This window comes from Lepidochelys kempii, chromosome 12 (assembly GCF_965140285.1).
Source record: "Lepidochelys kempii isolate rLepKem1 chromosome 12, rLepKem1.hap1, whole genome shotgun sequence".
Classification (NCBI taxonomy): domain Eukaryota; kingdom Metazoa; phylum Chordata; order Testudines; family Cheloniidae; genus Lepidochelys; species Lepidochelys kempii.
In genome coordinates this window covers 6,869,806-7,111,792 of record NC_136391.1, presented here as the reverse complement: position 1 = coordinate 7,111,792, position 241,987 = coordinate 6,869,806, and the positions used below count along the sequence as shown (strand labels likewise).

Here is a 241,987-nt window from a genome sequence, read left to right as displayed (position 1 = left end):
ATTTACATGGAAGGTGCCCAGATACAACAGTGATGGACAGCAAGGCAAAAATCCTGAGAGAGAGAAAGAGAAATGTGCAAGGTTTAATTCTGCGCACATGGCCTCCCCCTTGTGCGTGACACTCCAGACGTTTTTGCCAGCATGGAGGACAAAGTCCAGGTATTTAAAAAACAAAGCAGAGGTTATACAAACAAAGAAACAGTCTCTACAGCCAGAAAGCCCCTTTCCCACCTCTCCACCCTCCCACGCACACATGGGGATAACTTTGCACCCACCTCAGTGGAATTTTAACATTTTCAAGAGCGTTCACCTTAGAGAGGACACCAAAGTTGGCACGTCGTAGCCTACGCTGTTCGATGTACATGACAAGAGCTTGCAACGGAAAAGCCTCCTCCACAACTGTTGGGTCACGACCACTGCACCATAGTACCTAGGCAATAGCACCTGTATTGTTCCGCAGACACCTGGCAGCCATTTTCAAAAGTGACCACTGATTTCGGAAGGCCTCAATTTTTCGCTGCCCAACTGGAGATACTTTCATAGGTGCTGAGCACTGGCAGGTCCCACTGACTTCAACTGGCATTTTGGGTGCTCAGCACCGCTGAAAATCAGGCCCAAGTTAGCCCCAAATATTTGAGACCCCCAGAATCAGTGGCCACTTTTGATCGTTTCAGCCAGCGTTTATGGTCTCATTGGTTCCTTTTCATGTGTTACCCAGGATCTTAGCAGTCTACTCAATCCTTTATGCTCACAGCTATAGTTATGCCACTATAACCTCGTAGTGTAGCTGTGGACTGCGGTGAAGGAAGGAGCTTTTCCTTCACTCTAGGAACTCCACTTCCTTGAGCGATGGTAACTAGGTCAAAGGAAGCCGTTTTCTGGGGGGGGTGGATTAAGTTGGCGTAGCTCTGGGGTGCTGGAACAATGTGTATAGTGGGGTGCTGAGAACCATTGAACCCAACTGTACACCCTGGATATAATGGAAACCCTTTCAAGCCAGGGGCTGTGGCAGCAACCCTAGGTCCAGCACCTTTTGGCATAGCTGTGTCGTCCTCGGTTTTGAGTGTAGAGCGGCTCCTGTCCAGTATCTCTGAAGCCTAACTGTGCCTGTGTGTTTGCACGAAGCTTTGGCTGTGTACGTATGTGTGAAGCTCTGTACAAAATTTGTAGCTGTGTGTGTGAGAGTGACTAGTGGTCTGAGGCAGTGTGGTTGTGTGGACTGGAGCTGCTACTGATAAGGACAATCAGGAATCTCTCTGCAGTCAGAATGAATGAAATTCCAAGCTCATTCTTCCAACCTAGCTCTGGGCGGTGGTATTTCTATTTCATTTTCATACCGTGGTGAGAGGGATCCACATAAGAATATGGATAGTGTAAGTGCTGGCCAATAAATCCTCATTGAATTGAACTGACTGTGTGTCTGGAGGGGATGCTAATGTGTATTCATGGGTCTGCATATGAGCTGGGGGTCTGGGTGTAGGCACATGATAGGGAGAGTGTGTATGATTATGGCTCTGTGTCTGTGAGTCTGGCTGTGTGTCACTAGGGTCTGTGGGTGCCTGTGTGTGTGTGTTGCTGGGACTGTGTCTCTTTGTGCATGTTGGGGTCTCATGGTGTGTGGGGGGGGGTGTGTAGGGATATGGGGGAGTCTGAGATTGCCTCTCTGTGTGTGTAGGGGTGTGTCAGTGTGTAGTGATCTGAGGGTGCGTGTACTTGTGTATGTAGAGGTGTGGGTGCCTCTGGGTGTGTGTGTGTGTGTGTAGGGGGTCTAGAGTGTGCCTGTATGTGTGTGTAGGGAGCGGGGGGATCGGGGGTGTGTGTGTAGGGGTGTGTCTGTGGGGGGAAGTGAAGGGATCTGAGGGTGCCTGTTTGTGTAGGGGTGTGTCTGTGTGTGAGGGTGTGTTTGTGTGTGCATGGGTGTGTCTGTGTTTAGAGAGCCAGGGATCTGAGGGGTGTGTGTGTGTAGGGGTGTATCTGTGGGAAGGGGTGTGTGTGTAGGGGTCTGAGGTGTGTGTGTGTAGGGGTGTGTCTGTGCGGGAGGGGTGTGTGTAGGGGTGTGTCTGTGCAGGAGGGGGTGTGTGTAGGCATCTAAGGTGTGTGTGTAGGGGTCTGAGAGGTGTGTAGGGGTCTGTCTCTGCAGGGGCTGTGTGTGTAGGGGTCTGAGAGGTGTGTGTGCGGGAGGGGGGGTGTGTAGGGGTGTGTTTGTGTGGGTGGGGGATAGGGTTCTGAGGGATGTGTGGAGGGGTGTGTCTGTGAGGGGCGGGTGTGTGTAAGGGGGTGTCTCTGCAGGAGGGAGGTATGGGGGGTGTTGGGGGGTGTCTCTGCGGGAGGGGGGTGGAGGGGGCGGACGGGGGGTGACCGTGGCTCTCCGCGGGGTGGGGGCTGCCCAGGGCTCGCGGGAGGGGAGGCGGGGGGGGGCTGGCTGGCTGGCTGGGGGGGGGGCTGGCTGGCTGGCTGGGGGGGGCTGGCTGGCTGGCTGGCTGGGGGGGGGGGGCAGCCCGCCCGCTCCCGGCTGCCCCTTTAAGGGCCCGCCCAGGCCCCGCAGGGCGGGCAGAGGCGGGGCTCGCCCCGCTCCCCGGCAGCTCGCGCCGCACACCCAGCCAAGGCCGCCGCGAGGAGCGAGCTGCGCCAGGCGCTGCACCCCGGGGCGCCTCGGCGAGCCCCGGGAGCCCAGCAGGGCGGAGCCCGGCCCCATGGAGCGGGCGCGGGGGGCGTGAGCGCAGCAGACAAAGGCGGCGGGCGGGCGGCGGCCCCCGGGCAACTTTCCTGCGGGCCCGGCGCGAGCCATGGGCGCCCGGCGAGCCCCAGCGGCAGGCTCGGAAGGCAGCGGGGCCCCGGGAGCCTAGCGCGGGGTGGAGCGAGCCCCGCGGGCTGCAGGGTCCCTGCGGCGTCTCGGGCTCCCCCGCCGGCTCAGTGGCGGCCGGGGGCTCGGCAGAAGCGTCGGGGGCGGCCCAGCCCCGAGCCGGGGCCGGGAGAAGGCTGACCTTGGCCCCCCGGGGGGCGCAGGACAAGCGGCAGCGCCATGGGCGGGAGGGCTCGTCTGCAGCCCACCAGCCCCACCGGCCTGCGGGGCTGGACTCTGCACCCGACGGGCTGTGGCGAGATGCTCGGCTGGAGCCTGCTGCTGCTGCTGGCTTCCGTGGGGCGCAGCGAGGCGGCGGAGGATGGAGCAGTCAGCGCGGAGGTAGGGGCCCGTGGGTCTCGCTTGCCTGGGTGAGCGTGGGGGCCTGCCGGGGGGCAGCCCAGCCGTGCCCAGCCAAGGACCTCCCCGGCCTCGGGCCGGGCTGGGGGAGCCACCCTGGATTTGCCAGGCTGCGCGCTTGAGGGGAGCTCGCCGTGGCCTCGTGGCTTGGCTTTGCCTCTTCCCTGATCGATGGCTAGAAATTGTTCACCAGCGAAAACAGCCCAGCAGCTGCCCAGCCTCGCTTCTCCATGCGAGTGCTAGGGGGGCCGGGGCCTCGTGAGACCTGCCCTTTGGGCACCCAGCCTGAGTAGGATCTTCCCTTGCTTCGCCTGGAACCGTGCTTTAATAAAGGCACGCTTGTCTCCCTGGGCGTGGGGTGATTTGCCTGCACTTCTGCTTCGAACCTGCCTGTTGCTTTCACTCTGCCCACTGACTAAAAAATCCCTCTGCAACCCGTGAGGGTGTGAGAGCACGGCTCCGCTTTCCAGCACCCCACGGCGGTCCGGGCAGGGGGGGCAAACTGGCCCTGCTCCCTTGAGGAGCTGCTGCGGAGCCCTGTCACTGAGTACTGGGCCAACACCAGGCCTGAAGTGGTCAATGGGGGCTGCAATGCCAGAGACTTAGGAGCGGGGGTAGACTTGTGAAAAGTGCCTGTGGCTTTGAATGAAGAAGCGTGCAGGTCCCCAAGCTTGACCGGGTCTTGGTTCCACGGGAATTTACACACCCCCAGGCCAATGCGCTGCAGTGTACTGCCCTGACATTGTATCTGTCGCAGGCCCCTTCTCGAGCTCTGGGTTGGCTCCGTTAGAGGATCCCCTCTATATCTGTGTGTGGTGTTCCAACACACTTGGATCCTATCGTCTCCATTAGAGGAGGTATCCACACGCGGGCACACGGGACGGTATTACGTCTGCGTGATTTTTGACTGGTGGCCCCTTTGGTCAGTCACACTTGCAACAGCCATAAGTTGCCGTGTACAGTCTCTTCCCAGGCTCCTGTCTGGCCCGGTCTCCCTCTTGGGAAAGCCAGAGGCTGCAGCACTGTGCTAGGTCGAGGGCATGTGTAGCTTCCTCTGTGGGGAGCGAGGGGAACGTGCCCTGGGAGTGATCTGATTGGCACAAGAAAATGCAACCTGCTTCAAGTACAGGTGCAGAGAGACCAGGGCACTGGCTGCTGCCCTGCAGGAGGCTAGAGGTCACATCGTGGTCTCCGCCTCTAGCTCCATTGGCACCTGATCTTGCAAGATGGTGGATGACCCCAGCTTCCGTAGGCGTGGAAGGCACTCAGCACCTTTCGGGACCAGGTCCTTGACTAGTATGGGCTGGGAATGCTACAGAAGCCGTGGGCCATACTCTCCCCCCCCCCCCACCCCCCGAAGAGGAAGCTCTTTGTTGCTCACTGGGGCCCCCTTCCGGCTGTTAGGAGAGGAGGTGTGGGTGGGGCTCCGGGAGAGGATCTGTGCCATGTGGTGGAGACCAATTATACTATAATAGGCCTTCACAGAAGCCATTTGGCTGTGAACCAGACCCACCTTCCTGGATTTAGTCTCTAGATGGTGTTTGGGTGAAATAGGACATGGCTGTTGATGAAAAGGAAACAAGTCCCCCACCTCCCTTGTGCTAGCTGGCTTTTATCATGGTAGTGTCTTGGCGTAGGCCCAGCACTGGGATAGCAGGGGGTGCTGTGGATGAGGACTGTAGTGCATTGCTGGATCTGTGAAGAGACCACAACTGAACTAGGAAGGGGCTGGCCAGTTGGGATGGAGGTGAAATGATTGAACTTCAGGAGAAGGAGGCAGCTGCCTCTGTTAACGACTGCAGCCCAGTGGTTGTCAGCAGGGCAGTGTTCTGTTTTCTCCATTATCCCCATGTACATAATACAAGTGAAGGAGAGTTGGCGCAGACAGGATGTGTCGCTCCCTATTTATACTTGTGCAGTCCTTGCCCTCCCTCCCCACAAGCCCCAGGAGAGGTTCTCCCTGCCCAAGGAGCTCCGCTCTCTACCCGCCAGCACTGAAATGACACAGCCTGACAGAGCCAGCGACTGGAAACGAGGCAGGTGCCTCCTGCTGGATGCAGAGAACGTTTTCACTAAGTTGCTCTGATGCGGATGCATTTCCATTCTGGACCCTGTGGCTCAAACAAAGAGACCAGGACAACTGTGGCAGCCAGTGGGTGTCTTGCTGTTGAGTTCAGGGGGAGCCCGATGGGGCTATAGGCTTATGCAGGAGGGAAGTCCGTTCGAGTCTTGTAACGAGTGATGTATGGAGTAACACAGTAGAGTTGAGCGAGATGTTGGCACAGTTCAAGTCGTGGCTGACACATGGGGTCGGCTGTATGCCCCAGCAGTCACAAGGCTAGTAAGGAAATAAACGAGTGATTTATTTTTAAATGACAACTGACTGGTCCTGTAAGGAGAGTGGGTGGCTCATGCTGGGGTGGGGAATGGAAGGCAGAGCCTTTCCCTGCTAGGGGATCTCCTCCCATCCAGCTGCAGGCCAAGGATGGGCGAGGCTGACCGGTGGTTCGGTGGCCTGTGTGACTGAGGTGGTGGTGCCGTCATTCCAGTCCAGTACCTAATGACCAGGGGTCCCCCAGCACATTGGCTCCTTGGTGGCTGTTTCATCTGAGAGGCTGAGGATTGATTGGGCCTGCAAATGGAAATAGCCTGCCCCAAAAGGGGACCCATCCCCCTGCTTTTCAGGCTGGGGGTGAATTGCTGGGCTGGGGTGTGGCAGGACACACTTGCACTGGCTCTGTGGATGCACAGAGGGGGCTTCAACCTGGCACTTTGCTCCCATCACTCAGAAGCAGCGTGGCTGGGGGAGGAAAACCCTCCAACGTCTGTGTAACACCAGGCCACCCCGTCTACTTTAGCGGGAGACTCCGAGCTTGGCAGGGTTGGGTAAAGCAGCAGATGAGGAGCCCAAGGAAGCAGAAGCCAGGTCCGCGTGAGGCGGCGGGGATTCGCATGGGTGTATATCGCCATTTCCCTTGCGAAGAGCATCTGTCTCGAGGCTGCCCTTGAGCCGTGTGTGGGGAGTGTAATGAGGGTCTGTGCAGGGAGATCACCGCCCCACGAGCTGTGTCTGTCGAGTTTCATCTGGATGCTGCTTTTCCCCCCTGCTCCTGCCCGCTGGTCTGGCTGAGACTTCTGGGCCGGTGCTCCCCATCCCCTCCCTCGGCTCCTGCCTCCCAGCCGCCAAGCCCTGACCTGATGGTAACAGAGCGGGGCTGGGTAGGGCAGGGAATTCCTACAGGGCTCGGGTTACCGAGCTGGATTTCACCCTCCGCCCAGCAGGCTCCTCCCACTGAACCCTGCCTGGGCGTGCAGCCCACTCTGGAAATGCAGAGGGCACGAACCTGGCCTTACAGTGGGGACACTAAATGCTTAGGTGTCTGGACAGGATCCAGTGTTAACCGGTGTGTGTGTGCGCGTGCACGTTCAGAGGGTTTGGCCAGGAATCGGCCAAATCTCTGCCCATCCTTTGGGCTGAACTCACTGTGAACCCTGAAGGTTCCAGTTGGACTCGCTTAGCTCCTGTTGCTGGCAGGATCCCAGCTGTCAATATGTCACGGGGAAGGTGTTACTCCAAGTTCTGCTGCCTTGTGGCGCTTGGCAATGTGGCAAGGGTCAAGGGCACCGTGAGCCCATCTCCCCTCCTCAATCCCCGCTGCAGAGACCGTGACTATGTTCCATAGTGTCACAGCAATATCTAGATCCCATGTGCCACCCACAATGGCTCTGGCACAAAACTCCTGCCATCTGGGAACTTTGGGAGACCCACTGTCAGGCAAGATAGCAACCCACATTTGAGAACACGATTAAATGGTCACCTTGGCTGAATGGAGAGCCTGGCCCGTCCAGTATTCCCAGCAGCTGGGTGCAGTGAGGGCTGATGAATAGGAGATCTGTGGTGGGGTTAGAGGACATTGCAGGATGTGTCTGTCTTTGGAGTTTATAACCAATGATCTTTACTTTGGGGGGCTGGCTTTCTGAAAACATGTATAAAAATGTCTAATTAGCATGCACAACTGCAGTGATTGCACATGCAAATTAGGTAGCTGCACAAGTACATGGTCATTTGCATGCGCCGTCATCGCGACGCTGTGCAATTATGACTCATGCCCCTGTGCTCCAGTGGGCAAATTCATGTAATACAAATGAAAGGAGCATCTCAATTTCCACCCTTTACAACATCTTAAATAAACTATTACAGAAAAAGGAGAAAGCAAGCAACCTGCTAACCTTACATCCGCTTCCAGCCAACGAAAGGCAGTTCACAGCACGCAGTGAGCAAGATGTCCAGCAGGGGGCAGCAGACTGTAAAACTTTCATTCCTAGGACTGGCTTGAAAACCAGCTGGAATTTCACTGGGAGTTTACTAGAAACTAAGATTCAATAACACTCACAGGACACAGCGAGCATCAAAAAGGGGGGGTGTGTTTTGTCAGATGGATTCAGGTGAACTGAAGGTTTCACTCATCTAGCAAGAGGCCGTGGATGCCAGAAAGCTCAGTGGAGACCAGGGGATTGCCTCTGTTGTTGTTTTAGTACAGGACCTAACACAGGAGGGTCTTGAGCCATGCCTGGGGCTCCTTGGTTCTGCTACAACGTAAACTAATAATAAAGAGCTGCCTGATCATCAGGCCAGGACCCCTGCTTGGAAACGTTTACTGGGCTTGCAAGTATTTGCACTAACCTCTAGAGTGCTTCTAGCCCTTGCACATAGTAAAATGTTGGACGTTAGCGTGTGGGTGTGCTTACAAGGGGGGGTTTGTAATAGTTTTCTTGCTATGAAATGTTCATGGCTCAATCGTTTCAGAGAACTGAAAGGCAAGGATGGCACTCTAGGGGTGAAGGTGGGGGAGTGGGGGTCAAGCATTGTGAGCTGTAGTCCCAGCTTTGCTAGTAACTTGCTGGGTGACCTTGGGCAAGTCCCTTCACTTCTCTGGGTCTCCCTTTCCCCATCTGTCCTATCTACGATCGCGTGTAAGCTCCTCAGGCCAGAGGCCGTCTCACGATGGGTATGTACAGCACCTGCTGCAATCGGGCAGCTAAAGACTGGGGTAATAATAATACATATCCTTCCACGGGGTTGTCATCACCTTGCGGGGTTCCTGGGATGTTGTTCCCATGCTTGGGAAGTTCCTGCTTCTACACTGATGCAGTGGTGAAAATATCCCACGTAGGGCAAAAAAGATAAACCAAGTCTGATCTCTTCTCCCCTTGGTATTTCAGTATCTCCTAGGGAAGGCTTTACCATCCACACTCCTGCTGGGAAAAAACCCTCCCCCTGGTTGAGTTTAAATGTTCATATGTATGCAAAAGCTACTCTCCCCATCCCCATGTGTATGGCAGGCAGGGTTACCTAGTGGTTACAGCAGCATATGAGGCAGCAGGAGGCCTGCCACTGATTTACTGTGGGATGTTGCTCAAGCCCTTCTGTGCCTTGCTTTCCACATCTGTGAAATGGGGATAAACACTCACATTTGTGAAGTGCTTTGAGAACCTCAGGTGACAGATACACATGCAGTGTAAAGTCAGGGGTGCCATTCAATGTAGTGGATCCATTGCCTGGATTTTGCCCCAGCAGTCAGGTGTTAGTAATGAGTCTTTTGATAAGAGGCAGGCAGCCTGAATACAGGAGAATCAAGTCCTACCCCACTGGGCTGACCCAGAGAGGCAGTACCCAACCTGAACTCCCATTGGAGTCTGTAGGGCACTGCTCCTCTCAGAACCAGACCCCACGTTAACTGGCCTTACAGCAGAGTCCATTTGTACCCCTCCCTACTGTGAGCATTTTCTCATCCAGGAACGTGGGCCCACCCATACCAGCTGAGGGATTGGACCCCCTCTTCCAGTGGAAATTGGTGGGAAATGGGCATCCAGATCCCCAGTGGCACAGCTCCGCCCTGGGGCCTCCTGACTTCAGCAATCCTTTGTCGTGGAATACGCCACCCGCTGCAGGATTGTGCTCCAGAGTAGGAGTGTTTATAGTCTGTTCTGTTTCTAGTCCTCACAATTACAGGGGAAACTTTAAAAATGCAAATGGAAAATAAACCACTGAAGTGCTGTCTGCCTGGGCCTGTAGTCAGCCTGAAACAGGAGCTCTGGGAGGTTGGAACATTTCAATCTGATTGTTAACTCTGGAGCCTAGTGATGATAGTGTCACCATTGGATCTGTTTCACTAGTGATCATTTTAGTAGAAACATCCAGCTGAAGAGCTTACCTCCACAAAGCCAAACTGCCTCATACACTTCCTTGGGCACTCAAAACCCCTGAGGCTAGCCCCCTCAGCATCCCCTCACATCAATCCAAAAATTTGTAGCACATTAAAAACTGAAATATGGAGATACATTCTATTTATTGTATTTCAATCTCAAAATAAGCAAGGAGCTCCTGAAATTGATTCATATAATTCAATTTCATATTTTAATTCATTCATACCCTACAATACTGAATATAAATGAAGCTTCCACAGAATTTCCACCTCGCCAGCGTGCCATTGAATCCAGGACCCCGGGCAGAATTTAGCTGTGAAGCACACAGAGTGAAGATCTGTTAAGATCTGCCCAATGGATACTCACTCCTCGGCTCTTTCAGCAGACTCATCAAACAGCTGTACGACCCAGCTCTGAGCTAGTGGCTGCAAGAAACGAAATGTGAATGGGGACTCACCTGACTAGTTAGCTTCCCAGGGCTGTAGTGGGTCACTCAGGGGCAAGTTAGTACTTACGCTGCTGGACCCTGGGCGGGGTTAGAGTCCTGTTTAAGAAGCTTTGCTTTTGACCTCCAGGTTTCATCTTTTTAGAAGGGTGGCATGAGCCTCCTTGGCAGGGACGCAGGGAGTGTGGGGGAACCCACAGGTGTTTAAAGAAATACCCAAGCCCCAGGTATAAGCACATGCTCCATATCACAAAGGGGTCTTTGTTAAATGAGGCATCCTAGAGCCTGGTGTGACAAGAGGCAGCTGCCATATACCGCAAGAGTCCTAAGGAGGAGTGTACTCCAGAGGGACTGATGTTCCTTAGCATAGTGATGGTTAGCAGGTGACGTATAGCACCAGTCTCACGGTGCAGTGCTGTGGGGAGCAGATTACTAAGTGACCTTCTGGCTTCCGAGCCCGCTCTCTAGCTCAGCTGCAGTCCTTTTGGGGCCCCTGGGCACCTGTCCAGCGGCTGCTCCAGGCTTTCAGTAGCCTGCTTAGCTATGGATCTAACTGATGGTGATCTGGGTCCTGCCAACAGCATGGTCCCTCTGTGTGCCGGTCGCTTAGCCAAAAGTTTAGCTTTTCTGCCCCGAAGGCCTATGATGGGGTGGAGCACACCTGCGCTACGGGTCTCTGCCTCCCCCACCACTGGGCTCTGGGCCAAGCCAAGTCCTACACATCCTGGCCATGGTGTTCAAGTGAGATGGTGTTTCCGTTAGCCGGGTGGGGTTACCTTTACCAGCTCCAGCGTGTAGCCTGAGCAGCTGGCTGCTGTGTTGGGGAGATTGGCAAGGCCTGCAGGGAAGGGACCTCCCAACTCCCAGGCCTTGAAGAGGCCAGAGAGCCCCTCTGCAGACACCAGCCTTGGGGCCAGGCCCTTCCCTTTGCAGCTAGCAGCCCCTGCCCTGTGTCCAAGTCTCTGCAGGGAGCTCCTGTGGAGGCAGGGCATCCCAGCACACAGAGGTGTTCGCTGAATGGGAGCTGGATTCTGCAGCATTGCCTGTCCCAACTCGTGGGGTAACGTCACCTCCCTCCCCATGGCTGGCTGGGTTGCTACCCAGGCAGTCAGACTCCATGATGACTGGAACAGTTTCCCTTGAGGTGGTCTTGTGGCTTGAGCACTGCATTGAATTCTTGGCTTGTCCCCGTGTTGCCTGAGTGACCTTTGGGCAAGTCATTTCAACTGTCTGTGCAGTAAAATGGGAACATGGGCCTTTCCTTTGTCTGTTGCAATTGGAAGCCGGGACTCTCTATCTCTCTCTGTATGTACAGTACCTGGCACAAAGGGGCCCTGATCTCGGCATGAACCTCTGGATACAAATTGTAATAGACCCCATGTGCCTGTAGATCAGATTGCTATTAATCAATTAGCAAATCCATTGATTTATTAAAAAAAAATAAAAATCTGTCACTCCACTCTGAGTTAATCGGGGCTGGTATCAGTGTAAGGAAACAAACCACACAGGCTGCTGTATCTTCCTCGTGCAAGAAGAAACATGATCCCAGCTCTTAACAGGTTCCAAAAACCTCTCCCCAGCATGTGCTCAGGGGTGGGGTTTCCAAGAGGCCTGACCCTGCCCTTGTTTGAGCGAGGCTACAAAGCACTCTGGGATCCTTTGCGTGACAGGGCCCATAAGTCATTATTGATTTGGAGCTGTTGCCAGGGAACTGTGACTGCAGCTAATGGAGCAGAGAGGAGATGTTGTCAGGGCCTGATCCTGAGAAGTGGTGAGGACCCACAGTGCCTTCAGTGGGAGACACATTGTGGTCAGGGCCTCTCAGCCCCCGGTCCAGCTCTGCTAGGGAGATGTTAAGGAAGCCAAGCTGTTCGGTGCTGGGGTGGCTCCAGCCAGGTCTGGGATGGGGGATGGGACGCCTGCCTGGCTGGGCAATGGCTGGGGCAAGTGGAATGAAAGGAACTAGGCAAGAGGCTCCCTGCCAAGCTATATCTATGGCCGTCTCCCATCACCATGCTCACAGTGATAGTGATACCAGCTGCAGCTTCTCCTGTCTCCTCCCCAGCCCCCGAAAACCAGCTGCAATAGCCCAATGATCTCATCCAGTACAGCAAGTCCACTCGCCTGGCCGTTGCCCCGCCTGGCAGGCATTGGCCATTGTGGAGCGGGCAGCCAGCAATCCCATTCCTCTGCCCTGCTTGTGGTCAATCACTGTGCCTTGCTAACTGGCATCCAGTTCTACAAGGGTTTGCCTGTGACACACTGTGGACACTGGGTTTTAGTCACTTCTAGGGGCAATTCTTTGTGCAGCACATTCATTCGAGCAGGAGGCCGGGAGTCAAGTGAGCTGGATTCTAGGCCAGAGCCTGCCCCGAGTTTATTGTGTATCCATAGGCAAGTCATTCCCCATCTCCATGTCTGTTTCCCCAAATGTAAAACAAGGCTCATGAGCCCTCTCTGTCTGTCACTGAGGAGTGCAGATTCATTAGTTAGTTCACTAGTGACCTGCTAATTATTCACAGTCGAAGCCAGCTCGCAAAGCCTCTTCTGCCAAGAGCAGATTTATCAACAAGAAAATACAATTCAAACGGGTGTTAGCAACGACCGCTCTGCCACGGCTCCCCACCCCTCAGCTCACCCTGCCCCACTGAATCCCAACAGACCCTGCTTGAGTGGGCGGGATAACATGGGAATGTCTCCCCCAGCTCCGGGATGTCCATTACTAATCAGTCATTCCAGTGCTTACTGCATGACAGAGATGCCTAAAGCACCTGGGATCACCCCTCCAGGGAGAGATTTCTCATTTCACACAGCCCGAAATCTAGCCCACCCCTGGGACACTGAAGGAATAACACCATGCCCTTTATGCTCTCCAGCTGTGGCTTTCAAAGCACTTCCTAAGGGGTACTCGAGCCTCACAAACCTCCCCGAGGCAGACACAGGAGGTTAGGTCCATCATACAGGTGGGGAAACTGAGGCACGGCGAGATTAAGTGACTTGCTCATGGTCATGCAGTGAATCCGGGGCAGCAGTGGACTAGAGCTTAGGAGCCTTAGCTTTCAGGTGTCTGAGAGCCCACTGGAGTCCACTGTCAGAGCACTGGAAACCTTCGCACAGCCAAGTAGCAAGAAAGGCAGTAAGTGTAGCTATGTCTGTGCTGGTGTGGAGATGCTTTACCGCTAGAGGCAGTAAGGGCTGGTGAGGATCTGGCGCCCTCATGGCTTGTCACCTACGAAAGCTCAATGCTCCCAAAAGGCAAGGGCCCCCATCAGATCCTGAGTTCAGGCTCCACATGCAGGGCTTAGCTGGTGACTGCAGTGTGTGGGTTTGGGCTTTCATCCATGTCTATGGCTGCTTTCCCAGCTCCTTTCAGCAGCATTTATTTGGGGCCCATCACTTTGGTAGCTGGTGAAGTATTCAAGGAACCCTGCCCTGCATCAGCTGGGCCCCCTGGCTTAGAGGATTCACTGGAAGGCCACATTCTCTGGGGCAACTCGTTGCTGTAAATGGCAGCCAAGTCCTCCAACAGCCATAGAACAGAAGAGGCAGGGCCTTGGCCCTTCGCTAGCCTGGCTGCCTGTGTGCGTGTGCCCCAAAGTCGAGCTGTGGATTTGCTTCAGTTTGCACCCAGCTTCAGGCTTTGAACTGCTGGATGAGACTGAATTGTACGATCGCACGAGGGGGAGGTTAGAGGAAAGAACTTCTGGCTACGCATTGTGCCTGCCCTGCGTCCCACTGGGCAGCGTGAGGCCACTCTCGAACCCGAGGCTCTCCCCTTGCAGCACTGGGCACTGGCTGTCCATTGCTGGCAGGAAACAATGAGTTCTTCTCAAACCGTCCCAGTGGGCCAGGGAAGAGCTGACTCTGCAAATTGGCTTATTCCACCCTCTCTCCTCCCAGCCCCTTTTAAGGAACCATCAGATCAATGACAGAACCCTGGCTGAATTAGCTCAAATGATTTTGCTTCAGGCAAGCAGCCAGGTATTTCACACAAAGAAACCATCTCCTTCCCTGATGCCTTCTTTATACCCATCCTTTCATCTCTGAGGCACTGACTCCGTTTACCACACATGTATATCACAAGAAACTGAGCTAACAGGAAGCATCTGGTGGGAAAACAATCCCCTCCCGAACTTTCACTGGCAGGTCTCCCTCTTGTCCTCCATACCCTTTTCCCCCACTGTCATCTTCCCCCTGAGTTTAACCTGGACTGTGAACTCCTCAGGGGCTCTGATTTGCTTCCCACCCATAGACCCCAAAACACTTTACAAAAGCAGCCATCACTGTCCTCATTGTACTGCTGGGGAAACTGAGGCAGCATGGTGGGTGGGGTAATTTGCATGGGTGGTGAGTGTCCCTCATTGGGGGTGGATTTTCGGTACTTCTGAAAAGCAAGCTTTAATGGGCCGGATTTTCAATTCACCTCCTCAAGCAATGGTCAGATTTCCAAAGCTCCTGGGCAAATCCTGGCCCAAGGTCACATAGGGTATGTCTACACAGCAAAGAAAACTCCACAGCTGCTCCATGCTAGCTGACTTGGGCTTGCGGGGCTCTGGGACCTTCCCACTGCACAGGGTCCTAGAGCAAGGACCCCAGTCCAAGCCCAGAAGTTTACACAGCAATGAAAGAGCCCCCCAGCCAGTCCCCAAGCCTGAGTCCGCTGGCATGGGCCAGCAGCAGGTTTTTCTTTGCTGTGTGGACCTACCCCAAGGGAATCTCTGATCTCCCAAGCTAGTGCCTGATCCATGGACTATGCAGCCTCCCGCCATGTAAACTGCCGGGCTCACCTATAAAATAAAACCCTGGTTTATCTCCTGCCTCACCCACGGGTTGACTTGTTAATCTGCCTCTTCAGGATGCAGCCACCTTTGAAGTTCCCTGGCTAACGAGGCGTTGCTTGCTAGGGCTTTGCAGCGCTCCCTCCTCTGCAGATGGCTTCTTGTGAGTGGCTTGGAGCCAAGTGAGAAATGAGGAAACAATAAGGTGAAAGGATATGGAAAGGGTCAGGAATAACCAGCGCTAGTAACCTCCCCAGCCTCCCTCCTAATGACCCTTCTCCAGTTGGATATGCCAACTCCCTGGGCTATATTCCCGGCCAGCATGCCGCCTCCGAGCTGATGCCCATGTGCTGTTGCTTCCTGGAATCTCCCTGGCCACGTGATTGGCACAGTGCCCGGTTTTCCACCCCTCTCTGCCCATACGCAGCATCCCCCTCTCTGGGACAAGCCTGTTGGTTGCCAGTTGTTGTTACCGTCCAGCAGGGTGGCCCAAGCTAGGATACATGATCTCGGCTTGGGGAGGGATCCGTTCTGGCCAGAGACCTGGCAGACCCACGTGTGCAAAAGGGAGATTAAAAATAGCAGGTAAATAAAAGCGAAGGGATGGAAGAACAGAAGGGAGATCAAAGCCTTATTATCTGGCGTGTAAACAGCCCCCCAGAGCCTCCTGGGCCTGGAATGTAAACAGCCCAGTTCCCTTCTTATTTGTCCTTTGCTCAGAGCAGCGACAGTCAGGATCCTGGGCCTCTGGAGGGGTCTGGGAAGCAGCAACCCCTTATTGCTAGAATTATTTATTTGCATGCCCTTGGTACCTCACAGCCCTGAGTGAGCTGAGGGCCCCCTTATGCTAAGTTCTGCAGCTAGTCTCTGCCCCTTGTTACTCACACGGGGGGGGGGGGGGGTTGGATCTCCCACAGGTGGCTAGAAGGCAGCACAGGCAAGTGGGAGCAGTTCCCAGCAGCGGGGCGCCCAGGCTTGTCCCAGCAGCGTGGGAGTAGCCAGCTAAACTGGACCCTTTGGAGCCTGACACCTTGACCCCAGCAGTAAGCACACAAAGCCAGACCTTGCTGCTTCGTAGAGGGGCACGACGGGGACTCTGAGAGGGGGAGACGGGGCTGTTTCCCATGGGCCAGATTGGGAACGGGGCTGCGGAGACTTTCCCCTCCAGGGTAATGGCCTGACTCCAGACCAGGTCGGTAAAGGTAAAGGGTAAAGGCCTGCACTGGAGGTGGAAGGTTTGCCATTTTCTCCCCAGCCCACTGTGCCAGCCAGGTGCCCCAGATCGTGGGCACGGGGAAGGCTCAGTATGTGACCCTCATGCCTCCTTTGCAGGCCTGGCTCCGGCTCTACGGCTACCTCCCGCAGTCCAGCCGGCAGATGTCCACCATGCGCTCGGCGCAGATCCTGGCCTCCGCGCTCTCCGAGATGCAGAGGTTCTATGGGATCACGGTGACGGGTGTCCTGGACGAGGAGACCAAGCTGTAAGCGTGTGAAAGGGGGAGGAGTTAACTCCCTGCCACTCCCCTCCCGCCCGGGCCTTGGGACGCTCCCAGGAGACACTGGCTGGACAATCCGGCAGGTCGGGGTGGGAGGGCCAGCCGAAGGCAGCAGCACAGGGCCCCAGGGTGCTGGAGGAGGGCGATGGAGGAGACAGAAAGAAAAGGAGTACTTGTGGCACCTTAGAGACTAACCAATTTATTTGAGCATGAGCTTTCGTGAGCTACAGCTCACTTCACCTGTCATTATGGAGGAGACAGAGCTGTCCTCCTCCCGTTACAACCCCAAAGGGCCCCCAGCTCCCCACACCCTTTCATCTCCCCAACCATAAGCACCGCCTGACTCTCCCCAGTGCCAGGCACTCTCAGATGGGTGGGACTTGGGAACCTGTCTGGTGCCCCCCACATCTAGCTTCACACTGGGCTTCCCAGAGCCTAGGGTCTGGTCTCCTGCTGGGTGATGAGCCGCCCCCCGCCCCCCGCCCCCCCCCCCAGCCAGTGGTCCTGCTCCACCACGTTCTCCCTTGCGAGGCTGCCAGACACGTGGTGTCTGAGCCCTAGCACGAGCCCCACTCTCTCAGTCCTCACTCGGTGGCTGCTGTGCTCGGCTTCCCCCAGGTGGATGAAGCGGCCCCGCTGCGGTGTCCCAGATCAGTTTGGAGTCCAGATCAAAGCCAACATGCGGCGGAAGCGGTACGCACTCACCGGGCGGCGCTGGAGCCAAACCCACCTGACCTTCAGGTATCGGCGCTCGGCCCGCTGGGCCTTGGCTTAGAGAGCCCTGCGTCCCCGCTCGTGCAGCGCCGGAGGCTGCTCGGCCTGCCAGGCTGCTAGGGCCAAATGCGGGATGCAGCAGGGGCAAACGGCTCGTCACCCGGGGTCTGACCCTCACTTACTCTAGTTTTACAAGGGTGTCATTCCATTGTCGTTAGTGGGCAGCAGAGGGAGCGGAGGAGGGTCATGCCCAGGGCACAACCCCCGGGTGGGGCAGCAGGGCTCGGGACCGGATCTGCTCTGCAGAGGGGCTGGGCTCCAGCAGCCACGCATCAGTCTACCTGGGGCATTATTTCAGCTGAACAGCACGTGCAGCAGACGGCCCATTGTCCGGGCCTTGCTGCAAAACAAGCCCCACCCCACCCCACCCCACCCCAGGCTCAGCGCTCGGTGCTAAACAGCTGCCATGTCTGCCTGCCCCGGTGCCGTGCCGCTGTTACCTAACGAGCGGCCTTGAGTTCTGCAGTGTGTAACTCGCCTCGGGGCAAGCACCTCGGCGGGTGGGGTGGATGCAGCTCTGCTGGCCGCGCTGGAGGTTGCCCATAGGCTGGCCCTGCAACAGCGCCATCGGCTCCCCTTCTTGGGATGGGGTTCTGCCGCTCGCGTGGCTCCCACCCCCCTCTGCCCCCCAGCCGGGAGAGGATGGTTATAAAACATGGGGCAGTGCTGTTAAAGAGATCCCGGGGCAGTAAAATGAAATGGGGCAGTAAAGGGATGCCTCAGGCCCTTTGCCAAGGGACCAACAAGACTCAAAGATGAGAGCCCCTAGGGAAGGGCAGGGCCCAGCAGTCAGGGTATCATAAACCTTGATGTAACCCACTGGCCCAGTGTCTGTGTCCCTCCCCCTGCCCTACCCCGTATGGCTGATCCAGAGAGAACTCCCTGCTCCTCTGCTGTGCACAGGGGATTTGGGGGCTTGCTCCTTCCCCACTGAAGCCAATGGGACATTTGCCATTGACGTCAGTGGAAGCAGGCTCCGGCCCCCAGTGCTTAGCTAGGTCTGCGCATTGGAGCTGGAGATCCTGGCATCAGTCCCTGCTGGAGAAAGGTTTGGATTATAATATGTTCTAATACATGAGTAATGCCCCGTGAAACCATTTTTGGGTGGGATGTGAGCTTTCCCCCTGCAGGGTTCGCAGCCCAGATGTTGTTGCATGGGGTTAGTGCCAGAGAGCAAAACTGACCTGAAACCAAAGTGAAACTAACTTGTCTGGTCCTTCTCCTGTCCCAGTTTCTCATGCCTCACAAGCAATCCCACGCTCACTCACCCCCCAACCCCCTGGTTTTGTGCCTCCAGCATCCAGAACTACACGGATAAGCTGGGGTGGTACCACTCGTACGAGGCCATTCGCCGAGCCTTCCGGGTGTGGGAGCAGGCAACACCCCTTGTCTTCCAAGAGGTCCCCTACGATGACATTAGGCACAAGAGGAGGAAGGAGGCCGACATCATGGTGCTCTTCGCCTCCGGTTTCCACGGAGACAGCTCCCCCTTCGACGGCGTGGGGGGCTTCCTGGCCCATGCATATTTCCCTGGCCCCGGGATGGGAGGGGACACGCACTTTGACTCGGACGAGCCCTGGACACTGGAGAACACCGACGTGTCTGGTGAGACTGGCTGGCACCTTGGGAAGGCTGGTGACTGGGGCGGAGAGGGGGGAAAGGGACTTAGTGTGGGGAGGGTGAGTCCCAGGTGGAATCCAGAAGGTTAAGAGATCACTGTGGGCTACAAGTGCGTACATGGGGAAGAGATTTCCAGCAGTAACCATCTCTTTAACCGAGCTGGAAAAGGCATAACAAGAAGCTGAAGCTAGATACTGTCAGGCTGGAATAAGGGGCAAGTTTTTAAGTGAGGGTAATTAGCCATTGGAACAGTGTACCTAGAAGGGTCGTGGATTCTCCATCAGTTGAAGTCTTTAATTCAAGGTGGGATATATGCCTAAAAGACCTGCTCTAGCTCAACCATGAGTTATGGGCTTGAGTCTGGACTCACTGGGTAGGGTTCTCTGGCCTGCATTCTGCAGGAGGCAGGCTGGATGATCACAGCAGTCCCTTCTGGCTCTAGCAGCTATAGTTAAGGCCGAGTTGAGTTTTACTCTGGTGGGACCATGGCTGGCAAGGCAGGAGGCAGCTGTCTCTTGCCCCCCGGCGTGGGCGCGACGCAGCATGAGTTGAAGGCTGAAGGGGTTGCCAATGCGTTGGGTACACTGTCCAGTGTGAGTTGACTTGGCATGGTGAGTTGTCGTGATCCCAAACACAGCCCCCTCTGGCGCATGGTCAGGGAGAACCATGGGAGAGGTACTGGCTGGCCTAGATCATGGACAAAGAGCCCCGCGCTTGGCACAGGGAGGCCTGGGGGGAAAGGAAATGATTGCTAATCCCTTGGGTAGTGGGCTGCAGGAGACCCAGGGTTGGTGGGTGTCTTGGGGTCTCTCCACCCTGCTGGGGGCAGTCCCTGAGCTCGCCGCTTGGCTCCCGTCTGCGTCTGACAGCGCATTTCTCCCTTCCAGGCAACAATCTTTTCCTGGTGGCCATCCACGAGCTGGGGCACTCGCTGGGGCTGGAGCACTCCAGCAATCCCAGCGCCATCATGGCCCCCTTCTACCAGTGGATGGACACGGAGAACTTCCAGCTGCCCGAGGATGACCTCAAGGGCATCCAGCAGCTGTACGGTGAGTGGGGTCCCAGGCTCAGGCATGGGGGCTGGGCAGGGCGGGTGGAGCTTGGCCAGCCCAGCCCAGGTGTGTGTGTTGGGAAGTAGTGACAGGCAGGATCAAAGTCCCTTCCCCTCAGCAAAGCATTAACCTTAAGCTGCTGCTGTTAACCCCTTCGTTGCTGCTGAGCCACTGGTTTTCTGCGCAGCATGGATCCAGGCAATGAGGCAGGTGCCCCTCCGCCCCTTCCTCAGACTTGCCCCTGGATCCCCAGAACCTGCTCTACGGCTCGAGCCGTCCAGAGCAGCCTCCCGGTATCTGCCTGGAAGTGGCTGTCCCCCATGGCCCGGGTCCCTTCCCCTCGCTCCAGACTCCTGTCGCACCCTACCGAGAGGGTAGCTGTAGGGAGGACATCGCCATGGGCGTGGAGCATGGGGTTGGGGCTTCTTGCCCAGCATTGCCTGTCCTTGCCCTTTGGGAACTGGACTGGAGTCCGGGAGCTGGCAGAGGGGCTAGGGAGACAGAGAAATGCTGCTCTGTCCCTTTCGCACCAGACAGTAAGGAGTTAATTATTTGTCATTCCGCCCCCAAGCCGGGGGTGTTTCCAGGCACACAGCTGTAACATGTGGGGAACATCGGTCCCCAGTCACAATAAAATCTAGGCACTACCCTGTCTAGCGGGTACCCTGCCCTGCTCGGGTTGTGTCATAGGCCCTGTACTGCTGAGAGCGATTCCCCTGTAGCCGTAGTGGCAGGGGCCTGTCCTTTTGGAGTCATGAGTGTCGAGATCTCACCCCACTGACTCCATGTAGCCCACAAAGTTGGGGGCACGGTATGGTGAGGCCCAGGTGCCTGCAGATTTGTACCAACACAGCTGGTCCTGTCCAGCCCTGCCCAGCCGGGTTAGACATTTGGGAGTGATTTCTCACTGCCCCCTCCTCTTTCCCAGGTGCCCCTGATGGGCAGCCCCAGCCCACCCGGCCCCTCCCTACGGTGACTCCCCGCGGCCCCGGAAAGCCAGACCACAGACCCCCCAAGCCACCTCCCCCCGGTAAACCAGATCGGCCCCCGAAACCAGGCAACCCGGACCGGCCCAGAACCACTGACCGGCCCGACCAGTACGGGCCCAACATCTGTGATGGGGAGTTCGACACCGTGGCTGTGCTGCGCGGGGAAATGTTTGTGTTTAAGGTACCAAGCACCGTTTCTCCATCCTCCCCTGTGCCTCCCTCCTCCCTCCATTCCCCCGTCCCTTCCCAGTGTCTGGTTATGGGACCAGGCGCTGGCGGGCCACTTGCCCCCCTGCTGCCCCCTTCCCCAGCTGCCTGAGGTCCCCTCCCCTGGGTCTGCACCCCACTGTGCTCCTCTGCCCTCGGCCTGCGGAGGATGGAGGTGAGGAGACCTGCCCCGGGCCGTCCCAACCAGCCCTACGAGTGAATCGTGCTGCTCAGCCGAGCCCGGGGCCTGGCTCCCCACTCGCATGGGCTGGGCAGGCTGTTTCCCTGGACTGTGCTGAGCATCAAGCCTGGTGGCCTCCTGTCTTAAAGGGCCGATGGTTCTGGAGGGTTCGCCATAACCGGGTGCTGGACAACTACCCCATGCCCATCGGGCACTTCTGGAGGGGCCTCCCCGGGGACATCGACGCCGCCTACGAGAGGCAGGACGGCAAGTTCGTGTTCTTCAAAGGTGAGAGACCGAGGGAGGGGCAGGGGCTTTCTTGGAATGCAGAGCTGGAGAGAGGGAGCGATCACTGCTCCCAGAGCTGGGCAGACCCCACCCCCTGGCCAGTGCCCCTTAGTCCTGCCCCACAGCGCCTGCTCCCTGCTGTCCCAGGCCTGGGCTCCCACCCTCTCGGCCAGTGCCCCTCAGTCCTCCCCCACATCTCAGGTCCCCTGCTATCCCAGCCCTGGGCTCCCCTCCCCCTTGCCCTGTGCCCCTCAGTCCTGACCCACATCCCCTGGCCCCTTCTGTCCCAGCCCTGGACTCCCCACCCCCTCGGCCAGTGCCCCACAGCCCTGCCTCCTGCATTCCAGCCCTGGACTCCCCACCCCCTCGGCCAGTGCCCCTCAGTCCTGACCCACATCGCCTGGCCCCTTCTGTCCCAGCCCTGGGCTCCCCACCCCCTCGGCCAGTGCCCCACAGCCCCTGCCCCCTGCTATCCCAGCCCCAGGCTCCCCTCCCCGCCCCCTCAGCCAGTGCCACCAGTGCTGACCCACAGCTCCTGCCCCCTGCTATCCCAGCCCTGCGCTCCCACACAGCGCAGCCAATGCCGGGGCAAAGGCTCAGGGCATGGGGACAGCGCCCAGCTCAGCCTGGCGGAGCTTTGGCCCCGGCTGGGTGAGGAGGAGCCCGGGGGGGTCGGCAGTTCAGCAGGGGGATGGTGCCCAGCAGGGGTGCGACTGCTGAGAGAGGCTGCATCTCAGAGGGAGAACGAGGCCGGGTGCTGGGACGCGGGCGCTGAGCTTAGCCCAAGTGGTTTCTCGGCACCATAGCAGCACATGGTCCCAGGTGCCTGGCCAGGAGGGCCCTTGGGCTCCAGCGTGCTGGGCTGGGTGGGGTGACTTGTCTCCTGCATGCCACGTGGTCCATGGCCCTCCCACCATCTCAGCTTCCCCTTCCTTTCCCAGGGGATCGGTACTGGCTCTTCCGAGAGGCAAACCTGGAGCCCGGGTACCCGCAGCCCCTCACCAGCTACGGGCAGGGCATCCCCTACGACAGGATCGACACTGCCATCTGGTGGGAGCCCACAGGACACACCTTCTTCTTCCGTGGGGACAGGTAGGTTGGCCCAGCTTGAGTGGGGGGCGCCAATGGGCCATGCGGGAGGGTAGGGCTTCCCGTGGTCTAGGGGTCAGAGCAGGGGCCTGGCTGTGGGGACTCCTGGCTTCTATTTCCAGCTCTGCCACTGGGCATCCTTGGACCACGCTCTGTGCCTCAGTTTCTCCATCTGTCACATGGGGACAATGGGGGGCACCCCCGATGGGATGCACTGAGTGTTGTTTATCATCCTGCTCCTCCCAGCCCCGCATGTACCCTCCCAAGCACTGACCCTTCTGCCACTTCTCCCGAGAGACTTTTCTGCAGCCCTGTGAATTTCTCTGGGCATGGGCCCTGGGCCCCAGCTGCCTCCTCCCCTTCACCTGGGGTGGCAGCCCTTCCCCAAGCTACCTGCAGGGGAAGGGGGATGTTGGAGCCGGGGTGGGAAACAGGAAATGGGAGGGGAGAGTTTTAAAGACAAGCCTCAGAAACCCGTCCTTGCCTTTGCCCTCCGGGAAGACAGAGTGAAAGCGGGAGGTGTTGCCGCATCACGGCTCCCTCTGCTGCTGACCCCCCCGCCAGTCCCCCAGCATCTCCCTATCCCGCAGCACTGCGGGACTCAAACCTGTGGTGGGGGGGTATCTGTGTGCCGCTCCAACCTGCTCACTGTGGGCAGGATCCAGCGATCTTAGGGCATTGCGGCTGACGCACGGGTCTGGGAGGCTGGGTTCTAGTCCCAGTTCTGCCACTGACTTTGGCAAGGCACTGCCTAGCTCTGTGCCTCAGTTTCCCCTCCCCGTGAAATGAGGGTGATGCTCCTACTCCTTCCGTGTCGGCATCTGGTTGGACGGGGATGGGGGGGCCGGCAGGAGTATCCCCCCTCCTCCCCGCGCTTCCTGCGATCTAAGCAGGCGGGACGCCCCCTGCTGGTTCTAAGCTAGGGACGGCGCTGCCCTAGCCGTGCTCCAGCCTACCGGACCCCTTTCGGGCAGGGGGGCTGCAGGGCGGGGGGCGGACACCTTTGAGCTGCCTGGGTGCCATCTGCTCACAGGGGCATCTCTTCTGCAGGTACTGGCGCTTTAAGGAGGAGACCCACTCCGCGGATCCCGGCTACCCGAAGCTGATCACCGTGTGGGTGGGAATCCCTGCCACGCCCAAGGGGGCCTTCCTGAGCTCAGATGCCTGTGAGTGAGATGCTAGAGCCCTCCTGCGGGAGCCAGCTACCCCCTCTGTAGGAACCCCCTCGCCAGCAGGGAAATCACTCAGCACTGCCCACCAGCTCCTGGATTAGACTCGGCGGGGCAGACCCACAGCTGACGATCTGGCGTGGGCACTCCAAGGATAACAATGATCACTGCCCCTTATGGCTCTTTCAGAAGCGGGGGGGGGGGGGTGTTGCAATTTTGGGTGCAAAGATTACAGTGAGCAAAGCAGGGAGAGTCCCTTTCATCTCTGTATCTCTAACCTCCTAGCCCCTCGGCATCACCCCCTTCTGGCAAGGGCGTGGGAACCAGATGGGCACAGGCCACTCTGAGAACTTGGTCAGTTCCTTGTCTCTGTACCCTGCCCCCTCTTCCCTCTCTCTCTGCCCTGTTTTGTATTATTATTGGTTCCCCCCCCCCCCCGCCCCCGGCTCTCTAAGGCTTTGAGAAGCAGCTGATGAGCTTGTTCAACTGCCCACCCAATCCTCCTGTGGAACCCACGGCAGATTGCAGTCTTCTGCTTGCCCTTGATCCCGCGTCGGCCTCTTGGCCTTTGTGCTTCTGACTCCTTTCCCTGTGTTCGCGCTGGGGCTGCTGCTTTTTGGCCTGGCTGCTGCCTGTTATACACCTGGCTCCCCAAGGGTTACCTGGCTCCTGGTACCAAAGGGTCACCGTAGCAGCAACATTGCACTGAGCTGGGTGCAGCGGGTGCGGGAATGGAGACTGGTGTCATCCCCTGAGCTTGCAGAGGGCACGGGACTTGTTCTCTCACCCCAGCAGAGCGCCTCGTTTGGAGTTACAGGAAGTCCAATTTCCTCTGCTCTGTTTCCTGGTCGCTGGCTCTGCCTAATGCCCATCTTCTGTTCTGTTCAGCAGGGCGCTGAGTCACTAAGCTCCCCCGGGGCAGTGCTAAAGCAAAGGGAATTGTTTGTCCCTGGCGGGGAACAGACTCCCAGCAGGATGTTGCGAACAAAGTGCTCGTTCATACAGCATGTAGTGGGATTCTGGATCCAGGGACTGATAGGGTCAGCTCCTGGGACTGGGTTTTAAAAAGGAGGGTGCTGAGTAATTAAATGATCAATTATATTTGCACTAGGAGAAATTGACTCTCATGCTTCAGGGCATCAGCCCATCACTGCAAGGGTCAGGAAGGAAACCCCCCTCAAAGCACATCCTTCAGCATTGCACAATTAGCCAGGTGCATTATCACCGGCTTTATTCTCCTTGCTCTGAAGCATCAGTTATTGGCTACCACCAGAGGCGAGGATACCAGACAAGTGGGCTGATCAAATGTGGCAGCAGGCAGAATACCAGATGAGAGGGCAAGGCAGGGTGGGGTAGCAGAGAGGGTGTTTCTGGGGTGTGGCTGAGTGGTTAGCGGATCAGGTGGCGCTAACCTATTCTCATTGGCTCCCTTCCAGCGTACACGTATTTCTACAAAGGCACCAAGTACTGGAAGTTCGACAACGAGCGGTTGAAGACCGAGCCGGGGTACCCCAAGTCCATCCTGCGGGACTTCATGGGCTGCCACGAGGCACTGGTGCCGGACCCCGACCCCGGGCACCGATGGCCTGACGTGGACAGACCTCCCTTCAACCCGGACGGCAGGGGCACAGGCGATGACCGGGAGGGGGACGAAGGGGAGGCCGAAGCACGCCCCGGCGACCGAGAGGAGCAGGAGGAGGAGGAGGAGGAGGAGGAGGACTACGGCGGCCCCACCCGGGGCAACGACGTGGACATCGTGGTGCAGATAGACAAGTACACGCGGACCATGAGCATCGTCATGGTGATGGTGCCCCTGGTGCTGCTGCTTTGCGTTCTGGGCCTCATCTACGCCATCATCCAGATGCACAGGAAGGGGGCCCCTCGGATGCTGCTCTACTGCAAACGCTCCTTGCAGGAGTGGGTCTGATCCTGGACCACCCCCCCCCGCCCATCCTGAGCCCCACCCACCCCCCGATCCTCCTCTCCCACCACCATGGTGCTAACAAAGAAGCTTGAGAAGACGAAGCCCCCAGAGCCTTTCCCAGACTACCTTACACCAAGATTTTGCACATTGAGTTGAATGCGCTCGGCCAGGCCTGCTTCCCCCTCGAGCATGTAGGAGACACCCCAGCACAGACTCCTCCTCCTCCGTGCCGACAGCCACCCCCTGCCCTTCCCGTGCCTGGATCAAGGCCGCCTATGGCCCCCTCCCTGCTGGGGGAGAGGGGGGTTGCTCCCAGTGTTCCCGCTGGGCGAGGGAGACCATTTCCGTGCTCTGCAGCCCCGATCTCTCGTCATTACAGGGCTGGCCCGGGGATCAGCCGTTTGCTGGGGGCCCCCATCTCTGCTTCACAGAAGCACATGGGCTCCAAGCACCGAGCCGCCCATGGGAGGGGACGGCTGGGTGGGTTTCCCTTATGGCCCTCCTGGGCCATGGGGGTCTCCCCCCGTCCTCAGGCGCCACCTCCCTCGGCTGTGTTCTTGGCTCGGCAGCCAGCCGCAGTCCTGGAGGGGCAGAACTCGAAATGCTTCTTCAGCTCGGCTCTTCCCCCAGGACTCAGCCCTCCTGGATGTTTCCCTTTGGGGCCCATCCACATGTCGTGCTTGTGTTGTCTGTGCCCCTCTGTGCTGCGTCCTGGCTGGGCCCATGGAGCAGCGGGAGGGGATCCTGGTCTGGGTGGTTCACCCCTGGTCTGGTCATTCCCAGGGGGGATACGTCCTCCAGCCCGAGCGAAGGGAAGCCTTTTCCCAGCTGGCTCCTTGGCTCATCCGAGGCGGTGTGGCTCCGATGTCTGTTTCAGGGAGAGCCCCCGCAGCTCCCCTCCCCGTCTCCTCGCGTCAGTGGTCTTCGCAGCCCTGCTCCTCCCCGGATCGGGTGGGCCAGCCACTCAGTGCACTGCCCTGGGGGAGTGGGGTGCCATATCCCCAGCCCCTCTTCTCACTCGCCTGGTTTGAACATCTAGTAGCAGGTTTTCCCCACAAGCAGCGCGCTGGCGGCAGGGCCCAGGGGAGATGGCCTCTTCCAGGAGCTGCTGCCCATGGCCACCCTTGGGCTGTGGACATCGGCTTTCCCCTGCTTTTCAATGCCAAGCTCCAGAAAGGGGAGGGCAGTGGGGTAGTGAGGGTGCACATACCAGCTGGAGAACTGGATTCCAATCCTGGCTCAGGTCACAGGTGACATGAGTTTAACGGCCTCAGCCTTGTGTCTAGCAAGGATTTTTAACGTGGACTGACCAGGATTATACATCTGTTTAGGTGGGGCCCTGTGGCTAGAGTAGCTGAGGGGGCTGCAGGGCAGGACGGAGGGGCATTGGCTGGGCTGGATGGGAGCCCAGAACTGGAATAGCAGGGGGGGCTGCAGGGTATTGGCAGAGCTGAAGGTGCCAGAGAAGCCCGGTTCTGGCAGCTGCTGCTGAGTATCCAGGCACTGGTTGGTTTCCGAGGCGTGCTGAGCTGGGCTTTCTGGCCCAGGCAGATGGGGTGGAGGTGACATCACTGCATTTATTTCCTGTTTAACTGTTTGCAGCTGGGAAACAAGGGGGGTAAGGAGCCTAAAGATAGCAGAGGTCTTTGGAACCTGCCCTGGGAAGGCTGGCCAGGAGCCGAGGGCCTGAGCTTTCTCCCAGCCCCAGCGTGACGCTGTTTGGTTCCCATCAGGGCCTCCGTCCATTGGGAAGAGGCTCTTACGATGGAAGTCACCATGTAGCTGCTTTTCATCCGCTTCCTTCTCCCCCGCACACCCACTTCCGAAACAAACCACAGCCTCCGGGGCCTGTGGGAAATGGGGCTGGGAAAGCAGCAAGCTCCGCCGCCCAGCCCCCACTGCCCCAGAGCAGTGTGGGTGATCAGAGCCCCACCGGTGCTCTCGCCTGAGAGCGCCATGCTCGGGGGGCGAGCCGCTCTGGGCGGGGGTGCAGGGGGGGATGTGCAGCTTAGAAACTCTACCAAATAAAAGCGTTTGTGGGAGCCGAGGGCCAGCCAGACACGGGCTTGCAGCTTGGGTGGAACAAAGCTCTGGCCATTGCAGAGCTCTTCAGTCTCTGGAGATGGGGCAGCAAGCCAGGAGAGATGCCTTCCCAGTTTGGTCAGCAGCCTGGCAAACCCCAGATTAGCAGACACTACAGGTTCCTTGTAACTGCACCACTGAATTCGACTAGAGGTTGTGGCCTTATCAGGAACATCTCTTCCTGGAGAGCTGGGATCCACCAGGAAAGGTTGCGTATCAGGAACAAGGGGGCTCTGAACACCCAACCCCAGTGGGTGCAGCTGAGACCTTCTCGCCTTTCTGCTGATCTGGAGGGCAGCACCCGCTCTGCAGATCCTGCCCGCTCCTCCATTCTTGCACCAGACGTGCTGGCTTTCCCCTGCATGGGGAAATTGTCCCAGCACTGCTGATGGGCGCAAGGTGGAGAAACGGGTGGGATTTCCAGTGGGTCCCTGATGCCTGTACTCTGGGCCAGAACCGGCCTGGCCAAATCTGCCTTTTTTCATGGTTGAGTAAAATAGTGGTGGTTTTGTTATCATGGTCAAGGATCAGCAAGTAACATTTGTGTCTGGGCTAGGCCATTTCCGTGGCAGCTTTGCACAGGCGAATGGGTTGCGTCTAGGCGGAGGGGATCGGGGTTTGCTACAGGGATGAATTGGCAGCTTGGGCTAAAGATTAAGAGCCAGCTCCTCACTGGCTGGAAATCAGCGTCTCTCCATTGACTTGGATGAGAGCCTCCGCTGGCGTAAATGGATGTGGCGTCACTGAAGTCAATGGAGTAGATCCCCAGTTGGTGTAAACCAGTAAAGCCCTGTTGGCTTCAGTGGAGCGATGCCAGTTTAGACCCGCTGAGGATCAGTCAGCGGAACCACTTGCTCTCTGTCGCCCCAGGGTGCTGCTCCCCTGTGGGCACCTCAGATGATATTGCAAAGGCAGGCATTTCTCCCAGGACATGGAGCTGCCGGGTGAGATTGTTCTCAGCCCTCAGGATCGGGGGGTGGGGGGAAGTATCGCTGGAGTCCCCAGGAGCTTGGATCCCTAGAGCAGTCCTTGCTCAGTTCCCCTCCACCTACCCCCCTCCATGGGAAAGCCCGGGCTCCCAGCTTCCCCGTCAGCGACCATGTGGTCACCTTTGTCTGGAAAAAGCCCTTTGTTGGTTCCAGCCGCTTGTCTTTCCCAGTTGGAGCGTTCCCAGCGTTGATCAGCCAAAGCCATTCCCCTCTTCGAGCCCATCTGGAAGCTGGAGCTGGGCCGGGGCCAGGCACTCGCAGAACCCTTGGCTTTAATGAACGGAAAATTGTTCCATTTTTAAGCGCACAGGTGTGCGCTGGAGAAAGTGCATTTTGGGCCAGGGCTGGCCCAGAGCCCAGCTGCCCCTTCGCTCTGCCTGGAGGCAGGACTCCACGCCCTGCCTTCCTGGAGGCGGCTCGGCTCCCCCGGAGCAGCGTCCCCCCCAGTGCATGTGCCCCAGGGGAGCCTTTCACCTCGCTGACCCTGCTGATGGGACCCTGCAGGGGTGAGCTCACCATGGCGTGAGGCTGCTGGGCCCCTCCACGCCGACCCCTGCTCCGGAAGGGCCCCAGAGCGACGTCTAGCTCAGTCACGCAGTGCTAGCAAGGCAGGCCGGGGTTAGGTTCCCAAGGCTCTCAGGCCCTGAGCCTCAGAGGAATTTAGGTGCCTAACTTCCAGGATCTGGGCCTCAGCTCCACCAGGCCCCACTGAATGTGAGCCTGAGGCTCCCTAGCAGGGCACCAACGCTTGAGATAGTGAGCCCCCCCATTCCCTAGGTAGGCTGCCTCTGAGAGGGGCTGTTCCTGTGGCCTGACGGCTCTCCCCACCCCATGTCACTCTCTGTCCCCGCATCTCGTCCATGCCCCCGTCAGCACGGGGGAAGGGGACCGGATCGGAGGGTAACTAACCCTGAGCACCTCGGCTCTGTGCCGGCAGGTGTGGCGGGGAACTGGGGCCCCGGCAGTAGCGCGAGAGGCCGTGTCCCACGGGCATGGGGGCTCATGGTGACATCCCGCCAGGCCCTGCCCTATCCCTTGTGGTGTCTGTCTGTGTCTCTCTCTCGTGTGTGCACGTGTGTTTGGTTTTTTTTTTAATGTCCATGCTGGTCATGTTTAACTGCTACACAATAAATCCTACCAAACCAGCCGTGGGCCGCTGTCTCGTGCGTCCCCTGCCCCGGCCCCCTCCCCGGCCTGCCCTTAGCATGAGTCCATTTAGCCCAGGAGCAGTTTGCTGCAGTTCCACTCACTTGCCTCTTGCTGCACCCCTCTGCCCTGGGGCCTGCGGTGGCCCAGCCCTGCCCTGGTGCTGAGCACCTGCTGCTCCATTTTAGCAGGTTCCTGGGTGCTCTGCAACTTACAGGGTGAGGGCCCTGGCTGGGGTGGGGGCACTGGAGCAGATGCCGAGCCTGAGTTGGGCAGGACCAGGCATGGAGATAGTTACAGTCCACCCTGCCTTGGAGCTGCAGAGCCTTGGGCTGGCCCTGGGCACCAGGCCTCCCTCACAATCGGGGCGGGGATGAGGTTAGGACTGGGCCCCGGGGCTCGGGGAGAGCTGCTGCTGACAGCTATTGTACAGCAAATACCCCTCTGTCTCCTTCATCCTAATTCATGGCACCCAAGCTGCCCCTCCAGCCTTTGAATACTTTCCTGAAGGAGCCAGTCTTTGCATCACTAGCATGGGAGCCGTGTGCATGGACAGCGGGGGCCTCTCTCTAAGGCTGTCTTCTCCTGCCCTCTGACGAACTAGGAGTCATCGCCGGCGCTGGTCCGGCCATGGGGATGGAGGCTAGCAAGGGTGGGTCTCTAGCTTGAACTTCCCTTGCAAGAAAAACCTCCAAGGAAGAGCTTGGCCCTGGAGCCCCTTCTCCAGGAAGTCACGTCAGGCGCAGCACAGACCTGGCTGGCTACATTTTGGTATCTGGGGAGCAGGCACTCAGTGGAACAACGAGGCTGTGAGAAAAGGTGGCTTGCCTTGTTTTGGCAGCTTTCAGGCAAGGAGGTAGTGAGGTCCCAGCAAGCTGGGCAGGGGAACAAGGGTGATGAGGTGGGTGCGGAGGTGGGCTGAAAACTCCAGGTTTTAACTTTCTGAGGGCCTGTTTGCACTGCTTGATACCGCTGGGAGCTGCATACATACCAGCCCTCGGGAGCGTAAAAGGATGATGGCACCCACCCCTCCCCCTTCCCTGCTAGCCCAGTTTGCCTTCCAGTCCGTGCCCTTAGCTCTGCCAGTGGCCCCCAGTCCTGGCCTGCAGAACCCCTGTCTCCTGGCCTGGGACCTCACACCCAGCTCTGCCAGTCCTCTCAGTCCTGGCCAGCTCTGGGCTTTCCCCTATAGTTCCGACACTCTCCTTCCATTTTTCACAGGCTGTCCTCTGACCCCAGCTCCTCCAGTGCACCTGAAGCGTCCCTGACCGCCTGCCCCCATTCCAGTCCCGGGAGCCCCGACCCAGTGCCCCTGCAGCACCATCCCCCTTCCAGTCCCAAGGCACCTCCTCCCCTCCCCTCCCCACCAGTGCCCAGCATCTGATGCTCCTCCAGCCCACCAGTCCCTGACATTCCTGGGCTGAGCTCTCAGCATCTTCCAACCCCTAGCAAGCCAGCTGCCGCAGTCCCATTTCCCTGTGCCATCCTCCTCACCCAGCGGAGCCAGGGAGCAGCTGGAGGCAGCATGACCACAGCACCTTATCGGCAATTGCTTCGTTTACTTGGCTGGGGAGGGCCTTTGTTTTCCAGCCTGTGAGATTGCTGAGCAGGTTTAAAGCCAACATAAGCTGCTATCAAAGGGGCCATGGAATGTGGAGTAAACACAAGGCTGGGTTTCATTGCCCTTTCCTGGCGTTATCATAATCCCAGGCTTGCTGCAGCGAAGGTGGCAAACACCCAGGGGAGAGGGGCTTCTGTGGGGCAAGCTTTGAATGCTGTCCTGGCTTGGCAGCTAGGAGAGCATTGCCTGCAGCAGGCCAGCCCCTCTCCATCGGCTGCAGGGGCTTTGGGACAGGGCCTGTCAGCGGGCATCTGCTGCCTGAATCTTCTAACAATGGGTGAGCCAGTCCAGCTGGGAAGTGGGCAAAAGAGGGGAATGTTTTACAAGACAATAAAAGACTGGTTTTGCCCGGCGTTCAGCCTCCTGTGATCTCTGACCCTGGGTGATCATTGGTACGGAGGTGGTGGGCATCGGTATGAGAACCTGGCTCAAGGGGAGCTGGAATCAGGCCCGCTGGCCCAGCAAGGCCCCACCACCACCACTGCCAATAGAAAGACCCTTCTAATGCACCTGGCCATGTGTGTGATGCTGCAGACAGGGACCCCAATCCTGCTGCTGGGCACCACAAGACACACCCATTGCCGTCAAAGGCAGGGCTCCATGTGGAGCAGCTGCAGGAGTCCTCAGCGAGGCAGGCACATGATGCGTCCTGCCAGACCCCACCCTGCAGCGGTCGTCCCAAACCTGGACGCATGAGACCGGATCATGCCCAGACCGGGTCAGAGCAATGGTCCCTCTAGTCCAGTAGCCCGTTTCCGATGGTCCCCAGCACTAGCTTCAGAGACAGCTGTAAGAGCTCCCATAATGCAGTCTAGGGAGGTGTCTTCCTGACTCCTGTCAGCTGGAGGTTAACATGCCCTGAATCATGAGGGTTTCTAGCCCTGCTAAATGTCTGGTACTAGCTAATGAACCTCTGGATGTTCCTAGCCATATAAATGTCTACGATTATTATGAATCGTGCTAATGTCTTAGCTTTGGTAATATCCTGTGGCACCGAGTTCCACAGTTTAATTATGCCTTGCATTTAAAACATCTCCCCCCACACACCCAAACAAACCCTCGTTTTCTCCGTGGTCTGTCTGTTGGCTTTTAATGCCATTGATTGGCCCCTCCTCCTACTTTTATGAGAAAGGGTAAATAGACGCTCAGGGTGGATCTGCCCTGATAACCCTTATCATCCTCTTCGCCTTGCACAGCTGTGGAGGTTACTGAGAGGGGGATATAATCGCCACAGGAGATGTGTGTTTGTATAAGGCCCAGCCCTATAATTATTGCACTGCTACTTGGCTGCTCTGGCCTTGGGCAGGGTGGCAATAATCCCAATATTGGCCCGGTGTCGGTAAACACAGGGGCTGAGCTAGGACAGTGCAGGGCCAAAAAGGTGGGAATCTTGCCCTGGTTCTCAACCCTAGCACAACCGGCCTGAAGATTGGTGCCGAGGCAAAAGGCTCCAGCATGCTCCACGTGCCAGATGGCCCTGGACAAAAGACCTCGCTGCACCCCATGTTCCTTTGCCCCCTGAAAGCCCAGGGTGCTGGAGTTCAAGACCGAGAGCCTGCTGGCCGGGAAACAGCTGGCCCTGGATTCACAGAGCAAATGGTTTTTCTGGCGGGTGTTGATTTCACCGCAGACCTCAGTCCCAGCCCACAGACAGAATAATCCACTGCCTCCCCTCGGCATTTGTTCCCGCTCCCCTCCCCGCCCGCCTCTGCTGAGATCCTTGCGCTTCCCACAGCCGGGCTTTGGAAGCAGATCCGAGCAGTCCTCCTATTCTGCAACAGGAGAGGATCAGCTGCACAGCCCTGGCCTCAGAGGCAACTGACAACAACAGACTTTCCTTTCATGGGGCTGCAGCCGCCGGCCTGATGTTCCTCTTCCCTGCTGCTTGGGCAGAAAGGCCTTTTTGTTATCCGCAGCAGTCCCTGGTCTCACTGAGCCCGCGCGCCAGAGGGCCTGGCCCTGGCTGGCTCTGGCTAATGCCTGGGCATTTGTTTAGTTTAAGAGGGCAAGGTTCGGCGTGAAGGGCCAACTGAGCCCCCCTCTTGCACTGTGCCCAGCCGGATGCCCTGATGCTAGCACCAGTCCACGGTGCTGCTCGTGACCCTTCTGACAGCCACAGGCCAGGAGTGGCTGTGTCGTCCTCTCTGCAAGGTCGGCTCCTTCCCAGGGGACGGCCGGTGCAGCAGACCGCGCTCGGCCACCGCGTGGGTTGGATTGGTGGCACCTGGCTCGGGCCCCTGTGGCGCGAAGGGGCCTGATCCTTGGCTTATGCCACGGGAGACAGTGAAGCCACTCCTGATCTACACCAGCGTGGGGGAGCAGAGTCAGGCCCTGGGCTGGACTCTGGGGTATGTTCGCTTCTCCCTGGCAAGGGCGGCACGCTGCTCCATGGCACCTCAGGGACCAGCTGGGGAGATGGAGGTTCTGGGATGCGAACTTCACGGCCATTAAGACTAAGGCCAGGCGTGAGGGGCTGGGCAGCTGCTCAGTCCTGAGCGAGTGCCTGTGGGAATTAGGAGCCTGCTTCTGTTGGAGCCAGTGTGGGCAAACACAAGGTGAGTGCTTTAGCCCATTAGGGACCCCTGAACAGAACAGCACTTCCGGAGCACAGGGCAGACGTTCCCCAGCTCAACCCCCCACCCACTGCACCTGGGGCAGCAGCCACCTGTAAGTGACTTGCCGCAGGAGTCCATGCAGAGTTGGGAGTGGAGCTCGAGGAGGGGTTCCTGGCTCCCAGCCCTCTGCTCCGCCCACTACCCCATACCGTCTCTGTAACACGGGCAGGCTGGTTGGCCTGCTGCTGCATCCTGGGAGATGATGGGCCCCAGGTGTGACTGGGGTGGGGCAGGATCTGGGTCCTTGGTCCAGGCTCTGCTCAGCCTGCATGCAGTTGAGTGGGTTCCTCCACCCCAACCAGCCCACCCTGGTAGGGAGGCTGGGCCTCGGAGGCTGGGGAGACACCCCCACCCCACCTTCTTCTCCTTGCAACAAGTTCCCTGGAAATCCCAGCTCAGCCGTGAAGTATTTGGCCACCTGCCAACCTGCTGGGAGTTAATCACATTCCATTCACAACACTGCTCCATCCAACACCCCCCGCCCCCTCCCCCAGACACACTGACCTCATTCACTTCCTCTCCTATCAAACCCCCCCCCCCCCAATCTCCCATAATGCATGGGCTGCCTTGTCTGACCTCCAGCCAATTACACCATTTGATGGAGGCACTTAATGGCCTCACAGGCCTCTGGTCAGGGAGGCGGTGGGGGCGGGGGAGGAGTTGATTCTCGCGAGGGTTCATGCGTGGGATACATGGAGCTATTCCTCTCGGCTCCCTTGGCCGGGGACTTAGCGCTGACTCAAATGAGGTATCAGAAATGTGCTATTCGAGGCCAGGATCCCAACACACAGCGGGGCCAATGCACCTGAATCCTGACCTGCTGCACGCCGAGTCAGTAGCTGTCTCACGCGGCCAAATAGCCACTGGAGTGTATATGGTGGTCACGGCATGCATCTCACATGTGATGTAGAATCATAGAATCTCAGGGTTGGAAGGGATCTCAGGAGGTCATCTAGTCCAACCCCCTGCTCAAAGCAGGACCAATCCCCAATTTTTGCCCCATATCCCTAAATGGCCCCCTCAAGGATTGAACTCACAACCCTGGGTTTAGCAGGCCAAAGCTCAAACCACTGAGCTATCCCTCCTCCCCATCCCGAAAGGTCACAGAGTCCAGTCCCCCCGCCTTCACAGCAGGACCAAGTACCGTCCCTGACAGATTTTTGCCCCAGATCCCTAAATGGCCCCCTCAAGGATTGAACTTACAACCCTGGGTTTAGCAGGCCAATGCTCAAACCACTGAGCTCTCCCTCCCCCATAAGAGCAGAGGTCCAGACAGGTGCATGCGCAGGCAAAGGGAAGGAGGGAGTGTGGCCTAGTGGGATCACGGCAGAGGCTCAGGAGTCAGGCTGGGTCTACGCCCTACACGGCCACTGGCTTCCTGGGCATGTCATTTCTCAACCCCTGGCTGTCCCCATCTGATGTCTCCTCACCAGAGCGCTTGTAAAAGTGCTTTGCGAGCAGAGGGTGAAAGATGGTGGAGGGAGCGGGGAGGAGGGCCGGGGGCGGGAGGTCTGTGGAATCGCCGATGGGAGGGGAGCAGGTCCATGCAGCAAGCTCTCCACGGTGTGAAGTTCTAGTTGCCCCAGAAGGCCTGAGGATGAAGCTGATCGTTCATGAGGATGAAGGCTTCTGAGCAAACGTTGCCGCATAGCCTGACACCAGCACAACAGCTGGGACTGTCCCCCATCGTCCTCTGCTGACACGCCGCAGCTGGGCAGCGTTCAAAGGCTGGGGTGCTGGCGGAGATCATGGTGCTTTATGGGAGCAGGCAGGGTGAAAGCTGGATCTCCCATCTCTGTGGCCCATGCTTGTGGCTGGAGGCTTACGCTGTGGAAACGTGCGGTGGCCTCAGGACCCCAATGCGCACCCGAGGCCCATACAGCACCTGCTCCAGTCCCTGCTGAGAAGAGGTTTCGCCAAGACTGTGTGATGTCTGCCCAGGTGGACGTGCTTATGGGATCTGGCCTCCCTGAAACAAACAGCCCCTGCACTGGGGCAGGTGCCAGGATCTAGCCCTCCCAGGCTGCTGCAAACTCTCACCCTGCTCCTGCTGAGAGCAGCAAGGACCTGCTCCTTTCAGCACATGGCCAGGCAAAGCCTTGCAGGACAGCAAGCCAAGGAGAGTGAACCCCAGCCAAGGGGCGCTCACAAGGCAACAGGGCTGGCTGGGGTCTAAAATGTTTACCGATTTATCTAAAAGATCCATCAGTTTGGAGGCTGGGGAGCAACATATCTCAAATCTGGCATACAACACCCCCAAGCACCTCCAAGGTCTGTCAACGCCCCTCCGTCCCCACCTGCAGCCCCCGGCTATCCCAGCCCCAGACTCTCACCCAGCTCTGACGAAGCCCCTCAATGCCAGCCTGCAGCCCCCTGCTCTTCCATTATCACCCCTCTTCTGAGCAGGGGTGCTGCCAAACATCACGGTGATTTACCAAGGGACAGACAGGGAGTAAGGCTAGACCCGTTAACTCACTCTCACCTGCCACTGGGCAAAGTGTGACTGGGAAAAGTTGGGAAAACTAGAGGAAAGCCACAGGAAAGGCAACAGAAAAATGACACCCAAACTGGAGGCCAGCGATTCAGGATCAATCTCCAAATAGCTGTGGGGAATTATTATTTACCATTGATATCCAGGTAGTCCCCAGTGTTCCCAGTCAGGATCTGGGCCCCACTGGGACAGGCTCTGTCCAATGCAGGAAGACACAGTCCCTGCCCCATAGAGCTTGCAGTCTAAGACCCATGACACACTTCATGACTGAATTAACCAGAGTCCCTGATGACAGCAGCACCATGCTGGGGTGGCCCGAATCTCAGCTAGACTGCATGGAAGAGCTCTCACCAGGACGAGTAACTGGGCAGTGGGATCGCTGCCATGGGGGAAGCATCACTGCAGGGCATCAAGCCAGGTTAGAGCAGACAGAGGGGAGTTTGCTGGGGAGCCTCCCCAGAGGAGGAGGATGGTCAGCACGGGTGACCCCCGGGGTCTGCTTTCCCCCTGCTAGCTCCAGTTGTGTGATTACCGGCAAATGGTCTTGCAAGAGGCAGCTGTTTCTCCCAGGGAGCCTGCCAGAACGCAGCCTTCCCACTCACAGACAAAGGCCGTCCTCTGTCTCCTCGTCTCTCCCTGCAATCCTAGGAGCACAGTGCTGGGCTCTGTCACCAGCCTTGCAAACACGCCCCTGTCCCTTGCAGCCTCTGCCGTTCAGTTCCCCGCTGGGCAATGGACAGATGGCACCCAAAGGAAAGGCTAGTCTCACGGCCATTTGCTCCAAGGCCATGCTGCAGGTTCATTGCTAAGCCCGGAGCTGCCCTGCTAAGGCCCAGAGAGGAAGGAAATCAAGCTGGAGCCAGGCCAGAGAAGCTGCCGTGGCCTCCCGTGCCGTAGAAAATGTCCCTTGCTTATGAAACCCACCCCCAGCCAGTGTGCTGCACCGTCCCTCGCTATTGGTGGCTTGGGTCATGGGTAGAGGTTGATGATCCTTAGTCAGCAGAGCGGCCCTTTGAGCTCAGACCTCCAGATTCCCAGGTTTAATCCTTCCCGCTGTTGAGCCAATGGCTTCATGTCACACTGCCAAAGGTCATCGGGTCGGGCCCGGGGCTGGTTTGTGGGATGTCGTTGAATGAGGCTCAAGGAGGGTGGCTTGGAAGAAGAGCTGGGACTTCATCTCCTCAGTGAGACAAGACAACTAACGCCCGGGTCGCTCAGCCGAACATCCTGCCATGCAAAGGAAGCCATGCTAGCTATGGCGAAACACCAGCTCCAGATCCCCAATGCTCCCGTCTGTCCCATCGGTGCCATCCCCCCTCCTCTAGCTAGGGACGCCCCGGCATGGAGGGTAAGAGTGAGGCGTATCTGCCTCATTGCCTGTCACCCCACAATAATAGCTGTTATTATGAGTCAGTGCATCTCCTACAGCAGAACCATCAGGGTCTGGGCCCCATTGGACTTGAAGCTGGGCAAATATATACACAGAGCTGAGGCCCAGCGCCTCAAAGCTGCAATATTTATTTGCCTACCTCCCATTGAACTCAATAGCGTTAAGCATCCACATCCCTTGGCGGATCTGGGTCCTATAGTCTAGGGGGAGAAGTACGAGAGGGCTCACCAACTATTGAAAGGGATGCCACCCAAGTCCCCTACACTACAGAACTGCCATGGACTCTAGACCAGACCACCAAGGTGGAGTCAGCGCTTCCATAGGCAGCAGCTGCTCTCAGCTTCTCGTTTCTTTGGCCCTGTGAAAGTTCAGCAAGGACAAAGCCAGAGGGCGGCTTCCTTCTCCGCTGCTCCCCCCACGCATGCACGTCCTACCCCACGGCTGGGTAGTGGCTGGAAGCCACTCCTCACTGAGAGTAGGCCTAGGGGTCTGGAAGGAGGCAGCCAGTTTAATGAGCTCAAAGAATCCAGACTCACATTCCCCCTCCAGACCACAGCAGGGAAAGACTCCAGGGCCGAAACTGATCTCGATAACCATGGGGCAGGAATCCAGGGAATGAGCAGCCCAAGCCAGGGGAGAGTCATGTAGAGTAGCCTGTCGCTTGTGGCTGTAATTCCCACTGTGTTCCCCATGGAGAGCTGACAGCTGCTGCACATTGCAGGGCTCCCAGGTGATTCGGCCAACACCATTCTCCCAGCTGCACGATAATGCCACTGCACATTTCACGTAGGACAGGCCATCTTACATCCGGTCTTACTGCGGCTTGCGACACTGCTTCTTTGCAAGATGGCATTGACTTGGGAGAGGTTGCAAACACAATGGAGGACAGAGAAATAATCGCAGGGGAGCTGGAAAGATGAGGCTGACACGCAGGAAATGAGATTTATCCTGGGAAAAATGCAAAATAATGTGTCTCCGGGAGGGAGAGGCTCCAATTCCCCAACATTCAATGGGAAGGAAACACATGGAAAGAGACTTAGGGGTGACAGTGGGCAGCAAATTAGACATGGGATTTTCCTGTGCTATAACAAAACATACATGCCAATAGGCTGTTTAATTGCATATGCAGAGCTATCAGGTCACAGAGCAGGGGGTGATAGTCCCTCTGTAAAGAATAAATGAGATACAAGGCATGGGGCAGGAGTGAGAAAATGATAGCCAGCAACTGTGTACACACATGGGGGATGTTCTGATTCTGTCTTTGGTGTACAGCACTTTTAAATGTAAAGGAATTTCCTGGCCTTCCTGCTGTGGTGCACACACACTCCTGGGAGTTGATTCAAGAAGGCTGTTACAGAATGAGTTATACACACTGTGCTCTCTCTCTCCCACTGGCATGTGGACTTTGTATTCGTGCTTTCTTTGATTGTGGCTTCCCTTAATCTCCAAAGAAAGGTCACCCAGACTGATAATGCATGTTTTCTTCTCTGTGCCTGGAAAATAAACATCTACAACAAGGACAGGAAGGGTTTAAAACATCAAGGAAGGAAGGAATGGTTTAGAGAGGCTCAGGGCTATAACTAGGAGTAAACCTGGGGTCTTAAGCAGTGGTGGTACTTTGCATGTAAGAATGGAGGTATCAATGCTAGTATCTTGCCACATTTCTGGACAATTCTACTATTGCCCCTCTGCCTAGGGGTAGCAGATTTGGTGCTCTGTAGCTCTTGCTCTGGCTGAAGGAGAAATCAGTGCCATGCAGTCTTGGTATTTTCTTAGTGCAGCGTGTTTATTGACATTATGTACACATGTCCTTGAACAGAGGTAGTCACAAATGACACAGGTCATCCCCTCATTCAGAAATCCCAACCCCAAACACCAGTGCCTAGATCCCAGGGAGCAACCCTGCCCCAAGAATTAAGGCTAGCAAGACAGAGAGCAAACTCTCCCGCTGTTTGCAACAGCTCTCCCAAAAGAAACTGCATCACAGAACTAACAATTCAGCATTTCTTCAAAGATTGTACACATGCATGCTAAGAAAAAGAACTTGTAAGCCCATGAGTGGGGCCCTACCAAATTCACAGCCGTGAAAAACGCGCCACAGACCATGAAATCTGATCACCCTCGTGAAATCTTGTCTCACCTGTGAAATCTGGCTAATGTAGGGGAGGAGCAGGGCTGGGGGCTCTTACCGTGCGTCAGTCTCCAGATGCTAGTCCTGGCCGGGCTGGGGAGGGATGAGACTTCCTCTTCCCCTGCAGGGCCTTCCCGGGCCAGGTCAGCCCCATCTCTGGGAACTTCAGGTAGCTGTGCAGCTGCTGGCTGGGAGCCCAGCTCTGAAGGCAGCACCGCAGCCAGCAGCAGCGCAGAAGTAAGGGTGCAACACCGTGACCCCCATTCAATAGCCTTGCAACACCCCCCTTACAACCCCCTTTTGGGTCGGGGGACCCCCCCCCAGTTACAACACCGTGAAATTTCAGATTTAAATATCTGAAACCGTGAAATTTATGACTTTTAAAATCCTATGACCGTGAAATTGACCAAAATGGACGGTGAATTTGGTAGGGCCCCACCCACGAGTAACGGTGCCACCTGGTGACTTCTGCTATAGTGATATTCTCCCTCCCTAAATTTGCCCTTCAGCTGGCTACAACGGTCTTCACCTCCTGGCCTAAGCAGTTGTGTCATGCCGCCGTGTTGTATTAAGCTGCCCTGGTCCCATCCCAGGAGTTAGCTGCCTTTCGTTGATGATCCCTGTATTGCCCCTTCAGTTTGCTCTGGGAGCCTTTGGGAGGACAAGGAGCTATGTAAACACAGGATAATTACAGTGAATGGGATGAAATCGAGCTAAGGAAAATACAGGCTGGCTGTCAGGAAAAAAGAGCTCGCAGCGAGGCCTCTTAGCAAGTGGAATCGTCTCCTTGGGGAAGTGATGGACGCTCCGTTGGCTGAGTCATTCAGAGCTAATCAGGACAAAGCAGCAGAGAATATACAGTAGGGAGCAATCCTGTTCTGTCCAGGGGGGTGTGCAGGGGTAAGGGCCTAGAGGAGCTAATACTGTGGGTCTTTTCCATCTCTGTGATTCTGTGCTAATTTGGGTCGAGGGAGAGAGACATGGGTCCTATATGAGTCATATGGACCTCTGCTGCCTATAGCTTTACATTACAGCCCCACACCCCAGTACTGCTGTCGTGGCAAGAGAATCAACTGATTTTCCACTGTAAACTCAGCTTTATGGGCGATGGGAGGGCGGGGGGTTGTGAGCTCTCTTGGCTGTGCCAGCTCCCACTTGGGCTATAATATGACATGCTCGGGCTGGAGCAGAGATGCAGGGATTACACACAGCAAGCAACCAGAGCTTTCCCTGCGTGCCATTCAGTTACAGCGGCTCAGGTGCTGACCTGCGGCTGCCTAAACAGAGTCGGCACTCAGAGAGCACCTGCCAAGGGGGAACAGCACTGGAGAAGCGACCCTGTCTGCTCCCAGGGCCCTGACCCCGGCAGGACAGCAGGAGCCAGGGATGGCATTTCCGCCTTATCTCGCCCTGGTCAATTTCACTCAGGCCTGGGATGTTGCTTCTAAGTCAGATCTTTGTGTTTTATCTCCTATTTCCTGAATAGCCCCTCTGGCAGGAGACCTTATCGAAAGCCCTTTAAAAGGCTAAATACATTGCATCCATTGCCTCGCTCTTACCCACTGGTTTGTTAACTCTTTCACGGCCACCTTAGGGAGGCAGAGTTTCCCATTGCAACCGCCATGTAGATCCCCCCCCCCCGCCATTCCACACTCACAAGGGGCTTTCTCATGTGCCCCAGGCAGCGATGAGCTTGGAAGGCAGTGTGGCTGGGTTTGCTGGGCGTGGTACCTGTAACAGCACTTAGCTGAGGGGTCTGCCTGCCGGCTGTAGGGGAAGCTGCTGTGGCTGTTTTGGCTCCAGTCACGGTGCGTGTGGGATGCCTGCCACGCTGGGGACCAGGGACTGCCGGAGCTAAAAGCACCAGGTGCTAATGCTCCCAAGCCGGGGCGATATAATGTGTAATTACTGGGGTTACTCTGTACCCCAAGATCTAGAGTGCCAGTAGCATTCTAGGTGTACCACAGCCTGGAGGCAAGCACCCGTGCTTCAGCATATGACCACAAGAACGGGCAGACTGGGTCAGACCAAGGGTCCATCCAGCCCAGAATCCTGTCTACTGACAGTGGTCAGTGCCAGGTGCCCAGAGGCAATGAACAGAACAGGTCATCATCAAGTGATCCATCTTGCATCGGCCATTCCCAGCTTCTGGCAAACAGAGGCTAGGGACACCATCCCTGCCCATCCTGGCTAATGGCCATTGATGGACCTGTCCTCCATGAACTCATCTAGTTCTTTTTTTAACCCTGTTATAGTCTTGGCCTTCACAACATCCTCTGGCAAGGAGTTCCACAGGTTGGCTGTGTGTTGTGTGAAGAAATACTGCCTTTTGTTTGTTTTAAATCTGCAGCCTATTAATTTCATTTGGTGACCCCTAGTTCTTGTGTTATGAGAAGGAGTAAATAACACTTCCTTGTATACTCTCTCCACACCAGTCATGATTTTATAGACCTCTATCATATGCCCCCTTAGTCATCTCTTTTCCAAGCTGAAAAGTCCCAGTCTTATTAATCTCTCCTCATACGGCAGCTGTTCCAGAACCCTAATAATTTTTGTTGCCCTTTTCTGAACCTTTTCCAATTCCAACATATCTTTTTTGAGATGGGGTGACCACATCTGCACGCAGTATTCAAGATGTGGGCCTACCATGGATTTATAGAGAGGCAATAGGATATTTTCTGTCTTATTCTCGATCCCTTTCTTAATGATTCCCAACATTCTGTTCGCTTTTTTGACTGGCCTTGTAGGCGCTAGCCGTGGTGGGTCCCCATAACCGCCCAGCCACATGACGAAGGGAAAGGTTTTAGATTCCCTGTGTACAGAGACTTAAACAGTTACAGCTCCGAGTGAGCTCCAGGCTTCGCTGTCCTGCTGCCGGGGGCAGTCCAGCTAAGCGGCCAGGCTCTTCAGACCTGGTGCCTGGGCTGCCCTCTCCAGTCTGGTCTCTAGGTACCCAAATAAGCATCTGTTGGTTTCCGAGCCAGGCTCAGTTAATGTCTCTCCCTGCACGCTGGCTCCCTGACCAGCCACTGCTGCTGCCCTGTAAGTCCCACCCAGACCTGCACCCAGCTGTGATGTTCCTGGGGCTTCTCTGCAGCTCCCTGCTGCCATGGGGCTCCCTCTCCCCGCACACCCCACCCACCTCCCTGGCCAGGACCTGCCCCCTTTCCTGGGAAGGTGAAGTGCAACAGGGAGGGGGCTGAAGGGAAATGTGTTCCTGGCTTAGCCTGGAGGGAGGGGATGTGCAGTGGGGAGACGGCTGATGGGAGCTCTGCTTTGCTGATCCATCACAACTTTTCTCTCCTCCAAGGATTAGGCCCAGAGGAAACACTGCCGCATGATTGTGTCACCAGAGCAGCGTAGCAGGGACCTTAGTGGACTGGAGAATTGGCCTGAGTCCCAGGGATCAGAGAGCAGGCAGGGGGCCCGCTGCCTGTGGGGAAACGCACGGCTGAGCCAAACTGGAGAGAGGAGATGGCAACGGTTACGAGACATCATCTGCGTGTGTGTCTCTCTCTCTGCCTCCTCTGGTGGCTGGACGTTGTCCTGACCATTGGTTCAGACAGGTTACAGGCTAACAAGCTCCTGCTTTCCTGCCAGGGCCACCGGCAAGAGGCTTCACCATGGCTTCAAGCCTTGGAGACCTCTCTGGACAGCCCTTCACCCTGTGAGCCCAGCCCAGCAGCCTCCCTAGCCCAGGGCAATCCTGGCGTTCTCGCTTTGCAGGTGTTTGCATTTCTCCCTTGCATTGTGAGCTGATCCAGCCCTCCCAGTGGGGAGAGATCACTCTGTAGCTCGCCCTCTGCCCTGCTTCCTGCAACCACCAAATTAGATTCCTCTCTGTCCGGGAAGGGGCTGAGTCACTGCAACTGACCCCATTAGGAGGCTGATAGGAAACGTTCATTATCGATCCCTCTCGCTCACCCCAGGATGGACCCTGCAACACTCCTGGCTTTGTTTCTTGAAGGCTGCTCTCATCCAGAGGATGTGAAGTAATGGGCCAGCTCCCCTCCCCAGCGCCCCCTCCCTGAGCTAAAACACAGCCTGCGTTTGTGGCCAGGCAGCCTTTACAATGGACGCTTCTCTTCTTCAGCTCGGAGCCCTGGCTTTACGTACTGTCCTTTAAAATGGGCTCCTGACATTGAGGTGCCAGGCTCCCCCACAGGATGTATGTCTCAAACCCGCCGGCAAAGCCCCCAGCTGCAGACCTGCCCCCCTGCACATGCTCTGGGCTCTGTCCTTGAGGCCTGGTGGGAGGGGATGGCAGACAGTCAGGTGACAGGAGAAAGGAAGAGAGAGAAAGACAAGAGGAAGATGAAACAAAGAATTGAAACTGTCTCTGGTGGGGTGGGGAGGAAGAGCCGGGGTGGGATGGAGAGACCTTCCTACCATCACTCATATTCCCTCTGTGACTGAGCACTGCTCCTCACTGATTTAATGGATTTGAGGGCAGCACCTCCAACCACCTCCAATCATTTAACCCATTAGAGATCAATGGGGGGGGGCATGTTACAGGCACAGAGTGACAGAGGAGGGGGTAAGATCTTAGAGAGACATGCTGAGGAGCTCTGAACCTGTTTGTCAATGCCGATTCCCTCTACCACACCCCGGGCTGGCCAGAGATGCCATATCTGCACCTTCAATCAAACCAGACAGGTCTCTGGACAGATTCAAGGCGCTCCTCTTGCTCAACAGCAGCTGGTGAGGGGTCCCTCTCCGGGGTGGGGTGGGGGTCTAAAGGTGCTAACGCCATGCCTGGAGCAGATAAGAAATTACAGGTTTGAAATGAGCTGTTACCACTCAAGAAGGAGATCTTGGAGTCACTGTGGATGGTACTCTGAAAACAGTCAGCAGCAGTCAAAAAAGCTAGCAGAATGCTAGGAAGGGGATCAGGCAGAAAACATCATAATGTCACTATATAAATCCATGGCACGCCCACACTGAGTGCAGGTCTCGTTGCCCCATCTTGAAAAAGATAGATTAGAATTGGAAAGAGTACAGAGAAGGGCGACAAAATTCTTAGGGTATGGAACAACTTCCATGTGAGAAGAGATTAAGAAGACTGGGACTGTTCACCTTAGAAAACAGATGACGAAGGGGGGATATGATAGAGGTCTATAAAATCATGACTGGTGTGGAGAAATTGAATAAGGAAGTGTTATTTACCCCTTTATATAACATAAGGGTCACCCAATGAAATTAACAGACAGCAGGTTTAAACAGACATAAGGAAGGACTTCTTCACACAACACACAGTCAACCTGTGGAACTCATTGCAGGGGATCTTGTGAAGGCCACAAGTATAACAGGGTTCAAAAAAGCATTAGATAAGTTCATGGAGAACAGGTCCATCTATGGCTATTAGCCAAGATGGTCAGGGACACAACTCCATGCTCTGTGTCTCCTAAACCTTTGCTTGTCGGAAGCTGGGACAGGACGACAGAGGATGGATCCCTCTATAATTGCCCTGTTCTGTTTGTTCCCTCTGAAGCATCCGGCACTGGCCACTGTCCAAAGACAAGATATATGAAGCTAGATGGATCCAATACAATAACAGATTGTTATTAATGTTATTCTACCTGGACCCCATCTTGATTAGAGCTGAGCAAACCATGAATTTTTTGTTCTCTGTCAAGTCTGAAAAATCAGAAAAATCCACCCTACTTTTTTTAAAAAATATTTGGAAACATTGAAAGGTGGGAAAATATTCCTTTTGGGTCCAATGAAACATTTCGTTTCAATTTTAACATTTGTAGACATCTTTGATTATTTTTTAAATAACAGTAAAGGACAGTCAGAAACAAAAAATTGTATCCACCTGAAACATTGAACTAGTTCGATTTTTCCAGTTTTTTTCCAACCAAAACAATTTGGCAAAATGGACACGAAGTCACAAAAGGGTTCAGTGTCATCGAATCTGCAGTTTCCTTGGGAAAAGGTTTTGGTTTCAAAATTTCAAGCCACTCCAGGCCTGATCCCCCTGGCTCAATGGGAGTTTGGCCACTGACTTCAAAGAAAGCAGCAGCTGACTGTCTCAGATCCCGCTAGAACTCCCAGGGGTGCTATGAAATATTTAACCTGCCATGTCCCAGTGGTTCGTCCAGCTCCTAGTCTTGTGCGCTAACCACAACCCGATGCCCTCCTTTGCACTGGCCCATGGCTCTAGCACGGCAGGGGCTTGGGCAAAGAACTCAGTGATGCTGCATGGCTGGGGGCGGGGAAGCGGGGTCTAGAAAGGAGGGAGAGTGACCAGGATTGCTAAAATCCGGCCTCATTCCCTACTTTACCACCCACCCAAGCCCTGTGAGACAAGCAGCCCTGAGATAGGAATTTTGTTGCGGATGATACTAAACTGGGAGGTTGCGGATGATACTAAACTGGGAGGAGTGGTAGATACGCTGGAGGGGAGGGATAGGATACAGAAGGACCTAGACAAATTGGAGGATTGGGCCAAAAGAAATCTGATGAGGTTCAATAAGGATAAGTGCAGGGTCCTGCACTTAGGACGGAAGAATCCAATGCACCGCTACAGACTAGGGACCGAATGGCTAGGCAGCAGTTCTGCGGAAAAGGACCTAGGGGTGACAGTGGACGAGAAGCTGGATATGAGTCAGCAGTGTGCCCTTGTTGCCAAGAAGGCCAATGGCATTTTGGGATGTATAAGTAGGAGCATAGCGAGCAGATCGAGGGACGTGATCGTTCCCCTCTATTCGACATTGGTGAGGCCTCATCTGGAGTACTGTGTCCAGTTTTGGGCCTCACACTTCAAGAAGGATGTGGATAAATTGGAGAGAGTCCAGTGAAGGGCAACAAAAATGATTAGGGGACTGGAACACATGAGTTATGAGGAGAGGCTGAGGGAGCTGGGATTGTTTAGCCTGCAGAAGAGAAGAATGAGGGGGAATTTGATAGCTGCTTTCAACTACCTGAAAGGGGGTTCCAAAGAGGATGGCTCTAGACTGTTCTCAATGGTAGCAGATGACAGAACGAGGAGTAATGGTCTCAAGTTGCAGTGGGGGAGGTTTAGATTGGATATTAGGAAAAACTTTTTCACTAGGAGGGTGGTGAAACACTGGAATGCGTTACCTAGGGAGGTGGTAGAATCTCCTTCCTTAGAGGTTTTTAAGGTCAGGCTTGACAAAGCCCTGGCTGGGATGATTTAATTGGGGATTGGTCCTGCTTTGAGCAGGGGGTTGGACTAGATGACCTCCTGAGGTCCCTTCCAACCCTGATATTCTATGATTCTATGATTCTAATCAAAACAGGTCTGTTCCAGTGTGGGTTTGCCTTCAGTTCCCTTCTATACGCTTAACCCCTTCAGGGCCCTATGGGAATCCACGTAGGTCTCCATGCACATCAGCGGGGCTGCAGATCTGCCGTCCTGGTGTGTGCGCAGCTCGGGCCACAAAGGGTTAATTATATTTGCAGCTGGCAAGTGGGCAAGGCCAAGAGTGACTGGAGACTCACTCATTAACTGAGCTGATGGAATTTCAGCCTCCATTTGTTCCACTCACTAAATGATACCCACACTGCTAGGGGAAAACAGGCCGGGCTTCGCAAGCCTGGGCTGAATTTGGCATTCAGGGAAGAGAACAAGTTGATTCGACTGGCTAGAGTTTGACTGAGTGCAGACAGGTGCAAGGGGAGCTTCTTCCACCAGCTCTTCCAGGACCCACACCCAGCTCCGCCACACCCAGCGCTGCCAACGCCCCCGCCCGCCCATCTCGCAGCCCCTCGCCCGGCTCCGCCAACGGGCCCCCGCCCCGCCTCGCCCAGGTCTGCCAACGCTCCCCCCGTCTCGCCACCCCTCGCCCGGCTCCGCCAACGCTCCCCCCCGTCTCGCAGCCCCTCGCCCAGCTCCGCCAACGGGCCCCCGCCCCGCCTCGCCCAGCTCCGCCAACGGGTCCCCGCCCCGCCTCGCCCAGCTCCGCCAACGGGTCCCCGCCCCGCCTCGCCCAGGTCTGCCAACGCTCCCCCCCGTCTCGCCACCCCTCGCCCGGCTCCGCCAACGCTCCCCCCGTCTCGCCACCCCTCGCCCGGCTCCGCCAACGGGCCCCCGCCCCGCCTCGCCCAGGTCTGCCAACGCTCCCCCCGTCTCGCCACCCCTCGCCCGGCTCCGCCAACGCTCCCCCCCGTCTCGCAGCCCCTCGCCCAGCTCCGCCAACGGGCCCCCGCCCCGCCTCGCCCAGCTCCGCCAACGGGTCCCCGCCCCGCCTCGCCCAGGTCTGCCAACGCTCCCCCCCGTCTCGCCACCCCTCGCCCGGCTCCGCCAACGCTCCCCCCGTCTCGCCACCCCTCGCCCGGCTCCGCCAACGGGCCCCCGCCCCGCCTCGCCCAGGTCTGCCAACGCTCCCCCCGTCTCGCCACCCCTCGCCCGGCTCCACCAACGCTCCCCCCCGTCTCGCAGCCCCTCGCCCAGCTCCGCCAACGGGCCCCCGCCCCGCCTCGCCCAGCTCCGCCAACGGGTCCCCGCCCCGCCTCGCCCAGCTCCGCCAACGGGTCCCCGCCCCGCCTCGCCCAGGTCTGCCAACGCTCCCCCCCGTCTCGCCACCCCTCGCCCGGCTCCGCCAACGCTCCCCCCGTCTCGCCACCCCTCGCCCGGCTCCGCCAACGGGCCCCCGCCCCGCCTCGCCCAGGTCTGCCAACGCTCCCCCCCGTGTCGCCACCCCTCGCCCGGCTCCGCCAACGGGCCCCTGCCCCGCCTCGCCACCCCTCACCCGGCTCCGCCAACGCTCCCCCCCGTCTCGCCACCCCTCGCCCAGCTCAGCCAACGGGCCCCCGCCCCGCCTCGCCCAGGTCTGCCAACGCTCCCCCCCGTCTCGCCACCCCTCGCCCGGCTCCGCCAACGGGCCCCCCGTCTCACCACCCCTCACCCGGCTCCGCCAATGCTCCCCCCGTCTCACCACCCCTCGCCCGGCTCCGCCAACAGGTCCCCGCCCCGCCTCGCCCGGCTCCGCCAACACCCCTCTGTCCTAGCCGGCAGCACCCACTGCTATGCCACCCCTGCGTGTCTCTTGAGCAGCCAGCCAGTTCTGCCAAGGAGGGCTGCCCATACACCAGCTGTCCCTCAAGTGCTCTCCCCTAGGACAGGGCAAGACCAGAGTCGGCTGCTGTGGCCTGGCACCCCTCCGCCATAGCAGTTGTCCACGGGGAGACTTTTGCGCACCGTAGCCTGGCAGCTGAGAGGCGGGGTGGGGGGGAGAATGGGAGCCATGCGCCCTTGGGTGGCTAAGGACCGGTCACCGCCCTATGCTGCCAGGCAAACATGCCAGCAAGTGCCTCAGGTGAGCATCAGATCAAGGGCGGATCCCTGCGGGCTACATCAGTCTGGGCCAACAAAGCACGAGGAGAATCCCTGAGGGGGAGTCTTCAGGGAGTCATGAGACACCCAAGGGCTGAGCTTCCCGCCATGGCTAGAGGGGTCGTCATTGGCTTCACGCAGACTGGTGGTTCAGCGATGGCTGGTGGCCCTTGGGACGGGATGGGCTCCGGCAGGAGGCAAGGAAGGGCTTGGGCTCGCTTCAGCTCTGGGCAAGTGTCTGGCTTTCGTGGCCACCCTCATCGTTAAATCATCGACGATTGGGAGTGAGCAGAGGCGGGGCCTAGAGATCACACCAGGGACACAATGTGGTGCAACAACATCAAAGCCCCCTCCACACCCCAAAATGAGTCACATGGCAGATTCCCACCGGGGCCTGACCCATCCCCGGGGTCACCCCGCAGGGGTCCGTGGGCCCGACCCATCCCCGGCGTCGCCCCGCTGGGGTCCGTGGGCCCGACCTATCCCCGGTGTCGCCCCGCAGGGGTCCGTGGGCCCGACCCATCCCCGGCGTCGCCCCGCAGGGGTCCGTGGGCCCGACCCATCCCCGGCGTCGCCCCGCTGGAGTGGATGGAGTAATACTAGGGATGGATTTGGTCCAGAGGGTTTGCACAAGTGTAACTGGGATGAGGATCTGGCCCAATACCTGTGCCTGGCTGGGTCTTGGGTTCCCAGTTAAGGCCAAGCCTGTATTATGCTCAAGCTTGTTGAAATGTGTCCCAGTCCGAGTTTACCATCCACTTCTGCTAGGGGCTGGGGCACTGACCCGCAGCCTGGGCTCCCCGACCCAGCTGTACAGGCTCCGAAAAGGGACAGGGTCAAGGAGCCACCCGCACACCCTTTCCCTGCAGCGTCTCCATGACCCCGCTGGCCCCCCACCATTCAGCTCATTAGCAACCCCAGGCTAGGCTGGGAGCTGGAGAGCCAGCGAGCTCCCCAGTGGACGGGATGTGATTAACCAGATCAAACGCGGCCTCACACGCCATCCATCACCACGGGCAGGAGAGGTGAGGGCTGCTGTAGGGTGGGGAGGCTGGCTGGGCTTCCCGGAGCACTGCTGTCAGCGGGCTGGGTTTGGGAGGGACCCAGGGCAGAATTCCCACCTCCTCCTTAGCTAATGGATTCCAGCGGGTTTTCCTGGCCACTGGAGCAGCTCGGGGGGGGGGATGCCAAGCTGTAATTGATGGCTCCTCTGAGGCCAGGGCCCCGCCCTGGGAGAGGGATCTGGCGGCTGCAGGCCACGGGCAAAGAGCCATCTGCAGAGACAAGCACAGCACCTTGCATCTGAGCATCTCCTCCTGCTCTGCAAACACCCCTGCGAGGCGGGGGCTAGATCCACTGGAGCAGGACGCAAAGGCAGGCTGGGACAAGTGCTCAGCTCTAGGCCTGCCCCGCGAGATCAGTGTCCACAGATAGCAGGATTCCCTCAGGCACCTGCCCCCAGCCGTTCCTTGGTTCTCCCCTGCTCTGTTGCAGCCGACACCTGGAGGGTCTGTGGTGGTTCCCTGTTTCGTTAGGACAACGAGGTCGACAGTCTCCCAGTGATGCCGCCAGCCCAGCGTTTGTGACATCAGAACCCCTTCCATGGTGCTGAAGCACCAGGCCCCAGTCGGCTGGGCTGTGGCCGCAGAGAATGAGCTGTCCAGAGGGAGCGGGTGGAGGCTGGTTTCAAGGGTGAGGCCTTCTGCTGGTGCACAGGTGCCCTGGCAAACAGCAGCGAGGGGTAAAGCACCATAGTAACAGCAATACAGGCCCTTCCACGCCCATAGCACCTTCCCTCTGGGGACAAGCGCTCTACAGACATCAGTGACCCTTGGTGCGGTAGGGCGAGAACATTAGCACCGATGGGGAAACTGAGGCATTGGCCCAGTGAATCCGTGATGTACCTGGAGTAGAACACAGGTCTCCAGTCCTGCGTGCTCCATGCGCCAGCCTACCCTACATCATGGTGGGTAAAACACTGTGTGAAATAGGCCAGAGTAGAGCTGGGGCCTGTTACGCTCTCCAAAGCCTCTGAGCGCCAGAGTCCCAGAGGTATCCAGTGTGCGGCACTCCAGCCATTCTGGCAGGACTCAGCCCACTCAGGTTGTCCCTGTAGGCATCTGTCCCAGGCCTCTGCAGTGCCCTGCAGTTGTCTTGTGTTAACAGGGAATTTCCGAAGAGCCCGCAGAAAGGGCTGGCGTTGGGGCCGAAGGCATCAGCCTGCGAGAGCCAGAAAGGTCGAGGGATTGGAGCGAAGTCTCTGCCTCCGAAGGGCCGCATGGCTCCCTGAGCTGAGTCCCGTGGGCAGAACTTCATGCTGAGGGCAGGGATCAAACCCAGCTCCTCCTGCTCGACAGCCCCCGGCGCTAAAGGAGAATCTCCACCAGTCGGCACACTAGGGCCTGAACTACGTACCCGTGCACAAAGTGCCCACTGATCTCAGGGTGCCAGGCCTGGCAGCCATGCAGGATACATGCCAGGGCCTTGCCCTAGAGGTGGATAACAGAGCTGCTGTGTAGATTCGAGAGGAGAATTTTTCCATTGGATGGGTGGGGGGGGATAGGATGAGCTCCGTAGTGTGTGTGTGGGGCGGGGGGAATGCCAAATGTTCTGCTTCCATCCGCAAAGAGCAACTATGCGCCTTCAGTGTACGAAGGCTTTTAGTTTAGATTCAGGAAAACCAATACCAAGAAAGAACAAACACAGTCCCCTCGAACAAGAAGGAGAGAGAGCGCCATGTGTGTGTCTCCTCGGGACCAGCCTCTCAGAGAACAACATGGCTGCCAAACTCTGCATCTTGGAGGGGCAGGTCGCAGAAGACAACAGGCCTCACCTCTGAGTGGCCATGCGCCCCTCACAAACAAAGCAGAGCACGGCTGCAGAGCCGCTGAGCACTCGAAACGGTCTAAACAGAGAACCCCAGCGGTGCCGCCGGTAAACTCTCTTTGGCCTCTCAAGCAGGGCCTTGGGGCAGTGCCCCAGGAGACCTCATCAGCCATGTGGCTTGGGCTAGGCAGGTGGTGTTAATGGGTTAAAACTGAAGACAAGAGACAACCTGGATGAGCCTGGCACGTGGGTTGGGTGGGGACGGGGATGGGAGTGATGCCAACGTGGTGGGCTTTTGCCCGGCGTTTCCATGTCCAGCCCGTCAGGAGCTGGAGAGCCAGCACTCTGCACATCCGCTGAGCGGCGAGGCTGGAAGCATCCCGAGCGGAAGCCACTGTTTACACAGAAGCTGATGCCGCTCCCAGATACAGGCAGCTCCTCTGACCTTCCGCCATCGCGCTCCGGAGGGCAGGAAGCTGGTGACGCCTTCCAGCAGGCGCTGGTGAAATAGCCCTTTCTTCCTGCTGCTGCCTCTGGGGGCTGGGACCCGGCAGAGGTAGCCCCCAGAGGCCTTCGCTAGCTGCCCCACCTGTCAGGGCCCTGCAGACAGAATAGGCAGGTCTTATTCCGGGCCTTCCCCAAAGCTTTTGCACCGAGCAAGAGACTTGTGCCGCCCAACCACTGTGACCTCCTTGACTCTCCGGCCCGCCAGCACCTTGCTCAGAGCACAGGCCCCATCCTTCGCCTTCTGCTTCAGATTTCACTCCTCCCCTTGGCCCGGAAGACCCCGGACAGCCTGGCTTCCATCCCCATCTCGCTCCACTCTCTGTTCTCGGCCCCTTCCCCACCAGCCCCTTCCGTCTCACCTCTGGGCCAGCCCCATGGCTGGAGCCGCAAAGCCCCGTGCTGAGCCACACCCTTTTTCCAGGAACTCCAGCCGCACCCCCCATGTCTCCTCATGGCAAACGGCCCAGGCTCCGCTGCTCGGCGTTTCGCTGCACCCAGGCTTTGCCTGCACTCCGACTAGTTCGCACAGGAGAGCTTCGGGGCCGGGATCTCTGTGCCGTACCCTCTGTAAAGCACCCAGCATGCTTGGGGCACCAAGACTAAGATTGGGGTGCTCAGCTGACGCCACCTTACAGGGGTCTGCTTTCCAAAAAGTGCTGAACCGCCCAACCCCCCCGTCCTCTGGAAACCAGACCCCTCTAAGGTATCTCCAGCTCCCCCCCCCAGGAAAAGGGGGGCCCCAGGATCACTAACCAGCCTTGAAAATCTTGGCCTAAGTAAATTAACACATTATAAAATAAAAGTCATGATAGGGAGATAGATGGATTCCTCCTTTCGTGGACGGACCGTGCACCGTCATCCCCTGGAGTTTTTCTAGACTCTAGTGCTAACGGGACAGAGCCCCTGGCCTGGGTAATGCCTTATTCCAGACTCGCTTTGGTTTGATCCCTCCCCCAACCCCTTCCTGCCTTTCTTCCTGTCTCATTTCCTTTCCTTCTTCTTTTTGCTCTATTATCATTCCCACGTTCCCTCCCCTCCCTCTCTTCCTCCCTGTTCTTGCCTCGGCTCAGGCTTTGCCATTGTCTTTCCCTCTTTCTCCTTCATGTCTTTCTTACCGAGGCAGCACTGTCTAGTGGTTAGAGCAGGGAGCTGGGAAGTCATGGGTTCTAGTCTCTGACCTGCTTGGCAACCTTCAGCAAGTCACTGCCCTGCTCTGTGCCTCAGTTTCCCCATCTGTGAGGACTCTCTCATTTAAGATGCCCATCACCCTGGCTCAAAGTTTGGCAACGCTAAGCAGGGATGGCCCACCCCTGATATCTGGGGAGGTTCTGACCCAGCTCTAATTACTGGTATAATACCCCCTTTGGGTCTCTCTTCTCTGTTACCCCCATCCCCCTTCCTCCTTCACCCTTGTCCCATCCCCTCTTTCTATCCCTCTCCTTTCATCTCCCCCTTCACTCTGTCTCTCCTTTCCTGCCAGGGGGACTGGGGAGCGCTCTGGCCCCAACCCAGCGAGGTGCTGAGCGCCTGTGTCTGCCGCTGCCTCTCTTGGAATCAGGCCCGTCGTTTGGCCAAAGTGTCCCTTTAATTCCCTTGGCTCTCCTCCAGGGAGCAGGAACAGCATACAAGGGAGCCTGGCGGCTGCTGGAACCCAGCCTGGGAGTGAGGCGCCGGCAGAGTCCTGCAGTAAATTAAACCAGGCCCTTTGCGCTGGCCTGAGAGCTACTAATTACTTTAAAAGGGAAGGACAATCTCTAGCTCTCCCCATCCCCCCAGCTGCCTCCTCTGGCTTTAATGGAAGCTCTGTTGAGAGCAGAGAAAGGCCTTCTTTATCCTCTGGCTGGGAACCCTCTTTTCTGAGCCCTGCACATCAAAGGGCCCCCAAAAGATGCCATTATGTCCTCGCTCCAAAGGCCCCATTGTCCTTCCTTTGGGACCTGGGCCATCTTAAAGGGACAGCAGAGCCTTTCCCAGCTCCCTTGGTCTCCTGTGGCTGCTCCTCGCTCAGGCTGTGAGAGATCTGGGGGACGTGGGCTTGGGTTGGGGGGGGAGCCATGATGCGACCAAGAGCTGGCTTTTCTCAGCGGCGTCCCTATGTTTCGGGGGGATGGTGCTGAATCCATCCCTAGGAAAAGCAGGGGAAAGCTACCCCTGGGAGACGGACTCTGGCAAAGCAGCCTCAGCTACCATGATTTTGCCCCACCCCAGTATCGTGCCAGGAAATGCCACGTGGAGAATGCACGTAGACCCAGATCCCCAAGAGATTTAGGCACCTAACTTCCATTGACTGACCTCTGAGGATCTTAGATCTTTCGATCCCACAGCAATGGGGGTGATAGACAGACAGGCAGGATGCAGGTCTTCCAGCTGCAAACAGGTTAGTGCACCTACTGCAGCGTCTCTTCTGTGCCCATCCCCATGGTCTCCACGTGCTGGTGTCTGGTGACTGGTGTCTGTTGGCCCAGCCATGCTGGAGAGCCCCAGGAATGAGGCACTACGGGACTTTAGGACTACACTCTGTGGAGGTCGAAAGCGTGATCCTGCTGCTTCCAGCCCTCTTTGCCCTTCACTATCAAAGGGGTCGGAGAACGGAGGGTCGGAATACTGAGCCAGCGGCCTGTCTGGGGCTGAGTGGGGCATAGGGCTAAACTTCAACGAGTGTGGGTCATAATGCCACTCGATGTGGGGGCCCTCTCCAATGAGGGGCCCGGGGCAAACTGCCCCTTTTGCCCCTCTGGGCGGTCCTGCCCCCCAATTGGTGCCCCTGCCAACAAGATGCACTGAGCATAACGTGCATATGGCTGAGACAGCTGTCACGCATGGCCCTGCAGCCCAGACACACAGGGCATCCTGTGTCAGGCTACCTACAAAAAACGTGACAATGGTTGGGCAGCTGGTATGCGGAGATCCTGCCTGTCTTGTTGTCTCATTGTTACCTTGTATTCCCCCATCCGGCCATATCCAGCTGTTGTCCCTTGGCTTAGACTTAGCTTGTAGGACAGGGACTGCCATTGTTCCATGTCAGTCCACTGCCTAGTGCACTGGGGTCCCGGGCCATGGTTGAGACTCCCAAGCACTCCCATAATACAAACAAGAGATAAGAAGAACATGCTGGACCCAGCCTCAGAGCCTGAACCCAAAGGGCTGAGTTGGGAGGTGCAGAAATGAGCTCGCACAACCCGGGAGCAGAATGAAAAATAACAGCAACCAGCCTGGCAATGGAACGGGGGATGGTGTGTCTGCATTGGTGCCACCAAAAACAAGACACTGAAAGAATCTAACCACGGACATTGGTGTTCCCATCTGCACAATGGGTGTCCATCAGTACTCCCTGCATTCCCAAAGCCCTGTCCCAGCATGCACTGGGCTCAGCAGGAAAGCTGGGATAGATAGGTTGGCAGCAAACTCCTCTTTCAATTAAGCCAAAGTCCTGGGCTGGGATTTGGGGTGGGGTGTCCACAAGATCCACCCTTAATAATCTCTCAGTTGCATCTATAAACCACCATACTCAGGTTTGAAAATCCACATGCCCCATTGTCCAGTCTTGACTCGCAGTACTGCCCTTCCTGGAAAAGCCCTGTTGTCTGAACCAGTCAGAGCCCTTCATTTCTGAGGAGGACAAAACCTTGTTCACGATCGCAAGAGGTTTGAGATGTATGAGGCCTGAATTACTGAGCCGACTAGCTACAGAGGAACATCTGATGGGGCAGCAGCTCTGTGCTGGAGGCCAGATTGCCTTGTTACAAACTGGCCCTATCAAGCACCAGTGGGATAATCCATCCCTGGTGGAAACCCACCAGAGGGTGGTTTTGTGGGTGAAGCGCTGAGCTGGGACTCTGGAGATCTTGGCTCATGCTGCAGCTCCGCCACGGACTCTCTCTGTGACCACACGCTGGCCCAGCAGGACTTGGGCTGAAGGGCTTCAGCCACCGTGCCTGAGCTGAGGGCTGGAGCGAACACACTGTAATACCAGCCCTCGGTTATCCTGCTTTTCCTAAGGCAGGTCAGCTGAAGTCCTGCTAAACCAGCCAACCTTGGGGAAACCAGGCACTGCCAGGGAAGCTGGGCGTCTGGGAGCTAGCCACGAAAGAGCGGAGGGTTCTCTAAGAGCCCCTGGCTGGCTGGAAAGAGCAGATTGGACGCCTGACGGTCTAGCTGTCCATCTGTTTCACCCCGGGGGGTTGACAGATACGGTGCAGCGACAGCCACCTGTGAACGGGCACTGATAACACCCTGCATCGCTGAGCGCTGGGCCGTCCCTCCCATTGCTCTCGGGCCAGTTCAGGGTTTGGTTTGGCTGCCTCCGGAAGAGCGGTAGCAATCCGAGCACGCAGGGCCTGGGAGTAACCTGCGAGCGTCACTGAGCGCAGGCCAGGATGAGGCCCCAGCACTGCCAGGAAGGGGGCTGCAAACTCACTTGGCTTTTAAAGCAAACCAGCTCCCACCCCCAGACCCACAGGTAATGGGGAATCACCTGGGTCCTCACTAGGGACTGCACATGGCATACGGACAAGGCCAGCAGCACGAATGCATCGGCTAGCTTTGTCTGTACCTCGCTAATGATTGTTCTAGAATAAACAAGGACGGCTTTCAATGACCCAAGCCCAGCCCGCCAGCCCCGCAGCTGGACCCTGCTGGGGGGGCCTAGGGGACAGTCGCTCCACCATCCCACTGGAATTTGGGGAGGCAGGAAGGGAAAGGGCCACAGAACTTGATGGGCTCAAGCCTCCGCCCCAGAGTTTGGACCTTGGTGACATCTCTGGGTCTGGGTCACTACAGGCCACGGGGCCGTTCACTGGGTTTGGATCGGGAGCCGGGGTTGGGACTGGACCCGGGCTCCGGGCTGTCCAGATCTTGGCTGGGGCCGGGGGAGGGCTGCTTCCAGCCCCTCCCGCCCTGCTCCTGCCAGACCCGCTGCCAAGCTCCAGGCCATCTGGAAACTCTCACTGACAAAAATGAAACAGCGAAACCAGGAGACAAACCTGGGAGTTGAAAGCTGGACCCAGCCCCATCGCCATAGCAACTGGTTTCCGTCACAACAGCCAAACTTGGCACAGGGCTGGAAAGCAGCTGAGCCCCACTGGGGCTGATGTAAGCATCAGCCCGGGGGGAGCGGGAGCCCCTGCCAGAGCCGGGGGAGGGGGCTGCGGGGTTAGGGTTCGTGATGCTCGGGGAAGTGCTGGCCAGCGGCTGTGCAGCCCTTCACACGCTGCTGCTCGGCCGATCCCCCTTGATCCGGACTTGCAGCCCCTCCTGCTGTGCCGCCCTGCCCCCCTAAACAGCCCTGCCAGTGCCCCACACTCAGCAGCTGCAGCAGCCTTTGCGTCCTGTCCTGGGCACCTCAAGGCCAACCATGAGACATATACTCCTGCCCTTCAGGCTTACACGCCCCCACCCAGCTCTCCCAGTGCACCTCAGTCCTGACCCACAGCACCCCCTGCCATTCCACTGGTGGGGTCCCCCCCTGCCCTGCCAAGGCGCCCTGGCCTGCCACTCCTCTTCCGATTCTCTCCAGAACAGCACGTTTTATCAGACCACACTGTGTGACCAGCCTGAGCAACAGCCGATTAGATGGAGCTCACCAGACAGACTGTGCTCTGCGAACAGACACCCCGGCCTGTGCGGGGACCCAGCATGCAGCCCATGCAGGAGGGTCCCCTGCTCCTTGGTCGGCTGACCAGCCAGCAAGTGTGAAAAAACAGGACGGGAGTGGGGGGGTAATAGGAGCCTATATAAGAAAAAGCCCCAGATATTGGGACTGTCCCTATAAAATGGGACACCTGGTCACCCTACTCCTTGGTTAGGCTCTAAAGGCCGAGCTCAGCAGCATGTGGATCGGGCTCAACGCTGCTGCAGCCAACAGTCCCGGTCTCAGCAGCAGATGTGAATAACTAAATAAACTGGAGTGAAGAAAACCAATTGGAGATTTGCTAGGAAGGAAGACTGGACTGTGCCGAGTGGAGGCAGGGAATCCATTTCCCCAGCTTGTCTGGAGCACTGCCAGGATCTTGGCGTAACCCTTCCATAGGAAGAATCAGAGGAGGCTGTCCCGTTGCTGCCAGCCCCAGCTGTGGGCTATTCCAGAGCCACAGAAACAACTCCCTTTGGTAAAAGATTTTCCACCTTGGCTGGGTGTCATGATAGGAAAACCCTATGTTCCACATCTGGAGGTTATCAATGCAAACATCTGGCAACTGGCTGGCAGGATTCATAACCAGGGAAGCCAGAGATAGGGGGACCCAAACCTGCACCCCAGGCAAAGGCCCCTCAAGCTCTGTTAAAGGGGCAATGCTGCTTTCTCTGTGCAGCTGAGCTGGCCCTCAGTGGCAACGATTTAGTAGTTGGAGTTAGGATTTTCTGCAGTTTAGGCCAATCGTAGCTTGCCTGCAGGAGCCTCTGCCTGCCCTGGTGTTTCAGGGACTATCTCAGGCAGACTGGGTCACAGTTGGCAATGGCCAGTACTTCCTGGGGCTGGTACGAGCAGCCGCTCATAGCAGGATCTAACCACAAGAATTATAGCAGGAACAGGTGTGGCCCTCCCCCTCATCAAACTGCCATGGGAGAGAATTCCTTCCACCTGGCACAGAATCCCCCGCCCCCTCTCCAGGCTCTGGGGGAGCAGGACGGGGGCTGCAGACTGAAAATCCAGTCCCTGCCCCCTATGCCAGAAACAGCTGAGGGAGTTGCTCCAGCTGCTTGGTGCTAATGCAGAATCTTAGCCAAGTTCTAGCCTGCCTTCCCCTCCAGGAAAGCCCATGTAAAGTCAGTGGGGCTCTGTGGAGGGTGGGCCAGGGCAGGTGGCCTTTGCCTGGCAGCTCTCACTTGGGAGTTGCTGCACTTCAGCCTGAGGCTAATGTACTGGGGCAGTTCCAAAGAGTCCACCCCCTAAATCAGGCTCTAGACTTCCCCGAGCAAGCCCCATCCCCACAGAGGGGCCAGTCTGCCATGCAGGGATCGCTCACCAACATCAGGGAAGGGAGGTGAGTGAGTGCATCCCTTGAGGGATCCAGAAGAAGCTCCCTCTCCACTGGACACTCCTGCTTTTGGGGAAACTTTTCTTCCTCCGGGGCCTGATGCTTAGAGATCCCTGGAGCTCAGCACTTGAACAGGGGAAGGCTGATGTGGATCGACACAATTCCACTGCACAGCCAGACGGCAAACTCTATCCAAGGGCTATTCCCCTAAGCTCTCCCTGGGCAGTATGCTGGGGAACCCACCAGCCACAGAGCACCCCTTTTCCAGCAAGCCTTGCCAGCTGCACGGTATGCCTCAGTGCATGGCAGCCATTGGATGCCTCCTGCAGCCCTGGCCCTCTGAACACTGCAAGATTCAGCAGGCAGCAAGGCTGGGCTTGGCTTCGGCTCCCCACTTGGCACAGGCAGGGGACAGCGTTATCATCTCCAATCAGTGCTGGGAAACTGCAGCTGCCCTCCAGCAAGCCACGTAGTCACTAGAGCCGCTGTTTAGGCTTGTTTATGCCCCGTTTTGGAGGTGGGTCTCCAGCCAGCTCTGCGAAAGTCATGCCCCAATCTCTGCAGCATTCAGCACGGCCCTGGCCAGACTGTGCCCCACCGAGGGCCACACTGGCAGCCTGCTAGGAGCACTCGAGGGCCGCGCTCCATCTGCAGGTCCCAGCTGGCTTGAGTTAAGTACCATCACTGGGATCATGAGTGAGCCTGGCCTTCTGGAGCCTGTGCTTTCCCCACACCTGCCCTCCACGTTAACACCCAGAGTGCGTTTGGCCCCGCAGTGCTGGATGCGCCTCTTGGCAGACCCCGCTCGTTCCTAAGAGGTTGGATGGGGGCAGCTTCTTCTGGGGACAGGAGCCGCTCACCCCTCCGAGAGGAAGGATGGCCAGAGGTTGTGGCACTAGCCTGAGCTTTGGGAGCCCTGGGTTCAAATTCCTGCTTTACCACCTGGGCAAATCACTAAGCTTCTCTGGGTCTCAGTTTCCCTTCTGTACAGTGGGGATAACAGCCCTGCCGCACAGGGGGTAGTGAGGGTGAACACAATAAAGGCTGCTACAGTGATGTGACCCAGTTAAATGCCAGAGCTAGATTACTGCCTCCCTTCTCCAGGGGGTGGTGGCATTCTCAGCCTGTAATCTGCTGTAGATGTCCCTTTCCAAAGGCACGGGGGGCAAATTACATGCACAGTCAATATGGCCAACCTCAGGAGTTTAAAAATCCAGAGCTGTTTTTGTTTAAAGAATTGGGAGACACTTTATTTGCCTTCTGATTGTGAACTTTTAGCAATCACTTGGGTTGTATTTTCAAGCTTTTCCCCTGTAACTAAGCAGGCGATAAACCTGTTTACGTTTTTAAATGAAAGCTGATATTCTCCAGCAACCTCATGACTCCAGGAGCTGGAACTTTTAAGAAAAACACCATAAATCGTGAGGGCCAGCATGCGTGGCTGTGGAGAAAAGGAACAGAGCATCAGAGCAAAGCCAAGTCCAGAGCTTGGCTCCCAGATGGGAGGGAAGAGGTCAGTCTGCATGTCCCATTCAGCCCTTGGCTTCCTTGCTGGGACTGTCAATGGACGACCCAGTTAGTGCCAGGAATGTTATGTGACCATCCAGGTATTTCGCCATCCAGGTTTCTGAGACTTTCAAATATCCAAAGGAGAAAGCTGGAGTTGGAAAAGACCCACGAGTTCAGACTCGATGACCCCTGGCAGGGCAGGAGACAGCGCCATCTAGAGGCTGCACCTGATGCTATTCGCAGAGCGCCCTAGGTAGGGCCCTACCCAAATCGCCATGCATTTTGGTCAATTTCACGCTCATAGGATTTTAAAAATCGTAAATGTCACGCTTTCAGAGATTGAAAGCTGACATGTCAGGGGTTGTAACTGTGGGAGTCCTGACCCAAAGGGCGCTAGCGGCAGGGTCACAAGGTGATTGTGGGGGAGGGTGTGGTCCGGCCGCCCTTACTTCTGCGCTGCTGCCTTCGGAGCTGGGCCCTCAGCCAGCAGCCGCCACTCTCCGGCCGCCCAGCTCTGAAGGAAGCACAGAAGTAAGGGTGCAATACCACGACCCCCCTGAAATAACCCCGCAACCCTCCAGCAACACCTATTTGGGTCGGGACTCCCAGCTTGAGAAATGCTGGTCTCCCCCGTGAAATCTGGTCTTTTGTGTACTTTTCCCTGACCCGAGGCAGATTTCACGGTCCGTGACGCATCCTTCACGGCCATGACTTTGGTAGGGAGCTAGCCAGTGGCATGCTCCGAGTTGTACGACACACCGAGGAGGACGTCATGCCCTGGGGGCTCAGAGCAAATAGATTTACCGGGTGTCATTCTGCATTTGAGCGGAAGACAGAGGGCCACCTCCTCAGCCGGGATGGCAGGACCCAGCTCCGGTGGCTGCTGTCGACGCCAGCTGAGGGGTGGGCCTAGATCGCTGAGCAGATGTCACTACAAGGGCTTTGCATGAGTCAGGGGCCAGTTAACTGCCCAGATCACACGTGGGCAACCCTGCTGACAGTGGCATTTTCTCTCCAGAAGGGAGAGAACAGGGCAGGAATAACCCAGCATCCGCTAATAGCGCCTAGAAACGTACTGGGCAGCTAGCGGGTTTACGGTTCCCACTGGCTTTCTCCCACCTCCAGAGAGCCATTTCCAGGGCTGTATAATGGGAGAAGACGTAGATGTAAATTGCTGGACACGCAGATACTGGGAGGGGTGCAATGCTGCTGCTATTTCCACCCTGTTGATCCTGCTCGAGGCAAAGGCTCGGACGCCCCGGCAGCTGGGTCAGCTGAACCCAGCTGCCCCTCCCTGTTCTCTTCAAACCGGGGGAGTTTGCTAACAGGGCGTAGATGACACATAAATAGCAGAGGCCTGGCAGTCAGATGCAGATAAGCAGAGAGCCTATCTCACAGGGGCCCCAGGGGACAGGCAGAGAGGACGGAAGGCCACATGGGTTGGCATGGGGCTGGAAGCCCGAAGCTCCCTCCTGTTCACCCCAGCTCAGTGACTGGCCTGGGGCCCAGCCACCTAATCTCAGCCTCCATTTCCAAATCTTTAAACTGGGGCGGATCCGACCTATTTCACAGGGGTTGTGGTGGGGAGCAAACAGTCAGTGCTGGCAAAGCCCGTCGAACTGCAGTGGGCTATTGCCGATGTGTGCAACACTGCCCTCTACTGATGGAATCGCACCTGCACAACTGTGGAGCGCAAGCCCTAGCCTACTACGAGGCTGATTCCTATTTAGCAGCAGCAGTAAAGGCTAGTGGTTCAAATACATGAGGATCTGAGTTCTAGCCCTGCCTTCCCAGTGGCATCCTTAGGCCTTGGCTACCCTGGAAAGTTGTTCCAGTACAATTTAAAATGGCCGTTAAACCAGTGCAAGGTCCTGTGTGGACACTGATTGCAGTTTGGCTCACACCAGTTCCCAACTGATTTAAGCTATACTGAAATAAGAGCATCTACACAGAAGTTTGCACTTGTTTAACTCAGTTTCACTACACAGCTTAAGTTAAATCAGTGGCAATTCCTCATGTAGAAAAGCCCTGAGTTTGCCACCAATTTGTTCTTCCTCCTGGAAGAATAATCCTGTGTGATCAAGTCCACTGCCACTGATTTCCTGCGTAGCCCTGGGACAGGCTCTTGAACCCTTGGGGTGTGTTTCCCCAGCTGTAAAATGGGGATAGCATACAGCTTCAGAAAGCACTGAGTTCCTCTGATGGGAAGTGCTACGGACGGCCCCCACATAACTCAATGGTACGTCACAAGCCGACAATCCTGTGCAGGGACTTCCCCGTAGGGGAAGAAACCAGGTGAAATAGGACCCAAAGCAGGGTAGAGGAATCACAGTTGGTAAAGGCAAGCCAGTGACTGTCCCTGCAGGAAGGGGTCGGGGTGCTTTGTTGGGAAAGCAGAATAAGATGGGAAAGATGATGGAGTTCTTCAAACCAAAGAGTAGCTTAATGAAATCCCTTCCAGCGCTCCTATTTCATGCCTTCCAGCGCTCCCATTCATGCCTTCTTATCTTAGTGCAAGAACAAAGGGGCTAGGAGTGAAAGGAAGCACGGTTCAGATGGATCAGAGGAAACACTTTTGCTGTTTAATGCCGAGCGCCGTGGAGCAGCAGGGTTCAGGGCCAGGAGAAGTCCGGTGCGGTGCAGAGCACAGGAGGGAGGGTTCATGAAAAGCGGTTGAGGGGACTGGCTGCTGCTGCAGAGCTTGGTGGCTGACTCCCACTGGGAATAGGATCAGGCCCCCGCCACTCAGGCAAACAGGAATAACTGTTTGCAGCTCCACTCGGCATGCCAAAAACCAAGAGGAAATCCACCTTCCCAGGGCTGGAGGGTGTGAGCTGCAACTTCCCCTCCCCCAGGTTAGCACTGCAGCAGTGGGGAGGAAGGGTGCAGTTGCACCTTCCCCTGAAGCATCAGCTGTTGGCTGTGCGGCATGGCCTGATGAGGCAGGAGATGCAGTACCAGGCTGGCTGGCCCAGTGTGGTGACATCTGGTGGGACTGGAACCCAGCGTGGGTGGAGCACTGATGGGATCTGGCTCAGGGAACCCTCTGGGGACAGACACCGCCTCGCCTCTGCCTGGGGTGGTGCCCTGCCGAGGGAGGACACCGCCTGTTGGATGGAAAGCTTTCCCCTATTGAAAAGAGGCTGGGGGTGGGGAAGAGACATGCTGGGAACCTGCACTAGTTTGTCCCTACACCGTGGCTATGTGCTGAGCAGCTGCGTCCCCCCAACGTTTGGCTTGGCCAGTGGTGCAGCGTGGGAGAAGCAGCCTGACTCCCCTCCGACGCTAGGCTCTTGCTGCAGTAACCTCAGCTGACCTAGTGCCCATAGCCTAGAGGATGCATCTTCGAACACCTCGTCTTCTGCCTCTACACGCCAGGCCAGCAGAGAGACAGCGTACAGCAGGGAGCCCCGTCCCACTGGCCTGCTCCTCCTCAGTAGATTTCTCTCCAGGCTCCGGGCAGTTCTGAAGCAAACAGATCCCAGTGGGGACGATCCCACCACCAGAGCTGGGCACCAGCTGCTGGACTCAGTGATCCCAACTCTGGCAACAGGGCCCCTGCGAGCTTCCCCACACATCCAACTATAGGGCTTCCCCCTCATCCTTTCACTCCAGGGCCTCCCTACAGGGCCTGCCTGTCCCCTCCTCCAGGCACTAAAGAGGCACTTTCTCATTCGTGTGGGCAGGAGGGAAGTGCAAGAAGCGTCTTTGAGGAAGGGCAAAGATACTGCTGCTGAGTTGGCCTTAGCTGGGGTACACATGGAGCTGATCGTTTTCTTCTTTGATGTGTGCCCTTCACCCCAGGTGCAGGGAGATCTACCAGCCATGAAGAGAGTACCAGGTCCAGGGCTGAACCCAGCTCTTTGACCTGATGCCACTCCCCTAGCCCTTTCTATGCCATGGAGGGCAGGATGGCCAACGAACATATCTCCTGCCCTCGTGCTAGCCTGTAGCTAAGCTCACGTCTGCTCATGGAGTGTTTTAGGTAGGGCCGGGTGAACTACACAGTGTTGTAATTAGCAGGTATCTTCCAGCTTCTCCACACAGCTCTGCTGATTCCCCTCCATTCCAACCACGGCTACCCACCAGCGGGGATGCCACAGCCCAGCTCTGCCGCTACATCTCGACTGGCAGCAGCTCCAGCCCTGGCCTCCCCAGGACAGCTTGGCTAATGAACCTCCACCTGGACCTGCGACACCGCGGCTAGTCCAGACCTGGGCTCCTCGGGGGGACTTCTGCTGTCTACAGTAGAGTTGGCAGAGGTACCACCTCTGTTCTAGGACTGGGAGAGCGGGTAGTTTGTGTTACCACAGCACCACCTAGTGTCCTCTTTCTGCTCTTCGCAGGTTCCAGGGCTCTCCCCTGCATCCCTATGGTTAGTTTTCAGGAAGCACAACCGTTCCTGATCCCAACTAAACCTTGCGGTGCTTGGGTGGTCCATGCTTTCATCTGGCCCGGGGAAATTTTAACCCTCTGTAGATTGCTCTGGGCATTTCTGTAAATGAGCTGCTAAGGCCCCGGTATGGTCAGGGCTTCTTGGGCAAAAGCCAATGACAAAACTCAAAATAAATATTTCCCTCCCCTTCCGCAACTGTCCGCACCACATTAGACAGCAGCTGCAGAGGCTTAGCGCAGGGGCAGGGAAAACAATCACTTCACAAAGAATGCAAAGTTGGGCTGAAGACACTTCTTTTGGCTAAAGAGACCCAGCAATGGAGGGAGCTCTTCACATACGTAGGCGAGCCCTGAGCAGCAGATGACATGCCTGCACCAGGAAGCCTACATGCCTGGGAGCGATGTCAACGGGAGGAGGATATTGGCCTTTGGGACACACGGGACCATGCTCCATAGCAGACCCTTTGAGAAATGCTGCTGCTCCTAACTTTCCTCTTAAAACATTAAGGACAACAACCCTCGCTTGCATGGTTGAGAAGCAGCATGATCCAGTGAGGCGAGGACAGGTCTGGGAGCGAGGGTCTTCAGTTCTATTCCTGGCGATGGCACTGCCCAGCTGAGAGACTTTGTCTATCTAGCTCTGTGATTCTGGGGGCAGGGACTCTTTCACCTTACAGCGTTCATCCAAAGCCTACCACAGGGGGACAGCTGGGGACTCAGTACTTCCGTAGTACAAATAGCAACAGTCACTACAATACCAAACTTCAACAAGCTGTCCATGTGCAAAAGCACCAGCCTGCTGCTAACCCCAACGGAGGAGACTTCAGTTCAGAACATCTTCCACTTGTGATGGTACCTGCTGCCCCCAGGAACTCCGAAAACCTATCTGTGAATCAAGCCCCTGAAAGCGTGAACACCAAATTATTCTTGAACCTCTTCCTTGGGATAGCCTCGAAATGCGAGAGCACTGCTGCGTCTCGTAAGCGACCTAAAAAGGCTCCGTAGCCATTCCTGGGTGGAGGGGTCAGGTAGCCATCTCCCTGCTTTATTTAGTTGTCCGCCTGTCTCTATTCCACCCAAGCGCAGAGATCCACTACAAGCATTTGCTTATTCAAGTAGCTGTGAAAGAGGTAGAAACAGCTGCCAACAGAGATTTCTCATTAGCAGGAGCATCTTTCAGAGCTACGCCCTGGTGTCTTCACCCCTGCATGCAGCAGCTTTGTGGAAGGAACACCCCAGAGTTAGAACCACGGAAGAATAGCAATTGCTGTTCTCTCTAGGACCATAGCCAGAAGGGGGGTCGGCCAGCTTAATGCACCTACCCAAGCTCTTGCATGCCAGTGGCTGGTGTTTCAGGGTATAAGTTAGCCACCGTGGCTCTTGCTCACATGTGCAGGGTTGCATGGATTCCCAAATCTCAGGTCGGGGAGACATAGCAGCAGCTGTGGAGAATGACTGATGGTGGAGCATCAAGTGGGGATTACATCTCAGAATCAGGTGGGTGTAGTCCGTACAATGAATATCCTGGGATTACTGCAGTCCTTGCACATTGAGGAAATTGGGTCCAATCTCCTAGCTCAGTGCACTACAGCTGTAAGAATTTATAACCATATGAGGGAAGCTACCTCTGAACTCCAAGGAGAATCACCATGGGTCAGGAGACAGATGTTCAGTGATTCATAAGGAGTAAGAGTCCAGATACTACCAGTGTGTCTGGACTTGAGAAGGAGGTGGCAAGCAGCGATAGGCCTGACCGCTCCTGAAGCAAGTCTGGCTACTATCGCCAAGACAAGAGGAGATGACACCTAGCAGCTCAGGTAGACAACTACTCAGCACAATACCTTGGCTAATATCCGAAACTTTTAAAGAGATATTAGACAAACCTTTTCTTATGCCCCAAACGCATAGTACACCCAACTGAATAAAGGCTCTGGGCAGAATGAAGGCATTCATAACGAAACAGCTAGAACCTGATCCCAATGTGGGAGGACGGCAGGCTGCAGAAGAGAGATCAAACAGCAAGATAGTGACCAGCTACAGAAAACGATCCCTGCACTTCACATACACATTGCTTTACAGTCCCAGATTCCTGTGACTTTATTAAACAATCTCCAGCTGACCAAGGTGGTCCTTCCCCATGATGTTTGACTGCTTTGTACCTGCTAGTGGTAACGCACGGCATGAAAGGTTTCTGTTATTGGTTTTCATGGTCGCTAGCACTTAAGAGACCACAAGCACCAAGCCCCATCGTGCTAGGTTTCAATGTCAAGCTTGGCTGATGGGGAATCTCAGCCTCATGAGGCCTCTGCTGGTGATCAGGAGCAACAACGGCAGCGTTTCGGAGGGAGTTCTACTTATCCTGGCTCAGCTCAGTAAAACAAGAAGGACAGTAGCAGAGGATCAACAGCTCTTTCGCAGAGACTTGACTTGGGCCCTACTGCAGCCAAGGTCACGGATGTCACCCCTGAGGACCGCCCTCTCCGCATATGCATGAAGGAGCCAGCCGGGTGGGAAGAGGCCATGACCTCAGGAGCTCACCTAAGTACACGTGGATACACATGCACGAACACAGATGCTATTGAATCAAGCCCGAGACAGCAGACTGCACTGGAGTATTTTATCAGCAGCAGTGCACCCTAATGACCACAGCAGAGGCCTCGGAGCCAGGAAGAGCTTGCTGCTCGGTTGAGCTGATCTGAGCCAGGACGTGCTGGGTGTTCTTGGGCAAGTCACTTGTCTCTTCAGACAACCCAGCCGGAAAATGAGGCTAAAAGCAGGAGCTTCATTGGCTGTAACAGATGCTGTAACTCTATCGGCTGAGGGCAACGGAGGCCATCTCCCATCCCTTCGGAACGGCGCTCGCCTATCTTTTAGGACCGACTGACCCATGTTCAACTAAGAGATAGGCGAGCGCCGTTCCGAAGGGATGGGCAATAGCCTCTGTTGCCCTCAGCCAATCAAGTTACACAGGAAAGAATTTTCTGTAGTATCTGGCTGGTGAATCTTGCCCATATGCTCAGGGTTTATCTGATCACCATATTTGGGGTCGAGAAGGAATTTTCCTCCAGGCCAGATTGGAAGAGGCCCTGGAGGTTTTTCCCCTTCCTCTGCAGCATGGGGCACAGGTCACTTGCTGGAGGATTCTCTGCTCCTTGAAGTCTTTAAACCACGATTTGAGGACTTCAATAGCTCAGACATAGGTGAGAGGTTTTTCACAGGAGTGGTGGGTGAAATTCTGTGGCCTGCGTTGTGCAGGAGGTCAGACTAGATGATCATAATGGTCCCTTCTGACCTAAAGATCTATGAAAAAAAACTCAAATGAGTCTTTGCAGCATGCATCCCCCAGCACAAAACCAACTACGAGTGCAATATTCTGCAGGTATTTCCAGCACCACACAAGGGCAGTCCCAGCAGCACAAAACACTACTCTATCCCTCACACACACGCATTACCCCAATAACGCACGGGTGTGCGATGCAGCAGCCTCAGTCTCAAAAAGCCAGCACTGGGCGCTTGTCTAGACGGGGAACTTAACTGGCACTGCAGAATAATTATTCCAAAATAAAGTCACTTTTATCACTACAGCACTATAGACATGACAGTCAATTTCCCCATGTGGTCAAGCAGTGACCCCGTGCCTGAGAAAGGAACTGGGGTCTATCTCCCCCTATCACAACAAGCCCGACTCCTTCCACTACGTGAAGGGGGAAGATTGCACTCCCATTGATCGGTTATAGTACAACACACTGCAACCTCCACACTCAAGCGCTTTCCACAGCTGAGATTTCAAAGGGAAGCTTCGTCTTTGATGTAGAAAACAGGCTCTTAGCATTTACAGGACTGATCAAAGAGCAGGTGCCCTGGCTGATAAAGAGAGAACATGAGGATCCTGGAAGTGCGTGGAGGCAAGGAAAACTCATCTCTTTGGGAAAGAATCTGCTCTGCATTGGGTTGAAAGCCTCTGAGATGTCGGTTTGGTATTTGCTAGGGCAATACAGATTCCTTTCCCTTATGTCCTTAACAAGGCACAATAAAGATTAGAAACCAGGGGAAGGAACTGGCTGCCCCAAGAAGTAGGAATTAGCAAGAGTATTTTAGATTTCCCTTCTCTCTGCTGGCTTGCTTTGCAGGACAGCCAATTCCTTCCTTGCCCGAGGTGTCACTGCCATCTGTACCCAGGCTCTCATGTAACCCAGCAGATGGGAGCCCAGGAGAACACTCATCCATAGTTACCTTGTACAGGTGCACAAAACATTTATGGACAGAAATATTCACAAAAGTGATTGATACCAGAGCTGCTGTACCTTTCCTCCTGCACCCATGAGCACCAGTCACAGCGAGAGCTCTTAAGAGAGCGTAGCCTGGATGGGCCTAAGATACTGAGCTATTGACCAGTGGGCTAAAGATGGACCTTTAAACACTAGCAAGTATTCTCGTGCATGTTTTCTCTCAGGAGAACACCTACTGCCTGTCTTAGCCCTCAGAGATCAAGGCTCCTACATGCCAGCAGTATTCAGTCCCTGTTGGATGGTGCTATCAAGTTCTCCCTCTTGTCCGATGACAGCTAAAGCACTGATCAGAGAACAGCACTAGGAGAGGTGCTTGGTTGAACTACACTTTGTGAATCCAATTCTGTCTGACCCAAAAGGGAAGGACAACTTTCACTTCCAGCACCATCAACACAAGCAGGAAAATACCATATTTTGGTTTGTATTAAAACTATTGAGAAACTTTGTGGCCACCAGTTTATTCCAGCAGGCTACAGCTGGAAGATTTAGTAAGGATGGTGTCCCACTGAAGACAAAGGTCAGCTGGGGGCAGTGTTCCCTCTAATTTTTTCCATCCATGTGCAGAATGAATTTTGTCACAGTATATGCACCAGTCTCAAGGTAATGTGCAGATGTGCGCCACCAGTAGAAACCAAAAACCGAGATATTTTCTCTTTCTTTTTTTTAAGTTACCATAGGGATAATTACTCCAGCCAGGACAGGTTAGGCATTTGAGAACTCCCTACTCAAAGAATTAAATTTAAGCATAAGAGAGAAATAAAAATTATGAAATGCACAGACCAGCCAAAAAAGTAAAACAACACACTTTGAAAGAAGTATCAAAGTATCTCAAGTATGTGTCGGGAGGTGAGTGTGACAGAGACACACACTGTGTGTGTGAGAGGCAGAGACGCGCATTGCCCCTTTAAGTAGGTTGTCCCCGTCCCCCCCTCGGCTCTGCACAGCGAGTGGGAGGCTCCTGGGAGCAGCTCCAAGGCAGAGGGCAGGAGGAGCACATGGCAGTGTGGGGAGGGACACCTGAACTGCCCAGCACTTGATAGCCCACTGGGCAGATGCCCAGCCGCACAGCTTACAGGGAACTTAGGCTGGGGGCTACCCATCATGCCTTTTTGATCTCCTTGCCATAGTTAAGAATCCACACAGACAGGAGTCTCCGATTTTGAAGTGTTAAGGACACTTGTTGAAAGCAAAGCAGAATCATCACTGGACAGCCTCGCCAAGTAGTGTTCTGTTCATGCTGCTGCTCTCTGGTGCCTCTTCCGAGGAGGCACCCCACAGGGGGGCAAACAAGAAGTGCCTTGCCCCAGTGCAGCAATTCACTTTGTTCTCACTGCTGCTATAAAAGAAAGGAGTTACCAACCTGTCACTGGCCACCTGAAGTTTGTAGCCATGAGCAAAGGCTTCCATTGGGGGCCATGTTTCTCTCCTCTGGGACTTACTGGTCGTCTCAAAGAAGCCAAGATCTCCCCCCCCCCCCCCACCTGCAGTCAAGTGCAGCCTTTGGCAAGCTCAGTAAATGTGTCTGGATAGATTACAGATGAACTTCATTAAGGGCAGTCTTGGCACTGAACAGATGGGTGGGACTCAAACAAGTCTGAAGCCAAGCCAAGATTAAGGGTGTCAATGCAGGATTGATGCCTCCCATCTTCTATATCCTCTCCCATGTTAAGTGTTTTATTAATCAAAGCTACCTGGAAATTCAGTTGTTAGAACACCCCCCGATATTTCCTGCCAGAAGTGCTCTACAAGCAACTCCAAGGGGGTAAATTTCAGCCTCCTTGTCAAAGGCCACCTCCCCCGTTAGACCCAGAGAGAGAAGGTCTGTCCGTCACTCTTTAGCCTGCATTACGGACATAAGTTTGCTTACATTAATTTTGTTAAGGCTGACACAGAATGGAAACGACACTCACCCAGACTGGGTTGAGAGAGGAGAAAGGCTGGTTTAGAACAGGAAAACACTGTGCTTTAGCTCCTGTTCAACTGCTCTGCTAAACCTCCAAAGGAAAGGAGCAATTGTAAATGTTTGTGTTATTTTGTGCCTTTCCCTACAAGTGGCTGTTAGAAGGCTAGTCAGAGCTGGAACAGGTTCTATAAATATACAAATAACGGAGTGAATCCTTCCATTGTGTGCAGATAAAACTGAATGATTTGCGGCTCCTGGGAAAGCTGGCTTATTTATAAGAGACTTGCATGAAGGATACAGACCCATCTTCCGGGGATGAGCAGTACGCATGGAGAGCCACCCTGGGGTAGATTCTGCCCCCGGGTTTGAAGTTGCCCTGTATGATGTGGCTAGTGCATCTCTAGCCACAGCACTGCTGGGCCTCTGGGGAGCAGGCTGCCAATCCAAGTGCAATTCAGAGGCAATATTAACATCTGGGTTGCTAAAGAGATTCCTCAGAGCTTTTTAAGTCCAACCATCTGTGAGTGAAAGAGCACCATCAAAGGAGTGAGATGCCTGGACACACTTACAAACAGAATCAAATGTTTAATAACTTTCAAAATATGAGTATTACATCCATATTTAGAGCACATATAAAATAAAGATGGAAAACCAGGAAAGGAAAAACACATTGGTATCTTTGAGAGGGCACACTTAACCCTGTAATTCCACACCAGATCCTCTCTTCAGACACGCTACTCTCATTTACTTGGTAATTCCCCCAAGCGAGGCAAAGATTAGGTACTGCGTCACTCGCAGTGTTTAGACTCTGCTTTTAGGAACAGCCAGATAAATACTCTGATTCTGTGCTACCTATGGACGTACAATGCAATTCCAGTACTGTATTATTACATGGTTAGTTGTGTCCTGCCCAGGAAAGGGATACCAAATTATTCAATAGTTACCCTATGCAGAGTGCATTTAGCTAATTGTGTTTCATTAGGACATTCTCCTCCACCTGCCTTCATGTTCATACCGAGCCATGGCGCATTCCTCGTGTTTCTTTCCAGTGCAGTTTATTGCTGAGGGGGCACAAAGGGGACAGGATTATTAAGCAATTAGCACCTGACACTGCTATTCCAACGTGCCTCTGTGCTGCGTGTAATTGTACAGAAGGGAATGCTCCATTGGCAGCCTTAAACGATCTTCATTGCTGGCCACATGCTATTGCCATGACCTTTGCAGCCTATGATTGTTAACCCAGCCCTTGACCTACCCCGAAACAAACATCAGTCTCCTTGGGGCGGGGAGAGAAGATGCACTCCCTTGAGAAGTTTCCCCAAGTTCCTCCCTGTCTGTCTTATTCCGCCCAGCCCAGAAGCTCTTTCATCATGAGGGTGTCTGGTCAAGGAGGGCTGGACATTTATCTATAAAGCCCCTCAATACTGATCCTAAGACTAGACTGATCACTGAAGAATGATCCAGAGGGCTCTTCTCCCACTCACCCCAAGGACACTGCAGCGCCTCTCCCTACTCTATGGCAACATACTCATCCTTCGTCCCCGCCCACAGCAATGATGCTCCCAGTGTCAGAGGGACAGGGATCAGAGTGGAACTCTATGGGAGTCAAGGTAAGTGACCAGGGAAGGAGGAAACAGAGGCGAACACCTCTGCTTGGATGAGGGCACCAGCAACAGCCAGTTTGTCAACAATTCTATCATCTCTCACCAGCAAGAGAGGGGGCAGCTTCTGGGGTTCAACCCCAGAACGGGATGAACCGAGACAACAGCAGGGAAATCATAGAATATCAGGGTTGGAAGGGACCTCAGGAGGTCATCTAGTCCCACCTCCTGCTCAAAGCAGGACCAATCCCCAACTAAATCATCCCAGCCAGGGCTTTGTCAGCCTGACCTTAAAAGCCTTTAAGGAAGGACATTCCACCACCTCCCTAGGTAACGCATTCCAGTGCTTCACCACCCTCCTAGTGAAATAGCGTTTCCCGATATCCAACCTAGACCTCCCCCACTGCAACTTGAGACCATTACTCCTTGTTCCATCATCTACCATCTCGCACACTCCCTTCCCCACCAAGTTTGGAAGGCCTACTTCTAGGGGTGGGGAAGTGAACTGAGTCTCCATCTCCTTCAGTGCTCTGCTTCTTGGGGAAGACTGCCAATCAATAAACAACTTGAGATATTGCTAGTGATTTTAATAGCCGGGAGCCAGTGATTGGCTTAAGTGGCAAGGGCATGTTCCCTACTGTGAGCAAAGGGAAAATGCTTTTCTGATACAAATATCATGTGGAGGCCTCTTATTGCTAAAACATCAGGAAGGAGGCAGAAATGCGAGACAAAGGAGAGAGATTTTTGTGATGGCCCTATTTGCTGCTTCCTCACTTCTCCCTCATCAGGCTAGCTCACCTTGGCCTTGTTCTGAACAGGGAGGTACAGCTTGAACTCTGCTGGAAGCTCATCCTCAGAGTAGAGTCTGTCAGAAAAATACACCCTCCGGATGCGACAGTTCGCATGGATCTGATGATGGAAAGACGGAGAGAATTGGCTGCATCTTTAACATCCTCTCTTTATACTTCTCCCCTTCAGCTTGACAGTGGTTTGGCTCACAACACACCCTGTCCTCACTCGTCGATTACAGAACTCTCCCATCATCTAAGAATCCCAGATCCAGAAAATCTACTTTGGTGATCAGTGCTGCAGGCATTATGCTGATCTGCTGACTGCCCCAGAGGCCTAGTCAAGTCTTCCTGGAGGTATCCTATTCCCCCATCTTTCTTTCTAGCAGCTTTAAAAGGTAGCAACTCCTCCTCCACCCTCTTCTGAAGTGTCCTAGCCACCCATCATGCCCTTGGTTTTTATAGCTGGATGTCCCAGTGTCTCATGAAATCTCAAGTACTGGGCTGAAAACGGACTGAAAAGGGGTCATGATAAACAGCAAGGTAGCTGTTTAGGGAGGGCGAGAGCCTGGGAAGCAGTGTCTAACTGGGCCATATATAATGACCGGAACATCTTTCAGAATTTCCAGTACCTCTGCTCATGTGATTGGTACAGGCTCGGAGATGGAAGCAGAGCTGGTTCTTGTTCTGTCCTATATTAGCACCTTTCATTCTTCAGGAACACATTCAGCAGATGGCACATGTCTGAGAGCTGGCTAAAGAGATCTAGGCAGAGCACTGGAGACTCCACAGAATCAGCTCTGCACTGGCTGCCAGATGACACAAGGTTCCTCACAATTACCCCCATCTCTGCTCTCTACTGCTCCTTTCTTTATCAGAGCCCTCGCTGTTGGTGAGAATGGCAATTCTGCCCCTCCTTAAGATTTCCCTGCATAGGAATGAGAATAAGGGCTTCCATCCCACTGGCAGATGTGTGCCTGGCATCCCAAATAGACTTAAATACCACCTCACCCCAGAGAAAGCATCTCCCAAGCTTCCTCACGTAGCTGAAGGCTGGTGAGAAGAGACCATAGATGCAGCTAGTTCCATCATCTGAGAAGCAGCTGAATTAAGGGTGGGGCAGGGCTGAACCCCAATATAGTCACCCATCACTAATACATGAGGTCACGAGCACCAGTGCTGCTCCCCTCTAACGGTGCACACTTAAGACAGGTAACTGGCTAAGAAGTCAAACAGGGTGGAGTCCAGGCTCCTGTTCTGCTTGGACTCCAGCAGCCCAATCTCCTGGCTAGCAAGAAGGGAGACTGCAGGGCATGATTTCTACGGCTATGGAGGGCGGGGAGCCCCGACCTCTGAGAAGTAGGCTCCCTGGCAGCAGCTGGGCCGTTTGGCCTAGCTCATACCTGGACCCTCAGGGTCTCGATGTAGTTTGTGCCATAGGCGCGGCGTGTGAAATCGGACAGGTTGAACTGAATCTGGTTCCAGCCGTCATCCAGCCGCATGGGCATGGTGCAGATGAAGGGCTTCACCCGGGTTGTGCTCTGGTAGTTACTTGCCCGGAAGCGCCTGCGCACATTCTTATCATCCAACACCTGATGCAGAGGAAAAAGACAGTTCTGCTGACTTCTGTATCTCCTTGACAGGCTGAGTTCATTCAGGACAGGTCGTCTCCAACCCAGAGTCAGACTCCAGGAGGTGCAGTAGGACAGGACTTTCCCCTCCACTTTACAGCTAGAATATTTAGAAGTCAGTGCCTAGATGCAGTATGAAAACCTGGGTTTCAAACATGGTCACTACATTCTCTCATGGCCATAAGACAGGCTGCAATGGTAGAGAGGGCTTGATACTAAGGGGCTGAAGGGGGAAAAAAAAGGGAAGATCTTGTGGTTGATGCACTGGACTAGGAGATCTTGCTCTGCCACAGACTACCTGTGTCACCTTAGACAAGTCACTTCATCACCATACTAATAATCCCCAGCTCTTCTATATGCTTTTCATCTGCAGATCTCAAAGTACTTCATAAAGGAGGTCAGGATCAATATCCCCATTTTACAGATTGGGAAACTGAGGCACAGAGGGAGAAATGACTTCCCCACAGTCACCCAGGAGACTAGTGGGGGAGCCAGGAATAGAACCCAGGTCTCCTGAGTCCCAGTCCTATGTTCTGTCCACTAGGCCACCGCTAACTAGGGCCAATGTCAAACAGGGATAATATTTTTCTATCTCACAGGGGTGCTAAGAAGAGATTCATTAGTTTCTACAAAGTGCTCAGATATTATGGTGATGGAGTCATGAGTCTCGAGACAGCCAGCTCCCACTCTCTTTATACCCAGCAGTTATTGGGGGCTGGGGAGATACTCCCCCCTCTAACCCCTACTGAGGCAGCTCTGCATGTTACCCCACTCACCTGCACTTCAAAGGTGAAGTATTTCTTTAGGTTCTTAATGATCATCACCAGGAAGGGCAGTTTGATGCCCAGTGTCTTCTTTGGGTCAGCAGGGCAGGTGATGTACGTGGTACTGGGAGGTAGAGAGACACTTAATATTTCTAGCTCCTTATCTCAGTCTGCCTGGTACATGGCAGATATATCAATAGAGCACATTCTGAGACAGATCCACATACAAGAGGAATTAGCCAGGAAGCCCTTCTGCTAGATTTAAGCTTTCCAGGTCTAAGGAGTACACAAAATTGCAGGTCACTTAGAGACACTCTTCTGGTTACTACCTTGCATGGATGCGCTATGCTCCGCTGACACCCTTCGCAATTCCACATGGTGCGCCAGTATGCTACACTTTGACCATATGGGGTACTAAGGGATGGTCAGCCAATCAGATTACCCGAACACACCTAGCCAGGCAGATCGGCCCAGCGGGGGCCTCAGTGAAAAGGTGGACTGTTCCACTCCAATGGGGAAAATACTGGAGGGTGGGGAGGACTAGGACAAAACCACCATTCAGTTCAAATACACTCTTCCTTCCCCACCAGGTTAATAGGAGACTTCCAGGTTATCATGAGATCTTCCTGTTCCCACTTCAAGCACACAGCACTAGACCCTCCCTCAGCCCTTGATCTAAGCAGGAAGCGCCCTCAGAACAAAAGAGCAGTAACTCCCAAGCACTACATGCGTTTAAGAAAGCATTAGAGGCCAGACAACCCCACAACTTCGGGCCAAAGGTCTGACAAGCTCTAAAAGCCATGTGTCTTGTAAACAAAAGCCTCTTATATTTTAGCTTCCTACTGCTACTACGATGCTTCACTCATCCTGGGGGGGAGGGATAGCTCAGTGGTTTGAGCATTGGCCTGCTAAACCCAGGGTTGTGAGTTCAATCCTTGAGGGGGCCATTTAGGGAACTGGGGCAAAAACTGGGGATTGGTCCTGCTTTGAGCAGGGGGTTGGACTAGATGACCTCCTGAGGTCCCTTCCAACCCTGATATTCTATGATTCTATGATCCTCAAGTCTTTAACTGAGGGAACAATTGGGTCTTAGGACAATCAGATGCAAGAGACGGTGCATTGCTTTTGCTACAATTCAGCTCTCCCCTGGCACTAGATAACCTATGGGCTACAATGCCCCAAATTGTCTCTAATAAAAAACACAAGTTATATAAGGAGAAAAAGAAAACACCTGGTTATTACTAGGACTTGATGAGAGAGGGGAGACATCACTGGCAGTCAGAGCTCAATTTGCATCCAGAGCTCTATAAGCATTTTAAAAACTCCAGCAAAAACCAAAATGTCTTGGAATAAAAACAGAGCTTGAATGGGCCGTGCCACAACGGTGCTACAGAATGGGCCACTTGATTTAGAAAAATCTCACCAATAAGCTCAGGGGAAAAAAAGAGATGAATAACCTTTGGGAAAGAGAAGATGACTGAAGCGGCACCATGATCATTCTTCTGTTTGAAGTGCTAACGCTCCATAGCATGTTAGGATAAAGAATGGTCTCTTACTCTACCTGACATTTGTTCCTTCAATCTCCAGCACCAGTGACTGGATATCGTTATCAGTGATTCTTTTGATATGGCCATTCCGCACCTAGAACAAGAGAAAGTGAAACAGTTTGTTAGCCACGGGAGAGATGAAAGACAACTGCCATTCCTGAAGTGCAGGGGAGATCTCCCAGCCCAGAAGAGCACGCTAGAAAGACATCCCACAAGAACTTCTCTCGGCAGTCACATGAAGAAATCAGATGGACACCTTCCGTCATCCCATACAGCAATTACTACTACAGGACACGCTGCCAGCAAACGCCTTTACTGAGAGTCTGCAAGGTCCAATGTCATCTCCAAATGCTGACATCAGAGGCCAGAAACAGTACCTTGACAAACAGTACACAGCAAAATGCATGCTGAGTCATTCGGATGCATTTAAGTCTAGTATATGAAGGCCCAAAGAATGCTCAAGCCAGACAAGTACTAAGTTAAACCAAACCAGGGAAAGGAGCGAGAGGTTGTAGCAAAAGGTACAGGAAGCCCAGGTCAATTTCTTCCCTCCTTAATCCGTGACTCCTGCAGGCCAGTGCATCCACACCCAGCACACCCACTCCACTTACAGGACTTTTACCTCCTGTGCACTACTGCCCATTGCTAGGGCAGGACACTGTAGCCTGGCATGGTCAGGCAAACAGCAGCAACGGATGAAGAAAGCCTGTTTAAAGTCACACTAATAATGCTCACCACTGAGGTCACATGCAAGGTGCTTGTCATGCGCTGTTCAATGCCTCTGGGAAGGTCTGAGACAAGAGCCATTAGCTGCCCTTGCAGGACATCACCTGCTGCAGGTGAATGAGTTACCAGCTATGTTGGGCCCTGGGTGTGGGGCGAATTGGGCAGGAGAAGCTAGAGGGAACTCCCCCCAGTGGATGCCCAGACCCCTCACAAGGATTTGGGACAGACTCATGGCTGGCAGCACTGAGTTCAATGGGCTGAGATGAGACCCTCAGAGGCCTCATAACCCAATTCAGACTACTCTCTCTCTGACTAATAATGGAGTAAGGCTAGAGGGGGGAAAAAAAAAAGCCATGAATTAGAGCTGATATGAGATCTCCAATGATCCAGTAAAGTCAGTCACAGCCAGGTCCCTGCACAATGCAGGAAGGCCAGAATAGGAATCAGCATAGTAACTCACACTTGCTCTTCTCAGCAACCAACTTATGCTGAATCTCCGGGTTTGACTTCATTTTTTAACAAAACAGCTCGTTCCACATTTAATAAAAAAAAAAAAAAAAAAAAAAATCGAGATCTGCATTTAAAGGCACTTTGCTAATGAAATCACCTTGTGCGGAATCAGCACATTGCAACCGTGTGAATCCATGATTCAACTTATATCACACCACTCTGCTGCTAAAATACAGAACCACATTAACCATCTAATGGGAGGAGTCCAGTCGTATGTAACAAAACGATTTACAAAACCAGCAATTCATCTTCAAACTGCTTAGTCAGTTGCTCTAGATGGACCTACAGTGGATAATAATGTGTGTGTTTGCCAAAAGAGAGAAAAAAGGAGCCCACCTCTCTGTGGTCTTTAAGGATGTCTCTATTCAGATCACCTGAAATGGATGCTGGTAATGGTAGGAATGCTAGCATGGATTGACAGACCATATTTTTAATCCCATTCCGAGCCATCACAGATAAAGATGTTAAGCTGCCAGAGAGAGACTCCTCAAGGGATAGCAGCGTATTCCTGTTCTCCAATCCTATGCCTCTTCTGCGCCAAATACATCTCCCATTTATTTATAGGTCTGTGTAAAAGAAACTAACATGGCAATGTTAAGATTATTTGATGTTTGTGTCACCTGCAACTGGAATCACCCCATTAGAAGACTAATGTGGGGTTCTATATATTAGGGAAAGTAACACTGTTAGCCAGGTTAGATAAGAATACCTGCTCTCAGGCTACATTACAGCTTTCACCATTGGTAGGCCCCTTCGTTTTTGGTTTTGATTTTATTTCATTTTTCCTGGGAATTTATCAGTGTTTATTACCACAACAACAAAAACAGCTGAAAAATTGGTGCAAAAAATATTAAAAATTGTTCTTGGTAAATATCAGGGTTTAGTTTGGCGGACAGAAGGACCGGGGAGAAAAGTATTCAATAGATGAATGCTTTGATTAACAGAATTCAATGTGGTTGGCTGCAGAACTAAAACAGAACTCAAAATACAATGCCACTTCTGAGTTTAAGAAAACAATATCCCTTCAATCTCCAATAAAACTTGTTTGAATAAACAGTTTACTGCTGTAGACTTAGAACTATATTAACATTTAATAATTGGGCCCAATATTTAAAAATATTTATAAACACTCACTGTGTTATGTGAAGTCCTTCAGTGTAATTTCCCAAAGTCCTGCATAGCATAGGCTCGCAGCAATCTTTTTAAGGAGTCTTTTCCAAGACCCAGTCTCCTACAGTACTGCATGTAGCTGAAACATGTACGTGGTGGGCATGAGATGCATCAGTACCTTCAGATGCACACGCACTTCAGAGCTTGCCTGCGTGCCTGTTTGCTTATTGTGTGTATCTTCACAACAAATACAGAGCTTTACTTCACCAGGCAGCTTTGCATATACACACAGGCTAATATATTATCGTAATACACATCTCATGCAATGTATTTTAGTTTCCTAACAAAACAAGTTATTTTTTATATATTTGAAGGATACAAAAGTAGGGTGAAAAATCAGAGAAAAAAATATTACTTTTTGTAAAACCTGGGATTTTTTTGATTTTTTTTTTTTAATTTGTTTAAACTGAAAATGAAGGGGCTTAACCATTGGTAATCCCAGGACTGTACCACTGGCAGGCCAAGATTTCTTCGCGATGAAAAGGAGAAATAGGGACGGTTCAGTTTTCCTTAGTGTTCTTTTCCTTCTGCCACCAGGTCAATTTAGTGCAATGTGAAATTGACTAGTCATGGTCTATGAAAGCCAGTTTCTTTCTCCAAACGCAAGAGACACATTGAATGATCACAGAGGGAACGTGTTTCTTCTCACAAAACTTTCCTAGGAGCAGGATGAGGAGACAAGAGGAAAGATATAAGATAGGCAGGACAACAGAGAAAGCATGGATGAGACAGCCAAGCAGGGCAGAGAGCATAGTCATGACATGCATCCAAGGGCAGAATATAAAGAATTACAAAGAATTTGGGATGCCAACATTTAGAGATGAAGTAGGCTAGTCTACAAAAACAACAACAGTTTGTTAGGGTAGTAGATGAGTTGATTAGCTATCAAAACCAAAGTGGGGTACACATAGAAAGCAGCATAAAACACACACACAACCCCTTTCCAAAGGACTCTATTGGCACTCAGACATTGAGCCCCGATCCTTCCCTAGAAACTGGGGGAAGTGTGGGGACAACCAGCTTGTTTCACAAAGGCCTCTAAAGATTCATCAGAACTAGGTTATCAACCAGAGCTAATTTGACGCTCCAAGGAGAAGACAGCTAAAAGGCTCTGGATACCATTACTTAACACCCCACCCCATGCAGTTCACTACCCCAGAGGCTGACATCCCGATAGCAGTTAATACTGATTACAGCAGCATTGCTCAGCGAGGGATCTCTTGATGTCGTGGAAAGAGAATGTTTATAACTATAGATTACAGCAGATGCTCAGCAATGACCAGTGCAGTTAAAGTGAAGGGGGTTTTGTTGCAACTTTGAATGCTCAGAAATTACACTTCCAGAAAAACTAATTTTGAGCTAACATTTTCTATACATTGTCACATCCCAAAGATGACTTTTTTGGAAGTAGAGGGGGAAAAAAATCCTATCAAGTCCTATTTTATGCAACTATGGATATTATCATCCATATAAATGGATAATCCTAGTCTGAGTTACACTAATTTACTAATTATTAACCTGCCTGCACACTAAAGACAATCAAATTCTTATTCACACACTCAAAAATGGCTGGACTTCAAAGGACGCAACCATCTTTAAAAAAAAAAAAAATCAGTTTTGTATGGACATATTTTTTACCTACCATTGTTATTAGTAACACCTTAGATCAGTGTAACTAGAAGATTGGAGAAATGTAAGATTAACTCAGCCCTTGATAGAAGAATTCAAGTTCAGTCCAAGTGGTGACTAGTGAATTAAATAGGCTGAGGGAGACCTCTAGAGGTGCCAACAAGTATTTTATTGCTGTCCAGCATTAGTGCAGACATGGGTAGGTCATTTCTGCGGCTGGAACCATGCTAGCAACAGCTGTGTTTAAACTCTGCTGTTGCTAGCATCATTTCCCTGACCGCTGTAGGCGTGGATTCTCCTCCCCCTTGAGAGTCATGCTAGTCTGACTGTGCTATAGTCCACCCATACATGGGTATAGCAGGGTTTTCTAATGTGGTTCCAGAAAATGGTCCCTTCCACACTGGTCAGGGAAACCACGCAAGTAACAGCTATTTGTATTCTGTGGTCAGATTCCAAGAGTTATTTGGTATTCAGGTGATACTGGCAATACACTCCATTGCTAGAGAACAGCATCTGAAGTTGCTCTAACTTTTAATCTTTAATCTTTCAGTTCAAGGAAAGTCTCAGTAGTTCCGTGCTTGGAGAAATCATTCAGAGAATCAATCCATTTGATAAGTTCCGTTGAACAGTTTCTATCCACTGTAGCAGAACAGCTTGCAATGAGTTCCCCTGAGATCAGAGAGCCAAGGGCTCAGGAATGAAGAGAGGGTCTGATTAACTAAGTGTTAAAATGGAGATAGTGACAGTGCCTTGCAAAACAGGTCTCCCAGAAAGGCCCGGATGACTCTGAAATGGCAGGAGATGCACTCGCTGAGTAAGTGATCTGATGACTGATCTGCTCTGCACAAGAAAGTCTAAAAGAGCTAGAAAACACATTCTGCATTTAGGGGGCTCTGGTGGCTGTTCTGGCAGGATGGTGTTGGGATAGGCACTAGCTCTTCCTCTACCTTAGAAAGCGAAGGATATCCACCTCAATTTTCAGTGGCATAATCCACTTTGGACTCCAGAAGCAAAGTCTGTGAGCATGATGCTAAGTACAGAGCAGATGAGTGAAAGAGCTGCCCTCATTGCCAAACCACCTGCCCAGAGACTAACTGCGGCCCATTGGGGGAGGGGGGGGGGAGGGAGAGAGAGTAAAAGAGAAGGAATGAAAACTAACTCATAAGGAGAGTTGAAAGCCACACTGTTCACACAGCATAATCAAGGAAAGGTTTCCAGTGTTCACGTTCGTCTATGTAAAGTGAAGTCAGGGTTCCTTCCCCACTCTGAACTCTAGGGTACAGATGTGGGGACCAGCTTAGGTTAAAAACTTCCCCAAGGTACAAACTTTGTCTTGTCCTTGAACCGTACGCTGCCACCACCAAGTGTTTTAAACAAAGAACAGGGAAAGAGCCCACTTGCAGAAGTCTTCCTCCCCAAAATATCCCCCCAAGCCCTACACACACCCTTTCCTGGGGAGGTTTGAAAATAATATCCTAACTAATAGGTTAGAAAATCAAAGACCCAAACCCCTGGATCTTGGAACAATGGAAAAATCAGTCAGGTTCTTAAAAGAAGGATTTTTTTTAATCAATCAATCAAAATTTATTTATTTATAGACAGAAAGAAAGAAAAAGGTAAAAATCACCTCTGTAAAATCAGGATGGAAAATACTTTACAGAGTATTCAGATTCAAAACACAGAGGATCCCTTTCTGGGCAAAACCTTAAAGTTACAGAAAACAGGAATAAATCTCCCTCTTAACACAGGGAAAATTCACATAAAACAAAAGATAAACTAATCCGCCTTGCCTGGTTTACCTCTACTGGTTGCAATATTGGAGACTTGGATTAGGATGGGTGGACAAGATGGATTTCTGTCTGGCCTCTCTCAGTCCCAAGAGAGAACAACCACATAAACAAAGAGCACAAAGAAAACCTTCCTTCCCCCAAGATTTGAAAGTATCTTGTCCCCTTATTGGTCCTTTGGGTCAGGTGCCAGCCAGGTTAGCTGAGCTTCTTAACCCTTTACAGGTAATAGCATGTTGCCTCTGGCCACTGTATAGCACTGTATACAGAAGGGTGGTTACCCTTCCCTTTACATTTATGACAGCTTCCAAGATATTTAGAAAGACTTTGCCCTCTCCCCCCACCCCCATCTACATTAAGAAAATTGGCATAGATGTAACTACATCAGTATAGTTACACCAGCACAGATCCTTGATGTAGATAATCTGTACCAGCACTTAGTAGGGTTTACACCAGGGCAGCTTACCTTATGTTACCAGTGATTACATCAACACAGGTACATTAGTGCCAGTTTCCTTAACAGACAATGCCTAACAAGACTACTAGCTCTTGACATATTACAAGTGAACCCAGATCTTCAGGAAATGCTAAAAATCTCAGAAGACCCCAACTATAAGCAGAGTAAGAGTGCAGGTGAAAGAGTGACAAACCCATTTAGTTTTAAAAATAGATTATTAAAAGAGCATTTTAAGAGTAGTTGTAAGATGGAAACTGAGGTTCAGCTGTGCAGGGTGCCACAGTTGAGAGGCATGTCCCAACTTTAGTCTAGTTCCCAATGGACATTGACCGCCCCATCACAATGAGCTGGCCCAGAGTTCAGCGCACTTCACCATGACAGATAAGTATCTGAGTGGCCCAGCACTCAGGAGAACAATAGGTCAGCAGGCAATGTAAGAGCATTTGCACAATTCCCACCCAGACTGTCCATCTCTAACCAGTGCTGTCACTCACTTAGGCCATGTCTACACTGGGGGTCATAGAATCATAGAATATCAGGGTTGGAAGGGACCTCATGAGGTCATCTAGTCCAACCCCCTGCTCAAAGCAGGACCAGTCCCCAACTAAATCATCCCAGCTAGGGCTTTGTCAAGTCTGACCTTAAAAACTTCTAAGGAAGGAGATTCCACCACCTCCCTAGGTAACGCATTCCAGTGTTTCACCACCCTCCTAGTAAAAAAGTTTTTCCTAATATCCAACCTAAACCTCCCCCACTGCAACTTGAGAACATTACTCCTCGTTCTGTCATCTGCTACCACTGAGAACAGTCTAGATCCATCCTCTTTGGAACCCCCTTTCAGATAGTTGAAAGCAGCTATCAAATCTCCCCTCATTCTTCTCTTCCGCAGACTAAACATCCCCAGTTCCCTCAGCCTCTCTTCAATAGTCATGTGTTCCAGTCCCCTAATCATTTTTGTTGCCCTCCACTGGACATTTTCCAATTTTTCTACATCCTTCTTGTAGTGTGGGGCCCAAAACTGAAGACCCACTAAATCAACCGTTCTCTAGTCGACTCTGGTACAAGAGGAGTAAGGTAAGTAGACTGGAGAGCGTCTCCCGTCGACGCAGCGCGGTGTAGACAGCACAGTAAGTCGACCTAAGATACGTCAACTCCAGCTACATTATTGACGTAGCTGGAGTAGCGCGACTGATGTTGACGTACCCCAGTAGTGTAGACAAAGTCTTAGAATCATAGAACCATAGGGTTAGAAGGGTCCACAAGGGTCATCTAGTGAATGTCTAACTTCCTGCCAAGATGCAGGACTTGGGAGCCCTTACATTTTAATGAGACCATTACAAAAGAAAAAAGAACGGCTTACAAACCTCATCCCTATGGGCACAAGTATTTCTCTTAGAACAGCACTTCATCCACTGGCTCAGCCTTCCTCTAGATCTGTTGTTTATTTTGGCCCTGATCCTGCAACTAACTGCTTGCAAACAGGCTGCTGCTATTAACTCCAATGAGGCTCCATGCAGGCACAGCAATCTTCTCACATGCAAGAAGCTGCATGACTGAGGCCTTATAAAGCTAGCATTTCTTACACCTGGATGTTGGCCGAATAGCGTTTAAAAAAACAACAACATTTCTTCGCCCTCACAGGGGTTTGCAACACAGCCCACTGTAGTATACTAGGAACGCACCACGGGGCTCTCATTCAGACCACAAATAGGCCTTGTTTTATTTAATATATTTAGCCCATATCCCTGAAGCAGCACAAGGGATCCCTGTAACAAAACACACCTCCAATTTAACGGGCACCTCCAAAAAGAAAAAAGAAGGGCTCTTGCCTTCCCCCAACCTAACCCTCTTTTTGAGCTGCTCTGTGATGTACAGAGAAGGCCTGAAATGGTTTTTATAAATAACAGATGTTTTCCTGCCTGCTAAGTTACATTAGAATTTCAGGTCTTATGAATGGACAACTAGTGAGATTATGATGTCACAAGAGACTGAATACTAAAGTAATTTGGGGGGGGGGAAAGGAGATTTAGTCAGACTGTTTCTAACTTATTTTGGGGTTGGTTTTTGCAGATCATCAGTGACTAATGAGTACTCTGGGGGAAAGGGATGTCTCTGTTAAAGGTTCAACACTTGCAAGAGCTGACAGACATCTGAGAGGCCTAAAAAACATTGCAGCAAAACCAAAGCTAACATTCTTGCCATTTCTATGTAAGAAAGTGTCTTAATTTTTAAGACTTCTTCACACATCCTAAAGTGGGGGAAGGAGGGGGGGCGGTGCAACGCCATTTTTAACTGCCCTTTGCAGGCCACTTTTAAAAGGAACATAAACAAAACAAAAGCACCTTTGGCTGACATCCTACTGCTCCAAGTAACACCCAAGATGACTAACTGACAGAGCAAAAAAAAGAGTTACCTATTTTTCCCCAGGTTGTTTACTTTGACCATGACAGAATATTGCTTACAGTCACTTTAGTTTTTTCAGTTGCTATACAAAAGACCCCCACAAACATGGGGTGCTAACCATAGTGAAATAATTAAACTTTTAAAAATAGAAACATTCTATTTTCAGACCATAACATTTGGCAAGGAGATTTGGGGGCGGGGTAGAAACAGATACTTATTTGTATCTCATTTTCTAAAATTAACTAGATTTTACACTGACTACTTCATACTGTATAGTGTACGGAGGGAAATTTTTCTTCTTGAGGACCTCAAAGTGTAGTATGAGTCAAAGAGAAAACTGCAGACACTAAACTAGGTATTTCAAAGACGAGACACTGCCTTATTAACACACAATCACTCTTGGGACAAGGACAAGATCTCTGCATTAAGGATCAAAACTGGTAGAAGTTCCGAGGACTGTTTCTTATATTTCGGAACACTGTATGCTGCTACTTATCATTAGGACTTCTATTTTCCAGTGTTTGTTTTTAGGAATTTTTCAGTTGTACATAGATGCCCCAAAACTGCATATGTGGGGGCGGGGTTCCTGGGCTCCCTCTTTGCATACAGATGCTCCCCAACTTACGCAATCGTTCAGTTCCGGAAAGCCTTGCGTAACTCGAATTTTGCATAAGTCTGAAACGTATACCCGAACGTTACGGAGAAAAAAAAACCCCACAACTCCTATTTCTAGCTTACGGAACTTTTTCCGTAAGTGCATATTTGCGTAAGTCGGGTTACACAAGACCTGGGGGGCATCTGTATATAGTAATGAGTAAACTCTTTGTAATCCTCTCTAATGCGCTTTAACGTAATACTATTTTAAAGTGCCCTAGGGAACCGTTAGTGTGCACCAGCAGGGTCAGCATGGACCAATTAATGTTCCACACTGTAGAAATCAAACCATCACAGTCTGCATTACTGCTCTGTGCAAGCAATCCTTTAGATACAAGTAACCATTTCTGGGGTTATTCCAGATAAACCCCTGATTTCTTTTTGGGGAAGGACTTGTGGGGGGCGGGTATGGGGGGGAAGTTTCTTATCAATTAAAACTGAAAATCAGATGCTTTCCTTATTACTTATAGGCAGCAGCCTCCATGACACCTGTAAACGACAAGCTGTGAAGTAGCTTCATGGATGGAACAAAAGTTGGCTAGCTTTTGCAGAAGTGGCTCTGCAAATTAGAAGGTTACAATACTATATTATTGAAAGAGAAAGACTTTCAAGCAATGGTATTTGAATGCTGCACAGCCAGCTCCAGTCACTATGCCAAAGGACAAGTAACATGCATTGCCTACAAGACAGCAGGAGCTCACAAGTTTCCTGACTGAGACCCAAAGAAAGATCATTTTGTGACTGTGCCTTTCCCCAAGAGACGATAGCCCTGGCCTATCCTGGCGCACCCTGCCCCATGCATGAGGACATACTGCATTTGGAGGGTAGCTTGTCAGGAATGGGCTCACTCCTCCAGGAACTGTCCCAGAGCAGAAGAGGCCCCCCGCCGCCCCCCGCGTAGACCTGCCAAGCAACCAGTGATGGCCAGACCTGGGATGCAGGTTGCCAGGCAGCTAGTTGCCATAGGGACAGCAGATTACCCACCTCTCAGGATCTGACCGGGCACAGACACGGCACTGAGGCCCCTAAGACCCAGAGGAGGAGTCCGTGCCCGCGCGCAACCCACGCGTCCCAGAGACCGCAGCCCGCCCCCCCGCCCCACAATCGGAGCCACGAGCGGCTTCTTGCTGCCACCGCCCCGGGGAAGTGGTGCCAGGCACGGGGGCGTTGGAAGAGCCCGGGGCGCCTCCCTCCCACCCAGCTCCACCATGCCCCAGCCCGCCGGTACCTTCCTGTCCCAGATCTGCAGGGGCCCGGCCCCGATCCCCCCACCGGGCGCCGGCACCTTCTTGTCCCAGATCTGCAGGGGCCCGGCCCCGATCCCCCCCCCGGGCCCGGCACCTTCTTGTCCCAGATCTGCAGGGGCCCGGCCCCGATCCCCCCCGGGTGCCGGCACCTTCTTGTCCCAGATCTGCAGGGGCCCGGCCCCGATCCCCCCCTCGGGCCCCCCCCGGGCCCAGCACCTTCTTGTCCCAGATCTGCAGGGGCCCGGCCCCGATCCCCCCCGGGGCCCGGCACCTTCTTGTCCCAGATCTGCAGGGGCCCGGCCCCGATCCCCCCCCTGGGCTCCCCCAGGGGCCGGCACCTTCTTGTCCCAGATCTGCAGGGGCCCGGCCCCGATCCCCCCCCTGGGCTCCCCCAGGGGCCGGCACCTTCTTGTCCCAGATCTGCAGGGGCCCGGCCCCGATCCCCCCCCCGGGCGCCGGCACCTTCTTGTCCCAGATCTGCAGGGGCCCGGCCCCGATTCCCCCCCCGGGCCCGGCACCTTCTTGTCCCAGATCTGCAGGGGCCCGGCCCCGATCCCCCCACCGGGCCCGGCACCTTCTTGTCCCAGATCTGCAGGGGCCCGGCCCCGATCCCCCCCCCCGGGCCCGGCACCTTCTTGTCCCAGATCTGCAGGGGCCCGGCCCCGATCCCCCCTCGGGCCCCCCACCTTCTTGTCCCAGATCTGCAGGGGCCCGGCCCCGATCCCCCCCCGGGCCCGGCACCTTCTTGTCCCAGATCTGCAGGGGCCCGACCCCGATCCCCCCCCCGGACCCCCCCGGGCCCCCCCCGGGCCCGGCACCTTCTTGTCCCAGATCTGCAGGGGCCCGGCCCCGATCCCCCCCCTGGGCTCCCCCCGGGCCCGGCACCTTCTTGTCCCAGATCTGCAGGGGCCCGGCCCCGATCCCCCCCCGGGCCCGGCACCTTCTTGTCCCAGATCTGCAGGGGCCCGGCCCCGATCCCCCCCCGGGCCCGGCACCTTCTTGTCCCAGATCTGCAGGGGCCCGGCCCCGATCCCCCCCCTGGGCTCCCCCCGGGCCCCCCCCGGGCCCGGCACCTTCTTGTCCCAGATCTGCAGGGGCTTGCTGCCGATGCTGTAGAGCACGGAGAGGAAGCCGCTCTGGAACGTGTTCTTGAACATCCCGCCGCCGGGGAGGGGAAGGGTCTCGCGGCCGGCCCGGCCCGGCTCCCTCCGCTCCTCGCCGCCGCCGAGCCCAGGCCACTCGCTCGCCGCGCGGAGGGAGAGGTTGGGTCACCTACCCCCCCCCTCCGGAAGGGGAGGAGCCTGCATGAGATTCTTCCGCGCCTCACAATGTTCCCCGTGATTGGCTCCGCGCCGCTTGGTTCAGCCCCCTTCCGTCGGGTCGCGCACCGTCACCAAGGAACTACTTTCCCCTGCCGCCGGAACGACTCTCCCGCCTCGCGGAGGGGCCGTGTGTTGTCGGCGTGTGCGTGTTGCTATGGTAACCGCCGCACGCCGGGGTGCCCCGCCCCTCGGGCAGAGCGGGGGAGGGGGCGGAACCCTAGACTCTCAGGGACCTCAGGCGGTGTCTAGTCCCACCCCCTGCCCAGAGCAGGCCCAATCCCCAATTCAGTCATCCCAGCCAGGGCTCAGGAGAGCTCATGCTCAAATAAATCGGTTCGTCTCTAAGGTGCCCCAAGGCCTCCTTTTTTAAGGAAGGAGATTCCACCACCTCCCTGGATAACCCATTCCAGGGCTTCGCCACCCTCCTCCTGAAAAAGTTTTTCCTAATATCCAATCTAAACCTCCCCCACTGCAACTGGAGACCATTGCTCCTCGTTCTGTCCTCTGCTACCCCTGAGAGCAGTCTAGAGCCATCCTCTTCAGAACCCCCCCTTTCAGGTGGTTGAAAGCAGCTATCAAATCCCCCCTCATTCTTCTCTTCTGCAGGCTAAACGATCCCAGCTCCCTCAGCCTCTCCTCATAACTCATGTGTTTCAGCACCTTAATCAGTTTTGTTGCCCTTCGCTGGACTCTCTCCAATTTATCCACATCCTTCTTGTAGTGTGGGGCCCAAAACTGGACACAGTACTCCAGATGAGGCCTCACCAATGTCGAATAGAGGGGAACGATCACGTCCCTTGATCTGCTGGCAATGCCCCTACTTATACAGCCCAAAATAACATTGGCCTTCTTGGCAACAAGGGCACACTGCTGACCCATATCCAGCTTCTCGTCCACTGTCACCCCTAGGTCTTTTTCTGCAGAACAGCTGCCGAGCCATTCGGTCCCTAGTCTGTAGCGGTGCATGGGATTCTTCCATCCTAAGTGCAGGACTCTGCACTCGTCCTTGTTGAACCTCATCAGATTTCTTTTGGCCCAATCCACCATTTTGCCTACGTCACTCTGAACCCTATCCCTACCCCCCAGTGTATCTACGTTTCCCCCCCATCTTAGTGTCATCTGCAAACTTGCTGAGGGTGCAATCCATTGTCAGGGTTCCCTCCCCACTCTGAACTCTAGGGTACAGATGTGGGGACCCACATGAAAGACCCCCTAAGCTTATTTTTACCAGCTTAGGTTAAAAGCTTTCCCAAGGCACAAATTCTGCCTTGTCCTTGAACAGTATGCTGCCACCACCAAGTGATTTAGACAAAGAACAGGAAAAGGACCACTTGGAGTCCTATTCCCCCAAAATATTCCCCCAAGCCCTTATACCCCCTTTCCTGGGGAGGCTTGAGAATAAACAAAATGAGCACAGACCAGCCTTGGATTTTTAAGATCCAAAAAACCCAGTCAGATTCTTAAAAAACAGAGCTTTATTAGAAGAACAAAAAAGATAAGAGAACAACTCTGTAAGAGCAGAATGGAAGAAGATAATCTTACGGGCAGTCAGATTCAAAACATAGAGAATTCCTCTAGGCAAAACCTTAAATTACAAAAAGACACAAAAACAGGAATACATATTTCCTCCAGCACAGCGAATTTCACAAGCCAAAACAAAGAAAACCTAATGCATTGTCTAGCTAGATTACTTACTAACTTTACAGGAGTTGGAGGGCTTGTATCTTTGATCTGTTCCCGGCAAAGGTATCACACAGACAGATAAAAGCCTTTCCCCCCTCTCCAGATTTGAAAGTATCTTGTCCCCTCATTGGTCATTCTAGGTCAGGTGCCAGCCTGGTTACCTGAACTTCTTAACCCTTTACAGGTAAAAGGACTTTGCCTCTGGCCAGGAGGGATTTTATAGCACTGTATACAGAAAGGTGGTTACCCTTCCCTTTATAGTTATGACACCATCCCATCATCCAGATCATTAATGAAGATGTTGAACAAAACTGGCCCCAGGACCGACGCTTGGGGCACTCACTTGATTCCGGCTGCCAAGTAGACATGGATCCATTGGTCACTACCCGTTGAGCCCGACAATCTAGCCAGCTTTCTCTCCACCTTATAGTCCGTTCATCCAGCCCATACTTCTTTAACTTGCTGGCAAGAATACTGTGGGATACAGCGTCAAAAGCTTTGCTAAAGTCAAGCTATATCACGTCTACCGCTTTCCCCATATCCACAGAGCCAGTTATGTCATCATAGAAGGAGGAGCGGGAGTGACTGGGGGAGGCAGAGGAGGGGCGGAAGATGGAGGGGGAGGCTGGGGGGAGGCAGAGGAAGGGGAGGGAAGATGGAAGGGAGGGGGAGCAGAGGAGAGGTGGGGAGATGGATGGGAGGGAGAGGCAGGGGGAGATAGAGGCAGGGAAGGCTTAGGGAGATGGAGGGAAGTGGGAGATGGAGGCTCAGGGGGGCAGGCAGATGGACGGGAGGAGGTGGCTGAGGGGAGGCAGAGGAGGGGTGAGGAGATGGAAGGGAGGGGGATACTGGGGGGGTGAGGAAATGGAAGGGAGGTAGAGGAGCTCGTTCTGGTCTCCCTATTGCAATTCCCTCCCAGTGCTGGGGGATCAAAATCGCTGGGCTGGAGCCTTGTGCTGCATTTTGGGCTGTTGAGACCCTGGGAGGGTTACGTTTTTCCCCTGCTTGTTTTAGCCTTTGCAGCCCCTGGCAGGACAAGCCTTGCTTTCCTGCTTTTGCTGGGGGTCTCAGGGGAGGACTCAGAGCTGTGAGTGGGAACGCTCTCCACCCTTAAAGAAGGCGAGCGAGCTGCTGAATTTTTGACAAAAGAGCTTTTCTCCCAACTCTTTATACAGGTGTTGGAGTTTAAATTAGTTTGTAACAAAACCAACAAAAAGTCTTCATAAGACTCTCGTTCTCCCATCCCTAAATCGAGTCTCTACTGTTTGCCCTTCTTCTCCTACCCTACTAGGGCTTTGGTCATCTCGAGCAGGGGTTCTCAACCTTTGTCTTTCTGAGCCCGCCCCCCTGCGCCCACGCTATAAAAACTCCACGGCCCACCTATTCCCCAACAGCTGTTTTTCTGCATATAAAAGCCAGGGCTGGCATTAGGGGGGTGGCAAGCAGGGCGACTGCCTGGGGCCCCACGCTGCAGGGGGCCCAGTAAAGCTAAGTTGCTCAGGCTTCGGTTCTGCCCTGGGCCCCAGTAAGTCTAATGCCAGCCCTGCTTAGTGGGCCCCCTGAAACCTGCTCTGCTTGAGAACCACTGATCTAGAGAGTGAATTGCTAAGGTAACAGAACAAGCAGAACCAAAAAACTCCCAAACCCCACTGAGTTTTCTTTGAAAACAAAACACCCTTCATCATCACAAAGAGGCAAAAAAGAGGCTCCCCCCCTCTTTTTTTTTCCTTTGAAGTGTTGTAGGTGAGCACCAAGATTTTTTCATTTTATTTTTTTTATTTAAAAAAATTCAGCTAGTGGACTGGAATAAAACATGAATAATCATATACACAGGCCCTGATCCCACACATTTCTGCACATGCTTAACTATATTACATAAGAACGGCCATACTGGATCAGACCAAAGGTCCATCAAGCCCAGGATCCTGTCTTCTGACAGTGGCTAATGCCAGGTGCCCCAGAGGAAATGAACAGAACAGGTAATCATCCAGTGATCCATCCCATCACCCATTCCCAGCTTCTGGCAAACAGAGGCTAGGGACACCGTCCCTGTCCATCCTGGCTAATGGCCATTGATGGACCTGTCCTCCATGAACTTATCTAGTTCTTTTTTGAACCCTGTTACAGTCTTGGCCTTCACAACATCCTCTGGCAAGGAGTTCCACAGGTTGGCTGTGTGTTGTGTGAAAAAATACTTCCTTTTGTTTGTTTTAAACCTGCTGCCTGTTAATTTAATTTGGTGACCCCTAGTTCTTATGTTATGAGAAGGAGTAAATAACACTTCCTTATTTACTTCTTCCACACCAGTCATGATTTTATAAACCTCAATCATATCCCCCCTTAGTCATCTCTTTTCCAAGCTGAAAAGTCCCAGTCATATTAATCTCTCCTCACAGGGCAGCTGTTCCATACCCCTAATCATTTTTGTTGCTCTTTTCTGGACCTTTTCCAATTCCAATACATCTTTTTTGAGATGGGGCGACCACATCTGCATGCAATATTCAAGATGTGGCCGTACCATGGATTTATAGAGAGGCAATAGGATATTTTCTGTCTTATTATCTGTCCCTTTCTTAATGATTCCCAACATTCTGTTCGCTTTTTTGACTGCCGCTGCACATTGAGTGGATGTTTTCAGAGAACTATCCACAATGACTCAAGATCTCTTTCTTGAGTGGGAACAGCTAATTCAGACCCCATCATTTTATATGTACAGTTGGGATTATGTTTTCCAAAGTGCATTACTTTGCATTTATCAACATTGAATTTCATCTGCCATTTTGTTGCCCAGTCACCTAGTTTATAGAGAAACTTTCGTAGCTCTTCACAGTCTGCCTGGGACTTAACTATCTTGAGCAATTTTGTATCATCTGCAAATTTTGCCACTTCACTGTTTACCCCTTTTTCCAGATCATTTATGAATATATTGAATAGGACTGGGCCCAGTACAGACCCCTGGGGAACACTACTATTTACCTCTCTTCATTCTGAAAACTGACCATTTATTCCTACCCTTTGTTTCCTATATTTTTACCAGTTACCAATCCCCCAGAGGACCTTCCCTCTGATCCCATAACAGCTTACTTAGCTTAAGTCCCCTTTAGTGAAGGACCTTGTCAAAGGCTTTCTGAAAATCTAAGTACACTATATCCACTGGATCCCCCTTGTCCACACTGACTCCCTCAAAGATTCACTCTCATAGTTCCATTGACTTCAGTGGGGCGGCACACAATGCATAATATACTCCTGGGGGAATTCTACACCACGGTGCAAGGCAGAATTTGTGCAGACTTCATGTTCTCCACAGAATTTTATTTTTTCCTGCAGAATTTGTGATTCTGATAGCGAGGCAAAGAGAAGCAATGAGAGGGTCACACTCCCCTCCTAGCTCGCCTCCCAAGCAGTGGCCACATCGGGAGCAGCTGGGGGAGACATAAATCATCACCGCGGGAGGGTTGGTCATGCATGCAAGACTCTGTCCCTCTCACTCGCTATTATGGTGCATCCAGTGCAGAGGGGCAGGCCCCTGGGATGTTTATGGGGCAGGCATGGGGCAGGCCCAGCCCTTGTGAGCCTTGCCACCGAGTCCATGTATTGTAGGGTGTGGGAGGAGGGCTGCAGGATGATCCCTCACCTCTGTGCAGCCAGTTGCCTGCACTCCTCACTGGGAGACAGCCATGGGCGGCAGGTATAATAGGCCAGGGGAGGCTCTCCCCCCCCCCGGCGCTGCCGTGGCTGCTGGACCCCTGGTTGCGGGCTTTGGCCATGACATTTTTGCTTTATTATGCCCCATGCAGGTTCTGGGGTGGCTGAGGAGGCACATACCATTGCATGGGGCATATCAAAAAGGGTCTTCTGACAGGCGCTTTTCCCCTGGGAGGGTTGGGTCTGGGGAGGGGAGGCGCGGCTGCGGCTGGCCTGGGGCTCCTCCGTGTGCAGGCTCGGCGCTTCGGCCATCCCGGGGCTCCTCTAGGCTAGGGATCTAAATAGCGAGTAAAAGAAGTAACCATTTAACCTATTGAAATTCAATTGGGTAAACGGTTAATGGGGAACTAGGGGAGCGGTGGCGTTGCAGCCCCCCTCGTTTTATGTGAGGCTCCCCCCCATCCCCGCATGCCTGGGATCCCTGCACTCCCCCCCTCCCCATGTGCCTAGGATCCTGGCTGCCGGCCCCGCACCTGGGGCTCTGCTGCTGTCAGCGCCTGGCATCCGGGGGTGGCAGCGGAGCCCCGTGCGTGGGGCCAACAGTCAGGACCCCCAGTGCAAGCAGGGCTGCAGCTGGACCTTGGGGGCGTCGGGGTGGGCAGTGGAGTTTAATCGTTAACTGGAACCAATAAGCATCAAGCTTATCGGTTAACCCAGGGATCGGCAACCTTGGAGAAGTGGTGTGCCAAGTCTTCATTAATTTAAGGTTTCGTGTGCCAGTAATACATTTTATATTTACAGGGGCCCCCTGACCGAACACCCAGACTGGCAGCAAGCTGAACGGGGCCAGCGGCCGGGACCCCGGCTGGCATGGGCCGGCAACCGGAACCCCAGACCGGCAGCGCGCTGAGCCTGGGGTTCCGTCCGCTAGCCGGGATCCCGGCCGCTGGCCCCGCTCATCCCGCTGCCGGTCTGGGGTTCCGTCCGTCAGCCTCTGCCCGCCGGGATCCCGGCCAACGGCACCGCTCAGCCCGCTGCCGGTCTGGGGTTCCGTCCGTCACCTCTGCCCGCCGGGATCCCAGCCAACAGCACCGCTCAGCCCGCTGCCGGTCTGGGCTTCCGTCCGCCAGCCTCTGCCAGCCGGGATCCCGGCCAATGGCACCACTCAGCCCGCTGCCGGTCTGGGGTTCCGTCCGCCAGCCTCTGCCAGCCGGGGTCCCGGCCGCTGGCCCCGCTCAGCCCGCTGCCGGTCTGGGGTTCCGTCCGTCACCTCTGCCCGCCGGGATCCCGGCCAACGGCACCGCTCAGCCCGCTGCCGGTCTGGGCTTCCGTCCGCCAGCCTCTGCCAGCCGGGATCCCGGCCAATGGCACCACTCAGCCCGCTGCCGGTCTGGGGTTCCGTCCGCCAGCCTCTGCCAGCCGGGGTCCCGGCCGCTGGCCCCGCTCAGCCCGCTGCCGGTCTGGGGTTCCGTCCGTCACCTCTGCCCGCCGGGATCCCGGCCAACGGCACCGCTCAGCCCGCTGCCGGTCTGGGCTTCCGTCCGCCAGCCTCTGCCAGCCAGGATCCCGGCCAACGGCACCACTCAGCCCGCTGCCGGTCTGGGGTTCCGTCCGTCACCTCTGCCCGCCGGGATCCCGGCCAACGGCACCGCTCAGCCTGCTGCCGGTCTGGGGTTCCGTCCGCCAGCCTCTGCCCGCCGGGATCCTGGCCAACGGCACCGCTCAGCCCGCTGCCGGTCTGGGCTTCCGTCCGCCAGCCTCTGCCAGCCGGGGTCCCGGCCGCTGGCCCCGCTCAGCCCGCTGCCGGTCTGGGGTTCCGTCCGCCAGCCTCTGCCAGCCGGGATCCCGGCTGCTGGCCCCGCTCAGCCCGCTGCCGGTCTGGGGTTCTGTCTGCCAGCTTCTGCCAGCCGGGGTCCCGGCTGCTGGCCCCACTCAGCCCACTGCCGGCCCGGGGTTCCGTCCATCCAGGCCGGCAGCGGGCTGAGCAGGGCTGGCGGCCAGGATCCTGGCTGGCAGCAGAGTGCCACTAAAAATCAGCACGCATGCCACAGGTTGCTGACCCCTGGGTTAACCGGTTAAACTTTTACATCCCTACTCTGGGTGGGGGGCACGCTCTGGGCTTCTCTGGGCAAGGGGGCTTGTGGCTGCGGCCCCAAGGCAGGGGAGGAGGAGGTCTTGGGGCTCCGGGCAAGGTGAGGGCGCGGGCAGAAGGGGCGGAACTGGGGGCTAGCCTTCCCAAAGGGGGGCTCCACCCGCCGCCCATGGAGACCCTTGCCCCTTGCCTCCATTGCTGGGCATGCCCTGCAGAGGCATGGGGCTGACACAAGCAGCTGTGGGGAAGCCGTGGGGAGCCTTGACCAGGCCCTACCCTTTCCCTTAGTCTCCGTGAGCAGCTGACTGGCCGGCATGGCATCAGGCTGGGATCCTGTGGGGAGCCTGGCCTGCCCCGGCAGGGCAATGAAGTGAAGGAGCTTGTCTGAGCCAAATCGGCTAGAGCCTGAACCAGCGTGAAACAGAGCCGCGTGGGGGCCTACCTTGCTGAGCCTTGGCAGCCGTGCTGGAACCACCATTCCAATTGCTTCTAACCTAGGGCACCTGGGTCTCAGCCAGGCCGTTCCTTTCAAACCGTGGTTGAAAGGAAGGGGAGAAACTTCTTTGCCAACCGATACTGCCCCCCCTCCAACTCTGGGTCTCAACTTTTCCTAGTGTGCTTTTGAATTCAGTAACTTCATTTATTAGAGGAAAGAAGCAGGAGGCATGAAACATGTAAAACTAATCAAAGGGGAAAGTGTCCAGGTCTGCTATGCTAATGTTCAATGGTCTTAAATATATCTGTTGGTTCAATTGGTTTATAGGTAGATGGAAAAATGGCTAGCAACAATGAGCGGTTTTGAGGTTCCAGAGTACCCAGTTTTGCTCAACTGCTAAAAAAGAACTTACCTGCTGAACCCCCTTTACGTTTATTAAGTTGATTTGCTTCTAGGAGTGGCCTTTCAACACTAATACAAACAGCTTTGTAAAACTGTAATGAAAATTAACCTGCCTACACATGCCATCATTCCTAAGGAAAAACATTTTCCTTACCCTTTTTTTTTAAAAGAAGATTTTGAGGGCAAATAAAGTGTTAGAACTATTAACTTAATTAACTTTGATGTTTTTCCTCTTTACTTTGGAAATGTCAGTAAGACATGCTGTTTGATCTTTTCTTACTTATACTCCTGGGGGAATTCTATAAGGAATCGATTTGTCAAAAACATTTCCTGAATCTTTTTTCTTGTCTCTATTGTTACAGACATACTTGCTAACAGGGATTTTGAAATAAGCTACCAAAATAATTGGAAGTGGCATGATTATATGGGGTTATTTTGACAAAATATGCAGAATTTTAAAATACTACATGCAGACTTTTTAATTTTTTGGCACAGAATTCCCCCAGGAGTAATGCGGGTGCATTAATCTTGCAGGATCATGGCCTTAGAATGAAAGCTCTTTGGGGCAGGGATTGTCTCTCCTTTATGCATGTGTAAAGCACCTAGTATAATGGGGTCCTGGCTGGAGTCATTAAGTGCTACACCAATAGAAAAATTAATACATTGATGATGTATTGTTACATGAGTAATTAGTTGCCTCCCAGGAGCTGAGGCTGCTGTTCTGGGATAGATCACCTGGGGCAGGGGTTTTATTTGTTAAAGTTTTTGTGAAGTGGCTCCAAAATAAACTTAGAAGAGGGAAATACACACAGCCCTCCCCAAGAACCTAGATTCAGGGTTCCCCAGGCTTCCCATTCTCTCTCCCCCCGTTTATGAGCAATGAACACATTTCCTTTCCCTATCTGTTCTGCTCTTTGGCAACTGTGTGTTGCTGCGGATCTCTGAAGCACTGAGGTCCATAATTTTCAGGAGTAAAAAAGATTTATGTGAAAATTCATGCTTGATAAATACCAAGCCAGAGAGAGACCTTAAAAAGAAAATCAGATTTGATGTTTTCTCCCAGTGGGGGGGCACACTCACCTCTCGTGAGCGTCCTTCTGTCGGGTGTGTGCAAACCTGCACTCTCTTTCTCTGCTCACAGTGCCTGTGAATACTGTCCAGACTTGTCAAGAGGGTCTTCAATGGCCCATCACATGAAGGAATCCCATCTGGGGTAAAAGGTCTAACAGGGCCTATCACAGTGCCCTTGTCAGTATCTGCAGCCCTGTCTCTGGGCTCAGTTCTCAGCCTCTTCTGGGCTAGCTTGAAGTCTGTGTCTGCCCTGGTATAAAGCTGTAGCCCCAGGGCTTTCTCCTTGGAGACTCTTTAAGTCCTGCCCTTCACCTGGGCCTCTAAACAAGCATTATCCCCTTCTTGGAGCTTGGAGCTGCCACCGTCCAGGCCCGCCCACTCCGGGTCCCAACCCAGGGACCCTACAAATAGCAGCCACGTGCTGCTTCCTGTCATAGTTGCTGCAGCTGTTGTTCCCTGGGCCGCTTTCCACATAGCGCCTTCTACTTCACCCTTATCTCAGGGCTGAAGTTCTTCCACACAGCATGCCAGTGTCACCAGAACCCATCTTCCGGCTCACCCTTGAACTCCAGCAGAGAGCACCTTCCTTGCTCCTGTGGTCCCTGCCAGGAACTGACTAGCGCAGGCCGCCTTGCAGCGGCTTTTATTGGAGCCTGCTGAGGTCTGATTGGCCGCTTCCCTGCAGCCTTTCTAGGCAGGCCTGAGGGACCCACCTTTACAGTTGCTTTACTAGGGTGGGGTGCGATAGGACCAGGGCGCCTCACAGGGCTCAGGACAGCTCATCACAGTCCCCATAGACACTAGCCACAGAACCCGGGGCTAAGGAATGAATCACCAAGTGCTTGTCACTGGAATGGATAAAAGACAAATGCCTGCTGATGTAGAAGACAGTGTAAAGCAGCAGTTCTCACCCAGGAGTGTGGGGCCACAAGCAGGTTTCAGGGGATCCGCCAAGCAGAGCCAATGTTTGACTCGCTGGGGCCCAGGCCAGAGAGCCGAAGGGCCGCCGTGCAGGGCTGAAGCCCGGGGCCCTGAGCCCTGCCACCTGGGACTGAAGCCGAAGCCTGCGCAACTTCGCTTTGCGGGGCCCCCTGTGGCGTTATAGCATGTTGGGGGGGGGTGCTTCATGGGTGGGGGGAACCCACGCTTTAGGGAGGCTAGCCTGCCAGCCCTACCCCTGCTGCCCAAGGCCCCACCCCCGCATGCCAGAGCCCCAAAGTCCCCGAACGCGCACACACCCCACCCACCCCGAGCCCCGGTGTGCCTGCCCCAGCCACATCGGGTCAAGCCACTGCCGCCGGCCCCCAAACCTCCCCCTCCCCCCCCCCCCCCGAAGCACCAGGCCAAGCCACCAATCTCCCCAAGTGCTGGGCCCCACACAGCTCCAGGCCAGCCCCAGTGCCAGGCCGAGCCACCGGCCTCCCAAAGCACCATCTCCTCCCGCCCCCCCGCCGGCCCCAGCACCCAGCTGAGCCTCCTCAGCCCGCCAGCCCCTGGCTCTCCGCATCCCTCCTCACCTCCCCCCTCCATCCCAAGGAGGAGGAATTGGGGGGGCAGCAGGGACCTCTGGGGGAGGGGGGGGCGCTGTGTGGAGGAGGTAGTGGGGGTTTCAGGGAAGGACTGGGTGTCTGGGAGCAGCGCCAGGCAAGGCTAAGCCTTCCCTGGCCTATTATACCCGCCACACATGGCAGCGGGGGGGGGGGGGGGGCTCAGAAAGCTAAAGGTTGAGAACCCCTGGGAGATGATTGCAGTGCAATGACTCCTAAGTGGCTCTGGGTGGCATGTAAACCTCTTTTTAAGTCTCAGACCATTGCAAGCTGCACTGAGTCACAGCTGTACATTAGAATGACAAAGGGACAGAGGGATAACCACTGTTGAAATGGCAGCCTGACCATATACTTGCTGCAGCAGAAATGAACCCCTAAATGTACCGTTTAATCCCGGCTCAGGCGGAGTCTACCCACCTCTGGCAAGCTGCTGAGCGTGTTAACACGCCCCACTCTGCAGTCTGTACTGCCAACAAAGTATTATTGAACTGAACTGAGCTGCAAGAAAGTCAAGCCATTTTGGGGAGAGTGTGATCTCCTTTCCCGTCTCATGTTCACTCATCCAAGTTTAATATTAAACCAAGGCTGTTCCAGCCCACAGACCCGTGGCCAGTTCATTGGAGCTAATGAAATGACTGATCTTATACCTAATGAACACTTACTGCATGGACACATTTTTAAAATGTCCCACTTTTCCTTTTGCAGCCACTGGCAGGTTTCTGCAGGAGGCTTTTTTTTGGTTTGTTGGTTTATACCTACAGTAGCTCATAATTTTTGATTCCTCAGAGAGCTGCAGCTTCTTGTGTTCTCACTAGGTACCTGCTTTCATTTTCTTCTTGCTGGATCAGCTGGAGGTAGCCTCTGACTTAGCAGCAGTAACATCAAGTTTAGACCCCGGAGGGCAGTGTCTCTCATTATTCAGTTCCACAAAGAGGTATTTAAGGGTCAGTTCCTAGACCTCCTTGGGCAGAGGGAACAGGAACACGGGCACCTTTGTTGATGAATAGCAACGACCCCCCTTCTTCTAAAAACCCAGCATGCATTTCCTCCCTCAGCTAAGCAATCTCTCTGCTCCAGGTTCCATGCCAGACTGGAGCTTTGAAGTTCTCCCAACCACTGATCCAGCACTAAGCCTTAATGCTGGAGGCTCCTGCCGGTTTGGATAAAACTTTTTCAAATATCTCTAAAACGACTGATTCAAAAACTAAACCAAACCCAGAATCTCCCACACACAGAGAACAATTTGCAAAAAGCATCTCACTGCAGCCTAGCAGTTAGTTCTTACTGGCGCATATCTAGTGAATTTAGACAACCATTATTTCGCTGACATTTAGAAAACGTACTAGCTCACTATGGGCTTGATCCTGCACCCACTGACATCAATGGTAAAGTTCCCCTTGGCAGGCACCATGGAGCATATTACAAGGGAAGTGTTCCTACAGGTTTAAATGCATTTAGGGGCATGGCTGGGGGTGGGGGTGGGGAAGTAGCACCAATCCTCAGAAGAGCTGATGTGGTACTATGAGAAGGTCAACTACAGTCCCGGGGTGACGTGTGCTCAGCTCCGCAAGTGATGGGCAGCAAGTTACATAAAAGGACTGGATAATCTACCACCACCATCTTGCCATACAGCCACAAGCAACGCCCCACCACAAAGAGGCCATTAGAGTAAATCTCAATAATCCCTTTGCAAATATGAATGGACTGAGCCTCGAGACACCCTTCCAGTGGACGAGGGAGTATCATTCCCAATTTACAGGTGGGAACTATGGTTCAAAGAGGTCAGTAGCAGGTTCAGACCCCTTACTCACATGGAGTAGTACCTTACTCTGTGTGTCATCTCAACTCATTCAGGGGACTACTCAAGAAGCAAGGAACTACTACTACTGTCCCTTGGTGACTTGCCCAAGGCCATTCATTGAATCAGTAGCAGAGCTGGTAACAAAACCCAGGAGTCTTGACCCCTCCTGTTTTAACTTCTACATAATCCTGACTCCCTAGAAAACAGACAAGTGGTTACCTTATTTTTCTCTCTCTCTACTGTGGGTTTTGCAGGATGGTAGCATTTTTCTTCATGTAACTCAAACAGCCCCCTGAACCAATCTGACTAAGCTGCCTATTGGTCTTGCTGAAACCAAGATGGTGGCTTCTGCCCATTCCAAGCGCGGTCGTTGGCAGTGCTCCTGAATCTGGACTCTAACAAAGACCCAGATCTTCCAAGGTAGTTAGGGACCTAAATGCCTTTGTGGGTCTGGGCCCAAACTCTTCACGCATAAACACATGATGCATGTGAAGGTCTTTGTGTTAACGCATCTGCAGTCATGCTGCCGGGGGATGATTTATTTCCTGTAAGTCTCCATGGGAGAGGAACTCTGTCCGCATCTGTTTTCATACTCAGAAATGTTCCTTATCGGTGTACTATCAAAACCAGTGTAGAGAAGTAAACAACCCTGATTCTTCACACTGCTTGGACAGTGACAGCAGAGTGATCACTTTCACTTTGCTTCTGAAATCATTTTCACTTTCAGTTTCCAATGCAACATCCCAGGGCTGCTGGATTTGCATTTCCACCACCACAGCTTGGGGAACGTTTAAAATATTCCCATGAAACGCATCGTCACGCACACATTCCTGTTAGATCCTGAATAAATCCCTTCTCACACGCACCTCAATTTTATGTTCTGGAAACATCTCATGTCCCAATGCCCTAGACAGACCCAGGAGTAGAGTGGATAGAACTTCAGAATCTCTGTTTTGTGGGCAATCTTGACATTTCACAATTTGTTTTTGTTCAGAATCGGAATTCCTGCCAAATGGAAATTCTGAAAAAAAAATTCACTGACATTTTCTCCCACTGGCACTCCGGTCCAAATCAACACAATTTCACAAAAACGGCAATTTCTGACAGAAGACTCGATTGACAAAAATTTCCCAAGCAGTTTTACAAGGGAGTAATTTTAAGCATGTGTGCAGCCCCACCGACTTCAATGGCTCTATTCCTGTGGAAAAGGTAAGCATGGGAGGCTTTGCAGGACGGAGGTCTAAATTTTGGACCCCAAGTCAATTGATAGTGTTCCTGTAATTCACAAATCTTTTATTTTTAATGATGCAGCATGGATGATTAAATGGGGGGTGGGGACTCACAGAGAAATGTTTATTGAAAAGGATTAGTTATGGGGTAACTGCTGTGCTAAGTACATATTTTGGCTTGGCAGCAGCAAATACCTGACTGCCACTTTCGCTAGGGAAATAGCTGATCTGTTTTCAATATACTGGGTTATAAATAATTTGCCCAATTTCACTTTATTTTTAAAATCAAAACTCTTTTTGAATCCCACCAGAGAAGAGAGCTCTTTAAAGCGTGAACATGCTCTGAAAGGTGACTATGGAAAAATGGCACTTTCTTACTCAGATGTGAGGGAATCGTGCCTGCTAACTTCGGCCCCAATCATGCAAACACTCACATGAGTAACCTTACTCACACCAGTAGTCCCGTTCCAATCAATAGGACTACTCACACCAGCAGAAGTGATTGCAGGATTGGGGCCTAAAATACATTTTTTGCTGCTTTTTATACCTTTTAACCCTCCAGAGCAACAGAGCTAAGACAGCACGAGCTGGATTCAAGTCCTCAATGTGCATTAGCAACAGAACTGTTTACTAAGTTCCAGTCAGTTACATCTGAAGGCAATGGGACCACACAGGCGTCACTGAGGACATATTTAGCCTGCCAACCCTTTATGACTGGTGATGATGCATCAGAAAGATCACAGCTTGACTCTCAAAGCCCAGGCTGAGTTTGAGCAGCTGGCAGAAGACGCTTCCCCCCATCCCATTACTTATAATTATGCAGATTTGCTCAGGAATCCCTGAAAAAATGTGAAACATGGAGCCCCAAAATGCCATTTTTACAATCATTTTTCTGAATAGAACCATATTTGCCGTTATTAGAGTTGGCCTTAAACAGACATGCATCTATTTCACATCTTTTTTAACTGAAATCCAGCAAGATCCCTTTGTTGGCAGTTTCAGCTTGGAGTGGCATTTTTAAGCAAAAAAACCTGAAGCCCCCAAAATAATGAAGACAAGTGTCTTTATCAACATCCAAAGACCAACTAGATACGAGGGCAAGATCTAAATGAATTAAGGCCTTGATCCTGCAACAACTTACACATGCTTAACTTCATACACCTGAGCAGTTCCATTGCCTTCAATGACAATTCACGGGGCCTGATCCAAAACCCATTGAAGTCAATGGGAGTATGTCCATTAATTTCAATTGCCTTTAGATCGAGCCCGCAGTCCTTAAAGTTACGCACATACATAAATCTTTGCAGGAGCCGGGCCCTAAGTGGTTATTTCTTCCCCAGTCACAGTCTCTTACTGTCACGCCTCTCACAGACAGAGCACGCGCCCACCCTCCCCCACAAGCAACTAAGAACACACCAAAAGTAATAACACATTATTTAAAAATTAGAACTATATTTAGTCAATTGGTTAGAGTACAAACACTTTATACAACACAATTAAATAAATGACTCCATAAATCCAGTCCGTTAACACATGAGATTAGGGCAAATATACAGCTGCCGTTCTGAACAGCCCAGCTCCTCATGCATCCACTGTGCAGATGCTATCCAGGCACACATCTTACTGCTGGCTGGTTTGCAGGAGCAATATACATGGAAACATTTTGTGGTTTCAAACCATTTGTCCTAGTTTCTCAGTAAATTCTAAAGAAAAATCAAGGCAATTTCAACTTTTATCCAAGGCATCTCCATTCTCTTTCCTCCTCCCAAGAGACGTGTAATGCAGGAAACGATGCTAAAAACAGGCATAAAAAACACAGTCACCTAACGGAATGCTAATGTGTGTTAATATCGAAGGCTGGAATTCGTAAAGAAGCCTAAGGTAGGAAGATAGATCTCCAACACTCGTGGAATTTCAATGGGATTTAGGCACCTCACTCCTTTCAGCGCCTTTGAAAATCCCAGCCCAGTGCTGCGCTGGAGAGAAAACTGTTTTAACCTGTGTCCCAGTCTTGCTCCCAGTGACTTCATTGGAGCAGGACCAAGCCCCTCATCTCCAGCTGTACAAACCTGGCCCCTGATCCTGCAGGCTGACCTGGACCCTGTGTCTGTGTGGAGCCCCACTGAAGTCAGTGGGGAGCCCAGATAGGCACAGGAGTCTGCCCAGTGGGCAGGATCAGGACCTTGCAGCACTCCCTGGAAAGGCACCTTAACCTAACTGATTCTGTGACCCCTGAAAATGGCAAATGTTTCCGAGTCCGTCTGATCACCAGAGAAGCTGTTGGTATATTACACTCTCCCTTTAATTTCCAGTGTGTGTGGGCACTGGGTTTTGGCAACTGTGCACTAGTACTCTGCTTTTCTCGTATTAAATATGCTAGGAAGAGGCCTCCAGAATTCTGTGGCTCTGAGACAGTAAATGAAGGTCCAGCTCCAAAAATAAAATCATCCTCCAAAGAATTTGGTTTTTTTTCCTACAGAACACCCTGGAGATTAGATTACTTTCAAGGTGAGGAGACCTTCAGGAACCCTCTAAAATACTGGCACAAGACATGGTCAAATCTAGGTGCCCCTCTGAAAACCAACAGCGCTGGACATGTTTACGGAAGGGAATTATAAAGATAATAAATCCTTCCTCTCAATAATTATTCATCTAATCATACACATGCTTCACAGTAACTTGTAAATGTCACGTGAGTGAGGGCATGATCCAAAGCCCATTGAAATCAATGGGAGTTTTTCCATTGACTTTGGTGGGCTGGGGATCAAGCCCTGGCTGTGGAGGTCTACAGGAAGCAATCGTAAGAGAGCTTTTTCAGAATAACCGGGAGTCCTCTTTTCCCCATAAAGAGATGTTACATGCCCATTGTTCAAGGATTAGCAACCCCAATTAGACAAAACACAGCCCAGGGCATTATCTTGACCAACCCTTATACCATCTTTGAAGAGCAAGGAAACAATCTGTATTTAAACTATAGGCCAGACAAGCTCAACATCTTGATGTTAAAAGGGAGCCAGAAGATTTTTCATCAACATCTTCCGTTTGCTATTTAATCCTGCTCAATCGTGTGTTTTGCTACAGCTCCTCACGTGGCTCTTGGCTCACAAGTGGGCTTGACGCACGTTTTTACTTCCTGCCCACCTTTTGGGGTGGTACGGACAGGAGGCAATATCTTTAATCTTTGTCCTGTGCAACGGAAAAGCTTTATCTACTCACACAGAACCTCTATTCCCTCAACAGGGAATAGAATATACCCAAGATTAAAGTAACTGGAGAACAAACCTTTGTCTAGAAGAGGTATTGGAATCTATGCTGATATAAATGCAGGGATGGTGAAGACAGCAAGATACTTGTTTGCTTGAGCTAAAAATCACTGTGCAACTCACACAGAGCAGAAATGCCACATGTGGTTTTGAGAGTGGTCATCGTCGCTCAATGAAGAGTGGATAGCACAAACCACCATTATTCCTAATGGGGTTATCTGCACAAGCCAACCAAAGCAAGACCCAAGCTTCTCAGCCACTGAGTCTACAAAAGACTTAGCAGAAAGGAAGAGACAGAAACAAGCCTGTTTCTAGGCAGCTTCTTGTTCCCTTTGTTCTCCAGATTGAACGCCAGTTAGGATGGAAACAGAAGGTGTTAAGCCTTCTGCTCATGTCCCATCTGAAGTTACAATTACGCGAAGGACAAACAGTTATTTGCCCAGCAAATCACCAGGACATAATAACTGGTTACCGGTGAAAAAGTAAAAGCAAGAACAGATTTACTCTGAAATCCTGTTTTCATGCCACCATCCTTTGCAATAATGAAGGGGAAAATAACTGCAGGTGGATGAGACTCCATAATATACCAGACCATAATGAGATCATGGATTTAAGGGGCCAAAGCAGCAGAGCAAATCTTTGCCTAGAGGATGACGGTACCAGAATCCCACAGCACATTTCTCAGGGGACTTTTTAACAGAGTGTGGCTCAGACTTTGAGGTCTGATGCTTTTAAGCCAATAGAACAGCTAGTGTGATAGATGCAGCAGACTTTCATAGTTCGACATTTTAGTGATTTCAACTTGAAAATTAGATTTCTCTTTAAAAAAAAGTAAGTTTACATGGTGACAGGAATTATTTTGGAAAACATGAACATTCCCCCCTCCCTGAACATAGTTCATACACTGGGAACCTTCAGAGCTTGTTGGAATTGTATCCTGGTGGCAAGAGATGACAAACTAGCAAGTCACCATTTAAATAATATAGAGCGTTGACTAATTATGAGGTCTTTGGTTTTGCCAGTTTAACGGCATGGGGATGCTTGTGAGAACTTTTCCTGGGTGAAGCCAACCACTACAAAATGCTGCGGTGGTCAACAGGATTTTGAGTTTGACACTTTATGTTAACTTTGGGGAAGGAAACTAAGAAAAGGGAAAACATCGTGGACCAGATTTTGACTGTCATCTAGGCTGAGTATCATCTGAACTCCATGAATGGTTCCACTGACTTCAGTGAAGTAAGATACTATTCACCAGGAGAAAAGAGATCAGAAGTTAGGCCCAGATCTACAAAGGTATGTAGGCACCTAACTCCCATTGATTTCAATGGGAGTTCGGAGCCTAAATACCTAGGAGGAGCTGAGCACTAGTCCTTAATTTATTTCCCCCATCATAGAAAAGACAACAGAGGAGGAAGGATACTGCTGAGTCCCAGGCTTGTAAGGACACTGGACACATACTGGATATAAGTCAGAACCTCAGCCTACGCCTTTCAAAATGTCAAGGCAAAACTCTGGCTCAGTTTTAACCCCTTTTGCACTTTGTAAAGCAGAATGACTTCAAAAATAGAACAAGCTTCTAAGATCTCAGAGGCACTGGCAGCTCTTTGAAGATAAAGTAGAACCACATGACCACACAGGAGAGGGAATGGATAAGGGCCCATCCAATGAGCAGGCCAAGAAAAGAACTTTGAAGGAAAAGAACGTCTACAACATGAAGGCAGGAGCAGTTGTCGAACAGACGGCTCCTTATGGATGGGAAAGTTGGACACAGGGGAAGACGAAGGATGGAGGCTCTGGAACGGTCACACTTGCTGAATCCTGACTAACGCAGACACCCACTAAGCGGAGACTGGGACAAAGCAGAGGAAGTGTGTCTGTTGCTGGACAAGAGCTCAAGAAGTTAAAGGGGCACTGTCAAGTAGCCCATGATCCAAAATTTGACCTATCTTAAAAATCAGTACCAGCCAGAAGGAAGTTCTCTCTTTCCTCTTAAATCCACTTTGTTGCTGAATTTTTTTTAGGCTACTTCCTAGTTTCACCAAACCCCAGCAAAAAGATAGATCATCCATCACGCTGCTCCTGCAGCAGCCTATCAGGACAGGTTTAGCCCTGTGTGGACACTGACAAGGCCAGGAGGTGGGGAGGATGGAAGTCACGTTTGCCTGTGCAGGATTCGAAAAGACGAGCGAGGTGGGGAGGAAAAGGCTCAGAATTTTGAGAAATGGAAGACACCGATCGGTAGGCAAAGACCAGTTTATTTCAGGAGCTTCTCTGTGGGTGTTTCAAATAAGAAAATTAAAGAAAAGAAAATTAAAACGAAAAAAGTAGTCAACGGTGCCCTTTAAAGACAGGCGACTGATGGTGTATCAAGCAGGGGGTAGGGCGCACATGGTGGAAAGAATGAGCAGAGGGAGAAAGGTGAGTGATGAGATGGAGGCTGGGATGCAGTAGGAAGCCCCTGTCCTATGCAAATTGGCATGTTGTAACTGAAAACAGACCTAGACCTCTTTCTATGCAGCTTCCGTAGCACCCTGTATGGATGGTACATCAAGTTCCTTTCCCTGGTGAAACTGTTTCTCAGGGCCAGGCCATTTTAACAAGGCGATGTTAAGCATAAAGGGAGGCCAAGGCTGGATTTGAACATGATGGGAGTCAGGTTCCCGGAGCTACCAGGCTGTCCCATCTACACGACAAAGACTACAATGCTGGGGTACCCAGTTACAACACAGCAGGGAGTCACGTTTATGGGACCATGTTCTAACAGGTGTGACTGACGCGGGCTACAGCCTGATCTGGCAAATGCTTTAGTTCTAGGTACACAGGCAAGTCTGAAGCATATTTTAACTGTGTGGAGGGAACTAGCATATTGCAGGTGGGCCTCCAACACAGTGACAGTAGTGTCTGTTAGTCCTTAAATGAGGTCTCTCTTTTCCTCACCCCCATCAGGTGAGCCACCTGGAGGCTAAGAGGCAAGAAATGACCCTTGCTTATTTCAATTCCTTCCTGTAAAGTTCTTTGCTGGATCACAGGGCATCAGATGCCCATTTGCCCTCCCTCTTGAATGAGCTCACTGTGCTCTTACCACATCGATGCATTTCATACTCTAGCCTGGAAACTGGGGTTCATGATGGCTTTCAGCTCTGAGTTCATGCTTTATGGCCTACACACAGTCCTGGGCTGATATGAACTACAGCTAAACCCTAACAGAGCGCCAAAGAGTGACCGTTTTCCTTGTGACCCCCAGAAGGTAGCTGCTCTTCCTGGAACAAAAGGCCAAGATGCTTCAGGGATGGGCCCAGGGTTAATACCTAGAGATAGAGCGATTGCCTCTGGGGAAGACTTACTGAAGACATCCCCAGGGACCCGTCCTCATCAGCTCCAAGGCCCTGAAAAACCAAGCAGGGCTGGCATGTATTCTTGGGAACATGCTCACAACTAGGAGGCTGGTAAGTAGGGAGTGGCAGAGGCCACAACACGTTAAAGGCATAAAGTCCATTTTAACATTCCACCTGCATATTTTTTCCCCTTAAGCAAATCCCTCAGCTGCCCACACAGTGCCCACCACTGCCCTAGATACACAGACCCACACATGGAAACAGATAATAAATACAGAGTTTATATACACACGCACACATACATAGCACCACTTCTATAAGGCGTCGAAGATACTAAATGTACATTACAGGGAGGTGCTTGTTATAAAGAGGTATTTATAATGAGCTTCCAAAGAGCCAGGAGACAAAACATACAGCAGATAGCCTTATATCAGAGGTAGCCTTACAACAGACAGCTTCAGTACCAAGGCGCTGGATAAAAACTATGCAAGGGGAGCTGGAGGCAGAGAGGAGGGCCAGAGAAAAGGAATGACAAAAGTAGAATTGGAGTCCTGCTGGAACTTTAAAAAGAAGCTTCAAGCATCCGGGTTTGTTAATTTCAAGCTCGAGCTCACTGGCTCGGAAACGCTGCCCGCCCAGTGCAGAGACACAGCTGGGATAAACACTTGACGACTGCGCAGGTGACGAGGTGGCTGCCGCGACAGGGATGGGCCCACCCGTCCGACAGAGATCTCTCCCTGAACCGAGGCGTCAGGAAACGCAAGTGGCACCATTACCGCTAGCAGGAAGGAGATTTGATATGAGCAGGGGTTAGAGGGACGGAAGGAGCGGGGAGAAAACCCTGGTTCAGCCCACTAGCTGGTTCGATTCACTACCCAGATGGAGGTGCAGCTCAAGACAGTGGCCGAGGAGGAAGTCAGAAGCACTCCAGGGAGCAGTCACGAAAGAGGAAGCATTGTGAGCACTGCTAGTTCTGCCCGGGTGGAGGGGGGGGACACAAGGGGGGGCTCAGTGGTCCCCACAGAGAACTGTGAGGGTAGGGAGTCCACTGTGTTTAGGATTCATGAGAATAAGCCTCTTCCCTGCTCAGGAGGGCTGGGGCAGAGGACTGAAGTCACCCAGTATGTGTGTCCATATCAGGGGTGTTAGCCCCCCCTGTCTGCACTAACTCCTTATCCTTTTTTAAATCCAGCTGAGATCTCCAGGCCTCCCTTGATTAGGGCATCTCTTGAGAGACCCCACCCTGTATCACTTCCTTCTCAGCTGGGGCAGGGAAGGAGAAAGTGATCGCGCCTTTCCTGGCTCTGCCATTCATTCAGAGGCAGGGGGAGGGAAATGGGATACTAGCTAAAAGTGGCAGCCAGTCTCACCCTCTGCTGCGGTGCAGACACCACTTGGGGGATCAAGCGTCTAGTGTTTATCCAGGCCTCCGAAAGAGCTTGACATTGAGGGAAAGATGCTAGGCCCAGTGTGGAGTTTTCCTATCAATTTACGAGCTCCTGTCCCCCGTTAGCCCGGCTGCTTAAGCCCGTCCAGTAGTTGGGAGGCAGGGGGTTCTAGCCCACCACTACACTTCAAGTGATTTTGTACAGCAGATTCACTCTCTTCCCCCCCCCACCAGAAAACAAGCGAATGGCAGGAGACAGCACCAGGAAGGGCTCCGACCAGCCCCAGCATCCTCCACTGCAGGGGGTGGGGGACACGCCCCATGGCTCCTTCCATACTGAATACTCTCCATACAATTCTTTTAAAACTTTTATTCAATAATATAGAATTCCTTTAATTATAATATAGAACTGTCCATCATGCCATATTTCCCCCTGCTGCCCCCTCCCTGCTGCGTCAAGTCTGGAGCCAGCTAGTTAATACGTTACGCTGGGGTTCAGGGGGGCAAAGGTCAGCATGGGGGGGAAGCAACATTAGCCAACAACCGGTTTGCATACCCTTCACATTTTCCATGCTTTCTGGGTCAGGAAGAGGTCAACAGGAAGTCAAAGGTGGAGGAACCTTTTACATTCAGAAGTAAGGTTTGTGTTTATAAACTGGTGGGTGCCATGGAGCCGGTGCGGTCTCTGGTCTCGTCACCTGCCACCGCAACGCCGTCCGGCCGCCAGCTCTGTACACACGCTGATAAGACGTTTGATTTGGTTCTTGTTCTGCTTATGGAAAATTGGGAGGAACAGCATCGGACCTAGGGAGAGATGGGAGGAGGGAAGTGAGCATCAGGCGCGAGCTGCAGTTGATGCCAATGCGTTGCCAGAACTTTTTCCTTCTTCAGCACCTAGTAGGCTGAGCACAGAGCCGAGGAGACAGAAGCACGTTCTAATCTTTCCCTCACAATGTACTCCCTACACAGGCATGGGCATGTCACAGAACCTATGTCCCTCAGTTTCCCTATCTGTAAAGTAGGATAATACTGCCCTAATTCCCAAGGATGGTGCAAGGCTTACGCGGTGCTTTGAAGATGTCAGCATTGTAAAAGTGCTAAATTATGATCGCGTGGAATGGCACGTGAATCAAAATCTGTTTTTTCTACCTTGCCTCCCATACATATGGTTAGCAATGCCCCCCTTAGATAACATTTTTATTGGGGGCCAATAGGAGTCTCTCTGTGCCCCCAACACATTATCTCACCCCCACTCAGATGCCTTCATCACACCAAGCTTCCCTATGCACTACTTCGAACGTCCTCCCAGGCCCTGCTGATCTTGAGAGCAAAGCATCAAGCTCAGATTCTGAACTCCAGCCCTTCACGTGGTGCTGTAGCACTGGGCCGGGTTGGTAGGTGGGGAATTTTCACTGTACCTTTGTGAGCTCACCCACCTCACTGCCATACCTGTGACAGATTCATGAGCAAACAAGAAGGGGTGTGGTCAGGGATCTCCCTTGCCCCTTTCTTTCTGAAGACAAAGCGGTTTTCATCATCATAAGGAGAAGGAGATGTGAAATATTTACGAAACGGGGGAAGTGGCATTCCCGGCTCTGGGCACCTAAAACACTGACAGGCTCACAGAGAGACAGGGATCAAGCTGGAGCTGTGCGCACACACGTAATACTCACTGTACAGTACAGCAGCAAGGAATGGTAGGTCGCAAGGGTATTTCCATAATAACCATTTCAATCAGCTCTCTCATTTCCTTTTGGGCTGAAGCTTCTCACATTTGGTCTCAACGCCAGCTTTGAGGTGGTGGGACTGGGCTGAATTTGCAGGCTGACTGGGGCAAGTCACTTAACCGTTCTATACCCCACGGCTCCCCCTCTTTAAGATGGGAAACACGATATCTCTTCCTAACTTACTTTGGGTTTGGAAAGCATTGCTGAGATCTTCAGAGAAAAGGGCCAGCCAGAGGACAAGGTGTGTAGTGCATGTTGGTATGGCTGGGTCAGGGAAGAATGCGTGGAGGTCTCCACACCTATCAATGGGAGGTCTGACGTTGGGTCCTGAGCCTGGTCCTCTCCCCCAGAGCCTTCCACCCCTTTTCCCTCTGCAGATTAAAAAAGGACTGTGGGTGAAGATTCTACATCCACACCCCATTAGTTACCGATGTAAAAGCCAGGAGCTGAGCAATGCAGATGGTCCCCACTGCTACAAGAAATGTAAACCCCTGCGTTTCCCAAACGTGAACATCGACATTCACTTAGCATTGGTTTAACAGGGTGGAATTTAATGCTAAATACAAAAAACTGGAGTTTATGCAACACTGAGGCTAAGAAGCCAACCAATCAGAAAAGTCAGGAAATTCCCAGTGTTAAGGTCCTACCCCAACACTAACATGACCTCATTGCCATCTATTGTTTTACGGTTATAGATCAGAGGTTCCCAACCTGTTTTTGCTGAGACCCCCTTTCAGAGATACCTGTCTCATGCGTGCCCCACTCTTTCTAAGCAAGGGGAGAGAGGATGCCTGGTACCCAAGGGGGCACTCACCATGTGGCTGTTGAGGAAGCCACTTGCTGCATGCATGGTCCAGCAGTCTTAGCTGCCGGGACACAGCTCCCTGCCCGTCTTGCTCCCAAACTGCGCAGGGGAAGTGAACAGGGTAGCGTTAAGGGCTGGGGTCAGCAGGGAAGCGGAAAGTTAGTACTGGCCCCCTGCCAGACAGAGCCCCCTGCTGACCCCAGGCCTTCAAGAGCAGCCACACCTGCTTCCCGTGCAGAGGCTCTGTACAGCAGGGGAAGTGGATGGGACTCTACCCTGAGGCCACGCTGAAGGGCCAGTGTCAGCAGGGGGCTCTGTCTGACAGGGGGCCAGTACTCACAGGGTGCAGCCTTCAGCTCCCTGCTCAGACAGTCCCCATCAACCTCCCCAGAAGAGGAGGGTAACTGCCAGTAGGTGAGTGCTGCAGCTGTGTAATGCGGGAGCGAGACCGGCAGGGAGCTTGTTTCTGGCAGCTGAGATGTCTACACACAGCCCCATCCGCTTCCCCTGCCAGGCAGAGCCCACTCCTGCCCCCTGGTCCTTCAGCCCGGCCGCATCAGCTCCTCGTGCCCCCCAGATAAACCTCAACGTGCCCCACAATTTGAAAGCTTCTGGTATAAATCATGGATTCTCAGACCTGGGGTTGTGAACACATCAGGCAATCGCAACTGCTCTGCTGACTCCATATGTCTAAAAAGGGGGGTGGGTCCCAAACAGACAGAAGAGGGAGACAGAAAGTGGGGAGGCAGTGGGGGAGACACCATCCCAGAGTGAACACTGCTGAGAACCACTAGCATAGGTTAAAACAAACAGTCTATTGGAGGTTCATAATTAACAAGGAACCTTCACTTTTGAAATTTTCCAACTTCCTACTGCGTGAGTTCTTAATAGCGAACAATCCACCCACCTGCACTGAGAAGTGTGTGTGTACATACGTACACATGCCGATTAAGAATTCAGGACACAAAGAGTGTGACATATTGGGTTTTCCAACCTGAACTCTCTCCCTGAAGGAGAGCTCTAGAAAACAACCCCGGTTTGAAGTTTCAGCGGTGAGGGTATGAACACAGTTCAGTTAAACCACAGCTGGTGCGATTCGGTCTCGGGGCTATAAAACTGCAGTGTAGATGTTCTGGCTGGAACCTGGGCTCTGAGACCCTCCCTCATCCGGGGTCCCAGAGCCCAGGCTCCAGCCTAAATAACTACACTGTAATTTCAGAGCCCCGCAACCCGAGTCAGCTGACATGGGCCAGCCGCAGGTGTGGTTTTTTTAACACTGTAGACATACCCCGAGAGTCTTGCAAGCCCAAAAGTTTATTCACTGGGCATAGGACACTTCCTTTGAACTCAACAGCCGCTAAAGCGATTTTGCAGAGACTTTCACAGAATTCCACCTTTGAGCTGAGAGCAAGTATGAGAAGTATCAGGCCAAAAGGAGCTCATGAGAGCAAGTTAAAGAGCCAGTTCTGATAAAAAGGAAATTGGAACAGAAGTTAGAACTCAATCCTAACTACAGGATGCAAAGCCTTCAGCTGCTCTTAGTTTCTGCACATCCCCATAGACTAGAAGACAACAGAAGTTCATACGTATAGATATTTATTGGTTTCAGTGAATTATACAAATGGATTTGACCTGCTATCAATGCCAATATAACTTTATTGGGATATGGAATGTAAACAGATGTTTCAAATAGAAACATTCCAACCTTATATTATAAAAAAAAAAATTAAATATTTGACAATGCCGGAGAAAGAAATTCGGTGTTTAGGTGCTGGTGGCAAAACACTATCTCCGGTTTCTAGGTTTAGGAGGTTTCTAGAACCGCTGGAGAAATTACACATAGAACAAATAAAGAAGCAACTGTGAGTTGTGGGGCTATAAAGCTATCAAGGGATCGGATGAAAAGCCACAAGAAAACCACCCCACCCCCCAACAGAATCTTAGCCCCAGAATTCAGCATCTGGCTGATTGTTAACACACTACATGGACCCAAGCTCTGGATCAGTAGCTTTAGTCACCCCAAAAGCACCACTCCCTTCCTGTTCCCACCACATCACTGCTTACTGATCCTCCCCCCTTGCTGTTCCCACTACTGCATCCCCAAGCTCTCCTACTGCATTTCCTCACAGCTTCCCCATTCTGCTCTTCATTCAATGGTGCTGGCCTGAAACACTCCAGATTCATACTCTGGAATTGTACTTCACCTGGCGTGAGCCATGAAACAGGTTACATGGCTGTATCTCTCTTATTACAGGATCAGCTTTCCTGAGGTCTGTGGGAAAGTATTTTGCCTGCTACAGAAAAAACCTCCTGCCTCTACATTCAGGACTTTCCATAACAGGCCTAACACGTTTTCTGAATGCACCTGCGGGGGTGCTCACCTCTCTCTGAGCAACTTAGAAAGTGGCAGTTGGTTTTAATGATCCAAAGCAATCCTGAGACACTCTTCCTCCGCAACTGAAACCGAAATGAAAGGGCCAAACTCAGACCTGGAGCAAGCAGGTGTGACTCCCAGACCTCGGAGCTGTATCTGCTTCTACCCAGTCTGAATTTGGCCCCAGGCGTCCACAGTTCCAAAGGGCGTATTTATATAGATGCATGCTGTGGTCCACTGGCAGAATGGCAAGTTTGCTCCACCAGCGTGGTAGGAAAAGGCTAGATTGGGAAGGAAGAGCAGGCGCCATGGAAGTGTGAACAAGAATCAGTCACCGTGAGCCCTGGGTATCTTGCAAACCATTTGCCCAGGGCTTTGGTACCACAGGTTGAGTTACATTATCCACAACCACCAGAGAGGAACAGAGGTGCTAGCCCCCCAGAGGTTAGATTTCTGCTGAGTATAAATGGGGGAGGGGTCTTGGTTATTCCCTTCACTGTGTGACTGAAGGTTTTGTTTTTATTTGTAAACATCTTGAGTTACCCGTTGTTTTCCAGCCTTCATCGCGCTGCTGTCAGGCCACTGGAGAGCACAGCATTTTCTGAGCTGGGCTGGGACTGCTCCTTCACCACTGGGTCTGCAAGAGAGACAAGGATCAGCCAGGGATGGGAAGCAGTATTACAATGAGCAATATCAAAGCTTCACTTTCATGAAGGCTTAGGTTCTTCCAAGGAACGCCCCCCTCCAAGCAGCACAAGCTTCCATTAGACTTTGGAGAACCTGGAATTCCAGCCGTCAGTATGACAGCAAGATCCATAGGGAGGTAGTGAATGGAAGACTCACCTCCCACCTGATCAACAAACCCTTCTTTCCTTTTCAAACCCAGCCATGTGACTCTGACCCCAGGTCTTGCTCCCCCTGGGACTCACAGAAATATGGATGCTCCATGGCCTCTTTGGCAGTCAGTCTCTGTTGATGGTCATATCGCAGAAGTTTGTCCAGAAGGTCCAGGACTTCAGGACTGACCAGGTGTCTGTTCTCGCTATGGATGAAGTTCTCCCAGCGTTTTCGCGAATGCCTGTAGCAGAGGGATGTCTTTCATAGTACAGACCGATCTCTGAATGGCACAGCAGCTACCATCAGATCCTAGGAGGGTTCACCTACCACACCCATATGTGAATTTAGAGGGCAGTGTTGGAGCTAATTAGAGCTACCTATCAACGCCCTCTACATCCGGCATTTCACTAGTGACACCCAACATGGGCAGTGCCACTCAAGCCTTCTCCTTTACAACCCAGTGTCCTTGGCTTTTGGCAATGCTGGGCTCGAGTGAAGTGTTCTGTATCTCAGTGAGAGGGAGAGAACTGCACAGTAAGGCTAATTTAGAAGTGCTCTCTTTATGAGCAGCTTTACAGAGGCCTGTTGCTGTCAAGGGTTCCATTCGATAAAGAACAGGCATAAATTCTAAACAACTAGGGTGACAGCTAGGTTCTGTAGCCTGCAACGTGCAGGAGGTCAGACAAGATGATCAGGATGGCCCCTTCTGGGCTTAAAGTCTATGAGATACATACAAGGGCTTTAAAAGCACGCTCAGAGTGGCGAGAAGGTCTCTAGTTCAAAGCCAGCCTTGCAAATTTTTACTCGCCATCCCACACGAGGCTGGTAATTTCCCTTGACAGACCAGTAAGAGATAGTCATCAAGACTTGCAAAGCAATGCAGTTGATTCAGCCACCTGTCTCCCACTAATTTTAACTGGGAGATGGGTGATTAAATCCCTTACCCTGCTTCGAAAATATCAACCCGGGTTTCTCATTATTGTCATGGGAAAGGATGGGCAAGTAGATCCTGGGTCTGGGCTGGCAAATTTGTGACACAATTTTGCAAGCTGAGAGCATGAAGGCAAAGCAATTTCTGGGATCTAAGGAAAGCACAGATAGCCATATGTGGGGTCAGAAAGGAATTTTTCCCCCAGGTCAGATTGAGAGTGGCCTGGGGGATTTTTCGCCTTCCTCTGCAGCGTGCGTTTGGGGGTCACTTGTCAGGATTTCCCTGCCATTGCAGGGGCCTAGGCACTGGTGCACCTTGGTCCCCCTACTAGTCTCCAGTGGGCTGTAATCCTTTGGTCTAATTTTGGTTGGAGTTAGCATGCAGATGCTGCGTGGTCTGGGTGGCCTGTGGTATGCAGGAGATCGGACTAGATCATCTGATGGTCCTTCCTGGCCTTAAACTCTACGACTGACTCGTAGGGAACAATTCCCAGCATCTGTGGTAGGTTCCCCCCCAACCAATTTCAAGTCTTTTTACTGGCATCACGAGGAATGGCAGAGAACCGAATCTACTATGCAAATCTAGTGGCTTATTCAGTGCATAGACAGCCGGAGGATAGAAAAAAAACTAAGTTTCATTAATAGCTAGATAAGAGGCAGACAAATGACACCGCAGCCCAGGAGACCTAAAGCAGCACTTGTGCTTTGGAGTCACTCTTGGGATGTATGTTTAAAGAAAAGAAACCAAAAGTCACGTTTTGCTTCTTGCCTCCCCTACTTACTGTCCCAGGATATCATTGAAGTGCGGATCCAGTTCTATGTGGTACTTCTTCAGATACCCATACAGTTCATCTGTGCCCAGAACCTTAGCAATGCGAACCAGCTGCAACAAAAGATAGATTTACAGAAGCAACAAGAGAAGGGCAGGTCACTGACTTAAGAGACTGTCCTGACACCACTGTCCTGGATGGATGGATGGAAGGGCTGCTGCATCCATGGGTCCTCTTGCATTTGGTAACCACAAACAAGAGTGGGAAGTTAGTCTGTTAGCACCTGAGCAGCTAGACATTAGAAGCTCAGTGTTGGGGAAATCCTGAGGTCCAAGGAAAGCCCCTTACTAACTTGTTTCTCCAGCACCACAACAATTTGTGCCACATATCACTGGGCCTTCCAGAAGGCACATGCTTTCTGCTGTGCAAGTCTTGACACCTCAGTTCAATCAAATGCATAACAATGCCTACCAATCAGATGGTCCCAGCCCCAACCAAAGGAAAGAGGCAAACAAGAATTCCCCCTTTCAGAGTCAGACAGCATCTCCTCACCTGATCATAGTTGTCCTGGCCATGGAAGAAGGGCTCCTTTCGGAAGATCATGCTGGCCAGCATGCAGCCTAAACTCCACATGTCTAAGCTATAGTCGTACATCTGAGGGGAGGAGAACAAAATCAAATGGAGGAAGGCCACACACACCTTAGACCCAAGCCCCAAAAGACCCCTAGTCAAAGGAGGCTCTCGGCTTTCCAACTTCATGGCAAAGTTGCTCTAACATGGTAACCCCCAGGGGGCAAATGGACAAACCAAAAGTGGCCTGAGTGCAACCATAAGCAACACACTAAGTAGCCATTTGGATGCAGACTCTTACTTGGTAGTCCACAAGGAGCTCTGGTCCTTTGAAGTACCTCGAGGCCACGCGGACATTGTATTCCTGAGCTGGATGGTAGAACTCTGCCAAACCCCAGTCTATGAGCCGCAACTAAACACGCAATAGAGAGAAACACACAGAGTAGGAGCAAACAGGGTTCGTTGCCAAGTACAAACAAGTCAGGTGAAGCCAAGTCTGCCAAAGCTTTTTTCAACTGTTTGGTGAAAGCCCGGAGCCCTTTGTGCAATGATGCTGTATCGCCTTGTCTCTGCTCATGCTGCCACCTCACTCGATTATTTGCAGGGCTTTGTGGAGTTACCAGGGCTCGGCGAAGTCTCTGCCCGGCAACCCTAATCAAATAATCTATTGCTGGGTGACTCATCGGTTACTAACGCCACCAGTCAAATAAAAAGACAGCTAATTGGATGCTAGGGAACAAGCAGCAACCAGCCGCATTAAACAAAAATCAAAAGCACAGCTGGGTGTAAAGGCAGCATCAATGCTAACAAGTGGGAAGAGCTACGAGAGAGTCACTGGCTAGAGCAGCCCTTTCGGGTGAGAAATGCAGACTGCACCACACTTGCACAGACCTGCAGATGGCGTTATAACTGCCTGGGAGACTGTCAACCCCTGAGCTGTTGGCATCAGCTGGGAGACCGCTACTGTGGCTTAGCAGCTCAGGAGAAATGTGCAGGTGGGAGGACTCTATGGCACCACTTGAACTGGCCAGATGGAGGGAAAGACCCTGAGATACCACTGTCCCTTTGGTATATGCAGCATCCACCCCAAATGAGAAAGGGGTAAATCGGCAGTTCACTGCCGCATGCAGCCATGAAGTTAAGATGGCACTCCAGTGCTGGATATCAGGTTTCTGACACAATGGGCAAGTACCCACTAAGCTATTTTATCCCATGGATTGACCAGTGTGCGTCAAAAATGACAGAGGAGACACGTGAAAAAGAGGCCACGGTATTGCACATGGCAGGCCTGTGCAGATAAACCACAGGCTTTCACCTAGGAGATCAAGCCTGAGCACAGGTGAAAGGAGGTTATCCACTAACTTCATCCACGCACACTTCGAAAAAAGTCATCTGAAACCTAAAATAGCTACAGAATTCAGAAGAGGACCCAGCGCTCAAGCCAGTGGAGTGAAGTTACTCGAGGGCTCTGAAAATACTGTGGTCTCGCATAATACCACACACACAGATGAGCCAGGGCTGGGGCAACAGCCCCTACTCTGAGCCTCTTGGCTTTTGGGGATTTAACTGGGGGAAGGGTCTTCTACTTAGTAGGTTTAAAAAATAATAAAAAAAACCCCAAAAGCTAGAGAACTGGTAGATCCCACAACCCCCCAACGCACCAATATCTCCTATCCCCTAAGAAAGCAAAACTCTGTATTGAGACTATAACTTCACTGGATCCAACGACAGGAGAAGCTTATGTTCCCAGTGTATAAAATCCATGTCCTCTTCAGACAAGATAGGATGTCATAACAGAACACTCATAACAATCACACTGTCCAACAGAGGAACTTCTGCCCCTCTGACCTCCCACTTGTGCCCCGTTCCCCGCCCTCTATTTCTCTTACCCTCCGTCCCAAGCTTTCCAGGTGGTAGCAGTGACCCTTCTCTTCTAGCAAGGGTTGGAAACTACTCCCCAAATAAGCGGAGGAATTGCAGTAAATAGAAGCAATCCCCACACATTCTGGCCAAGTCAGAGCACTTTGCTTCTGCAGCGCTCAGAGAAAAGGCAGCAGAAGTAAAAGGTGCTAGCTCAGACTGACAATCCCCAGCAGACGTGTTGTACAAGTGATCTCGCTCGGGGAGAGAGAGTGGTCAGGGCTGGGAACAAGAAAGCCACAGCCTAGAGTAAGGACATTGTGGTGGCAAAGTTTCAAGCTGCCCCGAACCCTCAATAACGCTGTGCCCCACTGCAGAAGTACCTTTTTCTGTTGGTGGTCTATCATGACGTTGTGGGGTTTGACATCCCTGTGCATGATCCCCATGCTGTGACAGTAATCCAGGGCCTGGCAGACAGACAATATACAGTCATGTTAGACAAACCAGTAAACACAGACCAAAGTCCATGATGTAGCACATGGTTCTCCAGCCAATAAAGTAGGTGTGCCCGAATGGGGAGAGTACAGCACGTGAAGGACAATGAAGAACCACTACCCTTGTTTCGCTCACCATCCTGGTTGCGGCAGAAGAGACATGTTGCCGGTAGAGAAGGGGCCATTCTACACTTGGTTCATTTGTCATACAAGGCTCCGACTCCTGGATCTGTGCTCCCAGCATGTACTTTAGAGCTATCTCACTGGCTCTTGAGATGTCCCACAACCACAAGTGACTGTCCGTCATTTCCGCTGTCACTGCTGGCAGGAGAGGAACTCCCCAGGAATGCAGTGATTTCTATCATTTGCTCAATGTTTTAGGGCCTTTGAGGATGGCTTTTCTTCTGAGACTCCAGAATTTGCTTGGATCTACCAATAATTTCTAAACAAAGATCACACCTGTGCAAGGCGCATAATGACTTGAACACTATGGGACGAATGATGATGTAGTTCAAAGCACAAGGCAGGAAACACAAGCAGAGAGTGCACAGACATGAGTTCTACTCTCAGCTCGAGGACCTTGGGCTAGCTGCGTCCCTGTGCAGCTGTTCTCTGTGTAATGAGCCAGAAGCATGCAGCTTTTCTACCTCAAAGGGATGGTGGAGCTAAATCTATCAAGGTTTGTCAAGTGCTTGGAGATCCTCACATGGAAGGCTTTAGAAGAGGACGATGTATTCTCTGCCTTTGTTGTGTTTGTGGAGCTGAATTCCTTATGCAGTTTGTCTAACCTGCCTTGTTCCTCTCCCTCATTTCTATAAAAATAGAAGCAGCCTGGAGCTTCATAGCATGTCTTGAGTTCAATCAGAAGGGGATTTCCCTCCCAGACAGGCACACAATTATTCCCTGAAAGGACTGGGAACACGGATGGGTAACCACAGCGTGGGGTGGCTAGGAGATCTATTCCAAGTGGTCATCTTGAGTCACTGGCCCCCCGGAGTGGACACTCCAGGGCTTGGACAGCCTTTTCCGACACTTCCAGACCCAAAGCCAGCCCAGGCGGCCTGGAAATGGCAGTTTTAATAATCCAGTTGCCCTGCTGGGAACCAATACAGACAACAGCGGCTGCCTTGGTGGAGATTCAACAGGAGAGTGCCCAGAACACAGCTTTGAGAACCGACGTGCTCTGCTAGCTCCTTCAGACTGAAGCTTGAGATCCCATAGAGACGGTTCAGCAGATCTCAAAGACCTGCCACATGATGGCCCACAAGCCTCAGGAGAGAAGGGGGGAGGGTGGGGTGTCTAATAAAACTCAAAGGAGCATAAGGGCGCACACTGCTCCCTTGAGGATGTCATTCATCCCTTTTCTTCCCTCTCTGTCATTTGGAAGAAGTACCAGCCAAATAGGTGCCTTACTGTAAGTTTCTCGGTCTGGACTCAAAGGGCCTTAGTTACCCTAAGAGGTAAGTCGAAGGCCAGCAGAGCCATGAGGGTCTAAAGCCTCAGCCCCACCGACAGAAAAAACTTCAGGGGCTTTGAAAGATTTCAAAGCATTTAACGAGCCAGCTTGTTTCTGAACCACAGGCTCATTCAGGGGAAGGAATATTTGAAGCCACCTACCTCCCACCCAACTCCCTAATTGCCCTGGTGACTCTGGACAATTGGGGTTACCAAATCAAGTTCTGTAAAAGCTCAGGAAAATGCCCCTCTTGTGCATGCACTCAGGTTCTGCAGTATCAAGACAACACAGGGCTGGTGATCCAACCCCTCTGGCTTTGCATAATGCCAACCATGCCTAGCCCACCTACAGTATGAAAGACAACTAGAGAGCCCCAGTTCAGTTCTGAACTTCCCACATTCTTCTCTCCTCCACGGGGGCTGGTTAGTTTGCTCTCCTCACATCAACCCTCCCAAATGGGCTCTGTTATGTGACAACAATTCTGCATTAACTACCAGAGAGGAAACAAGCCGAAGTGTCAGTTTGCCAGTGGGCTGCTCCAGGAATTCTGCCATTGCCTCAGAGACATTCATTCCCCCAGCCCGACTCCATGGCCTTTGATCGTTCTTCACGACCATCACTCACCTTGAGCAGCTCATACATATAAAACCGAATATCAAAGTCTGTCAGGATCTGGTACAGTTGCTGAAACAGATTGTGGGAGAGAAAGAGAAGGGCAAATAAATATTCAGATCTTGATTGTTTTAGTCTAAAACTGCACCTTTTAGTTCCTAACCCCCACTTCCTCAAGTACTGAAGCCACTCTGCATCCTTTTCTAATGCCGGGAGCCAGCGTCTGAACTCAAAAGGAATGTCAGGTGTCAGTGTAGGGTTACTCTGGTTAATCGGATATGTACATGGAAATGAGGGCACAGATTCCGCAGTGGGAAATGTCGGCATCCTACAGACTCATCATTGCCCCTTTGCTTCCTCTAAACTGGATGATCCCCTATAACATCAGAAAGCAGATAGATGCTTAGGAGAATATTAGCTTTCACGTTTCCTCTGCGTATCGAGACGATCTACACTGATCGAGAAGGCTGGAGTGGCAGTTGCTGCAAAGGGACAGAGACAGTAATACGGAAGGGAAAAGTAGTCCAGAGACTCCATCACAAGGTGGGAAAGAGATCACAGTACTGAGTTCAATACTGGCAGTGTAAGTGATCTACTGCGGTCTCACTCTTTCCTCTATGTTCCCATTGGGATTAGTAATCACGGCTACTGTAAAGCAGCAGGGGAAGCATTTAAGACGCAGGGTGCACTTAAAACCATAACTCATCAGCAATACCACTAATGTCTTTGTCACCCAGTCATGCCCAGCGTGAGCCACCCCTTGGGTCATGACTAGCACAGATTTAGCATTTCACTCTATATCCATCATCGGCACCTTCCTCAGCCCAACCCTGTTCCACTGCTCCTACCCCATGGGGTGAGTTCTTCCCTCCTTCCCAAGAGGCCCAGCATGGTGCTAGGAAACAGCAGCTGTGCGAAGCATGACATGCACATTGAGTTTTACAGAAAACACCAGGACTTAACCTTTTTTCCTTTTTAATAAACAAGCATCTCCTCAAAGCCCAGTCAAATTGTTTGATTTCATTAACTTCAAAGCCAGCTGCGGACTCAGGGCACTGCCTAGTAGTTTCAAGAAAACTGCAGCATGGTGATTTGAAGTTCACATTCAAAGGAAAGAGAGCAGACCCTGAATTCTCCTCAACGCTGGCGCGGTGTGGTGTTAAATGCTGAAGAGTGAGGTAAACAAGTCACCGCCCATGCCTAAGGCACCCTCAGCAACACACCTCAACCGCCCAGCCTTCACCATCCCTGCTCCAATAAGCTGCCTGCTCATCCAGCGACGTACAACACAGGTACAGCGCAGGACCTGGTTAGTGCCTCTTGGGGTGCAGACTAAATTCTGTTTTCGTGAGCTAGGGTGATCCTAACATTCAAGCGCAACTCAGTGAAGCAGGCACAAGTCAGCAAGGATGAGACTAAGATACAGCAATAAGCCACAGCAGGGCGTCTGTTCAGCTACTGGGGCTCACCGTCTGCTCTCCTCCAGCACACCAGCAGCCTCCTTCCGCATGCCCTGGAGCACATTATTGCTAGTGGAGCCCAGCTCTTTCATCTGAAAATTTATTTAGTTTTCAAACAAGCCATTTTGAAAAGTTGGGGGGGGGTTATGAAATTAATCTTTCCACGAAAGACAGACCATAATTGTCTTCATTAACATACCACCTTTCATCTGCAGATTTCAGAAAGCTGGGACAGATTATTCTTCCCATTTTACAGATGGAAAATGAGAGACTAAGGGCCAGATCCTCAAAAATACCTAGGTAACTAACTCCCATTGGTTTCAATGGGAGCAAGGTACCTAAATGACATTTGGGGCTAAGCAACTTGCCAAAGTAGCACAGGGAGTCTATGTCAGATCAAGGGAGAGACCCAAGTGCTCTCACTCCTTAGTCCCACTTCAGGCTGCCTTCTCCCAAGAGGAGAGAGAAGACAGTAGGAAAGAGATGATAAACTCTTTCCCCTTCTTAGCCTGAGGAAGGTATTCTAATTATTGTCCCTCCCAGCCCTCTCCCCATACCGTTCCCCTGAAGCTAGGCTGCCTTTTCAGCTGAAGTTTGTTGCCCAACAGCCTCTTTCAACACCCTTCCTTGTGCAAACGGAACATGAAATACAGAACAGTTCCCTACGTTTTAACAAGAGAAAGTCAGAGGAGTTGCTGGAGGAGCTCACGCTACTGCTCAATGGACTCCTTAGCACAAAGGTGGAATGGGGTATTTTAAGACTCTCTTCCTGAGCCTTCCTCTCTCAAGCTCCCTTGTACCATTTTACGCCCACTGATTGTTTCTACCACCCTTTTAACCTGCTAAGCACAGGGCCTTTTAAAGCCAGAGCCAAGGTCTCCAAAGCATGGTGCACCAATAAGAATATAGGTTTGGGAAATCTGGGTCCACGGAGAGAGAAATAAAATGAACATCCTCCCAACAGGGTTCCAGGCTCTCTTTATTTAAACTATTTACAGAGCACTGGCAGGTCCCTTTCTCACCAAGTTCCCTCTCCAGAGTTTCCTTCTCATGCTCTGTTCTCAGTGTGGTTTTAGTCCGAAGAGTGACACAAACATCACTGTGAGGCTCTGTATCTCGGTGCTTTCTGTTCACATCTGCTCTGTTAACTGCCAGCCCTTCAAACTGAAGGTGGGCTCTGCTCTGCCAGTCAAACTGGTCTCTTTCCTTCTCGCACATCAGCACCAGCAACAAAGGCTCCACAAGCCCATCAGGCCTTCAGTGACACCTGTACAGCCCTCGAGGGCTTTCAGTGGGTTTGTACAGATGGAATTGATTGTCCTTGAACAATTCTGTTGATGCCCAAGAGGGAACCAGCTCCCCCTCCCTCTCTGAGCCAAGTTGGTCCCTGCAGAGCTAAGAGGAGTTAATCAGTGAACACTTTTTCTCACTACAGCGAGCTAATCTGCCTGCCTACGCAGGGGGCACGGATTTCTGGAATAAGGCGCTATACTTTTTAGGACTTTTCAACATAGTACTGCATTTAAGGGGTGCTGCTTGGAGGTGTAAAGCATTCCAGTGGGATCACTTGAAAAAACATTTGCCTGTTGGCTGCTGGTGTTTATAGCTAAGCTAAGAAACAGTTTTATTTCATGCCTTTATATCCCATTTATGCGTTGCAAATGTAGTGGGAAACTATATTTATCCTCAATATGCATAAGCTCGTGCGGGAAGGTGCAGGGAAGCTGTCACTCAAGAGGTGAAAAATAGAACTAAAGGGAATCCCAGGACACAGGAGTCCTAGCAGCCTGCCTGCATCACCCCATACACCGAGAAAGAGGAGGGACCAGCTAACCCATCTTCATATTCTATGGTCATCTTCACCCTGGGTAGAGATATAATCCCAATTGCTCCAAAAGTTATCTGGATAGAGCTTCTTCACTTTCTTCGACTCTGCCCCATACAGCTTAGATCTCCCTTCCTGATCTGCCGTGCACCTCTGCCATTTCTCTTTCTCAAACACCTCTTCTAAACAGCCTATAAACTCTACTCCTGACTGTCAAAGTGGGCTCTACTAAAAATAAGATAGCACAACCTGTGCAGGGCTGCTCAAAAGACTCCATCTTTCTCTTTGGGGCAAGAGCCATTATCTTGCAGACCTATGAAGCACCACACATTTCTGGTAGTACACAAATATGCATCATTAGAAGGTTGTTGAGGGAGAAGGGAGGAGTTTGGGACCATAGAGGTGCGTCAGCTGTTTTAACTTCCAACTGGAAGCAGAAAGACAATGGGCACTTTGTGCCTCTACCTAATACCCATTTGCCTGACTTTCATTTGGTCTGAAGTCACAATTTAAAGGCAATCATTTGTGGGTAGCTTGTGATCTCAAAGATAACCATGAGTATAAACAGAATTTAAGAGAAATATTGGCCACTCATTAAGTAGAGACATTCCGTTTCACGTGAGAAAATAATTTTAAGTATGATTTTTCAAACTCTGGCTCATCAAGCCCACAGGTATACAATTAAGCAGTTTAAGATTATAATTTGACCAATTTAAAAAGTAAGGTATTCATCTACTTAAGGTATTTCTAGGGCCGCCTATCACCACAGAATCCAAATATTATCGTTTTAAAATATTTAAATTCCTTTGATTCTAAAGTTTGAGTCACTAAATCTGGGAACTCCAGTAGCTTTAGTTTAGGTAGGTCCTACAATGTTTTAGGCTCCTCTCTTGCAAAGACAGACCACGAGGCAGCTGAGGGAGTCCAAGCAGCACTATTCTCAGGGTTATGCAGATACCACTAGCGATGCTTCTGCTCCAAAAAAAGTGACATTAACCAAGTAGAGTAACAAGCAATTAACATTAAGCAAAAATGTAATTTCACTGAAAGCACGAGGGAAAGCATTTGCCAGAAAAGAAGATCAATACGGACATTTTCTAGCTTCAAAGAGGATATTACAAATGAGAGCGAGAGAAAGATAAAAATGTAATACTGTAAAATATTTGGCAGTGGCCCATCATGGTCAAAACAGTCACTTGGAACTAGCTTGAGAACCCTCTGCTCATGCTCTGACAATTTTTTCTGACACACACACACACACACACACACAAGGTTGTCACACTGCCATTGGGTGTACAAGTTATTATAGCAATCACAAGTTCAAGCATTTAGCATATGGACCAATGCCACCGAAATGAGTAAGAGGACAATTCCCTATCACTCGAATTAGAAACACGAACCATTGAAAGAAAGAAGGAAAAAACTGAAACAGGAAGGAAAGCTTCCAGTTTCAGTCTCCAGACATCTTATTAATAAGGTTCAAGGAGAGCCAGTGAGAACTGACATGAGGATTCTTGGACCTGTTTTCACTCAATCCTCCAAGCACCTCGCTCCTGTCTTAGTACAGAGACAGATTTTGGGGCTTTATTTTAAAAGGAGAGATCCTCTTGTGTATTTTTGCACATGCATTGGCTAGATAGGCACTCAGTCATCTGTGCATGTAAATACATGAACCTGCAAACTCAAAAAATGTAGGTCCTAAACAAGGCAACTGAGGTTTAGGCTACAAATATACTACTCTTTCCTAGCCAGGCTGAATGTCTCATGGTGTAGACAGGATTTTCATATTTTCAGTTTCAAGCAAAGTTTTCCAGTTCTGTCTCATATCAATCAGCAGAAGTCAGAGAGTAAAGAATCTTTAAAACTTGGACTCATTTGTGTCTTGATGATCCTCAAGGCTCAGGCTTTTATATTTACTTTTTAATGATTCATTTTAAAACAATTTAATTTCTTCTGATGCAATGGCCACAACTCAGCAATCCAACTTCTGATGTCTTGTTCAGATACGAACAACATGGATAACAGTGCACAACTTAGCTTGCAATCAGTGGGGAAAATAAAACAAGCAACTATTCCTGTTCTTGGTGGGAATGACAGTTTGCTAGGAATGTGGCACAGAATCCATACCAAACCATCAGGAGAGACCATTTAAGTCCCCTGCTACTGTATCCACTGACCATTATTCCCAGATATCTTTATGTTTAGAACAGTATTTAGGAGACAGCATTATCTGGTAAGAACTGGGTAGGTTTTCATAGAATACAGCATCATAGGACTGGAAGGGTCCTCAGGAGGTCTTCTAGTCCAGTCCCCTGCATTCAAGGAAGGACTAAGTATTATCTAGACCATCCCTGATGGGTGTTTGTCTTGAGTTGTTATATCTAATATCTCCCCGGATGCTACACCAGCTGGGGAACTGAAAATCAAATCACTGACTTGGAAATATGCCCTGCTTTGGATTTTTGTGTAGAGAGATTATTAGGCACTTGTGGCTTTTTGGGATAGCAAGAAGGGATCCTTGTTAAAAACAACTGGATTTGCTTCCTTAGGACTTGTCTTTATCTCATGCTGTTTGTTAAAAAGTGTAAATAAAGCGTAACAAGTACTTCAAAAGATTTCCAGCCATCAACCAAAATGGCTATGTCCTTGGGGCCAAATGCCTAGAGTCAGCATGCTTGGTGTGTACAGAAGCCCATAGTTCAGAACAGTACACACTGTTTGCACAATCCAGCTGATTCAAATTAAACCCAGACAAATCAAGGTCATTTTAATTAGCCCAGAAAGGTTGCTGCATAACACTTTAATGGGGCAATGCTCACTTCCCCTCAAACACTCGCAGGACAGATTCTCTTGCACGTTACCATATTCTGGTCTCCCTGCTAAATCCGTACATAGCGTAAATAATGTCCAGAACGCTGCAGCCAGATTAACTACATGCGCATCACAGTAGCACACCACTCGCTACTACACTGACTCCCACGTGATGGAAGCCAGGCATGCAATCTTGAACCACAAGGCTTAGAGAACTTGCAGGTCTTTCACATGGCCAATATACTGCTTCCTTATTCCTTTCGGCATGTTTTCAGTGACTGGGGCCAAAGTTGCTAGCAGTCCCATCTTGAGGGAAAAGGTTAATCAGCTTCTTGGTAAACCATAAGTTCGCAATGCTGTGTGTGGAGCACAGGGCACACTTATTCCCTAAGCTCTGAACTCAGGGGGTTTCTTCTTTTTAGTTCTTCTCCTCCTTTCCCCCATACTCTAGCAACTCCACCTCTGAAAGGCCTTGAATTTGAGCTCTTTTGGGACAATCCTGGAGTCCAGAGAAATTCACTAGAGAGCAAAAGGGATGCAATGTAATAACCTTGGGACCAAAGGTTTCGAAGCACCTAAAGATACATAGAGGCACCTAGGTGCTTAACTCCCATTGATTTAAATAGGAGCTCATTAGGTGCCTATCTGTATCTTTAGGCACCTAAATACCTTTAAAAATCTGTCCCTTGCTGATCTGGGCGTGAAGGACCAAGTTCTGCTCCTCTCTGTAAGAGCAAGTTGTACTGGCAACAGCCCAGTGACATTCCTTGTACATTTCTTGAGTACTTGAGGCCTAAATCCTAAGAAGCACGCGTCCACCAACAGTTCCCACACTCGGTCACCTTATTCGACATCGCAGTACAGTATTTTCCTACATATGGAGTAAGAAAACGGTTCTCAGAGACAGTGGGGTGTTCACTGATGGCTGTTAGAATTAATTATAAATGACTCATTAAAAGGCCATCTCGCAGAGTTAATAACTTATGATACAAATGCACCTGGAGCAAGGAGGGATAACCACACCTACTTCAGAAAGTTACTAACTACACAACTCTCTTGCAGATTAGCTCATTTCCCCCAGTCAGAAACTGTTACAGTAGCAAATATGCTCACTGATGGACCAACTCAGAGAGGTTCACCAGAGGAGAGAGAAATATTCCACTCAGTTCCCCACCTAACACAAAGGCAGAGAATATACAGCAGTCTGGAGAAAAGCTTTACATCTCCTCCAAGACAGTCATGTCAGACCTTGGCTATGATCTTTCCAAGTGAGAACACTCTTTCAGACCTTAAGTCACGACTCTACACACCAGCTCTGCAGGATTTCTATACAAATCAATGCCACCATCTCCATCAACAGCCCTGCCATAAATAGAGTATGATAGCAGAGGGATTAACTTAGATTTAAAATACAGCACAGCAGCAGTTGCTATGTTGAGAGAGGGTAACTAGGAAATGCAGTAAACTCTCCCATTTTCCTGTATCCTTGGAACTCACTCCTCAAAGTCACAAGGAGGGACAGCTGAGCAGTTTCGAGTTTTATTTCTCAGAGCCATACTTGATCTGTGTTGGCTGAAGTTACAAGGGAAGTTAGTGTATAGACCAAATCCATTATCTCCCCACTGTTGTCAACAGCAACTTGGCTTTTCAAAGGGTCTCCAGTAAACCTGGTGCATGGCAAATTTAGAGGACCATGACACCTCCCACCTCCCCCACTTTAGTACAAAGACAGACTCACCTTAAAATCTGTATTATTGATGTACTCAAACACCAAAGCTGGGGTCTTTGACTGCAAGAGAGAAAGATGAATGGTTTAGCCATCTTCCTGCAAGAGCAGTACCTTCTGCCCTTTCTGAGCCCCAGAATTTCCGACTGACAAAAAACACTTGCATTTACTTTCCTTCCCACAATCCCCGCTCTGCCACCGAAGTGCGCTGGAACAAACCATGCTTATTACCCAGACAGCAAGCACCAGCTAGGCATTTCCCACCACGCTTTCCCCCCTCCAGCTTGTTGATCACAGATAGCACAAGATGTTAGTGCACAGCAATGTGAAATGTATCTCCTCACAGCTGAGCTGATAAGTGAAATTGTATCATTCTCTTGCTAATACTTAGAACTTGCTAATCATTTTCTCTTGCAGTTGTCAATGAACTAGAAGGTCATGTGACCCCACCCAACAACCCCTTCCCTTATCCCCCAACCAAAGAATTTGTTCTGGGAAAGGGGCAAACGTAGCATCTAAACAACAAACCAGACCAAACAAGAGAAATATTATTTAGGAAGGAAAGAAGGTTTAGGTTGGATATTAGGAAAAACTTTTTCACTAGGAGGGTGGTGAAACACTGGAATGCGTTATCTAGGGAGGTGGTAGAATCTCCTTCCTTAGAGGTTTTTAAGGTCAGGCTTGAGAAAGCCCTGGCTGGGATGATTTAATTGGGGATTGGTCCTGCTTTCAGCAGGGGGTTGGACTAGATGACCTCCTGAGGTCCCTTCCAACCCTGATATTCTATGATTCTAAGGAAGAGGAAATAAGCAGTAAGCTGTTAAGTAGGAAGACAACAAGATGTAACCAAGTGGGAGGATGAGCATCTGCTATCAATTCACCTGGACAAATCTTACCATTGTTTAAGCCTCAAGTGGCCATGACACAGAGATGGCACGTGTGAGAGAGGCATGTTTGAGTCACCAAGCTTTCCCCCCACACCAATCAATTCAAGAGGCATCATTAGATACAGAAAGGGAATCAAGGATTTTGGCGTACAGGGAAGATTACCAGGTCACCCAAATCTAGGTATTCTCAAAAGAACCTAAAAACCCAACACTGCTCTTCAGTGAGGGAAGATGTAAAAAGCAAGATGAAGGCTAAGATGACAAGACAACCAGCAACAAACAGGAGTTTTGCACTTGAAACATGTATTTCCATCAATTACCCCACAGACTACAGCTCAAGACAAGCCCAGCACACAAGATACCTCAGGACATACTGATACCTACCACTGGATCCTTGACAGTGTCAATCAGCTTAATGATGTTGGTGCCACCTCGCAGATTCTCCAGAATCTTAACCTCTCGTTTTATCTTCTTTTTCTTCACTGGCTTAAATACACAAAAGTGATTAGAAGTGAGACCCTTTCAGAAGATACCACCAGTTCTCATCCAGTGATTTATAGTGGACTGAACTACTTCCCTCCTCTTGGCGGAGGGCAAGTGAGAACACTCCTAACTGCAAGAAGGCAGCAGTTTTCAGAAAGGGCTGACATAGGGCAGACAGGCACCTCAAAACAGCCAATTCTCTGTTGTCAGGATGGGTTACTTTTCTGTTACATGCAATGGCAGAGCACTTTACAGACAAAACCAGCCACAAGTACTGTGGTCATCACCAAGTCTAAAAGCACTTGAAAACCACCCAACACGGAAAAGGTAACAGTTAGCTGTTATGCATTATTGCATTTATCATCACATGGTAAATATGGCGGACGCTGTACCACAGCCTGTGTTTACCGGTTTAACGCATGGTGTTTTAGTTCTACAGCTGTGCAGTTCTTATTTCTTTGGGAAGTAACTTATCTTGAGTCATCCTTCAGTTAGTTAATTTGCTGAAATTCCAGATATCAACATTGATGAAGCAGTTTAGACATTTAAGTGTATAATTACACACCATGTAATCCTTCAACTACCCCAGGGAGTGCGAACACGCAGTAAAACTGCACCTGGCGACAGGTTATTGCTTTTATACACACTTCAAAATATTCTTACAATTTTTTTTAAACTGTCGTAAACTTGTCTTCAAACATACACACTCCAAAAACCTCTTTTTGGGAGTAAACTTTATGAAGGAGGGTTCTTATCAAATAAAACGTTTTTTTCCCCAACCAGACTGATCAGCTGCCCATTCCATATAAAGATTCATAGATACTAAGGTCAGAAGGGACCATTATGATCATCTAGTCCGACCTCCTGCACAACACAGGCCATAGAATCTCACCTACCCACTCCTGCGAAAAACCTCTCACCTACGAAGTCCTCAAATCGTGGTTTAAAGACTTCAAGGAACAGAGAATCTTCCAGCAAGTGACCCGTGTCCCATGCTACAGAGGAAGGGGAAAAACCTCCAGGGCCTCTTCCAATCTGCCCTGGAGGAAAATTCCTTCCCGACCCCAAATATGGCAATCAGCTAAACCCTGAGCATATGGGCAAGATTCACCAGCCAGATACCCAGGAAAGAATTCTCTGTAGTAACTCAGATCCCACCCCATCTAACATCCCATCACAGGCCATTGAGCCTATTTACCATGAATATTTAAAGATCAATTAATTACCAAAATCATGTTATCCCATCATACCATCTCTTCCATAAACTTATCGAGTTTAATCTTAAAGCCAGACAGGTCTTTTGCCCCCACTGCTTCCCTTGGCAGGCTATCCCAAAACTTCACTCCTCTGATGGTTAGAAACCTTCGTCTAATTTCAAGTCTAAACTTCCCGATGACCAGCTTATAGCCATTTTTTCTTGTGTCCACATTGGTACTCAGCTTAAATAATTCTTCTCCCTCTCCGGTATTTATCCCTCTGATATATTTATAGAGGGCAATCATATCTCCCCTCAGCCTTCTTTTAGTTAGGCTAAACAATTTACATAACTCAGCATAAGGGGAGTTAACGTTGTTGACTCCCATTTCCTGCACCTGCTTGGAGGAAAAAGCAGCGCAGCAAGTAAGATTTTAAGACAATGGCTATGAACAATGGTTCATTGGCCGCAAGTGATCTGCAGACGGAGCCATGGAGAACCACAGTGAGGTACTAAGAAAGGATTTAAGTTCATGAAAAGCACTCTCTCCTACTCACATACTGCTCTGTCCCAAAAAAAAAAAAAAAATGGTTTGTAGAATGAGAAACTTTAGAGACTCACCATTGTAACATTGAATTGAAAAACGTTCCTTTTTCATTTTGGCTGCCTCCTGAAGCACTGAAAGTTAAAGATCCTTGAGAGGCTTTTAAAGTCTCTAAGAGCTTTCAATTTGAAAACAAAAGTCACAAAAACCCCTTACTCACAGGTATGAACACTAACCCCCCCCCCATCAGATCCTGCCTATAAAGAGCATATCATAAATACAAACCAACGAACTCTCAGTAAACAGACTGCTCAAAAAGCAAGAAAGCCAAAGGAAAAAACTGAAGTTTCAGTTAACAGACTCCCATTAAATATGTTATATTTAAAATCTACATTAAGAAAACATTAAAGTGGGACTGTTAAGCACCCACAAATTAGGAGAAGAAAGTTAATATCACCTTAACTCTACCCCCTTGTGAATACACACTACTATACAGTTAGTCATGATCTCAAACTCTCTCTCAAATTTAGTCATTTTAGGCTTTTGGAAATTCCATACAGTAACTAGTCAATAGTCACACAGCCAGAACACTGTGGCCTGAACACCTTAGGGAGGATCTGGCCAGCTTTGCAAGATGTGCAGTGAACGAGGCAAAGGCTTCTGCGTAGCCCTTTAGTTCACTGTGAACCTACAGTAAATTTTGCAGTATGCAATTAAGTTTTAGATACAGGCGTGCTGCATATCCCACCTTCAAAGAGTTAAAATATCATCCTATCTTTACTGCACGTACACAGAGAAAGAGTCAGGTCTCAAGTCAGTCAAATCAAAACAAACCCCGTTTTCACCAGAATTCTCCAAAGCCACTATCCCCCAATAAGGGCTATTTCTCTACCAGATTATGTTTTGTTTTTACTCTCCAACCATTTTAGCTTTAAAGCTGTTCTGAAAACATTACAACTGCATTTATTTACATTACGGAGCAAGTATCTCCTCTCTCATATGCTCTCAAACACAGCTGAACCATTTTAACTCAAACTTTCCAAAACAGGTCATCTTCCAACAGACACCAAGGTTAGAAATTTTCCAACTCAAAGGTGAAAATTGCAGAAAAGATACAAACTACTGAAAACATGGGTTTACTATGGAAACAATTAAGCAAAGCCTCACAGATAACAGTTACTGAGGCTCCCATAACACATGAATTGCAGCACAAGATATAATGCAACCGTATAAAATTGCATCATGCCCATCAGTTACAAGAGTCAATCAGGGCCGTGGCCCATCACCACTCCCCAGTGTCCAATGGAGAGAGGACAATGGAAGGCAAGAGTCACACAGGTAGCAATGACAGAACTGAAATGTCTGTGGCAGCAGGGGAAGGGAACAGTCGCCTGTGTGTGTCATGCACCCAGCACTGTAATCAGTGAGGGAGGGTTGGTTGTTTTTTAAGCCACCAGGGAGAGGTTTCATTATGGAACTATAATTCTGTCCATATCAGAATGTAAACCTTCTAGCTTTGTTCCCATGGTTTGATTATCACCAAAAGGCCAAGATGGAATTAAAGGCACATAGATAAATACAGTTACTGGATGCACACCCGGTGTTGCTAGTAACTGAAAGAACGAACTAGGTTGCCACTCCATCCTCAGCACTAGCCCATTAAACCTGGCCACCAACAAAGTCTCAGAACTCTGCGTGAGCTGCGCTGTCTCTCACGCTGCAATATCTAGGCCCAGCCAGGAAGCTGAAGAGGCATCCTTAACTTGCCAAGAGGACAAAAATGATGCCATTTGAAGTGCTGTTGTAGTGGTGTTGGTTCCAGGATATTAGAGAGACAAAATGGATGAGGTAATATCTTTTATTGGACCAACTTCTGTTGGGGAGAGAGACGAGCTTTCAAGCTACACAGAGCTCTCCTTCGGCTCAAAAGCTCGTCTCCCACCCACAGAAATTGGGCCAAAAGAAGGTATTACCTCACCCTCCCTGTCTCTCTCTCAAGGTGATGTCAGACAGTTAACGTCTGTATTTCATGCCCTAGTCTAACAGGGGGGAGGAGTAAAACCCACTTTCCCCTTCCACTGTACTAACTCCAAGGCCCTTAGCACCAGCCTGTAGGCAGAGGTACTGTGCTTCCTCCATCCTGAACATTTTAGTTCTTCATGACAGTAGCAATGACCGCTCCAGTTAATCATGAAGAAAGGTTTCTATTCTAACCCACTTTTCAATTACTCATACATGTCCCAGCGTTTTGCCTTTTGTCATGAAAATCTCCAGGCTTGGTCTCTGGCTGAAAGTGGTTTTTCTTCTTTTCAAAATGTGAGCAAAAAACTGGCCGCTCTTCCGATCAAAGAGAGTGACTAAAATCTTTGTAGCTGAAATGCCAGCAGGTAGACGAAGTCTGACAGGGTTATCGTTGTCATTAAAAAAAATCGTTTTGAGAGCTCTAGCAATAACTGGATTCAACTTGACTGAGTTAGGGCCCTTTCAAAACTGCATGCAATGCATGTGCAGTGTATTTTTACTGCTATGCTCATGAAGCATGTAGCTAAGGCCAGACAATACACACAGCTAACTCAGCCATGCACTTTACAAGGTGTGCATGGACAGAGGCAAGGGCAAACCTGAGCAGGTCCACCCCCACCCCCGACAGCCAGGAGCTTCTACAGCAGCTGACCTGTTAAGGAGCACAGGAGGTAAACCCTGCTCTCGTACTCCTTGGCAATGCCATAGCTGGGGTATACTATACTAAGGTAAGCCTGCCCTGCTTAGCATTATTTAAAGTTAGATGGGAGAGGGCTCTCTGCTTGATACCTTATCAGATGATTGGCCCAGGGCCATTCTGCCAGTATTTAGCCAAACTGTCAGGATTATGGCATTTTTGTCTATCGTTTCTCCTTTATAAAAAGGATGCTCTAGGAAGTTCCACTAAGTACTACATTAGGGGAATAGAAGGGTTGCACAGTTAATGTTCAAGGGTCAGGAGCAGCCAGCCTGAAGGTCACGTGTAACTTTCCCTCAACCCCCTTGTACAGATGCATTATGGTCACGCTCTCAGACATCATACAGTTTTCTCCTACAACCTTAAATATCTGCGTACCCTCTGAGCGCCATGGTACTAGCCTCATAATGCCAAGCAAGGCCCATCTCAGCCCTTTAGCTGAAGAGTACATAAGGAACCGGACGTTTCCTTGTATATGCAGGGCACCTCACTTAACAGCTAAGGCAGGGCGACACTTCCAAGTTTCATAGTAGAACTATTCTAGGTAGAGATGTGATTCCCCCCCGCCCCCATTCTCTTTCTATTTTTTTTAACTGAAATAGCTATACTGGTAAAAGCCCTACTTATACCAGTATAAAGGTGCCTTAGATCGTGATAGTTATTCTTCCTCTTGTACAGGAAGACCTATTACCAGTGTAAAGCATCTTTATACTAATGTAAGTGCATCCCTGCCGGGTGCTGCGTTTTGCACTACTTTAATGACATCAGTATAGTTAAAGCAGCACAACCTTCTAGTGCAAATAAGGCCTCACTTTTGTAGGTAACTGCCTCCTCTCCCAAACTGCATCTACACAGAGAGGTATTGAGGACTGAAAACAAAATGTGCAGTGCATGTCTGCTGACCACGTTTAACAAACATACCTTAGAGACAAGGTTACATATAGGAAGCCAGATGATGACAAAGACAGTGTACATACGTGAGAATGAAAAATACATAAGCTGCAGCCTGTGTAACTAGAACTGTAGAGAATACTGTTTAGGAGAATTATCCTGGGCATGCAATTAAAGCCTTATTATAACAGATTTGAGATTGCACATGCAACTTTCATCACTCAAGGCGGGAAGTGACAACATTAATCAGGCAAACTAATATTTTCAACCTTTAAAAAAAAAACAGAATATTCTTTTGTTCACCAAATCCTATCGGCACATGCCGTAATGATTCCAATGAATCAGTAAGCAAATCTTGGTGTGCAGAGTGCAGCCTCAGAAGAACTTGCCTAGCATCCATATGACAATGTTTAATAAGTAGATTGTACTAAAGGTCTGTTTATAGCTAACAATTGTTACCAAGGGGGTTATTATAACCAACCTACTAAGCACAACATTGATTGCTCAACAGGGAAAATGGCTTCAGGACAGCTGAATTTATTTTGTCATTAGCAAATGTTAGCTGGAAAACTAAGTAATACAGATTTAAAGCAGTTATGAAAACGAACATTTGTTTTAACAATTTGTGCCTTCACTGTCTTGCAAAATGTCCTTTACAAAAAAGTTTAAAAGAAAACTCCCAAGAGCAGCAAAGAGAAGAAAAAAGCATCTGAAAATGCTAAATTGTTTTTTCCTTCATAATTCTCTTCTCCCACTCTGTAAAGTTGCATACTGATAGCATTCATCCTTTCAGCTGAAGGATGGATGGACAGGGCTCCATCCGGGACACTTCAAGACTGCTGCACTTGAGATATTCAGGACCCAAACCTGGATCCTCCTTCCTGGACCAGCCTAACAGAACTTATTTACCAAGGTTCTGTCCAATGCCAGCGTGAACAGACTGATTACACGCCCACTTTGCCAACACCCAGCTAAGAACTCTCTCCTAGTTCTTAACTAACCAATTGACCTTGTTGTATGATAAATCAGTAGCTGTTTGGTGCAACTGAGTGACATCTTTGTATTACCACTTTAAATCAAGTACACAATTTTAATCAGTCACAACACCATTCAAAAATGGGACTCTGGCAACAGAATAAGCTTTAAACCGCACAAGGCTAACAGCATAGATTGCTCCACCGCCTGTGTATTTCATAGTTTCTCTGCGTGTTTTCGCTAAACATCAGTGATGTGTTTAAACGAGTGTTGTGGAATATGCAACAGGCAGATGCTTTGGGCCAAGAGAAAGGAGGCACTTCTTCACAGCACAATTGAAAGAGTAGAGGGGAAGGCACAGAACTACCAGGAATATGCTTTGGTACAAGCTCAGTTTTTAGGATGGAGATGGTGACTGAGTCAAAAGCTGCAGCCATGAGGAACCAGTGACACATCTGATCCTACTCCAGGCTCTCTTCTTCACACCAATACGAAAGTCATTTAAGTGTCTTAAAGTTAGTTTCTTCAAAAAGGCTTATAAAGACTCTAGCCTTCAAAGAAAATCATACAGTGGTTCTCAGAGAATCTAACAAAACAAGACAGATAAGGAGGTTTTCATCCTACTGAGAGGATATGACAACCAAAAAGGATGATAAAATATAATACTGTACAGTAGTCTCATCAAAACCGCTGCTTAAAAGTAGCTTTGGATAGGCCCCTCCCTCCCAGTAACTCTGATGGGGGGGGGAACGGACCAAACTGTCACACTGCAATTAGGCGTAGGAGCTAATGCAGCAGCTGCAGGGTTGAAAGCATCAAAACGAGCAAGAGAACAATTCCATTTTCACTAGAAACGCAAGCCCTTACACTTCATCATTCAATCCCTCTGCTTTTTATTGCAGCCCTTCCCTAGCCTTCATGCGCGTGCTGCCTATTCAGATTGTAAACGCCTCAGGGGAAGAATCTTCTCCCTTATGTGTCTGAAAACATACAGCGCACTGAACAAAATATACAAATCTAGAGAACAGAAATGGGAAAAATCCTACAGATAGATGTATAGATAGATACACACACACAGTCACTGCCTTGGGCAGACACCAGTATTAGAGATAACAGGCACAAGAGAGAACTCAAACTCATAGGCTGTGAAAATCAACAAGGAAGTGACACTACAGAAGGTGTGCACTGGCAACTTTAACTAGAATGGTCCCAACTATTCCCATCTTCTTTCACTCATTTGTAACTTTCTCGAATTTTTAACTTTGGGGCTGCAATTTGCTATGCTTGTTCTTACCTTCAGAAAAGGGGAGGGCGGGCTCCCTGAGGTTTTAGGCAAAACAGATGAGCCATTTTCAGGCATAGAGGGATTGAAAAAAGTGTCCCGTCCCCATCCCCGATTAAGAAAAAATGATTGCAGCCAAGTTTGGGGTTTTTTTTTTTAAATAGCTTTAGCAACTCAGCAGAAGGTGATGGAAAACTTGAAATTTGGCAGGTGTACAGCACGTAAATTGTAGATGGTCCTTTCCCTGGTCCAGTGAAAATCCAGTTTGACTGGGTTTGAGTTATGATGTTTAAAAAAAATCAAATCAGACTTTGGACATCTGCACTGGATTATGTTAGATAACTCTGATATTCCATTGAGAATATGTATGCACATTACATAATGGGAACTGGCACCAAATAGATGATGCCCTGGTATTCCTTTGGCTGAGCAGCAGAATTTCAGGGCTCAATCCTTGGTCCGGCTGAGCTGTTCTTGGGATAGGACCTGAGTGGGAGGCAACGGTGGCCATGTGCCATCTTTGCATGTCTCTCGATCCTCAGATTGGCTTGGCCCTTCCCATAAAATTAGAGCATCCCTGAGGCTGTTCTAACTTCAATTACTAATGCCTCCCTCACCCCACCCCCAAGAGGCAGTTACACTAGATGGAAATCACCGGAGCACAGCAGCACCCTGACCATATTCCCCTAGACTGAAGGGCATGCCTTACACACCCTAAGCTGGCAGAGAGGTAGGTACATCACCCAAAAAATACTCCATACTAGGAAAACCCTCAGCAGCCTGGTTCATAGGTGGTGCCTGCTTCGGGTGGCCTTACAGATTCTTTGCACCACTGGAAGAATGCAAAGGCCAAGCAAGCGGAACTCACTTTTAACAGCTGATTGCTGTGGAACGTGATCTCCGAAAGCGCACATGGGACAAGGCAAGGGTTTCCGACTCACTGACTGTACATATTGTGCACCACAGAGCATTTAATTGTTGTCGAGCTACAGTGGGATGTGGAGGAACTTGCTTTCTTCGTTTGTTTAAAATAAAACACACACTTGGGACGTTTCATTCAAAAACGTTACATTAAAAGAGCATTAAGGTTGGCAAGTGAAGCACTCAAAAGTCAGGAAGTGACAAAGTTAAGGTTGCCGGCACAGTCTTGTGCAGATGCACTATGAAAATATCTAATGACATGCTCACAGTGAATGAGGCAAGGTTTTGTAGTGAAATAGGACATGGTCCAGAGCATCCTGCCTTATTCACCACAGTTGTATGGCGTGTCCAGAAATGAAGTTGGAGCCCGCAGCATCCTGCCCTCATTCACTGTAAAAGCTATTCGGCATGTACCAAATGAGGCAAGAGGCTATGGGAGAAGAATGGTTAAGGCAGAGGACTGGGACTTAGGAAATCTAGGCTGTATTCTTGCCTCTTTCACAGACTTTCTGTGCGACTTCTGACAAGTCTCTCTCTCTCCCCTCCCCACCCCACCCCCTCTGTAGCTCAGTTTTGCATCTGAGAAACCACGATAAAACTTCCTGATATCACAGGGGTGAGGTCAGGAACTCAGCCATTACGGTGGTAAGAGCCACAGAAAAGCCTATAAAGAATACATCAGTGCAGTGTGGCATACAGCAGATAAGACATGGGGCTGTATTGAACAGTGACGGTAAAAATATTGAACACCTGTCTAGTTAACAGGTTTCAGAGTAGCAGCCGTGCTAGTCTGCATTCGCAAAAAGAACAGGAGGACTTGTGGCGCCTTAGAGACTAACCCATTTATTTGAGCATAAGCTTTCGTGAACTACAGCATCCGATGAAATGAGCTGTAGCTCACGAAAGCTTATGCTCAAATAAATAGGTTAGTCTCTAAGGTGCCCCAAGTCCTCCTGTTCTTTTTGTCTAGTTCACGAAGCACTGTGTCAAGCTGCACACTGAACGAGGACTAGGGGAGCACCCCATTAGAGGGTGCAGCAATACATACAAACAGCTCTGCACTGCAAGAAATGTGACAAAAAATTAAGATGCTAAATAGGTTTATCCACCAGCAAGTGATTTTTTTAAGCCACACGCACGTGTTAAATTCTGGTTTAATTTTTCCTTTCACAGACGAGAGGCTGAATTCTGAGGGCCAGAAAGAGGCATCCTATTTACTAAAACTCAAGAATACACAAATAGGCTTAATTATTACAGACGTAGTGACAGGAAACTAAGTAATCCATGTAGATCAGATTGTGACGTATTATCTACATGTGCTATGATTTTGCATCACACACAAGGTGGCAATCTGAAAGTTGCCTTTTACTGATCCAGTTTCCACTTTGAAGAAAGCTCATCTTTATCTTCCTGTATTTCCTGCTTTCACAATGTGACTCCAGGAATGCTGTTTACACACGGAAGTGAACAATGTCAGCCTGAGGCCTAAGGGCAGCAAAACACACTGACAGTTCAATCTCACTTCCAGGCCCAGCAGACACTAGGCGCATTGCTGGAGCAGCACACTCAGACCCTGGGGAAAGGGAACGCCTTGCCTTGCTCAAATGACTCTCTCCAACTGACTCACAAGTGATGCTGACAGGCTCCGAAAATGGACATGGATCCAGTCTACAACAGGAAGAAGATATCATCCCACTGCAGGCCCTTTGGGCAGGAAGGGGGAGGAAGAGAGACAGGAAGATTTCAGAAGACCCTTTCCTCGCAGCAGTGGCTCACTGGCACCCATTTGCATATGGTGATACATGGGTTCTCCTGGCACTGGATCAGCCATCTGAAGGTCCACCACCAAAGCCGTAGGGTGGATTTGCCAGACTGGTGGTAAACATAAGCATATGGTTTCCTGTGCTTAGTCTAGAAACATCTCTCCATATGACAATTATACTCTGGCTACCTTTTAATATTCTCTCTTTAAATGCTGACTTTTGTGCCCTTAGAGTGACAAACAAATGCGTAGATCATGGCAGCAGCATTCAAAGGAGGGACAGGCCTGAACAGTAAACCAAAAAAATTCAGCTACAACATGCAAGCCTCACTTCTACATACTAGCCAACTGTTTGGTGTGGAGACACTCACTGAAGATTCAGATCACTGCCACCTTAATTCTGAACCCCAGTTAAGAAATCAGAGGCCCTGGATGAGCAGACCACCTGGTCCTGAAGGAGAAAGGAAAGGATCAGAGCCAATGCTTATTGGCCAGCCAAGCAATCAGAGCAGCCTGGGCTACCAAGGGGATTTTGTTGGAGCAAACTCTGTCAGACCTAGTAGCCAATTCGCAGGCTGACAGATACATGCTGCTCTGCCAAAAAGAGCCATGCCTGTATGGCAGTTAGCTACTAGCCACAGCGGCTGAGGGGCCACTCCTTAAGTACAGCCAGCCTTCCCCAACTGTAGCACTGAGGATTGATGCATGTCGGAGTTCTCAGCATTTCTAGTGTTGGAAGCGGGCTTCTGTACATTAGGAGGGAAAGCAAGAAAATGATGGTGGACAAGGACTGCAGCTGCCAACCACTGCAAAGCCAAATGATTTAATTGGGGATTGGTCCTGCTTTTAGCAGGGGGTTGGACTAGATGACCTCCTGAGGTCCCTTCCAACCCTGATATTCTATGATTCTATTCTATGATTCAAAGCATTCTGTTAATTCATCAGTCTCTTATTTCTCTCCCCTTTAATATCCTTCCTTAATCAGCTGAATGGTCTGCTGCTAAATAATGCAGTTATTGGTTCTTTCACAGGCTGAGCATGCTGCTTCCAGTGCTCGCAGATATCAGAAACTGCACTCCCCACATGCCACTATGGAGCACTTGGCTGTCCCAAACCATTAGGATTTTAATAGCTACCTCTGTAGTTGTGTCTTTAACGTGCCACTATCATGGGGATGTTACCAGATCAGAACATACCATGCAGTGAGCGATGGTAAACAAGTTTCCTCCTTTGCCTTGATTTTCAATTATGTTTACTACTAATGTTAAATATCCAAGAATTTGCCACTTTCTAGAGTACCAAGTCCAAGACTTAGTTTGCTTTCCCAGAAATCTATACAGCCTGGCTCTGTCACAGTTAAATGCCAATCATTTAAAGGTTAATGGAAGGATTCCCCCTCAAGGCTTCACATTACTGTTGACAGGACAGTTCACATGCCATTTTAGACAAACATTGCCAGATATTATTTACCAAGTGCAGACAGCACATCAGTCTCATTCAAACATCAGGACGGACAGCATTCCTGTCCCAAAGAGCTCACAGTCTCAATCTGACAAGCACCCCATGACTCCTACTACCCAGGGTGGGAGGGGAGAAAGATTAAAACATCACTACAGGATACAAGTTGAAAATATGTTTCCAGAGATGTAATCCAGCACCCCAACATCAGAGGGGGCAGGGCTGAAACTCAGATTTATGAGACACTGAATGAGACCTAAGACCTCTCCACGCCCCCCGAAAAACCTAGCAAGATGTCCCCTTCACTACACTTTTCCAGCTCAAAAAAGACTAATGATCATCAACTGGACACTCACCTTGAGGATTTTCACAACCACTCTCTCGTTGTTGGTAATGTTTATGGCCTCAAAGACTTCGCTGTATTTTCCCCTGCCGAGTTTCCGAACCAGTTGGTAATCGTCCTGATTACTGTGGACAGCGAAAAGGAAAATAACTGACAGGCTACTGGGCTGGAATTCTCCTTCCTCCCTACCCGATTAGCCCTTTGCATCCAAAGCACTTGGAGACAGCTCTGTGCATTAAGTGATCTGATTTCTGGTGAGGGGGCAGGCTTGAAACAGCTACATTCTGCAAACCCATCCCCTAACTAGTCTCTCTAGGCCCTCTCTAGGTTGAGAAAAGCCTTTAATCAAATAGGTCAGTTTGCAGCACAGGCGCCCACAACCATCTCCTCTCTGTCACACAGCCCCACAGAGAAGAGGGGAGGGGGCACTGTGACAACCCCACTCCCCCATTGAGCCTGCTCTCTCCCCATCCTTTAATATCCTTCTCAGGAAGGAAGAGAGACTCTGGCAGCTCGGAGATCTCCACCCACCCCTGGGCATCTGCTCTCACCGAGTCTACTGCAAGGTGGTTTCTGGGGTGGGCTTCGCGGGCAGGTTCCCAGTGCCATGAGGGGCAGTACCAACCCCCCTAATGCAGATCCTTGGGGCGCACTCGGGACCAGACTCCACCACCCACCTGAAGATCTGGTCATGGGGGGGGGGGCAGGTCCCATCCACCCCCCCGGCCCTGTGTCTGGCAGAGGGGTGAAGGCTCCGCGTATCGGGCTCCCCCTGGCCCCCGCTTCGGAGTGTGGGTGGCAGCAGCGGGGTCTCCCTGAGACAGGACTGGGGGGAGGATCTCCAGCCTGCGCCCCCCCCCACGCCCATTCACCAGCTCCCAGAGCCCCGGCCACCACCTCACCCCAGGCCCCACCGCGGCGTCTCAGCCCAATCCCGCCACTGCACCCTCCCGGTCCCCAGCGGCCCAGCCCCCCTGCTGCGGCCCAGCCCCCCCGCCTCCAGTCCCCTGCGCCTCAGCCCAGCCCCCCCCAGCCCGGCTCGGGGCGGGGGCCGCTTTACCCCCAGCTCGGGACGTGCGCCTCGTAGTCCCAGTACTCGCGGCTCCTCAGGCTGTTCACCTCGGCGTAGACCCGGGCCCTGCTGCCGGCGGCCGGGCCGGGCATGGCGGGGGCGAGCGGCGGGGGCGGCTGCAGGAGGCGGCGGCGGAGGGGGCCGGCGGGGCTGCCGAGGCGGGGCACGGAGCGCAGGAGGGCGGCGGCGGGGGGCAGCAGAGCCAGGCCGGCCCGGGGGGGAAGCGGGACGGGGGGGGGGCCGGTCCCGGCCCGGCGAGGGGGGGGGGGCGGGGCTGGCGGGCCGGGCTCCGGGTCCCGCGCGGTCTCTGCCCGAGGCCCGATCCCCGGCGGCGGCGGCAGCCTGAGCCGGCCCCGAGCGCAGCGCAGCGAACCCGGAAAAGGGGCTGATCCGGCGGCCGCGGCCCAGCCAGCAAGAGAGTCCGCGGCGGAGACCGGCTGGGCGGGCGGGGCACAGCGACCCCTGCGGCCGGGGGGACTCCGCGCAGCCGCTCGCGCTCTATTGCTGCCGTGAGCCCCAGCGACCCCAAGAGCCCTCCGACCCCGCCCCCTTCCAGAGCCTTCCGACCCCGCCCCCTTCCAGAGCCTTCCGACCCCGCCCGCCGCCAGAGCCCTCTGACCCCGCCCCCTTCCAGAGCCTTCCGACCCCGCCCACTTCCAGAGCCCTCTGACCCCGCCCCACGACCCCCACCCACCCCAGAGCCCTCCGACCCCGCCCCCTTCCAGAGCCCTCTGACCCCACCCACCGTCAGAGCCCTCCGACCCCGCCCCACGACCCCCACCCACCCCAGAGCCCTCTGACCCCGCCCACTTCCAGAGCCCTCTGACCCCGCCCCACGACCCCCACCCACCCCAGAGCCCTCTGACCCTGCCCACCGCCAGAGCCCTCTGACCCTGCCCCACGACCCCCACCCACCCCAGAGACCTCTGACCCCGCCCACTGTCAGAGCCCTCCGACCCCGCCCACTTCCAGAGCCCTCTGACCCCGCCCCCCGTCAGAGCCCTCCGACCCCGCCCCACGACCCCCACCCACCCCAGAGCCCTCCGACCCCGCCCACCGCCCCACGACCCCCACCCACTTCCAGAGCCCTCTGACCCCGCCCCACGAGCCTCACCCACCCCTAGAGCCCCATGACCCAACCCCATAACTCCCACCCACCCCTGGAGCCCTCTAACACTGCCCCATGACCCCCACCTATGCCTAAAGCCCTATAACCATGTCCTCTGGAGCCCCTAAATCCCCACGGCCCCTGCTCTTCCCACCTATCCCTAAAGCCCTATAATCCCTTTGACCCCCAACCTCCCTCCTACTCCTAGAGACCTGTAACCCTTCTCCAAACCCAAGTGGTATAATCCCTTTTACCCCAAAACCCTATAAATCTCCCACACCCCGCTATCCATAGAGCCCTATAATCCACAATCTTCACTGTTTTATAATTCCCCAAAGACTTACAACCCCCAGTCTCCACTACGAGCTTTCAAACACTAAAGGCCTATAACCCCTCACCTCTCTTCCTAATCCTCCTAGTCCTATAATCCCCTATTTTATTGCCACAGACCCTGAGCCTTACTGAGCCTCCACTCCATTCCAGCTCCATAACCCTGAAATCCAACATGTCCTAGAACCCCCTACAAGCCAAAGGTCCCAGAGCCCTGCAACTCCCCATCCAACCAGGTCCCACCCCACATCTCAGAGCCTAAGATCTCCTTCCTAGTTGTTCAGTCCCCCCAAAGTCTCCATCACACACCCTCCATCACCTACTTCTCCATCTCCATCCAACCTTACTGCTACTTCTACACCATCACCTCCTGCGCACCCCACCACCATTTCAAGCTAAACACCATGGCACCACTCACACCATCCCCAACATGCAGTGGTGGCTAAAAGACACAGCGGACCTCAAAATAAAGGGAACCATTTTAAACCTAGCCTGGCCTGGTCTCCTTTGAATCCTTTCTATAGCAGTTTAGCAGGGCACCCATCCATTCTATTCTCCTAGATTACTGCAGCTTTACAGGGAACCCAGGTAATAAGGAGGGTTCAGTTTGGTATCTTAAGCCAAAAACTTATGATCCACTGATTCCCCTATGATGCCTCTCAGAGAAGAGGAAGTGAAGCTAGCTAATTAATACTTAGCAAAAAGAAAAGGAGTACTTGTGGCACCTTAGAGACTAACCAATTTATTTGAGCATAAGCTTTCGTGAGCTACAGCTCACTTCATCAGATGCATACTGTGGAAAGTGAGCTGTAGCTCACGAAAGCTTATGCTCAAATAAATTGGTTAGTCTCTATGGTGCCACAAGTACTCCTCTTTTTGTGAATACAGACTAACACGGCTGTTACTCTGAAACCTGTCATAATACTTAGCAGTAAATGTTCTCTCTGGAACATACGCAACACAATATCTAACTACAACCTTAATTCATGTGGCTACTGCCCCCAAGTCCCTCTTTGCAGTAAATCAAATGCAGAGTTAAGATTGACTGGCAGTGCCATATGCCTACAGAACATCTAATGCACCTACACTTAAATCTCTGAAAACTAGGAAATACAGTGCTGAGGTCTGCTATTTCAGATCAATCCCAAGTGGGTGATATCAGTTGCGGGGAGGGGCCAGAATCATAGTTTGAGTCCCATTTGTGTGCAGAAAAATGTAACCGTAAAAGTCACTTGACTTTTTGGGCAAAGGCTGTATTTTAGCAACTCCTTGCCAAATAACCTCAGATATGGCTCACTGACCCTACCTTAGATCCCCATTAGGCACAGCAAATTTCAAGGCAATCTCAGTAAACATGTGGATTTTACAGCACCAGGAAAAATCAGCCATTAAACAGTAAGCCAGTCTCAACCTTAACTAAAGCGGTGCTACCATCCCACTGTGGTAGCTGGGAGTACCCAGGGCAAAATGCACAGGTGCAATGCAGAGTGGTGCAAATTAGACCCCCATACATTCATTAGCTTATGATTCCTTTATACTAGTTAATAGGGCTGGTCTAGTCTATGGAAAAGTGCATAGGTACTGCTACATAGATGTAGCTACTTTAAGTCAAACCCCTAATGTAGACACAATGCACTGGTGAAAACAGTGCTTGTCCTGGTGTGATTTACCCCAGTGATTCACTGAGATAAATTGCACTGGTGCATTCCCTGTCTTTCCCCAGTGCAGTGCCCCAGCACAGGGAGGATTGGCTGTGGTATAGCTACACTGATCCAAAAAACTCCAGTATAGACAGAGCTTTAGACTCCCGAAGGCCTATTTGCACCAGCTCTACCAAGGTGTACGTGTGCCTAAGTGATTTCACTGAGAGCAGGACTGGGCTTAAATTCTGTGGAGTAAACAGAACTGCAGCTACATAAGGGCTAGATTCTAACACCCTTACACACACGAGCAGTCCTACTTGTGGAGCAAAGTACTTCTCAAAAGGAGTAAAGGGGCCGGGGTAAGCACCACGCAGGCTTTCCGATAACCCTGGGTCAGACTTAGAACCTCTTCCTCCCACTGGTGAGCAATTACTCACACAGTCCCAAGGACTTCACCGGGACCCTTTGAAAGAGTAAGTGCTCACCAGAGTCAACAAGAGCTCCGCAATCTGACCTCCTACGCCCACATCTCTAGCTCTGGCTATTCTGCAGGCTCTTCGTGGTAGGGTCTAACTTTTGCCTAAGTATCTTGTGAAAGTAAGAGGCCTCTCCCTTAACTCCTGTAGAGTTTTATCAAAGTCAAGGGTTTCTATGACTTGTTTTCCTTGGTCTCCAGTGCAACACATTCCACTTCTCCCTGGAACATATATGTAAAATGTTGCTTTATGCTTAATCCAACTCCTTAGACCTTCAAATGAGTCAGTGAACTCTGTGTGAAAGAAGCATTTGTTTTATGTAAGACCTTGAGTCATTCACTCCAGAGAGCCTTTACCACGCACTCTTGGTTTAAAAATGGGCAGACCCATTATTCTAGTGCCTAGAGCAAATCGGCTTTGCATTCCCTCTCTTTTTTTATTCTCCTTATCTTGACCCACCATTACTGAGCTATTTCTAGAGCTGCTCAGAAAATGATGTTTTTTGTGAACATTTTTGAAAGCAATTTGGTTTTAAATGGTTTTCCATTTGTGGGGGAAAAAACTAAAAACTTTCCAGTTTTACATTGAAAACCAGGAAGTTTCTCACACAAGTCTTTTTTTTCCTGTGAAAATTTTCATTTAGAAAAAAAGGCAATTAAAAAGAAAAAAGGTTTCAATGGAAAATTTTCATTCAACTCAGGTTATTTCTCATTTGACCTGGGAGCTCTTGTTTACTCATACATACGACATCAGATAATATATCGATTAACGCCATCTCGGTCTGCAGGAAGAGCCACACCAGAACTGGCCAGTGAAACCTCTAGCTGAATACCCTGTCTCTTATATTGGCCAGTACCAGCTGCTCCTGAGGAAGGGGCAAGAACCACATAGTGGACACTATGGAACAATCTGCTCCTAAGGGAAAATTCTCCCTAACTCTCCTCAGTTAATGTCTGGCTTGTGCCCTGCAGCATGACAGTTTATACTTATTTTTAAATTTATCCTAACATAGCTATCCATGTTCTCATTATCCAGACAAATGGCTCCTCTTTTTTTAATCTTCTTAAACTCTTGATTTCTATCATGTCCTGTGGTGGTGAGTTCCGCGGGTTAATTATCTATGGTGAAAAGTATTTCTTTTAATAGAATTTTCATTGTCTAGCCCCACCATTCATTGGTTTGTCTACTTTATCTTGTCCCCTTACCATTCTTCTTCTCTCTAAACTAAGCAAACACACTGACCGTGGATGTTCCCCTTGATTTTTATTTCTTTGACCAATTGTCACTTTGGGTTGCCTTCTCCTCCTTTCCCAACCATAGCCCTTTGCTCTCCAAGGGCTTCACTTCCATAGCTGCTCCACCTGGTGTTTCTGGTTTCTCTGTTTTCCTTTGATCTTCATGTGCCTGCTCTGTTATGGTTGGGGGAAGCTGGTGCAGGAGTGGCTTTATGCTGAGAGCTCCCCTGCCCTAGAATGAGAATTCTCCATTGGTCAGTTAGATCTTTAGAGGGGCATAGGAGGTGGATCAGAAATAAAAATCTGGCCTGTTCTTTGAACATTGCTTTGCAGATGACTAGCTCTAATAATTGGGTGACAAAGCCCTTGCCCTCACTTAGGCAATGCTCCCACCGAAGTCAGTGAGAGGAAAAAGTGCTAAGGGTCCCATCTCTCATCATCAGGAGTTTTGCCTGAGCCAGGTTGTCAGCACTTGGCTCTGTGACTTTCATGTGCCTGTTTGTTTCCCCCATTCTTGGTGACTCATGCCAGTGAGTTGTTAAATCCAGCCTTTCCTCCCACCCCCCCCTTTGGGGGAGGGGGAACACGAACATGCCAGCGATGTCAAGAGCTTTGCTGCTTCTGAAAGGTTAAACTGTTGGTTATTTGGCAGCTTTTCCAGCCTCCAGCAGCTGGGTGCGGGAGAGAGGCTGACTGGGCTGAAGTTTTATCCATTGATGAGGCTAATTGGCAGACACTTAAAACCAGCCCTTCTAAATACAGCCACTGTTTGCCGGCAGCTTTCCCCCAAGACATCATGATTCTCATCTCAGATCGCATGAGGATGCCCTTTCCTAGAATTCTTCTGATGGAAGGAAGCGGTGTCAGGGCTGCGAGCTGGCTTGGAGTGACAGGCCTCTGTCATCTGGATTTAGGGCCTTGAGGCAGTAAAAATCAAAGGAAAGGGGCAGACCTGCCCCAGAAGCCGTGGGTAGAGGAGCGGGGAGTAGAGGTGGTACTGCTTGTTCCCTCCTCCCCAGGAAGGTCCCTTAGGGTATGTCTACATTGCAGCTGGGAACCAGCCTTCCAGCCCCAGGAGAGGGACTCCCACTAGCAGACCTGGAGCTAGTGCACTAAAGATAGCAGAAAGAAAAGGAGGACTTGTGGCACCTTAGAGACTAACCAATTTATTTGAGCATGAGCTTTCGTGAGCTACAGCTCACTTCGTGTACAGCTCACGAAAGCTTATGCTCAAATAAATTGGTTAGTCTCTAAGGTGCCACAAGTCCTCCTTTTCTTTTTGCAAATACAGACTAACACGGCTGTTACTCTGAAACCTGTCATTGTGAAAGATAGCAGAGTGGATGTTGCAGCTCGGGCTCTCAAGCCCTGGGGCTTGGGTGGAGCTGCAGCCTGACGTGCAATGTCCACATAGCCATTTTGAGCACTCTACCTTGAGCCCGGCTAGGCTAGCGGGGGTCTGGCTCGCTGGGCTGGGACGCTGGCTCCCTGCTGCAGTGGAAACATACCCTAGGCCAACAGGGCTCTGAGGAGGGATATGTTGGAGGGGGAAGGTGTGGAGCATTGCAGACAGTTTATGTGGCCAGCTCCCTTTAGATTAAGCCAGGTGAGTGAAAGCAGCAGGGGCGGTGGCCACTAGGAGCAGCATTAGCTCCGGCTCTGTGCTGTCCTTTCCCAGTGAAGGGCGAATACACTGCATGTGTGGCCAACAGCAGCATTGCTTCTCCGGGAGCTGTGTGGGACGGGGCTCCTGACTGCAGAACAGAGGGGCAGGCAGCCCATCAGTGGGACTGGAGCACTCCCATCTTTCTTTCCCCTTGAAGGGGCATGTCCATCAGGAACTCCTTCTAGTAGGGTTGCCAATTTGCTTGGATGTATTCCTGGAGGTTTCATCACATGACATAATCTTTAATTAAAGATTGATCTTTAGTTCCTGGAGACTCCAGGGCAACCCTGGAGGGTTGGCAACCCTATTAGAGAACCTCCTGCAGTGTCCTGGGAGTCTATGTCCAAACCCACCTTTGGGCTTCATCACAAGAGGGGATAATATGGACTGGACAAAGGGAAATGGAAAGAAACAGAACAGAACATAAAGGAGATATAGGGAGGAGGAGTTGGCAAATGGGGAAAGAAGACATATGGGGAGAGAGTCAGCTTGTTTGGGCATTTCCGTGCTTCCCTGGTGCATCTGTTTTTCAGCATTTGCAAACGCTAATTGGTACAAACTCCACCACACTGATCCTTTCCAGGGGAACTTCTGTCCTCTTTGCCTTTGGCTGGGCCTGGAGATTATGTGTAGGAGCTTCACGAGCACCCAAGGATGGCGCCCTTCATTCTCTACTCAGAAACTGTGGCTCTATTTTCATCTGCTGAAGAAAACAGAACTCACTCGTGCTTTGCTTCAACCAATCACAAAAGACCAGCCAAACCAGTGAAACAATAGTAAAGCCAGTGCGGGTGCCATTTGGGACCCGTTACCCAATGGCTGGGAGAGAGAGTGAACCTCCGGCTGTGCGCTGTGGGGTGTAAGGCTGTTATCATTTAGAGGGTCAAACTCACTGCTGGCACAACTCCATTGATGCCAGTGGAATTCAGCCTGTTTGTGGCAGGAACTGCCAATGGTGTGGGATCTGATGAGAAAGGAAAGAGTCAGCCAGAGAACAGATGAAAGAGTAAGTGTCCATCTCTAGCTTCAGAGAGGAGCTGGGGAAAGAAATCAGTCACAGCACAGCGATGGCCTTTTTTTACCCACCAGCCCCTGGTTCCCAACTAACACACTGTTCTTTTACTGGTAGGGATTTTGGAGCAATGTTACGGCACTGTTAGTTACCTGCTATTACAGTGCTTTTGTTCCTGAATAGCCCTGATGCAAACTTAGACTCACCTGCTTACTACTACTGCTGCTCTGCTACTGAACACCTGGGACACATTCAGTCCTGCATAAAAGGGACAGGACTCCATTGGCCTCGAAAGAGCTGTGCCTGCTTATACCAGCATTGCATCCCATGCTGATGCAGAGGAATCAGTTCTATTTCTCTTCTGTTTGGTGTTTTACACCATGCCCACCAATGGTGTCACACTGGTCAGATTTAAAGCTTTGTGCACCTCAGGAAGGAAAGGTGCAATAGTGGCTTTAAGTCAAATTTACTGCCCGCCAATCCTGGGGCTGTCCAAGCACCAATTCAGACGCTGATGTAAATTAGAGCAGCCACAGGGCTGCTCTATTTTATGCTGGCAACCCATAGCACCCACAGGGCCTTTCCAGCAATCACATCATAGGGGCTCTCTGGCCCCACCCGCTTTCCCTGGAGACATCCCATATATTGGGAGTCACAAGGACGTGGTGTAGGAGCCTTTACAGTGGCTTTATGCTACCCAAGGATTTAGAGCTGCTTTGCACAGCTGGAGGGCTATAAAGCAGCCATAGTGAGGCAGAGGATCTGGCCCATACAGTACATCAAGTCTTGGAGTGCATTTCTTTACAGAGAAAATAGCATGGAAAAGCACACAGTGGGCCTCATTCTCTTCTCACACTGGTGTAAGTCCAGAAGAACTCTAGTGAAGTCAGATGAGTTGGATAGTGTGAACCTGATGTGAGATCAGAATCAGGCCCATGGAGTCTTCTGGGATGAGAGCTGAGGCAACATTGGAAATATTTCAAAAAAATAAGAGAGACAAACAGATGGAATCTACCATGCACCGGATGGCAAAATCCTGTAAAGCTTCTACTACATGAAATTGACTAGAAAACCAAATGAGACTTTATAATAAGACGTCGGCCCAATGTGCGACACAGCACTAAAGGAAAATGTCAGAGCTATCTACCACTTAAAGAGGCCTTCACAAAGGAAATGAAAAGTTGTCCAAGCCCTTGGAAATTCAGGATGAGATGATCAGGTGCTGTGTATGGTGGAATAAGAATCTGAGGAATACAAAAATGCATTATCTTTGCTTTTGATTAGAGAAAGGCAATCAGTGATTCCGACCAGGGTCAGTTAGATTTCATGATAGTATATGAAAAGGGTTGATTCATACTACCATATGGTGTAAAATAGCTCTGTGATACTGGCATGTCTGAAGTCCTGCTCTTATCATAGTATAGCAATAAGGCTAAAGCAACAATGCATATAGTTGAACAGTGCATCTGACACAGGAAATTCTAGCTGGAGGTGAACCCAAATCCAAATCAAGAGCCAAACACCCTCAGTCCTTGAGAAGGTTTGATCCAGGTCCGGACCCAAGTTCCCCAAATTCAGTTACATTCCTGCTTCTGACCAACAACAGAGCATGTTGATAATATCCCAAACAGTCATATTAGCAGACTAACACAGGTGTATGTTGCAGCACCATCAAGTTAACATTAGAGATAACTCACATCACCCCATGAATGTAAACCAATTATGCAGGTAACTAACTGTGTGTAGCTGCTATAGCTGCCCATGCAGATCGGGCAATTGTACATACAAATGACTAATTTGGGTAACTTGCATGCACAACCACCTGACCTGTATGTGCAAACAGAGTAACTAAGTAAACCTGTTAGGCATGAAATTACAAACCTTATTTAAAAATGTGGCTAAAACTGTCCCAGTTTTTGGCTACTCAGCTATTTGGAAGTATGTACTCCTTGTACCTATTAGTTCAATACCAAGGGATTTTGACAGACTCACAGAAATACAGGGCCAGCTCCTCAGCTGGTGTAAATCAGCATAGCTCCGTTGCATATGCGAACATAAATTCCTGGGGCTGGATAAGACTCCTTGTCAAATCTTCCTTCAATACTAATCTGACTTTCTCCTTTGAACATGCTCTGTTACTTTTTATTGAGAATCAAACTGGACCTTTTGCTTAGCTTGATGTTTGATCATCACCCCCCACACCCCCAGTTTGTTCCCCCTAAAAGGTGAATACTTTAAACTCTAAGAATTGACTTATATTCTAGTTCTTGATAATTTGGAGGCCCATACTGCACATGGTAACCTCAAGAAGGATCCTGAAGTAATTTTTAGTTAGCTAATGGTACAGGTCAATTAGTTATTAAGGTTGCCTGGCACTCAGGGCTGGCTCCAGCTTTTTTGCCGCCCAAAGCGGTGAAGGAAAAAAACAAACAAACTAAGCCTGGTTGAGCTGCCGCCGAACTGCCGCCGAAGAGGAAGAGAGAGACTGCAGGGCCCGCCGCCGAATTGCCACCGAAGACCCGGACGTGCCGCCCCGTGCTGCCCTTTCTATTGGCCGCCCCAGGCATCTGCTTCCTTCGCTGATGCCTGGAGCCGGCCCTGCTGGCACTTCCCATTATAAGACCCTGTTTTGAGCTGCTTATAACTTTGCCAAACTTTAACCTTTGGGGCTAAAATTTTACATAGTGGGTGTCTGTCTCAGGCTGATTGTTTTTTGCCATTTAAAAAGTTTGGATGAACTTTTATTTTAAATGTGCTAGCATCCCCTTCAGAACATTAAGGTTGCAAAGCACCCAAAGATTAGAAAATGCCAGAATTATGGTTGCCCGGGCAACCCTGTTTCAGCCCCTGTGCATACGCACTAGGAGACAGTCTTTAATTACGTGATCACATACTATTTTCCCCCAGGACCCTTGCCTGATTCAATGCATGAATGGGGATGAATCAGGGTTGTGTAGCGAAGGAGGCTGTTGTCTGTAGGACCCCTGCCTCATTTGGTACAAAAGTTGGAAGGTGTGTAGTAAATGAGACAGAGGATTGCAGGAAGAGAAAGGATAGTATCAGGTTAAGGCAGCTGAACACTGCCCTGGAGAAATGGATTCTATCCCTGCCTCTGCCACAGAGTTCCTGAATGGTGCTGAGCAAGTCACTTAAACCAGACTTTTCACTAGTGGTCGCTAATTGGGTTTTACATTTTCTGGATACCCAGCTTGAGACTCTGAGGTCTGATTTGCTAAGTGACTGAAAATCAATAGGAGCTGCACTTTGAACGTGTAAGTGCTAATATAATGCTAAGTAATCTGAAAAATCAAGTCCTAGGTGGCTCAAACTGGGCTCCCAAAATCAATGGGATTTTGACCTTACTTTTGAGGTATTTTGAGGTACTTTTGAGGTATCAATGGGATTTTGACTTTACCCTACTTTTGACCTTAATCTCTGCGTGTGTCAGTTCATCATCTGTGGAATGGGATTAACACCATCCTCTCACCTCATAGGAGTTCTGTGAAGAGAAATTCATTAATATTTCTGGAATACTCAGATACTACAGCAATGCACATGATAGAAGAGACCATGAGGAAATGAATAATTCTGTCCGCATAGTTTGAATAGTGTGCAGTAAATAAGGCATAGGACCACACACTGAACAATGAGGATAAAACAAAATATAGAATTGCTGCTCATTAATTGAGCACTGTCCATCCTGTGAAGTGAAACAGGTAGGGTTCCTGCTGAAAAATAGCATGTGATCATTAATTAAAGACAAGAGGGACAAATTAAGGTTCCATAGGCATCTTAATTGTGGCATTTCCTAATTTCTGAGTGTTTGATTTTTGCAACCTTAATGTACTTTTAATGTAATTGTTTTGTATGTTTATAGACACACAAACACACACTCCCAGAACCATTTTATAAAAAGCATATCTTATAATGCTTTGTTACGTTCATAGCCAGTCTCTATAAGTGATATAAGACCACAAGTAGGTGGCCATCTTGCTGGAATGGTAATGAGGCCACAGAGCTTGTTTCTTTGCTGAAGGCTCAGATCTGATTATTCCTAAGAACTGTTTTGTACATGGGGTTTGACATATTCTGGCCATTATGTGAATATGCAATATCCTTGCTCGGTTCTTCTGCAAACATGATATGATCATAATAGTGACATAATAAATCAAGTTTTAGCAACAGACCAGAAATAGGGAGAATGTTGCCACTGTACTGATCCCACAGTAGTTATATGAATAGGTTAACACCATGTATCCCAACTCCAGTAGGGTTGGATGAATTTGTCCCTGTGCTACATGCAGAGGACAGCGATGTCTATTTACACCGAGTTTGCAAACACATTGTTGGTGCTGCCACTGTCCTCCTTCTCAACAGAACTGCAGCAAAAGGCCTTGCACCTGCTTACCCCAAGTCTGAATTTGATTCAGTGATATCACAGTGGTGAGACACAGGCCCAGATCTTCAAAGGTAGTTAGTCACCTAAATCATTGGGAGCTAGGCACCTCAATATCTTTGAGGATCTGGGCCTTAGAGCCTACTCCTGCACACAGTTATTCTTATGCATAAACCCATTACTCCTGGCAGTAGGCATACACTCAAGAGGAACTGGTTGCAGAATTGGGCTTTGACAATTTACCTTAATTTTACTACTGGATGCAATGGTATCATAATAAACATCAGCTCCATAGTCTGAAACAAAGAGATCCAAGGTCCACACATATCAATACACGTGCAGTTGAGTGCATACATACTGCAACTGCACTCACAAAGTGGAATTCAGGTATCAAGTGGGTCTTTGTGCCCTTCTCGTGGGTGGGCCACATAAAGAGGTCTATGAGGTTGCTATTGCCTCCAAGTTAATGAACCTGACCCCTCAGCTCAGGCAGTAAATCAGATCTGCAGCTATCCCACCTGGGCTGTTACAAAGGCACTGATCAAATCAGAGGTTTTAGACAATGCTGATAACAAGTTAAAGGAAAACATTTAACATGGGAGTTTCTGGAAGTATCAAATGCATGAGCAGATGTGACCCTAAAATAAATAGAACCTAGAGATCGCCATTAAACTCCACTTACAGGATTATGAAACACATGCCAGTGTTAATTCTAAGAAGCCACACCTGGGTATTTGCAAGTGAGTCTCTGTTCACTGAAAATCTGGCCTTCAAAGTTGCCTCTACCCCTGTTGTACACTGCGCGGTGAACTTGGCTGCTGCTTTCCATTGCGAGGGTGGGATCATCTCCCCAACTTATGTGCAATAGGGACCTTTCACATCCAAATCTCCCCATTCCAATGTGGAGGAGACAGAAGGTGTGTTCCAGCACCATTCCCCCCCCCCCCCGCCCCCCAAAAAACCCTTACACAAAATACTTTGTTGGAGAAGGGGCTGGAGATTAGTTGGGACAGGGCTGGGGTATTGCCATCTTCCCAGCTCCAGGCACACACAGGTTTTCAAAAAATGGCAACACTATCTGGAACAGCAGGGGAGGCTCAGAGTTTCAGAGCCTCGGCACTGATGGATCTGCAAGGATTGGGGGAGGGTGACAGGTCCCACGTTTCAGCACACATTCCCTTGCTGTGTCTGAAACCCAAAGACTAAGAATCTGAGTGAAACTGACTTCACCCATTTTCCTTATTCAAGCACTTTCAAAAACGAACAAAGCGTTAATAGTGACAAATACATAGGACTTTTCAAATCTTCACTTTTAATGATTTAAGGTTTAATTGGAACAAAGATACCCCTAGATCCAGCCCAGTACCCTATCCCCTGGATGACACTGCCTTTAAAATGATCATTGCTGCCTGAGATTTTGGTGACCTTGAGAAAATCCTACGGGACCGATATTTCCCACTCCCCAAAACCTCCTGTGATTTGATCTGTATTACAATATTGGAGGATTTTGTCACAGTTCCAGACAACTACACCTGTTTTTCTGCTCAGTGGTTCAGCTGTTGGCTTTCAGCACCTCAGCTGTTACCTCTCTTGAGTGGAGATCTCATCTCTCTCCCTTCTGACGGGGTATTCCCAGCCTGGACAGTTCCCCGCCTTCCCCGCACAGATAGACTGCCCTGGCACACCTTCAAGTTTTCACTTCAGAGACAGATAAGACATAAGTTAATACAGATCTGTGTAAGCAAGCTAGCTTTGTTCTTAAGGTACAAAGCATTACAAAGAAAACCAATTACACACAATAAAGGAACTGTCAGGTTTCCTTCCCCACGCTGAACTCTAGGGTACAGATGTGGGGACCTGCATGAAAGACTTCCTAAGCTTATTTCTATCAGTTTAGGTTAAAACTTCTCCAAGGCACAAAGTCTTTACCCTTAGATTAGGTAAACGCTGCCACCACCAAGTGATTTAACAAAATATTGAGGGAAAGGACCACTTGGAGTTCCTAAATCCCCAAAATATCCACCCAAGCTCTTAGACCCCCTTTCCTGGGGGGGCTTGAGAAGATGAGCACAGACCAGCCTTGGATTTTTAAGACCCAAAAAACCCAATCAGATTCTTAAAAAACAGAACTTTATTAGAAGAACAAAAAAAAAAAAAAAGAGAGAATAACTCTGTAAGAGCAGAATGGAAGATAATCTTACAGGCAGTCAGATTCAAAACATAGAGAATCCCTCTAGGCAAAACCTTAAGTTACAAAAAGACACAAAAACAGGGATACACATTTCCTCCAGCACAGCGAATTTCACAAGCCAAAATAAAGAAAACCTAATGCATTTTCTAGCTAGATTACTTACTAACTTTACAGGAGTTGGAGGGCTTGCATCCTTGATCTGTTCCCAGCAAAGATATCACACAGTCAAAAGCCTTTTCCTCCCCTCCAGATTTGAAACTATCTTGTCCCCTCATTGGTCATTTTGGGTCAGGTGCCAGCCAGGTTACCTGAGCTTCTTAACCCTTTACAGGTAAAAGGACTTTGCCTCTGGCCAGGAGGGGTTTTATAGCACTGTATACAGAAAGGTGGTTACCCTTCCCTTTATAGTTATGACAGGAACCCACATGCATGCTTCTAAGCATGCCAGAGTTCATCCTCACATGGACTTTAGCAAATGCAGTCTTTTCATACCTCACCCTGGTGGGTCAGCTCCAAACAAGCACTCTGGTAACATGCTCAGTTCCCTTTTGATACAGATCTGGGGTCTTTGAACCAGAGTTTTCAGAAGGGGGTTAGTATACAAAGGGTCTCTCGCCAGGGCGTGTAAAGGTGGGTTTCGGGGGGAAAGATTTTGCATTCCCCTGTACATCTTGTGTTTCAGAAAGACCTTTCAGCTTCCTCATACCCTCCAGAGACGGCATTCATCAGCCTGCTGGGGAGGGCCGGAGGCAGCAGGGCTCGGGGAGAGCCGGGAAGGGGGGTAGCAAGGCTGGGGGCAGAAAGAGCAGGTCTCAGGGGATACCAGGACTCAGGGGGGCACAGGGAAAAGTAGGGCTGGGGGGGGCACGGGGGCAGTAGCCGACCGCAGGGAAGCAAAGGGGGCAGGAGGGGGAGCCGGGGAGGGGGGCAGCAAGGCTGGGGGCGGGTGGGAGCAGGTCTCGGGGGATATCAGGACTCAGGGGGGCACAGGGAGAAGCAGGGCTGGGAGGGCACGGAGGCAGCAGCGGGGGGGGGGACAAAGGGGGCAGGAGGGGGAGCCGGGGAGGGGGACAGCAAGGCTGGGGGTGGGGGGAGCAGGCCTCGGGGGATATCAGGACTCAGGGGGGCACAGGGAGAAGCAGGGCTGGGCGGGCAAGGGGGCAGCAGCCGGCAGCGGGGGGGGGGGGACAAAGGGGGCAGGAGGGGGAGCCGGGGAGGGGGGCAGCAAGGCTGGGGGTGGGGGGAGCAGGCCTTGGGGGATATCAGAACTCAGGGGGCAGCAGCCGGCCGCGGAGAGGGGGCAAAGGGGGCAGCCAGGCGGGGGGGTGGGGGGCAGCAGGGCGGCCTTGGGCCCGCGGTTCCGGCCGGGCGGGGCGGGGAGCCGCCGCCTCCCGCTGCCATGGTAACCCCGGGGAGCGATGGCGGACGAGGACTCGGAGAGCGTCCGCACCGCGGACTCCCAGGAGCTCGCAGCCCTGCCCCTGCCCCAGCTGGAGGCCCTGGTGCAGGAGACCAGGTACGGGACGGGGCTGGGCACAGCGCCCCCCAGCTCTCGTGTGCGGTCCATAATGCCCCGATCCCACATGGGGGGCTGGGCACAGCGCACCCCCACCCCATGGAGGGTCCATAATTCCCCGATCCCACATGGGGGGCTGGGCACAGCACACCCCACTCCCTGGAGGGTCCATAATGCCCCGATCCCACATGGGGGGCTGGGCACAGCACACCCCACTCCCTGGAGGGTCCATAATGCCCCGATCCCACATGGGGGGCTGGGCACAGCACACCCCACTCCCTGGAGGGTCCATAATGCCCCGATCCCACATGGGGGGCTGGGCACAGCGCACCCCACTCCCTGGAGGGTCCATAATGCCCCGATCCCACATGGGGGGCTGGGCACAGCGCACCCCACTCCCTGGAGGGTCCATAATGCCCCGATCCCACATGGGGGGCTGGGCACAGCGCACCCCACTCCCTGGAGGGTCCATAATGCCCCGATCCCACATGGAGGGCTGGGCACAGCACACCCCACTCCACTCCCTGGAGGGTCCATAATGCCCCAATCCCACATGGGGGGCTGGGCACAGCGTACCCCACTCCCTGGAGGGTCCATAATGCCCCGATCCCACATGGGGGGCTGGGCACAGCGCACCCCCACCCCATGGAGGGTCCATAATTCCCCGATCCCACATGGGGGGCTGGGCACAGCACACCCCACTCCCTGGAGGGTCCATAATGCCCCGATCCCACATGGGGGCTGGGCACAGCACACCCCCACCCCATGGAGGGTCCATAATGCCCCGATCCCACATGGGGGGCTGGGCACAGCACACCCCACTCCCTAGAGGGTCCATAATGCCCCCATTCCACATGGGAGGCTGGGCACAGCGCACCCCCACCCCATGGAGGGTCCATAATGCCCCAATCCCACATGGGGGCTGGGCACAGCACACCCCACTCCCTAGAGGGTCCATAATGCCCCGATCCCACATGGGGGGCTGGTCACAGCACACCCCACTCCCTGGAGGGTCTATAATGCCCCCAATCCCACATGGGGGGCTGGGCACAGCACACCCCCACTCCCTGGAGGGTCCATAATGCCCCGATCCCACATGGGGGGCTGGGCACAGCGCACCCCACTCCCTGGAGGGTCCATAATGCCCCGATCCCACATGGGGGGCTGGGCACAGCACACGCCTACCCCATGGAGGGTCCATAATGCCCCAATCCCACATAGGGGGCTGGTCACAGCACACCCCACTCCCTGGGGGGTCCATAATGCCCCCAATCCCACATGGGGAGCTGGGCACAGCACACCCCACTCCCTAGAGGGTCCATAATGCCCCCAATCCCACATGGGGGGCTGGGCACAGCGCACCCCACTCCCTAGAGGGTCCATAATGCCCCGATCCCACATGGGGGGCTGGGCACAGCACACGCCTACCCCATGGAGGGTCCATAATGCCCCAATCCCACATGGGGGGCTGGTCACAGCACACCCCTACCCATGGAGGGTCTATAATGCCCCAATCCCACATGGGGAGCTGGGCACAGCACACCCCTACCCCATGGAGGGTCTATAATGCCCCAATCCCACATGGGGGCCTGGTCACAGCACACCCCACTCCCTGGAGGGTCCATAATGCCCCCATCCCACATGGGGGGCTGGGCACAGCACACCCCCACCCCATGGAGGGTCCATAATGCCCCGATCCCACATGGGGGGCTGGGCACAGCACACACCCATTCCACGGAGGGTGGTGGTGCTCAGATATAATCTCCCCCAGTCTTTATAATCAGGGCATGCTGAAGCAATACCTTCCCTATGGCCCTTACATGCAGGAATGTTTGAAAACCCCGTCCTCTGTACACAAGAAAGCTGGATTATAACATGCTCCCTTCCCCCTCAGCTGGGTTTAATGCCCTCCATCCCTGACAAGAGAGCGGGGTTGGGGTTATGTTTTCCATGTAGATTAGTGCAAGGCTTGAAGCTGCTTCCACCCATCTGCCTTTTGGTGTCTGTCCCCCGATGAAGGGTGAAGCATTGTGATGTATTTGATAGTAAAGGAGGCATCTTGTGCGTATTTGTGAGCAAGGGCCATCATTCCAGACTGTTCAGGAACCATCTGCTAAACATTTTCTTCCCTTTATAATGAGTTCCCAGTAGATGATTCCATCTGTCAGTCGCTGGAAATAAAATGATGGAGCAAATATAACAGAGAGGAAATATACCAGGGATGTGGGTGGGTGGAGCTGTACAAAAGTCATGGATCACATGGGGTTTGGGGGTTACTGAGTGGTTAATTCTGTGGAGTCAGCACGGCCCCCTCAGAAAGGTGTGAGCCTTCTATGCAATCAGAAAGCTTTTAAGTCTGGTGGGTTTTCTGATAATTGACAGGAGCCCAGGGGGAGTTCTTGGCTTGGCTTGGCCCCAATCAGAAACATGACAAAATAAGATCAGAGTAAAGTTGCTTTATCTACACCCTGATTGTGTGTGTCACTCACAACTGCTGATTTACTAGCTGGAGACAGTTCCCCAGTGGGGTGCTGCTTGTTCCAATCAGGAACTCCTTACTGGGATCAGGACTACCAGCAGGGATCCCTGTGCATGAAAGATCAGCCCCAGCTGCCCCAACAGAAGATTTGAAGGGGTGCTTTCAAAGTCCCCTTCTCCTAGAGCCTGAGTTCCCATTGACATCCATAGCAAACCTCCCAGGGATTTCAGTTTGAACGGGATTGGGGCTTTAATGAGCATGGGCCTGATTCTTTCATTTACCCCACTATTGCATCAAGAGGAGTGTCAAGTAATTTGTGTGCATCTATGGATATTTATGGTGCCCCACCTAAAATTTTCACCACTATGAGCCTTATGTTTCCCCTCTGGTTTCATACACTGACCATATACTCTATCATCTCTTATACCTGAAAGTCAGAGCTTGCTCATTCCAACCTCTGCCTCCTTGCAGTCATGCCCTCTCCATTCTCAAAGTCGAGACAGAAATGTTTGAAAAATACTACAATAAGATGGAGCCAAAGGATCTGGTCAGCCATTTGCTGCCAAGTGTACACGGCTCCTCGCTGGACATGGGGCAGGTACGTTACAGAGCGACAGGGTTCGTGTTTGCAATGCAGTATTTCTGGGTCTGCCTGTCAACATGACTCTGATTATCCAGCCGCCTCTCTCTCGCTGTGATTCTCATTTAATGCTTGCGTGAGAAGAGGTACAAGGGGAGCAGTCACCCATAAACACATCCAATGGGCTTCCCTTTGTATCTCACCCAGTTTGAAATGTACCCTGGAATACTGGAAAAGAAGCAAGTGGAGCAGGAAAGTGATGTTTACCATGCAACATCTCTACCTTACAGCCACAGTGCTTGGATGTCTTAGAAGGAAATTAACTACATACTCGAGGTGAGATGCCGCTGCTCTAGCAGGCATCAGGGTTTGCGCTGTTCCTTGCTGCAGCTGATTCAGTCTGAAGACCAATCCAGTTTTCAGTTTACCATTCACCCCATAGACGCTATTCTTTTCTCTTATACCAGCGTTGCCAACCTGGGGGTCCGGAGCCACATGCGGCTCTTCAGAAGTTAATATGCGGCTCCTTGTCCAGGCACCGACTCCGGGGCTGGAGCTCCAGGTGCCAACTTTCCAGTATGCTGGGGGGTGCTCACTGCTCAACCTCTGGCTCTGCCACAGGCCCTGCCCCCACGCCACCCCTTCCCGCCCCCTCCCCTTAGCCTGCCATGCCCTCGCTCTTCTCCCTCCCCCGCCCCAGAGCCTCCTGCACACCATGAAACAGCTGATCGGGAGGTGCGGGGAGGGAGGGGGAGGCACTGATCGGCGGGGCTGCTGGTGCGTGGGAGACATTGGGAGCGGGGGAGCTGATGGGAGACTGCTGATGTATTACTGTGGCTCTTTGGCAATGTCCATTGGTAAATTCTGGCTCCTTCTCAGGCTCAGGTTGGCCACCCCTGTCTTATACAATAACACTTTGCCCTTCACGGCACCTGCCAGAGATCTGAAAGTACTTTATAAGCACTAATGAATTTCTGTAAGGTAGGCTTATCCACATTTCACAAATCAGGAAACTGAGGCACAACGAGATTAAGAGACTTGTCTGAGGCCACACATCAAATCTGTGACAGGACCCACATCTCCCAGACTCTCCCACTTGTGCTCCAGCTAGCACTTTCCTTTCTGCTTCCTTGCCACTGTGGCCTGTGATCAATGAGCTGGGCAGCCCCTGAGTTTGAGTTTCACCTTCTCAGCAGTTGCTCAAGGAGTGGGACCTCTGTAGGCACTCCTCACCCTGGTCTCCTTCATGGTGGCATATTGCACTGTCCCCAAGCCTCGAGCTGAGACTGGGGTAGCCTCTTTGGCACCTCCCAGATGGAGTGGAGTTTAAACAGCAATCAGAACAGCCCAAAAGGGGCTGCTACAAATGGACACCACTACTAAACAATCTACAAGCCTGATTCACAGTTACACTAAAGCCACTTTACATTGCTAATTTGCACCCTTTTTAAGGCCCCTTTATGCTGCCACTGTGAGTCTGGCTTCAATGCAAAGTTAACTCAGATGATTGGCAGCTGGGTTAGGGTAGCCCAGGGCTGAGCAGTCACACTGCAGAGCCCTGCCCAAGTTACTGGGTCCTCACTTGTTCTGCACCCACCTCTATGTTGCTGGGACTTCTGGGGGCACATCCAATGGGTCTTTGTGCTGCAGAGCACTGAGCTGCTCTGTGAGTCTTTCCCAGTGAACTGCCGGAGAACTTGTCTGTTCTTCTGGATACCTGGGAATTGTGGGAAGACATTGAAGGAGTATCAGCACCCAAGGGATTTAGTTTGCATCATCACTGCCAAGTGGGTGCATTACTTGCTCACGTGAAAGCCTCGCTCAAACTTTAGCCTACTAGCCCAGGTTGAAAGCACCACCCAACTTGGGTAAGAGAGTTTTGTGTGTGTACGGGAAGGGAGTTGGAGCAACATGTGGGTAAGTGCCTGCAGTGAAGACATACCCTAAGTGTAAATGAGAATCAGGCCCATCATGTGTCTACAGATCCCTCACAGTCACTGTGGTTATTTCCTATTCTAAGTACAGGAAAAATACGAAAAGAAAAGGAGTACTTGTGGCACTTTAGAGACTAACCAATTTATTTGAGCATAAGCTTTTGTGAGCTACAGCTCACTTCATCGGATGCATACTATGGAAACTGCAGAAGACATTATATACACAGAGACCATGAAACAATACCTCCTCCCACCCCACTCTCCTGCTGGTAATACAGTACCGTTGGCAAACATTGACTTTTTAATGGCAACCACTTTGAATGGGTCCTGTTGCTATCTACTTGCTCCTTCAGTTCTTTGTTTCTCCGGATTGCAGACACGTCCTAGACGTAAATCTAAATCCCGCGCTGCAGCAGATCGTTTTATAGGCCTGACAGTGCAACAGAAGAATGATCTAGCGCAGCGGGAGCTGGATGAGATGAAGGAAGAAATTCAGAAGACCAAGGGGGATTCTGAACGGATTATACAAAACTACCAGGTACAGCCTTCCATGAGCTGTAGAATCCCTAGTGTAGTGAGTGAGACGCCTCTGTAGCTCGGGGGGAACACCCTACACCCCCATGTTCATCTTTTCTTTTTTTTATTTCACACTGATGTGATACCAGAGTAACACCATTTAAATCAATGCAGATACTCTGATTTTTACAGTGGCATAACTGAGATTCATCTCAGAATCTATGCCAGGAGTTGCTTACTTACTACACCTTGTAGTTCAGGGAGGAAATGTTGGGATTTTAAAGAATCACCTTTGCTTAACTGAGTAGGCAGGTTTGCTTGATACAGCACCATGAGTGTTAGATCTGCCGATCCATGTGCCCCTTCACCCAACAAGGGTTTGTTTTTTGAGGTCCCTAAAAATTGCAAAGAGGTCTTTAAATGGCAGTGCTGCCTGGATTCCTAATCCAGAACATCAACACAAATCAATTTTGAAGGGTTTCTTCTATACTATAAAGGCATATTTCTTTTCTTTCCTCCCACCCACTTCTGTGTTGGGAGAGTGAAATAGAACCCTTTGATTAGGCTAAATGGTTAGAACCTAACTGTCTCATCCTGAACATCCATATGTTCTAATCAAAAATAGTGTTTTGAACACAACCTTTCCTTCAGACTTGGTAGATCTGGAGATATTTGCAAGTCAAGGCAGAACTGATTAATCCTGAAACTCAACTACGGTAGATGTTTTGCTTTTCTTGTTCTTCAATGAATGAGAGATTGATATTATTACTAAAATATCACTGCCACAGGGCAAATAGGGCAGAATTCACTGACGTTAATGGATTTATGCCAACAGAGAACTTGTCCCACCATTCCTATATGTTGTTCTCCACCCCAAGGCCCAAAAAATGAATGGGAGATGACATCTCTTTACTATAATGTGACTTCCATTCTACAGGCTGTCATGGAAGAAGCAGCTATTCGGTGGGCTGATATTAAGAAAGCCATGTGCAACTTTAACAAAGACATTATCCAAACAATATCCAAGAAGAAAGGGAGTGTCACAGCAACTGAGAAGGTGCTGAGATACCTTGAGGAGAAGAACCACTACAGGGTCAGTTCAGAGTTGTGTATTTATACATTTATTATATACCAGGCTAAACAGTTTAGACAAAATCCTGATCCATGAGTAATCTCTGCCACGTTCTGGGCCATAGGTAGACCTACCTTGGCAAGTCTGTTTGGATATCTCGCTTTACCTTAAAAACAATAAGGAGTCTGGTGGCACCTTAAAGACTAACAGATTTATTTGGGCATAAGCTTTCGTGGGTAAAACAATTCACTGTTACAGTAGTGCAGGGGTCGGCAACCTTTGGCACGCGTGCCAAAGACTGCACGCGAGCCGATTTTTAATGGCACACTGCTGCCTGCCAGGTCCCAGCCACCGGCCCCGCTCAGCCTGCTGCCGAACCCCAGGCCGAGACCCCGGCAGGCAGCAGCGAGCCATTAAAAATCCTGCCCGCCCCGGCCACTCTTCTCCTCCCCCAGGGCAGGGTGAAGAAGCTTGGCCCTGCCGGCTGCTGCTGCAGGGCAGGCAAGTTCCCCCTCCCCTGCCTCTCCCCCCAGCGTGCTGGGTTCCTGCCCCTCCTCCTCTCCCTCCCTCCCTGCTCCGGATCAGCTGATGGCCCTTTCCAGGGAGGGAGAGAAGCGGAGTGCGCTCGCTGCTCCCGGGAGAAGGCGGAGGAGAGGTGGGACGGGACCTTGGGAAAGGGGGCTGGAATCAGGGCATATCCCCTCAAGCCCCCTGCCGTGAGCCACTCTGGGCAGGGGGCTGGGAGCACCCCCACGATCCCAGCCCACACCCTCAGCCCTCTGCCTTGACCCCTGTACCTCCCCTCACATACCCCAGCCCCCGGTCCTGACCCTTGCACCCCCCCTCACACACTCCCCAGCCCTCTGCCCTGACCCCCGCACCCCCCACACACCCCAGCCTCCTGCCCTGACCCCTGCACCCCCTCACACACACCCAGCCCTCTGCCCTGACCCCTGCATCCCCCACACACCCCAGCCTCCTGCCCTGACCCCTGCACCCCTTATGACCTGAGCCCTGACTCCAGTACCCCCCACACATACCCAGTCCCCCCACACCCCATGCGTTGACTTCTGCACCCCCTCACATGCCCCCAGCCCCCTGCCCTGACTCCTGCACCCCCCACATATACCCAGCCCCCTCACACCCCATGTCCTAACTCTTGCACCCCCTACATTCCCACCCCCACCCTGAGCACCAAACGGGAGCTCCTGCACCTTCCCGCACCTTCCCACCTGCACCCCTCGCACCAAATGGGAGCTGCCCAGGTAAGCACTCCACAACCCAATCCTAAGCCCCCTCCCTCATTCTAGCTCCTGGCCAGACCCTACACCCCAACCCCCAGCCTGCTCCTTCACCCCCAGCCCTGTGCTCAGTACACTCCCACCCTCAGCGCTGAGAGAGAGGAAGAGAAGGGGCGAGAACCAGGGAGAAGGTAGGTACCCGCTCTATGTGGGAAGGGCTGGGATCCCAGACCGGCAGTGGACTGAGCAGGGCTGGCAGCCGGAACCCTGGCTGGCAGGAGCCGGCGGACTGAACCCCAGGCTGGCAGCGGGCTGAGCTGCTCAGCCCACTGCCGGTCTGGGGTCCTGGCCGCCGGCCCCGCTCAGCCTGCTGCCGGTCTGGGGTTCTGGCTGCCGGCCCCTTGCCAGCCAGGGTCCCGGCCGCAGGCCCCGCTCAGCCCGCTGCCGGTCTGGGGTTCTGGTTGCTGGCCCCTTGCCAGCCAGGGTCCCGGCCCCAGGCCCCGCTCAGCTTGCTGCCAGCCTAGGTGAACGGAACCCCAGGCCAGCGGCGGGCTGAGCGGGCCAGCGGCATGAGATCAGCATTTTAATTTAATTTTAAAAGAAGCTTCTTAAACATTTTGAAAACCTTGTTTACTTTACATACGACAATAGTTTCGTTATCGAAAATACAGACTTATAGAAAGAGACCTTCTAAAAAACGTTAACATGTATGAGTGGCACGCGAACCCTTCAGTTAGAGTGAATAAATGAAGACTCCCCACACCGCTTCTGAAAGGTTACCGACTCCTGCAGTAGTGCATTAGGAGCCAGCTTGGTGGCTCACCAATGACCTGTCCTCCAGCCAAGACACAGGAGCTTTGGCACACGCATGACTGCAGGGCTCACCTATGCACAGCCTAGTGGAAGTTGGAGGAGTTGCACGGCTGATGTAGGTGGGATTTGGGGCAAGGTGCTGTCCGGGTTGCTGTCAGAGCATTTCTTACTGACTGATTTATATAGAGGGGCATGAACAAGAGCCTTGTGGGGATGCTGCCTCCCCTCCTTCTCTGGCCAGTGAGAAAGTGCTGTGGCTTGGAAGAATGGGAGCGTCCCGATAGGAAGTGGAACCCGGGGGCTCTCTCCTGTTGGGTCCCACTGTGCCAGTGACGGAGAGAAAGCAGGGGCCGTGACCGTATATCCCGGTGTCTTTTTTAGGATGCGATGAAAGAAAAATTGCGTTTGAAAAATGATTCCCTCAAAGTGCAGAAGAAAAAATTACAGCTGCAGCTCAAGCAGGTGGGTAAAGACTGAAGAGAGCCGGTGATGCTGCAGCCCTCTGAAGAGGAGGCAGGGAGATTTCAGGGGCTCACCCAGACCGGGGAGTCTCATGTTTCTGAGCATCTTCTCTGCGTCTCATCTTAACTCCTGTGTTTGGGAGAGATTTTAGTCATCTCGGAGTTTATTGAGAAAAGGCCCCAACCTAGAGCACCTTGTATGCCTGAGGCAGGCCCCGAAGCAGCTTAAAACCCGTGAGAAGATTGTGCAGGGTGACCGCAGCCGAGCTCCTGCAGAGTGGGAATTTGCACCCTTTTTGTGCTGTGGAGAAGATCTTGGGTGAATCTTTGCAGCCCCTCCTGGAAGGGGTAGTGTGGGTGTCGCAGGAACATAGCCAGTGGTGCTGGGTTCAGGCACTGCATGGATCCACTGAACGGCAACCCAGATTCGGAAGGAAGCAGCAGGTTGTGTCCACTACTCCTCCCCATGCCCTGAGTTAGCAGCCTGGCCAGGTTGGGTTGAGGATTCCAGCCTTTAGGACCCCCCGCCCCCGCCCCGACTTGCTGTCCCGACAGAGCAACGCCTTATTATGTGGCATTTAGCCTCAGATCAGGAATTGATCCTGCTTTGAGCAGGGGGTTGGACTAGATGACCTCCTGAGGTCCCTTCCAACCCTGATAGTCTATGATTCTATCATCAGCCTCTGTGTCTTTGCTGGCTTACAGAAGGAAGAGATGGGCGAGGCACTCCATGAGGTTGATTTCCAGCAGCTGAAGATTGAGAACGCTCAGTTTCTGGAGAAGATTGATGAGAGGAACCGGGACCTGCTACAGATAAAATTGACAGTGGGAAACACTCTTCAAATCTTCAATTCCTACAAAGTGAGTCAAGCCCATGGCACCTGGATTCTCTTTTTCTCTTTATCTCCTGTAGGGTAAGAGAGGGAGGGGGTGCTTAACACTGTCCTTCTCTCACACACACACACTCTCTATTTCCAGGACATCTCTTTCAATCAGAGGCATTTTTATTCCTGTTAACAGCTGTCTGACTTGCCTGCAAGACACATTCCAGCAGGTGGGGGCTGGGAGTTGGCACCTGCCCTGGAATTTTTGGAACCATTCCTTTGTTGATGGATTTGCCTGCCTGTAAAGATCCCTACGTTTGCTGTGGCTGTTAGGGTTTGTTCTGATACATCCTTCTGATGTGTGTTTTGTGGCATCCACATGTGATGGTGCAAAGCTGCAAACATTGCAGTGTGGTTATTTTGTCCCACAGGGCAATAAGCAGTAACCTTAGCACTGACCTACCTAGAGACTTTTGTATATCCTTGCAGCTGTGATCTCATCAGTTATGCAGGGTTAAGACTACCCAGTCCTTGGATGGGTGATCTTCAAGAAAAATCCAGGTGGTGCTGCAGGTGGCATAGGTGACTCATTAGGTGGAATCCTCCCCTCTGAGTCAATGCTAAGGTTGGGGCACTGTGCCTCTCAGCTGTAATATAAAAAAGAGGGATGTGGTCACTAAAGGTCCAGCCCACGGCAGTTTTTGCGAAAGTTGGGATATTGGGCACAGTATCCTGGTCAAAATAACACCGTAGGCATTTCTAGTACGCCTGCGCTTCCCCTCCACTCCTGCCTCCAGCAGGGTTACTGCATTCCACCCCAGAGCTGGCTGCACCTCTGTGGGAGGAAAAATGAAGAGCTTGTCAGTCCATTGCATATTTTAGGATCCCGGGGTATGGCTACCTACCTTATAAACCAAGGGGGAGACTTTCACAGGCATGAGCAACTCCCACCGACAGTCAGTGGCTCTGGATGGTTTACTCCTTTGGCAATCTTCCCCCGAGTTATTGTTAAACTACACTGGGAAAGGGCAGGGGAGCAGTAGTTCTACCTCTCGCAATATCAGGACACGGGCCCCACTCTGCCTCACTGCTCCTTGATGACGTGTTGGCTACCAAGTAACACCATGCTCGACTGTGTGAAACAAAGGCTAGATTCTGAGGCTGCCATCTACAAGGGAAACTCAGAAATGAGATGCCACGTTGATCGATGCATTCTACGATGAACAGGAGTAGGGAGCAGAGTCCCGGAAGGCCAGCCAGAGATAAAGCTTGACGAGAGCCTTGGTGTAATGAGTAAAGGGACTCTAGCTTTCCGTGTTCATTGATGAGCCGTTGCCCTCCTTCTTCCCCTCCTTTGGGCTTGCTGACTTTACCGCATTGTGCTGTTTCAGAGAAAGCTGCAGAACGCCACCGCAGCATCCGCCTGCCTGATGAAAGATATCTCCCAGAGGAAGGAGGCGCTGGAGAAGATGGAAAGGGAAACCATCCTGGTGGAGGAGGTAGTAGGAACATCAGAAATAATCAGCACAGGGATTGTGGGTTTACTTGTTTTTTTAATCCAGAAATTTCATGTTATGAGACCATTTCTTTTAAGATTTTCTAACACTGGATTACTGCATAGACTAGCAAGTGAGGCTGGTATTGAATTACACCCAAATTTTGATCCCAGTTCCACGTAAGGCCGGAGTAATGCCATTCAAGTCAGTCGACCCAGTTCCGCTCACACGCTTGTTTTGCGCTATTGGTAACTCTATCAACCTCAGCGGAGTTACTCTTGAGTTATACTGACGGGATCGCAATCTGGCGCCACGGCTCTTTGTAAGCTGCCCTTTACTGGCGTAGCAATGGGAGTCATTTCATTCCCGCAGCAGTCGAGAGGGACTTTAAAACACACAAGTCAGGAGATGAGGGAATGAAGATTCTCAAAGCACTGTTAACTTGGCCACATACTTAGATTGGAAGCTCTTTGAGACAGAGACTGTCTTTTTGTGCTGGGCTTGTACAGCCCCTAGCACAATGGGGCCTGATCTCCAATTAGGGATCCTAGACATGACCCCATACAAATAAGAGATTATCATAATATTATCATAAATTGTCTATTACGTATGTAATTAGCAAAGGAATATTTCAACATTACAGTATATTGTAATACTAGAAGCTGGGGTGCCTAAAGTTATGCTGTGAAATTTACATTCAGGCACCTGCAGGCAAGCGCCCTCTTACCCAAAAGGCTGTGTACCTGCAGCTTTGATTGAAGTCAGCAGGATTTAGTGGTGCTGTGAAAACTAGTTCACTTTAGGTGCTGAAGGATGGAGTTTGGACCTTAACTTTAGGCACCCAGCTTTGGCATAGCTTCCTGCATTTAATATCCTTCCTCTTTTTAGAGGCAATGCCCTTCCCACTCCAAGGAAGGCACGAAGGAGGGCCCCAGCTGTGTTTTGTGCCATTCCACTGTCCCAGGCTGTAGCACCAGGGAGTTGCCCAGTGAGTTCAAGCAGCTCCGGAGTGCCCCTGGCAGACAGGAAACCGAAACGCCAAGAGCAGCTGCATTCTGCACAGCTTAATCGCTTGACCTTCAGTTTTAGGGGGATGGATTTTTTTTTTCCAAATTGCCACTTTGCAGAAAGCAATGTCCCACCTAATCTACCTGCCCTGGATCCTTTTCCTCTCTCAGGAACGAACCAAAGCAAAGGGTGTGAATAAGCAGCTGCGGCAGCAGCTCTCAGATTACAGAGTGCCCCCAGTGGTGAAGTACGTCAATCAGAAGATGGCCATCGATGACCTGGAAAACAATATTAAGATATGGGAGAGGAAGGTGGAGATCGCCGAGGTACAGTAAGACAAGAACTCCCGGAGTCTGTAGTCTGTCAGTTTCTGTGTCCTTCCCTGTATACAGCTGGGGTTTAACTTCCAGAGGGCATCTATCTGTGCCCACCCACATTCATACGATTATGGTGAAGGGGTCTGATGCTTTTTACAAACCAGGCAGCATGAGTGGGCGATTTTAGTTGTGGTTTTAACTACAGCATAATTGAACAACTCGACGTGCTTCCTGTTTACAAAGCAGCGATCATGTCATAGCCTGAATGTGTTCAGAGGACAGAGTGTAATAATTGAGCTCTGAGACTGGAACCTAAGGAGTTTTAAGCCAGGACCTGGTTATTAGTGAGTTAATAGGAAGCATCATCAGGTTATTATTATCCTGACCTTTTAAACAACTATAAAATACAAAAGAGCAGCAATGTAAATGTCTCACCTCTGCAGATGTAACCAGTTTGGGCCTTTTCAAACACCCACGCTTGTGATTGTTTGAAAATGTTTTGGATCTGCTTTCTGATCATCTTCATGTAACAAGCTCCAAGCACTTCACAAGCATTCATTATTAGTAACTAATCATTATCCCTATGTCACGCTGGCTGGAGTGGCTGATGACTGGGAGTGCCAACCTCAGGGCAGATGGTCAAAAAGCAGGGCAGACACCCCAAATTCGTGGTATCTTCTATAATTAGATTTCACCAACCTAGTAACAAGTGTGAACTAAAGCACTGTAACAGCCTTACCATGGAGTCACAGACAGCCTCCTTGGGCTCTCCAGTTTATCTTGCCACCCAGGCAAACTGGATTATGTGATAGTCACTGTCACCCAGGGTGCTGGGGCAGCCCTCACTCGAAATGCCAAGGTCAGGGCAGGCTGCAAAAAGGAGAGTAGATCCTCCTGAGACTGGTAGGTGACACTGATGTTAAACTCCCCAACCAGTCACACACTGTGCCCCTGATCCCCACAATGGTTATCAAGAAGCAAAAAGAGAAATCACAGAGCCCCCTTTCTTGCATTCCAGTTCTCTGGGTCCCAGTCAGCACCTAGGTGCAGTAAGGTGAGGAGTTCTTTAAAAAACTCTTCTCACTATACAAAATGTTCTTCTGACCCTAAAGGGCAGCCACATTACCAGGTCAGTGCTAATGAGGCCAATTCAATTAGGGTGGATGTGGTCCATGTCCAACAGCTGACATCTTGTCCAAATAAATTTGTTAGTCTAAGGTGCCACAAGGATTCCTCGTTCTTTTTACTGATACAGACTAACACGGCTACTACTGAAACCTGTCCTTTGATGATACACAGTGCCTCATTTGCCTTCAATGGGCCATCTTGTGTCCAGGAAGAGCACTTTACCTTAATTAATGCTTCTCTTCCTGTCTGGTGAGTTACACAACTGGAGAGGGTTACAATGCAAATACTCAATATAACTTTATACCATGGGAGACAGATATTGAAAGATGGATTAATACCTGCAGCATCCTACAAGCATTCCAGAAAGTCTAACACTGATATCTATTTTAACTATACTAACCAGACTGGTTTCCAGCTATGCATTTGTCAGTGTTCAGTGAGGCCCTGGGCCTTGGCATGAGCTGGTACTTGGTCTGCCAGCGTCACAGCTCACTTTACTGATGAAGAAACTGAAGCACAGAAAGGTTGTGACTTGCCCAAGGACACAGGGTGAGTCTGGGGCCAAGCTAGGAAAAGGATTCTGAAGCTATTGCTTTAGATCATGCCCTGTTATGCAGCGAGATGGGTAGAAATAAAACAATAGTGCCCAGGGGTAAGTCCTCCGTATTGAAAAGCAATCCTTGCCCCACAGTTAGTGAATTCAGATATGCAGTAGTGAGATGAAACAGACTTGCTAGGGCAGGTTCCTAGTAATCTCTTATGTTCATGGTACAGTCTTAACTCCCCTCCTTCCCCCCCCCTCCCAACGTTCATTAACGCAGAGAGATGGGCCCCAGTTGCATTCTTAGATTGTAAGGTCTTTGGGGCAGGGACCAGCTTTTTGTTCTGTGTTTGTACAGCACCTGGCACCACTGGTTCCTGGTTCAGGATGGGGTTCCTAGGCACTAGGGTAATACCAATAATATTAAGGGTCAGATCCACTCTGGGATCTGAAGCCAACATTCCCCAGAGTTCAGTGTTATTCAGGTTCAGAGTGCTGAAGTTCAGATCCCAGTACAAACTGCTGTGTGGGATCTCAATGCTTTCTATATAGCATTCAAAGGAAAGCCCTGGGAAGCAGTGCTAGGCTGAGATTGCAGGAGTGTACCTACTCAAATGCCCTGGGTGCACAGTATACTCCGTGGCAGTTTGCCATGGTCTTACTATTTCTCCATGTTCACTTCTGCAGATGTCCTTGCAGAGCTACCGCAGAGCTTGGAACAAGGTCAAGGTGGCTAGTAACCAACTATAGCTTTGTCTCCCCCTGCAAGGTGGCCAATGAGAGATTTGGCTTGGAGCCAGCCACATGACCAATGAAGCTATCGACTGGGGGAAATGCAGAACACCTTATACTGCAGCTTGGTCTGTGAAAAGAGATGGGACCATTTCAGCCTGATTGATAAAGAAATCAAAACCACCTGGGTTAGCACACCTCTATTTTGTCAAGTTCCATTTGTCGGAGAGGCTGGAGCATCCACTGGGCTCTGTCACCTGGGTTCTTTGCGGGGCTCTCAAAGTCCTGAATCAGCTGTGCTCCTGAGCTCCCTTTCCCTCTCAAATATATCTGGCGATTGTGTCTGGACATGTTCACAGTCACTCTCCTCTCTGGACTGACCCTTGGGACAAAAGGAATCAGGAGAGTTTGGGGGGGGGGCGGAGTTTAAAGTTTAATAGCCCAGAGTGGGTGCTAAAATGCAGAGACAGATTAACACATGAGGAGGTTGCTGTGGGGGGAGGACGTGTCAGCACTGTGCACATGGATCGTGCCACGTAGCCACTGTCACCAGCACGAAAAAGGATGGGGAGGGTGCCCAGAGTGTTGGGAATGGCCCCCGAGGCCAGTCAATCACACAGTTGCTTCGGTTACAGTGTCTCATCTAGTAAAAGAGGAACCCAAGCAGAAGGAAAATAGCACTCATTCCTGTGAGGATCTGCGGCTGACGTAAGCTCCCCTTAGAAATGGGGAGCGTTTCCCCACTGTAGTAGTCATAGTACACTGGGTCAGACTTGGTGTGAGCCCTGGCTAGCCCTTCCTGGGCGGGCTTGATGTCCTTCGGTCGCTGCTTGGGTTGGCCGTGGTCAGACCCAGCTTCTGAGATGACTGAGGATTGAAACACCTTCTCTGCTGGCTCAAACGAACCTTCCAAATCCTCAGCCGGCACTTGGAAAGCGGAGCGCCCTCTGGCAAAAGTGGGATATATGGGGACTCCTGCATCAGCTGTTGTGGCTGAAATCCAGTCGCTGTAATAGGCCACTTTGGTATAGAGAAACGGTCCATAGCATCTCATGCCGCCCTGACTCAGCACTCCATTCAGAACCCAGTCTCTGGTTCCCTTAGCCTGGCACATGACTGGGTTTCCTGGGTCCCCCTTTGAGAGAGAAAAGGCAAGTTTTAGTCAAATCAGACCAGTTTTCCTCCTACGTGTGCTGTCACTGCTCTTGAATCCTGTGGGCACCTCTATACTAACCCCAAGCTGGAAGGAGGACAGATCCCACCAGCTCATTGCTTTATCTGCTCCAACAAGCCACCAGTAATTCCAGGGGGCTGGCTCTTCTTTAGGCTGTTAGAACACCCCCATCACAGATGCATTGCCCAGAAATCTGCTCTTATGGCCCCCAAACATCAGCTGGCTGGCTGAACAGGGGAGTTTAGTTTTCCCAGGCGAAGGCTAGTATGCGTGATGCGACAAAGCCTCAGGACAGAGGGGAGTGGAAAGTGACATGTGGAAACTCAGGCCTTTATTATGGCCCAAGGATGATGCGGGCCCCGGATCTCATGGACAATTCAGTAGCTAACTGGGGGCTAGGAAGTGTGAGGGAAGCCGAGCTCAGGTCCCCCCGTAGTTCGCACCCTGTGTCAGAGTCTGTGGCTGGATCAGTGCGAGCTCCTTACCAAGCAGCCAGTCGCATTGTCGGAGTCCCTGTGGCTGCTGCACTCGGTGGTAACGATTCTCTTCAGGGGGCAGGGATCCACATCCACGACGGAGAGCTTCCGTAGAAAGCTTGCTGCCGCGCGCCTTCCTGTCCGAGCCAAGACACCAAGAGATCAGAGGCCCCCGGTCTCGGGCCTAGGACCTTGAAGTGGCCATGCCGCATGCTGCATTTCTTCCCGCTGGCAGGCCCAGCCGGCTAAAAGGAACACCACCTGCTTCAGTCCCACGGGGATCAGCCTTGCTGGGCGGGCAGGGCTAGGTCCCTGCGCCGGCAAATGGGAGAGCTGGGCTTGAAACAGGGCTCTGGCATCTCCTGGGGGCACTGCCCCCCCAGCCCCGAGACTCAAATCCATTTCCTAGCAGCTGCTGCTTGCCGAGCAGAAATGGATCTAACTGAACTCCCTGGGGAGCACTGTTCCCCCTCACCCCTGCCCCCCAAGAGGACACGTGGCTTTATGGCGAGGAGAAGAAAACAAAGGCCTTTGGAGTTGGGATGCTGCACCGTGTACCCACCCCACTGCCCCCCCACCCCACTACTCGGCACTGGATTTCATACCCTGACCATATTTCTTGATCTGCGAGGACCTGCAGGTGCACGAGGTACATGCTGACCCCGAGTGGCATCCACACAGTGGATGAAGTGGCATCCACACAGTGAAGAGCCCCAGTTGCTATAAGGCAAGTCACCATCCTGGTGTCTCACCGGCTCTTCTAGCTGGAAGAAGCCAGCAGGTCTGATTGGCTTTGCAGTCTCTCTAAAAGCACCCAGACTTTTGAATGAAGCTTTTGAGGTTCACGCTGCTCCATGGGTGTTGCCCCCCCCCAACAGGGCCAGCCTTATTGGGGGTGCCGTGGTTGGGGGGTGAGGCTCGGTGCATTTAACATAATTCACCAGGATGGGCGCTTGCCAGCAGCACCAGGAGGCACTAGAAAAGCAGCGGCATCGAGTCCTGCTGTAGCAGCTTGGGCCAGAGCAGCCGCAGCTCCCACACTCAGGTCCCCACAGCGGACAGCAGCAGCTGGGGCTCCCCCGCTAAACCAGCAGCCCAGGTAATGTGCAGCCTGCCGCAGCCAGAGCACCCGCCACTCCAGGCACAGGGGAGACTGCGCCAGGGGAGACTCCAGCGAGCCAGGGGGACTGGCTTCAGTGTGTGTGCACATTTGTTCATCTGTCTCCCCCCATGGTTCCATTGGCCTGGCTAGAGCTGTCCCCCCAAATATAGCAGTCAAACTAGGCCTGTGCCCTTGTCTCGTACATGTCACCCAGGAAAAGGAAGGGGTTACCTGCCGTGGGGTGGAGCCACCCGGACACCCAGCAGTTCTCCAGGGTGGCTGCGGTGAGGTTCCTGCTGGGGAAGCAGATGGGCTGAACAGCATCACTGAACTCTACTGGGGTGGCCGTCTTCAGCAGGGCAATGTTCTTGTCCAGCGTGATTTCGTTGAAGTCTTCATGGGGAACGATGGTGCTGATGGAGTACTGGGGCTGGGTCTTCCTCTGCACGTTCAGATCCGTTATACGAACCTCGGCAAAAGCTGGATGCCTGAAGAGAGACCAGAGGAGCCTTAGACGTGCAAAGAGCTCTGGGAACTGAGAGCCCCTTGGCAGTGGGAATGTGACAGCTCAAAGGGTGCAGGGTGACACCAGCTACGGGAAGACTTGAGGCCACTAGTCAAGGCAGTTTATCCTGGTGCAAACCTAGTGCAAGATCAGAATCGGGCTCCGTGCCTTCGATTTGATGGCTCAGGGTCCAGATCCCAGCACAACTCAGGAGGGAGATGTGTGCAAAGGTGATTTTTATGCCACCATCCCCCCAGATCTGGGTGGCCCAGCCCCAGTCTGGTCCCTTAGACATGTAGTCTAAGGACTGCTGTAAATTGCAGTGTCTGCAGGGGCTATTCTGGCAGTAGGGAGACATTGGCCACCCACATACCCTGCGTCCCCTTTCCCTCAGCCATACCTCCTGCAGCAGGGGAATGGAGCTGGGGGGCACAGGAGATGCCATAGCAGCTCTGATACCCAGGGATTCCTCCACTGCCAGCTTTACACCAGCAGAGCGCCACATCAGAGGGGAGGATTGGGGCCTAGTTGTACTGTGTCTGGGAGGGGCAGGCTGGAATGCGGAGCATCCGATGACTGAACGCTGGCACAGTGTCCGGTTCACCAGGGTGGACCCTGGATTGCCAGCAGCTGGGTGGCATGTGCAGAGGAAGGGTAGAAGGCAGCCCAGGAAAAGAGGCGGGGTGCAAGCTTTCTGTCCCTTGTCGCTGAGCGAGGGAGAAGGGAAGAGAGGAAGCCTCACAATCTCTTGCCTGGCCTTCCAAACCAGAGCAGATCTTCTCAGAGGACTAAACACATGAGGGGCCGAAAGGTGGGAAGAAGAGCCCAGTGCAAATGGCGGCAGTGCGCAGCGAACTGTGTGCTTAGCGCAGTCTCCATTTCACTGGAAGTTCATTACAGCCGCAGCCTCGCTACGAGCAGCTCCAGCTACTCAGCAGTCAGTCAGAGATCATTTAATCTTCTGATTGCTGTAGACAAAGACCAGGAACTGAGCCAAAGCCTGCCTGTCAAGTCTGTGCCGGGGGGGGCTGGTTCAGAACATGGAAGGTAATGCACTGAGGAACTGGGTGCTCCTGGCAGCCTCCTTCCAAGGAGGACCTCCAAGAAGCAGTGTCCTCCAGAGTTGAGAGCAAGCCCGCACCACAAGGCATCAACCTCCCTCTGTCGAACGGAGCTATGGTCGAAGAGCGCCATGGCACATCATACCTTGTCTGAAAGCTGGATGCAGCGCTCAGGATCCAGTGCTCGCTCAGGATGGAGCCAAAGGCCAGGTGGTTGTGCTGTAGGTCCTGAATTGACACCACCCAGGGGAATTCCCCCACAGCTGCAAATGCCTGCGTGGAACTAGATGGTGTCAAGCTCATCTGTGTACCACATCCTGCAAAGCAAATGGAGGGCACGGTCCCTCTGGGGCCCTTTTGGGACCCAGCAGACCTGTGCTTCCCAGTCTATTACCACCCTCTCCTCTCTGCTTTTCCTCCATTAGTACCCCATCCTTTCCTCTGCTTCTCTCATGCTCTGCCTCCCTTCTCCCGCCCTGGCCCCTGTCGACTCATTCACTAGTGAGTGGCTGCTGCTGGTGCCTCCTGAGATCTGAGCAGGCCCGTCAGGCAGCGCCACCGTCCCATGAGTACCAGCTGTCCAAATTGCTGGCCTCACTTGGGGCTGGGCCCAGGCTCCGTCACCCCTGGGAGCAAGCTGAAGGCACTAGCTGGGGAGTGCAATGGTCAGGTCGCATCTCCCAGACACAACTTCACTCACCAGCTGCCGGGGAGCGGGAAATGCACAGCCATAGCAGCACCAGGCCTCTCGTCCTGCTGCCCCGGCAAAGAGATGGACCCGTGCGGCCCGGACCCCTAGGGAAACCACAGGACAATCACTCCCTCCTGCCATCACCTGCATGGTGCGCCTTGGCTGCCTGACCATCTCAGCACCGCCTCGGCCCCTGCAAAGGCAGCCACACAGCGCGGGGAGGGGTTGTTCGTGTTTCCTCCCGCTAGGAGGCCCAGGCCTCTGCTTATCCCCCCGGCCGAGTTGGAAACGGCATTTTCTCCCCCGAGCCGTCCCGGCTCTGCACATCCAGATGTCCGCCATGCAGCCTTGCTGGGGCAAACCCAGGGCCAACCCGTGCTGGACTCGCCCCACTGGTCAGGGGGCTGCACAGACGGCGAGGCAGGGCCTACTGGGTCATGTTCCTTCTCACAGAAACCAGCTCCCGCGGCTGGCTGCCTCACTCCAGCGTATTCTCCATCACCGCTCTGATCATCTTCAGCTCCCCGTTCCTTCTCCCCAGCCAGACTCCTGCTTCTTCACCGACACCGTCTCCAAAGCCTCCGCCTTCCCTCGCCGTCGTCCCGCTCGCCAAAACCCTGGGGCCAGCCTTGCCATAGGCTAGCGTGGGCCCCGATTCCCCAGCAGAGAACAGACGGACCTCCCCCAGCCACTTCCAGCCCCACCTTTCCCCCGCCACCCGCCTTGGCCCCGGTCTCCTCGGCATTGTTCTCCTCTCGGCAGCTGCTTTACACAGCGAGAAGGTGGGGGTCGCTTGGCCTCGCAAGCCCTGGCTCCCAGAAGTCGTTGGGCACCTCGGCCGGGCCACGGAGCAGGGCACCCTGGGAGATGGCAGGGTTCTGCGGCTGCATAAGCAGCCACTGTTCGCTCACCGTTGCCATGGCGTCTCCAGCCGCGCGTAGGGAGGAGGCTAAAGCCAGCCAGTTGAAGACCCGCTGCACGGTACCTGGTGCCCCAGGGTAGCTCAGCGAGCAGTCTGGGGCTTGGCGACAGGACCAGGAAGCATGAAAATCCCCCAACTCTTCTGTTCAGATTAGCACTAGGTGTGCAATCCCCCCCATCCAAATAGAGACCAGCAGCCCGGGCCGGTATTCAGTCCCCATTTGCAGTGTGCAGCCAGCTGGTGAGATGCTCTCAGCCTGCAGGGGGGTGTGGGGAAGGGATCTTCTTTCATTCCCCTCAAAGAGCGGTTTGACAACGGTAGGACCAGCCCACGGCTTAGCACTGCCATTCTAGAGACTGGGCCGTGACTCATGGTCCCTGGGGCAGGTACTGATCCCAGTTATGCTGGCGTGAGGGCAGAGTGCACTCCGTGACCCGGACGAAGGAACTTTGTATTCACACTGAACCAAGGGAATGGAGATCAGAATCTAGCTTCTGCTCTCACGCCTCAGGCCAGCGTAAACTGGGGGAGCTGTGGGGGGCACCACCCTGACAGCAATCTAAGAGGCAAAGGGTGCGTCTTCTGTAATTCATCAACAGGCACGCTGGCAGAGTAAGGCGCAGAAATGAGACGCTCCGGATCGAATCCTTTGCCCAGTCCTCCAACAGGAAGGATGGCATGTTTAAAACAGAGCCTTGACTGGTGGGTTTAAAGCAGGGGGAAAGGAGCCTTAAAATGGGGCTCCTTCTTGCCTCCTACACCGGCTCCCTGTGTGAACTCAGAGTCAAATCTGCTCAGTTCAGCTAAAAAAATAAGCATTTGTTGTACTTTATCCCTGCAGCGGCCACTCAGCTGGAATCTGTCCCATCTCATGCATCACCCACAGAGCGATGTAGTAAAGTCCAGCCTGCTTATTGAAGGCAGGAGGGGTGCACGGATGTAACAAAGGGCAGACAATTTGGGTGGCAGCATCTTTAGTGGTGGTGGTGATGATGCGCAAGAAGGAAAGAACCCAGCTTGACTCTGCCATGCAAGGTTCAGCGGGCAGGGCTAGCAATCTTACTTTTCAACTCAGCACATTTATTACGGAAACCATGGCCAATAAACCCAGAGCCCCATGGTGCCATTTCTAGAGTCGCTTGTCAGAGCAGGCCTATGGTGTGATGGATACTTCTGAGGGATCTGCCACTAAGCTCGTTTAGAGGGAAAGCATTTACTAAATTGTTCCATTTATGGAGTCTCTCTATTAGTGGAATCAGGGTGCAACATCTCTTTATATGTCCTTAAGGGAGGCTCAGCATTTCACAAGACCCAGGAGATGTCTCTTTTAAACTCTCACTGCTGCTTCTATGCTGGCTCAGCCAGAGGAAGCCCGGCTTGCTGCTTTGTCACTGTAGAGACTTCCTTGAGGTTAGAGGGAGAGGATGTTGTCTCCATGAGCAGCAGTTGAGACTGCAGACCACCAAATTAAACAGTCTCACAGCTGAGCTTTGACAGAGACAGCTTCTCATGCAGGGCGATGCAAAGCACAGAGCAGCTTGTTCACGTACAGGGCCGCATAAGCAGCTTTACCAGCAACCAAAGAATCATTGCCGTGCCAGAGTTTGCATCAGGCCATGCCTCAGAGCACAGTTTACTAGTTAAACTGAACACACAAGCAAAATACCCAAATAAAGCAGGTCCTCTGCCCCATATAGGCTCAAATGCCCAAAGATTTTCCCCTCACCCCTCAGCCCCTCCAGTCCTTGCTTGGACCCCAGGACACCTACAGTTCTCACTCACAAGGTCATCTGCCTGGGGATCACTTACTAGCAGGAATCTTTCCTCTGCTTCAGCAATCTGCTCCCTGCAGTTCTCTGGCTCAGCTGAGCGCTCACTGGCCTTTATAAGACCCAGGTGCTCCTAGGGGATCACCTGATCCCTAGCCCCACAGCTTCACCTAGGAGGCAGCGAGCTGATCAGTCACAGGTGGGGCTGGGTTCATCTTCCCTTAAAGGGCAGGTCACACTGTGACTGGCTGTTAAAAACATTTTTAAGAGAATCGGCCTCTGCCTTGTCTCCACGAGGATTTTGCAAGGAGACAGCTAATGCGGGCTCGCTCTCTTGTGGTAGAAACACACCTTTTTGGCAGTGAAGCCCTAGCCTATAAATTAATCAGTTTAAACCCCCTCTTTAGATAAACCAGCATAACTCCTGTATGTAGATAGGCCTGTGGCCCTGCTTCCACCTGTCATCCTACTGAAGTTGGAATTGAAAGGCTGCAGTTAGGAAAGCCAACCCAGGGCACCAAGCCGTCTCTATTCAGACTGAGAGGGTTAAGAGCATTCGTCCAAACAACTGATCTACTTGGCTGAATGTCCCCTTGTGCTTTATCATGTTTTGGGCTCATTCTGAGTGTCAGGAAAGATTTAACGATTACGTAGGAACTACCCAATAAAAATCTATTGATCCTGGAAACCCACTAACCCAGCAAAAATGGTACACACAGGACCGTCTCCAGTTGGCTTCTGAGATGCATTCATTTGGTTTTCCACCTGGCAAAATAAATGCAGCCATTTTACTTACCACATTTGACAGGACAAAAACCTAGATTAAATTAACAAAACAAAGTGAGACATTTAAAAACTGGTTTCTACTTATTTCCCAGAACTCTGTACCCCTGTTGTGCAGTTATACATCTGTGCCCTGCCTCTTAAATTATCGGCTCTGTGAGGCTGCTTTGCATCTCTAGATTAAAATCACATCCCCCTCACTGCTGGCCTTATCACCGAAAAACATTGCTCCTGGTGACCTTTAAGGGCAGATCTCAGATACAGCCCCTTCTGACTCAGCTCTGAAGTCTCGGCAGGGTGCCCTGCAGAAATGCCTCCATGGGCACTGGTGGAAATGTGTAAGTTTCTCATGCTGCTCAGTGACTTTCAGCGAGTTTTACAGATGGAAGCATTCAGCCTGCAGGCAAGCCAGGAACTGGCAACTTCCTTGTTTAAAATGTACTTATTTAAGATGCAAACAGGCAAAGATTTTCATGCAGCCAGCCAAATGTACCAGGATTCCTGCAGTTTCCATAAGAATTTCCTGCCCACAGCTGTACAGGAAAAGCTTCTTAGTGGGGTTTTTCTGAATCCAGCCACAATGTAAACAGCTGCTGGAGATGAACTGAGTTGTTAGACAGTCCCTTCGTCTTTTGCTCAAGGGTGATGGACAGGGTTTTTTTTGTTTCTAGCATTCATGAAATGTGCCAGGTTGAGGGACTTGGAGACTCACGCCCTCGCTCCACAGATCAAGTCCAACACAAGGAGTGGCGGTGGAGATTCCCCTACGGTAGCCCATGGCCTGGCCTGTAGAGATGACAGGTGCCTCTTTACCCATCTGTTCCTTAGCCCTTCTACTATCTGCCAGCACAGGTGTTGATTTGTGCTGACTACGGTGATGGTTTTGTGATGCAGACAAGTTTCCACCAGGAACTAGATTGAGACTACAGCCTTATTCCACATGGACTATTGAGCACCCACCAGAAGGTACCAGCTTTCAGCTACTACTGCCATGGACGGTGTCTTAGATGTGAAAGGTCCCATCTCTCACCACCAGTCGCCTGAAGCATCCAGTCCCATGATGAATTGGTTTATTTTTGCTCCGAATACACTGACTGCACAATGAGAGACATGGCAGATATGGAAGCCCTGCGGAGAACGCTCATTATCTCATGGCTGACTGGAATACAAGGATAGGAAGGCCTCAAAAACTTCCCAGTGTGTTTCTGTTGATTGACACATTTCTCCCACTAGAAAATATACACCGGGAGTATGTCACACCTGCTGAGATGATGACATTCATCTTCGGGACACAGGGTGACCTTGTAATGAAGAAGTGGTGCAGCCAGGAGGGGCCAGTGACTCGGAGCAAGTGCAGATATATTTCAGGATAGTTGATACATGGTTGATTTACACAACTGCCCATCTTTAAAAACCTCCCTGGATGGAAAACCCATCTGCTCTTTTGCCTGCCGCTCCTAGCCTGCAGGGGTTCTGTGTTGCACTGAAACACCCTTACAAATCCTGCCCTTCCTATGAGAAAAGAGGACAGGAAGGGAAAGAAGGGCCAGAGAACAAAGACTGGTTAAAGCAGGGAGAGGGGTGTGTCACATTTTCAGCAGCTTTGGTGTCCCAAAAGGCCCTACGTACATGCAGCAAGAATATTTTTCATATTCCCCTGGAATGCATCTAAAACGTCCACATGTTGCCAGCTATGCTGAAATCATCATCGGTGTAAATATGGAGATAGTGAAAAAGTAGCTGGAGCCCCTAACCCCCCTTTACAGAAGGTGAGGGGTCAGGGTAAGTAATGGGCCCTCCTTGGCCTTTAACTGCTTTTAGCCGCCCCTGTTAGGAGTGCTTTTCCGAGGTACAGAAGTCGATGGTAATTGCTGGGGTTCAGCCCCTCTGAAGGCCAGATCACGTATGTCTTAACATCCCCATGGACGTGCCTGAAATGTGTGAATGGTTCTTTTTATACATCCAGATTCCCTAAGAAAACCTGTGTTCAAAAAGCATTCCAATTGCAGTGACGCCCAGGAGATGGCAAAGCCCACAGCCTCCGCACTGTGCCTTTGTGTGCTCGCACTGAGAGAGGGGCTTTCCTTAAACGCTCATGTGCTCTCGCTACTGCACACTCCCGGCCCGGACACGGTTAGACAGTGCCCAGTGAGCAAGGGAGTGGCGAGACATTTCTGTTTAAATAACTTCTTCCAACAGAAGCAAAGAGGAAGGCCACTACTCAGTGATCATCGTTGGGGGAAATGGATTATTACACTGGTTAAAATAAATCCACTGGTTGTAATCAGTGCTTTCTAAAAAATTCTCTTCACCCTCACTGTTCACTGAGCGCCTCGTTCCCCTACGTCATCTGTCCTGTGCACACCGGGCCTGACTGTCCTCTCCCTTCAGTGTGTATTTGGAGTAACTCTGATATTACTGCTCCCGCTCCCAGAGAATTTACAGTCTAAGCAAATCTAATTGAAGGAATTTGACAGTTGTCAACGGGTGCTGGAAAACCAGGCTGCTGAATTAGGTGCCCATGCAGCCGGCTGTTGTGCTGAGACAACCGTCCATCCTGCTGACCAGTCCTGTCTCTCCATTTCCTTGTGCTCACCTGTCTGTACCCATCTACTGTCTCTTGCCGTAGACTGTTAATTCCTTGCAGCCGGGCTGTCTCTTTGTGCTGTGTGTCCAGTACCCAGCCCCATGGGGTCTTGGTCTGCAACTGGAACGCCTAGGCACTACGGTAATACAGAGAATGATAATGATAAACAAACCTGGGTTCAGGTGCCTCGCTGTTGGCACCCATGTATGAAAATGTTGGCCTCACCATACGGTGCAGCAAGGGAGACAAAGAATGAGGCCAGGCAGGTTCAGAATAGCTTTGCCTCATTCAGGAAAGTACTTAAGCCCAAGTTGTAAAGTTCAGCAAGGGCTTAAGTGCTTTCCTGAACAGGGATGCTTTGACCACCTACTGGTTACTGTTGTGTGTGCTGTGAAAGCTAACTCCCATTAGTACATCAGGTGATCCTTGTTACATGCCTACTGGTAAAACCATCTACTGATTCTGCGTGAAATCTGATCCTCAAAGCCTCCTCACTTGCCAAATTCAAAGGGATTCTCCTCAGAACAGGGCAAGGCACCGTCTCGGGGCTACTTCCCTGCCAAATGGCTGCTTTCTAACTCCACCCACTTCACTGCCCCCAAATAGCAACACACAGCAACACACAGCATGAGAATACTGTACTTGGAGCCTCAGCTGGGTTGGTCATGGGGATGCGGGGTGTGATGTAAGTTCCACCCTTTCCCCTCCGCACACAGGTCTGGAGACAGGAGGTAGTTGTCTGTCCTGCATGGGAAACGTGAAACCCACACCTTAGGAAGACGTGATGCATTCAGGGCAGTCAGTCATCCATTAGCAATTGCCACACTACTACTGCATACAAAGGGCTCGAAGCTGCCACCCTTAATTCCACTGAGTCGAACAGCACTCTGCAAGCAGTCCCCCTGAGTTTACTGGGACTACTTGAGGAGCAAGGGAAGTGTTCAATACAAGCAAGGGTGGCAGAGCTAGGCCCAAAATAATTATCCCTACTATACAGCAGTCACATGGGATAAGAGAGAATGAGTTTAATAAACCTGTGATGTCTCCTGCTGTGAACAGAAATGTCTTGGCTTCACCTTTGCATTTATCTAGTTGCAGGAGCCCATTCTCAACCTTCTGTTCAATTGACATTATCTCCTCATTAATTCAACTCTCCCATTTAAATCATTGGATGAAAAAAGCAAGGAAACAGTATTAGGTTTTACCTGATTCTTAAATTCATTTCTCAGGCAAGATGTTATCATAAACAGCAGGATTTTAATATGAATAAAGAGCATCCACTATAATGTATATTTATCTCCAGAGCTGTTACCGGACTTTTGCAGGTATTCTTTAAAGTCAATCCTGCAGGAGCCAAAGATCAACTTGCTATTAAAGAGACAAAGGGATCAGAGGTGGCCAAAGTAAACAAATACATGTGGCCCACAGAGCTCTGCACTCACTCATCTTCAATATGCGGGGGAGACCAGCATGCAATTCTGTATCTCCAGCCTAGTGGCCAGAAGGAGCATTGCAGGCCTGGGCCACCCCTCCCATATTAAAGAAAAGGGTGGCTTCAGTCTGTGGTTCTAATCTGAGCCAAGTTTGGGTGCCTCTGTCATACATAAAGACAGACAGACAGAGAGCACAAGGGAACTAGGACTGGGGTCGATTAGAAAAAAAACAGTCTCCAGCTTGAATCCTTCCGATGGTGCTGGATGTAATAGTCATGAAAATACAAGAGCATCATGAGGGGAGGACCCAAGACCAGACTGATCCACATGAAGATGTTGCCAAAATTACCACCAAAAAGCCTTTTCATTAGACAAGCCAGTGGGACCTGTAGGGAGAAGAAAACACAAGTCACTAACAACATTCTTCCCAGTAGTTCCTACCGTTTTCTAAATGGTGCAAGTGCCCTTAATTAGAGAACAGGTTCAAAATGAATGGACTTTTATATAACAACGTCTCATTTTCTTTCTAACACTTCCCTTTGCCAAAGTGTCCTGGGTCTGTGCACAGCATAATTAAATTTTTAAAAAATCATTAAAGAGACCACCTGCTAATAGCTTAACAGCTAAGCAGTCACAAGGAGAAGGAAAGGGTCCTGTACAGAAAGCCAACAGATGTCAGACTAAAAGTCACTGTTGGAACAGAAAGGCTTGAAGATGGTTTTTAAAGGTAGGGAGAGATTAAATAAGATTTCAGGGGGGAACAAATTCTGCACCACAGAAACCATCATAGCAAAAGAGCGATCGTTACACTGAGGAAATTAACCCTCAAAATTCAACAGGTTTTAAAACCAGGTGGAACTATAGTGTACGTGGCCTGAGCGAGTTTCACTGAGCTGGTTACAAGACCACAATAAGGTTTTTTCTTGTTGGCTTAAAAAGATTTTATAAACTGTTCAGGGTTAAATTACTGCAGAATTTGGTACATTTCTTCTCAGATCGCCAATGGCTCTAAACATTATACCAAAGAAACCAAAGAACAAGGAAAGATTTCTCTCGGAGGGGTTTATAAGCCAAGATTTCTGATGTTTGGCATTTTTTGCCATAAAAATAAAACTGGGGTACAGGTTTTTTTAGCATCTTTACTGCATGTCAGAAAGCGACAGCTCAAAAACATTTTGTAGTGTAGCTCCCCAGCGTGAACTATGGCGGGCAGGAACAGCCTGCCCAATGCTCACCAGAAACCCTGGGCTTGGCAAAGCTTTCACTCGTGGTTTAAACTAAAAAGCTTCATGCCTTAATTATAAAGATCATCGCTAGTTAGCAGCAACAGTACAAAGAGCTTGGTAACCACTCCCTGTTAGATATACATTCATTGGCAGAGTTTCCATCTTAGCATACCTGGGCTGCCATAGCAAAAAACATCCAAAACCGGAACATCTTCAGTGGGATGGCAATTAGATACTGAAAAAGACAAAAGCAAGGATCTGAGGCGCACTGCCCTGAATGAGACTATAAGACTCTGCTCTTTACTATAATAAGCAGTGGAGTGTGAAGGGCCTGATCCTGACACGGCTTCAATAGGACTTTTTCCTAAGGAAGGAGTGATGTTGATACATTTCCTTCATAGTCAAAGGAGTGAAGAAGGGGAAAGAAAGCCTTCTGAGATGCAGAGCTCGTAAAGAACTACCAGCCTAATGCACTGACCATAGGGACCAGGGTGGGGCACAGGACAGCCAGCATTGCTGGCATCAGCCTGAGCTCACGTGCTCTGTCCAGTTCTAAACCACTGTCACTGGGACAGCTAAATGCCAAGAACCAGGAGTATATACAGGGAAGCCTCCTTAGCCCTCTGGCCCCAGCCCTGCATGCAGCAGCAGCAGCATGGCTTGCACAGCTGCTGGGCTGTCTCTGACCAGGGGCCTGTCAGCCTTGGGCCCAGTTCCCCCATGACAGTCTCTGACAGTCGCAAGGCAGGTGTTTCTGGTGTCCAGAGCAGCAGTAACTGCACCTATGCTGCACCCTGGCCATGGAGGCAAAAGAGGCTGTGACAGGTGCGTTAGGTAACAGGTCATGTGGCCACCCACCGTCTGCAGGAATAGGGTTGTTCTACTATTCCCCAAGGCTTCATGAGTCCAGATGAGCAGACACCTGAGCAGGCTCTTCAGAACTGGGCTCACAGTGACAGTGCAGGATACAGAGTGACTCAGAACCTTTGTTATGAACTATTAAAACAATGGAACGTCCCAGGGGCCCAGTGCTAGAGGTCAGCCCTGAAATGGGGGATAGCCCTAGAGAAAACTGGAACGAGGAAAGCTGCACAGACCTGCAAAGAAAACAGAGCATCCTCAGCACGGCGTGGATCATCAGTTACTAGTGACGTATTTTTCAGTGGGGAAAAGTCCCATATTCAAGGAGTTAATTTTTCCGGAAAATTTTCTAGGCTGGGAAATTGGCATGTCTACACCTGCTAACCTGTCTCAGTAGCACTTTCCTCTGGCCATGCCCTCTTTTTAACTGACCACACCCCATTTTACAGCCACACCCCTTATGAGGCCCGGGGTCACTGTCTGACGAAGTGGAGTGAGACTCCTTGCACAACTGATGGATTCGACTGGTGAAGCTTAGCCTACTTTGGCACTTAAACCCATTTTCTGTCTAACTTACACCGCCATTGACATTGCCAATCCATTTAGTCCCATATGCTAAATGCGTCTCAGCTAGCATACCCAGCACACACAGCACAGATTGGGGTCTGTAGAAGAGACTCTTATTGAAGAGAGACCATTAGGATCTTCGCAGATTTCGCAGTTTGAGTGAGTGATCTGTTAAAAGTCAATGACAGTCATTTGTGGTCTCAGGACAGTGCCCCCTTGCTGATGCTTAGATCAGTGCTGTTGTGACCTACCTCATAGAAACATGCAGAGAGTAGGAATACTGTCATTCGGGCCTGCCACTTGTCATAGCCGTGATGCAGCAAGGGCCTGTATACATGTCTATGTACACAAGCCAAAAGAAAAAGAGTTACTTACACTGTTTCCTGGTGCAGTCAGCCATTAGTATCAGTGTTAGTCCGACAGAGCTGTCTATGTATCTTATACCAGAGTAACTCCACTGAAGTCAGCTGAGATACTCCAGATTTACACCAGTAAATAAGTGCAGAGTTTGGCTCACAGGACAACTATTTTGACTTAACAAAAGCACTATTTATTATTTTCCTGCCCTTTAGCCCTATGCAGTGACAGAAGGAGCTAGGGAGAAGAGTAACTGCACTGAAATGGCTGTTGCTGGTAAGTTGCAACCTCCATTGACTTTCCTGTGAGCTTCCACATGGATCTTAGTAGCTTAGTGGTTCCTCCATATCTTTTAATGAACATGCATCGAAAATACAATTACACAAAGAGGCCAAGGTTTTCAGGAAGGGGTTATTCCTGTCGCTTCCAAGTTCATATTTAAGGTACTGAAAATGAGTGGCCTGGTTTGATTTTCAAAGGTGCTGAGCAGCAGTAGTTGCCACTGAAGTCAGCTGAATCAAAATCAGGCCACTTATTTCGCTGCCTAAATGTGAGCGTAGAACCCCATTTTTGAAAATCTTGGCAATAGCTTTTACCTATAAGAGTGGCCCTGCTTCTTGCGCAGTACGTTGGTGGTGGGCAGTGTTAAGGAGGTCAGGGTGTTTGATTCTCTGCACCGTCGGAGTTAGAAAGATTACACAGCTCTTCAGACTTGTTACCCTGCTAACGTGACTTAGACCATCACAACAAGGAACTCTCAGGTTATGCCCAGGTAATGTGTGAATGGAGCAGTACCGGCTTCACGAGGAGCAGGAGTCACTTTAGCACAGGCCCCAGTGGACTAACAGGTCACTATCTATCCTCCCAAAGTTAAAGAGGCTTTTAGGTTGGAACACAGCCACCTGTTTAGCGTTTTGAACCTGCACCAGAAGGTACTATAAGAGCTACCAGTTTCAATAGACACAGACTCTACCTGTTTGAGATGTAGAACCAGATCAGAGCCCGCGTACAGCTGGGATAGCTGGGCTGCATGCTGGGGAATCTCAGTGCTAAGGAATCCTTTCTCCCAACCTCTCTCAATAGCCCCTGCAGCCAACATATCCCATCTGCACAGGGAAAGTGACTGGGAAATCCATAGAATGGCAGATCCACCATACTGCACATTCCCTGGCCCATCCCTGACCATCTACACATTGGGGTGAAGTCTCAAGGAAACCCTCATGGAGCAGAGGTCTGTGATGCAAAAGGGTTCCACATTCCCTGATAAGGAAAAGGTTCCCAAATTGCATCCCCCACAACTGGAACTGCAGAGATCAGAACCCCCTGCAACTGCAGAGGGGACAGGATTTGGTCTATAGGGTTGCTGTATTATTCCTGAAGATCCCATTCTCAGCAGCATATGCTAGATCCTTCCAATTATTTTAAAGTGTTTAACTTAACAAAACTGTTACATTTCCTCCAGCACCCTGCTATTCCTCCACGACCACCTGAAATTTAAAGATCACCCATTAATTATGCTTAAATGTCAAGGCTTAATTGCAATGTCTGAGAGTTAAATTTCAAGCCAGCAGATCTGCTGGTGTGATACAGCAGGCAAACAGGCCCATTCATGGTGATTTAATCCTTCACAAAGGAAATCAATTATTATTATTATTATGGATTCCCAGCAGCAATATTTCATCTCCTCACTGACGCTGAATCTTAACTGGGAAATGCAGGACTCATTTTTGTACCTGTCTAGCCACTTGTGGGCGGGGATATTCCATCTGGACCAGAACTGTAAGACGGAGTCTGCATTCCTACAAGGACAGAGCAAGCAGAAGGGACGTCTTTGTAAAGCACAGAAAGAAGAGCATACGCCCACTCTACCAGACACACGTTTTTCAGCACCAATTTTGTTTCACCAAAAATCAAAATGCAGCTCAGTCAGCCTGCTGATTATGACTGCACCTTCCATGGCACTACTGAAATAACCTCCGGATAAGGGCTTTGGTATTCTCTGTCATGTAACCCCTGGAATCAGAAATAAATGCCGTGCTTGCTATTTACGGTAGGAGGGTTTAAAAAAAATCAAGTGCACCCTGGAGTAGTGTGCAGTTAAAGCCACTGACTCACACATGTGACTACTCTGCAGTTGATGGGCATGCATACATCCCTCCAGTGGTAAGCCCATCATTTTGACCAGATCTAGAACTTGGGAGCCAATTATCTCACACTTAACGACGACACATGATTAAGGCTATTATTTAATCACAGGTATTTTTAGTAAAAGTCATGGACAGGTCATGGGCAAGAAACAAAAAATCACGGCCCGTGACCTGTCCGTGACTTATACCATAAATACACATGATTGAATGTTGGGGGGAGGGACGCTGCCAGGGGGAGCAGGAGCCCATGGCACCAGCTACTGGGGGGGGGAGGAGTCTCAGGGGGCTAGCCACTGCTCTGGCCACCGCTGGAGGGAGAGCCCCAGGGGGCCAGTTGCTGCTCCAGCCGCTGCTGGGGGGAGAACGGACAGGGCCAGCCGCTGCTCCAGCCGCCTGGGACCACTGCCAGGAGCCACCAAGCTGTGGCTGCTCCCACTGCTCCTGGGACTGCTGCTCAGGCGGTCCCCAGAGCCAGCTGCCCAGGGTCACCAGAGCACCGGCCAGTGCGACTGGCCCCGGGGCCAGGGACCGCCCAAGCGGCTGGCTGAAGAGCCGCTCCAACTGTGGCCAGTGTAACTGGCCCCAGGACCATCTGAGTAGCTAGCCCCAGGGCCAGGTGCTTGGGCGGCCCTGGGGTCAACCACACCAGCCGCTGCAAAAGTCACGGAGGTCGCAGAAGTCACAGATTCCGTGACTTCTGCGACCTCTGTGAAACACGGAGCCCTACACATGATGTATTCTGCTAAGCTACGAAACCACTAAGTGCTGTGTGTGACAGATATGGCAATTTCCTGCAATATCCTTGAAAGACCTTATTATATTACATTTATGTATTATTGTGGGCTGGAATTGTATGTAACAATTCTAGGGGGGAGATGTGACAGATGTGAGACCTGGGAGTTTACAAGACTAAATTGGAAATGAACTAGAGAAGTATGGACTTTAGGGACAGTAAGTGTGAAGTGGGTTTCCTCAGGAATCCCTAGGGAGAAATTAATACAAATTCCGCAGTTCTGGTTATGCAAAAACCCGTTTGGACACTATGCCTTGAGGAGAGGGTCACTGTCTGCTAATTACCTGTTACAGAAGCCTGAGATCAAAGGCTGGAGCTGTACAAAGAAACAGCTGATCTGTCCAGTCTCTGTTCTGGATCTAAGACAGATGAACTTGTTTCCATTGGGAAAACCCTGTTGTGGGTCTGAAATACTAAAACCTACCAGAGCCCTAGGCTGGACTTGGGGGTGATCTCTGGTAAGCATTCTAGCACAGGTGTAGGTTCTTGTATTGTTTTAATATGGTTTCTCTGTAATGCTTTTACCTTAAGAATAAATATGCTTGCTTAGAAGGAGCTGTGTGGTCGCTTGACACTGTGGGTGATACATTGGTCAGAGCCCTCAGGGAGACAGCAAAGCACAGGCACTTGGCTTTTAAGCAGTCCGGCTTTCTGGCGATATCTCAGTGTAAGCCATGGAACTGTGCAGCCTTAAAATCCCTCGTCAGAAGGGAGTGAGATGTGGGTCTCTGCCCAAGAGAGGTGCCCTTGGTTTACCATGTCAGGGAAATACAAGTGCAGTTGCCTTGAACTGTGACAATGAGGTTAATATTTTAGGTCTCTCATTGTCAATGAATCAGTCATCAGACCTAATTGTAGAAAGGAAAGACTAAGGTATTGGGTATGGAAACATACAGGGAAGAGAGAGCCCTGAAAGGCAGGAGTTTTTTATTTCAGCTAAATTCAATATCTAAAAGAGCTGCAGAGGTTAGCATGCCTCCTCCAGATATTGTAAAGGATGACTGAGAACAGCAAACCAATTTTAAAAAATGAAAGAAAATAGACTCTTCTTCCTGCAGATCTCACACCTTGTATCTTCTAGACCCGATCAGCATGAATCCTTTATACATTGTGTGCAGACGCTGCAGAGCATAATTTTACTTCAAACTTTTCAGTGTTACCTAATTTAACCTGCAGCCATTCCTCCTTTCCCTTGTACAGCTTTGGCAACTTGAGATAGGTGGAATCATCAGTCAATCAAAATGATGAAGAGGTATCTGCCACCTACTGCACTTCCTGCCTCTCACCCACTCTTCTAGAGTATAACATTCTGGTTTTCCTGACAATGCTTACACCAGCACCAGAAGATTATGCATACAAACAGAACTTACCCTGATGACACTCTATTAACTATCATCTTGTGGTTCTCTTGAATGCTGTATCTTTGGAGCTAGCTTACATTTAATTTATACTGTAGTTATAAAGAATTTACCACCTGGAGCTTACAACAAGATGACACAGTCTCTGAGACTCATGATATCTGGTGTGTGTCTTAAAACTCCAACTCCTGGAGTCAGATGAATATGGGAGAATCTCAGCTTTTTTAAAAAAATAAGTTTCTAGCCCTGATGTCTGCAGAGCAAAAATGGAAAACGTGGACTCTAAAGACTCAACTACCAGAAGGCAACTAAAAAGAACCAAAAGTTTTGGGTTTTTTAAAATCTCATTTTTGAGCCAATCTTATGTTTTTTGAGGCCTGATTCATGATTTTTGAACACTTGGGGTTGGCAGTGCTGTAGCTTAATATTTACACTTACAAAGTATTTGTCCCTGGGGGTAGTGACTTGCCATTGGGTTAATGGAGTCTGGGTTCACTTTGCCCTGCCCCATGAATTTGGGCCCGAGGCACATACTTAGTTTGCCTATGCCTTAAACCTGCATAACTGGGTCTGATTAGGGGTCTGGAACACATGAGTTATGAGGAGAGGCTGAGGGAGCTGGGATTGTTTAGCCTGCAGAAGAGAAGAATGAGGGGGGATTTGATAGCTGCTTTCAACTACCTGAAAGGGGGTTCCAAAGAGGATGGCTCTAGACTGTTCTCAATGGTAGCAGATGACAGAACGAGGAGTAATGGTCTCAAGTTGCAGTGGGGGAGGTTTAGATTGGATATTAGGAAAAACTTTTTCACTAAGAGGGTGGTGAAACACTGGAATGCGTTACCTAGGGAGGTGGTAGAATCTCCTTCCTTAGAGGTTTTTAAGGTCAGGCTTGACAAAGCCCTGGCTGGGATGATTTAACTGGGAATTGGTCCTGCTTCGAGCAGGGGGTTGGACTAGATGACCTTCTGGGGTCCCTTCCAACCCTGATATTCTATGATTCTATGATTCTATGATTCCTGTAGACAGCACCATGTCAAGCCTTGCCAACTGCTCCTTCTCCTGCCTCCAGCTGAAATTGGGGAACCCTGGATCCAACGTCTGACTCAGAGGCAGACCCTGCTAGGGGTCCTGCAACAAGCCTATGTACTGTACTGAAATCCTCCCACTGAAATCACTGCCTTAATTTTCCTACCTACTGCAGGGATTAGACCAGTAGATCTATGGAATGGCTTTGGAGCACTTTCTATACATGCACCTTTCTGATTGTTGGTAAAAGAATTCACCTCATTAATGCCCAACAAGGCCAAAGTATCGTGGTTCTTTATATCCTTTTCATAAGTTGCATCTCGTAAATCCACTCAGACACTGCAGGTGGATTATGCCATTTCTTGGGAGGCTGGAATCATTCTTGCTTGCTTCATATCGCCTGATCCATCCACAGTATGCAGACCATCCCTTCCACCCCTGCAGGCCATGACTCATTGCTTAACTGTATACATGCATACACCTGTTCTCAACAGCAGCATAGTTAGGCTGTAACTGACATCTCTGTGTGCCAACAACTTTAAAATATTTTCTATACCAATGCTTAGGAAATGAGTATCAACAGAATAATTACTCTATATTCTATGACACATATACTATATATAAATAATAATACACAGGAAGGTGTGTCATTTTACCCTGTTGAGAGCCAAAAGCACAGAGAATTCAACGACAGTACCTGAAAAGTAGGCATGTCTGGGTACAACTGTCTGTTTGAAAATTAAATAAACTATTTGATTTTTTTTAAAAGAACCCAAAGTTGTTTTTTTAAATGAAAAATATCCTTTTCCAATCTGAAGTACTGCAGGCTTTTCAGCTACTTATGCGAACTAGATCTTGCCAGGAAAAGCCAGCACCTGGAATCCCTATCGGTTGCTAGTGATACTAACATTACCAGCTTTTCTGGAAATAGAGGTCAGATCAGTGAAAATCAGGCAATGGTTTAAAGCGTAGACTTTGTTTTTGAACGTTCCTGTATCTTGTTTTCACAAGTCCACCTTCTGTGCAAATGGCAGTGGAAACAAGAAACAGATGCCAAAACACTTGTTACTTTCAGCTGCTGACTTCTGTTTTCTGCTTCCACAGGGAATTAGTCAAAGTAAGGTAAAGCCTAGATTTGTGGACCTTATCTGAATCTTATTTTAACAGATCCAATGTCTATTTCTGCAGGTAGCGGTAAAAGTTAAAGTATATTTGTAGAGTTTATGAGGCAGATTCTTGGGACATCACTTACACGCATGCGAAGTGTGGTGTAAATCACTGTCTGTCTGATTAGGTGACCTTTTAACATCCTATTTCCATTGTGTAAATGACTGCACAAGGTGCAAAGCAACAGAGCATCTACAGCTGTATTTTAAATTCCTTACCTTGCTTTTCCCAGCCCCATTGTTATCTAACAATGCTAACTGACGAACAGTTACAGAAATTCAGTCAGTCATGCCAGATACTTGTACAGGTAGAACCTTTGCCAGCCAATCAGATCCCTCTTTTTTTGGAATACAATCTCCCCACTGACATTAAGCATGACACATAGCAGTCTGATTCTATTAAGCAACAGCGATCTGTTTTGACAAGAGGTAAAAGACACCTTACCACCAGTCTAGATAAAATTGCCGGTCTCCAAATCGAAGCAGTTCTGCAAGGCAGTTGAGGCAGGAGTGAAAGTACCAATAAAAAAAGATCAGCCAGATGAAATGATTTGGCACCTGTGTGGGAAACATAATAAAAACAATCCTTCCCTCCTGTACAGTGCCACTCCTCCAGCACTGCTTCAATATAATCAGATATAAACTGGCCCTTGCCACAGCAACTGCTCTCATAAAGAGATCTACCTTCTCCTGGATTTAAAGTATCCAGTTGCAACCAATGCAATGGAGACAGGCTTTTAAATATGATTAATATAAAGAAACACATGAAAATGATTCAAATATAAATAAAGCTCATAGACTAATGCAAGGCAGGAAACTGAGAAACTATATGGGCCTATGGTGTGTAATGAGGTAATTCAGGAAAGCAGACTTCGACTCCCTCAGGGAACGGATGGCCAGGATCCCCTGGGGGACTAACTTGAAGGGGAAAGGAGTCCAGGAGAGCTGGCTGTATTTCAAGGAATCCCTGTTGAGGTTACAGGGACAAACCATCCTGATGAGTCGAAAGAATAGTAAATATGGCAGGCGACCAGCTTGGCTTAATGGTGAAATCCTAGCGGATCTTAAACATAAAAAAGAAGCTTACAGGAAGTGGAAGGTTGGACATATGACCAGGGAAGAGTATAAAAATATTGCTCGGGCATGTAGGAATGTTATCAGGAGGGCCAAATCGCACCTGGAGCTGCAGCTAGCCAGAGATGTCAAGAGTAACAAGAAGGGTTTCTTCAGGTATGTTGGCAACAAGAAGAAAGCCAAGGAATGTGTGGGCCCCTTACTGAATGAGGGAGGCAACCTAGTGACAGAGGATGTGAAAAAAGCTAATGTACTCAATGCTTTTTTTGCCTCTGTTTTCACTAACAAGGTCAGCTCCCAGACTGCTGCGCTGGGCATCACAAAATGCGGAAGAGATGGCCAGCCCTCTGTGGAGATAGAGGCGGTTAGGGACTATTTAGAAAAGCTGGACGTGCACAAGTCCATGGGGCCGGATGAGTTGCATCCGAGAGTGCTGAAGGAATTGGCGGCTGTGATTGCAGAGCCACTGGCCATTATCTTTGAAAACTCGTGGCGAACCGGGGAAGTCCCGGATGACTGGAAAAAGGCTAATGTAGTGCCAATCTTTAAAAAAGGGAAGAAGGAAGATCCTGGGAACTACAGGCCAGTCAGCCTCACCTCAGTCCCTGGAAAAATCATGGAGCAGGTCCTCAAAGAATCAATCCTGAAGCACTTGCATGAGAGGAAAGTGATCAGGAACAGCCAGCATGGATTCACCAAGGGAAGGTCATGCCTGACTAATCTAATCGCCTTTTATGATGAGATTACTGGTTCTGTGGATGAAGGGAAAGCAGTGGATGTATTGTTTCTTGACTTTAGCAAAGCTTTTGACACGGTCTCCCATAGTATTCTTGTCAGCAAGTTAAGGAAGTATGGGCTGGATGAATGCACTATAAGGTGGGTAGAAAGCTGGCTAGATTGTCGGGCTCAACGGGTAGTGATCAATGGCTCCATGTCTAGTTGGCAGCCGGTATCAAGTGGAGTGCCCCAAGGGTCGGTCCTGGGGCCGGTTTTATTCAATATCTTCATAAATGATCTGGAGGATGGTGTGGATTGCACTCTCAGCAAATTTGCGGATGATACTAAACTGGGAGGAGTGGTAGATACGCTGGAGGGGAGGGATAGGATACAGAAGGACCTAGACCAATTGGAAGATTGGGCCAAAAGGAATCTGATGAGGTTCAATAAGGATAAGTGCAGGGTCCTGCACTTAGGACGGAAGAACCCAATGCACAGCTACAGACTAGGGACCGAATGGCTAGGCAGCAGTTCTGCGGAAAAGGACCTAGGGGTGACAGTGGACGAGAAGCTGGATATGAGTCAGCAGTGAGCCCTTGTTGCCAAGAAGGCCAATGGCATTTTGGGATGTATAAGTAGGGGCATAGCGAGCAGATCGAGGGACGTGATCGTTCCCCTCTATTCGACATTGGTGAGGCCTCATCTGGAGTACTGTGTCCAGTTTTGGGCCCCACACTTCAAGAAGGATGTGGATAAATTGGAGAGAGTCCAGCGAAGGGCAACAAAAATGATTAGGGGACTGGAACACATGAGTTATGAGGAGAGGCTGAGGGAGCTGGGATTGTTTAGCCTGCAGAAGAGAAGAATGAGGGGGGATTTGATAGCTGCTTTCAACTACCTGAAAGGGGGTTCCAAAGAGGATGGCTCTAGACTGTTCTCAATGGTAGCAGATGACAGAACGAGGAGTAATGGTCTCAAGTTGCAGTGGGGGAGGTTTAGATTGGATATTAGGAAAAACTTTTTCACTAAGAGGGTGGTGAAACACTGGAATGCGTTACCTAGGGAGGTGGTAGAATCTCCTTCCTTAGAGGTTTTTAAGGTCAGGCTTGACAAAGCCCTGGCTGGGATGATTTAACTGGGAATTGGTCCTGCTTTGAGCAGGGGGTTGGACTAGATGACCTTCTGGGGTCCCTTCCAACCCTGATATTCTATGATTCTATGAATTTTGGAACTGAACCTAGCGAACACAGAGAGTGAGTAACTGGCTGGAGTCAGGCAGAGGACAGGCAAACTCTTCCAGGCAGTTGTGCCAACACTTGTCATAGATCTGGACTGAGTTGTGACCTGCGGAGATGGCTCAATGTGGGAGGGCAGGGTAGATTTTTTATCTGCAGTATGGATAAAAATGTAATATGAACTAGAATGAATCAAATACATTCCTCTTGTACCCTCCAGGATTCCAACAGGGAAATACTCATCCATTAACCATGGTCCCACCTTCAATGTTTTGTTTTCTCTGTATTCTTGTAAGAGATAATATCATTTTAGGCCTCGTCTACACACAAAAGACATACCGCTTTAACTACACCGGTGGAGCAGTACTATCCCCATGGGTGGATGCAGTTAGACTGGAATAAAGGTGCTTTTATCAGTACTGCTTAGGCTTGGTCTATACCTAAATAAAACTAATCCCAGCATAGCTACGTCAGTGAAAAAGCCACAATCCCTAGCAATTTAGCTATGCTGACAAAGTCCCCAGTGTAGATGCTGCTGTGCCGACAGAAGAGTGCTTCTGCTGACATAGCTAACGTCGTCTGGGGAGGTGGCGTTTCTACACCAGCATAAAAATTCCTTCTCTCAGTGTACACTGCATTCACACTAAGGGGCTATGCCAGGATAAATTTTACTGTACGCAGGAAGGGAAATAGGCTATCCTAGTATAAGGCAGCTTTCTACAGCTATACCTGCATCTATACTACGGATTCAACCAGAATAACTATTTGAGTTTAAAAAAAAGAACACCCCAAACCAAAAATAATTATATTGGTACAAAATCTGTGTGTAGACCAGGTCTTTCACTTGCAAAGCACTTTTCATCCTGAGGGATCCCAAAGAGCTTTAAAAGCTAGAGAATGGTATAGACCAGTGGTTCTCAAAGCCGGTCCGCCACTTGATCAGGGAAAGCCCCAGCGGGCCGGGCCAGTTTGTTTACCTGCCGCGTCCACAGGTTCGGCCGATCGCAGCTCCCCCTGGCCGCGGTTCGCCGCTCCAGGCCAATGCGGGCTGCGGGAAGCGGCGTGGGCCGAGGGATGTGCTGGCCGCCCTTCCCGCAGCCCCTTGGCCAGAAGCATGCGGACTGTTGACAGGCCTTGGAAGGGGAAGCTACGCAGCTATGAACAGACATAGTGTAAAACAGGGGAAAGTGGAGGAAGGTTAGGGCTCCACCAGGGATGGAGAGGTCTTTCCCACATATCAGTGAGAGAGGTTAGTGTTTGTGGAAAAGAAATAACTGCTAACTTAACACAAGGGTTTTCACTCCAGCTCACTATAGGAAATTTTGTCCCCTCCTCCCAGATGAAGACCTGCCAACACCGATCCATGCACATGTCACCTACAGGTATGTGAAGCAGAATGTGAAAACCATGCACAAGCTCTAGATGGTATAGAATATAACTGCCCACCTTCTCCATGGCTTAGGCTGCTGTGAGAGTATCAGGCTAGTGCTCAAGCCCCTCCAATGGCTCGCAGTTAGCTTCTGCTGCCAATTTAAGGCCTTGGTCCTTATTTTCAAAGCAATTAATGGATCAAACCCTAGCTACATCAAAGATCGAATTTTGATCTTTGAACCACGACAACAGCTGTGCTCCGCTAGGACAATGCAGATCACAGAGCCCACAATGAAGCACATGAGAAGCAGGGACAAACCATTCTCAACTGAGGGGCTCCGCCTATGGAATAAACTCCGAGAGGAGACTGGGCCAATCCAGACTCTGAGGATCTTCCAGAAATGCTGCGAAACCTTCTTCAAAAAAGTAATTCCATCGTAAGAATGACACAACACTGGCACCCCCTTGTACCCAAAAATCTTCAACACTGATACCCTCTTCTGCCCAATAACCCTTACCCAGAACAATAATTTAAAAAAGAAAATACCATACCTCAAATAAAGTTTTGACTCTAAAAAGTGAGACATGCCAGAGAGTCCATGAAGTCCACTAGGGACTTTACTATTGCTCCTGATTTTACATGGAAGGCAATCAGATGCTGTGGGATGGACAGCAATATAAAACCCTAAGTGAGATTAAAGAGCTAGAAGGGAATAGATCTAGCATGGTTACTGGACCCCTGGCATTCCCAAATCTCCTTTGTTTTCTATTCCAAAGGGAAATTTCTAATAGTTACACATCAGCTTAACCCCGGAATCGAAAAGCATGCAGATTGACCTCACCGCTAGTTTTAAGATGTATTCTGTGAGCAGGGTGGACTCGATTTCCTGCAGAAACAAACAAAATAGATTAATGTTATCTCTGGCCCTGGTCTGAATGAGTCAGAATTTGGTTCAAGAAAATAACCAGGTGTGATTTGCTTACATTTATGGGCTTCATTGATTTATGAATATTTGGTACAATCCACTGGAACAAAAAATAAACACAGAATTGAGGATATAAACAGTTCTTTCTGCAAGGCATTGTAAAGTGACTCATTCTTTTATGTCTCTGCTATAATGAAAAAGCACAAGTGCAGCTTGTGTAGCATACAAACCCTTCCTGGGCTGTCATACCAACTGAATAGCTAGGAGGACACCTGACACCCTGCTAAACAGCTGCATCCCAACCTGCCAGCTGACTGTTGTTGTTCTCATGGGTAGCACCCTTTCGGGTGTAAAGACCATGAAGTTCTATAATGCTTTCAGCATCAGTTTGGATATGGAGCTGGAATCTCTACCCCCCTGCATTAGTGTGTGCATCACTGAAGCTTGGGGGTACAAAGCGCTTGTACTCTCTCTTCTCTAGCTGGGAGCAAACGGAACACAATCAAATGTACGGGGGTACATCAGCATGGTAAAGAATCCTCAGCACTTGCTATCATGATGCAAAAGGGTGGCATCTTAGATGAACATGCAGTAATAAGAGCTCTAAGTGCATTAGTAAAGTTAGTAGTTTACTAGATGGATTATTAAACTGTACTAATGCACTACAAATTATGCTTGATTACTGAAAAAAATCCTCATCTAAGTGAATCCTCCTCCTTCACTGCACTCAATTGCCACCGCTGCAGGCAAAAGGATTTTGGAGCAAACGGTGGAAGGGAAAATACTGGACAACAAGGCAGATGACAACTGCTGAGGACAGAGAGTGAACGGGATGAGCTGATGAACTGGGTGTTAGGGTAGGAATTGGGAACAAATATGGGGCATGGATATTTGTGCACTTGGTTGAGGATTTAGTCTCCTCATTGAATCCTCACTAGTCTTCAGGTCCCGGTGGAAATTCCTTTGCAATTTAACCCCAGCCCAGTTTAGATCTTGGCTATTAAACATTTTCCAGCTTGCTGTGAGAGGAGCAGCTGAGATGGGGAGAAGCCCAAAGAAGTGGCAGAACAAGTTTAATAATCCTTTTGGTGACTAGGGACGCAGTGGGTACTTTCCCTCACTCTCTCAGTCACACGTCTGTAAATTCCCAGTGCTTAACTTGAGGCATGGACAGTTGTGGAGGAGCAAGTCAGCAACACCACTAACAGGAGTGGAGAACTCCCCCTCTCCCCCCGCCCCTTCAGCATCTTTACTTTGTTATATTATATCTGCACTGTGGTCTCGTGGTAGCTCGCTGAGGCAGTAACTGTGGCTTGGTCTATACTTAAAACTTGTTCTGACATAGCTATGTCAATCAGGGGTGATGGCAAAACCCCAGCGGAGACACAGCTATGCCAACAGAAGAGTGCTAACATCAGCATAGCTAACATCGATCAGGGACGTGGTGTGCCTGCAGCAGCAGAAAAAACTCCTCCTGTCGGCGTACACTGCACCCATGCTATGCTGGCATAGGCGCTGTAGAATAGATATAGCCTCAGTCTAAGCAGATACTGACAGGAATCTAAATGATTGATCCATTTCCAAATTGCGTGAGTATTAAGGTAGATGCAGGGGCTTATTTTGACAGTAAAGAAAATGAAGTGGTAAAGGTCAGATCTAAATAGCTTATCACATTAAGTGGTAATATGTGGTTCACAGAGGCCTCATTATCCATGGTAGCTGAATCCCTGGGGTTTAACCTTAGACAAAAAACATACCTGCTGTATTAGCCCCAGCATGAGATGAAAGAGAAAAACCTGCAAAGAAAACAACAAAAGTAGATTTTGGAGCCTTAGTTCCCTTAAACTGAGTTGACAGTATCCTGGGTCATCACTGCAAAATCTCCAGTCTATCTTGTATTTAAACATTATAACCACCACAGCATCTTCAAGTGCAACTGACCCTAAAATATCTGGTGCTGCAGCAAGCTCGAGTGAATGGCATGCTTCCCAGCGTATCAGTCATTCTAATACAAGATGTCAAACATCTACAGCTGCAAAATACAAGGACTCGTCTTGTCATCTGTATTTTCATGAAGTCTGCAGTGCAATTTTATCTTGTGTATTTCCTGCATTAACTGACCAAAGATCAGCTGATCCGGTGGCCTAGTGGCCATGCACTGAGTTATACATGCAGGGTCCATATTTGGATGCTAAGTTTGGTCCTTTGCTCTTTGTGTTGGTTGGAGACAGGAGAGTTCCAGAGGCCTCACATCAGTGTCAGTGACCCCACTGGACAACACTTTACAGGCTGCAAAAGGAACCTTTAGCATAAGACTTGCTAAGGCACAGGGGTCTAAGGGGTATCAAGAGGGCTCCCCTATAGAGACAATCTATGAAAGCCAACCCCCATTTCTCATTCAAGTGTTCTAAAGATGGGGGTGGGGATTCAAAATGGATTTGTGAAAAATGGACATTTTTGCAAAAATGTCAATAAAAAGTCTGAAATGTGTGTCAATTTGATGACATTTCACAACACAAGTGCGGTACAACTTGCCTCAATGAAGCTAAAAGAGGCTTCAGGTAGCACTGCTGGCTGTTGCATTTTTAGGATGCATTTGGGATGGCATTCCATCCCTGGTAGACCAAGAGCTGGAAGGATGTCCTAGGACACTCTTCTAGCCCTCCAGGGAGTGAGGGGCCTAAGAAAAATCTTTTTAACACAGCAGAAACGGCTTACCTGTGTTTGTAAAATGTCATGGGAAAATCATGCATGGCTCAGAACTGTCACATTCAGCCTCCAAGGGAACATATGCAGTGTGAAACCTCAAGATCTGATACATTCACTGTGATAGCGGGAGCAGAGAAGTGGACAGTTTTAAATGCAATGCCTTGTTCTTACCATTTCAATGAATCTCCTAATGATATAGCCTTGCCGGCAATTCTTTTGTCTTGGGAAATTCAGCTGGTAGCAAAGCGTGGGGGCTAGCAGGAAGTAATACAGATCTGGGGGAAGAAGAAAAATACCAGGCTTTAAAAAAAATTCACTCTTCATGGCAAATCGACTTTAGAATTCAGTTTATCTACACAGTTTGGACCATATTTATTTTTTTTGTGAAGTACTGTGATTTCAACCAATACAGGCTTTGTCTGAAAGCTAATGTTGCTAGATGGAACTGGGAAAGAGATGGAGGTTGCCATATTGTTGGAGCATGATATTCCAATCATAATCAGAACCATGGAGTATCTTGATGCCATCACTTTGGGTACCCAGTAAACTGTAGGAATGCACAAATGAACATGGGTAATTCCAATGACAGATAATCTAAGGCTAGATCCTGACCTATGCTACATGCATAACTCCAATGTAAATAAGTCACTTAAGAAGTGGGTGGATGACTTAGCTCACAGTGGGTGTAGACATACCCACGGCTGGCCCATGCCAGCTGACACAGGCTTGCGGGGCTTGCGTAAGGGACTGTTTAATTAGAGTGTAGACATGTAGGCTTGGGATGGAGCACAAGCTCTAGGATCCTGTGAGGTAGGAGGGTCCCAGAGCTTGGGATGCAGCCCAAGCCCGAACCTCTACACTGCAATTAAACAGCCCCTTAGCCCGAGCCCTGCAAGCCTGAGTCTGCTGACACAGGTCAGCCACAGGTGTCTAACTGCAGTGTAGACATACCCCCTGACAGCTAAACTGTGACATAAAGCAGCAGCCTGAAATGTGGGTGGTGCTGAATCACTCCATCCCACAACATGCGGTGCAGCAATTACCGGGTGATACAGTGCCTTCTGGAGTACCCAGAGACACCGTTCTTAAAGAGGGCAATGGCCACGCCTGGCTCCTCTCCACCCCTAGGGACAGGCTTGGCAGCCCAAACAGTCCTGATGCTCAGGGAAGCATGAGGACTGGAACTGTGGCCAGCCTCTGCATGGGGGCTCTGTGAAGGGAGAAGTTCCTTGCCTTCCCTCCACCCTTACACATGTGCAGGGGACAGCACAATCTCGCCCTAAGAGGCCCTGAAAGGTTCATGAAAAAATTCTCACTTGATGTTGTTTGCTTTTAGCATTTATGAATGTATTCATTTTGGGTGAAACCCTGGCCCTCTGAAACCAGTGGGAGTTTCCTCCTGACTTCAGTGGGGTCAGGATATCACCCTTTATCTTTGCATCTTCTAAGTGACTATACACCACAGTCATAGTAGGGCTAAGTTGGAAGAGCGACACTGCCACACAATGCACTCCATAATAGCTAAATGTCGCTGCATTTGTCAATCAGTTTGACTCTGACTGTGTTAAGCTATCACTGCTCATCGCAAAACGCTTTGGGATGAGTGAGGCTGCTGTGCCCACATAATGTATCACATTTGGAAGCTTGCATGGAGCTCAATCAGAATTCAACAGCTACAAAACACAAATCATGCAGAGACATGGCAGAACTCGCAATATAGCAAAGAGAACTCCTTGAACCAAAGACGTTCTCTTCTGAGGATCTTATCTCTGTAACAGCATTAGAATAATAGAATCCTAGAAAGGTAGGGCTGGAAGGGACCTTAAAAGGTCATCTGGTCCACCCCTCTCTGCTGAAGTAAACCTAGAACCTCCCTGACAGGTGTTAATCTAACCTTTCTTAAAAGCCTCCAGTGACGAGATTCCACAACCTCCTCTGGAAGCCTATTTCAGGTCTGACAGAGCTGTGCAGTTAAGACAGTTAAGTTTTCATAGAAGCAATGACTAGAATGCAGGCTAAATGGCAGTGCTGTGAGATGTGCTCCATACTTTCAAACTTAAGGCCAAGATTTTATAAAATGAGTAACTAATGTTAGGCTCCTAAGATCATACTGAGGCCCCTAAATAAAAGGCCTGATTTTTAAAAGTGCTGAATCCCCAACAGTTCCCATTGAGTCAAGGTGGGGATATCTTTCGAAGGCACCAGTGTCAGTTAGGCAGCTAATAAAAAAATCACAAACTTGATTCAAAAAGTAGTTCCAGGTATTACATCTGCCCCGAATGCAACTAGCCATTTTTGGACCATATTTGCATTTTTATTGTGAAGTACTGTGATTTCAACCAATACAGGCTTTGTCTGAGAGCTAATGTTGCTAGATGGAACTGGGAAAGAGATGGAGGTTGCCGTATTGTTGGAGCATGATATTCCAATCATAACCAGAACCATGGAGTATCTTGATGCCATCACTTTGGGTACCCAAAGTGGCTTTACAAATATAGTTTCCATTTAAAACATTCTGCCCCCTGCTCAACATACAAACAAATGTTGCCCTGTGAAAGACTCACAAACAACACACTGTACAAGGGGAACTGTGAAACTGACTATACCTAAAGTACTGCCAAATATACAAAGTAAACTAAAAAAACCCAGATATTGTTTTCTCTGTTCTCCTCCACTTACAATTGCCTTAGGTGGACTTGTAACAGTGGCAGGTAAAGTATTTTCAGCCAGAAGTGTGATTTGTAAGGGACAATGTTCTTTTAAGAAGAGCTATTAGAAATGCAATTTTTGTTCATCTGGTTATCAGGGTAAGAGCTGCTGCAAATACAGTGAAGAGTGCTGACGGTGAAGAGGTAACTGCTGAAATATGAGGAAATGTTACCTTTTACTTTCAGGTTCATTGGGTACATGATCTGCTTTGACTGTCCTCTTTCGTTCCTTCTGGACTGATGGGCTGAAGGATCTGTTGCTAACAAAAGGTGTAACATCTATCATATGGTTTCAAGTGAATTGAAGGTCACAAATGACTTTATATAACAAGCCGGGACTGAAGAGAGCTCAACTTTTACAAAGTTCAAGGAGGTGACACCAACACCAACGTTCTGTCCAACTTTGACTTCATGCTAATCTGTGGGTGCATAGTTTCCAACACTTTGGGTCAAGGGTCAACTTTTCCTCTCTCTCTCTTTAGGCACTTAGGTAGCCCCCATTCCCATAATATCTGAGCACCTCACAATGATTGCGTTCACCCTACCATACTTCTGAGGCAGGGCAGGGTGAGGCTATTATCCCCATTGTACAGATGGGGCACTGAGGCACAGAGAGGCCTTCCCCCATGTCACACTGGAAGTCTATGGCAAAGCAGAGATTTGAACCTGGGTCTCCTGAGTGTCAGACTAGCACCCTAACCATTGGACCCTTCTTCCTCTTTTTCACAAAGAAAACCACTTCTTCATGAAAAAGAAACCATCTCATGAACACGTCTCCTGTGGTTCATGACTGTGTGAACTACTTCCCCTTCCTTTTGTGATCACACGAACTACTGCCCTTCCCCTCTGTGATTATGCGCATCATCTGCTATTGGTTGGGGCAAACCAGCGCACAGGGTTTAGTTGCAGGATGACTGGAGGAAGCTAATATACAATTAAAAGAGGAGCCCAGATGAGGCAAGCAAGAGGCTAGAGTAGGTAAGACTCTAAGCAGGTAGGAGCTCATGGTAGGATTTTCACATGAGCTCAGAGTTGCCCTAACTCTGAGCCCACTGAAGTCAATGGTAGAGAGGAATTTAAATCATTTTAATCAATCTATTCCCAGTTACACCTATGTCTTCACTGCCAAAAAGGTGTGTTTTTACACCAAGACAGCTAGCTCCAGATACTGATCCCAACCCTACTGGTGACTCACGTGGGAGTCAATATGGTTCCACAGGATGAAATTTCTGCTTTTTCTGTTAAGTTTTTTAAAACCTAGCAAATTACATCCAAAAAACTATGTTAAATGATCATTACGGTTGCAAAGCGAAGCGCTCAAAAGTTAGGAAATGTCAGAATTCAGGTTGCCTGTGCAACCTTAATTCAGCATCCTTGTGCATATGTGTTAATGACATGATCACATTCTATCTTTTCCACAGGACCGCCGCCTCGTTCGGTGCACAGGAGAGAGAGGCTGAGTTATTACTGCTGGTTCACCAGGCCGGGTGAATCCTATTTGCTCCCAACCAAGAGCATCAAAGGGGTCAGAATGTCTTTTGGAGGAGAGGAGAACTAGGGCTAGGGATGCTGCTAGGAACAAGCGAAGGTCAGGAGAAAGTGTAGGCTGAGGGGTAAGTATGGTTGTTACTTAAATTAACAAAAAAGGCAAACCCTAGGGAGGGGCAAACTTAGACATTAACCTATTGTGTGCACGTTGTTCTGAAAGCAGAGTGAGACTCTGCCTGTTCAAAAACACCGAGGCCCTGGTCCTGTTCCCACCAAAATCAGTGGTACCAGAGCTAGCCCTTATAGAGCACTTTATATCTTATATCAAATTTTAATGAATGAATCCTTACAATAACTGTGTGAGGTAACAGATGTCTAGATGCCTCAACAAAAGCACATTTACAAATACTCTGGACAGAGAGATTTTCCATCAATAGATTGGGAAGCTGAGACAAGGAGACTGCCACACAAGGAATCCATGACAGAGCTGGAATTAGAACCCAAGCCCCTGGCGTTGATGTGCTCGGTCCACTGAGCCACATATAAATGGTACGTTCTTTTCGGTGCCTACTGATAAGAGATAGGAGGGTTCAGAATTTGCTGACCTTGCACTCTGGAAGTTCCTCTGACTGGTCTAGGGGTTCCCTCCCTATACCAGCGATTCACCTGATAGTAGGAGAACAGTTTCAGGGCAATGATGATATACACAAACATGGTCAGCAACCCTCCAGCTAAGAAACAAGAGAGAAAATAACCTGTTGTGGTAATTCCAAGTGCAGTTTATCTTTTCTTCTCAAACACACAGACTCAGGACAATGATGTTGTCTTTGCTAATTAGATAAAGGATATCAGTCTATCTGTGCAGCCTGCCTAATGCATCCATAAAAGAGATTTGCAAACGAATTCCTTCTCATTACAAGGAGGTGCCCAGTGACACTTGACTGCTTGAGTGTTCTTTAAATCTATACACACCTTGGGAGGCAATTTCCTGCTGGCACCGACCTTGGCAGAGGGCTCTGGCAGCAGAGATTCTGTCACAAAGCCCACAAGAGCCAACGCAGCCCCAAACGTAGGCAGCCCTTGGCCAGGGAAAGCGCATGGCAAGTCAGCCAAGAGATGTACTGGCTCAGAGAGAGGCTCTGCCAGAGAGGCTCCACTAGACCCCTAGAGACTGAAACGGCTGGACGGCAGCAGCCAGCTCTCCCCCGCATGAATCCCCCCCATAGCGAAAGGGGCCTGGCTCCTATAGAGAAGCACAGTGTGAACCACGCTGCCCCAGGAGGGTGGCTCAACCCTGAAACCAGGCAAAGCTGTGAATCAGAGGTTGGTAACAGAAGTGACCATTGAAAAGAAAGCATGTGTCAGCCTGTTACCACACAGCGATACTAGAGAAGCCATAGGCTCTCTCTAGATTTAGTATAGGAAAGAACTGTGGTACCTGGGACTTCTTAATGGCAAACAATGTAAGGAGTTAAAATCATAAAGCATGGCAGAGAAAGCTTCTTGAAATATGTTTTAATATGGTTTCCTGCTCCCTAGCCATGTAGCCATATCATATTAGTTACATTAGATGATGGTGTTACATCGCTAATCTGCGCACGCCAAAACTAAGTGACCCTCCAAATGAAAGGAGTACCATTTTGAGAGAGCTTCTCTATTTATTGTCACTCATCATTTCACTTGACTGAATTAACACTATTACCCACCTCACACATTTACCCTCAAAAACCTGAATGAATACAGATTTTTTAATAATTGGCGCATTATTAAACAGAGCATGCAAGACATGAAAGTGTCATGGCATGCTAATAGTGTCGGGAGCTCTGGGTAGGCTGTGACACCTGGACTTTCCAATGAGTTACTATTTGTTTCAGCAGATGGAGCTATTGCTATTGCATTACTATACATGCCACCCTGCCGCTGCTCCCCCCTCCCCCGTTCCTCAGACGTTCTTGTTAACTGCTGGAAATGGCCCACCTCGATTATCACTACAAATGGTTTCTCCCCTCCCCGGCCCGGTAATAGCTCATCTTAAGTGATCCCTCTCCTTACAGTTTTCAGAGTAACAGCCGTGTTAGTCTGTATTCGCAAAAAGAAAAGGAGTACTTGTGGCACCTTAGAGACTAATCAATTTATTAGAGCATAAGCTTTCGTGAGCTATAGCTCACTTCATCAGATGCATATCGTGGAAACTGCGATATGCATCTGATGAAGTGAGCTGTAGCTCACGAAAGCTTATGCTCTAATAAATTGGTTAGTCTCTAAGGTGCCACAAGTCCTCCTTTTCTTTCTCCTTACAGTGTGTATGATAACACCCAGTTTTTCATGTTCTGGGTGTATATAAATCTCCTTACTGTATTTTCCACTGAATGCATCCGATGCAGTGAGCTGTAGCTCACGAAAGCTTATGCTCAAATAAATTGGTTAGTCTCTAAGGTGCCACAAGTACTCCTTTTCTTTATACATGCCCAATTTGTTCAAAGAAAAAAGTACTTTTTTTGCTCGGTTATTTGTTGAAAGAATTGCCAGCTACATCCAGGCAAATTATAAACAATATGATAGTTTAGCAAATTGGTTAACCTGCTATGTACATTCAGTGCCCAAGCTGCAGAACTCCAGGTTCACTAGTGTGCACACAGGTAGCACTTGTAATTATCACATACGTGCATATGCAAACTGGGTGACTGCACACTCAAATGACTAGCTGTGCATTTAACTGGCCATTTGCACCACAAATTAGGCTCACATTTTTGTATGTCCATTTGCAGGCCTCTTAGGCCTTTACGTAATTCCTTCCTGTGTGTACGTAAACAGCAGCTTTCACCTTGATAATCTGCCATCTCCTTCAGCCAGATTCCCGCACTTAGCCACAATCCAGTGTTTTAAAACATCACAGGTAACTACAATGGAAGTGACCAGGTGCCAGACTGGGACACTGAAGGATACATTTGCCAGAATGAGTAGGTTTTTATAAAGAAGACATATTTATGCACAGGTATATTGGGAAAAGGAATATAAACAAGTACACAAAAACTGAATATACATTTCCTAAAATATATTTTTAAAATATGTCTACTTGTGGGTGTAGTGGTTTAAATTAGAATTTGGGATAGATGGGCTAATAATGTATTGTACAAGCATCTATTTATTATATGAGGCTATAGACCAACAAAGGTTTCTGTTAACATCATAAACTTTGAGAGAGGAGAACTGGGACTCCTGACTCCTCTTGGTATGCAAACTTATTACCATCACCCCTGACAGAAGCTACACACATGTACAAAATGGCCAGGGAACAGACACTTGGAAGAGAAGGATAGAATATCTTGAAGAATTGTTTCTTTATATTCTGCATGCCAAACAAGTCAGATGAGTATGCATGTACATTACTAGTAGAACTTTGAGACATCAAAGTCAGAATTTTAATGCCTGTTGTTCTGTGGCACTGTTCAGAGACCACGTGATAGTGAATTACCAAGACTGCTCTATACACTTTTAAATACTGTGTCATTTTGAATTTTAAAAACAATATATTGTGGCCAGCAGCCCTTCCCTTCTCCTCCCCCCACCTGAAGACAAACACACCTGTTGCGTGACAAACTGCATATTACACTATAGTGCTGGCCATAAGTACCATAGCACAAAACAAGCATCTCTCACCTGGAGTTATGGCTTGCATTCTATAAACCATCACAGCTGGGAATGTTATCAGAAAAAACAGGTTTACTGACTGCAACACCAAACCAATGCTTTCAGAGCCACGAACCTACAAAGGATAATAATTTTATAGCATAACCAGTGATTCTTTGGCCTTATCACTAATGTGCTTTCTAAATCAGAGTGATTTTGGCGGATTTACTGCTCATAAAAGAGCTGGACAGAAAGGAAAACTAGGAATGTTGCAAGCTTCCTCCATGTACCTCTACCAAAGGCCAACCATCTTAGCCTCCAACATATATTTCAAGTCCAGTCTCTGACTCAAAGACTGCGAGTTGTGCCAACTGTGTGGTAGTTTAGGGCTGATAAAAAGCTATCTAGACTGAGGCCACATAACTCATTTTACTGGTGCCCAAATCTAAATTTTACTCTTGATCTCCAAAGCTGAAATGCACGAGTGCATTAAACTGTGCTACTTTGCTACTAATGTTCTTTACAATCAATAATGGCTTATGGGTATTTCACTTCTCCCAGTAGATCCATAACAGAAGTGTTCAGTCAGAAATACCATTACAGAGAGAGAGCACAATGCATAGCAAACCACCAGTTCACCTACCTTTCTTAAATACCTTTCTATAAAAACTGCAGGAAGTGCAAACAAAACAGCGGCTGAAAGGAAGAAAAATAATAAAACATCAGGAAATAAATCTGTATCAAACACATCTATGGTAAAGTAAGTGCACAGGTAGGACTCAACTGGTGGGCAGTGATATGTTCTACTAGAACTTCTCTGGAGATCTACAAGTTTCAGCAGAATGGAAGCTTTCATTTTTTAAAATGATGTTTCTAGCCCTTCTGATTGTAAATATGCTGTTCTGAATGTGATCCAACACGGAGATGACACTTCAGACAGAATGAAATCATAGCTCCCGGGGCTAAATGCTAAACTCTGCTCCATAGAAGTGGAAGGCCCTAAACACACTGTGGAACAACTGTGGTTCCCTGCAAGGATAGGGACAGCATGCAGTGCTAATGTGCTGTGACAGAGGTCATGTAGAAGAGTGGCATGGAGAGCAGCTATTATATGGAAAGTTCTAAAACGGCTCACTTAGGAAGGCATATGAGCCCCAGTTGTTATTAAAGCACATGGGCTTCACAAGTGGCTACGCAGCTGCTTAGCATCAACCAGCTGGGATGGGGAAGGGAAAATGTCTTTTCCTACAACTCCTCTTAGATCTTTTGTCCAAAACTGGACTGTGCATGAGGTGTTTCAGCAGTTAGTGCCAAGAGGGGTGTGCGCTGTTTTCATTCATCTCAATGAGATGTTAACTTTGATATCTGACAAGGACAGTTTAAATTCAAAACTATTAACTATTTTACAGCTAATGATGTTAGGAGAAACATCCACCTATTCTTGTCTTGAAGACAGAGTCTGAGCAGAATATCATCACTTCCTCATGCCTGAGTAAATATAAGAATATAAGACCAGCCATACTGGGTCAGACCAAAGGTCCATCTAGCCCAGTATCCTGTCTTCCGACAATGGTCAATGCCAGGTGTTTCAGAGGGAATGAACAGAACAGGTAATCATCAATGATCCATCCTCTGTCGCCAATTCCCAGCTTCTGGTAAACAGAGGCTAGGGACACCATCCCTGCCCATCCTGGCTAATAGCTACTGATGGACCTATCCTCCATGAACTTATCTAGTTCTTTTTTGCATCTTGTTATAGTCTTGGCCTTCAGAACATCCTTTGGCAAGGAGTTGCACAGGTTGAATGTGTGTTATATGAAAAATTATAATGAAGCTGAAGGGAAAAGGTAAAACAACAAGCACCATATGGTAAAATTTTTAGTGCCATATGTGGGGAATGAGATGTGCAGTTCTCATTAATAACAAGGAGCTGAGTATCTCTTTTCTTGTGCTCTTATAGTGAAAACCACAACCAACACTTAAAGCAAAAATTCATTTGAATTCCATGCTGTTTTCAGCATCCTGCTGGAGTGCGCGATAATCGTATCAGATCTTTATTTTCAGAGTTGATTTTGATTTTTAAAATGATTAGCATTTTTAAAACTGCTCACTATTTCTGTGTATCTGCACTTGTTGGGAAAGAGGCAGCAAACTGCTCTGTAAATCAGGACGGTTTAAGATATTGGGCCCAATTCTACAGCCGCTCTGAAGTTAATAGGAGCTGCGCATGCAGAGTAGCTGCAGAATCCGATCAATTGTACTAACTACTGACCTCACTCACATTAGGGGAAATCAGAGCTTTGATTCTGATGGAATGATAATTAAACTCGCTACCATAAGGGGGCGGGTCCCAGGCTGTGGGATAAACTCCCCCAAGAACCAAGGACCATCACAGACCTCCCCACCTTCTGCTCCACGTACCAGGTGCACTCCTCTGACCTGCTTTCTCTAACACTAACACAGAACAGCATAGACATTTAAAAACACAAACAAAACCCTACCAAAACAAAGCGCCCCACTGCACACACAAATCTCCCCTGCGGGAGAGAGAGAACAAGTCACATGTGATAGACGTTAGTCATGTTGCTTAATGCACCACTGGAGGGCACTCAGGCCACAACGTTTTGCTGGCATAACTATGTTGGTCAGGGTGTGAAAAGGTGTGATCCCTGACCAACTTAGCTGTCCTGGCAAAGCCCCTAATGCAGATGTAGTTATACCGTCAAAAATGCACTTTTGGGGGACTCGGACTCTCACCCTCACCCGTATTTTGCTCCAGGGCCTGAAAAAAACATACTGTCAAAAGCGCTGGTTATAAGCTACAACCATTCTAGCAGCACTTTGCCTGTATAATGCTCAGGACAGCTATTCCAACAAAGCATTCCTAGTGTAGACCTGGCCACAGACACTATGGTGGTGAGGGCAGCAGGCTAATCAATAGAATAGAACAGAAACTCTTCCTCTGAAGCCTCTCTCATAGAAGCTAAAATTCATGATAGGTGTAAATGGAAATATGCAAAAAAGAGAAAGCCAGACGCTACACTGCCTCTCCTACCAGGGATTTAAACCCTGCCAAAAATCCACATCTGGGTTTGTGTGATAAAACTGGACATTGCTTGTGATCCAGAAAAGTGCAGAGAAAATACATTTGTGATAGAAATATTTCATGGGATGCTGTTAAATGCAAAAGTGACACCATTAGGTATTCAGCAAATGACATTTGCACACTGTCAGCTTACCAGTAATGAGATATACTGCTGGCCACTTATAGGGGTCTTTCAGGAAAACTGAAATTATCTTTACAGGGTCGAATAGCAGTCCATACCTGAGAGAGAAAAACAGTGAGGTGGTGCAGAAACTCTATGGTTTGATACTTAGAAAGATGGATACTACACTTCTATCTAATTGTCAAACTAAGAAAAGATGCCTGTATCTTTTCTCCTACTCACTCCCCCAGACCTTGAATCCCCAAACCTGTCCCAACTGTAGTTGTTCAAAATGGAGACCATGATTTCCCCCAACTTTTGGGTTCGAGAACTGAAATCCGATCCCCCTGTATTCTCTCTCTGCTCCAGAAGACGCTACAATTTACCATCACCCAGGGGTTCCACCAGAGGTAGCCGTTGTAAAATTTTGGCGAGGGTTCTGCAGGAGCCTTGCAAGTGGCAGGCGCGCAGAAATGCATTCAATCAGCACACCTTCCCTGGCACTCAGGCCCCGCCCCCTCACTAGCCAGCCTTGCCCACTTGCTAAAATGCCCTGACAGGTTCTGAGCCTCCTAAAGAAGTGGAGATTGTGGGCAACATGTGCTGCTTCAGTCCTCTTCAGATGGACCTGTTAGTTGGTTCCCCTGCTTTACATTCCCCCTTTCCTAGGTTAATAGTTTTTCTAAATACAGTAGAACCTTGCTTTTATGAATGGCCAGTTATAGGAACCTTTTTTCTGCTGCCAAATGTGAATTCAATCCCTCAGCCAATGTTTAATCGGCTGTACAGGTTTGAAAAGACTAAGAGATCTGGCAGCGAAGAAAGGGAGCTCTCTCAAAGAGAAATCAGGCATGCTGTATACATGAGTTACCATTCATTAAGGACACGCACTGAACAATGACTACATTCACATATGCAGCGTACCTACTGTCATTCTGAGATTTCATTTTTAAGAATTTTCGGTTCCCAATTAGTTCATAAAATAAAGGTCCTACAGTAATGCAAGATATCCTTGCTGAGCTGGCTCTGATAGTAATCATATTATATGGGCCAAATTCTCATTGGTGTAGATCCATTGACTTCAACTGATTTGCACCAAATTGCCCCAGCTGAAGATCTGGTCTTATACTTCTGTCGCATCTTTCACTCCAAAGGATCCCAAAATATTTCACAAATTATGGAAAAGATTCTGCTGTGGGCACCCTCAGGTTTGGAGGCTGCATAGGGTCTATGTGGCAGATGAACCCATGAGGAATTCTCTCTCCATGATCCTTTGAGAGGATGCTACATGCTCTACAATATGATTTGGGACAGCCCCTACACAGGGAGTCAGTAAAGCAAATTCTTTGCATCCTTCCCCACTCTTGGACACCAGAAAAAGGGTGGAACACAATCTGGTCCTATAATCACACGGCGCCCAGAAATGCAGCTTCTTTGGCAGCAATTAGGTGGACAAATGATGCCGGGGTGGGGTGGGGATTTTGGTCAAGGACAGCAGGGTAAACCTGTACTCGGCTGAAACATACCATGGGATTGTTAATGTTCAGGCAAACAGGTTTCTAAGGACTAAATTATTTAGTAAACAGCATGGAACTTAACTTATCCACCACTGAAGGATGAAGGGCTGAGTTAATCATGCTGGGATTTGAAACCATGGTTACAGAATCTAGATATTTTGAAATCTGAAGTTTAGACCACTATGCCATCCTGTCCAGCAAACAATTCTGGGACACCGTCATAGTGTTCAGGGGGAAATTTGATGCAGTTATTTCTTTTTTTGTTGTTTACTGATTAATCACAGAATGACTCTTCAGTCAATATATGCCTACTCCCCCTGCAACTAAGAATTCAAGTTCTCCAGAACTGTGAAACACTGCTTTTCTTTTTTAGTGACACACTTACCTGATGAAATTCTCCAGGCTCATGTGAACATGTGTGAGGACCTAGAGTAAAGAAACATACGCAGTTCACCAGAGTTCAACACAAAAACATATTTAAAATATCAGCATTCAGATTGGCTGGAAACAGCTTGCCTGTAGTCTGCAAGAACTAATTTCCTTTACATAAACCAAAAAGTTGATGACAAATGCATTATTTTGGCTTCCTTTGATTAGAATAGGTCAGAGTAGCTCAGAAGAAGCTGATAGGTCCATTCAGAATAGTCAAGTTTATGTAAGAGAATAGCCTTTTTTTTCCCATACTGATCACCAATCCCAGTTTCTTAAATTTCTTGATATTTGTTTTATTCTGCTTGAAAAACCCCCACAATCTATTCAATAGATCCCAGGGAAGACAACCAAACTTATTCTTCTCTCCTAAGGTGTACGGCAGGAGTCGCTCCCCAGAATTTTAGAGTTACATCTGTGCATACTTGACGTGAGAAGAGAATCAGTTCCAGTCATAGTACAAGAAGCCTGCTGTGGGAGGTGACAAATTTCAGGGAGGGAGGGTGTTAAACCCTAGTGATGAAAATGGAAAAAAGGACTGATTGCTTTGCTCATTTGGCTGAGCAAGGCTTGCTTTCCCCCTCTAGGAAGAAGAGAAATCCTCTCTCTATAACAAACAAAACAAATATATTGAGTCTGGCTCTCCCTGGCATTACACCAGATTTACACCCACAAAATTCCATTGACTTCAGGGGTCTGAAACTGTGGGGAATCACACTGATTCACTGGGATCTACTAGAGAAATATGCTGACCCACATTAAACAGGGCTTCATGTTGTATCAACCTCTCACTGAAGGAAGAACGCATGTACCCACCATTTCCCCACAATTCTAAGCTGCAGGTACTTGCAAAGAGTTAGTGATATACATAAAGGAACACAAAGAGAATGGAAAGTTACTGACTTGGTACAACAAAGAAGTGACAGCTGCTGGCTCTAAATTTAGGAGCTGAGACAAGAAATACCAAATATTTTTGTAAGTATTACCAAGTAAATCATGAAAGGTTTAATCTATTCAGCACCTCCCTGTACGGTTTTAAAGTCAGAAACACTAATCAAACATCTATTATCGGTCTACGTTACTTGGTGATTTTCCACTTACCAACAGGACTACAGACCAGTTAAAAATGCCTTGAAAATTGTTGAATCCACTCCCGTACGATAATAGGGATTCGCACAACATATGACAGCTAAGAAAAAAAAAAGAAGAATTATTGTAATGCTTTCATTTTCATTTTTATTGGAAAATATAGTTTTCTATATAGTTGTCTGAAAGACAAATATATTCTCACTTTAATTTTCCTCTTCGGTGGCTTCTTAGAAAACTTTGAAATTAAGAGCTTGTCTACATGAACAGTTAGTTCATGGCATGCTGGCTGGGGTGTAAATCTACCCTGTTTTAGCCTCCTACATGCTAAGTGTCCACGTGGACCCTGCTGACGTCAGCTAACAGTTCAGTTGTGCGGTATGCTGCATTGAAACAGTGTACTGGGGAAATTTTAGTGCAGAGTAGCAGGGGTCCACATGGACACTTAGTGCACGGCAGGCTGGTGCAGGGTAGATTTATACCCTAGCTTGACATGAACTACCTATGTAGGCAAATCCTAATCTTATAGGCCAACTGTAGAAGGCAGTAATGTCATAGGGTGGTAGTGTGGCCTAGAAGACCCCACCCTAGACTAGGATTCAGAAGACCTGGTTTGTTTCACTAGCTGTAAAATGTGTTCCTCCTTTGTCAGGGAAAAGTGCTTGGGGATCTATGGGATGACAAGCCTTAATCACTATTAATGGAGCTTGCAGGTGTTCAAAAAGCAGCAGAAAGGTTGTTATTCTCACCCAAGATCCAGCAGTGACTAAGAACTCCTAGTCTTGCTTCCTTCTTTTTCTCCAAGAAATGAATTAGCTGCTAAATTGCTCAAGGAGGGACAGATTCTGCAATGTTTATTCATGCAAAGCAGCACTCACTCCCACAGGTAATCCCACTGAAGCCAATGGAACTACTTCCACAAGTACTGTCAGTCCTACTCAACATATGGGTTGCAAAATCTGGCACGAAGGATACAATATGTCTGGTCGCTCCAAGTATGCTACCCCCATCATCAGTCCAACAGGCTGATTAAGAAACACAAATTGTTCCTATCAACAAATGCTCCAGTAAGGAAAGAAATGGGTTTAACCAATATTTGGAACAGTTTTAGATTGAAGGATAATGATAGTAATTTATAACTTCAAAGCACCCATGACAAACACTAAGGCCCCGATCTTCAAAACTGTGCATGCCTAAGGCTACGTTTTAGTCACGGGTATTTTTAGTAAAAGTCATGGACAGGTCACAGGCAGTAAACAAAAATTCACAGCCCGTGACCAGTCCATGATTTGTACTATACCCCTGACTAAATCTTGGGAGTGCTGGGGGGCTCATGGGGAGGGTGGCCTGGGGGGAGGGCCACAGGTGCTTGTTGAGGCTGCCTGGGTGGCACCGTAGGTGCTGGGGGACAGCATCCCAGGAGGGGTTGCGGGGGGGGGAGGGCGCGCAGGTCCTTCGGGGTGGCACAATGGGTGCACACGGGGGGGGCAGCCCGGGGAGCACTGCGGCTGCTGGGGGGCAGTAGCCTGGGGGGTGCTGCGGGGGCGGTGCCTACGGGTGGAGGTAGCGCACAGAGCTAGGAGCTGAGGGACCTGTTGCCGTTTCCAGGGAGCCACTCCAAGGTAAGTGCCACCCAAAGCCCTCACCCCCTCCCGCGCTCCAACCCCCAGTCCTGAGCTCCCTCCCACACCCAAACTCCTCCTGCTGCTGCTGGAGGACAGAGGGGTCTGAGGCTGCTCAGCAGCAGCCAGTGCAACTGGGCCAGGAGCTGCCTCAGCCGCTTGGGCAGCCCCAGAGCCAGCCGCACCAGCTGCTGCAGAAGCCACGGAATCTGTGACTTCCGTGACTTCCATGACAAGCTTGCAGCCCTTATGCATACCTCTAACAGACATGGGCATTGTTGGTGCACACAATTACCCCTATTCTATGCCTTATGATACAGGGGAAATCCTGGCCTGGAGATTTGGGATTCCAGATCTTGGGGATATAGATTAACACCAAGAGAAATGGGATGCTGCCTGCTTTTCCCTCAGTTTCACTACCATAAGCTCAGGTGATTCAGTTTGCCCCGTAACAGCCAGTATTTACTGCTGCAATACTTTACTCTCCTCTTCAGTGGGGGATCACTTCTCATCTATAACCTTTATAGTAAGATGGACTTTCACCTTCTCTGTTTTCCATGTCCTATCCTCTTGATTCCCCACTCCCCTTGTTTGTATTCCACTTCCTCTGTCCTTATTTTTGTTTCATATCTTCCCATCATCTTCTTTCCTTTGCCATTTGTTTCCCCACTCTCCTCCACTCTTTGCCCTCTTCTACCTAGCTTAGGTTCTTGAATTTTTATCTTCATTCATCTCATTAATGGGTCTGATCCTCCTCTCAAACCACCGTATACCATTGTAACTCCATATGACTTCAGCAAGATCACTCCCAATTTATACTGACGCTCACGCATTATGGAATTATAATTAATTCCACAATGCATAAGCAGGATCACTTATGCATTAGACCATTCCCTTTCCTTCAACAAGGCTAATCAATTATAATCTGGTTTGCTGTTCAAGGCTGTTATACATTTTTGAATGCTGCAACCTGCTCAAGACTCACTCTCAGTAGTTCAGTGGCAAATCCCAGTATGGTATCTCTCTTATCATGGAAGGGCAAACTATATAAAAGGAGGCATATGATCTGGCAGCTTATTTCCAACATTTCTTACAACGCATACAGAGACACAATTCTCAGGCCTGGTCTACACTTAACAGTTAGGTTCACATACCTGTGGTGCTCAGGCGTGTGAAAAATTCACATTGCTGAGCGCCATCGCTATGCCAACCTAATCTACAGTGTAGATATGTCTAGGATGACGGAAAAATTCTTCCATTGACCTAGCTACTGCCACTGGGAGAGGTTGATTACTTAAAGCTATGAAAAAGGTAGGGCTGTCAATTAATCGCAGTTAACTCACGCAATTAACTCAGAAACATTAATTGCGATTAAAAAAATTAATTGCGATTAAGCGCAGTTTTAATCGCACTGTTAAACAAAGGAATACCAATTGAAATTTATTAAATATTTTGGATGTTTTTCTACATTTTCTAATATATTGATTTCAATTACAACACAGATTACAAAATGTACAGTGCTCACTTTATATTATTTTTATTACAAATATTTGCACTGTAAAAATGATAAACAAAAGAAATAGTTTTTTTCAATTCACCTCATACAAGTCCGTAGTGCAATCTCTTTATCATGAAAGTGCAATTTACAAATGTAGATTGTTTTTTGTTACATAACTGCTCTCAAAAACAAAACAACGTAAAACTTTAGAGCCTACAAGTCCACTCAGTCCTACATCTTGTTCAGCCAATCGCTCAGACAAACAAGTTTGTTTACATTTATGGGAGATAATGCTGCCTGCTTCTTATTTACAATGTCACCTGAAAATGAGAAAAGACATTTGCATGGTACTTTTGTAGCTGGCATTGCAAGGTATTTACGTGCCAGATATGTGAAACATTCGTATGCCCCTTCATGCTCTGGTCACCATTCCAGAGGACATGCTTCCATGCTGATGACACTAATTAAAAAAAATAATGCGTTAATTAAATTTGTGACTGAACTCCTTGGGGGAGAATTGTATGTCTCCTGCTCTGTGTTTTACCCACATTCTGCCACATATTTCATGTTATAGCAGTCTCGGATGATGACCCAGCATGTTGTTCATTTTAAGAACACTTTCACTGCAGATTTGACAAAACAAAAAGAAATGTGAGATTTCTAAAGATAGCTACAGAACTTGACTCAAGATTTAAGAATTTGAAGTGCCTTCCAAAATCTGATTGGGACAAGACATGGAGCATGTTTTCAGAAGTCTTAAAAGAGCAACACTCCAATGTGGAAACTACAGAATCCGAACCACCTAAAAAGAAAATCAACCTTCTGCTGGTGGCATCTGACTCAAATGATGAAAATGAACATGCATTGGTCTGCACTGCTTTGGATCACTATTGAGTAGAACCCTTCATCTGCATGGATGCATGTCCCCTGGAATGGTGGATGAAGCATGAAGGGACATATGAATCTTTAGCGCATCTGGCATGTAACTATCTTGCAACAACAGCTACAACAGTGCCATGAGAATGCCTGTTCTTACTTTCAGGTGCCATTGTAAACAAGAACCGGGCAGCATTATCTCCTGCAAATGTAAACAAACTTGTTTGTCTGAGTGATTGGCTGAACAAGAAGTAGGACTGAGTGGACTTGTAGGCTCTAGTTTTACATTGTTTTGCACACATTCTACACATTCTACATTTGTAAGTTCAACTTTCATGATAAAGAGCTTGCACTACAGTACTTGTATTAAGTGAATTGAAAAATACTATTTCTTTTATTTTTACAGTGAAAATATTTATAATAAAAATAAATATAAAGTGAGCACTGTACACTTTGCATTCTGTGTTGTAAAGGAAATCAATATATGTGAAAATGTGGAGAACACCCAAAAACATTTATATAAATAGTATTCTATTATTAACAGCACGATTAATCGCGATTAATTTTTTAACATCATGCCATTAACCACAATGGATTTTCTTAATCACTTGACAGCCCTAAAAAAAACAAACTTCCGTCGCCGTAGGAAAGGTCTACACTACAGCGGCATAGCTGCACCACCACACCTGAGCCACTTGTAGCACCTGCAATGTAGACATGGCCTCAGAGTAGTCCTCTAATAAGCACAAGGGTGTTTTTTGGAATTATGTGATTCCTTTATCTTTGTGTTTGCCCTGTACCTCAGTCTCTCTGGGTTGTCTTGTCTCACTTCAGTATCATTCATTTCAGGCTGACGCATCTCAGGATTGATGGAAATATTAATTTTCTTTTTTCTCTTTCCGGACATTTTGATTCCAAACCCTATAAAAAGAGATGACTCCATTTGTACAATCCTCTCTTCTCACAATCGCTGCAAATGTCCATTTTCAGCACAAAGACTTTGTTCCTATGACCCGATTAAACAGGGATATCTTTTTTAGTCCAGTCTTGTAAATTAGACTCTTCATCCAGAACCATCCTTTAAAAAGGACTCTTGAAATCTGTTATACCATTCCTCTGGAAAATGTGCAAAGATGGAAATAAAATTATTCCAAAGTTTCTCTCTCTCTCTCTCCCATCACAAATCAAGGACAATATTTAAGACTTCTATCTAAATATACCAACTGTTTTCTGTACAATGGATAAACACTTGGAATCTTACTAGGGAAAAAGACAAAATGTTGACCTTTTCATTTTTATGTGAATCATTTTTCTGGTGTTGGTTTTTGCCCTTCAGTTGTGCATTGCATTGTTGCAAGGATTTAACGTACCTGATTAATGGGGAAAAGAGACTTTCTAAAACTGGCAAAGTGTGGGTGTCATATTTGCATACACATGTGCAGATATTCCTTCTGCTCCTTGGTCTGTGTATGTTCTTTCTACTCAGCTAACAAATCTAGTTCATTTGGATTTTCACAACTTCAGCATACTGGCATTCACAAAACCTGTTGTTACTTTTTATCTACTTATGGTTTTTGTATAGCTCCTATGTACCATAGCATCTAAACAATGAGTAAATAATCCAAGTATGTATTCTTAGCCCAACATATTGTACTTTTAAAAAAACTTTTGATGAAATTTTCCTTGAATAAAATAGATAATACAAGATTTAACAAAGTGTTGCAAATTTGGCTGTTTTAACAGATTTGATTTTGATCAAAATACAAGTGTGGAAATTAACAGTCAAAACAATATCAAACAAGCTTGAAACCAGCTTGAGCAGAAGGCTTTATGGAGAACACTGTGATCATAAGAATGTAAAAGTAATGAAAAAAGAGACATTGACTGGTGAGTTAGCCATGAACTGCAAAATCTCTTCCTTTATTCTTTCTCTTTTTGATAGATATGAATTTTTAAAAGGACTACAGATTGGAAATCTTGAAAGATTCAAATGTAGATTTTTAGTTGGCAAGTGCAATGACTGATTTCACCCTTCAAAAGATGATAAAAAAACAAGCGTTCATGGTTAATAATGACACACACTTTTTATAATACCAGTTCAGTCTATACATTTCCATTATTATTTTTCCCAGTAAAACAAAGAGTGGCATACAGAATCCCAACCCTCTGCACAAAAAAGGGTCAGCTGGATGATCCATTCCACAGAGCAGACTCAATTTCCCCACTCACTCTTGGAACAAGCCGTGCCAGATTAAACCAGAATCAAAGGTGGAGGTCGGGGGAAGTGTGACAGGCTGGGGCCCATGTTTCAAAAGCTCCCCAAATTTTGCAAATCGAATCCCACAAATATATGAACCTATTTGGGGCCATATATTTTTCATGGATCCAAGCCAAGTTTACTCTAAAACTTTGGCTGTATTCAATTGTAAGAGTGGTACAATCGGAGAGGCTCAAAATCAATGAAAAGTCAATCTCTGATAAATTAAATGGGGGACCAAATATGGACCTAAAACTTAAAGCTACATTTCAAAGAGAGTATGAGAGCCACCAGTCTTTCACACTGAATCTGAGGCTGTCAATTTTTAAACCACTAGGGAGAAATTTTGAAATTCATGACTAAGTCATGAGCCAGTATTCATTAAATGTATTGAAAGAAGTCTTATGCACACAGTATTCCCTATATCAGGGGTGGCCAAACTACAGCTCGCGGGCTGGATCCGGCCCCTCAGGGCTTTGGATCCGGCCAGCGGGATTGCCCCCAGTGGTGCCACAGGCCCCGAGCTGCTCTCAGAAGCAGCCGGCACCACGTCCCTGCAAGCCTGCCCTGGCCCCGGTGCACACCGCTGCCTCCCCAGAGCCCGAACCCCTCTGGCACCCCGCCCCCCAACTCCCTGTCCTAAGCCCCCTGCCTGCACCTCACACCCCTCCTGCACCCCAACCCCCTGCCCTGAGCTCCCTCCAGCAGTCCGCACCCCTCCTGCACCCCTGAGCCCCCTCCTGCACTCCACACCCCTCCTGTACCCCAACCCCCTTCCCTGAGCCCGTTCCTGCACCCCACACCCCCTCCCACACTCCAACTCCCAGCCCAGCCCTGCATACAATTTCCCCACCCAGATATGGCCCTCGGCCCAAAAAGTTTGCCCACCCCTGCCCTATATTGTTCTTCTATTCAGGCTTTTTTCAGATTAGTCTGGTTTTGGCTACATTAGTTACCACCCTTCAACTTTAATACTGACCACACTAAAAACAAAACAGAATTTTCAGGAATGTTGATGACAATTAGGCCTCTGACTCCTACTGAAAGCTGCTTCGTGTTTTTCAAAATCCCACCCTATACCTTTGATTCATTCCTGGTCCATTTGTCAGTATGTCTTTGGTTGAAGGGAAACGGAGTAAGTTTCAAAAATATCATTCTGCTTAAGTCATCAAAAACTGTGGGAACAACCCAAATTGCCATTTCCCATGGGTGTACCGATGCTCTTGTTTCTTTCAAACCTACTCAAAGCTTTGTATGAGCAGAGATTGATAAACATAGCTATAAACCCTGATACAAGAAAAATAAAATCTTTACCAATTATATAAAAGGTCTGTTATTTTATAGATTACTGTGTTTAGGAATAGTAGAGGGATTTTGATGTTGTTTTATTTCTCAACATGCACAATTAAAGGCAGGGTAACAAGGTATAATCAAGCAAGGAGAAAAAAATGAATTCCCAAACAAAATTTAAAACATTTTAAAATTTCTAAACAAGACAAGGACAAAAGAAGTCAAATTCTGCTTTCGGTTATACCAGTGTAAGTCTGGAGTAACTCTGGTAAAACCAGTGCAGTTACTCTGGAGTTATACTTTTTTACCCAAGATCAAAATCTGGCCCAAAGAGTGTGATTTTAACCTAGAAGCATTATCTCTGGTGTACTACATTATAGCACTAAAGTGAATGTGGCATTTGAATTCAAATCCAATATTCTGCCGCTGCATGAAAACAATTTAATAATTAAATCACTGGCATTCAGAGATCATTAAGATCTACTTAAACCTACTTAGCACAGATATTAATTTGCCTGGATTTTCACCATGTCCCTTATTAAGCAGGATAACCCATATTCCCACTTCAAAGAAAAAAAGGAATACCTAACCACACAGATCAAGTTCATACTCACTGTGGTCTTCAGGCAGTTTGTGGCTAGGGCCAGATTCACCCCTTGGGCATAATGGGGTGCAATTTGCAGCTCCCCTGTGCCTGTCAGAGTGGCTGCACTTAAGAAGAGATTCAAACCTCAAATACAGGCAGTTGTGATAGCATAGGTGCTCTCTAGGGTTCTGATAGGGAAGGAAAGAGAGGCAAGGATGGTTTGTACCACTGTGCCCCTTCTCCAGGCTGACTTCCTGCTGTCAGCAACCCACTACTTGGGTTGCACCAGTGTGAACCTGTCCCAGTGCCTCTGGTTAGATCCAGTCAGCAAAGGCTTAGCTGAAAAGATGAGCCTAGCACAACGTGCTGAAGGCTAACAAATTCATGATCTGACACCTGCCAGAATGAGAAAGTTCCACAAACAGGGACCTTCCAACCAAGAACTGCCTGCATCAAGATCATACATCTTAGACAGTCAGCAAAAACACTCAGGCTGATTTCAGCCATCACAAAGGAGATGGCCACACTCTAAACCAGACAAATGTCAAATCACATAGGCCTAGATCCTCAAAGGTATTTAGGTGCCGCACTCCCATGGAAGTGAAATGTCTCCATACCTTTGAGATTCTAGGCCAGAGGGCTTTATGTTAAACTAAAAATAACTTGCATCAGGGAAGCCAGTACAGTTTATGGGATGAAGGTGTGTTCTCATGCCAACCAGCTCCACTGAACAGGCCTGCCACCAAATTAGACAGAGCAGTCTAAATCTTCTGAATCATATGTTTTTAGTTTTTATTTAAATTCCCTAGGGATGAAAATCTGGCCCCTTTAAAGTCAATGAGAATTTTGCCAGAATTTCTCCCCAGATTTTAAAAATCTAAACAAACTGTAACTTCTTTGGGGCAGGGACTGTCTTCCTACATGTCTGTACGCCACGATGAACTCTTCGGTGCAACATGTAATTCTCGGGTCCCTTCTTCACAACTTTGTAGCGGAGCGAGAGGTTCCCAAGAGGCCAGGCTTTTACGTGACTGTCCTGATTTCACCGGGGTGGTCCTGTGTGCAGGGCTATTGGCGGTTGGCCTGAACGCGATCTCCCGCCAGGGCAATGTTATTACGTCACTGCCAGGGGGTGGCGTTGTCTCATGAGGACATTTCATGACATCACGACTCAACCTGTCCCGGATCAAGGCTGGATTCAACCCGAATGCAAACTGCCTGTCTGCACTGGGTGGGGGGGGGGGGGCAGGGGGAAGGGATGGGGGCACTGGGAGGAGCCAGGGGGGTCTGGTATCCCCGGAGGGCGGCTGGTGTCCCCAGGGCCAGGCTGGGGGCATGGGAGGGGCAGAGCTGGTGATCAGGGGGTGGGGAGCAGGGGGCCCGTGTGGTTTAGGATTAAAGTTGTTACACGTGGTGTCTTTGCAGCACATTGCTGAGTACCGGGGGGGGCCCCCCAGGCACATCGCTGAGTACCGGGGGGGGGGGCCCCCAGGCACATCGCTGAGTACCGGGGGGTCGCCCCCCCAGGCACATCGCTGAGTACCGGGGGGGCCCCCCAGGCACATCGCTGAGTTTCGGGGGGTCGCCCCCCCAGGCACATCGCTGAGTTTAAGGGGGCCCCCCCAGGCACATCGCTGAGTTTAAGGGGGGGCCCCCGTCCGAGGTGCGCTCCCCCCTGCGAGCCCCCTCCTGACAGCAGAGGGCCTCACCCTCACATGCTCCGCCTCCCGTTGGCCCCCGGCCCCGCGCCTCGACGCCGCGGCGCTGTCGGTTACCGGCCGGCCCCGCTCGAGTCATGAGGCAGCGCGCGCCCCCGCCCGCTCGCGCCGCCTGCAACGATCCACCGGGCAGGGCGGGGGGTGCCGCGCTCGCGGGGGAGGAGACCCCCCCCACCTCAGGCGGGGCCGGGGCGCAGCGCTTCCCCCCACGCCGGGCGGGGCCGGGGCGCAACACCGTTGGCCTCGCAACTCCCAGCTGCCCAGGCCCCCATCCAGGCGACCGGCCGCGTGCGACGTGCGCACGCGCACATCCGCTCCCCTCGATTGCTCTCGCCTGGCGCTGCTGCGGGGCTTCCGGGGTGGGGAGAAAGGGACGCATGCGCGTTGTCCGTTCTCCTGGCCCAGCGGCTGCTTCTGCCTGGCCGCGGCTGAGCGGGAGCCGCGGGGTCGGAGCGCGCCGCCGCCCCCCCGCCATGTCCGAGGCCTATTTCCCCGTGGGGCCCGGGCTGGGGCCTGAGGAGAATTTCCTGTCGCTGGAAGACATCCTGATGTCCCAGGAGAAGCTACCGGGCCGCGTGGAGGCTGCCCTGCCCCGCCTGGCCGCCGTGCTGGGCAAGGGCGCGGGGGCCGGCCAGAGCGACGGCATCCCGGAGGTAACCCGCCGCCGGGGACTACAGCTCCCGGCAGCCCCCGGGCCCGGCCACGTGACAAGCCGGCGGGCGGGCCGGGAGCTGTGCGCTGTGTCTGCCCGCGGGGCCAGGGCGTGAGCCTGGAGCGGGGCAGGCTGGGAAATGCAGTCTCCAGCCTCAGAGTGGTGGCGTGCGGGGTTGCTCGCGTGCGTCGGTGCCGTGGCGGCCGCGTGGAGCTCTCTGCGGGGAGCGGTTTGTAAGGCCCGGCTTGAGAAAGCCCTGGCTGGGGTGACTGAGTTGGGGGTGGGACTAGACACCTCCTGAGCTCCCTCCCAACCCTGGTCTTCTATGATTTCACCCTCTGTCATGTGTAGCTTTGGCCTGGGTGCAATACATCGCGCTAGGCTCTGCATTTTTGCATTACAGATTGCGGGGGGGGGGGCTGCAAACTGCTCTGGGTGGGCACATTTTACCCCCACCCCAGATTCTAATCTGAGATCGGTGGGATATATAGTGAAATTAAAGGGTAATATCTCTTCAAACCAATATCAGAAAATTCTTACTGTAGCATGCCCTCAGCCTGTAGAGTGCATTCACTAAAGCAATGACTGTGACTAGGGTATTTTTTTTAAGGGCCTGAAAGTGTTATGCCCATTAAATATTGTAGTGAGGTGAGAATTTTTGGTAGAGAATGTAGTTACTGTTGGTTAGCTGTTTCGTTTAAATTCTAGTTATTGTCTGGGGACCATGCCCTGCAAATAAATTCTGTGTGTAAAATTACTTCCCGGAGGAATCCTAGTGGGGGGGAATCACATAAGCAAAGCTGAACATATATGAAAGTGTCTGCAGGATCAGGGGGACTCGGCTTGTAACTTTCCTTACACTGCAATATTGTTTTTTATTTATATATACATCTTACACAGGCAGCTGTCTTTCTGTGCCTCATACTTTGGCACCCGTTCTCACAAAAATTTTATGTCTATGGATATTGCCAGTGACAACCAAAAGTCTATGATTTACATTAGTTTCTACTATTGTAGACTGAAATAAAATCACTCTCTTGTGGATCTTCAGTATTCATCCGAGTCTCATGTTTATTTGTTATCATGATCAGAGTTCATTTACCTATACTTTGGGGGTGGCGGGGGGTTTTCTGTTGTTTGCATGCAGGGTTCAAAGGTGGAAATACCATTGTGGCTAGCAAAAGGGTTGTATGACAACAAACGGAGGATACTTTCAGTGGAACTGCCCAAGATTTACAAGGAAGGCTGGCGGACAGTGTTCAGTGCTGATGCCAATGTTGTTGACCTGCATAAAATGGGGCCATTCTACTATGGCTTTGGCTCCCAGCTCCAGAATTTTGACAATCCAGAGAATCCAGAGATAGCTCAGACTATACTGCAGGCAAGTATTTGAACCAAGTCTAGTTCCTTTGTTAGCTTTGGTTTCCTTTTTCTTTGCTGCTGCCTCCTCCATATTTCCTGCAACTTTGCTGTAAACAACATGTAAAAACATGATCCTAGCTTGAGTAAGGACTGCAAGATCGGGCCCTCTGACCTCAGATGTGCATATTCAGATCCCAGAAAATTCAGTAAGATTCATATGTATGCATCCAGGAGCCGAATTTGGTCCTGTGAGTTTTGTACAAGGAACATGATGACTTCTAGAAGAGGAACTACTTTGATGCATCACTTCTTAGTAACAGAAAATGCAAAGCATCTGTCAGAGATTGTACCTCTGGGGCATCCTGTTGGGGTGACAGTGGGCACCTCTGTGGTCCCAGACATCATCTCTGGCTGTACGTGTTGCGATTTTGCTGGTTCAGAGTGCAGGGTTTAGTCCTCTGGTTGTATATCTGAGGGACGCTGCTCCCCCCCACCCACTCACTTCTTGGTATAACAGCATCCAAAACAAAAAAGGCAAACAAAATAATCCTGCAGTACAGGCTCACCCCATTGTTCTCTGCAAGGCAAAAGTTAAATAGTCTCTGTGAAGAGGGTGGAGGGGGTCCAGGGTCTTAACTGGCTGCGTTTCTGAGGGACTCAGGCTGAGTGCCTGAGACTGTAATAGAAAATAAAGTAAAGATGGTCCCTTTACCGGTCAAGTTGGCAGAGCTTCATAAGCAGCCCCTGCACTATGAGCCCCGGGAGCTCCGCTTTCCTCTGAGTGCCACATTGCCCTGAGCAGGGATACTCCCCTGTAAGGACCTACTCATCTCCAGGCTTGACAGGCTTTGGGTGTGCTGGGCTGGGTGCTGATTGTGCCTAGAAGAGCTCTTTAACCCCTTCCTGACTGGAGTGAGGATCTGCCCCACCACAGTGTCCCTCCTCCTTGTTAATGAGTTGTGTTTTATATATCATGGCATAAATAAACTAATGTTCAAAGAAATGTGTGACTAAAGTACAGAGACCTCACTGAGAGCTTGAAAGTCTTTATTTGGTGCTTGTAGAGCACCCAAATACCAAAGTTTTAGATGCCAAATAAATGTGTATACTAGAAATAATAAATAAAACCCAGTCATATTTTGTGACTGGTGCTTCTAAAAGCATAGTTTCCCAAGGAATCTTAAACCCAATTTCCAAAGATTATCAAGAGTTTAACCCTTTGCCTTTCTTTGTACCTTATTATATATATATATGTTTTTACCCATAGTGGTAGGGGAAAAAAAATCTTTTAAATGATCCCCTCTTTGTTTAGCTTTTTAAGTGTATTGTTTATGTATTGTATGTTTTTGAGTTGTACTGAATGTGAAAGTGTTTGAGCAGCATCCCAAGTGCTTTGGGGGCAGAGGGAGGTTTGTGTTTGGTAAATGCAATCAGGAGTAGTAGTAATGCCTTTAAAAAGGGGAGTCTCATTTGGCTCAGTTTTGAGAAGAAAAACATTAAGCAGCATTCACAAAAAGAAAAGGAGTACTTGTGGCATCTTAGAGACTGACCAATCTATTTGAGCATAAGCTTTCATGAGCTACAGCCAACTTCCGATGAAGTGAGCTGTAGCTCACGAAAGCTTATGCTCAAATTGGTTAGTCTCTAAGGTGCCACAAGTACTCCTTTTCTTTTTGCGAATACAGACTAACACGGCTGTTACTCTGAAACCTGTCATTAAGCAGCATTGTAACAAATGCATGACTACAGATTAATGGCCTGCAGCCAAGCAAGGCCCCGTGCTCCAAAACCAATGACTTCTCCCACTTGAATGGAGGTGGAATTATAGTTATATTATGTTTCAGTAGCCCTGTTCGGTCAGCAACTAGAAGGCAACAATCACACTTGACCAATCAAATTCCACCCAGTGATACACACATTTTCCAGCCAGGATTTTGTATACTCCTCCATTCACCCCAGTTAGGTAAAGCTTATCCTTGAGTACATCGAGTTCACTACCAACAGACAGGTGCTAGCCCAGAACAAATCCTTGACTGCATAGATACAACATAGGGACTAGAACCCTGGATCTTTCAGCTCCTAAGCAAAGGCCTCTAGCACCTGAGTTCAAGAAGAATCTCCCTTAGCCTTTGGTAATTCTGCTTTTCTCCCTTAGACATTTATTGGCCGTTTCCGTCGCATCATGGACTCCTCCCAGAATGCCTACAACGAAGACACCTCTGCACTGGTGGCACGGCTGGATGAACTGGAACGAGCATTGTTTCGAGCTGGTCAGAAAGGGCTGAATGACTTTCAGTGCTGGGAGAAGGGGCAGGCTTCTCAGATCACAGCTTCCAGCCTGGTGCAAAATTACAGGAAGAGAAAATTCACGGATATGGATGGTTGACGGCATGAAGGACACAAAACTGCTACAGGGGATACTGAGGTACTCTGTGTCAGAGAGAAGAGAGACCAGCCAGTCTTGGAAAGGGACAGACTCTCCTCCCAGTTTAACTGAAGTTCTTCTGTGCAGCATCTTCAGATTAGAACAAAGAACATTTTAGACTAAAGGATGAGTATAACAAGAATACATCACAAAATTGTTTTACAGTGCTCACATCCTTCTCCCATGGATTTATGGTAATAGTTTTGGGCTTCATATCTGAGTGTATATAAAAGGCTCTTCTGAAAGAGGATCATTTAATATTTACTGTATTTATCATCTAAATAGATCTGGAATTGTAAATAGGGATTCTGAAAATGTAGTTTCAACTCTTTCACCCCCACCTCAAATCCCACCTTCCCCACACATACCCCAGTGTGTTGACCATGAACAGCTGTTTCCAGCTTCATGATTCCACAGGACATCCCCGTAACATGAAGGGAAGAGTGGTATAGATTGCATTGTGTTATCCCTTTCTCTCGTGCTATGTCTTAATGCACCAGTACAAATGTCTTTGTTAGGGATAAGCACCTGCTTTTAGCTGATTCTTTTGCGGCTTTAGTTTCATATGTGATTTTAATGCTTGTCATTTGTACAGTAGAGACTGCCTTCTGTTTGTCCACACAGCAGTTGAAGTGTTGCTGCAAACTTTATGCACCCTGCTTCCACCTCCCACTGCCACTACTATGCCTCATACCTGCAAAGCCCACCTCTGGGCAGCAGGTGGGAATGGAGAGCCCATTCACTCCTAGATGCATGGTGGTTTTTGTGATATGGACACCCAGTTCATGGAAAAAGTTATCCTGATTTCTAGTTTTGGCTAATTGTGAAGGGGCAGAGCTAATGCGTTGTTTCCTTCTGATCTATTGTTATTTCCTCTCTGGAAATGCCATTCTTACTATTGGAAGCGAATGGAATTAGAACTCATTAAACAGCACAAGGGTTGCTCTATGGAGATGTCCTCAAAATGTAGCTTTGCTTGTGAGTCACGTTGGAGGGCTCTAGAAAGCTACTCCTGGGACCATTGGAATTGGTATTCTTGGGACAAGTCATTAGAAACTATCTGGGTGTTTCTTAGCCTTCCTTGGGAGGAAGCCCTTTAAAAAGTAACTAATGAGGGCCCTTATCCTGAGAGGTGCTGAGCATTCACAGTGACTGTTGACTTGATTAGTAGCTGTTGATGTTAATCAGAATTTCAGCGTCTCTTGGGATCAGGCCCATGGAGAGCAAAATTTTGTGTGGGCCACTTGTTCTTGGATGTTTAATGTAATTGTTGGCTAAGGGATCCCCCACAATGGGCGAGTGGCCATTCTTTGGGCCTCAGGAGTGAAAGCTCTGCCTCTGCAGTCAGTCAGAAGGGATACTGAGTGCTGGATACGGCAGCGTCTTCCACTTGCCATGGTCTCTGAAGTGTACAGGGCAACCTGTCCTACTGCAGGAGACTAAGCAGCAGCTAGTGGAATATGAAGAGGGAGTTCAAGCATGCACATTATTAAATGCCACTGTGCTAACTGACAGCATGCTGTGAAAATGATGCATTTTTTATAAGAAACTAATTTTAGCCTGGAGTTTGTATATTTTCTATTTGGGGATTTCTGTGCTGAATAAATGAGTGTTTCACATGGAATAAGTTCTTCACACAGTGTGTGTCTCTGTAATTGCCCTGCTGCTGAGAATCAGTCCTAGCCAGGAGACGAATGCTAACCCTGTGGCTAAGGTTTCTGAATAGCCAAAGTCTTGCTGCAAGAACCCACCGTGTTCTTCACACAGCTCCCAAACACAGGAGTATTACATTTATACACTTCCGCTGGCGTAGCAACGTCTTCCATTTGACTCCTAGCTCCACTGAGACAATCCTAGCAGTTGCCACGAGTCACATTAGAGACACTGCTAGGTTGCTAGAAGGCTCCAACCTTTAATTCTGTTTTAAAAAAAATAATAAAATAAAACCCAAGTGACAGAAATGTGTCAGTATTTATGCTTAGATTTTGGATTTTTTTTTTTAATTCCAGGGAAACTATTTGATGTTTTGGATGTAACCATTCTCTTGCAGCATGTGCAGCCCAAACATTGAAGCATTGTGGTAATACTCAAGAACCAGAAAGTGAAATTGACTGATGATTATAATACTGTACAGCATTCACTGTATATAGTGCTTCTGTTCAAACACTTTCCAAATATTAACTAATGAATTCTCACGATCCCACTGTGAGGAAGGGAAGTATTATCCTCAGTTCCCAGAGGGGTAAACTGAGGCACAGATGTATGAGACACACCAAAGGTCAAACAGCAACATGATGGCAGAGCCAGAAATGGAATCTCTGTCCTGACTCCTATTCAGTGCTCTAACCACTAGAATGCAGGCACTCCCAAATAAGAGCAAAACGGGCGCAATCTGTTTTCATTGTCCAAGTTGAGTGAAGTGAAAACAGAAACCAATCAGCATATGTAATTAAAAGTAATTTAGGTTTTAAAAACCCAGTTTTAAAGGGGGCAGCATCGACTTGAAATCTAGTCTGTTTGCCAAACAACACGCGCTCCCTAAATTCTTTTACCAATTTTTGAGGCATGTTTTTAAAAAAAATTGTTTTCTCTCAAGCAGCAAAGACATTGAAATGACTGCACAAAATGCTGTCAAATGCACAAAATGAACAAATTAAAAAATTACTATTGGGAGCGAATGGAATTAGAGCTCATTAAACAGCACAAGGGTTGCTCTGTGGAGATGTCCTCAAAATGTAGCTTTGCTTGTGAGTCACGAGGGTTTTTTTCTCTAACCGCTTTCAGTAATCTTAGATATACTTGTGACAGTAGTCGATACAAAATGTTCACATAGATGTGGTGGGGTTTTTTGTTTTTGGTTTTTTCCCCATAGATAAATGTTCCTTTGATACTTTCAGGTGTTGTTAGTAAACACGATAGGACTTTTTAAAAGAAAACATGATATTTAAACTGACAGTGTCCTCTGAAATTGCAGCCAGCAGTTTGCAGATTTTATGTGCTATTGATTTTCTTGTTATCTTGTATGCCTTATTCTATCCAGAAATACTTCATGGCTGTTCCAGAGACCAGATGCCATTGAGAAGCCTGGTAAGGTATCTGGCTAAGCCTACTGTGTAATTTTGATAAACACAAATTGTACTTCATAATCACGCAGCAGTGAACTAAAGTGAGAAGAGTTTGGATTTGCATACTTGTAAAACAGAAACAATCCCTGGCATTTGACTAACAAAGTTAAGGAGCACATATTTAACAAACCAGCAGAGTGGAAGTTCTCTCTAGAATACTGGCAGCGAATCCCTGTCATAGAATCATAGAATATCAGGGTTGGAAGGGACCTCAGGAGGTCATCTAGTCCAACCCCCTGCTGAAAGCAGGACCAATCCCCAATTAAATCATCCCAGCCAGGGCTTTGTCAAGCCTGACCTTAAAAACTTCTAAGGAAGGAGATTCTACCACCTCCCTAGGTAACGCATTCCAGTGTTTCACCACCCTCCTAGTGAAAAAGTTTTTCCTAATATCCAACCTAAACCTCCCCCACTGCAACTTGAGACCATTACTCCTTGTCCTGTCCTCTTCTACCACTGAGAATAGTCTAGAACCATCCTCTCTGGAACCACCTCTCAGGTAGTTGAAAGCAGCTATCAAATCCCCCCTCATTCTTCTCTTCTGCAGACTAAACAATCCCAGTTCCCTCAGCCTCTCCTCATAAGTCATGTGTTCCAGATCCCTAATCATTTTTGTCAGAAGTAATGAGTTGGAAAACTCCACGTTTGCACTTCGATTCTCTTTAAACTTTTTATTTATTGCTTCTCAGGTACTTTTCCTTACAGCAGAGGCAGCCACTGAGGCATGATGCCCAATTAAATATAAATAGCTTTTCAACCAACATGCAAAACCACCCCATCCCAGTTCTTTCCCCCTTTTTTACTTCTGTTGCAGCTTCTTCGCCAGCATCTTTGTGCTCTAATCAATGTCTGTCTGTCCTCTGGGCTAGGGTTATTTTTAACCCTAAAGACATTTTAGGGTGGGATTTTTGAAAGCACCGAAGTGAGTTTGGAGCACAAATCCTATTGCAAATCAATGAGGCTTGTGCTCGTAGGTCATTTGAAAATCCCACTGCTGTCCTGGCAAGGTTCTGAGCCGACGCCTACAGGTTAGCCAGTGGCTGAGCCCTACGGCATCAATTTGAGGAGTGAGGTGTGACCCAGGGACTTCTTGGTGCCAACCAGCAGAGAGCACAAAGGATGTATAGGGTTGCACAGGGATCGCCTGGGTCAGATATAGGCATATTAGTTCACCAAAGGGTGACATGTAAAGTCTCTACTGAGAGGCAGTAGCCGACAGGTCTCCATAATCGTTTCAAAATGTTTGCACGGATAATATTTAAGGAGTTACTTATCCATACTGGAAATTGTGTTCTTAAAATCTTAAAGTAAAGGCAGGGAACCAGGAGATGACATGCTGTGGACAGGTTCTTTTTAGGCAGGGCATCTCACCAGACAGTTGTCTGGTTATTGTGTATTGTGTGCTTCACAATGGATGCTGATTTACAGACTAAGTCAAATGCTGATTGAGATTGTGAAATCTACAAGAAAAAACAGCCAGCAGGGGGGCATCTGGTTTATGAATAAGGACAGTCATTAATTCTGATGTATCTATGGGTGCAAACAGACACCCTAGATCTTTTACCAAAGAGGCAAGCTAATGGTGTGACTAGTCTCATGAATGGAAGATCACAGCCAAACCTGGCTATAAAACGGTGCAAGGACTTTGGGTGAGCATTGCTCTCTAAGACATGGAAGTGTCTAGGTTCCAGAACATGTTATGATTTTATTTTATATGTAACCATATGTTTTTAGTACTTCTGCTTGCTATCATGTGAATTTCTACACTTCGTTCAATAAACTTTTGTTTTTACTGTAAGTGTTGTGTGTCAAGCAGAGTAGTGATCTGAAGTGGAACTGTTGAGTGGGCATGTACTGCTTCTTTGGAAGCAACAAATCTGTGAATACTGCAAATGGCCAGTGGATCGTTGGCTGGAAACTCTAGGGAGACTCTCAGGGTTGGAGTGTTCCTGCCGCTAACCTGTAGAGAGGTAGCCAGGCTGGCATAGGCCTAGAGGGGATGGTTTGTGTTGCCCATGGCCAGTGGAGTTGGGGAACTGACCCACGGCAGGCACAGATGAAGCTCCCTCATGCTAAGGGCGGATGGTCGCCTCACAACTGTGGGTACCTGCAGGAAGCACCTTCCTTTGATCGTTCGTTTTTTTTTTTTTTTTTTTTTTTAAGCAGTGATGTGTCAGAGGTGCTATACTCAAAATTCTAATTGAGCCTCTGGCACAATCCAGGTCTGAGCCAATCCAAAGATGGCACTCGGTAAACCTTTTCTAGATATAAAGTGCCCCAAGCCACATCTGCTCAGAGGATGCATTGTGTAGTGGTTAAAGCACTGCGCGGGGAGTCAGGAGATCTGGGTTCTGTTCTCAACCCCACCACAGTCTCCTTTCGTGACAATGGACAAGTCACATAGGCCTGGATATTTAAAGGTATTTAGGCATTGCCCGTTTTGTCCCTTGGTAAAATGAGGATAATAGCAACCTAAAGGGGTCGGGCATCTTGTGAGGTTTAACTTACGTTTGAATGCCTGCAATATTTTATAAACATAAGTAAAAAGTATTAATTTGTTGCAATAAATCTGTACCTCAGTGTTTACAATAGGGAAAGGCCCCTGTCTCTGCCAAACTCCAGCGCCTCACTTAGGCGGGGCTCGACAGAGTATGTAAAAGTTACCCCTAGTTAGAAATCATTCTAGGTTCTTTGATCAGCCCAGTAACACGCTTCACTGTAGAACTCTTCTAGGGGTGTGACCCACCTGATCACCATGAGGGCCGGCTTTCTTACACCCTCGCCCTTCTATTCTACCTAAACAGCACCTTGTCACTGCTGCAAAGTGGCCAGAGAAGCAGGGCTGAACTTGCATTTTCTTCTCTTTACGGGTGGTTTTCCCCGAGAGGCAGTACTTCTGCTGGAACAAGCGGAGTCCTAAGCACTTAATATTGCTAATCGTCTTTGGTGAGATTTTGTATGAAACCGATAACATCACCGATTGCACACACTGCTGGAACCACTGCAGGGATGGAAGGGGTGGTGAGTATTGGGGAAGTCTGGCCCACACTAGCATCCAGCGTGACCAATGGTTTCTTTTTCCAAGACTAGCCTTAGAAAGGGATCTCTGTGATAGTTTTGATGTGGCTTTCCATGCTTCCCTGTGAACGGGCAACATGATTTAAACCTGTGGTGGGCAGAGTCCGTTTCTAAAGGCACTAAAATAACACAAGGGGGTATTGGTCTGGGATTAGGGCTCCTGTGTGCTACAGTAAC

General features: G+C 50.1%; 7 protein-coding genes across 25 annotated transcripts; 3 read left to right on the top strand and 4 right to left on the bottom strand.

Moving 5' to 3' along the window:
• The first annotated feature begins 2,582 nt into the window (after window positions 1-2,582).
• Window positions 2,583-29,637, top strand: MMP15 (matrix metallopeptidase 15). 3 transcript variants are annotated; one of them, XM_073307370.2, is made up of 10 exons: window positions 2,583-3,184; window positions 15,965-16,113; window positions 16,747-16,821; window positions 18,200-18,507; window positions 19,410-19,571; window positions 20,503-20,744; window positions 21,101-21,239; window positions 22,181-22,331; window positions 23,379-23,494; window positions 24,934-29,637. In XM_073307370.2, exons 1-10 carry the CDS (start codon window positions 3,023-3,025, stop codon window positions 25,422-25,424), a joined length of 1,995 nt encoding a protein of 664 aa, XP_073163471.1. In that variant the 5' UTR covers window positions 2,583-3,022; the 3' UTR covers window positions 25,425-29,637. The 3 variants fall into 3 exon arrangements, with proteins under 3 accessions (XP_073163471.1, XP_073163470.1, XP_073163472.1); XM_073307369.2 differs by having other exon boundaries at window positions 16,747-16,869; XM_073307371.2 differs by lacking the exon at window positions 16,747-16,821.
• Window positions 29,638-72,155: 42,518 nt separating this feature from the next.
• On the bottom strand, window positions 72,156-89,802 carry CFAP20 (cilia and flagella associated protein 20). Of its 3 annotated transcripts, none has more exons than XM_073307367.1 (6): window positions 89,578-89,801; window positions 77,936-78,015; window positions 76,387-76,498; window positions 75,383-75,571; window positions 73,990-74,100; window positions 72,156-72,651 (listed from the first exon to the last, which is right to left on the bottom strand). In XM_073307367.1, exons 1-6 carry the CDS (start codon window positions 89,659-89,661, stop codon window positions 72,646-72,648), a joined length of 582 nt encoding a protein of 193 aa, XP_073163468.1. In that variant the 5' UTR covers window positions 89,662-89,801; the 3' UTR covers window positions 72,156-72,645. The 3 variants fall into 3 exon arrangements, with proteins under 3 accessions (XP_073163468.1, XP_073163469.1, XP_073163467.1); XM_073307368.2 differs by lacking the exon at window positions 89,578-89,801 and adding an exon at window positions 78,544-78,826; XM_073307366.1 differs by lacking the exon at window positions 72,156-72,651 and having other exon boundaries at window positions 73,981-74,100; window positions 89,578-89,802.
• A 15,372-nt stretch (window positions 89,803-105,174) lies between these two features.
• CSNK2A2 (casein kinase 2 alpha 2) lies at window positions 105,175-146,747 on the bottom strand. Of its 5 annotated transcripts, none has more exons than XR_012154454.2 (13): window positions 146,495-146,672; window positions 145,448-145,559; window positions 133,246-133,347; window positions 131,987-132,037; window positions 124,165-124,224; window positions 121,974-122,057; window positions 120,032-120,142; window positions 119,713-119,814; window positions 119,173-119,273; window positions 117,553-117,701; window positions 117,167-117,260; window positions 112,274-112,521; window positions 105,175-105,526 (listed from the first exon to the last, which is right to left on the bottom strand). XR_012154454.2 is itself a non-coding variant. In XM_073307365.2 (12 exons), the coding sequence occupies exons 5-11, from the start codon at window positions 124,180-124,182 to the stop codon at window positions 117,184-117,186; spliced, it is 642 nt and encodes a 213-aa protein (XP_073163466.1). In that variant the 5' UTR covers window positions 124,183-124,224; window positions 131,987-132,037; window positions 133,246-133,347; window positions 145,448-145,559; window positions 146,554-146,747; the 3' UTR covers window positions 110,591-112,521; window positions 117,167-117,183. The 5 variants fall into 5 exon arrangements, 2 of the variants coding, with proteins under 2 accessions (XP_073163466.1, XP_073163464.1); XR_012154455.2 differs by lacking the exon at window positions 105,175-105,526 and adding an exon at window positions 116,631-116,706 and having other exon boundaries at window positions 110,591-112,521; window positions 146,495-146,673; XR_013634465.1 differs by lacking the exon at window positions 105,175-105,526 and having other exon boundaries at window positions 110,591-112,521; window positions 116,631-117,260; window positions 146,495-146,673.
• A 15,206-nt stretch (window positions 146,748-161,953) lies between these two features.
• On the top strand, window positions 161,954-177,567 carry CFAP263 (cilia and flagella associated protein 263). 6 transcript variants are annotated; one of them, XM_078848079.1, is made up of 10 exons: window positions 161,954-162,079; window positions 165,030-165,156; window positions 167,449-167,610; window positions 168,526-168,681; window positions 171,096-171,176; window positions 171,881-172,036; window positions 173,391-173,534; window positions 174,674-174,829; window positions 176,076-176,197; window positions 177,259-177,567. In XM_078848079.1, exons 1-10 carry the CDS (start codon window positions 161,982-161,984, stop codon window positions 177,302-177,304), a joined length of 1,248 nt encoding a protein of 415 aa, XP_078704205.1. In that variant the 5' UTR covers window positions 161,954-161,981; the 3' UTR covers window positions 177,305-177,567. The 6 variants fall into 6 exon arrangements, with proteins under 6 accessions (XP_078704205.1, XP_078704206.1, XP_073163456.1 ...); XM_078848080.1 differs by having other exon boundaries at window positions 177,177-177,567; XM_073307354.2 differs by having other exon boundaries at window positions 161,955-162,079; window positions 173,391-173,498.
• Window positions 176,760-189,439, bottom strand: PRSS54 (serine protease 54). Of its 2 annotated transcripts, none has more exons than XM_073307361.2 (4): window positions 188,301-189,439; window positions 180,205-180,461; window positions 178,881-179,008; window positions 176,760-178,356 (listed from the first exon to the last, which is right to left on the bottom strand). In XM_073307361.2, the coding sequence occupies exons 1-4, from the start codon at window positions 188,312-188,314 to the stop codon at window positions 177,865-177,867; spliced, it is 891 nt and encodes a 296-aa protein (XP_073163462.2). In that variant the 5' UTR covers window positions 188,315-189,439; the 3' UTR covers window positions 176,760-177,864. The 2 variants fall into 2 exon arrangements, with proteins under 2 accessions (XP_073163462.2, XP_078704207.1); XM_078848081.1 differs by lacking the exon at window positions 188,301-189,439 and adding an exon at window positions 181,685-182,226.
• An 89-nt stretch (window positions 189,440-189,528) lies between these two features.
• Window positions 189,529-231,420, bottom strand: LOC140896131 (diacylglycerol O-acyltransferase 1). 5 transcript variants are annotated; one of them, XM_073307349.2, is made up of 19 exons: window positions 231,160-231,223; window positions 230,372-230,626; window positions 226,118-226,238; window positions 221,337-221,424; window positions 220,192-220,232; window positions 218,323-218,408; window positions 215,727-215,779; window positions 215,114-215,219; window positions 212,059-212,184; window positions 210,139-210,225; window positions 207,429-207,532; window positions 206,306-206,344; window positions 204,607-204,648; window positions 204,465-204,509; window positions 199,671-199,783; window positions 194,469-194,534; window positions 192,630-192,717; window positions 191,123-191,185; window positions 189,529-190,110 (listed from the first exon to the last, which is right to left on the bottom strand). In XM_073307349.2, exons 2-19 carry the CDS (start codon window positions 230,406-230,408, stop codon window positions 189,943-189,945), a joined length of 1,473 nt encoding a protein of 490 aa, XP_073163450.1. In that variant the 5' UTR covers window positions 230,409-230,626; window positions 231,160-231,223; the 3' UTR covers window positions 189,529-189,942. The 5 variants fall into 5 exon arrangements, with proteins under 5 accessions (XP_073163450.1, XP_073163453.1, XP_073163452.1 ...); XM_073307352.2 differs by lacking the exons at window positions 230,372-230,626; window positions 231,160-231,223 and adding an exon at window positions 231,344-231,420; XM_073307351.2 differs by lacking the exons at window positions 230,372-230,626; window positions 231,160-231,223 and adding an exon at window positions 231,344-231,361 and having other exon boundaries at window positions 226,118-226,433.
• A 102-nt stretch (window positions 231,421-231,522) lies between these two features.
• GINS3 (GINS complex subunit 3) lies at window positions 231,523-240,530 on the top strand. The gene is made up of 3 exons (XM_073307362.2): window positions 231,523-231,821; window positions 232,968-233,201; window positions 235,338-240,530. The coding sequence occupies exons 1-3, from the start codon at window positions 231,546-231,548 to the stop codon at window positions 235,566-235,568; spliced, it is 741 nt and encodes a 246-aa protein (XP_073163463.1). The 5' UTR covers window positions 231,523-231,545; the 3' UTR covers window positions 235,569-240,530.
• The last annotated feature ends 1,457 nt before the right edge of the window (window positions 240,531-241,987 follow it).

Bases quoted from the DNA above. Each gene is read 5' to 3' on its own strand.
- CFAP263 (XM_078848079.1), top strand. From the start codon at position 161,982: ATGGCGGACGAGGACTCGGAGAGCGTCCGCACCGCGGACTCCCAGGAG. The intron at 162,080-165,029 runs GTACGGGACGGG...GCCTCCTTGCAG, and splicing joins GCCCTGGTGCAGGAGACCAG to TCATGCCCTCTCCATTCTCA. The intron at 167,611-168,525 runs GTACAGCCTTCC...TCCATTCTACAG, and splicing joins GGATTATACAAAACTACCAG to GCTGTCATGGAAGAAGCAGC.
- GINS3 (XM_073307362.2), top strand. From the start codon at position 231,546: ATGCGCGTTGTCCGTTCTCCTGGCCCAGCGGCTGCTTCTGCCTGGCCG. The intron at 231,822-232,967 runs GTAACCCGCCGC...GTTTGCATGCAG, and splicing joins AGAGCGACGGCATCCCGGAG to GGTTCAAAGGTGGAAATACC. The intron at 233,202-235,337 runs GCAAGTATTTGA...TTTCTCCCTTAG, and splicing joins TAGCTCAGACTATACTGCAG to ACATTTATTGGCCGTTTCCG.
- LOC140896131 (XM_073307349.2), bottom strand. From the start codon at position 230,408: ATGTTGCACCGAAGAGTTCATCGTGGCGTACAGACAT. The intron at 210,226-212,058 runs GTCAGCAAATTC...ACCTTTTGTTAG, and splicing joins AGGAACTTCCAGAGTGCAAG to CAACAGATCCTTCAGCCCAT. The intron at 204,510-204,606 runs GTAAGCAAATCA...TTGTTTCTGCAG, and splicing joins AATCAATGAAGCCCATAAAT to GAAATCGAGTCCACCCTGCT.
- PRSS54 (XM_078848081.1), bottom strand. From the start codon at position 181,842: ATGAGCTTGACACCATCTAGTTCCACGCAGGCATTTGCAGCTGTGGGG. The intron at 180,462-181,684 runs GTATGATGTGCC...GTCTCTCTTCAG, and splicing joins GCATCCAGCTTTCAGACAAG to GCATCCAGCTTTTGCCGAGG. The intron at 178,357-178,880 runs GTAAGGAGCTCG...TCTCTCTCAAAG, and splicing joins ACAATGCGACTGGCTGCTTG to GGGGACCCAGGAAACCCAGT.
- CFAP20 (XM_073307366.1), bottom strand. From the start codon at position 89,661: ATGTTCAAGAACACGTTCCAGAGCGGCTTCCTCTCCGTGCTCTACAGC. The intron at 76,499-77,935 runs GTAGAGTAAGAG...TCTACCTCCCAG, and splicing joins ATTGAAGGAACAAATGTCAG to TACCACGTACATCACCTGCC. The intron at 74,101-75,382 runs GTATGAGCTAGG...TTCCATCATCAG, and splicing joins TCGAGACCCTGAGGGTCCAG to ATCCATGCGAACTGTCGCAT.
- CSNK2A2 (XM_073307363.2), bottom strand. From the start codon at position 146,598: ATGCCCGGCCCGGCCGCCGGCAGCAGGGCCCGGGTCTACGCCGAGGTG. The intron at 145,560-146,494 runs GTAAAGCGGCCC...CGCTGTCCACAG, and splicing joins GCGCACGTCCCGAGCTGGGG to TAATCAGGACGATTACCAAC. The intron at 133,348-145,447 runs GTGAGTGTCCAG...TGTGTATTTAAG, and splicing joins TGGTTGTGAAAATCCTCAAG to CCAGTGAAGAAAAAGAAGAT.
- MMP15 (XM_073307369.2), top strand. From the start codon at position 3,023: ATGGGCGGGAGGGCTCGTCTGCAGCCCACCAGCCCCACCGGCCTGCGG. The intron at 16,870-18,199 runs GTATCGGCGCTC...TTGTGCCTCCAG, and splicing joins CAAACCCACCTGACCTTCAG to CATCCAGAACTACACGGATA. The intron at 23,495-24,933 runs GTGAGTGAGATG...GCTCCCTTCCAG, and splicing joins CTTCCTGAGCTCAGATGCCT to CGTACACGTATTTCTACAAA.